The sequence below is a fragment of the Bacillus rossius genome, chromosome 1 (assembly GCF_032445375.1).
Source record: "Bacillus rossius redtenbacheri isolate Brsri chromosome 1, Brsri_v3, whole genome shotgun sequence".
Taxonomy (NCBI): domain Eukaryota; kingdom Metazoa; phylum Arthropoda; class Insecta; order Phasmatodea; family Bacillidae; genus Bacillus; species Bacillus rossius.
The window spans coordinates 81,076,614-81,330,662 of record NC_086330.1 but is presented as its reverse complement, the minus strand read 5'-3'; the positions used below and the strand labels follow the sequence as shown (position 1 = coordinate 81,330,662).

The 254,049-nt window shown below is 38.7% G+C and overlaps 1 protein-coding gene, 2 long non-coding RNA genes and 2 other non-coding genes across 5 annotated transcripts; 2 read left to right on the top strand and 3 right to left on the bottom strand.

Moving 5' to 3' along the window:
• Window positions 1-26,310: 26,310 nt before the first annotated feature.
• Window positions 26,311-158,787, bottom strand: LOC134529254 (uncharacterized). Its single transcript, XR_010074513.1, has 4 exons — window positions 158,543-158,787; window positions 144,575-144,696; window positions 32,471-32,635; window positions 26,311-26,931 (listed from the first exon to the last, which is right to left on the bottom strand). It is a non-coding gene; the product is annotated as an uncharacterized LOC134529254 (long non-coding RNA).
• Window positions 34,345-34,416, top strand: Trnae-cuc (transfer RNA glutamic acid (anticodon CUC)). The gene has a single exon. It is a non-coding gene; the product is annotated as a tRNA-Glu (tRNA).
• On the bottom strand, window positions 69,009-69,080 carry Trnae-cuc (transfer RNA glutamic acid (anticodon CUC)). Its single transcript has one exon. It is a non-coding gene; the product is annotated as a tRNA-Glu (tRNA).
• Window positions 74,371-79,404, bottom strand: LOC134529261 (uncharacterized). The gene is made up of 3 exons (XR_010074517.1): window positions 79,167-79,404; window positions 77,371-77,686; window positions 74,371-74,493 (listed from the first exon to the last, which is right to left on the bottom strand). It is a non-coding gene; the product is annotated as an uncharacterized LOC134529261 (long non-coding RNA).
• A 13,209-nt stretch (window positions 158,788-171,996) lies between the features above and the next one.
• Window positions 171,997-187,122, top strand: LOC134538491 (innexin inx7). Its single transcript, XM_063379864.1, has 4 exons — window positions 171,997-172,192; window positions 177,080-177,314; window positions 182,050-182,372; window positions 183,466-187,122. The coding sequence occupies exons 1-4, from the start codon at window positions 172,056-172,058 to the stop codon at window positions 183,965-183,967; spliced, it is 1,197 nt and encodes a 398-aa protein (XP_063235934.1). The 5' UTR covers window positions 171,997-172,055; the 3' UTR covers window positions 183,968-187,122.
• Window positions 187,123-254,049: the final 66,927 nt, after the last annotated feature.

The window sequence follows — 254,049 nt, the reverse complement described above, 5'->3', positions numbered from 1 at the left end:
AATTACGGAATGTATTGAAGAAATTTTTATTTTTAAGAGTTCATTTTAAAATAAGAATTTTAGATTTACAGTTTCTTGCTATAAATCATCAAGAGCATCATCTGATAATATTCTGTTTTCACTTCTATGAAAACTTATCGTAAAGACGCCAATTTGGTTTCAACAATTCTTGTGTTAATTTTTAAATTATCTTTCAATATTAAAATTTTGAGCTGTGGTCGTCCATAGAAAAAATTAATGGAAAGCCTTGTTATTAACAATGACCGATTGCAACAAATAGTTTTCCCCTTAAAATAATAATTGGTATTTAGAATTGATTTTTTTTTCCGTTTATAATGTATCTATACAATTGAATTAACTATTAAAAGGTGCTATTTTATGGTTTAAAATCTTCAAAACCGTATCAATTATCGACAGTATACGAAATAATTTAATGTTAACAAGCTGGGTAGTATCAATCTGGCAACAGTGGGTGCCATTTGCTCTGTGCTGTAATCAAGAGTGAGGCAGACTATAGTATCCATCTTTCAGCTGTCATTTGCAAAGCATCACATAATACTTGTTTACGAACACTGTCTGCAGGACAACAGCTGCGCAAGGATACGTAGACCATTGGAACTACTTTTGATAGCAGTCAAATTTGAGACAAGTTTTTTGACACAGACTATACGTTCTTCTGATGAAAATTGTATCTTAGGTAGCAAAAAAAAAGTCTTCAGCCAACGGTAATTTACATTTTTGTTTTCGTGTATGTTTTTTTTATATACGGATCCTAACGCTCGTCAAGTATTCGGAACCGGTTTGGTAGCCTTTAAAAAGTATATGCCTCAACACTTCGTTTTAAATTTTCACTCTCGACTTAAAACGAGGCCTTTTTATGTAGTTATTTGGCAGCCGCGATTAACAGAGAGCAGTTAAAAGCATTTCACGTATAAAATAACTGTACTGACCTTGAAGCTTTCCAAGGACAAGAACTAGAAAACATTCGCCGTTTCCTTTGCCTTAATGATATACTCTACACTCACATAGTCAGGTAAATGCCACTTTTTTGATTGGCTGCTCACTCGAGAGATGTGTTCGCTGTGTTCTTTAGTTGAAGGTTTCTCATTGGCTCATAAGTCATCCGCACAAACTGTGGGCCAATCGCTGAAGCGTCCCAAAAGTACAGGTGGTTGAATTTTAGCTTGTCGTTAACTGGAACCTCTAAAATTTCCTTGTCTCTAGAAATGACAGTTTCGCAAGACCAAGAACAGGGCAGTTCTGTAGCAAATTTGCAAGGCACAGTAACAAAACTTTGGTACCAGCAGTAGAATGATCAGTGTAGAAACTAAACCATGTTTCAGGAACAGATGTATAGTACCAAACATCCTTTATTTATTTATTTATTTATTTATTTACCCTCGTACAGTTCAGCCATGAGTCGGTTTTCAACAAATGAGGGACTTTCATAAACTTACATTTAACATTTTCTATCGTTGATATCATAAGTAATATTTAAAAAAATTAAAAATAACTGTAAATAATTGACCATTATAAACCTAGATTTCATTTACATTGCACTTCGGAGAAAAACGCTCAATGTAATTTTTGTTTGAACCTAATTTTTTTAAGTCATTTCATAGTTGGTGTTGTACGTAAAGGGTTTTCTGTATATTGTACTTTATGTGCTGGAACTCATACATCGGGTTTATAAACTAAGCAAAAATCGCAAGACGTAAAATGTTCAGCAATCACATTTTAGAGTACCGGTTTATAAACTACGCAATACGCAATAACGCAACGCAAGTATTGTTCAATTTCCAACTTTCTTGCGATTTTACCTTGAGTTTTCGACGGCTACACGTTTCAATAAAAGTATTCCGAAAACTTTTAAAGATGCAGCTTTTATATGCATACAAGCCCACTGTGTTCTTTTTATTGGGAAACATTTGTCGTTCTTAAAATCAATTTTTTTTTTGTTTTCATGACTTATATGAATTATTAGAAGAAGCCAGGGGTAAAAATATGTATTTTACGGATTTATAATTTTAAGTTATAGGGTTGGTAACGTCTTGCGACTTGTGAACTTTATAAACGAGTGTAATTTTTTGGTGTTGCGTCGTATTCCTTGCGTAGTTTATAAATCCAACTTTAAGTTGTTTTTGTTCCTGGTGAGATGACCGTGATGAGTTATAATTTTTGCAACGTGCCTAGTTTGGTTGGAGCAGTTGCCTGTTTTCCATATTCAGCCTGGCGCAAATCTCTGATTCGCGAAGGAAGCCCCCTAAGATTTGCGTGGGGGGACAACCGACACTAGTCATTTCACTGGGCGGTCCAGCACTATATGCATTAAATAAGATAAAACTGTGTAATAGTCAACACGTTTTCTTTAAAGCGTAGTTTTAGTGTTGTAATTAGTACTTTGTGTCAGCCTCGTTCCACAGTTATGACAGCCTCCCCAGAGAGGCCCACCCTGGGTTTGGGCACGGAATATGGCTCCTTCACAGTACCTTTACAAAAGATTCTTTTGGAAAACAGTTGCCAAGAAATAGTTTGTAATACTTCAAGAAATATACTGTGACGTTTTACAACACATGTCTATGGTTATTTTTCATTACATGAAATACGGTTTATCGAAATAATACTGAGTATTTATTACGATAATATATTTTAATTAAGGTTTCAGTCAAGATTTTATTTTTTAACCATGGGAAATATAAAACGAATATTCAACAATTGGACTTTAAAATTTGTTTCATTGTGCTTATTAATGTGCGCAGTTAATTTTGGTAAGCCGTTCAAGAAACGGTTCACAAATAACTTTAACCATTGGAGCTACTGGGACAACGCAGTATAAATGCCCGGGCAAGAATCCGAACCCAGTATTACCGCTGATTACATTGGAACCGGGTAAAGCCGTTTGTTTATCAGCTCATGGCCTGCAACCATGTTGGTTAGACGCCATAAACAATGGCTAAAGTGTTGGTAAAGCAGTTTTAAATATTACTTTTTTATATATAGAAGTAAGTGACTGTGTTTAACGACTGAGATTCTAGTTAAAACTCTACTAACCATCATCAGACAAGCACCGTTTCCGCAATGCTTTGAAGGGAACAATTTGTAGATGGCGAGGTTAAAAAGTGACTCCAACTACGTCACAGAATGCCGTCTCCTGGCAGTTACTAACTCCATGCTACAACCATACCTTATTCCTCCATGAACGAGCGCTAACTACGTCCTACGCGAAGTCATACCACAAGATGTCAGCGGGCTGGGGCCCGATTTTTCCAGCAGTAGGTACTCGTAATGCCGTAATCGGTCCCAATTGAAAACTATTGTCCTTCACGATTCTTTGGAACGGACCTCAGGCACTACAATTTTGTGTGTTTACTCTTAATTTGGGGCCCTCAAATGCAACCGACATTAACGATGATCTTAACAAACCACCATAAAAAAGGGCAACTTCTGGTCTAGCACATAGCTTGATATTTATGACATATAGGACTGATCAAATTTTTAAACTTTGGGAGCAAAAGTATATATTCGTATTTTATAGTATGACAATGTTTTTACTAACCAGATGCATTGGTTGTAAGATACCTACTGACATGTTTGATGCCGATAAATACTATACCATAATATTTAATTTTTATACTATCCAACTATTACACGCAAATTCACACTCATCGAAAAGTTTAATACTTTCGCCAATGAAATTATTAATTATTTATGTATTATGACATGATTACAAACCAAACAAAATTCGCGTTATTTTGTGGCACTAGGCCAGGCTCCCCACACTTGTACGTAAACAAACTAATGTCTTTCCTTCATTTGCTGTTGCGACGTTCTACCTTCTGTCCAGATTGAATATGGTTGGGTCATATGGATCATCGTCATTTTCTTATTAACTTCTCGAATCTCAGAACGGTCATAAATAGGGACCGGAAAAATTCTCAGGTTCAATGACCTCTAGGATGGACTCGATTGACCTTTACATGCTCGGGCAAATAGCCTACCACCTGTTCATTGGCTGCAGACTTTTCAGAGTTTTCAACTTGCTTGCCTGTGATTCGATACTTAAGTGGATGAGGGTTTCTCATTGGCCCAAAGTCCGCGACACAAACTGTGAACCAATAACAATAGCAACGAAGATGTACAATAGATAGCATTCTAGCCTATCACGAAACGAATCTGCGAATTTTTCCGTTCTCTAGTCATAAAGCATTTCACTAACACAACGCAGTATTATACATAACAGTAGAACTCCATGTTATTCAGTCTAACTAGATACAACCGTATATTGTATTAAGCCTTTACACAAGTTCGCTCTCGGTTATTACTAGAACCGTGATGTTATCTGCCAATTAGGAGCTCTGAACGTCCTTTAAGGTCATAATTTGATAACCTATTTCCATAATAATATGCGTGTGTTGACCAGATTGTGCTTAGTATTTTCATTTATTTATTATGTTCGCACGATGTAATCAAGCAATAAAACATCACGGTCCAATTTCCGAAGGAGAAAAATCTTATTGATGCATATTAATTTTTGCATTTCCTATGCTATTGTGGATTTTTCCTTTCGACACTAACTATTGTCCTTATAATTACACACTACAAACTAGAGCTGCATTAATTTTTCTGAGACTAAAACTAAATAATATACAAAGGAATGGGTTTAAGTTTAGATCCGTTTTAGCCAGGCCGCTGTGCTAGTTCTGTGATGTATAAGTTATCGCTTTAACTATCCGTTAATACTTTGTTGATTGTGTACGGGCCTAAAGGCCCGACAGATGGTAAGCGAAATTAAGCTGGGTGCAAAATTGAAAAAATAACAGTAACAGTAGGTCGTGCGCACAATATTTGACCGCCATGTTTACCAACCTACTGATTCACAATAGCGCATAAGGACGGTCGTGTGCATGGGAGTGAAATGATTATATTTTATTTATTTTACGGACGCATGACGTATCATCCAATGAGAGTAGAGTAGGAAGCCATTTTGGCGTAACTAGAGAACTGTTTATGAACATGTATCAATCATGTTGTGGCAAGAAATTGTCGAGATATTACAATGCCCAAGTGTAATTTCTGCTTTAAAGACTAAATAAAAAATATATTACCCTTATTTATTTATATGTTAAAAAAAACTGTGCTCACAAATTGCTGATCAGATGTCACGGGATAATAATTCGGTAGTTAATATAGTTACTTCCTAACACTGCCAACAGAAGTCGGATACATCGCGTAATTTCATTGGCTGAAATTAACAGTAAGTTTTCAATTGTGAACCGTCTGCGCACAGGTGGTGTGTATGGCCTGCTATGCACTCGCGTATGTTTTCTAATTGTAAACCCAGCCTTACTATAGCACCAGTTTTGCTAAGGCAGTTGTTGATTTTTACCCTTATATTAAATCCAAAATAACCCATTTTATCCACACTTCTAAAAAAAAAAAATAGTCGTGTAGTTTGACGACCGGCAAAATGGAACAAAGGAGCAGTGAAACTATATTTTTCTAAAGTTGTATCTTTATGATCGATTAATGTATACAGAAGGATGGAAAATTAACTCTACACTCTATTAATGATAGGCTGTACTTATTTTGACAGTTATTGAACTGACATTTCTGCTTTGGCAGCTGAATATACTTATCAAATAAACAAAACAAACAATTCAACATTAGCCTAGCCAACTATGAGAATTTTGTTTGGTTTTAATAGAACTTAAAGCTGTCAACGTCAAAATGATAATTCTAATAGCTTGAGGTTAAGTAGTTCAATCATAGATAGTTTTTATATAAATAATTACCACCTGTGCTGAAATGCACTGATATATTTTCAAGCTAAGCATATTGAACAAGGCTAGATCTGGAACACATACTTCCAATAGTTATAGCCTGGGGCATGTATTATTCGCGAAAAAATCTGAAAGCCTATTAAACTGCAAAACAAGGTACACCCACGCGGTCACGCCAGCTGTTTCTTCCTTGTAATTGGCGGCCGTCTGCAAGAGAAGCCAATGTCTTTTTCGAACGGGCCATTCAGGACACGTTTGCTTCTGCACTGAATTACTGTGTGTGGTGTGTTCTGACAATAGGCATGTACCTGAAAGAAACTCGACCAATCAACATGCTACGGTGTTTTAACTCCCAGCTAGTGTCGAAATATTTTCGCGAAAATGCATACATCTAGTTATAGCATCAACTTTGTTTTTTTTTGTTTTTTCTAATGTCAAAAGTGTTATTTTATATTGACCCGAAACTAGAGAATACTTGCTGTTTTCCCCGCGGTAGTTCAAGATACCAAAAATGCGGGTTGGCAAGTTGGCAACACTGCAGCAGCGCAGCGCGCACGCAGGAAGGTAACGGAACGGCCGGCGGCCGGGGAGGGTCGCTGACAGGTGGCGCCGCGGGCGTGCAGCGGCGGTCCAGAGACACTACTGCCGCCGAGCGGGCGAGACAGAAGACGGTCGCGCACGACTGCGCGGCGCGGCGAGCCGGCGGGTTTTCTCCCTGCGCCGAGACTCAGTGTTGCCAGACGCACCCGAATTCGGGGTACGCGTACCCAACTTACTATGCCTGTACCCGGTACCCGAGAAGATCCGCTCGGGTACGCAAATGTACCCGATTTTAGGAAAAATAAAAATTAGATGTAAAAAAAAATTGTGAACAATATACACTTGGAATGGAAAACGAATACGGGTGGCAAACAGTCTTTGCCCTGGCCGTAACGTATAGACTTTAAACATCCCTGCATTCATGAAAACAGCCTCCGCTACGCATATTCCTAAGGATCTACGCAGAACTACACGATCAAGTTGCAGCTAATCCCAAGTAAACAGTAAGGCGACGACTTCAGGGTCATGGATATCTCTCGTGGAAAAGTCTCGGCTGCGCTATTACAGCACAACATAAATTTACGTCGCTACATTTATATTACAAGTAATATTTACAATAATTTTATACCAATCTTTAACCTGAAAATACTTTTTTTTTTCTTCACGTGTGGCTGAAATAATATTCAACGTTTACACTATACCCCCTCCCCCAAAGACGCATTATAAAATCCTACGCATGGTCCTTCGCAATAGAGCCAATATTGCATTTAAAATATAAAATATTCTGTTGTATGTGATTTAACTCAACAGTGTATATCTATATTTGTATTTCAGAAGACAACAATAATGTTTTAATACCTCTTTGTTTGTGTACCTGAATAACACCCGAACTGAGGACTTCTTGTGCCCGAAAGTAACCGAATCAGAGGTGAGTGTACCCAAATGGTGTGTTATATGGCTGGCAACACTGGATAAACGATTTTTCTAAATTGGCTACGTGTCGAGTAGTTTCTCGAAACACTATAGCTTTTGTTTATTTATACATTACGTTGAGCCTTGATCTTGGTTGAGAACATAAGGCCATGGAACATATGTTATCTACATATTTACAGTTTACAAATCAAAAACATAATACAATCTAAAGTGATACACTGATACACTGAAATATACATTCACATGAAAATAATATGTACATAGCTGTGAAAGTTAACAATTTTCAGAATTTTTTACACGTACCTAGTTGGTAAGATATATATATATATATATATATATATATATATATATATATATTATTGTATATACACGTATATTATAATTTTAGCATGTTTAGCATTTACTAGATATATAGCTTACAGTATAGACTAAAATATGATATAATTAGTATTATTTATCTCCTATTTATTGGTGGCCAACTTAAAGCGATACGCATTTTCTTACACTGAACATTTTCTGCTATAAGATCATACATTGAAATTTAAAAAAAAAAAACATTACATAAACATAATAGATATTAAAATAGGTGGATATAAAGCACAATCAATCATTAACTAAATATTAAAAGATAAGAGGTAACCGTTACAAAATTTAACCAAAATTTCTTTCACAAGTAACTAAAAATTATGCATAGGCATACACGTGCTGTAATCAACGCTTTAAAATCCGACGTTGCCAAATACAAGATAATAATAAGTAGCATTACAGAAATATCTGTCACGCATTCCCACACGGATTAAAGCTGTTGGAGGCCTCGGTCGCCGGGAGAAGTTCTCCGGCTCCCTGCTCGAAATTTTTCGGTAACCCGCAAAGTTTTCGTGGAAGGTAGGTGTTCCAAAGGTGTTTTTTTTTTTCAGCCAAAGTTTGAAATTAACTAGGTTTTTTTATTGTCTTGTCTCTTGGTCTAGTTCATTCCAGAGCCTGCTACACATGGCTACAAAATATCCTGACAAACATTTGGATATGTGTACGGGAATTGCCAGCATATAGTTAGTGTCATGGCTATCGTAACTATGAAGGTAATTAATATTGGCTGAGAGATAATAATATGATTCCGGCTGCAGTGATTTGTAAGCAAGGATAAATGTGCGTATATTACGTCATTTAGTTAGCTTGAACTATTTTAGCAGCTTATAGTGTTGGGTTATATGGTTTACCTAGGTCTCCAGATTCCTTTACATTTAGGCGCTACACATTATTTAATAGTCATGCATCCTATTTATTATTTTTAATACATCATACAGGCATGTGTAAACACAACAATCTTTTGACGAGTAAGATTTAAAAATTCGAGGTCTCTAACCTGACGGTGTATTATTTGTTAATACACACTTTTATTTAAAAAAAAATTTAATGGTTTTCTAAACATTAAAATACGGTACGAGTAGAATTACAATTTGTTCACAAGCCACATCATTAAAAATTACTTATAATCTGAATGTGATTTAACATTCTGATGTTGGTACAGACGAATCGTTAGTGTACTACAAGCCCATCGTAGTCCCTTATATAGTGACAGCTATCTGTTGCAGACGGGACTTCGCGAGGAGAGGAATGACGCAATCAGCTCACCGCGCAGGAACGCCATATTCAGACGGCAGCCCGTCACGTGTTGCCGTCGCCTCGCACAGCACAGTCCTGTTCGAAGGAGAAGGGGTGTGAGAGGGGGGAACGAGGTACGGAAGGATGAAGGGGCGGGCCCCAGGTCTGCAGAGGGTTCGCCACGCCGACAAATGCCAGCTGGCCGAACGGGTGTTTGGAGCGGGGAGGGTGCGGCCGAAGCTACCCTAGAAATACCCGTTCTGGCCCTAGGGCTGTCCGTGTCCGCTACACACGCCCCAAGAGCCCTTCTGAGCCTGGTTCACACGATACAGCTCGGTACCCTCACCTATACCCAGGGGACCTGCAAGATCCTACGATATGTAATCAAAAAAATACGGTGAATAGATTTTTACAGCAGCAACTGCTGACGATACATCTGTTTGAAGTAATAATCCCCCCGATATCCTGATCCGTTGAGAAAGTCAGATGTCAAGTTTGAACAAGTTGTGACTTGTCAGTCGGCCTACCGTGTCTATCGTGCGTCATGGATAGAGATCCAGAAATATCGCGGATTTGTCTGGCCTCAGGATATAATTCAAAGTCAAAGGTGTGCTCAATCTATGTTTGCTTTCCCATTTGTTGATTTCTTAGCAAGAACATTTTCTCATTCGCTTATTTGTCTTCTCGCTGATCATCGTTGGCTCACGGTCGTAGAGGGGCGTGTCCAAATTAACTGCGGTCCGATTACAAACCCAGTGCGAGAGTTTGAAGGTTTGCATTCTAGCTTGAGACTAAATGAATGCGCAAAATGTATGTATCTCTAATCGCGGATTTCGAACAACGCGTGTGTTTGCAAAACGGAGACCATAAAAAATGAGTCAATGGGTAACGCGTCGGGCCACGCCTCGCTTCAGATTTGCGAGTTTTGGGCCGAACAAATCCACATCCAGAAATGCTTCCAATCATGGGATTAACATAAGGATGGATGCGCATCGCTAGCCAAGGAGAGTATTTTGATGGAGATTTGTTCAAATTTGATTAAGGCTTATTACTAGGGGCAGGCATTTTTCGCGAAAAAAATATACACATCCATTAAACTGCAACATGGCATGCCCACGCCAATGGATTCTTCCTTGTGAATGGCTTTCGTATGAAAGAGACGCCAATGACTTATTTTAACAGGCCATTGAGGATGCGTTTGCTTCTGCACTAAAGGGCTGTGATTAGTGTAACAAAAGTAAACATGCACCTGAAATACACCCGACCAATCACGAAACACAGAAAGTTTCGATGGCCTTCAGGATAGACTGCACATACCCCTGTACACTCGGGCAAATAACGCAAGTTCATTGGCTGCCGACTTGTAAGTCGTCTCAGCTGGTTTGTCTGTGATTCGATCCTTCTTTGGTTGAGGGTTTATAACTGGTTGAGATTCGTCCAGATGAACAGTAAGCCAATATCAAAATTATCTAAGGTATATGTGTTTGAATTCTAGCCTTTCACCGAATGAATCCGCGAATTTTGCAGGTCTCTACCAATCACAGTAATTACGTGCGGAAGCAAACGCGTGCTGAGTGGCTCGGTCAAATAAGGCAACGACCTCTCTCTCATCTGGACGAATCTCAACCAGTTATAAACCATCAACCAAAGAAGGATCGAATCACAGACAAACCAGCTGAGACGACTCACAAGTCGGCAGACGAAGAACTTGCGTTAATTGCCCGAGTGTACAGGGGTATGTGCAGTCTATCCTGAAGGCCATCGAAACCGCGAATTTTGCAGGTCTCTAATTATAACTTAACTATCACAGCTTAGAAACCCACAACTTAGAATTGTCATGACTCAGAAACACGTAACATAGAAACACACAACTCCGTAAAACACAACTTAAAAATGTCTTAACATAGAACTGTCAATAACTTAGAAAATTCTATCTTTTGTATTTCTAAGTTGTGTGTTTCTAAATTATGACAGCACCCCCTGTAGGTACGTCTTGTGCAAGTGAAGCGTCGTCAACATGACCCGAGCCGATAAATCCTGAGCTGACGGAATTCATATAATCATCTATCGTGCGGATCACATGTGAATCAGTGAAGGACGAAGATAGCGTCCAATTCGAGCGACAGCCACTGTCTAATTGCGTAATTCCCTGGGTCCACACAGCTGGGAAACAGTGGCAGTCTTGTGGCGGCGATGCCCACCCCGCATAACCCACATACTTAAAATTACCTGGAGATATAAAAATGACTTTTCAAGACGTCAGAAATGGTTTAAATAGTTTAAGAAGCTATTACTAGCATTTTTTGTGGAAAAAATCTTGACTCCCATTAAACTGACTGATACATGGTATGCTAGCGCTAATGATTTTTTCCTTGTAACTGGCGGTCGTCTGCAAGAATTTTACCGGGCCATTCAGGACGCGTTTGCTCCCGCACTGGATAATTTTAATTGGTGTGCCGACAGTGTACACGACGCACCTGAAAGAAAGTCACCCAATCACTGCAGTACTTTAACTCTCAGCTAGTCTCAAAATATTTTATCGAAAAATACATGCCCCTAGCAACAGGGCCGGCGCGTTCATATAGGCGAACTAGGCAACCGCCTAGGGCGCCAAGTAACTGGGGGCGGCGCAGCACGACACATAACAGCTGATATAATATGTTTAACGATTATTGAAACTAGATGAAAATGGATTGTTGTAACAGTTTGGAATGTTTATATTGATATAAGTAATTATTTAAAGTCCACGGTGACCTGTTTATGATTTGTAATAAGTAAAAAAGTTTAAAAAAAACACAAGCCTGCTTACATTCGATTGTTGACAAAATCTTAGGCTTACGTGATGTATTTTGAGACAAGGAAAACTTTTTTTGGGGTGTCCGGGGGGGGGGGGGGGCATTAAGGTTTTTCGCCTAGGGCGCCAATTTACCTTGCACCGGCCCTGCCTAGCAATTACTTTTCAAAATTTCTGACTCTCTATTTCACCATCCACCAAATAAAATCCTCCCATCATTCGCTTCCTACCCCCCCCCCCCCTCCCTACCCAAACCAAATTCACCCACACAGTAAGATGCTGGGTCCGCCTTTGCTGGGAAACCCCAAATAATATACTTCCACAGTCCCATTTTCGAAATAGTTTTTCGATACAATCAATAATGGACAATAGCAAACAATCAAACATGACTGGTGGAAACCAGTAATAAATAAAATAACAAAACAAACAAAAACATTAATTAGCCGACTTATGAATACAAAAATTAAGATATTTACGTGAAATCACTGACCAGACGGACATTTCGAAAGTCATTTATTTATTATTTTATAGCTTTTTTATACTATAGAAAACAATATAAATATTTGGAAACAACCAGTTTTGAAAAAAACAAACAAAAAACAGTAAAAAAGTATACAATTCAAGAGTAGGAACAAATAATTAAAATAACTGAAATCACAGGACCTTAGGACAAGAAAAGATGAGTAATATTAGGTATTCTAAGTTTAGGAGGAACGGCACATTCTAACCCAAAATTAGCTTGATTTAGAAAATACGAAAATTAATTGGCGGAATTTATTTCTCGCTTTTATTTTTTTGCAAAACATTATAACTTCTAATTCTAATGGAGGTAAAAACAATTACGTTAGAGTAAGAATAATATAAAGAAGATTTTTTGTTAGTTTCCTTGGTGCAATTTTTTTTCTAAATAACATTAATAAAGCCAAATTAGCGCTTTAATTTTTGGAGGGCGTATGAAATGTATAAATTACCGTTATACATCTGCCTAATATTTTTCACAGACTCGTGGGTCTTTGAAGTGCTGAAAATACAGGAAGCCAATTAGTAGGGGCATGCATGTTTCGCGTCAATAATTCGAGACGAGCTCTGTGGTAAAACATTGTGGCGTTCTCTGCGTGTCGTGATGGGTCGAGTTCCTCCCAGGCACATGTATACTGCAGGCACACTTATCACAGCATAACGCTTCCTGAATGACCCTGACAGACAGGCGCCAATTACAAGAAAGGAACCGTTGATGCGGGCATACTTGTTTGCAATCTACAGTCGTAATTACCGTTCTCATATTTTCGCGAGAAATGCCAAATGTACCTAAGAGAAAATAACCAGTGCACATTTTACGGAACCATGTGCAATGCGGACAGAAGGTATAATGGAGAACGTGGCAGCAGCCAATGATATAAATACATTGGTTTCAATGGCGCATACAATAATTTTTTTTCGGGTAGGGATGGGGGTTGAAAGGAAAAAAAAAATACAATTTTAACACGTTTATTCAACAAAACTTACATTTTATTGACACTAACTCACTGACAGATGGCTCTGCAGTAGTAGCCGTAGGTAACGTGGATTTTCATACAGTAACATAATGCATTCACTATATTTTGCAAATTTTTTCATAACTTTCAGGGGGAAATATCTCCTCCTATCCCTCCCTTTTGCGTCTGCAACTGATTGGTTTATGTACAAGTGAATGGAACCAAGCCTAGGTTCACACAATAACGAGAATATCGAAGAGGTCTTTAAATTATTCGTCCAACGGGAAATTTTGATTTAATGCAGTTTTTCAGACATACGCCATTGGCTGGGCAAGGAGAGAAGCTCTAACATATATAAACCCATGGTTTTCCGGTGTCCAATATCAGTCTGTTTGTGCCTGATGACGGGAACAGATGTCAGTTCCCGAAACGTAGCAACTGTTGTCACTGGAAACCTTCTGTGTTCGTCAGTGCTATTGTCGTTGTGTTGTCCATAGTACTTGTTCATCTTCATCGTTGTGTTCATATGTTTGCTGCGTTGCCTGCAGTTAATCTGTCTCGTCATTCTTAGTCCACGTGTTCGTCTATGTTGTTATATTATTTTTCATGACTAAGTTCCTTCAATGGAATTCTTGTGCTGTCTGATATTTAGAGTCTGAACATTTTTTTTCCGTTCTGTCGTCGTTGTGTTGTCCATAATACTTGTTTAGTTTCATCGTTGGTTCTGTTTGCCCGACATCAGCTCATTCAGTCTTGTTTTCTGTGAATTTTTTATCTTCACTTTTATTTATTAGATTTTCGGAATTTTTCCATGACAAACAGTGCAAAATTGCAATGGCGTATGTCCAAAAAACTGCATTAAATCAAAGAGGTATATTGTAATAAAATAAATTGATTATTAAAACGCCCCAAATTACATTAAATAAACTAATTAATTTTGGAGAGATACTTATAAATAACATATAAAATTTTCTTAAGGAATAAGAGGCGGGGAAATTACAGGCGCGTGCCGCGAATTTCTGCTAAGAGCTGAGCACACATTGAGTCACTGCTAACCGAACTGCAATTATGAAGCTCAACCTAATACAGCTGTCACGCGCTTCCTTGAGTAACTACGTACCCTAAACATTCATTCATTAACCCATAATGCATAGTGTCACAAACGTTCTCACGCAATTTGTTTCCATTGTTACATTCGAAAAAAAAAAGTTCCTAGAAGTTCCAAAACTTAACATATATTAAACCATTGAAAATATTATCGAATATTCAGTAATTTGACTTTTAATTGTTCTATTATGCTTATTAATGTGTGCAGTTAATACTGGAAAGCTATTCAGGGAACTTTAACTAGTGGAGGTACTGGGACAACACAATTCTCTCAATTTTCTCAGTTATAAAGTTTCTAGGTTATGTGGTCCAGCATATGTTCTAATTTGTGACGGTTCTATGTTACGATTTACTGACTTGCGTGTTTCTAAGTTATAACGAATACGATACAGACTTATACCGGACAGCTTCAAGATTTTTATGTGAAAACCTGGCGTTGTTGTCTTGATCGTCCGATAGATATCAGACGGTGTGTCCAGTATGAACAATATGTCTGTTTAATACATATGACTTAGTGTAAGTTTTTGGACATACGCCATTGCTAAGAACTTTTTATGTTGAAGAAAAAATAAAAAATAAATAAATAAATAAAAATAAAAATACCCAAAAAAGACAAAAAAACACAAAATTAAGCAAAACATTGCTGTTGTCAACAAGGATATAAACACCACAAAATATTCCGTAACAGGAATATGGTCAACAAACAAAGGAAAACAAAGAAAAATGTACTAAGAGAACGAAAAAAAAAACACAAATGATGACACAGAAATATTGACCCCATAAACATTCAGCACAACGGTTGGAACGAAACAAAAACACGACAAAACGAAAAGACGAAACAAATACAATAGTTTTCCAAAACAGAATATAACGATAAAAAACCCCCACAAATGATGACAGCACAAAAATATTGAACCCAAAATAATTCAGCACAACAATTGAAATGAGACAAAAACACGACAAAACGAAAATACGAAACGAACACAATAGTTTTACCAAAACAGAAACAAGCGACGTTTCGGGAACTGTTATCTGCTCCCGTCCTAAGGCAGAGACGCACATGGTACGGAAACACAGGTGCGACTGAGTAGGGGCTGGACACTACTCAGTCGCACCTGTGTTTCCGTACCATGTGCGTCTCTGCCTTAGGACGGGAGCAGATAACAGTTCCCGAAACGTCGCTTGTTTCTGTTTTGGTAAAACTATTGTGTTCGTTTCGTATTTTCGTTTTGTCGTGTTTTTGTCTCATTTCAATTGTTGTGCTGAATTATTTTGGGTTCAATATTTTTGTGCTGTCATCATTTGTGGGGGTTTTTTATCGTTATATTCTGTTTTGGAAAACTATTGTATTTGTTTCGTCTTTTCGTTTTGTCGTGTTTTTGTTTCGTTCCAACCGTTGTGCTGAATGTTTATGGGGTCAATATTTCTGTGTCATCATTTGTGTTTTTTTTTCTTTCGTTCTCTTAGTACATTTTTCTTTGTTTTCCTTTGTTTGTTGACCATATTCCTGTTACGGAATATTTTGTGGTGTTTATATCCTTGTTGACAACAGCAATTTTTTGCTTAATTTTGTGTTTTTTGTCTTTTTTGGGTATTTTTATTTATTTATTTTTTTTATTTTTTATGTTTTTATTTTTTATTTTTCTTCAACAGAAAAAGTTCTTAGCAATGGCGTTTGTCCAAAAATTTACATTAAGTCATGCACTCCCATTGCACAAATCTTTCAAAGATAATTTTAATACATATGGTGCCAATATTATCAGAACGCAAACAACTTTATTTTCTCTTAGAAATTGTTTTTAATCATACATATTTATGAGGGAATATAAACTTGTAGTTCTTCAAATTGTTTTAAAAGAAATTAATCCTTTGATTCCAGATAATGTAATAAAATTAACGAATTATCTATAAAATATTGTGTAGTCACACCTCTGGCCGCCAGGTTGTTATTCACTCTCTCGCCCGTGTCGTCAGCATAGAGCTGTCCGGTACTAACCTCTAGTGTGGTTGTAACTTATAAAATGTTCAAAGTGTGTGTTCTAGGTTGCAGGTTATCTGCGGATCTGTCTCTCGGCGCACCTCGAAGTGGCGGGCTGTCGTCCGCTTGGAGCTGGACCCGGGGCAACTGGACAGGCGGACAGTCGCGGCACGTCGCTGCAGCGTGACTGGCCGGTCGCGCGGTCACGTGGTCACCTGCCCGCCGCCAGATGTGCAGATGCTGAGGCTGCAGCACAGCTGGTGAGGCAGGGTGGTCCGCCTTCGTCGAGCTCCCGGCGCAGTGTTGCCAGACGTACCCGAATTGCTGTGTCTGCACCCGGTACCCAAGATGAACCCGAATTAAGAAAAAATTAAAATATTAATATTAAAAAAATATTGAACAATATTAACTTGGAATGGAAAACAAATAAGTGTGCCAAACATTCTTTGCCCTGGCCGTAACGAACTGACATAAAACATCCCTGCCTTTTTGAAAACAGCCTCGGCTACACCGTATTCCTAAGGATCTCTGGAGAACCACAGGATCAAGTTGCGGCTAGTGTCAAGTAAACAGTAAGGTGGTGACAAAAGGATCAGGGATATCTCTCTTTGAAAACAGTCTCGGCTACACTACTAAAGGACAACACAAATTTAAGTCGCCATATTTATGTTACAGGTAATATTTAAAATAATTTTACACCAACATTTAAACTAAAAATACCATTCTTCACACGTTGCTGGAATAGTAGTATTGAACGTTTACACTATCCTCCCTCCCCCAACACCACATTTTAAAATTGTACGCATGGTCCTTTTGCATTCAAACTATAAAAGTGTATGTTGTAAAGCTATTATAATATTTAATAGAACAGTTTATATGATATTTGTATTAAAGAAGACAGCAGTATTTTTTCATACTTTTTTGTGTACGTACCTGAATGACACCCGAAGTGAGAACTTCTCGTACCCAAACGTACCCGAGTACAGAGGTGAGTGTACCCAGATTGTGTGTGCTGAGGCTGGCTACACTGACCCGGTAGAAGTGCTTCGACCGCCACGCTTGGGATACAACTGTAACCTTACTCGCGGGCCGTGTTCCAGAACGTGTCGTTTCAACGCATTCTGGCGGACGTTTCGAAACCATGGATACAAATGTTACGTCAATAATACTAGAGATAGCAGCATCATAGCACAAAAATATAACTGCCTTTCTAATCTTCTCAAGTACTTTTATGTAGATTTCGCAGAATGGCTACCTATTGTAGCCATAACTAGGGTGCGACTTCCGGAAAATTTTCATATAGTTTTTCGTTTCCATAGTCCATAGACCCCAAAATCATCGTCAACTCAAGTGTATATATTTATATATCTATACATACATAAATATCACATATTTATGGACACGATAAATGCCGTAATTTTTCACAAATTTCTTCCTAGCTGGTTTCAAAATATAGTAACGAAAAATCTCGGTCGAATTCTATTATGAGCGAAAGTCCATGAAAGGGATACAAATGGGTAAGATTTTTTGAAAAACAGAATAATTGCTATAACTCCCATAATATGATAATATCGCATACGTTTGAACTCATTATAACTCATTATAAGTCTGTCTAAAAACATTTTTGATACAAACGACAATAACTGCAAGGGATGGAAAAACCAAGAGTTGGACAAAAAAAATTCATATCTCCCTTAGTAGGTAGGTACACCATTGAGTCCGTTCAACTTGTGTGTAAATTTTCTAATTTTTATCTAGAACTTTTGTCTGAAACATTTTTTGATAAAACAAACCAATGCAGCAAGGTTATAAAAAAAACAAGGATGAAATTACAAAAAAATTCATAACTCCTATTGTAGGCACAATATAGAATCTGTTAAAATTGTTTGTAAATTTTATAATTTTTATCTAATACTTTTGTCTGAAATAATTTTCTGGCACAGTTCTTATTTTGAGATCACTGGTAAAAATTCAGGTTTGAAATAGGTGCGTTTTGTGTTACTTTTACTTGTTAGGCCAACCTGTTTCTAAAATTTTCTTAACATTAAGTTCGGTCATGTTGTCAGCCACATTAAAATACTTTACAGGGATTAGTTAACTGACCTGCTGGTATAAAGTTGTGCTAAATTGAAATTTAAATACAGAATGAACTATGAAACCATTACAGTAATTTTTTTAAGGGGCAGCTCTTGGGAAATAAGGTGATTAATGTGAAATGGTGGTCAGGTTATGTCAGCTACTTACATCATTAATATGTAAGAAAAATAACATTCTTAAAAACATTATATTTATTCCCACTTAAATCCTATCACTTTACTTACTATTCGCCTTATTTCCCAAGAGTCACTATTATTAACATTTACTCAATGATTTTAGCTGCAGAATATTTAAACTACAAAATATTTACCATTCTTAATTTATTTGTTCAATAAATTTTTTTTATTGCATTTCAAGTGATATTCCATTTACATGTCTTCTTTTAAATTATTTTTTATATCACAATACAGTGTAAAGTCTTAAACGTTGTCTTCCCCAGTGTCGAGTTTCTTAAGGCTCCAGTCTGAATTGTAAAATACCTATTTACAAGATAGTCAACATAATTAACCTCAGCAGCCTACAACTCGAAATTATGTTGTTTTTTTTTTGTATTTCTTTTTCTTAGTAGAGCCACAAAACTTGCTAACTTTTAACAACAATTACGCTAATGTTCATAGCCATTAGACTTTTATTTTTTTAACTATGTAAAACTTTAAAAAAAATCTAGGTAAAAAACTATATTTTTTTCAGTACTTTACGGTTTTCCTTCATTTACATGCAAAAGCATAAACCATACTAACCCACAAAACATAAAACTAAAAAAAGGAATTTTTACTGTTTAAATCAATTTGCATTGCCTATTTCATACAAAATATAATTAAGTCTCGTGATCATTGACGATTTAATTTATAAATTTTGGGGCTTTAGTATAACAAGCAAGCTGGTAGAAAGTGTATTAAAAAGAAATAAGTCTAGTAAATTTAAACTCGGGAGAAATTATGCGAAGTGAACAGGAAAACTGGACGTGCTGAAGTAACAACTATAAGGTAATAAAAAATAACACATTATGCCAAATAACATAATCTAGGACTAAAAAAATCAGTGGAATATATTATGATTTAATTCAAAAGAAAGATGTAACCATAAACTTTCATGTGAAGTGTAATGCCAGTCTGCTTTTTTGATAGCCTATTTGCACAACCATAAGCACAACACGACATTGTTAGGATTCTCGTCCATCTATTTGTTTAAAAACCATCGGTTAAAGGTTGTAACCGCCGCGCCGGGTGGGCGTGTCCCGAAACCCAACACGACTCCAGCATCCACGCCGGACCACCACTCCCTGACCTCGTGACTCCGCGGGGACCGGATCCGGCGACAAGCCGGACCCCGTCAGGCGACATCGGCGGTCGTCGCCCCGGCGGCCCGCGTCGCGCCGCAACCAATCAGCAGCCGCAAGGCGCGGGGAGGGGCGTCCATCTGTGACCGGGCGTCTCTGCGGCCTGGTTGCGAGCAGCGGCAACCGGCCAGTGTCGCCACACAAAGGAAAATTAAATTTCCTGTACTTTTACCAGAAGATTCCTTTATATTTATTTATATATATTTTTTTTAATTTATTGCACTAGTCTGCCATATTATAATTTAATTAGTATATGTAATTCTCTATAAGTATGTTCGGTTGGAGGTGGATTTTCATTATAAAGATCTAGTTACACCAGAAGCCAAGAAATAGTTTGTAATACAAGAAAGATATTTTAACTTTGTACAACACATGGTTGTAATTATTTTTTATTTTTACATATATTAAATAATTTTTTCGAGATAATGCTGAGTATTTATTAAGACAATTGAAGAATTACTTTATATTTTAATTAATGTTTCGTTCAAACACAATTTTTTTTTGAAGCCATGGAAAAGATAATCGAATATTAATTAAGTTCACTTTACTGTGGATATGCAATATACAAATTTACAAATATCTGTAATTTTACATGTTTATTACTGTTCAATTTACAAAAAAAAATACTATGCAGCAGAGCTGGGCTTGTACAAGCTTGCATTCAAGCTGGTATAGTTGACGTCCAGGCCAGACACCACTGACCTACCTCACACTCAAAGTACGGCAAAACGTGCATCAGTGAGGACCTGTACGATTCTCGTTTATTTAACTTTTTTTTATTTACGCCACTGCTGGTTACATTGTATGTCTAGAGATACGGAAATGTCGCGCATTCGCTTAGTCGCAAGTTAAAATGCAAACCTTCACTCTCTTGTTCGGTGTTCATGATAGGACTGCAGTTATTTGGACACGACTCTCTCCGACCGCGATCCAACGATGCCCAGATAGGAAAGAAGTAAGCGAATCCGGTAGTGCCAACTAATAAGAATAAAAATGTTATCTCTAAGAAATCAAGCAAACATTGGTTAAGCACACCATTGACTTCGAATTCTACCTTGAGGCCATACGAATCCGCGAAATTTCCGGGTCTCTATGTATGTCATATGAAACTTCAATAACGGGCAAAAAACGATGAATATGAAAACCAACGTAGTTAATAACCATGGCAGCTCAGACAATTCCGTGGAAGAATTAGTTAGAAAAATATTATAGCACAGACAGACTCATTGTGCTGACAGCGACGGGACAGTTGAAACAAGAACAGAAAATAAAGACAAAAAAGTGACATTGGACAAACAGATGAACCCGAAGATACTAGACAGATAATGTGGACAACATAACAACACAGAGGCGAACCGGCGCTGTGAATAAACAAATATTCTGGATACTATAACGACGACAGCGCAGTCGAACACAGTGAGCTTCCTAATACAAAACAGTTGCGATGTTTCGAGGACTGAGATATGTTGCCGTCCTCAGGAACAAAGAAACTGATCGGTTAATAAGCTTTCTTATGACATGCAGTTGTAACCAGCAATGGCGTGAATGTCTAAAAAAAAAATCTTAATTCAATCTTCCCCATTGCAAGAATAATTCAAGTAACGTAAGATTCTAGTTACATTCTGGTACTAAGCTAGACCCCAAGCACCTGTACTTAATCAAACCGGAACATGCAGTCACATTCTACCTTCTGTCCGCTTGCACATGGTTGGGTATAAAGGCTTTTTTTTTTTTTTTTCGCGAAAATATCTAAACTCTCACAAGAATGCAACAAGGTAGGACCGCGCTGTTGGTTTCTTCACTTTGATTTTGCTGTTGCCTGCAAGAGAAGAAGCCACTGCCTTATTTTATCAGGGCGTGTTTGCTTCCGCACAGAATGGCAGAGGTCCGTGTGTCGGCAGAAATAAAACAACCGGTTACGAAACACAAGCGATTCTGCGGTGAAACTGATCGATAGAGACCCGTGAATTTCGCGGATTCAATGACCTCCAGGATATACTCCAATATCCTCTACACACTCGAGCAAATGCCAACTGTTCATTGGCTGTTGACTTGTGAGTCGTCTCGACTGGGTGGCCTGTGATTCGACATTTCTATGAGTGAGGGTCTCTAATAGGCCCTCAGTACTCCAGATTAACAGAGAACCAATGACAGAAGCCGCACTAAGGTATGATTATTTGAATTTTAGCATAACACGAAATGAATCCGCGAAATTCACGGGTCTCTACTGATCGATAGTACACAAGTTGCCCTGCGCGGGAAAGGGGGAGAGTGGAAGTCCTGACTGCGCGCGGCCCTGTCTCCTGTGTCCTGTGTCAGGAAACCCTGATGCGACGAGATGCAAGGAGGGGGTCGCTGGCACGTGACCCGTGCGTGCGGCGTCACGGCGCATGCGCGTGCAGCAGGACCGAGTCAGCGGGGCCACCGCGGCAGGAGCCAGCTGGACGTAGCGTCGTCTGCGCCACTTCCCGCGCCCTCAGTGACCTAGCCGTGGGGTCAGGAACCCTCTCTCCAAGGATTAAAAAAAAAATTGAGAAGAGAGAATAATAAATCTATAGAAACTTAACCACGTAAGGTTACAGAGAAATTAATTTGGATGAATTATTGTAATCCTTAGTGGGATGCAATAATGTGTTCCCTCCCCCATTAAGCCCAAAATTCCTCATACACATAAGCGGCAGGATTTTTTTTTTTTAAATGTACTGTTTTGCACATGTGTTATTTGTAAGCATGTATTCCATACAAACTCGAACTGTGTGCTCCGTGCATTAAAAAAATATATATATATTATATGATTTTATGACTTGTTTTAACGAAATCATCAAACAACTGACTTAAAGAAAAATATTGAAACAAATAAGAACCACAATATCAAATACTAACTTTTCCTTTCTCAGGCAAAATATTTCTGTGTGTAGACGTCGGACTTCTAGAAGTCTAATGTTCCCTGAGATTTTAGTGCGAAAATTTTCTTTTAAAACTCAATTATAAAGATAAATTACACGTAAAAATAGCTCGAAAGTAATCGTTTTATGTCCATTATGCCCCTAGATCGCAAGTGGCAGTTTTCTGCCCCTATGACCCTCCCACCCTCTCTCTTCAGGTTATAGTCATAAACATATACTTGCAACGTTTCAAGTCGATAAGACAATTATAAGTAGGTTATAATCGACTTTCAATATTTGATGACATAGTTAGTTACGAGTGAAGCTAATAAATTGTGTCAAAAAGATATCGCTTCGTTCGTTATTCTTTATAGAACCTAAATTTTAAATATCTCTTTGACGCCATGTTTGTTTCAATACAATCTGATCTTTCATTTCTTGCAAGCTGCTCTCGTTTTCTAGAGAGATAAAATATGTATAACATTTTAAGTATAATCATAAAATTAAAAAAAAAAAGTTTCATATAAATCGATCTATTAGTTTTAAAGACTTGACGGACGCACGAAGCAATAAAGCGCTTAAAATTTCAGGCAGCGCCATCTATTAAGGAAATGCAAAACTAAAGTGTTATTAGCGCCGTCAGTTCGCTAGCCGCCGTGAGCTTCACTAAGCGGACGGGTCTCGCCAAAGAGAAGTATAGAAATTATCTATGCAAAAATCTAGTTTTTATGTAATATCTCCGGCTCCCGTCATCTTAGCAAGATGAAATACTTACCAGTTTTTAAGACAAAAATAAACTTTTAAATAAAAAACAAAATTCATGAAAATTGGTCCAGTAGTTTTTGCGTGAAGCTCGAACTAACAAACAGACACACAGTTTTATAATAGTATAGATAGATAACATCTTATGAAAATCCTTAATTTTTGTCATGTATATCAAAACACGTAAATACAAATTAGAATATAGTTTATTATAACGTAAAAATGTATTAACGAGAACCCGAGGAATCCTAGGAATTCTGAAGAAATTATAGTTCCTGATAACGTTCGGGTAAAAAAAAAATTATTTTGGTTTAATGTTGTGTGGTTTGTAATGTTAGAATTGCTAGTGGCAGATTCAAAAGGAAATAAAAATTGGAGCGAATCTTCCAGTACTCGCCAGTGATATATAAACATCTAACCTAGGTTACGAGCAAATTCGCGTGTTCTTATGTTGTTCATAATTCTTATAATTCAATGCTCGGATACGAAATTTCAGTTAAATTATTTAAAATAAATTCGAGTGTGATAAATGTACTGAGCAATAAAATATTCGTTTTTCAATTATATAGCAACATTTCTAGACGTAAATTACATAATTTCTGCGCCCCCACTAGAATTCGCTACCTGAATCGTAAACGTTGCTTGCTACCATCACCAGCAGATGGCAGCAAAAACAAAAGGCAAATTTTAAACTATTAGAAATCGTCACGATAAAACAGAAAAAAGTCTTTTTAAAAATCCTAAATTGGTTTTTAAACTGATATGTATTCAACAAGGAATTTTATTAAAGTACTGTCCTTCTTGTTAATGTTTATCAAACAGTTAATATTATAAAGTTTCCTCTATTCTATGACATTACTAACATATTAACCTGAAATATTTTAAAACACATATTATAACAATAAGTATATGTTTGTATATTTGTTTGCCTAAACGACTGAAATCAGTCTGTAAATAATTACTAAAATCAAACCTTACATTATTTCACTGATTAAACATTTTTAGTACCTATATAATATTATTATATTATTAAAAAATAAAAAAAATCTCTACATAAGAGATTCGAAACATATCCTTTAAACCGTGCTCAATCGCTGTGCTACCGAGCCCGTTGACATACTGTAAGGAGAATGTGTATTATAATAATTATAAGGCCTGTTTTCTTAGGTGTTTTAAAACTGAGTTAACTTTATACTATTATATTTTAGTTGACCAAATACATTCCATAGTAGTTTCACTATCATAAAGTTTAATTTGACACACCAGTAAGTTTGGTTTGTACCCTAATGTTTACAAAAGTGACTATATAAGTGTTTATGTTGCTACACGTTGATTTGCCATCTTTGTGTCACGTTTCCGTTCCATTTTCACGAGAAAAACTCCTACCAAATGCCGTATACCGAGAGGTAAGATGTTTACACATCATCTGCAATTAATCGTGTTTAACCTTGGAGTAAAATATATGTTTACTTCTAAACTCCTTGGGTAGCACATCACTCGGTGTTACTCGCTCAAGGAGCCGCAACGACAGGTCCGGCACGTGACCTCGTAACCCCGTTTTGATCATTTCTTCGTAGGTACGGCTTTTGTTGGCGTAAGCTTCGCCGTTCACCCGTGTCGGCCAGGGAGCAGACTCCGGCTTCGTACGCGATGCGAAACTACAAAGAGAGGTCCATAAGCGACAATAACTTTTGGGACCTAAGAAAATTAATTCACTGTTGATCACACGCTTGCACATAAATCCCCTTGGTGCAAAAACCTTGTTTTAATGGCGTATCTAACTTATGCATTATACAAACAAGCAAGTTTCGTCGTCTTCCGATCATGGCTTTACAGCATACATATTAAAAACCTCACAGAAATTATATTTTGGATATTCATTATTTTACTTGTAACACTAAAATAATGTTTTGTCAAGATTAGTTTCCATATCATCAGCATCATCCTCAACTGCTTCCAGCCTGCTGCCACGTCAGCAAAGTCTATCTACCATAACTTACCCTTAAGAGACCGGAAAAATTCGCGGGGTCAGTGACCACTGGGATAGCCTCCACGATCCTCTGCTTACTCTGGCAAATACCACACCCTGTTAATTGGCTGCTGACTTGCGAGTCGTCTCGACTGGGTAGCCCGTGATGTTTGAAGGTCTCTAACTGGCCCACAGTCCTCCAGATCAATAGTGAACCAATGGCAGAAACAGCACAAAGCTATAATTATTTGAATGTTAGCATACTACGAAATGAATCCACGAATTTTTCTCTCGACTCATCCATCATTCTGATCCATTCTTCTCCTCTCTCCAGCGCTTCTTTGAAAACCTGCCCTTCCCAACCTCATCTTTGGTATTCCAAAACAACTCCTTGTAAAAACATAAACATATATATATTTTTTAAAGAATGCAAAAGGATGAAGTTTGGCGTGTTGGACTCGAGAGGGAATGATGACTATGGGAAGTTCCTGGCGGTGCGTGTGGCAGCCAGGGATGTTAGACAGTGCCTCAAAGAACCTGGTACAGATGTCACTAAAAGCTGGTATCTGAAAAATAAAACTGGTACACTCCAAGATCTTACACTGACAAAGATCCTGTAGATTTTGTTTCATAGATTATATATACATATATATTATATATACATATATGCAATGATATTTATAAATATACACATATATTTATATATATATAATTATATTTATATAAACTGCTTTAATACAATATATACTATGGAAACATAAAAGGTTACACACTTGTCAACAAATGAAGTACAATAAGGTTGGTAACTTATTTTTTATTCAATAGGCACAAAAATTTTTATCTGAACTCAATAGTTTCGATACCAATATTCATAAGAAACTCCTTAAGGTATCAATCGCATAATATATTGTAGTTATATATAAATGTGATTATAATTTTAATCATTCAACAAAATAAACACATATATTAATAAATATTGAGGTCATCTTATTTAAAGTAAAGTTATAAAATTGTTAGTAAAAATATAAATGTATAACAGCATAGCGGCATGGCGCAGTGATCAATTTCTAGAGAACTAGCTTCTGAAATTATAAGATGGCCATAAAAACGTAAGCACCTAGTATGAATACTTTCAATTAATTAGCACTTAAAAATTTCTCTTTAAATGCCGTTTTATTAAAAGTATACAGATGAAATTATTGAAACGCAACTATTCGAATTATTCGTCCACGCCTAATGTTAATTGTTAATGCATGGCGCATCGCACATGGTCGATGTTCAAAGTTGGTATTTCTGTATACCAGCACAATTTCTACTTGGTACATGGTACAAGACCCTGAAAAATGGTATATGTACCAACAAGTTGGTACGTCTAACATCCCTGGTGGCAGCTGAGAGCCGGCTGCGCGGAGCCGCGGGAGACGTGGTCCACGCAGCATCCGCCTCACACGTGCGCCGCAGCTGGAAGATCCACCAGGAGCAGGGAGGGGAGGGGGATCGTAGACAGGGGAATTAGGGTCAATTGTCTGTGAGCGGGCCGAGCGCAGGAGCTCCTCCGGGGACAGACCTTGGTGCAGAGGTAGAGCGAGACCAGGCCGGTAGCACAGCGTAGCCCCACGATGCACCTCACTACCACGTGCGTGTAGGCAAGTCATTGCTTCTGCACATGCCTGCGAATCACAGTTCCATTATTGCCATTTCACTTACTAGTGGCAAAGCTGAGGCCCATTTCTGACTTTTCTTAGACTAAAACGATTAAAATAAGTGATATTTAATTAATTTATAGATACAAATAACTACGAAAACCTTACAATAACAAATTATTCATGAGACAGTTGCGGTAGGTACTTCATAAAACTTGATATTGGTACTAAGTGCATAAGAGAAAAAGTTTCAGATTAATTTTTTTTAATGATTTTTTTTTTCAAAGCAAATTTTTTTTCATGAAATTAAAAACATAAAAATGTGAGAATGTATAAAAAAAAATTTTCAGCTTAGTGACTTGTGCTCTTTAAAGTTCAGTACATAAATATAGACATCATTTCCAGTTATGAATTTAAAATATAATATGAAATAATTGTAGAAATTTAAAAACCGTTTTACTGTAAAAGTTGATTTCCATTAATAGCTTGTTTTCACATATTTAAATTGTGCTGGCTGTTTGTAGTTCAAAATACATGCTTGATATGTCGTGGTAGCTAACATTCCACAACATGATTTATGTCAAACGTGCAACAAAAGAAATGAACTGCAAGCGTCATAAGTTATTACGTGCGATCGATGTCTTACAATATTTCTTCTTCCACATCGAGTCTTGTTTGAAATAGCAAGTGACCTGCCTTTCAAAGGATACCAATCTCTGTTGGTCATCTAAATTCGTTGAACAGAACATGCTCGTTGTTGAACATTAGGTCTTCTATAATGTTAAAAGCAATGCAGTCTCTTTTGTGAAATTTTCTATACGAGTAAAAGAATACCTGTTTTAAAAATGTCAAATAAATATAATGACTGAGAGAAACAGAAATATTGTTGACTGTATAGTGTATTGAAGACTAAGAATAATCTCGCTATAGATTACTAGATAAATTAGCCTACGTATCCGTAAAAAATGCGTGTCATGACGAACACAGCTGATCTAATTTTGAAGTTATAAGATGCCAAATTATTTCATGCTGCAGAAACAAGAGTTTTGTTTTTGTTTTCAGGGGGAAATCGAAAATGTTGAATAAAATTACAATAAACAAAATTGCCATTAAAATTAAAATCTGTGTATTCAAACCACGTACATAAACAACTCAGGGTTTGGGATGTTACTTTATGAATATCAACATGGGGTCACTTTTTGCGTGGCTTGTCGTTCCAGGCGTCTGACGCTCTCTGGACGCCGCAGCTGCGAGGGTTAGGGTATAGGGTGTGCCGAACGATGCGCCCTCCAGGCGTCAGTGTTTGGGGAGAAGGAATGACACTGCAGCGCAGCTGCCGACATGTGGCGTTGAGAGGGTTGTGACCCCTTAGGCTCCCCGATGCGATTTGGTTAGTAGCGAGGGGGGGAGCTTTTTTTTCCGTTATGTGGAGTGTCATTCTCAGTTATCTTCCGCGTGAGAGTAGAAGCCTGCAAAATGTGTTACGCTAATTATGAGGAGATTACGTCAGATAACGATGAGGAGTGGGTGGAGTGGGTTGTTGAGGGAGACGGTGAGGAAGACGCGGAGCTGCTGGAGTCGAACCTGCGACCCTCGTCACATGAGACAATACCGAGTGCTCTTTCTTGAGTTCGGTGGAAGAAGTTAGCTGGCGAAGCTCCGATTAGTAGTATACAAATGTATGTCCGGGGACAGGCGCAGACGCAAGGAGCGAGTGTACGGCGGTCATATTGGATTTGTGACGTCACGGCGGCCATATTGAATGACCTTCACCTTGAACTTAGACCTTGACCTATGACCTTCAAAATTTGTCCAAAATTTGCCCAAAATTCGTCAAAATTTCGATTTTTTTGGAAAAAAAATTCCACCAAAAAATCACAAAAATTCCACAATTCAAAAATTAGGATTTCGAAAACCTCAAAATACTTTTTGCCTTAGAAAGAACACAATGTCCTAAAAACGGCTTAAGAATCCATGTCTAAAGCCTCCGATAAGCCGTTTCTAGGAATTAGGATGCCATGACCGCCATCTTGGATTAAGTCGTCACTGTTGCAATTCACGTTATGGCCGCCATCTTGAAAATCCGTAATTTTATTATAAAATCGGGAAAAAATTTTAAATTCATAAAAAAATTAAATAATCAAATTTATTAATACAAATTTTATAAAAAATTATTTAAAAAAAAATAAACGTACACTTACACCATGGAGAACGGAGTCCTCGGTTCGAACCCGACGAGGTCAAAAATAAAATAAAATTGACGTCAGGTCCTTCCTCTACGGAAGCCGCCGGTAGACTGACCTCCCACCACTTATGTCAAGATATATATCGTCATCTAGTATAACGTCTAGTCCGCCATCTTGAAAATCCATAATTCTTATGTTAGAAAACGAGGAAAATTTATTAAAAATTATAAAAATATATATTAATTAAAATTTAATCAATATTACTTAAAACCACCATTGCACAAATCGTTACGGTCGCCATATTGGATTATATAAATGTTGCATCTTTCGTTACGCCCGCCATCTTGGTTGAGTACGATGTCATCGTTACACTTTTCGTTACGACCGCCATATTGGATTCTATTAATGTTGCATGTTTCCTTACGGCCACCATCTTGAATATCCACAATTTTAATGCTAGAAATTCCGAATAAATTCCAAAAAATATTTTAAATTTGCCTACTTCAAATGTTTAGTTACTTAAACGATTTGCTCCTCGGTTCGATTCCCGGAGAGAGTAAACCAGTAATTTATTAATATATTAAAAATATTCTCAATAAAATGTAATAAAAACGTCTTATGACACACCCGACATAATGAATTATGTCACCACTTGTATATATTATCGTTAAAGGTGCCATATTAAAATCTTTATTTATTATCCGATTTTAATGAAAAAAGTTCAAAATTCACAAAAAAATTACTTATTAATTTACTGATTAATTAGGCTGATTCCCGTCCTTGGTGCGAAACTAGTAAAAGCAAAAAATAAAAAATTTGCTTCCTGTTTGTGACTGTGCTTCCAAATGTGCTTCCTTTTCGATGATTGTGCTTCCAAATGTGCTTCCTTTTTGTGATTGTGCTTCCGAATGTGATTCCTTTTTGTGATTGTGCTTCCAAATGTTCTTCCTTTTTGTAATTGTGCTTCCGAATGTGCTTCCTTTTTGCGATTGTGCTTTCTTTTTGTGATTGTGCTTCCAAATGTGCTTCGTTTTCATTAAACGCTTGAATTGCGTGAATGTTGTGTGGTAATTGCGTAATTACGTGTACAATGCGTGTATTGCGCGTCAATTGCGTGAACATTGCGTGTTCGTTCCGTTTACTGTGTGTACTGTGTGTACTGTGTGTTCATTCCGTTTCCTGTGTGTACTGTGTGTACTGTGCGTTCATTCTGTTTCCTGTGTGTACTGTGTGTACTGCGTGTACATTGCGTGTCAATTGCGTGAACATAACGTGTTGGAGCTCTTGGAGCACTTGAAGCCAATGGGCAAATGGAGCATTGGAGCCAAATGTAGATAGACCTGATGGCGCGAATTTGAGTTTTTGGAGCTGTTGGAGCTTTGAAGCTGTTGGAGCTTTAAAGCCTAGCGTATATTGGTGAGATTGAATTACTGAGTCGAGAACGTATCACACCGCATCGACCCGGCCTGAACAAACAGGGAATTTTTTATGTTCAAGTGTGTGGAACCCGTACTAGTGCCACACGGTAACGAGGACTTTGCAGGTTTTTATTAGAAAGAGTGACTCTTATATTATTGACGCAGCTGTAATATCGGCATTCCTTAAGATAAATAAAGAAAGCCACTGTCAAAATTTAAGTTAAAGGTTGGATTATAAAAGTTGTTTTTGAATATTTTCCGGAGTAGGGCCTCAGAAGGCTCTTTTTTCCCCCCCCCCCCCCCCCCTCTCTCTCTCTCTCTCTCTGGGGCTATTCCAGGCTTTCCCCGATAAGACCTCTCTCCAAACTATTAGGGCCTCGCAAATGTGAATGCGCCAGAGCCCCGCCGTGTCTGGGACCGCCACTGTCTAGTAGTTATGGGGCAGGATAATGGAGCAGGCAGCTCAGTTGTACAAGTGTCGAAGGAACTCAAACACGCGCAGGGAGTGAGTGGTCCAGCGGGCCGCCGGCCGGGAAGCTGCGAGATTCGGGCCGTCGCGTCGGGGCATCGCCTCGATGGTCTGTGTGGCCGGGGTCACGCCGGGGTCAGGCAACATCGAGCGTCCATCTGAGCCGCGGTGACGTCAGCGAGCGGACCCCGGTTACGCAACGGACCCGCCGCGCCGTAGCTGCGACCTCGCGGGACCAGTCCTCGACTTCTGCGTCGGTCCTCGGCGGCCCGGGAGCTGCCCTGTCCCGCCTCGGCGCGTCGCTTTGCAGACGGAGCCCCAGCAAACACTGGGAGATCTTTCAATTATTTGATTTTTTAAGCGGTATCCGAACCGAATATATTCTAATGCAGTAGAAATGAGTAGGTGCGTGTAATTTTTTTTTCCGCGAAATAATTTGATCGTTCATTATACTTATTCTGAATTTTAAGTGTATTATTTTGTAACAACTATGTGTAGTTTACGAAATACTCTATATCCGAACCGTTGTTGAATACAAGGAGAAATGTGTCTTTATTGTCAAACAACAACTCCTGTTTGCGCAGTTTTATAAGCGCCTTCACAACTTCAAGCATACAAGGGCGCCATTGTTGTGTGTGAATAACTAACTGAAATAAACAAATTAAAGCAGACTTTAAATGATGCTATAATTATCTGAAAAATGACACTCATGAACGTTCCTAATATTGTAACAAATTATATTCCGAAGGTCAAAATTATTAACTCTATTCAAAACTTAACATTAAAATATAATTTGACAATAACACAAAATGAATCTCATCATTCTCACAGATCTCAGTTCTTTAAATGAATCTCAGTTAACAAATTAACTAACAGTTACTTAAATTTACGAAATGGCTTGACTGTGTGTGACTCTCATTTTAATCTCGGCTTCACTCAGCGGCGAATTGGACCACTAGGTTTAGTATACAAATTCAATCAAAACAAAAGTAGTATTTCTCGAATTCAAACAATCTGCAACATATATATATATATATATATATATATATATATATATATATATATATAGTGTACATTCAAAATTCAAAGCATTCAAATACATTAAACTATTATATTACAGCTTAGCAAAACTATCAAAACAAATCTGAGTTCATGGTGCTCTCATATAACATTTATTCAGATGAACGAAATAAAATGACTATCTTTAAATAGACATCCCAAGTAGTATGAATTGATCTTCAGCAGTCTAAAAATCAAAATCAGCAATTTTATATTTATTATTTTAAAGAGATTTTTAATTTCTTTAAATGGTTTTTACCTAAACAAAAAAAAACTGTTAGATACGTCTTACTTGCTTAGAAGAAATGAAAACATCTTGTATGCATGCTGTATCTCACTCGATGTACTTGCGATAATCGGTTATGACAAACCGAAGGTGCTTTTCCGGCATCTGCAAACGAATTGAAAAGGTCAACAAATGTGGGTCGACCTACCTGGACGAGCTGGTCTGCAAAATCGGCTGCTGCAATCTCACATCCTTCTTTCGTGGTTTGGGACCTCGGAATGAAACTGGAATACTCTGGTCGATTCTCTTTTCTCAGTTTGCCTCCGGATTACCCTTATTTGATTCCTTGATTCGACTTTACCAAATTCTTCTGCTAAAACAGAAAGTTAGCAGTAAAATCGAAGAAATCAGATTATTGTCATTGAACGGCAATGTTATACTCGGTGAAATTCACTTAATATCAATGTAGGTAAAATCTTATGAAACCAATAGTTTCTTACATTTTCTTGAAAAATTGATTTTCTGTAATAATATTCTTGTCAGCCTTTTAAATCACTTATACCTCTTCTAGTTTATTCGTAGTAGAAATATTATTTTAGCTGGTAAAATAACTTCAATAATTCTTTCTAATTCACAACGGGAATTGACTTCCAGCTATTACCAGTCTTAGAATTCAACTAACTTCTTAGGATAATATGTTCTGTAATGTTATTATTTTGTGTTCCAAACAAATATGAGAAGTTATTTTTTTATAAACCACTACAGTTTATTTATAACACCAAGGATTATTTTAACACAATACCAATTTGTTGTTTGTTTGATATTCCAAAAAATATAAACAATTTCGAAATATCAAAACATGGAGATAGAAATTTAACTGAATAATCTAATGATATTAATATCCAAAAACAAATATTGCCCTTTTAAATTATCTTATATTTTATATATGACTAAAGGCGCAAAAATGCTATCCTCTACATACGGCATCCTAGCAATTGTTTCCTTGTCTGCAAGAGAACGCGCCGCACCCTCTACAGCAGTGGAGAGAGCTCTGGGTGAAGCGTTGAGAAGGGAAGGGGGAGGGGGGTTTGTAATCAAGGCGCCGTTGCTAATCCGATTAGGCGTGTTATGATAATGTACCACGCCCCTCTCCCAGACAAGCGCTTGGGCTGGCTGGCGGGATTCTTCTAGAGTCTCGTAACAGCATAATGGTATAAACTTTAGACTGTCTACAAACAATAACGCGAATTTTGCATGTCTCTAGCTATAACACTAGAGACTTGGAAAATTCTCATAATTATTTAGATACAGGCTATAATTATGTATACTGTTAAGCATTTTAATAGCATTTTCATTTGATCATTGTTGTTTTGGCGTGTCTTGGAGGAAAAAAAAATAAAAATGAAAATATCAAAAAAAACATATTATTCAATTCTATATAATAAAGAAGAAAATGATTAAGCAGACTTCGACCTGATTATGCAAGTTGTTTATTTAATGTGGAGTCTAGACTGCTGTCAGAAATTTAAAATTGTTAAATAAATAGATTTTTAAATTTTTTATCTGGTTATTATTTTAGTTTGTTTAAGCTCTTTAGAGTTCCAGATTTTTTGCTATTTTATGGTGGGATTAATTTAATTATGGTTTCAAGTACTGTGTATGGAATAATTATAACTGGGCCATAAATACAGAAACGTATATATTATATATGTATACATAAATGGTTTTTAACTGGAGCTCGGTGGTCGGTTATTGATGTTTAAGTAAACAACTTCTAAAAAATTAAAGTGAAACTTTAATATGATTTATATTATTAAAATAATAAAATTAAATAAACACCAACTTTACTATACTATTGTGTTGAAAAGTTAAGGTTTAATTTATCACAGAATTTTTTTGTTTAAAAAATCAGAATTGGTCGGAAATTGGTACATTCGCCCAATGTTGTCGCTGAACATCCATGTTTATTTTTATTTCATGGATTAGTTTTAAAATAATGATTTGTAAATACGTCATTAAATTATTAATTTATTAACAATGTGGCATTATGTTACAAATTGTAAGTTACAACTTATTCATTACTCCGGTATGGTCTAGTGGCTAGGATACCTGACTCTCACCCAGGAGGCTCGGGTTCGATTCCCGGTACCGGAAGGAAGAATAATTTTGCTGATAGCAAAATATTTATAATAAATATGGCTAACGTTATTTCAAAGATTGTAGTTATATAGCGAAACAGTTACTAATGTTGAGCAGCAATTATTTCCATTTACCTTTCAACTTTGGAATAGTTTAACTTTTGTAGCGCAGATCACAAAATAATGTCGAACTGGATATTTTAAGGTAGGAAGAGAATAAGTAATTTACCTGAACATTTTGAAATTGTGTTTGACTTAACGCTCTGTACAACTTCATATTATAAATATGGATGAATCAAGCTATCTAATTTTAGTAAGCATCATTTCCGACATTTCCATTAGAAAATATTATAAAAAATAGTTCCAATACATTTTGCGTCTCAGGTATTTCCCACATCCACACAAAAAAAAAACACTCTAAAAATGCGACGCTGATTAATAATTTATTGAGAATGATAGATTTTACTTATCATGGAAAAATTCCGTAAGAAAAGAGAGAATGATAGGGTAGGAAAGCTTAATTTATACCACTACAGTACCCATCTTATTTTTTATTATTATATTTAGTTCGCGCTAGTTGAGGAAAATCAGTTTTGTATACAAAATACAGAAAATTTTACCTAATATTTATTACATAATTACGTTCATCACTGACTCACTGACTCACTGACTCTGTAACGCTGTGCGTCGTACGTGTGTTGGTGCGTGCGTGAGGAAGGGGGGGCAAGAGGTGGAGAAATGGACCAAAGCTACAATTTTGAACACGCTTCTAGCATGTATTAAATGAGAAGTATTGCTTAAGATGACCTTTAAATGCAATGAATTATAACTTATATTATTCATTTGATCACGTTGGCATTCATTTGGTGACCCCAGTATTTTCACACGGCCAACAGTATGTGAATTTGTCACGATAAAGAGCTGCAAGTCAAGTGAATGTGGTATGTATACTGAATCGAATACACAACAAGGAAGATTATTCAATGATAAGAGTATATATATAAAATAATATATATATAATATATATATAATATATAGATAATATATAATATATATAAAATAATTTTTTTTTACAAAATTGTTTTTATTGAAGAACCTGATTTTATTGAAGAACTCTTATCATTGAATAATCTTCCTTGTTGTGTATTCGATTCAGTATACATACCACATTCACTTGACTTGCAGCTCTTTATCGTGACAAATTCACATACTGTTGGCCGTGTGAAAATACTGGGGCCACCAAATGAATGCCAACGTGATCACATGAATAATATAAAGCAATAATTTCCATTTTAACAATAAAAGAATTAGAATTCTTAATCAACATTTTCTCTAAATTAAATTATGGTGTTTTAACATTCATATTTTTTCTACGCGCGCCTTAGGCACTTTACAACTAACTAGTTTTGAAAAAGTTCTGTATGAAAGCAGACATAGAGAAAATACGAAAGATAGAGATTTCCGGTACCGGGAATCGAACCCGAGCTACCTGGGTGAGAACCAGGTATCCTAGCCACTTTTTTTCAACTTATTTTTTATTATATTTAGTTTACATATAATTCCTACAAAAACCAATCTAAAAATAAAGTCAATTACATGTTGGACTACATACAACATTCTTTTCCTGTGTTCAAAAAAAAAATTACAACGATCGTTTAAACAAGTTAAAAATAAACACATCCAAACTTAAATACTTTCAGTCCAAAGATTTATACACAGTCTATAAAATCAAATGACAATTCATCTGAGTTCCTTAATCTATATATATAAAAATTTAGCTTCCGTATGTATTTGGCCGCAAAACTCGGAAAGTATACGATGGTTTGGATTGAAATTTTTACAGAACATTGCATCTTAACAGAAGAGTGTTTATATGAAATAAAAGTTTGGGAAAATCCACCGGAAAAGTCGGAAAAAAAAGTTTGTATAACTAAATATCATGGTCACCCAACTTAGTTGTGACCACGCTCGACGATGCTGTACCATATTGTCGAAGTTCAAGCACATCAGGCTACTTTTTTTTTTTTTTTTTTAAATTTGACAGACAATTAAATTCCTCTGCAGTAAACTTGTAACACCATTTTTAAAGCAAAACCTGAATTTTGTTGTTGTTGGAGTGGATAAAATTGTCAATGAGTCATAATAAACAAAAAGGTAAAGAGTTTTATTTTCTTCCACTGTTGTAGTTTTTCCAAATGGTTGAATACATTTTTGATATTTATTTACAAAAAAAAAAAACCTACTAATCATCATATACAAAAACGTGTACAGTTAGTTATTTTTAGATAGTGTTTTAAATTTTATCTTTATGTTATAAACACTATATATCGAACATACAACATTAACGATGACATCACATTAGTTAGGTCAAAAAGGTATTTGTAGAATTTATACATACATTATCAGTAGTATGTAAATGGGGCTACTGGATCAGGCCTCAGGCGGTGGAGCCGGGAGCCGACCGCCATCTTGGATTGTGACGTCACGGCGGCCATCTTGGATTGTGACGTCACGGCGACCATATTGGATAAGCGTAACGGGGCACAGTGTAACGGGACACATCGTAACGGGACATAATGTAACGGGACAAGTAGATCACGGCGGCCATTTTGGATCCGTCATCTTGGATCCGCCATTTTGGATGACGTCATTGTGTTCTCGAAAATTCCGGTGATGTGTTTTCCGCCATATTGGATGATGACGTCACCGTTGCAATTTTCGTTACGGTCGCCATCTTGAAATTTGGACGCCATCTTGAAAATCTTTATTTATTATCCGATTTTAATGAAAAAAATTCCAAAATTCATCAAAAAATTAACATATTTGAATTCTGTTTGATTATATCGATGTACGTCCTTGGTTCGATTCCCGACGAGAGTAAACAGTCGATCCTTCCTCCATGAAAGCTACCTAGACTGATCTATCACCACCAATACCAAGGTATATATCGTCAACTGATATGACATCATGTCCGCCATCTTGTCTTCATCCACTGGAGACCACCATCTTGTTTTCATCTGCTGGAATGTGCCGATATCATGTAGTATAATTATCTGGGCACCACACCTTTGACCTTGACCTTGAACTTTGACCTTGACCTTGAACTTTGACATTGACCTTGAAATTTGACCCTGACCTTGAAATTTGACCCTGACCTTGAAATTTGACCCTGACCTTGAAATTTGACCTTGACCTTGAAATTTGACCTTGACCTTGAAATTTGACCTTGACCTTGATATTTGGCCTTGACCTTGAAATTTGACCTTGACCTTGACCTTGAAATTTGACCTTGACCTTGAAATTTGACCCTGACCTTGAAATTTGACCCTGGCCTTGAAATTTGACCTTGACCTTGAAATTTGAATTTGACCTTGACCTTGAAATTTGACCTTGACCTTGAACTTTGACCTTGACCTTGAAATTTGACCTTGACCTTGAAATTTGACCTTGACCTTGAAATTTGACTTTGACCTTGAAATTTTATTTTGTCCTTGAAATTTGACTTTGTCCTAGTCGACCATCATGGATCCGACATTTTATGTTCAGTACATGCTACCAGGAGCGACTACCTGCTGGAGTACACCATCTTGTGCGTGTACTCGTATTATAGAGTACATTTCCATCTGGTTAATTTTATTCTAACCCGCTACATTGCAGTAATCATTTATTACCGAGGTGCCCCCGCCATCCTGAAATTTGGGCGACATCTTGAAATAGTGTAATTATTTAGCTAGAAATGCGGGAAAAATTCCAATAGTCTCCGGAAAAAAAAAATCAATTAATTCACAAATTGAATCGATGGATCCCTGTCCACGGTTCGATTCTTGACCAGAGACAGTTGTAACTAATTATTAAATAAATGTTAGGTTCTGTTTTCCATTACCTTTCGCGGAGTTTATTAATCATTCACTCTACGAAAATCAACTCAAGTCAATATACCGGGCCAACGAATTAAATCAGTGCCGATTAGCCTATTATGAAAGTCTAATTTTTCAATAATCTGAATAACATATAAGCCGTTCATGTACAAAGCCACACATATAGATCAATTGCCTTCAGTCCATGAGACCGAGTCATGTCATTATCAGACGTATAGGCTAGTCATTTCAGGACCACATGACCTTCGTAATCCATCGTGACATTTTTATACATTCTAAAGGACCAAGTAACCTTGTAAAATATTTTAGTAACACCAAGAGGTGATAAACTAGTAAATATTAAATCACTACATTTTGTACTACGTGCAATCAACAAAAAAGGAAGCACCAACAACGAAAAGACAGCACCACCAACGAAAAGGCAGCACATTTGGAAGCACCGACAACGAAAAGGCAGCACATTTGGAAGCACCGACTACGAAAAGGCAGCACATTTGGAAGCACCGACTACGAAAAGGCAGCACATTTGGAAGCACCGACTACGAAAAGGCAGCACAGTAGTATAGGAATGACGGAACTAGATCTGGCGCTGGCGCGTGGTGCCGGTGCCGGTGTCCGCCATCTTGGATTTGTGACGTCACGGCGGCAAAAATTCCTCAAAATTCCTCAAAAATGACTCAAAATGACTCAAAAATTCCCGTTTTAAGAAAAAATTTCCCGTTTTCGAGGGAAAAATTCCCATTTCGAGGGAAAATTTCCCGTTTTATTCCTCAAAAATCCCAACGGCTAGAAATGTCCTGATAGAGGCTTAAGCATCCTTAACTCAAGCCTCAGTTAAGCCTCTATCAGGATGTGACCTTGACCTTTGACCTTGACCCCGACGGCCATCTTGGATCCACCATCTTGGATGACATCATTTCGTTTTCTCGAACATTCCGGCATTGTGTTATCCGCCATTTTGAATTATGACGTCACCGTTGCAATTTCCGTTACGGCCACCATCTTTAACTTTTTTATTCATTATCCGATTTTAACGAAAATTTTTTTTAAAATTATAAAAAAATTTAAATAATAAAATTTTAATAAATTTTTTTTAAAAATCATACATTAACGACACGGAGTTTGGAGTCCTCGGTTCGAACCCGGTGAGGGCAAAGAAAAATTAAAAATGGCGACCGATCCTTCCCCTACGGTGGACGCAGGCATACTGACTCCCTCCACTTTTTTTTTCAAAGCATAAATATATCGTCAGGTAGTATGACGTCATGTCCGCCATCTTGTCCTCGTCTGCTGGAAGCCATCATCAGTGTATCGTCGGCGAGAGTGCGCTGACGCCATGTTAGTTTAATTCTTATCCGCTAGAGTGCAGTAATCATTTATTATTGCTGTGACACCCGACATCTTGTCATTTGGCTGCCATCTTGAAAATCCATAATTATTTAGCTAGAAATTCGGGAAAAATTCCAAAATGCATTAAATAAATTTGTAATCTATATACTGATCGATTAGGTCGACTAAGGTCCTTGGTACGATCTAGGACGATGCAAAAAAATTAAATATAACATCAATTTAACATAATAGTAACAGGTTCGAGGAATTAAACACCACAAGTTCTTTTACAAACATAATATTTATTACATAATGTCTATTCTACTACAGGATCATTTGCGAAAGCCAGCAATCTTATAATCATTTAGTTCCGCAGCGGTGTGAAATGACTAATTCTTAGCTCCAATCGGGTTATACTAGACAGAGTCCAGCCAGAACCTTTACAGACATAGTCCACCTCTTCTTGACAGAGTTTCTGGATACCGTTTTTAACAGTTTGCTTCACATCGTTAGAACTGTAAATTACTGCAGCCGATGTCTTGAATGCACACTTCTTCACTTTGTCATCGAACGGATATGGCTTTCCATATATACAGTCCAACCACAAGTTATATTTCAAAGGTCCGTTTGTTGCTACATCATCAGTAAGCTGATTGATTATCTTCTGTCTGATATCGTCAAGAAAATTACAAATGTCTTTCGACTCACCTAACGTATTTAAATAATAGTAGTCCTTCAATGTTCCACGAAATGCAGACTGCGCCAAGTAGAAACCATTATCGTTCACTTGTAATGCGCCGAACACAGTCTTAGGTTTATTTTCCTGTTCAGACGTCATACCAATCGGTTGCTGCACATCGGTTTTCTTGCTTGTACGCTCACGAGCCTTCAACCTAAACCGAGGAGTCGAAATTTCTGCAGGTAGTTCAGCAGTAGGCACACGGACTTCACCTTTACAGTTTTTCGCATGTCGACGCAAATTATCAATTCTAGTAAACCATTCATGACACTCATCACATCGAAACTTCATGCGAGATGGATTCTTCGTGCATCTGCTCCGCTCATGTCTTCGTGCATCATGGGAAAATGCGAACGACGTATCACAGTAGCTGCAAGGATACCGTGGTGATGAAGACGATCCTTTCAGACCCGATCCAGATACAGACGTTGCAACAGTAGTACCATTTCCAGGCATCCTCTTATGCACATCGATGCATCGTTGTTGCGACGAAACCTTTACTTTCTGCCGCACAGCAGGACCTTTGCATGCCTTCATGTGCGTTTTCATATTATCTTTTCTGGCAAACTGCTTATGACATTTCTCACAAACAAACATTTTACGATATTGTTTCTTGGCACATTCGCTCCTCTCGTGTCGTCGAGCATTGCTGCTGTTTGAGAAAATCTTGTCACAGTAACAACACCGATGTTCGTTAGTTGTTGTCGATTCGGCATCCATTGAAGCCTCCATCGAGGGCGAAACGAAGTTCGTCGAGTTTTCCTGCACAGCCAGCACTACCGGCATTAAAGTCTCTTCTGCTGGTGGTATCGCGTCTGATGAAGTCTCCTCCAGTGTTGTCGCCGTGGTTGTCAACGGAATCTGCTCCTTCTCCGTCGTAGATGTCGTCAAGGTTCCCGTAGTCGACGGTACAACCTCCATCGAGTTCGACGTTAAAGACGGTAAAGACGCCATCGAGGTCTCAAGAACAGATAATTGACACGACTTATGAACCAGAAGAAACAAACTAGACGATCCTTACACCGCCGAAGTCAGTAACAAACTGAGCGATCTACTGTCTAGGACTCGCTTATATACATGCACCGTATGGAATAATACGCTAGTCAAATCAAGAACCATGTACAATAATACTAGAGTCAAATCTACAAAATTAAAAAAGAGGATCATTTGATCGAAAAAAAATTGGATCTCTCCAATATACGCCAGGCTCCAAGAGCTACAATTCACGTCTTCAGATCCATCTACATTATGCTCCTATGCTTCAATTGACCATTAGCTGCAAGTTCTCCAACAGCTCCATCAGCTCCAACACGTAATGTACGTAATGTACGCGCAATACATGCAATTTACGTACAATAAATGTAATGATTACACAGTACACACAGGAAACGGAACGTACACACAGTACACACAGGAAACGGAAACGTACACACAGTACACACACAGGAAACTGAACGTACACACAGTACACACAGGAAACAGAACGTACACACAGTACACACAGGAAACGGAATGTACACACAGTACACACAGGAAACGGAACGTACACGCAATTTACGCAAAGTACACGCAATGTACGCAATGTACGCAATGTACACAATATATATGCAATGTACACACAATGACTACGCTTCGTTCGCGCAGGACAAGCATTTAATGAAAACGAAGCACGTTTGGACGGAAATTCTATAAAACGAAAGCTCATTTAACGAAAAGGAGGCACATTCTCTCGTTCATTCAACTTGGTAGGATACGATCGTCAATGATAAGTTAGGATATAATCTCTCCAACAGTCTATGAATCCAACAGTTTATATTTCCATTAGCCATCGACTCCAACAGTCATTGACTCCAACAGTCATTGGCTCCAACAGTCATTGCCTCCAACAGTCATTGGCTCCAACGGCCTTTTGGTTCATCAGCTCCAATGATATTTGGTTAGAATGCTACGACTCTAAGAGACTATGAGACTACAATTCTACGAGTGTACAAGACTCCTCCAACTACCTTCAAGTGTACAAAGCTCCAACTACTTCAGCAGCATTATGTTATAAGATTACATGACTGCTTGTTTACATAGCTACAAGTCAACGAGGTTACTTGGCTACGTAGCTACAAGTATACGAGGCTCCAAGCCATCATGACTACGCGACTACGAGCCATGAGGTAACGAGACTACGTGACTACGGGTATTCAAGCTTACGAGACTGCGAGGCTACAGAGATACGAAGCTTCTAGAACATACGTTTACGAGACTGCGAGAATACAGGACTACAAGTGTACACGAGTACTTGACTACTTCTTAGCTTCATCAGCTCCAAATGGCTCCAACAGGTCCAACAGCCTCCAAATGGCTCCAACAGCTCCAACAGCCTCCAAATGCTTAACACAGCTCCAAATGGCTCCAAATGCTCCAAACGACCTCCAAATGCTTGACAGCTCCAAATGTCTCCAAATGCTTAACACAGCTCCAAATGGCTCCAAATGCTCCAAACGGCCTCCAAATGGCTCCAACAGCTCCAACAGCCTCCAAATGCTTAACACAGCTCCAAATGGCTCCAAATGCTCCAAACGGCCTCCAAATGCTTGACAGCTCCAACAGCCTCCAAATGCTTAACACAGCTCCAAATGGCTCCAAATGCTCCAAACGGCCTCCAAATGCTTGACAGCTCCAAAAGGCTCCAAATGCTTCAAAAGGCTCAAATTATCGCATCTGTCTTCGTCGGCATTTTCTCTTTTGCTCACACTGCTCCAACAGCATTATGTTATATGATTCCATGGATACTTTGTTACGTAGCTACAGATCTACGAGGTTCCAATGCATCATGTTTACGAAGCTTCCAGAACACAGGGTTACGAGACTGCGAGGCTACAGGACTACGAAGCTTCCAGGACACGAGGCTACATGGCTACGAGACTACATGACTCTAACTGATTACAATAGCACCACTCAGTGGTGAGAGTTAGGTTATCTAATGCAAAGCAAATTGATGCAAGTAGTTCTGGCTGTCATCAACAGATGTAGCCACGTGTTGCTTGCAGGTGAATATTAATTAGTTATTTTATGTGGGATGCGGGATGCTCACTAACGATCGCAAAAGAAGGAAGGCTTCGCTAGACACCAAGGAGAAGGAAGTTCGTCCATCCTGTTAGTGCTTCTTAGATTTCTCAGAGATTATTTGACTGAATAATGATATATTTTTTTTAAATTTCCACCTGATAAAAATTTACAAGTGCTGATTTATTGGCAGAATTTCAATAATTAAATGCAACCTTGAATAAAAAATGACATGACTCATTAAGTAAAAAATTCTTCATGCAGAGATCAATTCCTCATCAGTAACCAGAAGCACTCGGAGAAAACCATCAGATGTCTAGTCAGGAATAATCAGGAGGACACGGAGAAAACCATCATAAAATTAGCAAGAATAATCAGCAGCACACGGAGAAAACCAACAAAATATTGACAAGAATAATCAGGAGCACACGGAGAAAACCACCAAAATATTGACAAGAATAATCAGGAGCACACGGAGAAAACCACCAAAATATTGACAAGAATAATCAGGAGCACACGGAGAAAACCGCCGCAAGTTTTCTTTGATATCATAAAATTTCAGGAAAAAATAGTAATAAAAAATTAAAAAAAATAAAATAAAAAAAATACATAAACGGATTCTGCTAGCTTGTGAACTTCTCATTGTTGAACAAAGATAGAGTTCTAGTACAAGCCAGAATTTTATGTATTTTTTTTATTTTATTTTTTTTAATTTTTTATTACTATTTTTTCCTGAAATTTTATGATATCAAAGAAAACTTGCGGCGGTTTTCTCCGTGTGCTCCTGATTATTCTTGTCAATATTTTGGTGGTTTTCTCCGTGTGCTCCTGATTATTCTTGTCAATATTTTGGTGGTTTTCTCCGTGTGCTCCTGATTATTCTTGTCAATATTTTGTTGGTTTTCTCCGTGTGCTGCTGATTATTCTTGTCAATATTTTGGTGGTTTTCTCCGTGTGCTCCTGATTATTCTTGTCAATATTTTGTTGGTTTTCTCCGTGTGCTGCTGATTATTCTTGCTAATTTTATGATGGTTTTCTCCGTGTCCTCCTGATTATTCCTGACTAGACATCTGATGGTTTTCTCCGAGTGCTTCTGGTTACTGATGAGGAATTGATCTCTGCATGAAGAATTTTTTACTTAATGAGTCATGTCATTTTTTATTCAAGGTTGCATTTAATTATTGAAATTCTGCCAATAAATCAGCACTTGTAAATTTTTATCAGGTGGAAATTTAAAAAAAATATATCATTATTCAGTCAAATAATCTCTGAGAAATCTAAGAAGCACTAACAGGATGGACGAACTTCCTTCTCCTTGGTGTCTAGCGAAGCCTTCCTTCTTTTGCGATCGTTAGTGAGCATCCCGCATCCCACATAAAATAACTAATTAATATTCACCTGCAAGCAACACGTGGCTACATCTGTTGATGACAGCCAGAACTACTTGCATCAATTTGCTTTGCATTAGATAACCTAACTCTCACCACTGAGTGGTGCTATTGTAATCAGTTAGAGTCATGTAGTCTCGTAGCCATGTAGCCTCGTGTCCTGGAAGCTTCGTAGTCCTGTAGCCTCGCAGTCTCGTAACCCTGTGTTCTGGAAGCTTCGTAAACATGATGCATTGGAACCTCGTAGACCTGTAGCTACGTAACAAAGTATCCATGGAATCATATAACATAATGCTGTTGGAGCAGTGTGAGCAAAAGAGAAAATGCCGACGAAGACAGATGCGATAATTTGAGCCTTTTGAAGCATTTGGAGCCTTTTGGAGCTGTCAAGCATTTGGAGGCCGTTTGGAGCATTTGGAGCCATTTGGAGCTGTGTTAAGCATTTGGAGGCTGTTGGAGCTGTCAAGCATTTGGAGGCCGTTTGGAGCATTTGGAGCCATTTGGAGCTGTGTTAAGCATTTGGAGGCTGTTGGAGCTGTTGGAGCCATTTGGAGGCCGTTTGGAGCATTTGGAGCCATTTGGAGCTGTGTTAAGCATTTGGAGACATTTGGAGCTGTCAAGCATTTGGAGGTCGTTTGGAGCATTTGGAGCCATTTGGAGCTGTGTTAAGCATTTGGAGGCTGTTGGAGCTGTTGGAGCCATTTGGAGGCTGTTGGACCTGTTGGAGCCATTTGGAGCTGATGAAGCTAAGAAGTAGTCAAGTACTCGTGTACACTTGTAGTCCTGTATTCTCGCAGTCTCGTAAACGTATGTTCTAGAAGCTTCGTATCTCTGTAGCCTCGCAGTCTCGTAAGCTTGAATACCCGTAGTCACGTAGTCTCGTTACCTCATGGCTCGTAGTCGCGTAGTCATGATGGCTTGGAGCCTCGTATACTTGTAGCTACGTAGCCAAGTAACCTCGTTGACTTGTAGCTATGTAAACAAGCAGTCATGTAATCTTATAACATAATGCTGCTGAAGTAGTTGGAGCTTTGTACACTTGAAGGTAGTTGGAGGAGTCTTGTACACTCGTAGAATTGTAGTCTCATAGTCTCTTAGAGTCGTAGCATTCTAACCAAATATCATTGGAGCTGATGAACCAAAAGGCCGTTGGAGCCAATGACTGTTGGAGGCAATGACTGTTGGAGCCAATGGCTGTTGGAGTCAATGACTGTTGGAGTCGATGGCTAATGGAAATATAAACTGTTGGATTCATAGACTGTTGGAGAGATTATATCCTAACTTATCATTGACGATCGTATCCTACCAAGTTGAATGAACGAGAGAATGTGCCTCCTTTTCGTTAAATGAGCTTTCGTTTTATAGAATTTCCGTCCAAACGTGCTTCGTTTTCATTAAATGCTTGTCCTGCGCGAACGAAGCGTAGTCATTGTGTGTACATTGCATATATATTGTGTACATTGCGTACATTGCGTACATTGCGTGTACTTTGCGTAAATTGCGTGTACGTTCCGTTTCCTGTGTGTACTGTGTGTACATTCCGTTTCCTGTGTGTACTGTGTGTACGTTCTGTTTCCTGTGTGTACTGTGTGTACGTTCAGTTTCCTGTGTGTGTACTGTGTGTACGTTTCCGTTTCCTGTGTGTACTGTGTGTACGTTCCGTTTCCTGTGTGTACTGTGTAATCATTACATTTATTGTACGTAAATTGCATGTATTGCGCGTACATTACGTACATTACGTGTTGGAGCTGATGGAGCTGTTGGAGAACTTGCAGCTAATGGTCAATTGAAGCATAGGAGCAAAATGTAGATGGATCTGATGACGTGAATTGTAGCTCTTGGAGCCTGGCGTATATTGGAGAGATCGTATTTTTTTAGATCAAATGATCCTCTTTTTTAATTTTGTAGATTTGACTCTAGTATTATTGTACATGGTTCTTGATTTGACTAGCGTATTATTCCATATGGTGCATGTATATAAGCGAGTCCTAGACAGTAGATCGCTCAGTTTGTTACTGACGTCGGCGGTGTAAGGATCGTCTAGTTTGTTTCTTCTGGTGCATAAGTCGTGTCAATTATCTGTTCTTGAGACCTCGATGGCGTCTTTACCGTCTTTAACGTCGAACTCGATGGAGGTTGTACCGTCGACTACGGGAACCTTGACGACATCTACGACGGAGAAGGAGCAGATTCCGTTGACAACCACGGCGAAAACACTGGAGGAGACTTCATCAGACGCGATACCACCAGCAGAAGAGACTTTAATGCCGGTAGTGCTGGCTGTGCAGGAAAACTCGACGAACTTCGTTTCGCCCTCGATGGAGGCTTCAATGGATGCCGAATCGACAACAACTAACGAACATCGGTGTTGTTACTGTGACAAGATTTTCTCAAACAGCAGCAATGCTCGACGACACGAGAGGAGCGAATGTGCCAAGAACCTATATCGTAAAATGTTTGTTTGTGAGAAATGTCATAAGCAGTTTGCCAGAAAAGATAATATGAAAACGCACATGAAGGCATGCAAAGGTCCTGCTGTGCGGCAGAAAGTAAAGGTTTCGTCGCAACAACGATGCATCGATGTGCATAAGAGGATGCCTGGAAATGGTACTACTGTTGCAACGTCTGTATCTGGATCGGGTCTGAAAGGATCGTCTTCATCACCACGGAATCCTTGCAGCTACTGTGATACGTCGTTCGCATTTTCCCATGATGCACGAAGACATGAGCGGAGCAAATGCACGAAGAATCCATCTCGCATGAAGTTTCGATGTGATGAGTGTCATGAATGGTTTACTAGAATTGATAATTTGCGTCGACATGCGAAAAACTGTAAAGGTGAAGTCCGTGTGCCTACTGCTGAACTACCTGCAGAAATTTCGACTCCTCGGTTTAGGTTGAAGGCTCGTGAGCGTACAAGCAAGAAAACCGATGTGCAGCAACCGATTGGTATGACGTCTGAACAGGAAAATAAACCTAAGACTGTGTTCGGCGCATTACAAGTGAACGATAATGGTTTCTACTTGGCGCAGTCTGCATTTCGTGGAACATTGAAGGACTACTATTATTTAAATACGTTAGGTGAGTCGAAAGACATTTGTAATTTTCTTGACGATATCAGACAGAAGATAATCAATCAGCTTACTGATGATGTAGCAACAAACGGACCTTTGAAATATAACTTGTGGTTGGACTGTATATATGGAAAGCCATATCCGTTCGATGACAAAGTGAAGAAGTGTGCATTCAAGACATCGGCTGCAGTAATTTACAGTTCTAACGATGTGAAGCAAACTGTTAAAAACGGTATCCAGAAACTCTGTCAAGAAGAGGTGGACTATGTCTGTAAAGGTTCTGGCTGGACTCTGTCTAGTATAAACCGATTGGAGCTAAGAATTAGTCATTTCACACCGCTGCGGAACTAAATGATTATAAGATTGCTGGCTTTCGCAAATGATCCTGTAGTAGAATAGACATTATGTAATAAATATTATGTTTGTAAAAGAACTTGTGGTGTTTAATTCCTCGAACCTGTTACTATTATGTTAAATTGATGTTATATTTAATTTTTTTGCATCGTCCTAGATCGTACCAAGGACCTTAGTCGACCTAATCGATCAGTATATAGATTACAAATTTATTTAATGCATTTTGGAATTTTTCCCGAATTTCTAGCTAAATAATTATGGATTTTCAAGATGGCAGCCAAATGACAAGATGTCGGGTGTCACAGCAATAATAAATGATTACTGCACTCTAGCGGATAAGAATTAAACTAACATGGCGTCAGCGCACTCTCGCCGACGATACACTGATGATGGCTTCCAGCAGACGAGGACAAGATGGCGGACATGACGTCATACTACCTGACGATATATTTATGCTTTGAAAAAAAAAGTGGAGGGAGTCAGTATGCCTGCGTCCACCGTAGGGGAAGGATCGGTCGCCATTTTTAATTTTTCTTTGCCCTCACCGGGTTCGAACCGAGGACTCCAAACTCCGTGTCGTTAATGTATGATTTTTAAAAAAAATTTATTAAAATTTTATTATTTAAATTTTTTTATAATTTTAAAAAAAATTTTCGTTAAAATCGGATAATGAATAAAAAAGTTAAAGATGGTGGCCGTAACGGAAATTGCAACGGTGACGTCATAATTCAAAATGGCGGATAACACAATGCCGGAATGTTCGAGAAAACGAAATGATGTCATCCAAGATGGTGGATCCAAGATGGCCGTCGGGGTCAAGGTCAAAGGTCAAGGTCACATCCTGATAGAGGCTTAACTGAGGCTTGAGTTAAGGATGCTTAAGCCTCTATCAGGACATTTCTAGCCGTTGGGATTTTTGAGGAATAAAACGGGAAATTTTCCCTCGAAATGGGAATTTTTCCCTCGAAAACAAGAAATTTTTTCTTAAAACGGGAATTTTTGAGTCATTTTGAGTCATTTTTGAGGAATTTTGAGAAATTTTTGCCGCCGTGACGTCACAAATCCAAGATGGCGGACACCGGCACCGGCACCACGCGCCAGCGCCAGATCTAGTTCCGTCATTCCTATACTACTCAGCACATTTGGAAGCACCGACTACGAAAAGGCAGCACATTTGGAAGCACCGACTACGAAAAGGCAGCACATTTGGAAGCACCGACAACGAAAAGGCAGCACATTTGGAAGCACCGTCATCGAAAAGGCAGCACATTTGGAAGCACCGACAACGAAAAGGCAGCACATTTGGAAGCACCGACAACGAAAAGGCAGCACATTTGGAAGCACCGACAACGAAAAGGCAGCACATTTGGAAGCACCGACAACGAAAAGGCAGCACATTTGGATGCACCGTCATCGAAAAGGCAGCACATTTGGAAGCACCGACAACGTAAAGGCAGCACATTTGGAAGCACCGACAACGAAAAGGCAGCACATTTGGAAGCACCGACAACGAAAAGGCAGCACATTTGGAAGCACCGACAACGAAAAGGCAGCACATTTGGAAGCACCGACAACAAAAAGGCAGCACATTTGGAAGCACCGACAACGAAAAGGCAGCACATTTGGAAGCACCGACAACGAAAAGGCAGCACATTTGGAAGCACCGACAACGAAAAGGCAGCACATTTGGAAGCACCGACAACGAAAAGGCAGCACATTTGGAAGCACCGACTACGAAAAGGCAGCACATTTAGAAGCACCGTCATCGAAAAGCCAGCACATTTGGAAGCACCGACAACGAAAAGGCAGCACATTTGGAAGCACCGACAACGAAAAGGCAGCACATTTGGAAGCACCGACAACGAAAAGGCAGCACATTTGGAAGCACCGACTACGAAAAGGCAGCACATTTGGAAGCACCGACAACGAAAAGGCAGCACATTTGGAAGCACCGTCATCGAAAAGGCAGCACATTTGGAAGCACCGACAACGAAAAGGCAGCACATTTGGAAGCACCGACAACGAAAAGGCAGCACATTTGGAAGCACCGACAACAAAAAGGCAGCACATTTGGAAGCACCGACAACGAAAAGGCAGCACATTTGGAAGCACCGACAACGAAAAGGCAGCACATTTGGAAGCACCGACTACGAAAAGGCAGCACATTTGGAAGCACCGACTACGAAAAGGCAGCACATTTGGAAGCACCGACAACGAAAAGGCAGCACATTTGGAAGCACCGACAACGAAAAGGCAGCACATTTGGAAGCACCGACAACGAAAAGGCAGCACATTTGGAAGCACCGACAACGAAAAGGCAGCACATTTGGAAGCACCGACAACGAAAAGGCAGCACATTGGAAGCACCGACAACGAAAAGGCAGCACATTTGGAAGCACCGCCAACGAAAAGGCAGCACATTTTGGATGCATCATCGAATAAGGAAGCACATTTGGAAGCTGCATCAACTAAAAAAGGCAAAAAGGAAGCACAAGTTACGAGATCTAAGTCTTAGTAAGAAATCATAATACAAGAAATAAAAACATTACATTCTTATAATTTAAATTATTTATTTTATTGCTTTACATTATACAAATGCAAGTAAAACAAGTCAATATTGTATGTAGCCAGCATTCCTCAGTTCCTTGAGTATGAAGGATATTTCTTTGATGCACGAATAGTTTCCTGCACAAAGCGAACCATGTAGTAGTCTTAGCCGGTCAACCAATATGTTTGGATCTTTCCATGATGTGTAATCATTCTCTTCTACCACCATCTTCCTTGCACCTTTATAATAAATATTATGATCTCTGGTGTCTTCCGTTTTACCACCAACCTCAGGGTAACTTTCATGTTTGAGACGGTGATCATCACAAGCTTGATCAGATTTATTTAATATATCACGTCGTTTCCATCGTTTCGGTCTCAGGACACCGCCACATTCTTCGATCTTGGCAGCTTTAGGTGCTTCATCATAGTCTATGTCTTTGTCAACAGCCTCAGAGTCACTGTAACAATCACCGTAGAAGGAATCGTCTTCACCCAATTTACCGTAATAATTCGATGTTGATGATGTTGAAGTGTCTTCATCGTCTTCGTGCTTCCTTTTTAGGAGTCCATCATTTTTACAAAGTAGGAAAGATCTACTTGAATTCGGCTGGAATATATTCTTACTTTTCACGTTAAGGATTCTTCCATTGTCTTCATTCTTCCGTAAATCATCAACCTTCTTCAATTTAAGTTCTTTGTCGAGATCGGAAGAGCCAAGAAAATTATTGTCGTAATGCAGATCACTCTTCCTTAGGCTAGTAGATTCATCGTTGTCCTCTAGCTTGTACGCAGGCTTGGCGCTACAAGTTCTGCCATGTCTTTTTAGGCTCTCTCTCCGTGTAAACGACTTGCTACATCGAACACAACTTATCATATTGCGCAGTGGATTTTTAACACAGTCATTCTTCTCGTGTTGTCTTTTATTCTTTCTCAAGATAAACTCTTTACTGCAAAACTTACACCTATGTTCTTTCGAAACAGCGTCAGATCCCAAATCGGAATTCATATTAGTTACTGAGACTAATGCCAGATACCAATTGAGTGTTTTAAATTAGATTCAATACTTAAATAGAAATTTTTTCATATTTCATCAGCGAGAATTAATATATCTCATGCAAAAGTACTTTATGCATGTAGTTCTGCTTTTCAACAACAGATATCGCCACATGTTGCTTGCAGGTAAATAATATTTAGTTATTTTATGCGGGATGCGGGATGCTCACTAACGATCGCAAAAGAAGTAGATTCATTGTTGTCCTCTAGCTTGTACGCAGGCTTGGCGCTACAAGTTCTGCCATGTCTTTTTAGGCTCTCTCTCCGTGTAAACGACTTGCTACATCGAACACAACTTATCATATTGCGCAGTGGATTTTTAACACAGTCATTCTTCTCGTGTTGTCATGTGGTCCTGAAATGACTAGCCTATACGTCTGATAATGACATGACTCGGTCTCATGGACTGAAGGCAATTGATCTATATGTGTGGCTTTGTACATGAACGGCTTATATGTTATTCAGATTATTGAAAAATTAGACTTTCATAATAGGCTAATCGGCACTGATTTAATTCGTTGGTCCGGTATATTGACTTGAGTTGATTTTCGTAGAGTGAATGATTAATAAACTCCGCGAAAGGTAATGGAAAACAGAACCTAACATTTATTTAATAATTAGTTACAAATGTCTCTGGTCAAGAATCGAACCGTGGACAGGGATCCATCGATTCAATTTGTGAATTAATTGATTTTTTTTTCCGGAGACTATTGGAATTTTTCCCGCATTTCTAGCTAAATAATTACACTATTCCAAGATGTCGCCCAAATTTCAGGATGGCGGGGGCACCTCGGTAATAAATGATTACTGCAATGTAGCGGGTTAGAATAAAATTAACCAGATGGAAATGTACTCTATAATACGAGTACACACACAAGATGGTGTACTCCAGCAGGTAGTCGCTCCTGGTAGCATGTACTGAACATAAAATGTCGGATCCATGATGGTCGACTAGGACAAAGTCAAATTTCAAGGACAAAATAAAATTTCAAGGTCAAAGTCAAATTTCAAGGTCAAGGTCAAATTTCAAGGTCAACGTCAAATTTCAAGGTCAAGGTCAAAGTTCAAGGTCAAGGTCAAATTTCAAGGTTAAGGTCAAATTTCAAGGTCAAGGCCAAATTTCAAGGTCAAGGTCAAATTTCAAGGTCAGGGTCAAATTTCAAGGTCAAGGTCAAATTTCAAGGTCAAGGTCAAATTTCAAGGTCAAGGTCAAATTTCAAGGTCAAGGCCAAATATCAATGTCAAGGTCAAATTTCAAGGTCAAGGTTAAATTTCAAGGTCAAGGTCAAATTTCAAGGTCAGAGTCAAATTTCAAGGTCAGGGTCAAATTTCAAGGTCAGGGTCAAATTTCAAGGTCAAGGTCAAAGTTCAAGGTCAAGGTCAAAGTTCAATGTCAAGGTCAAAGGTGTGGTGACCAGATAATTATACTACATGATATCGGCACAATCTAGCAGATGAAAACAAGATGGTGGTCTCCAGTGGATGAAGACAAGATGGCGGACATGATGTCATATCAGTTGACGATATATACCTTGGTATTGGTGGTGATAGATCAGTCTAGGTAGCTTTCATGGAGGAAGGATCGACTGTTTACTCTCGTCGGGAAGGACGTACATCGATATAATCAAACAGAATTCAAATATGTTAATTTTTTGATGAATTTTGGAATTTTTTTCATTAAAATCGGATAATAAATAAAGATTTTCAAGATGGCGTCCAAATTTCAAGATGGCGACCGTAACGAAAATTGCAACGGTGACGTCATCATCCAATATGGCGGAAAACACATCACCGGAATTTTCGAGAACACAATGACGTCAACCAAAATGGCGGATCCAAGATGACGGATCCAAAATGGCCGCCGTGATCTACTTGTCCCGTTACATTATGTCCCGTTACGATGTGTCCCGTTACACTGTGCCCCGTTACGCTTATCCAATATGGTCGCCGTGACGTCACAATCCAAGATGGCCGCCGTGACGTCACAATCCAAGATGGCGGTCGGCTCCCGGCTCCACCGCCTGAGGCCTGATCCAGTAGCCCCATTTACATACTACTATTATCGGCAAGGGTTATTATGCACTTCTAAGTAACATACATACATACATTATCGGCAAGGAGTATTATTATCTTCTAAGTAACCAAATGTTTCAAATAATCGCTAAAACGTAATCTGAGCAGTAAGCTGAAATGACTTTCTCACAAAACCATTTAGAATATTAAAAATTAAGTCGCAGTCGGTAGGATTCGAAACTACGCTCCCAGAGGGAATCTGATTTCTAGTCAGACGCCTTAACCACTTTATTATTATTATTATTATTATTATTATTATTATTTTACAATTAGCTTCATGCAGGTGGCATGGTACATATACATAGGAAAAGTATAGGGCAGAGGCTCAAGTGCGCATGCCCACCCTTCCACATTTTACATTTTACATTTGACATTCACTCAGACATTACCATTACATTACTTGGTTCGGTACACAGATCAAAAGAAAAACAGGTAAGGACCAAACCGAGGTTGCAACGTTTTGTAATTGATCATACTCCACCGGGCACAGCGAAGTTGGTCGACAAAGTCACGTACAGAATACGGCGTTGGGGTGTGTAAGGAAAAGTCAAGCAGGTTCATTATGAGCCACACTATTGCTCTACGTTTGACGGTCGGAAACACTGTGAAATCAAAAAAGCAAATTTTCTGTACGATTATGTCATGGATCGGGACATTGAGTTGTCTTGCTACACGTCTCCTGCACCAGAGCCACAGAGGTTTAGAGTAGACACAACTAGAGACTCGGTGAAGCGCTGTATCACATTGGCCACATAGGTCACAAATGTCGTCATTGTCGAGGGAGATTTGTCGTCTTCTAATCTTCGTAGGGGTGAGATCATTGACAAAGGCAAAAGCTGACGCTCGGAGAGATGTTGATAATTCGTCGTCCGCTATGTTCTTCCATATACGCGTCCAGTTGAAGTACGGCCATTTTGACTGTATTTTGGGAGTAATTTTGACCGTTTGGCAATATTTGTCGTATAATAGCGGGGTAGTTACACACTCCCCGTCGGGCAATTCATTTATCTGCGATCGCAAGTCATGAAGTGCTACTATATAGGTGCGCGGAAGAAGCCTCTCATTCGTCCACACGGCGTGATGTAATGCCGCGAAGACTACATCGTCGGTCATTAATCGTTGGACAATAGTTTTCCCAAACAGGGCTTTGGCCTTCAGATGGTGGTCAATTAGCCCCAATCCACCAATATGAGGTTTCTGTGTAATTTGCTCACGACCTGTTCGGAATAGAAATCCATGCCATACGAACCAACCGACATATTGTCGTATTTGTGCCTCTGTACCACGAGACATGGGAATCAGCTGTGCGACATACCACAATTTGGATAACATGTACATGTTAACTATGTGCACTCTCTGAATAATGTTTATATTTCGTAGACGTGCAGCTACAAGTGTTCCTCGTACGTTGTTCACCACAGAGTCCCAATTAACCTTGTCCATTTGTCTTGTATTTTGCATGAAGGTGATTCCTAGTGTGCGTAATGTTTCGGTTCTGGTGTATGGCCTCACCTGCTGCAGCAGATGGGGCGCCATCTTGAGGTCTACTATTTTTGTTTTTATGGCATTTACTTGGGCGGTAGAGGCTTGGCTGAAACTGGTCAAGGCGGCTGATGTCCTGAGTACATCATCTTCACTCCGAATTATGCAGGTAACATCGTCAGCATAGGCACTGTATGTGATCCGGTGGCTGGCAATGCTAATTCCTGTTAAAGTCTCATGGAGTGTCCGGAGCAATGGTTCTATATACAGTACAAACAGTGCCATGGACAAGGGGCACCCTTGACGCACGGAAGAGCGGATATTAATTTCTTCGCCCAGTTTCCCATTAATAGAAATCTGCGTCGTAGAGCATTTACGCAGAGTGTGAAGCATGCGGACCGTAATTTGTGGAAATCCGACATGAGTTAGGAGTCTGTCGAGAAAACCCCAGTGTATCCTGTCGAAGGCTTTATCAAGGTCAATGTTGAGTAATGCCACTGGATCGGGCAAGGATTTGGCAAGGAGCTGTACATCACGTAGTACCGCAATCCCCTGTATAATAGATTTATTTGGAACTGCGCAACATTGCTCGGGTCCAACGAGTTCGGGCAGTACACGTTTCAATTTTTGTGCAATTGTACGGGCGATGATTTTATAGTCCGTGCACAGTAGAGTTATAGGCCTGTAATCCACCAGGTTTATCGGTTTATTTTTCTTTGGAATTAAAACCAGGATACCGTTTGTTTGAGACTTGCAAAGGGCACCGCGTTGAAGCACTGTACGTGCCATTTTACAAAAATCAGTTTTTATTATTGTCCAGTATGTTTGATAGAATTCATACGATATTCCATCCTTTCCCGGAGATTTTCTTTTCGGAGCATCATGAACAACTTGCGCAATTTCTTCGTCTGTAATCTCACTCTCCAGAAGATCCCGCGCATTGTCGCTCAGGCGGGCTGTTACTCGTTGTATGAAGGAAGTTCCGGCGTCAAAATCGACCTGGTGTTCCGAGTATAAGTCTGTCGCGGCCTCGTCTCTGGTGAAGCTGTGGAGACGGGGTGGACGTCGCTCGGTCGTTCAGTTGTTGTGTTGTTTGCCCGGCGCCAGCTCTTTGGTAGAGCAGCCTCACACTCTGAGGCGGGAGTGGACCGTTCGGCCCAGTGCAGCTGACCGAGGACATGCTGACAAGGAGTAGCTAGCAGGAAGATTGGGTGTAGAAGAGAGGAATGCCCGCGGTCTCACGAAGAGTCGCTAGCGGAAAGGTTGGAAGTTGGAGAGAGGGATGCCCGCAGTCTCACGAAGAGTCGCTAGCGGAAAGGTTGGAGGTTGGAGAGAGGGATGCCCGCGGTCTCACGAAGAGTCGCTAGCAGATGGGTGGGTAGAGAGAGGTAGAAGGAAGTCCGCGGTCTCACGAGGAGTCGCTAGCTCAAGAGAATGGGAGAGAGGTGGAATGAGAGAGAACGAAGGAAGCCCGCGGTCTCACTAAGAGTCGCTAGCAGAGGATTGCCCACGGTCTCACAAGGAGTCGCTAGCGGATAGGTGCGAGAGAAGGAAAGCCCGCGGTCTCACGAAGAGTCGCTAGCTGAGGAAAGGAAGATGAGGAATTCAAGCCAATGATACCACTTTTGCCTGATGTAATATTTATTCTCCCAGATTGGCTGGGAGAGAGGAAAGCTCACAAAGGTATTTCTACTCCCAGATTGGCTGGGAGATGAAAGCTGTCTAGGCTTGTTAGCCCGCACAATTTATACAAGTTTCTTCTAGAACCATATGTGTTAAAGTTTTACATATTTCTATCTCTTTTGCCTGATGATGATCTTTTGCATTTTACAATATTATTTCCACATCTACAAAACATACTTCCAGCATACACTTAATAATCTACCTAAATATTTACAATAATAACATATATAATATAACTTTGATACATTGTCTCTTTATATTTACACTGTCATCTGGTGACGAGTGGTGGCACTACCAGGGCCATGGCTGGAGTGTTGCGCCGCGGACAGGACTGTGACCCGGGATTTTGTTTAATAAAGAGGAGGTACGACGTCAAGTCGGTATAATGAATACGGAAGGCGGTCGCAATGGCCGTTGTGTCTCGGAGAGTACTGCCATCAGCTGTCGTCAACGCGTCAATCTGTCGTTTAGTCTTACATTTTTGTTCGTTTTCCAAGGAATATAAGCTGAGCCTCTCATTTTGTAAAGCGCTATTTGTGTGAAGGAAGTGCAGCCGTTCTTCCATATATTTCCTATGAATGGTCATAATTTTTTCTTTGAGCCGACACTCTTTTGCCTTGTCGTTCGTCACTGTCATAGCTGCCGCGCCGAGATCTCGCAGAGCCCGCTCATATAGGTACAAGAGTGAGGCTTGCTCCCGTCGGACACGTGCTCCGTGGTATTGAAAGAGGCGACGAATGCCCGGTTTTACACAATGTTCCCACCATTCCGCGACATCAGCGTATCGGTGTTTCTGCCTAGTCCACAAAATCCACCGTTGCTGGAATTCCACATCCACCTCATCTTGTCCCAATAATCGTGTCTGCAGGCGCCAGTAGTTTCGCCCGCGAACAGGGTTGAGTGTGGGGTAAGAGAGAGTGCAAAGTACAAGGGAGTGATCTGTGAAGGCCGCCGGTATGACGTCATAACTGACCACTGAATTGCGGTTGCTTTTGGAAAAGTAAAACCGGTCCAACCGCGTACTAGACGCATGGCCATGGAACGTAAAGTGGGGTCGAGGAACTAGCAGAATATCAACTGCATCCTCAACTTGTATGGCTGAGACTAAATCTTGTAACGCTGTGTTAGTCGTATATGCTCCTCCATGGTGGTCAATAAGGTTCAGCACACAGTTGAAATCACCACCAAATATTATTTTGTTGCGGTCACCTTCCAAGAATGGTAATATTTCTTGTCTGTAAAAGTTCGTCCTGGCTTGGCTGTTTTGTGAGCCCGAAGGGGCGTACACGTTCACACATAGAGCTAGTTCCAACAAGTCATTTCCAGGTGGTAGAGAAGGCATGACAAGAGTTCCCGCAATGATTCGTCCCGAGGGGTGTGCTCGGATATTTATAAGCTGATATCCATTCCGTGTAATGATACCCGTACCTCTTCCGTGGGTGCCAACATTTGTATACACATTGCAGTTATCGAAGTGCGGGATCTGATTTATTGGTAATTCTTGTAAAAAAATTACGTCGATGGCGTGAGCGTAAGCTAGTGTATATAACACACGGTATTTGCATGCCATCTCCATGGCACAGACATTTACAGTTGCAACTGTCAAAACGCTGGCCATGACCCCTCCTTATTGATGAACGTTTATGGAGTTATCACCGAAGGCAAGCCGTGTGAGTCCTCACACTTTCCTATGGCTTGTTTGGCTACGGCAAGAGAGTGAGCTCGTTGTGATTGAGGGCTGTCAGGGACAATTTTATTCCGTCTGGGACTTCGACTGTTTTGACGAAATTTCTTCCCTGTACGTCCTTCCCCGCGCACATCCTCAGTACTCCCTTTTTTACGTGGATGTTGTTTATCGCCACGTTTCCCTGTCATTTCGTCATCTGCCTGTTCTCTGTCCCCAATGTGTGCGTCTGTGGTTCCTGCACTAACATCCCCGCCCTCAGTAGAGAGTAACTCCCCCATGTCAATTTCCAGCAATGGTGAAGTGTTTGCCAATATACCCTTTATTGAAACCATGTCCCGAGCACTCCCAGTCGGGTGTTCCCCCGTTGGGGTTTGAACCGGAGGTCTACGGAAGGTAGCGCTGCTCTCCTGCGCCGCTGTGGTGTCACGTGTGTCACTCTTGTCCGGAGCCGCGCCGCGCACTCCGCCCACGAGCGCCTGCGCCCACGAGCGCCCGGCCGCGGCAGGGGCAGGGGCCGGTGTGTCGCGGCGCGGTGCAATGGGGCAGGCGGCCCGCGCATGTCCCGGCGTGTGGCATATACTGCATGTCTGAGGCTGGCCGTCGTACAGGGCCACGCCTGTATGACCCTAGACCGTAAGTACTGATGGTATGTCCTTATCTAACTCAATCTTGACCACACGTACACCGGTTTTAACTTTGTATTTGCAGTGTCCCCCCCAAAGTTCGTCAATTAAGGACAATACTTTACCGTACGGAGTCAGCGCCTTAACTATATTATCATTAGTGACTTCAACAGGAAGGTTTATCACACGTACAGTTTTTAGGTTGTCTAGGGCAATTTCAATGTCAGCCAAAATAGACTCACCCGATGCTGTTAGAATCTGCGATGAACCGCCAGTCAGTCTCATGATCCGTTCGCAGTGGAGCATGGATGTTAACTTGATAAATATGCAGCGTTGACGCCCGTCCATTTGGACAGCCACCAGCTCGTCTTCTTTTATTCGGAGTATCTCGTCCATCCAGTTGTGAAGATCCATGGCGAATGGCTTCGTTTGACACTTCACACTAAGCGTGTTGACGCGTTTGGTAGGTGTATGCACATCCATATTAATAGGATAATATGGCTGTGGTAGCAATGTAGATTAATGTAAGCAGGCCGAGCCTAGCTGAACACTTCTGAAATCGCGCGGCACGAACTGTACTCACGTAAGTCGAATGCATTCGCATGTAAACACGTCCGCGCGCCTCGGAATCCCAAGGCAGACTGGCTACTCGACCATTGTGCCTTGACGACTATAATTTACACAAATATGTATATATATATATATTTCAAGAAAGAATAAAAAACTTTATTTAATTTGAAAGTATATTCTTTCGACTCTATTGATAAAAATACGTTTAAATTAAAAAATACATTTCGTACAATACATTTGAAAATTAAATTATTCTTATCTTATAGCTTATGGCTGTATCCGAATACATAGGGATGCGTCCTTAGCACACACATCCCTACATCCCTTAAGCTGGTTTTACACTATGCAATTCACTTCTCACACAGCTCCTTGCATGCAAGCTCTCGTGCAATTATTGCATGCAATCTCTCATTTACACAGCGCAAATTCCCCATGCAATAAACATGTGATCTGTTTTGTTCCCGCCACATTTCTGTACAAATATTTCAAGTATTTCTGCAAATGTTTGTTATGGTAATTTGGCGATTTTGTGTTTTACAGAACTGGATATTTTTGATATTCATCCAAGACCAGCAAAACACACTCGGGTGTCCATTCCATGTTTGTAAAGTGCTTGTTTTTGTTTATATTTACAACTACGCGCGTAAATTTACTATAGAGAACGACCAATCACAGTGCTTGTTCTGCGCAACTTGCGTCAAAATATAGAGCATGATCTATTCTCAGATATTGCGCCGTAGCTTGCATCGCGTGTGAAATTCCGAGAATTTTTAGTGTGAGCTGCAATGCAATACTAACAGATTGCATGGAAATTGCGTGCATATTGTGTCGTGTAAATCTAGCTTTAGCAAATGCAGCCACAATGTAGAGGACGCATTTCTAATGGATGGATAGTATCCGAATACTTTTACTGCTAGCACCACCTGTTGACTGTCAGTCGTACTAATGTTCACGCAGCCATTTTGTGTAGGAATATCTACGAATATTCAGCAAAACGTAAATAATTAATACCTACCAATTAAAAAATAATGTAACGTGTATGTTATACATGTTAGCGATCCAAATAAAATACATTTTATAAATTGTAAACATTAAAAATACTTATGAGTTTTGAATTATCCTTTAAGTTTAAATTCGTATTTTGATTATATTTATTAACGTCTTCATTTGTCTCTGTTTAAGTTAACACTTTCGCTTATGTTTTAAACAAATCTTATGCTGAAAATCTGAAGTAATATAGGCTATAATACACAAACAAAATAAAACCCGATTCCGAAGCTAATGGATGTAGGGACGCGTTAGTGGATGCGAGTGTCGCATCCCTAGAAATCTCGAATTAGTGGATGCGTGAAGGGATGCATCGGCATCCCTTGTGATAATTCGGATTCAACACAAAGATGGCCGCGTCCACTACGATGCACTTTTAGTGGATCCCTTAGCTAAGGGATCCATTAGGTCAGTATTCGGATGCAGCCTTTATCTTATATATTGCTATTATAATTTGTTATAATCACGTACGTTGTTATGAAAATTGTTCGTCCAGGAAAATACACCGAGACTCCTTCAAGAACAAAATATAGTATATAATACTATCATACAAGCTGTGGCCAACCAATCCGGTGGATTGTACTTTTTGGATGCTCCAGGTGGAACTGGAAAAACATTCTTAATTTCCTTAATCCTTGCTACGATCCGTTCAAATGGCCATATTGCATTAGCTCTTGCTTCCTCGGGTATTGCTGCAACATTAATGGAAGGAGGTAGAACAGCGCATTCAGCTCTTAAACTATCACTAAACATGCAATGCACAGAAAGTCCAACATGTAACATTTCAAAAACATCAGGAATGGGAAAAGTTCTTCAGACGTGCAAAATCATTGTATGGGATGAGTGTACAATGGCTCACAAAAAGTCATTGGAAGCATTAGACCATACACTGAAATATTTGCGAAATAATCCAGATCCATTTGGGGGAGTGTTGGTGTTACTATCCGGTGATTTCAGGCAAACGCTCCCAGTGATACCTCGCTCAACACCTGCTGATGAATTGCATGCCTGCTTAAAATATTCAAATTTTTGGAGCACAGTAAAAAAAATGCATTTAACCACGAATATGCGAGTTAAACTTCAGAACGATCCAACAGCAGTCATATTTTCAAGACAATTAATTGAAGTTGGTAACGGCACTGTACCTACAAATCCAGAAACAGGAAAAATCAGCTTATCATCTGATTTATGCAACATCGTAGATTCAAAAGAGGAATTAGTAGACAAGGTATTCCAAAACATCGAAACAAAATTCAAAAATCATGCATGGTTGAGCGAAAGAGCCATTCTAGCGGCTAAAAATGTTGACGTACACGATATGAACAATAGTATTATAAACAGAATCGAAGGTGAAACAATGACATACAAATCTATTGATTCAGTAGTGCACCAAAATGAAGCAGTGAACTTTCCAACGGAATTTCTCAATTCACTCGATGTTCCAGGATTACCACCACATATTTTGAATTTGAAAATTGGTGTGCCAATTATATTGCTTCGAAATATCTGTCAGCCTTAATTATGTAATGGTACACGATTAGTAGTTAAAAAATTAATGGATAATCTTATTGAAGCAACAATTTTGATTGGACTTCATAAAGGTGAAGACGTATTACTTCCACGAATGCCACTTATTCCGACAGATATGGCGTTCGAGTTCAAACGACTTCAATTTCCAATACGCCTTGCGTTCGCTATGACCATCAATAAAGCACAAGGACAATCTTTGCAAGTGTGCGGTTTGAATTTAGAAAATGAATGCTTCTCTCATGGACAGTTATATGTCGGGTGCTCCAGAGTCGGTAAACCATCTGATCTATATGTTTATGCAAAAAATGGGAAAACAAGGAATGTAGTCCTTCCATTAGCTTTACAATAAAAATATTTAAGCTAAACACATTTTTATTTCTTCTATTACATTCCACAGCCATGCACAGTAAAATATTAAATTAAACAATGAATTAATATTAAACTGTGCCACAGCAAAGCGTGGCCGAGTTTAGCTAGTAAAAAATAAAATATAAAAAGTGAAATAGATCCACAGAAATATACAAATAAACTTTTATTTTTGTCAGTTCATGATGTAGCCAAGCCAGATATAACTGTGTCCTTTCAAAACGAAAATAAGAATGTTCCAAACCATGTCCGGAGCGTGCCCCGGCGGGCCATGATCCACCGCTCCTGTCGCGGGACTTGCACGAAGTTTCCCAGAGTCACCGGCACCGTGTCGTCCTTCAGGAAGTCTCCAGCTTGCAGGATGAACCACGCCGCCGCTCTCCTCTTCACGGACGGGAACACGAAGAAGTCGCAGTGCCGTACACGCTCGTCGCTGACGTCACCTTGACCATCGTTGATTAGTCGCCGCACTCTTCTGCGACACCAGTGCCATATCGGCACTGCATACGTGCAGTCACTTATACTTTGCAAGGCTGTATCAATACTACCATATAGCGCGCATGTAGGGTCGTCTGTTAGATGTATCCTGTATTTCCGCATAGCAGTGGCTGTGAGATTATTGTAGAAACTGTACGCTGTCGATCGTAAAACCGAAGAAATATATATGTCCGCAATAATTCTCCAAGTTCGCATCCAATGGATTCTTGGTGTGCGACTTACTATGACTGGTATTGTCTCCCGGGATTGTATGGTTCTGTGATACAGATTTTTGACTGATGCAGTTGAGTCTTCGGGCATGGCTTGCACAACAGTAGCGAGCGCCTCTTGGGCTCTTCGATATATGAGCGGTAGTCGCCCTGTTTCCGCCCAGACTGTTTTTTGGAGATACGCCTCATGTCCGTCTGTCGTAATACAGTGGCGATAGCTGTCACGTGATAAATTGCTTTGCATTTTGCGCCATGATCAACAAGTCACAGCCCCCCTTGGTTTGTAGGTAGGTAGAGTTGTGGCCTGGCTAGATATACGATTTCCACAGAAGATGACCGACGTACGATAGAACACGAGCATGATATTCTCTTGGTAGAGGAAAAATATGTGACACATACCACATCTTTCAAAGTAATGAAGTTTTTATAAGCGATACCCTTTGCAATATGTTCGTACGACGATAGCTTGTGCTTATTTTATTAGTGCACAATTTATTTGTGACTACGTCCCAGTAATGTTGCACAGTACATCTACTTGAAAATACACACCTAGTATTTTAATCTTATCCATGGACCGAAAAGAGTGTACATCTTGAAAATTTTCTTCTGTGCCACCCAGCTGCAACACTGCTGTTTTTTTAGCATTTACCTTCAAATTTGATACACAACGGCAAAGTTCTAGATAATTTGCAACTGTTTTGATTTCATCTTCTGATCTAATGATGAATGCGAAATCGTCGGCATATACATTAAGTTTAAACGACATGTGATTTACAGGAAAGCCTTGCAATTTGGTTTCTAACATTCGACATAAAGGTTCGATGGCAACTGTAAATAAAACCATTGACAATGGACAACCTTGTCTTACAGAGCTGTTAATCGGTATAAGGTGCGTAAGAAATCAATTTACAATCATCCGAGAGGATATTCCGGTGCACACCAATTTTTACCCAAGTTAGTGTAGTGTCTGGGAATCCAAAGTGGGTAATTATTTGAAATAAATAATTGTGGTCAACCCGGTCGAAAGCCTTCTCCATGTCGATGATTAACAATGCAGTTGTATTCTGGTCTAAGGATGTAAGTAGTTGCACATCTTGCAATGCAAGTACTCCCTGTGTAATGGATCTTCCTGGAACCGTACACGTCTGGCCAGGACCAATTACATCACTGAGTCCTAACTTTAAACATTGTGCGCATATCCGGGCTATTATTTTATAGTCCGTAAAAAGAAGCGTTATTGGTCTAAGGTCTGTTGGCTTCACTGCATGTTGAAATTAGAAAAATGATGCCTTCTTTGTGGGACTTGCAGAACTCCCCTTGAGCAAGAATGTCATGTACAACTTCACAGAAGTCGGGGCCAATAATCTCCCACAGGACCTTGTAGAACTCATAGAGTATCCCACCAATGCCTACTGACCTTTTTGTTGGCAAGTGCTGTATTATATTATTAATTTCCGCGTCCAAACATGTCGCCTCCATTACTTCCTTAACATCATCACTGACTTTAATTTCACACTCCCACAGCACTGCCAGAATCAAATCTGGTCCTGTCTCTGGTTTCTTGTACAGCTGCAAAAGGTATTGTCTTAGTACACCCACTATCTCGAGTTGGTCGTGCATTGTTATACCATTGTCGTTCAGGATTCTGGCAATGGCTTTACAACAACTTGCTGTTGCTCTTTAATTATGGAAAATAAGCTGATCTTTTCATCGTAAAAAAGGCTCTTATTTTGTAATAGTAAGTGACTTTTTGCATTTTTTGACTGTACAAAACTAACAGTTTTAGTTTGGTGGCTCGTATATTGTTCATTACATTTTCCCCTCTGTTTGCGTGTTGCTGTAATTCGTGCAGTATGGTTTCGTAAAAGTTGTTAAGTCCCCCGTCGTTCCTCTACCAGTCGATATGCATGCCGTTTGAAAAGCCTCGCAACATTCGGTTTTACACACTTCTCCCACCAAATGGCAACCGAAGGAAACTGCTGTTTCCGTCCTTGCCATCGTTGCCATTGTTCTGTGAAGTCAGCTGTCAATTCTGAATTTTGTAACAGTTCCGTGTTGAGACGCCGCGTGCCTCGCCCATACCGTGTAACCTCGGCAAATTTTTCATACGTGAATATCACCGCACAATGGTCACTGATTGCTACTGGTAGTACATCGCATCGATGCACTTTATTTAAATGCCGTGTTTTGATGTAAAATCGGCCTATCCGGGATCGGTTATAAGTCGTAAAAAACGTAAATTGTCTGTTTATCCTGCCGGCAGTTGTATCGCTCATTTCCAGGCGAGTTATCATTGTTGAGAGAGCTGTGTTTCTTGAATACACGCCTCCTTGGTGGTCATCTGCTTGAGTGATTCAATTGAAATCGCCACCAAAACTACATGGTTGCAAGCAGGTTTAAAGAAAGGTACCAAATCTACTTTGAAAAATGCTGTTCTTTCCCGTCTAGCCTGAGTTCCGGAGGGCACATAATTGTTCAGCAGTACATCGTTGATACGCCCTGCCATCACCCGACCTGATGGATGGCAACGGAGGTCTTGAATATCCAGTCCAGCACGAGTTACTATAGCTGTTCTCCATCCCCGATCGCCAACATTGGTATACACATTGAAAGTTTGAAAGCCACAAAAATCGTGTGTCACAACTTCTTGTAAAAATAAAAAATCGACTTACTGGGTTCGAAGAAATGTTCCTAGAGCCGATATTTGTGCAGGGACTGAGACCGCACAAATATTTAACGTCACTATGGTGAGGACTGTAATCATTGATGAAAGAAAAATACACTAAATCCGCCACCACACACAAAAAACAACCTCACAACCGAGTTAAACATTAACTAGTCTGGCAGACTTGAGGAAAGCGTTGTATTGTTTTGTTTATTTCCTCAATGGTTGTTAGACGAGTCTGTCCGCGGGTCAGTTTTCCATACGATCTTGTCTTTGTGAACTACGAATTTTTTCAATAACTGATTTGGCAAGTTCTAAGGATTCTCGTCGGTCAGTTTGCTGTGGTTGTTCTGATTTGGACAGTGCTATTGATTTCCTTGCTGGGCTTTTAGTTCCGGTACGTCTGTCTCGTTCGTGCGGTCTTTTATCTCGTGCGATATTTTTTGTTACTTTGTGTGTCCGTGTTTACATTTTCACCTGCCTCCATGTCATCCGCCCACAAATCAGGTTGCAATACATTTTGAATTGCTGTACCATCCTGTGTGTGTTCTAATGTTTTATTTCGCTTGGAGTGTTGGTAAGTTGTTTCTTCCGCCTTCGCCTGACGCGCATCGGTCAAAAGCGATTTTAGGTTGACGGCTCGCTCCTCAACTGTTTCCGCGTCCGGCGTCTGCAGCGGTGGTTCCCGGTCACGCGAGTGTAATGGAGGAAATTCCTCTTCTCCAGAAGACATGACAGTTACGTTTGCCCGATTACGTGAACTGCCTTCAGCCACGTTCGGTGCGCCCCACCAGCGCGTGGCACGCGCGTCTCTCTTCTAGAGGCTCGGGCAAGCAATGCGCTCGTGCGCAGTGGACTGGCAGTAGCTACACGTTCGCGGCTGTTTCGGGTATATAACTACACCCCGATACCCGTCAATTGTTACACAGGATGGAATAAATTTTTTAATTTCAATTTTCGCAAGACGAACTTCCGTTTTTACTTTATACTTGTATTTAGTGCTCCAAACCTCGTCTTGCAAAGTTACTGCACGGCCATATCCTACTAGTTCTGTAAGAATTTTGTGAGTTTCTATCTATATTGGCAGGATAGGGATTCTTACCATTTTTAAGTTGTCAATGGCGTGTTCAATAGTGACGCTGATCCGTTCTTGATCGGCAGTGATGAATGATGACAGTCCTTTGGTGCGACGCAAATTGGCTTCGCATGGTCCAGACGAAACTAATTTCAAGAATATACAGTTTTGTTGACCGTCAAGCTGTAACGCCTCTATTTGGTCTTCCGTTACATTCAAAACTGTATCTAGCCACTCGTGTAAATTCAAGGGCAGAGGCATTTTAGCAAAGACTATACGCAACGTTTTGACTCGAACGTTTGACATAGTTACATTACACTATTTGTGACACAATCAATAACTGGCGTCTCACTTCAGAAACGTCATCCCGTTTGACTCGCGCCGCGCTCGGAACACGATGCGCACTCGCCGGCGACCCGCACGGAACTACCTGCGTCGTGCGTGGGGAAGCCATCATTTCACAGACGAGAGAGCCACACCCGAAGTTCCCCGAAGTTCATGCTCGCTTTTTTTTCCGTACCACAACAGGTGTATTTATTTGGGATGTAGCTTACTCATACGTCATACTCCGTTCTATCTCATTGAATAAACCGGTGTGGCATTAAATTTTGCGGTCGATTAGGATAGGTTAGCTACATTTTAAATACTTTAAAACATTGTGGATGGTTGCTTATATTAGGTAAGTATAGCTACATTAAAAATACTGTGAAATAATTTTATGGTTGCTTAGCAAATAACCTTTTTAATATGAAACTATCTAGCGCTAGGAAACCGTTTACATTATTTCACAGTATCTTTTATGTAGCTATCCTAACCAAATCAACCGTCCACAATGTTTTAAAGTATTTATAATGTAGCTAAACTAACCTAATTGACCATTAGTTATCATGAGTTGTCCAAAATAAACATTCACGGACACACGGCAAACAAAAAATATGGCGGCGTACAAATAAATACCGTTGCCTTGTTTAAGGTCTTTCCTTTTATCAACACCGCCATATCTATTTACAATGAACAAAAAAAAAAAACAACCGAAGATGACGATCGGGAGTTTGGCTCTCTCGTCTGTGAAAAGAAGGCTTCCCTCGTGCGTGAGTTGGTGTGTGTGTGGGAAAGGGAAAGAGGTGGAGAAATGGACCAAAGCTACCATTTTGAACCCTCTTCCAGCATATATTAAATGAGAAGCATTGCTTAAGATAACCTTTATATGCAATAAAATATAACTTCTATTGTTCAATTGATCACGTTGGCAGCCATTTGGAGACCCCAGTATTTTCACACGGCCAACAGTATGTGACTTTGTCACGATCAAGAGCTGCAAGTCAAGAGAATGTGTATGTATATAGAATCGAATACACAGCAAGGAAGATTATTCAATGATCAGATATAATTAACACGCAATGCAGTTTCTCAAGAGGTTCTTCAATAAAAACATTTTTGTCAAATATTTTGATCACACACACACATATACATACATATACATAAGAAATAATTTTCATTCTAACAATAAAATAATCTGAATCCTTAATCAATGTTTTCTTTAAATTAAATTATAGTGTTTGTAACATTCACAATTTTTCTACGGGCACCTTAGGCACTTCATAAGTAACTAGTTTTGAAAAATGTCTGTATGAAACTGTATGAAAGCTGGCATTAAGAAAATTAATAAGAAAAACACTTCCGGTACCGGGAATCGAACCCGAGCCTCCTGGGTGAGAGCCAGGTATCCTAGCCACTAGACCATACCGGATTTCTGACAAATTTTATTAGGTTTTAATTAAACTAATTTAAAACAAGGCTAGATTAATTTTTTATATATATATCCACGGGGGTGGATATTATAATTTTTACACTATGCCTGCCATAATTTATCTGTTTTAGTCACATCGTTAGGTTGCCTGTGCATCTGTCTGTGTTGTAGTTGTGTTGTCTACATTTACTGCTTAGTATTATCGTTTATTCAGTCTGTTTTTCGCTGTGTTTTTCAGGGTCATTTGTTTTCTTTATTTACTGTTCTTGTTACTACTGACTCGTCGTTGATAGCCCACTGTGTCCGTCTGTGTTGTAATGTTTTTTTTTTTTTTTTTTTTTTTTTTTTACTAATTACTTTCTCGGAATTTTCTGGGCTGTATTGGATTTTATTATTTTTTTTATTTTGGCTTATTTTGGCTTATTTCCTTTTTGGATGCGTATTCATCTTTAGTTTTCTTATGTCATACAGCGTAAGCTTCAATGGCATATGTCCAAAAAAAATCCCATATCAATCTTTCTCTCTGCAGAAACAGTTCAAAGAACGAATCCTTACTAATATTATAAATGCGAAAGTAACTCTGTCTGTCTGTCTGTTTGTTACCTTTTCCCGGCTGAACGGCTGAACGGATCGTAATGAAATTTGGCAAGGAGATAGATTATATCCTGGGGATGGACATAGGCTATCTTTTGTCTAAAAAAAAAAATAAAAAAAAATTTAAACGGGTTAAAAAAATATATCTTAATTTTATGTAACGTGTGTCATAGATATACAAACTGTTAAGTGTCATTCCTCTATGTCTGCCGAGCAATAGCTTTCAAGCCATTATGTTACCTTTTGCTATTGTAAGGAACTAAGTAGAGAGTAAGAAAAAAATAAATATCTTGACAGTTTGTAGTGTCGCCATATTTGTTTCAATTTTCAATACGGTTTTTGTATATTACAAATTAATTATTTTTTTTACAGTACCTACTTATAACTTATTTGCAAGGAGTTTGGTTTAGTGTTTATAATTAATCTGCTGAGCGTCAAGAGTCTCAGGGCTACTGAGACCGAAGACCAGAAATATTTATCAATTATGTAATATATTGTTCAAAAATTTGAATTTTACTATTTCAGGTAGATCGATTTTTTTTATTAATTAGAATAGTTACGTGTAATTGCCATCTTCCTTTATTTCATATTAAACATTATGTTTGGTTGAGTGTGAGATAATTTTATTTATGTATGTTTTAATTTCATTTATTTTCTTATATATATATATATATATATATATATATATATATATTCTTACCTACCTACTTCTATTAAATTTCAGGTGGATGTTAACATTGTCATTCCAGTTGAATAAATTTTTTTGACAAATTATTTGTTATTTATACTTTTTGTTTTTCATTTTGGACTATGTTTTTTTTTTTTTTTTTTTTTTTTTTACTTAATTCAAAGATTTGTGGTGTGTACAGGGAGTGATATCTCTATTAATTTTAATACTCCTTTGGAATAAGGCCACCACAGTTTTACGTATCAACAAATCCTACAAATGTTTTAAACATTATGACAAATAAAAAATAGTTTCAAAAACATCCTTAGTTTTTTTTTGGTGTGTATAGTTTGAAGTTTAATATTATGTGTGTACGTAAATTCTTAAACATAGAGTTATTTATTAATTTATTTAGAAAATTATTCATAGTTAGGTAATAAGTTTTCCTTTATATCTCTTTCGATTTGTAGTGTTTCCGAGCCTTTCGGGGTCTTCAACATCGCCCCCCCCCCCCCCCCCAGGTGGTTAAAGCCCCAAAATTACGAAAGTTTGAAATTTTTAAAAAATCTTTCTCTTTCGATATTAAGCGTTCTAGAGCCATTTTGGTCCTAGAACCCCCCGCCCCCCTCTGGGAAAAAGCCCCAAAATTTCGATAATTTTAGGAATTTCTAATATATATTCTTTCGAGATGGAGTGTTCCGAAACATTCGAGGTCCTGAACCTCCAACCCCCCCCCCCCCCCTCCCTTTTCTCAAAAGTGAAAGCCACAAAATTTCGAAAAATTGGAGAAAATTGTATTAAAGTTAAGTCATTACGAACTAAAGTGTCCGGGGCATGGTGGAACTTTTACCGAAGGTCGTCTTCGCACCCAATTTTGGGGGAGGGGGGGGGGGGGAGCGCAAAACTCCAAATTAACGAAAAATTTCAAAAATTTCTTAAATTTAAGTATACTTTTTTACTATTTGGAGTGTTTCCGAGCCATTATGGTCCTCAAACTACCCTCCCCCCACAAGGAGTCAAAGACCCAATAATAAAAAAAATTCCCAAACTTTCGAAAACCTATTCTCTTTCGGTTTGGAGTGTTTACGAGCCATTCGGGGTCTTCAACATAACCCCCCCCCCCCCCCCTTCTCCGGGGTCAAAGCCCCAAGATTTAGAAAAATTCAAAAATCATTCTCTTTAGATTTTTAGTGTTTCCCTGCCATTCAGGGTCCTCAAAATAACCCCTCCCCCTCTGGGGACAAAGCCCCAAAATCTCTAAAATTTCAGGATTTTCAAATATCATTTCTTTCGAGATGGAGTGTTCCGAACCTTTCGAGGTCCTGAACCTCCACCCCCCCCCCCCCTCCCTTTTCTCAAAAGTGAAAGCCACAAAATTTCGAAAAATTGGAGGAAATTGTATTAAAATTAAGTCATTACTAACTAAAGTGTCCGGGGGATGGCGGAACATTTACCCAAAGACGTGTTCTCCAACAAATTTGGGGTAAGGGGATTGGGGGAATGCAAAACCCCAAAATTTCGAAAAATGTCTTAAATTTAAGAATACTTTTTTTACTATTTGGAGTGTTTCCGAGCCATTCGGGGTCCTCAAACTACCCTCCCCCCACAAGGAGTCAAAGACCCAATAATTAAAAAAATTCCCAAAATTTCCAAAAACCTATTATTTTTCGATTTGGAGTGTTTACGAGCCATTCGGGGTCCTCAAAATCACCCCCCCCCCCCCCCCTCAGGGGTCAAAACCCCAAAATTTAAAAAATTTCAAATATCATTCTTTCGATTTTTATTGTTTCCCAGCCATTTAGGGTCCTCAAAATCACCCCTCCCCCTCTGGGGACAAAGCCCCAAAATTTCGAAAATTTCAGGAATTTCAAATATCATTTCTTTCGAGATGGAGTGTTCCAAACCATTCGAGGTCCTGAACATCCACTTTTCGCAAAAGTGAAAGCCCCAAAATTTCGAAATATAAGAATATATAATTGGATTTTGGTATGTATGACGTCGATAAACTCTTACACCGTTTGACCGATCGCCATGAAAGTTGGCACATCGAAGTGTTTTTATCATGAAGAAGGTTTTTATGCTATCAATTTTTTTTGTAACTCCCCGCTAGATGGCGCTGTAGCGCATCAACTTCTAAACCTTTCAACCGATCGCCCTGGGTAAACATAAAATCATAGGTCACAGATACACAAACAGTAATTATGTGTCATTTCTTAATGTACAACACACTGGACATATCGCTATCCATTTTTCTGTAACTCGCGGACAATATATCACCCGGTGTTCAGCCCGGGCAAAGCCGGGTACTGCAGCTAGTATTTATATATTTGAAGAAATTAGTAAATACTAAAAGCAGGGGCGCACATCTGTAGGATTCGCAAGGGAGGTTTGCGGAAATTCGAAGCGGAAATTTTGGGGGGGGGGGGGGGGGGGGGGAGTGGGAAGTGTTAGTTTTGCGCGTGGGTTTTATTTAACAGACATAAGTCATCTCTGGATGGGTGCTTGCATGTTACATGCTGCCCATGTATTGGCCTATATGCATGCAATAAGCAGAATACTTTAAAATTGTATAGGTACATAAAGTTTTCGATAACACTTAGTTTTGACGTATACGTTTATTAACCCCGTTTCACAGTCACGATATTCAAGCTCAAGGCCCTTCAATGAGGGGCTTCTTAATTACATGGGAGAGCTACCACCACTGCCCCCCCCCCCCCCGGGTAACTATTCCCATGTCTATAAGGGTGTACGGGGAAGGTGACTGTGATGATAATGAAACGCCGTAGGCCACGCTCCTTGCGTGCCAGTTGGCCAATGCATGACGTTGAGTACCTCTCTCAGATGTGATAGAAACTTGGCAAATCTTTGACCGGTCAGCAACCGATGATGGCAATGAGCTACGCTGGCTGACAGCCGGTTGGGAAACAACTAAAGTAACCCCCCCCTCCCCCCCCCCCCCCCAGAAATTCAGCAATTAACGCGGACAGCATGTCCAAGTTCCCGCTCCTTGCACGATAGTCTCTTTTCTCTTCTTCCGTCTTATCCTCATACTTCCCCTGTGTACTCGACCTGCTTGCTTACTGCATGGCTTATTGCACCTTGAATGAAAGTGCCCAGGGTTTTCCCTGTGTCTATGAGTCTAGAGTTAAGATAAGGGAGTTAGTCATGGCATTAATAGCTGCCATGGCTGGGGCACATCACCTATTAGTACGCCATGCAAAACTTCCGTTCCTGCATGATTGGGCATGTATGCTTCGTACTGGAACGCACTTAGTTAGCGTCTTCCCCCCGAGACAACTCACAAATACAGTTTTAGTTAGGATAGGAAAAAAACTGAGAGAGTGTGTGTGCTCAGAGGCCACGGAATTTTCGCTGAAATACTCAAAGATAGATGATTATTATAAAATGTTTAAGCTTGGACTCACACGCCATGTTGATTATTATTTAAGGGTTAATCGATACCTTCCTTGCATTTGTTGTCCTGCCACAAAAATTTTAAAATGAGTGATATAATATTTCACCAATGATATTAAACTATCTATTGAAAATTTTTGTGGCAGAATATATAAAATAGAGGTTTCGAGTTAAAATAAAAAAAAAGCCCTCAAATAAAATTTATGACAAAAAAGAAGAAAAAATTACATTTCGTGTGAGACCGAGCCGAAAATTTGGTGCATACTTATTTCGAAACACTTATTCGTTTCTGCATCGCACACCACAGATTGTATTTAATGGTTCCTGTACAGAAATATATAAATCAAAAAAATGGTAAATAATGAACGTTAATATCTGTGAGTCGGGCCCTCGGATTAGTTTCCACAATGATCCTGGTCCCAACAAAAAGAGAGTTGGCCATTACTGGCACAGAGCGACGCCAGGGGAACGAGAGACCCGAACAGTTTGACTGAAGCTATGAAGCTATTCACTATTCAGCTGGGGAGTGGGCAGGTGGGAGGATTTGGTGAAGGGGAGGGGGGGGGGGCGGCTGCGCACGCGCTGAGTGTAGCAAGCACTCTCTCGCACCTCTCCATTGTTGCCAGTTGGGGCACAAAGGCACGAGGGTCCCAGCGGGTGTGGAGACTGCAAGACCCGTGCTGGCAGCATCTGCAGCCGCGGTCACCTCCGCGCAACATGGACTCATGTGCCTCCACGCTAGGAAAAACACAGACAGACGCTTTGTGCCTGATGACGTGAGCTGTTTCCAGCTCCCGACACGTAGAAATTTTTTTTTTGTCACAGAAAGCATTCAGAGTTCATCATAATACATAGGAATACGTCCGTCCATAGCACTCACACTTCTACATCCCTTAGCGCACGCAGCCACAATGTAGAGGACGCATTTCTAATGGCTGGATAGTATCCGAATACTTTTACTGTTAGCACCACCTTATGTCTTACTAATTTGTACGTAGCCATTTTAAGTCGTGATATCTACGAATATTCAGCAGAACGTAAATAACAATGACCAATTAAAAAAATTAATATAGCGTGACTGTTATGAATGTCAGCTGTTACATGTTACATTTTTAAATTAATTTCAAAATATTAAAAAAAAATTTTTAATAACTAAATACCCCTGTGAGTTTAAGTTCGCTAATCGGTAATTTTTTTTTTAAGTTTGTATGTCTCTGTATTTTAGTTATAACTTATGTTTATAACGTTTTTAAATAATCGTATGATAGAATCTAAAGTATTTTGTGTACAAACCAAATAATATATGATTCCGAAGGCTATAGGACGTAGAGACGCATTAGTGAATGAGAGAAACCTCACAATAATTGGATGTGTTTTGTTTTCATGGAGAACCTCGATTTTAGTGGACGCATGTAGGGATGTAGATACATTCCTTGTGAGAATTCGGAAGCAACGAAAAGATGGCCGCGTCCACTAAAATGCAATTCTAGTGGATCCCTTAGCTGAATGATCCATTAGCTAGTATTCGGATACAGCTGTTGTGTCGTCCAGATTATCTGATTAGTTTCATCGCTGGGTTAGTCTGTGGATCAACGTGTTGGTCAATTGTTTTTTTTTCTCTGTATGACTATTTACTGTCAACTTTATTTTCTGGCGAAAAAAAATATATATCCAGTTTCGGGTAAAGGAGAACTAAGTGGAGTCCCTTGTGTAACCCATATTTACTATTGTGATGTGGTGTATGCCAATTTAACAGAAAATCTGTCTTCGAAGTCACAAAGATTTAAGAATACATGTCTGAGAACAATCTTTAACTTGAAGTCCCGCGATCACGTGTCGCCATGTTTTGACCAGCTTCGTAGGTCACGACTTCACGACAGACTACTTTTAAATTACGTTACATTTGAAAAATTCCATCCCAGACTAATTGCACAACCCACTGGTGTCGTTAAAAGATAGTCAAGGATTGAATACAAACCTAAAATTGGAATTCGAGCTTAGTATTACCACTCACAAAGTTTAAACTTTAAGTTGAGAAATACATATTTTAATGTCACCAATGATTCCACACCGGGTTTGTTTATAGGTATACGTTAAAACAGATATATGTGTCATGTGTAAAACATATCTACGTTCTGCTCCAATATTGTGTTACATAGAAGAAAATTTTCTGTACTTTTACAAAAGATTCCTTTGGCAACCAGTTGTCAAGAAATTGTTTGTAATAATACAAGAAAGATATTACAACTTTGTTCAACACATTGCTATGGTTATTTTTGCATATTGAAGTACGTCATTCGAGATAATACTAAGTATTTATTATGAAAATTTTATATTGTAATTTTTTTTATTCAAGCGTAATTTTTCTAGGCCATGGAAAAGATAATCGAATATTCAATCATTGGGCTTTATTTTGTTTTATTGTGCTTATTAAAGTGCGCAGTAAATACTGGAAAGATATTCAGGGAACAGTTTACAAATAACATTAACTAATAGAGGTGCTGGAACTACACAGCATAAATGTCCGGGTATAAATCCGATCCCAGTCTTACTGCGAACACTATTCTGTAGTGATGCATTTGTTTTCTGTAAATGTACAAATTATAAATATCTCTAATTTCACATTAATATTTCTGTTCTAATTACAAAAAAAAAATTATAGTGAGTATTTATCATTATTTCTTATGTTTCTTACCTATGTTTGCTTATGTTCCTTAGACGTTTAAAACGTCTGGACTAAGTTGTTAAGTTATCAGGTTTAATTAAATTATTTAATATTGTATTATTACGTGATTATATGTAGTTAGGCAAATGGTTAAATTTAAGTAAGGGCTAAAAACCTTAATTTCTCCAAAAAGTCATTACTAAATAAATAAATAAACTGGCTCGGCGTTGTCAGCTCATTATGTTTGTCTGCGCTGTAATTTTATCTGATTAAATTCCTTCCGCGGGAAGCAATAGATCTATCTAATATCTTATATCTGTGCCGTCTGCAGATTTATATATCAGCTGACATATAGACCTGTTATCTGTGCGTTTATATATTCATCTTTGTAATCCATTTTTGAGGTTTCTCTAACAACCGGTGTAAACCAGTAATGCCGTGCTCTCCATGAAAAAATGTTAAAACAGTTTTATATCCGTTACACAGCTCCCTCAAAACACATCCAATTATTGTGAGCACCTCGTTGATACGTATCTTGCCAAGTGGGACGTCTCGGCTTCAGTGTTGCCAGCCTTTGTAATAATAAAATCCTTAGTTGAATTCGTAAATATCCCATTTAGCTGTGAAATAGTCGACAGGGGTGTAAATTGAAAGATTTTTATTACAATAATTCTTTAGAAATATTTTTAAACATTTTTATTTCAGCCATGTAGTGTGTCACCAAAATTATCTCCACGTTAATAATTTTAAAAAAATCTATATCTTTGAAGTGTTGTGTTCGACAGGTTTTTGTGATAAGCAGTACATGCACATATCGTATATGATTTATACCTTACTAACGACAAATGGGGGAATTTTTTTAATGGACACATCAAATATACCATAGTGTAAAATCCCCCCCCCCCCCCCAAATAATTTTGATTATTCAAAACCAAATTATCCTTTCTTACAATTCAAATTGTTCTGTCATGGAAATCCCCCGAAGAGTCACAACCTCGATGATCTGGCAACACTGCTCGGCTTCTCTGTTGCTTGTGTCACTTGGTCTACTGTTGCTCTTGAGTCCACGCAGCTGTGCGCCAACGGTGCGAAGGCTGGCGGCATGTCACAACTTGCAAAACATCCCTTATTTTTTCGTCTTCTTCAAAGAACCCTTTCACTATATTCCATCGAACGTTCTGCAGTCGGCGGGTGAAAAGCATTGCCACAGGATTGCCGGTCACACAGAGCTCCGCCCAGTGTTGCCAACTCAGCGATCTCTGACATCTAAGCACATTGTATCAGGGGTTGAGGGTCATGATTTTAAATATAAATAATTTGCGTAACCATAAATTCTCTTTGAATTTTAAGTTACTTAACTTTAATATATGTTAAACTATTTATTTCATTTATTTTTTATATATTAATTTTATTTATCATCTTTGATGGTGGCAAAGTTAAAACGATACGTATTTCTTACATTTAAACACATTAAAATATGCTTAACATTAATATTGCATATTAAGAAAGGAAACACTAAGTTTAATAAAAAATACTTAGTGATATCCTTCTTAACAATTTAAAATGACAATAAACAATAATATAAAAAACTTGTAACTTTTACAGTAAAGTATAGAACTACTTATTTTTCTTGTCAGCATTACGTAATATGATAGCAATGTAATAATTAGCGTATCCCATAATTAATTACCCGTACTCTTCTCATTGGTGATGAAAACATTAAACATACTGCAAAAAGATCAGTTTATATTGTTTCCAGCCCGTGAAATATAAGTAAACGCACGAGTCTTATCTGGAGTTGGTCTTTAACTTGAAATTAAAGATCTAAGATTTTGCGAGCAAATTTCCCAACACACCACCACAGCCGCATTTTCTGGCATAGTGTGTTTGACTTTATCTATAGACATCTATGTTTCTCCTTTCTGTCTGCATGTACTGATTCTCTCCATTATATTAGAGGTACGGATATTTCGCCCATTCATTAAGTCTCAAGTCAGAATGCAAAAGTTCACACTCTGTTCATGATTGGACCGCAGTTATTTGGACATGCCCCTCTACGACCGCGAACCAACGATGCCCAGCTAGGAGAGAATTGAGCGAATTATGTGGTGCCGGTTAACAAGGATAAAAATGTTCTCGCTAAGAAATGAACCAATGGGAAAGCAAACATGGGTTGACTTTGAATTCTACCCTGAGGCCAGACGAATCCGCGAAATTTTCGGGTTTCTACACATCATCCTTAAAAAAAAAAAAAGAAGCCGCTTGAATTTGTTTATCGCTAATCTTAAAATTATCGTTTACACATCCGGTCAAAAAGTCATACAATGACAAGGAATAGTCGAGTCACCCGGGGGGGGGGGGGGATGCTAGGTCCCCCAGGAAAATAAAAAGCCTCTTACATAACATAGTTATGTATTCAAAATAAGGTAAAAATACAACATACAAGCAACCAATCCAAAGATGAATTGTGTCAATTAACCACACGCAAGATCCTTGTGCAGCAGATTCCTCTTTGGTTTGTATCCCTGTTAATAAGGAGAGGATATTAGCCCCATGTGTTAGCCGTGGTGTTTGAGCAGACACGTGACCCGCCTCACGCCTCAGACATAGCAGCCAATGCACTGAAGGTAATGTCGAGGCTTTCCTCGCTAGCAAATTGACTCCTGAGTGTTTTTGCCCCGCTCGGTAGCATTCCGTTTCGCGCTGTCGTTTTTCGGGGGCGCGAAAGTCGGGCGTGAAATCTCACCTTCGAACAAGTGCAGTCGATTGTGAAGCGTATCGCCTGGTTGACTGGTTTTATTTCTGTGTTGAATGCAAGGAGCCCCGAGCTAGAAACCTCGAAGGGTACTCGTGCTGAAAGCCATCCCTGGGCTAGTTCGGGTGTCCTCGACGAGTCACGCAAGAAACTGTCCTTCTCTTGAACACGAGTCCTGTTCCTCTCCCGCAACAGCAGCGGAACCAGCTCTTGTTCTTGAAGGAACTCACCAGATCTAGAGAGAAAGAGAGAAATCCTGAACAGCCTTCACGTATACGTTTTAACATGGATGAATGAATGAGTGGGCTTAACGATCCGTTGACATCGTGTTCATTAGAAAGGCGAGATGCATCGACGGTTTGAATGGGCGAGGGAAACGGGAATACCGAGAAAACCCACGGTATATGTGAAAAACAGATTCTACCAAAGTATAATTTTTTTTTTCCCCGTTGATAAACGTTCAACAGACATTCAGAACTGAAGTCTGATTTCGCTTAAATAAAGTCTGTTATATAGTTTGTTGTACTTCCCGTCGTTCATTATTTTACTTCAGATCTCAATTGATAGAGCCGTAATCTTCATTCCAGCGCTGATGGAATCTGCCTTTTAACAAGTTTTAATGGGAAAAAGAAACTCGCCCTTCATAAAAATTTTAACAGGAAATAGGTACCTGCATGCTAGAATCTCCTTTTCAGGGGATTTTAAACTGGAAAAAATTCTACACAGAAAAAAATGTTCTGTACTTTTACAAAAGATTCCTTTGGAAACCAGTTGCCAAGAAATAGTTTGTAATACTACATGGAAGATAATGTAAATTTGTACTACACATGGCTATAGTTTTTTTTTGCATGTATGAAATGTGTGTTTCAAAAATTTGCGCATGATTTTATATTTTAATTGATGTTTCATTCAAGCATTTTTTTTTAAACCAAAGAGAACTATTCAACAGTTTGACTTAATTTTGTTGAGTCATGATTATTATGTGCGCATTTAATAATGGGAAGCTTTCAGGGAACAGTTTACAAATAACTTTAATTCATGTAGGTTCTGGGAGAAACAAAGCATGAATTCCCGGGGAAAGAATCGGAACCCAGTATTACTGCGAGATAACGGTTGTTTTCATGTAAAGGTAAAAATTTACCTGCGTATGTATGCAATTTTAAATGAATATTTCTGTTCCATTTACAAAAACAAATTATTACAGTGTAGTGCGCTTGAATTGGCTTATCGTATCTCCTTCCATCGACTGGCGACAACTCCATCGCGTAACCCACTGCCGGAGAAACAGGGCTAGATCCCGCCGGGGAGTCGAACCACGGACTGCCTGAACTCTCACCGCCGCTGTGCTGGTCCAGTCCACGCGGAGAGACTCTGGTTGTGTCTGCTCTTGACGACCATTCATGTTCCCCCTACTCGCAGAAATTCGAAATTCAGGTTGCAAATAACGTTCCATGATTGACGGTCAAGTCGGAGACAAGCATTTTGGGCATGGTTTAGATCACACGGAAGAAGTGGGCGTAAAGATGAATGTGTAAATAGATAGTACCGGCCTTATCACTGCACACACAAATAAACTAAAAAAAGAAAAAGAAAAAAAGAAAAGCAAGCCCCTCAATCAATCAATCACTTCGCGGATGGAGTTAGTAGCTGTGACGTAGTTGAAGTCACTTTTTAACATTGCCATGTTGTTCCGCCCAAAAAATCGAGTAAGTTGCGCTTGATAGCGTCTGATGAGGGTTAGTAATTATGAATTAGAATATCCGTCGTTCGTCGTTAAAAACATTCGTTTTCGTAAAAAAAAAAAAAAAATTAACTGTTTCCACGATGCAGTTTTTTTGGGTGTCTAACCAATATGGCGCAACAATTAGCTGGAGAGAAAAAAGATTCACACAGTTACCGTGTATAATCATGCGGACATGGCCACTCCCTTGCTTCGCGCGCCCTTCAACTGTTCTTCACAAGGCAAATGAGCTGAGGAAGTGCTAGAGATACACTAACGCGAACAAGACTATTAAGTTCAGGCAGCGCCAAATGATTCCAAGAAACTATCCATCGTTAAGTAACTGTGTCCTATCGGTTTGTGCGAGACAGTACATTCCCAGTTGTATCAACCGAATGAAAGTTGAGCTGCTGAAATAACTGAGCTACAATAATTTTCCCGAAAACAGAGCTAAGTTACGAGTGACAATGTATATCAATCGATTATTAAAATTACAGAATTGCGCGAATTTATTTGTTTGCGCAGGATAGATTGTATGAACACATACCTACCTTGATGTTGCATTTATTGCTGGTCATTGAATAGAATATCTCTTATCGTGTCAAAAATATATAGCCTATCGACAGGAGAATCGTAATTAAATATAGTCTTGTGTTTAATTACGTGAAACACACTGATCTGAATGATAAATATGAAGAAATTCTCTCTCATTTGAAATCACCAACTTATTATTTTTGTGGTATTTTTTTTCCTCCTGCAGTACTTTTAACGCCGTTATTATTCAAGTGAATTTTGAAACTCGTTTGCATTTTTATTGTGTCGTTAAAGAGGAACAAAATACATACACGCAGAGAAAGAAAATTTATGAATCCATGACTTGAGAGGAAAACATGTTCCAAGACTTCAAACATGTTTCTATATAACGACCTTCAGCAAGTGACGTCAAACTTAGGAACAGGAGACAAGAATCTATCTCTTTCGAGGCCACCCGCATACATGAAAATTAAGTAGCATTAAAGTCCTTGAGACCTAATGTTACGTAACGAGTTAAGTCAGATTAATAATTCCTTTCTTAATAATACCTTTTAAAAACTAAGCCGTTTACGCAACATAATTGTTAAAGTAGGATGAATCTAGGACATTTAACAAAAAAAAAAAAAAAAGAGCGCGTGTAACTTAGTACATGTGATACAGGTGAAACTTCTTTGGCAATGCAAACCTCGTCTCGTAAGTATATTGTAAGGGGTAAAACGACAGAGGGAGAAAGAAAGACAAATTGATAATAATGATCAATTAACAATAAATATTTCTCACTGTTGAAATACACCATAAAGAAAAACTGTGCGTGTTACTGTTTCTTCAAACAATTCTGCCATTTTGAACACGCTAAATATCTGAACGAAATAGGTAGCGCTATATATGCAGGAAATGCAGGAAGTGTCTAGACATCGCTCTCTACGCTAATGGTTGAAAAGGAGGAACGTGAGCGAGCTGGTGGCAAATATAAAATTCAAGGCATACACAGCTGATTGTATAGGATACATATATCTATTCTCTGAAAAATGCCATGCGCACACTCTCCGTCTTATTCTTTCGTATATCTATCTCTTTAGGTTATTTTTTAGGGGATGGGGGGGGGGGGGGGGTTTACAGGGGACGAATCATAGCACAAAGGGGAAAACGAAAATGAGCCCAACAACGTATATAGAATAGTGCTCTCTAAGTATTTATCATCTGAGCTTTCCACGTCAGAAAAATTTCACAACAATGTTTAACGAAAACGTCGTATTAAAATTTAGCCTTGAAATTTTACTCTCACCAGGCCCAAAGGAGCTTCACTTCAGTAATTTAAACGCAAGAGTACGGTTTTAAATTAATAAGTTTCCCTCCTGCTATTGGTCGTTGTCCACGTAAGAAGTCAGAGTTCCCTCGTAGCCACGATCACTGAGGCATCACGCCATACACTAGGGCATGACCTCGACCTCTGATCTATCTACTTCACCGATGACTCTACGATCCTTGTTCTGGAACACTTAGGCCCTGAGCTTTGGTCCTCTACGTATAATCCCCTCACACTTACATTTCATTTCGACACTCTGGTTAATTATTATTTCATGTTCCAAATTTTATTTAAAAATCTAATGAAAATGAATTTTTCTCATCTTTCTAATCATGAGCGAGTTTTACTGTCTCTATAATACTCGGCTCTATCAATCAGGGGAAACGAAGTATTTGCAGTGAAGAAAAATGTGCGGCAGAATCCGGCCTTTGTAAGCTGGAAGATAGCGGTATTTTTCTAAGTATCATAGGCAGAAGAAACAATGACATGCTTCGGTGTTGAATTATTTAAGCTCAAAATTGTTTTGATCGATAATATAATACTGAAGCTACTCATATGACCGGCAAACGACAAAGAGACACTCGGCAGAAAACATGTTATTGAAAGTGAAAACAGCTGTGGGTTTTGAGAGATGAATTGGCTAAACTTGTTTTATTCTGTAAATGTATCAATATGTGTTTGTGTGTGTGAAGGAATGATATCCGTAATACTGAACATTAAATATTTATTAAATTAATATTGAGCATGTATAGGGATGGTAGCGACGCCAGTTGGATGACTGCGCTTTCAGTCAACGTGTCATTTGTCATATGATGCGCGTCTGATGCCATACTCAGAGGAGGACCTCAGAGTCAGGTCTGTGAACAGCTGCATGTCGTGTGCTGGTGCCCTCAGAGGAGGACCTCAGAGTCAAGTCTGTGAATAGCTGCATGTCGTGTGCTGGTACCCTCAGAGGACCTCAGAGTCAGGTCTGTGAAGAGCTGCATGTCGTGTGCTGGCGCCCTCAGAGGAGGACTCAGAATCAGGTCTGTGAAGAGCTGCATGTCGTGTGCTGGTGCCCTCAGACGAGGACCTCAGAGTCAGGTCTGTGAAGAGCTGCATGTCATGTGCTGGTGCCCTCAGAAGAGGACCTCAGAGTCAAGTCTGTGAATAGCTGCATGTCGTGTGCTGGTGCCCTCAGAGAAGGATCTCAGAGTGTGAATAGCTGCATGTCGTGTGCTGGTGGCCTCAGAGAAGGATCTCAGAGTCAGGTCTGTGAATAGTTGCATGTCGTGTGCTGGTGCCCTCAGAGGAGGACCTCAGAGTCAGGTCTGTGAAGGGCTGCATGTCGTGTGCTGGTGCCCTCAGAGGAGGACCTCAGAGTCAGGCCTGTGAAGAGCTGCATGTCATGTGCTGGCGCCCTCAGAGGAAGACCTCAGAGTCAGGTCTGTGAATAGCTGCATGTCGTGTGCTGGTGCCCTCAGAGGAGGACCTCAGAGTCCCGTCTGTGAAGAGCTGCATGTCGTGTGCTGTTGCCCTCAGACGAGGACCTCAGAGTCAGGTCTGTGAAGAGCTGCATGTCATGTGCTGGCGCCCTCAGAGGAAGACCTCAGAGTCAGGTCTGTGAATAGTTGCATGTCGTGTGCTGGTGCCCTCAGAGGAGGACCTCAGAGTCAGGTCTGTGAAGGGCTGCATGTCGTGTGCTGGTGCCCTCAGACGAGGACCTCAGAGTCAGGTCTGTGAAGAGCTGCATGTCATGTGCTGGCGCCCTCAGAGGAAGACCTCAGAGTCAGGTCTGTGAAGGGCTGCATGTCGTGTGCTGGTGCCCTCAGAGGAGGACCTCAGAGTCAGGTCTGTGAATAGTTGCATGTCGTGTGCTGGTGCCCTCAGAGGAGGACCTCAGAGTCAGGTCTGTGAAGGGCTGCATGTCATGTGCTGATGCCCTCAGAGGAGGACCTCAGAGTCAGGTCTGTGAATAGCTGCATGTCGTGTGCTGGTGCCCTCAGAGGAGGACCTCAGAGTCAGATCTGTGAAGAGCTGCATGTCGTGTGCTGGTGCCCTCAGAGGAGGACCTCAGAGTCAGGTCTGTGAATAGCTGCATGACGTGTGCTAGTGCCCTCAGAGGAGGACCTCAGAGTCAGGTCTTTGAAGGGCTGCACTATGCGGTAGTATGCTCAGTGGGGCCTCTAGCCCCACACGCGTCTAACTGCGGCCTCGATCACAGAGAGCACCACGTGACTCGCGAGTTGCGCAACAGGTGGTCGCGCAGGGATCAGCCTCATGCCCCCTCCTTCCCCTTGCAGCAGTGACCACAGCACGCCGTATTAATTATTAGAGCGTTAAGATGTAACTCCAGAGGCTGTCTCAAGGACACTCGCACTGTTGCCGAATATAGGACCACGACAATTGATATGCAAGCTGGATCCAAGGTGGTGATAGTGTTACTGGCCTACTTTACAGAAGTGCACGATGGTAACAATGGCAAGTTTGAGACACCATTCACGTTTACATTTAAAACATTAAAAATTTGAAACGTCAATATTTTCCATACAGTGGTGTATTTTAACAAATGCTGTTCATAACAATAAATTATTCAGGAATTTTGAGCATTCGTCAACCAGTCTAGTTATGCCACGGAAACGTTTTGAAGTGAAACTCCTTCACAACCGATGGGGAGTGTCAAGGAGGTGACGTCATCAGAGCGTTTCGAAAGTGTAAGAAGTCTCAAGAGGACAACGAAAAGTGCATCGATTAGGAGTGGGGCGATTAATGATGGAGAGTGGGAGGACATTCTGAACTGGTACATTCGATAACATGTTTGCATTATGACATACCTGTATACTTGCATGCTTGCACACTTACACACATTCTTTTACCTTCATCTGTGAAGTTTTACTTCTAGCACGCATCCATGGTATTTTAATTTCTATTTGGCCCTAATTATTTGTCAGTATATTCGTGACTTGAGTATTCTAAATGCAACATAACTGTCTGTTTAGAATATAACTTTAATTTAACTTTCAAACGATTGCCAATTTTCTCCTAAAGATATTTTTTTTTTTCAGGATCGTACTGATATTTTAGTATAGTTTATTTGCGTTATTATTTGCGTTTGTATCTGTACTTTTGGGATACTAAACTGCTAACAACCTTAATTGTCAAGAACTTTCCTGTTACATTACCACAAAATGTTTTATACTCTTGTGAACAGTGAAAAAGTGATGTTTCGCCCGTCAACCGTCATCACAGTTGTTCACTTATTTTGACTAACAGAATGGCTTCGAAAGACGTGAAAAGTTTTGATAAATTTTATACAAAGTAATGGTAAGGTTTTATGTCATCCTTGTCATTATCATATTGTTAATATGTCCAGCAGTTAACTCGAGGGTGAGCACTTGAAGCACTCTACACTGTAAATAATTTTTATTTAACAAGAATATTCCTGTAAAAATATAGATATTTGTTATTTTTTATAATTACATTAAAACAAATGTATGATTTACAAAATAGAATTCGCAGTAATACTGGGTTTAGATTACTCTGGCATTTGTGCTTTGTGTTGTCCCAGTAGCTCCAATAGTTCAAGGTATTTGTAAAATGTTCCCTGAATAGCTATCCAGTCTTAACTGCGAACAAAATAAGCATAATACAAACAAATAAAGTCAAATCGTTTCCATGATTCAAAAGAAATTATGCTGGAATGAAATATCAATTAATAAAATATATAAAATTATGCGACAATTTTCGTAAGAAATACTCAGTAAAATCTCGAGAAACGTAATTGATACCTATATGACAAAATTAAATGGTTAAAATTTATAATATCTTTCTTGTGGCATTGCAAACCTTTTATTGGCAACTGACTTCCAAAAGCATATTTTGTAATAGCACAGGACCTTTTTTTTTTCAGCTGCGTCCCGTGCAGTTCGCGGTCGCCGGGCGCGCGGTAACGAGTTCCTCACGCGAACGACGCAAGAAGCTGTTTGTCGCCGAGCGACCGAGTGTTTGCCGCGGAGGTTATCGAGATGCAGGCTCCAAGGACGCCAGCCGTCATCCGCGCGCCGACCTGCAGCCGCGGCCCACGCTTGCTGCAGTCCTGCAGTGGTGCCAACAGCCCGCCCCGCCAGGGGTGTACCTGAGTCCAGTAGCGTAGCCAGGATTTGTGTATGGGGGGGTGTTATGAAGCATGCCCCCCCCCCCCACACATATTAAAGCGAGGGGTCCGGGGGTCCTCCCCCGGGAAAATTTGGATTTTAAGGTGTAAAATAGTTCTATTTTAGCAGTTTTCGGTTCTTGAATTTAAATATTGTAATGGTAAAAATTGTATTAATTTTAATATGAAATTTGTTTGAGTGATGAATAAGAAATTAATTAAAGATTTGGAGCTAAGGGGGGGGGGGGGTTGAACCCTTAAACCCCCCCCCCCCCCCCCTGGCTACGGCCCTGCCTGAGTCGGCGAGGCGACGCTCGCTGGTGCTTTTTCACGTATCATTTCATTTCTGAGTAAACGCCCTCAAATATATATATATATATATATATATATATATATCACTGAAACATGAAGAGTTTTTGTCTTGAGATTTAATATGTGGTGTCCTAAAACATGAATTCATCATCAAAACAAATCTGGCTAGAATACACTTGTAGGTATTTTTTTTTTATGTGATATAGTTTGTAATACTTCAAAACCGTTTCCAGTAAAGAAGTATCTTTTTTTTTTCGGCCCCTTAAAATGCCAATAAGTATGCAAAATTTATATTTCCTAATGGATAATTGATGCAAAGTGCAATATGCAAAATAGCTTCGTTCAAAAAATACAAATTTTAAACTCGTTTGATTACTGGCAGCAGCGCGCGCAGAAAAAACAAAGACAGTGCTAATGGCAGTCGGCGTGTGTTTGAAAGAGAAAGAAAGCGCCTGTTTTCACACTGCAATCTAAGGACGCGGTTACACGGAACGCCTTACTACTTCAGGTGAAGAGGTTTAAGTATACATGTTTACAAACGCGAAAGAGTGCGGTCACGTGGGTTCAACTCCCAAACCGATTGTCTACTGCCATCGAATGAATGTGTCGTGGATTACATTTATTTGAGCAAATGAACCTGTGTCAGAGAATTACCGCCATCATCAATTTTGAAACAATAAAATATTTGCCTGTTCTTTTTTGGTTTGCAGTCGGTAAATATTACACGAACTTGTGCCGAGAACATTCTCTATCTTTCGTTTTCCGCAAAGGACTGTTTATGCTCTCAATTCTCAATAGCTAATCAGAGGCTTATGTAGAAGAGATGTTCTGAACTACTTTGCCAACCTGTTTGGGTTGAGTGAGAAATGGCCTTTAACGAAACATGTTCAGACTATGTGTAACGACACGCGAAAGTTGAACATGTTTACTTGAAGTAGTCGAGAGCCGTCTATCCGCTCCCTGTGAGTGGGACGCTCCTTAAGGTGGGTTTACGATTGAAAATTAAGAATTAAGAATTAAGACTTAGTCGTGTACTTACCATATGACTATGTAAACTAGTGGAATGGTTTATGATTGTCGTGTATGAATTTTGACGGGTCGTGTGCGAACCATATGATGACTTAAGACTTAACAGAAATGGTTATATTTTATATTTTTCGTTAAGACTTAAGGGAAGTGACCAATCACAACAAACCGGAACCTTTCAGCCGGAAGTTTATGTCTTGTTATTGTACCGAGCGAGGCAGTATTTTTGGTTATAATTCGTATATTTGTAATTTATAATCATCGTCCATTTCGAAAAATAGATATCCCATTTGTCAATAACCTATTTCAAACCTGCTTCTCCATTTCCAACAATGGCCGACCATGTGTTTTGTGCTGTGATTGGTTGGAATTAACGACTTCTATGTCAATCATAAACTGGAAAATGTAGTTTTGACTTAATCGTGTGCTCGATGTTAAGTTATAATTCTTAAGGAAATCAATCGTAAACCCAGCTTAAGTCTTAAGTCATAATATGGTTCGCACACGACCCATCAGAATTCACACACGACAATCATAAACCATTCCACTAGTTTACATATAGTCATATGGTAAGTACACGACTAAGTCTTAAGTCTTAATTCTTAATTTTCAATCGTAAACCCACCTTTAGCGCAAGGCTCTCAGCGTCGCGCATTATCCTCGTCGTGCCTAGGACAACTATGAGCTCTGAGCCATGACCATAACACTATATGGCGGAGAAATGAAGGTAAAGACGTCATGCAATTCCATTGAGTGCTTTTAAGAGTCTTTTCCGGATTTTGCATACCCTAAAACTTCATTTGAAAACATGCGATTCAGTCTATTTTACTCCCCTAAAAATACTGCTCAAATAACGCTTTCCTCTAACAGGACTACAAATCCACCCTTAGCATAGTCTCAGATGCTTTTCGTAAACAGACAGAAATTTTCAAATCGCGTGTTTACTGAAGCACTGCTGTGGTGAGTTGACGAAATAGGCTATAGCCAAACATTTTGCTGAAGGAAAATTTATATATATATATATATATATATATATATATATATATATATATATATATATATAGCATTTAGGAACACGGGTTGGACTCCCAAAAGAAGCAGTCTCAGCTGTGAAACCGACGCTCTGCGTAACAGGCTCGTGGGTAGGGTTACCAGACGTCCGGCAAAAGGAGGACATGTCCTCCTTTTTATGTATTTTTTTGCGTCCGGCCAGATTTTCCTTAATGCTCCAAAATGTCCGGCTTTTTTTTTATAAAGTGAGATAATTCCTGCAGTTATACTCTGAGTAAAGCTGCGCGCTAATGCGCTGTCCGCAGAGTCACCCCACTAGTAAGTAGTTCTATGACAGCTTGACAGGTAGCAGCACATGCAGAAGCACGTGTTTTTAATTATGCTGTTTGATTCTTTATACTGAAACTGTATTAAATGCCTAAACATTGTAAAATATCGTACTCCATTGTAATTAATTCATGGCTTTTTTAAAAAATATTTTGTCCTCCTTTTTAGTGAAATGACCTCCTTTTGCGAGGTGAATGTCCTCCTTTTTTGTTATCAGTGTCTGGTAACCCTACTCGTGGGTTAATTGCTGACTTGAGTTCATTATTTATTCATTTATTATTTAATGACAATGTCGAAGTCAATGCGTTAAGCCTTCTCTTACACTTAACCACAGTATTACAAAATTCACACTCCATAAACTTATAACACTAAACTAACCTAAACTAATAGCTTAAGAACTAAAATTCCGATATTTTACACTACTGAAGAACACAAACGAAGATGATAACATTAGAAATTAAAAGTACTTAAAACAGGTATACTGCAGATAAGCGGCTATGCTTGTGGAATTATTAAAGACACTGAACAATGTATCTCGCAACCTCACATTTGAACCCGGAGAGTGTCTCTGAGCCTCGCAACTCTGCAGGAAGCCTACTCCAGTCGCGTGCCGCAGAAACAGTGAAGGAGCTGGAATAGTGCGGCTTCTTGTGGGCGGAAACACAAAGTTTAATATCCGATTTCGAGTGTGCATTAAAACAGTGTGCATAGTTGCAGCGTAGATTAACCTCACATTATATGTTGAAGTTGTGTTTAAGAAAATGTTTCGCGGGTAGAAGTGGATCATGATTGTAATATTTATTTAACTCGGGGCGAGGGAAAATTAGGACACGCTCCCCGCGCGGCAGTTATAATCTTTGTTAGAAATGTTTACCTTAAATTTACGAAGAACGCTGGTTACAAATTATCCAGGGATGTTCGATAATCTAAAGTTATCTTCGTAAGTTTACGGGTTTTGAGTTTACTAATTTTGAACTTGAATCAACAATAATAATCCTATAGTAGTTACCAAAAAAAACTTTTGAATCCAAGCAAAAATATTTCTTTTTCTCCAGCGTATGTTTACAACGTAACACACAACTCCGACGTAGGAACCAGATGTATGTAGTTCAGCCGAAGGTCCAGTTATTTGAGATTACGAAGAACTCTTATATGAATTCGTTAAAAATTCCGTAAATTTACTTTAATTTCTAACAGTGTAGCGCTTCTCATCTTTAGGTTGCAGTGTGCATTCTGATGGGCATTTACTCTCTTTTTACATATGCTATTAGCACTGTCCTGGTTTCTATGTACTCTGTTGCCATATACACACAAAGATCATAAATATTCGAGAGACAACTTTATAATTTATTGTAAAATTTTTTTAATATCCTTAAAAAATTTTATTTTGAAAAGGAAAATTTTGAATGAGAATTTTGGAAATAAATTTTTCTTGTATTTCATTAAGAACATTATCTGATCATTTTTAATGTTATCCTCTCAGAAATTATAACCGAAAGGTCCCATCTTGGTTTCAACCGGTTTTGTAATCAATTTTTTATAACAATAATATTAAGTATTTTGTCTCTACGAAATGTCTTGTTATTAACAACGAGCGACTGCTACATAAGGTTTCTCGGTAAAATAATAATTGGTGGATAGAATTGAATAGTCCTATTCAACTGTAATAAAACTACCATTACGCGCTATTTTATGGTCTTAGAGAAATGAACAAATATGTAAAATTAAAAAAATATTAAACTTATTATTACTATCTGTAGTACAAAATAAGAATTATAATGTTAGCGCTGGGTGCCATTTACTCGGTACTGCAATCTAAACGTGGGACAGTTTATAGCCAATGGAACGCATCTCTGCAGAGTCGCGCACAGAGCCTCATGCGCAAGGCCGTGTCGCCACCCGAGATTGGCGGAGTTGGTAACAGTCACGAACCCCTTTTGTCAGCCAATCAAGTCTGCTTTATCTCGCCTAGATACAGCTCTCTCTCTCTCTCTCTCTCTCTCTCTCTCTCTCTCTCTCTCTCTCTCTCTCTCTCTCTCTCTCTCTCTCTCTCTCTCTCTAGCTCTCTCAAGCAGCTACTCCTTGCACTGGACGGGGTAGCAGCCAGACTGTCCAAACGGCTCAAGTGGGTTTTTCTTCGTTTTCTCGTCGACACTTATCATTTGAGGGGTTTTCCTGTAATTTGTCACGATGGCTCTCTAGCATTTTAATTTCCTTCTCGAATTTTCTCAACCGATATTTAACAAAATAGCATGTATGTTCTTTGAATGATTCTTACAATGTTCGCATGAACATCGTTGTACTCGTTATGTCGGTGCATTATCCAGATTGTTTGTTTAGCTTGTTGTTTGTCTATATTTATTGTTTTGGTTTTTATTGCAAATGTCTCGTCGTTGCATTTAACATTTAACATAGACTGGGTTTTGCTTGTTTTCTGTGTGTTTTGCATTCATCTTTCTTTGTCCATTCTTCGGGTTTTCTCTATGACAAATAGTGAAAACTAGTAATGGTGTATGTCCAAAACAATGATTGGAAATCATATTTAATAACAGCAGATTTCATAAATAGGAATTGTTACGTCTCCTTTCGCAATTAGAAATAACGTTTACCTTATAAATACTTTAATTTTTTTGTTCTCCTTTTCTATTCTCGTTTTCACTTCTTCATCGCAGCTCAGTCACTACTTTCACACAATTTAAATAACGGGAAACTTTCAACTCGCTCAACTGCTATGTATCAAGATTTCGCTCAAATTTTTTTCTGACACTCCTTCCAATGATCTTTGTTTTCGCCTGATTTACTTTTATCCTTGCAATTAAATTACGCATTATTTTTTACTTCGAAGAAATCTCTTCTCGAAGCTTCCAGTAACGAGATTTTATTTCGTAAATAATTATCAAGCTATAGAAAATTCAGTTCTTTATAAAGGCTGCATTTTAGATTTTTTTAACTATTATATTAGATGAGATAAGTAATATTAAATACTATCGTAAGTTTATGTAACGTAATTTTTGTACATAGGCCAAATGTGTAAGACAGGGCTAAAAGCCTTAACTTCACTATAAAGTCTGTAATAAATAAATGTAGATCGCATGTTTCTTGGCTTGTGGGATTAAGCCGCGTTGAGAGTGAAGGTTTCACCGAAGTTTCAGATGGGATGCTAGTCTGATGATGGCGACTGCAATGTCGACCGAAAAGTCAGTGAAATCTTCTCCCTCGACGCGGATTAATCCCACAATTCAAGATACCTAAATAAATAAATCTTTCTCCACGGTGCTTGCTAAAACAAGCTCTGTTCAACCAGTTTATATATAAGTAAGAAGCATTTGCCTGATATCACTAAGGGCGGAATACCAAGACGTTCAAGTTATATAGCGAATAAGTACAGCCTTATTGTGACTCGCGGTCCGTATTCCAGAACTGTCAAAACATAATTCCAGTAAGGAAACAAATAGGCAACCGTTTGAAAAAAAAGTGCACTGCGCGAGGCTATAAACTGGTGTCAGTGCATTCTAGCGGACGTTTCGCAACCATCAATATAATTGTTCCGCCAAAAACACTTGAGATAGGAGCACCATCGTAAAAAAAAAATAGAACCTCCTTTCAATATTCCTCAAGTAATTTTTTAAGTTGCGATTATTTCTTGTTATGACCATTAAAGTGTACAAAATGTATTCCAGGATAGTTTCGCTATCGTAAAGTTTCATTTGGCACACCAATCATTTGGTACGTCCCCTGACGATCACAAAAATGACCATATACGAATGAATGGTGATAAACGGGGATCCGTCATCGACGAAATGAACGAAAGCATGAGCTCTGCGCTTGCGTGGTATTTGGGCAACAGAACGGCTTCGGATAGGACACCAAAATCCGTTCCCTTAAGGGGCCTCCCTAGTAGCTTCAGAAGTTAGCGGAACACTATGTTTTTTAAATAATGATGGGACTTTATTGATCAACACTACGAATCTGAAAATTTTTCACCCACGAGAAGATAATACACGAATTGTCTGTATACGTTTACATTTTTGTTTTTTTATATCAAAATATGAAATAAAAAATCACCAACTTGTCCAACTTTGGGGCCATTTTATACTGCTTAGGATAATGACAGAAATAAAGTACAAGTTTAGCCAAAAAGATAATTTTTTTCTGAAGAAATTCATGTATTTAAAACATATAGTCATCGCTTTAAATTCCGAGATTTCTTTTCCGCAATTTCTGCAAATCCTGAAAGTTTTCCACCGTCTCGTGCTGCCGCTCGGCGAAGCCAGCTCGCAGCCCACAGCACAGGTAGCTGGATGAGGGAACCAGCGGGCTGATTACGAACACCATCGACGACTAGCGTTATTCTTCACGCGGTAACGAAACACGTATCGCATTTGGTGATTACGACCCACCTAGCGATATGCGTTTCGTTATTTTCCACGGTAACGCTAACCTGCGATACGAATCCATGACGTCAGAGGACAAGCAACAATTGAACAATTAATATGTTCGTCGAACAGACTATTTTGTAAGTGAATCATGAATACTTAGTGTTACTGAGAACAAAATAATCTTTTTTAATGCACTAATTTCTTAAATAAAGTCTTTAAAGCTTTTTTGCTGCCTTTTTCGTAGAAGTTTAAATTAAAAATGCAGTTAAAGATTTCGCATCGTCATTGTGGCTAACTGCGTCTTGCCATGTAAACATAAACATCGAACGAGAAGCATGTTTAAACTTCAATAGAATGAAAATGAGGCCACTCTACAGGTTACAAAATTAAAGGAACAACTAATTACCACGAACCCGTGTCTGTTTTTATTTTACCTATTATTGATATGATATGAAGAATGGAATTTAAAAAATATTTAGTCAAGTTTGGTGTGCTTGTGTAAAATCATAACCTTATACTTCAAAGTTATACATATATGTGGTTAATGATATATTTAAGTGGTTATTAGCATACCTAATAAAAACAACACTTTTTAACATATTTCCAGCGGTGAGCTTTCTAGTTTATGTAATCTAATCAGTTAAAATTCTATAAATATATTTTAATACTCATGTGTTTTCGTGGATTTTATATACAAGTGTTTTGAAACAATGTTTCCAAGATATTAGTACCATTCGTAAATAAAAATAATTTTGCTAATATTTATATCATAGGTCACTCAAACATTTTTTACTCCCTTCGTACACTTGGTAAAGTTTAATTACAGTAAATTATTTAAATTTGTGGTTTTCTTGATTAGAGTGCACATGCCGCTATTAAAGAGGACACTGTGTTGAATATTTGTGTTCTCAGTTAAAATAAGCCTTAGAGTGGCACTGGTAAAGTTACTGCTGCCCAACAGAAATCATGGTGTGGTTTATTAAGAGCCACAGAGAGTTTGCAGCCAATTTTTCTTCAAATAATGAATGTGAAGCTTGCATGTATCTGGATTTAACTGGCAAAGAGGCTTAACAAACGTTTAGGGACATTAAAAACCATTACCATTGGCAAAATATTAGTTTTCTTATTATTTTTTTCTTTAGTGAATATAGCGTTACAATTTTTATGTAAGCAGCAGCCTTCAATTACAATGGAGAAGATATGGGCTACTTTTTGTATTTTCATTTTTTGAAGTCTGTTTTAAACTCTTCAGTGTGTTAGGTTGCATATTCTAAGGATAAAATTAGGCCCATAATGTTTCAATTTAAAAAGATTGACATTTTAAACAGTTATTATGGAACATTTCTTGAAAATGTTCAGTGTAAGAACAGTATTTTTTTTATAATCTGAGGATATGAAAGTTCATTGCTGTTTTTTTAATTGCTGTTTAATTTAATCTCACCAATGACTTAAACAAGTGAAACTAAGTACTGAGTAATTAGAGTAAGTACTGAGTAAACAACTTTGTTTTCAAGATGGCATTCAAGTTGGTTAATGATCCAACATGCATGTAAATTATTAATATGCTGCAATTATTTTAAAAACTGTCTTGAAATATTCAATAATTTTAATTCTCCACCCCCCCCCCCCCCCCTTTTTTTCCCATTAAGATAAATTAATAGTTTACCTTTTCTCAGCAAGTTTAGAAATTGATGGTTTAATATGTAAAATAATATTCAGTTTGAACAATTTCTGATGTACATGCATACCAATTATTTAATCCATTTTTTTTTAAATTCAGTAATGGATCAACATGATATATGCTGTAATAAAAAGAGCAGCTTAAGCAATAGCTTCTAAGATAACAGCTGGCAATATTATCCAAGTTATATTTCTGAGCAGCCTTGACCAGAGAATTATCCAAATCTTCGGTACAGCATCATCATTGGGAATGATGTAGATTCTAGAAGGTGGTTTTGTCCCTCAACCTCTGGTAGACATTATATTGTGGTAGTCATGCATTTTGTTTATCCTATACTTTTCCAAATATTTATTTGAAAATTAAATATATATTTTTTTTAATACTGGTATGCTTCCAATTTGGTTTGAGATTGGTGTAGTGGGTTTAAAATAAGAGTGGTGAAAATTAAGTAGTTAAGATACCTGAAAGTTGACAGAGAGAAATTGGAGGTGTGCTACATTTAAAATGAAACACAAAAAAATGACTTGCATGAACATGGAAGTGTTAATAGTTCATATTAAAAAAAAATTAAAATTGAAGTTGTTCTACTCAGAAGTGTATGCAGAATTTTGTTATGAGGGAGGAAGGGGGATGGGGAGGAGGAAAGTGGTATAGAAGCACTTAGCCTGCTGTTGGCTTTATTTTTTTTTTGGGGGGGTGGGGGGGGGAATATAGATTTTTCTTTTAGGATTTTGGGGGAGGCATATATTCCTCTTGCCCCTACATATACCCCTGGTAGGTTCATTATTAAAACAAGACCTCTTACAATCCTTGTGTTTTCATAAGATAGCCAAGAAACCTAAGAGTTTTTTTTATGCATATTTGTTATAATAGCCATCAGTCACAATCAGTTACATATTAATTTACTGTATTAGTCTTTTATTTAAGTTAAATTTTACTTAATATAGTTAAATAAGCTGTTCAAAGGCTTCATCACATATTTTAAGAAACATTTGATTTGATCTCTAAATACTAGCTCAAAAATTGCTTATTTTAATATTCACACACATATAAGCACAGATTTAATGGTTATTGGTTATTCTGATGATAAATAGAAAGATAAGAACAGTGAGTGATGATAACAATTCATAAGATGCAGAGTGTTGACTGGGGAGGTGCAAGGAATGGAGCTGTACCAAACTTTATCGCAAGATGAATCATACTAAGTCAATATTTGTTCCTGAATTATCTAACTAAATGCAATGTGTGCCATTTAATTTGTTTGTACTTGTCTCGGTCTCAATAAACATACCTACATTTATTCTAAACTTACAATAATAAAAATTAGTTCAAAATATTTTTTTTATATTCATCCACATGAAACAATGTCTATACTGTATACAAATGGGCTCACTGGCAACAACAAGCAGTTGTACCTGCTGGAACTTGCATTGATAGTCAGCTAGCCTAATGAAATTCTTCCATGTTATATCTTGTTTACACAAAAAAAAAGAGTAAAGAATGGTTATATACAAGCATTGTGAAATCTTTGACTGGAAAAACCTTGAGAATACTTTTAGTCAGCATACTTTATAGAATGTGTACTTTGTTATTAGCACCTCCTTTATTATAACTCTGCCTCTATAATACCTAGTGTAACCTATACAATTCATACTGGTAATGATTAATAGTACAATTTAAAAATAATAAAAAAAAAAGATCAGTTGAGCAGCATTCAAGAAAGATAGCTGGCAGCTGATAAACAACATTCAAGAAAGACAGCTGGCAGCTGATGAGAAGCATTGGGAATATGTGCTTCTGAAATGGTAACAAGCAATTTGATTAAAAATGCATCAAAGAACTTAAATAAAAGTTAAAAGGCATGCTGGAAGCATGTGCTAAAATTGCCAATTATGAGAAAATATTGTGTTAAGAAATCATTTTTTTTATACAAGATTCCTTACAGACATGTGAATTGATTTTTTTTATTGGACAGGCTATTAATAGTTAATATTAATAATTGTTTGATTATAACCATCCATGGAAATAATTGAGATATTAAATAATACACTCTTTGTAAATATTTTTCGTTTAAAACCAAAACAAAGTCTGAAATTGCAAAAATTTTTAAATAATAAACTTGTAAACATGAAGCAGCACACAAGCAATTTTCCATGTATGAGATTTACTTTAAATAACAACCTATCATTAAATGATTCATAGTATCTATTTTTTACACACAAAAAAAAACAATGGTTCAAAAAAGCCACTGCCAACTCTCTCAGGACAATGAGATCATCTGCTGAAACCAGAAAATAAAAAGTTAACATGTGTTTAATATAATATCCAAGTTATACTCAAAACTAACATGGAAATGAGTGAACACTATTTTCATTTCACAATTTCTTTAATAAATGCAACAAACTTGATAACAAAGTATTTATTAAATTGCATAGCTTGTTTCTTCATGTTTCTTAATTTTCTAAAGTTTTCCAACTGCTATGAGGGTGCAATCTGGCAATTCGAAGGGATTTTGATGGTTTCTTAACAATCTTCTCTGCCTTCTCCTCCAGTTCGATATTTAGCAGAAAGGCAGCAAAGGCCATTGTGTAGAACCTGAAATATTTTCAAACATTAACTAAATTAGTGTAATATAGTTTGGTAGGCTACTAATTGTTAACAAGAGGGCCTGATTAATAGAAATAATTTTTAATATGGTATTATTGAGCTAATATTCCTCGATGTAATGCATAACTGCATTCATTTTTCTTTAATTTCTAAAAACAATTTTAACTTTTTGACTTCTTTTCCAACAATTCTCCATGAGTGTGTTGTAATTCTTCAAGCAGTTAAACTAGAAATATGCCATTTTAATAGCTTGTTAGGTTAGGTAAATCAAAAAATTTAATACATGAGAATGATTGGTTGGCTTAAGTAAGCTACATTAAAAATACTGTGTGATTTTGTGAACTGTTTCTTAAGTTATGTTACCAACAAAAATAATAGGTATAAACTGTAGTGTGGTTGGTTAGGTTAGAGTTAGCTGTGTTACAATATATAATTCTTAAAAACTGTTAAAATGAGTTCACAGTATATTTAATATAACTACCATAACCTAATAAACTGTCTACACTACTTTCAAGTACTGTATTTGTAGTTAACCTAATCAAACCAGCCATTCCCACCATTAAGTTAGATGAATTAAAAATAACAAAAAAATAGTGTGGATCTGTGTGAATGGTTAGTTAAGATAGGTTAGTTACATTAATTGTACTACAAAATATGTGTGGATGGTTGGTTAGGTGAGGTAAGCTTAATTTTCTATTAGTAAAACAATGTTACAGTATTGATAGCCTATGTTAATTATTGGAATCAATGTCTGAAAACTAATAAATAAATTAAAAAAAAAACATATGGAAAAGTAGCTTTTCACCAGATTTACCTCATAATACAATATTTAAAATGCAGCTAACCTAACCAAATGTAGACATGAATAGATTTGCAGTATTTGAAGTGTAGCTAACCACACATAACCAACAATTCAAACAGTAAACAACTTGAAATATCTCAACAGAAATAAGTATCAAGGTTAATAATAGGAACTCAAAATTACCGTTTTCATAAACTTATTTTTATAATAAAGCCTCGCCTCCCCTACATAAAAGCTCGAAATGTTATTTAATAGAATCATCCTGCTTAAGGAGGGGAATTCCTAAATAAATTATTCATCAAGTTATTTGTTTTATGATCAGCCCCACTTGTTAACAATTACCTATGTTAACACACTTAGGTAATAGAGCCAATGTGTAAATGAATGAGCACAAATTAAAAATTTCTTGCACAATTGAACACACAAGGAGGCCGGAAATAGCTTTCTGAAACTAAATAGAGAAATATACCATTTACTGTCTGAAGTCTACAAGCGCACAGATTAAACAAAAATGCATGTTGAGCCGTTCGTAGGCAACGGTTGAGCAAATACTCAAACACAAAATATGCATAAGCAGCCTATTTGAACTATTTATAGCTATGTTATGTTCATAATGTGCGTGTAAATAATATCGCTCTTTAGGTTAGGATTAATTTGATAAGCTATGACACGGCATTTATTTATTCTTCTTACCTACTTTGATCGTATTTAAACCACTTCATAATTATTCCACACAAACTATGCATTGAAAACAATGATTTCATGGTACAATTAATAAACATAAATAGCATGTTAAAAATAATGTTCGCGTGTTAAATATACACACGCTAACCTAAAACAATTGTTTTCGTTTAACTTCATCGCTTTACATCGTACTCGACTATATTTAAAACAATAATGTGCGATTATAATGCCGTTTTTAGGACGGGAGGACATTATTTTTAAGAGTAATTATATCACTTACCTCACAATCGCTTCGTATCACCACTTGAAATGCCCGTGATATATAACGTAGCTCCGGTGCGATAAATATCACTTGAAAAGTGTGCTCGTAATCAAAGTTTGCGATATATACCGCCACAACGTCATCAATATTCGAAGTTTAACGAAACACGATGTGTTCGTAATCACGTTGCTGGTTCCTGCGATATTCTTCGCAAACCTTCGTTATTTATCGCAACTTATAACGCAAAGTGTGTGCTCGTAATCAGCCCGCAGGGCCCGGAGGGGAGGCAGGCTACCTGTGTGTGCGTGCGTGAGAGGGAGACAACCCACAACCGCAAAGGTAAGATAATCCCGTGACCGAAAGAAATTCTCAGAATTGCTTTTAGTGTGCCTCGCCACAGTACCATGTGCTCGACTTACTCTGTGTGTATATTCGTGTATCTCTAAAACATCGCTTTTTTTTTAAACTACTAATATCCTAAAGCTTACAATACTAGATCATGCATTACGAAATAAAGTATTTAAACTGATCAATCAACACATTGAAAGTTGTCGTACAAACTATTTATTGGTGACTTTACAGTCTCGCTAGCTAATTCGACAAAATTTATATTTAACTTTTAACATGAACACACCTTCAGTGTTTTCCTTCTATTTTTAATAAATATTCAAAAAACAATTATTATACTACCCAATATATTTTTTTTATTATTTTAGTTTTCCAAAATGATTTTACACATCTTACAACGCTGAAGAAAAATTTATACTGGTATTAACTAAATGGTTAACTATTTACAAAAGTTTTCATACTTAAAAATGTAGGTTAATATAAAATGTATCTTAAACTAAAAGAAAAATCATATTTTGAAAACTAAATGTCATTTTTCTATGCTTTTTGGTTAGATAGATATCTGATGGTATTCTCTGTTTTAAAAATGTTCATGGAATGATAAATAAAAAATAAAAACTAGGGAAGATCTATATTAAATAAGCTAGTCAGAAGTATAGTCAGAAGTATATGTTCCTCCTGGCGCAGGAGTCACGAGGAGTATTGAAGATGAGGTCAGTGACCGATCGCTCACATATGTAATTATGGATGGTACGTTATTAATTACAAAATTCAAAAACAATTTTGAAGTTAAAAGTATAAATAGTGGCAATGTTTAATGAAGATTACGTAAATTTTCAGATAAACTTATTTCTACAGCTCGATTAATTAATAAGGGCAGGAAATAAATTTTTTACAGCAATTATACAAAATTATTAAAATTTTACTAACCACAATTAATTTATCCAAAAACCAAATTTAAGTAAATATTGCCCATACATTACAACATCCACGAAAGAACCTTGCAAATTATTTTTGTTTGATGCATTATTTTGCATTCAAGTTCTTTTTGTTTAATACTTCACCTACTTATAATTATTACATATTTGGCACATGGTCCGTCACGCCTAATTAAAGGGCCTGAATAAATAGAACGCGTTTCTGATCAAATTTCACGCCTGTTACTTTACCTGCAACCCGGAGCGGTGTGAAATAAATTATTGTACACTCTTGACGTTGGCAATCAACTTAAATATTTATGAGTTAAAACAAAACATAACTATAACGGATAATCAAAAAATTGTAAAATTTTGAAAGCTTGTTATGTTTTTATATAGTACACAAAGCAGTTAAACCATAAATTATTTGTTGTTGGAAAAAAAAATCCGTAATCTTTCATGCTTTTTTCCTTGATTTTTATTTCCAGATATTTTCGTTCTAGAAAAAAAATTAAGGTAGCCTTATTCCAAATTTGTTATGATAGACGTTAGTTAACTAAGAATATAAATTCGCTTTACAACCACAGCTTCTACACAAGTCGTAAAAAACATGGGTTCTACTTACAGGCCGTATTGAACTTAGTAGGTTTATGACAAATACAACAGCAATAAACATATGGGTGAGTCTGCTTCCATGTACACTTTTTTTTTTAAGTTATCACTTTTAAAGCGGGTAAAGTGTACCTATCAAGTAGCTTAGCATTACCCAAAGTGAATGTTGTGCTCCATAAAATGTTCGAACTATGTAATATTTGTATCACTGTTGCGTTACAGACCTGCAACTTTTTTCAGTGCGCGATGTCACTCTTATGTAAAAATATGTCGTGTTTAACGCAAACGTGTTCGAATGAATCCACATCGAGCTGCCAAAGAATACCTATCGATGTCGGCAACATACATAAGTATACAAACCATCGTTTACAAGTGTATTCATACGTAAGTATATAACTGGCGGCGGGCCATGATGCAGTTGGTTCTTCGCGTACAGTCCACTGACGGGATAAGAAGCGTCAAAGATCTTATATGGCTATTCTGTAAACTTGTATGTCATTTCACTGCCTGCTTTAGACAAACAACATCCATTAGCTACTTTCAGCTTTGGCTTGAAAAGAATTACTCCGGCCGGCTTTCTTATAAGACTTATTTCAGCTCCTCGTGCGACCAGTGTGTATAATTTGTCCGCGGCCTTATCTTTGGATGAAAGTTATTTGGAAGGGAAATTGTGTTGGTAATGTTATTGTTCATCATGTATTACATAACAATTTGACTTAGATACGCACATGTGTTTTTAAAATATAGGTATGTTTAATAACTTGCAATACAAAGTACCTATGTGTTGAATTTCATGTATTGAATTTTTTATTACATTATGTACGAACATAATAATCACAATATTTTATGAGAAATTTTTAACACTTTTTATAAAGCAATCTCTAATTTCTTCCACGCCTCGTGGTTAACCTTACTATTTTATTTCATGTTTCAGTTGATTTAAACTGTTTGGAATCATAATATGACGGACAATGAAGAATATAAGTTTCAGTAAATTTTATGAGAGGATTTACTTATTACATTAAATATACCTCAATTTTTACCTCAAAGTAAAAAGTTGCATATCATTAAATGATAAATATTTGTTTCCCTTTAATATAGTTTATGAACATAACTTATTGTGATAATACCTATTAGTTAAATTGTGTTTTTGCAATGCTCTCCTATTGCAGTAAAATTCTTGGGCAAATTGAATAGCATATAGTCGATCTTTAACATAAGCTTTTAGAATACATAAACGTAATAAATTATGTTCTCGTGATTTTAACAATTAAATATTTCTTTGCATGAAAAAATTAATTAACTAAAAAAATATTTCATTCAATTTATACTCTAGGACTGAAAATGTTTATTTTAGTTTTAAAAATTATTGTATGTATGTATACTTTTCTGAAAAAAGTAGATTCAAGAAAACAAATTTTCTTCTTTTTTATTTTGATCTTGAACTTACTTGACAAGCAATATTGAACTTCAACTTTATACTTTCGGTATAGCACTTTTCGATTTATTCTTCTTCAAACGGCAATTAAAAGTAATGAATAAATAGCATTTTCCTCTATAATTATTGCAGCCGTATACTGAAAAGTTTAACTTTCGTTATATGCATGACGCGGAACTCCTAACTAGACAAAACGTTTGTTATTTATTTTGAACGTTATATTTATGTTTCCTTTCGAACTTAAATGAAACTCTTAACATTTAATTTCATCAAAAGTTATACAATATAAGTATCAAGTTAAAATATTTTAAAGTGAAGTTGTGGCTATTTTGTTGTTGAAAATGACACTCTGAAGTTTGAATGAAAATGAGATATGATAAAATTATATTTGTAGTTAAAAACAGATAATTAATTTCAAATTTATCTTTTGTACATGCATATTGCCAAATAAATTCGACAATATATGCATTTGAATCTATTCGTATATTCTGCAGCATTAATTCCTATAAGCAAATACTTATTACGTACAATGTACTTTTAGTCCTGTCGTATAGTTATACAATTTTTTTTTATCAAAAGTATTGTTTCGTCTATGCGGTTATGGTTGAAAAAGAAAAAAAAAGTAATTTATATTATTTTTAAATTCGGTTGTTTGTAAGAACACGTATTTAGTGTAATATGACATACAGTATTCTGTTTATTAAAACATTACTATCGATAACTCTATTTTAGATTTATCTGTCTATGTTATAGGTATTTCAACTTGATTCTTTTTCTTCGGCTTATGACAGCAGCAAATTTTGTTTTATCGCATATGTAATGTTTTTATGTTTTGCATATTATAATTAATGAGTTAGTATTTGTTAGCGGGTGAGGCTTTTTCACAAATGGACGCGTTCTTGGCGGCTAGCAGGTAGGACGCGTGTATTACGCAGGCTGGATAGGGAAGTACGACTGCGGGCGAGCTCCATGATAGAAGCAACGGGAGTAGTAGCACTCGGCTATTTGTATAGGTTGGTATAGCTGTGCGAATGAAAGAACAGACCCCGGGTCTATGGTGAGGAAAAAGGTCCCAAGCTCGACATCCCGACGATGAGACCGTTTACGAACTGTCGATGGATCATCAGGAAAGTCAACAACTTGTTCAGAAACTTGAGTCCCTCTTTCAAAAGTCAGTTTAATACCTGGAGATGACTGTATTCGATGTTCTACCAAGCGAAGCAAACTCTTAATTCATTACTAGTTGATGTTTAATATTGTGACGCAAAATAAAATTGTGAATTAGCTTACTTTGCTCATGCCAGGTTTTACAAGTTTGGTCAAAGTTAATTTAAATGAATACAAATTGTGTCCCTTTGCTGCTGGCTACCCGCAAGAAATTATCATGGTGAATAATAGATGATTATTTTAAGTCGACATGGAATATTATATGATTTTTATGGGATTGTGTTTTGGTAATGGTGTGTGTATTTTTAAGAAACTGTATTGTGTATTTTATTACATTCACTTCACGTAACGAATTGTCTGAACGTAATGTTATTGTTTGTTTGTTTTAATATTTCGTTTTATTGAACAATAATACATAGTTTGCCGCTTCGTGCGACTACAGAAATGACAATACAATTAGTTTACAGTGTTCCAAACATTTTAGTTTCCTCTACTGTAGATGAGGCGAATATGTTTTATGTTATGTTTACTGAAACCATATCATTATACATGCTACGTGAGATGTTGCGATTGAGTAGAAGCGAAAATATGTCTTAAAACCCTGGAAATGCTATGAATTCCATTCATTCGTTTACTCTGTGATCCGGAGGGTCTGTTGTTATGACTGAATACATGTGCACTTCCTCTATGTAGCGTGGCTTCATTGAGATGAAAGCATAGCTCGCGTTGATGAAATACTTATTAATTAAAAAATAAAAATGTTATTTTATGCTTCAATTTCTGTTAGTGTCGTACACAGATTTAAAATGTAATGCAGAGTTCCTTAGTTTTATGTATATTGAAATTTGCTCATTTGTAGAGTAGTTATTAAAAGCATAAAAAACATATATGACGAATTGTTGTGTATTATTTCCATTAGGCGTAACCATGAAAATAGATAAGATTTTATCATTATATGAAACCTACATTTGAAATGTTGGCGTTTAAATATTAATAAAAGCGTGTGTCCTCTTAAAGCGCTATTTATCTATTTAGGAAGTAGGTAGTTTCTTTGATTTTAGAAGGTTTTTTTAACAAAAAACTAAATTAATTCAAAAATTGGAACTACTGCAAGCAAAAAATACTTTCTTCAATTTTTATTTTAAAATTAGCCTTATATTCTACCTTGCTTACACTTTATTATCGAAAAAGATTTTTTTTGACAGAGATGAATACCGTAAATTAATACACAAAACATACATGTTTTCGTATGATACAATAACAGCTAGTGACAGTGACGAAACCAAAATTATTTTGATAGTTTGTATAGAAAATCCCAACAGTAGTGGTGATATATTTAGAGATTTCGTTGTAGATGGGTACTATTTTACAATAAAATGGAGTTATCGTCAATTATCAAAACAGCCATATTTCGTATCTTCTTTGACAGCCTAAATACAGCACCAAATGACGTACTTGGCTAAAAATTAATTCCAGCTGCATGTGTACATTCCGGGAGGAGGGGAGAATCTCAGGGTGGCACGAACCTCCCTGAAATAAAAAAGCCCATCGGAGGGGGCCCGCTTGCATTTGCAAAATCTTCACGTTATCGCGCGGGCCTCATGGGAATCCTACAGATTTTCGCCCGTGATTCCAGCTATACATTTCACTGACACCTTGAGCACAACAGTCAGTGCACACTAAGTTCTTCCATCCACCCGCACCTGTCTTCGATAAAATCTGAACTCAGGTGGATTCAGCATGACTGACTAAGCCTGCAGTCTGAATCCACCTGTAGGCCGCTGTTGCAACAGCTAAGAAATTTACACTGCTCGTAAACAGTCTCGGAACGGGATTCCAGTTCATTCGTGTATATTTATTCATCATATTATGCAACTTTAAAGTCATTAAAAAATATTTAAAAAAATAAAATGCTAAACATGTAATAAGTGCCAGAAAATAATAATATGCTGTCATATTTAGTGTAACTAAACACGACGTGAACCCTAGAATACAAAGTTGACGATGTGTCGTTGGTGGGAACACTTGTTTGTTCCTGACATTTTTTTCTCTACAGAATTTTAAAATGAGTTTGACATGCACTTTTTCTTCAGGAAGTAAGTTAAAAAATTGTTTGTCGTTATTGCGATTTCAAAAGTTGATTTGTGTCTAATAGTAAAAATATTTAATATTATTTTCATCATTTTATTCCCAGTTTTATTACTCAATCTATTAGTAGGACGTGATTTCTCGTCGCGGTGCGTAAGACTTTTTTGAATGAAAGCATAATGTTCGTGCAAAACCATTCATCACACAAATGTCAGTTCTAAAGTATAATGTTGGAAATTTTTTTTTAATTATAATAATTTTTATACAATTTTTTTTCTGAAAACACAACTAACACATCAATTTTTGGTGACAATTTTTTGTAATGTATGTAAATCTCTTAAATATGTAGATAATAATTAAAAAATAAAAATAAATGTTTTAATTAGAATTGACGATTGTTTGCATTTCATGGATATGGACTGGATCGCAACACTAATTTAATGATTCAAGTTAATATACACTGTCAGAAAGCAAGCAAGGCAATATGAGAACATTATCTTTTGGTTGAATGTAGCGAAAGGGAAAAACAGTCATCTTTCTTGCCACGATCTTGTTCGCAGATAACGCAGGTATAAATGGACTCCACACAATGACAACCCTCCCATTATTCCGCCCCCCTCGCTGAAACGCCCTCTCCCCCCTCCATCACGGCGCAGGCGACAGGCTCAGGTATATCGCCCCGCCCAACCACTGGCCGTAGCACGTGGCCAGTGGCCCACCGCGCTAAACATTTTTACTAGGGAGGCCCCTTAAATTAAGTGACTGGCCGTGTCCTATCGTTCAATAATAATACGGTTCGGGCAATGATGTAGCATATTCAATACCTCAACCCTTATTTTTTTGTCTTGTAATACCGGCCCAAGTGAGTTTATACAGTGCAGTGTTTGGACAGTCTGTAGAGCAGATGATTTCAACCTGTGGTCCACAGACCATCCTTTTCGCAACAAGACACGAGCTGTGACATCACTGCTAGAATGCTACACAAACAATTATGAATCAAACAAGAGAACACAGGATTACTAAATTTACATTTATCAATTCTAGGCTGAGAGTGTATGTTAAGTTTTGATGTGTTTTCCTTTAACCTATACGCTGTTTAAAAAATGTTTACTTTAAATTTACGAAAACAACGGGTTACAAATTATCAAGACATTTTGCTGGAAATAATCGTTATTTTCGTAACTATGGCTACTAAATTAATTTAATTGTACAATGAATTCACAAGAATTATCTTGAATTACAAGCAAATAATTCAAACACTCGTTAGGACTTCTACACAAACACACATTTCTTCCACGTGTGCAACTATCCTGTTCATATCAAAAACAGAACTCAGAAGTCGAAATACGGCGTAGTTTCTTCGAAGTCAGTCATGTGAAATTATGAAGAATTCCTCGTTTATTCGAGGTAAATTTTTCGCTGAAAGTTCCGTAAACTTACTAAGTTTGGGTATTCGAAAGTTTCGTCTTATTCCATAAAAATCCTGTGTTCTAAAACCACACGAGCAAGCTCTACCTGTTATCAGACTGTTGAATTTCAGTATTTTTCTCTAGCAGCCTCTAAATGTTGTAGATGAGAGCTGAGAGCTTACCGTTGTATGATATATTTATTTATTACCTTCTTTATTGATGATGAAGTTAATGCCTTACGCCTTTTCTTACACTTAACCACATTTTCTGTTATAACCATCCCTTGAAACTTTACAACAATAAGCATAACATAAACGTTATACATAGATGATAAAATAGGTTATAAGATAGAAAGTAGAATTAACCTTTAACTGATAGGCAACCACTATAAATTTTTTAACAAAAAGCTAATTGATATGTAACTAAAAATAAAATATAGGCATACAGGTGCTGGAAAGTAATTAACACTTAAAATTCCAGCCAATTAATATAGTAATTATATTAAAGTATAATTTCATGAAAACCAGTTAATCTCACATTCACACACAGATTCAAGTAGTAGGTAGGCCAAAAAGTGATCATGGTTATTAGGTGTTCCAAAGATGGTTTTTTCAACCTATGTTTGAAATGAGCTAGGTTTTTTAATTGCCTATCAGTTGCCTGTCTTAGTTCCATCAGAAACCACACGGTCATAAAATCAGATGTAAAAACTGTGAAGGGTTGACGTGTTCTATAATGAAAGAGTTACACAGTTTGCCCTTATTGGTTTTTGAGTGTTTGAAACTGTCCCTTACTGTTGAAAGGTTGGCCAGCCTTGCTGTGGAGCGCGAGTGAATGCCCAGTATAAACAACACCTAGCCCACGAACACTCAAACCAGTAATAATAAATGCCACGTGTTTACAAAATAAATAAAAATAAGCACACTGAGCAGCTACCTCCCTGCGCAGATAACTAAAGATCAATGTGCGCAAATTAAATAATCTTAACACACAAAATCTATATTCACCCACAACTTCTACACTTCAAATCGATACATGGTGAATTAAAAAATTACCACCCCCAACCCCCCTCTCTTCGCTTTATCCAAATATAGGCTCGTGCCCCAGCAGAGACATCAAAAATAATTTTTAATGTGATACTGGCAACCCTAGTGTCCTTTACAATAAAACAATTAAAACGTAGCTTTAATAAATTCAACATTTAATGTTAGGGACCAGGTACAACGAAAAACATATTCTGTAATTTTACAAAATATTCCATTGGAAACCATTTTCCCAGAAATATTTTGTAATACTAGGAGAAAGATATTGTAACTTCGTGCAACACACGGCTATAGTTATTTTTGCACACATGAAGTAAGTTTTTCGTGATAATATTGAGTATACCTTAAGAAAACTAGCGCATAATTTTATATATCAACTAATGTTTCATTCAAGCATAAAATTTTCATACCATTCAACAATTCGCCTTTATTTTGTTGCATCACGCTCATCATGCGCGCAGTTAATACCGGAAAGATATTCAGGGAACGGTTTGCAGATAACTTCAGCTAGTGGAGGTCAACACAAAAGCACAAGTGCCCGGGTGAGAATCCGAACCCAGTATTAGTGCGAACACTATTTTGTAGTGACACTGTTGTTTTCATGTAAATGCACAATTTTTACGTGAATATATCTGTTTCATTTGCATTAAAAAAATTACAGTGTACTTAATTCACTAATAGTATTCTACCGATCGTATCAGAAGAATAGGAAAGTTTTTCCTGCGCCTGGCTTCCGGCTGTGAATTGTGGACTGTCGATGCCATATTGGATTGAGACGTCACGGCGGCCATCTTGTACATAACAATAAATATGGCGGACTCCACGGCTCGATGCTCGGCCCGAGGTCCGCGTTAGTTGCGACGATAGCCCAGTGGCACGCCCGGGGGCCGCTTCATTGAGCGACTGCCCTGCGCTCTGTGCCGCCGAGCGGCGACACTATCGTCTCCGGAAGGGGGGGGGGGGGGGGGGGGACGTGTTGCCGTCGGAGCGCGTGCGGCTGACAATGGCGCGCGAGCGTTGCGACAGCCTTTGTGAGGATTGGAAAGGGGGGGGGGGGAGGGGGTTGGGGGTCAGGGCGTGTCGAGACCAAGCTGCGCTGACGCAACAACAGCAGAGGTCCTGGAACACCCGGCTGCCGTATTGCGTCGGTCGGGTCGCCACAGTCACAATCCCCACGTGCGCAATGTTCCCCTTACCGGCACCAATCCAGCCGCGCACCACGAGGTCCTAGCTCCTGACCAACACTTCTTTCCGGACCATCCTTCTTGTCCTCTGTCGAACCCGTCTGCTTTAAAACCACCCATGAAGAATGAGCCCAGGGTTTTCCCCTGTGTCTATGCAGGTTTTACCTGGACCCACCTCAACTAGCTATGGTCTAGAGTTTAAGATAGGGGAGTTAGTCATGGGCATCAATTGCTGCAATGGCTGGCCAATCCATGACCGAAGCACTCCAAGCATGCTGCCCTTTCTGCTGATGGCTGAAACCCACCATGATTAGGCGTAAAGGCTTCGGTCTGGGAAGCATCTAGTCTTCACTAACCCAGACCCCTCCCAAACAAATACACTTAGTTTTAATTAGGCAAGGAAAATAAAATGGGGTTGCTTGGTTTGTGGGCTAAAGAACAGTTCACATATTTTCGGCCGAAATTACAGTTGCCATCTCATTTGACTGCCCAAACAGTTTAAATTTATAATTTATCTTCCTAAATCAACTATACTTTTCATAATTAATGTTACGAGGCTGCTAGAGTCGAGGTCCGGCCAGACCGCAGGCCTGGTGGATTACTGGGGAAAACCCCGCCTCCTGTAGCGGGCGCGACACAGGTAGCACTCGTCTCTCCCCTTACAACTACAAGGATCTTACTTTAGTGGGCCGCATTCTGACAGCCACGCCCTTTTCCTACCGATACTGGCCAATGGCTCTCTGAAGGGTTCTGCAGGATCCCAGAGTCCCGCCGTGTGAAGTGGGGGACGCCGATGTTCTCTCAGCTTCGAGAGTTAAGTCAGGTATTCTGATGACGAGACACTTCAGGGGGCTTTCATGGCAGGACAGGAAAAATTTGGCGAGCAATAGCGGGCGACGAGGTTCGTGTGAGCAAGATCAGAGCATCTGGGACAGTGTTGCGGTGTGGTGTTTATTGCGATGCAATGTGTAGGGACCGATGAGCGTGGTAGGAGTCGAGCGGTAAAGAGAGTCGCTGTCAAGCCGAGCTCCAGCGGAGAGAGTGGATTTACTCAGATTGTTGTAATTTAACCAATATAATATTCATTAGGTTATAAATAAACTCTTGTTAATTAAATTGACAATTATTACCGTAACATCACTGAACCCTTCACCCTCGACGCAGCTCAAGGGCGTATATAGGGGGGGGGCACAGGGGGCCCGGGCCCCCCCCCCCCCCCCGAAATCAGAAGAAAAAAAAATAAAAATTAATAGACCTTGCATGTAAGGCTGATAACTAAAGTTTATAGTGCAGGATAACATTAATTAAGCACTACACAAATATTTTTTTAAGAAAATGAAACTATTAGAATTACATATTTTTTTTAGACCCTTATAATGTTTCGTGGTTTCGTGGTTGTGCATAAGTTTTTTCAGGCAAAGTGGAACTTTGTTAGACAGGTGATACTCTTACCATTTAGGATTCTAAATCCAATAATTAAAGTTACATTGAACCCCGAATTTACGTATGCTTAGGTTTTACGAGGGGAGGCAAGGGGAGAATATTATCCAGGGGATGGAGAGGTAAGCCATGTCATGATGCCGCCTGCCGCCGTCGCGCCAGCCAGCCGGACTAGTGTCGCGCGCCCACTTACTTTGTAGAAGCTATGTACCGTCGCCACATTTCTAAACGCAATGTCAGATTTATTTTACTCCTCTTATAGGAACATAATTTAGAGTATTAAAGACCATACAAAATAAATGTTGTGCGTTAGCAAATGTTTGTGAGTAGGTGCAGCAAAAATAAACCAATGAAAACATTAGCATTCACTTGTGCCTTTCTTGCGCGGGCTGTCTAAGCGTTACTTCACTGCGCTTCCGCTTGGAGCGCTGAAACTTGTCCTCAATTGTTTACATTGGACTCTGTTCTGTGCCCTCCCTTTTCCATAGTTCATTCTTATGTTGTTGGCACGTGTGTTATAATGCTTTATCTGCTTGTCTGTCAAGTTGGTTTATCTGTATCTGTAGCTGTGTTTATTGAGTTGGTGAATGTATCTGCGATCATCTGGATGTTCCTGTTCTGGAATCTTTAATTGTTATTTAAGTAAACTGCATTAATAATGAAGAGACAAGCTTCTATTCAAAACTTTTTTACGAAAAAACAGAGTGTAAATAGACCTGTTAGTGACAGTGCTGACGTTGACTGTGCCAGTAACAATGTTTCTTCTGGTGTCGCAAGTACTAGTGCCGTTGATCCAGCACCAGCTGCGGAAGACTTCAAGCAAGTAAAAAAAATATATATGATATTGGAAACTATTGTCAAAGCAATTCCGTTCGTTCGTTAACGAATGAAGAAAAAATTACGCTTGTAGAAAATATTTGGAAACCTCATCCTGTATACAAATTTCCTTCTACTTCTAGTAGTTCTTCTAGTTCAAATCATACTAGATCTTTTCAAATGAAATGGCTAGAAGAATTTGAGTGGTTAGCTTTCTCTGAAGAAAAATCAGGGTCTTTTTGTAAATATTGCGTAATATTTTCACACTCCAAAAGTGTAGGAAAAGGAGATCACCAAGAAACAGGAGCATTAATAACAAGGGCTTTTAGTAATTTGAAAAAAGCCAAGGAAATTTTTCGTAAACATGAAAATTGCACGTACCATAAAACATCAGTTTCGATTGCTGAAAACACAAAATCAATTGTTACAAAAAAAACTGAGTGTGTTATAAATCAAGTCAATGCTCAAAGGAGATTGAAATATTGAAAAAAAAAATAACAGGAAAAGACTGATCCCTATCATACAAACAATAAGATTTTGTGGAATACAGCAAATCGCACTAAGAGGTCATCGTGACAGTGGACGTATAAGCCTAGAAGAGCCAGAAAATAATGACGGAAATTTTCGATCACTGCTGAGATACAGAGCAAACAGTGGCGATAATGACCTAAAAGACCAGTTAATGAACAGTAGAGGGAGGAGCATGTACACTAGTTCTTTTATTCAAAACGAGCTCATTAACACGTTTGGTCATTTAATCCAATCCCAAATTGTGAAAAATATCAGGAATTCTATTTTTTTTTTCCGTTTAAGCAGATTAAACAACTGACATTGGCCAAATAGAACAGTTTTCTCTTTGTGTACGGTATGTTGAAGACCAGTCATACAATATTAGAGAAGATTTCCTAACTTTTGTCCCCGTTTATGACGTTACTGGGGCAGGCTTAGCTAACACAGTGTTAGAGACCTTGTCAAATTTAGGGCTTGACTTAACGAAACTGAGAGGTCAAGGATACGATGGCGCTCCACGCCACGATGAGAAGGCAATTCAGAGGGGTACAAGCTGCTATCAAAGGAAAACTACCACTAGCTTTGTACACACATTGTTCTTCACATAGTCTAAATTTGTGTTTGTCAGATGCAAGTAAAATTCCTTCTATAAGAAATTGTATGGGCGTTATCAAAGAAGTCTGCGGATTCTTCCATATGTCAGCCAAAAGAACTGAAATATTGAAATCAACGATATCTGACTGTTGTCCTGAACAGAAAAAAAAGAAACTTATCTCATTATGTGAAACACGATGGGTGGAAAGGCACGACTCAGTGATTTTATTTAAAGAGATTTTAGAACCAATTCTCCTCTCTCTTTTGAAAATAGAAAAATAATCAAGTGACTCAGCACCTAAGGCACATGCTCTTAGTAGTTCTATCAGTCAATTTCAATTTCTTGTTAATATTTTTTTTGAGCCAGATGCTGTCAACTACACATAACTTATCTGTGAACCTTCAAAGAAAAAACATAGATCTTTCTCAAGCCATTGCAAATGTTACAAGTGTCTTAGATCTGCTATCTAAACAAGGGAAAATGCCAATGACAACTTCAAATCCCTGTATGCTCAAGTAAAGGAATTTGCTACAAAACTCGACATTAAAGAAGAGATTCCTAGAGTTTGTCGCCTTCAAACAGCCCGCAACAACGTCCCTTACAGCACAGAAGAAGAATACTACCGACGAGCTGTTTATGTACCTTACCTTGATGATTTTTGTAATTCACTGAAATAACGCTTTGAATCTCACAAGGATACAGTTGCATCCTTACAACAAATCCTTCCAGAATTTTGTATAAAAACAGATTTATGGTCATTGGAAGCTGCTTTCAATTTCTACGAAGATGATTTGTCACATAGAGAGGTCGTGCAAAGTGAGTTTATTTTGTGGAAAGAAAAGTGGAGTCAGGAAATATCAGAAAATCTTCCCAAAACAGCCATTAGTTCTCTATAAAAGTGTGACAAGACTTTCTTCCCTAACATTTATAATCTCTTGAAACTGCTAGCAGTTCTGCCTGTTTCTGTCGCAACCGTAGAAAGAAGCTTCTCCAGCTTAAGAAGATTGAAGACTTACATAAGAAATACCACATCAGAAACTAGGCTTAATGGATTAGCATTACTTTCGATCCATAGAGACATTAAAATAAGCGATGAAGAAGTACTTGATAAATTTTCTAGTAAACCAAGAAATCTGGACTTCGTTTTGTAAACGTTACATAAAAAGTTAATTTTTAAAATGTATTTACATCATTACACCCTTTTTATAGCTCAAAAATAATAAACCAACATTCTTTTCCATTGTACAAAATTTACTTTTGTTGGGTTGTTGGTACAAGAGGGAAAAAAATCTTTACTAAAAAAAGGTAACACATTAAGTAAAAAAGAAAAAAGTAAAGGGAAAAGGGAAATTAATATAAACGTGAATACAATTAAATGTTAAATACGCACGTTTTTCAAAACAATGTGTTATTATATAATAAAAAATCAATGCAGTTCTGTTATAAAAATAACCGAAAACTAAAACATAAATAAATAGAAATAATACATATATTGTTTAGTCCTAAAACTTTCCTCAAAACCCTTTGTAAACTTACATAATCATTAAATGATGTTGATTAAAAAAAGGAAGCATAAATGATGGTAAGCTCGGTCATATTGGGCCCCCCCCCCAAAAATTATAACCTATATTCGCCACTGACGCAGCTAGAGCCCAGCCAATCAGCCTAAGGCGAGGGTCGTGAGAGTCTGAGACGGTAATGGTGTCGTTTCCATTTGTTTGGCCCCCCCTTGACAAAACGAGAGGTTTTAATCCTCGCCCAAATGTCTAGCGCTATTGTTTAGCAGACAAACCTAACAAAAAAATTAACATTCAGCACAATCTACAGGCGTAAGTATATTTCGAAGTAGCTATTTCTTCTTGAAACTTCCATAAACTACAGGAACATTTTAAGTTACTTCATGTATACTACATTACATCCTATATGTTCGCCAATATTAAAAAAAAGATCGCTTTAAAATTTTCACTTATTCCATGTGGCAAAAATATTTTGAATGTTTTTAACTTATTTCATCCAGCATTCAATGTCTTAACGAATTTCATATTATGTTCACTGTGGTTATGCCATTATTTGTTATCTTAAAACCCTGAATTTCATCCCTTGCACTAATATATGGTCGTATAAATTTTTTTGTGCAAATGTGTAAGGTAACATTAAGATAGTTATTAATAAATTCCGACGAATTTGATTAAAACGAGGCCGGTCCCATCTGGTACCAAACACTCACTGCAAGCACCAACTCTTTTACCAAATCACAACGTACACACTTGCTTGCCCAGTTGGAGCATATTAAATGAAATCAGAGGAAAAAACCTAAATGCTGAAAACTTTAGAAAGAGGCAGAACATTAACAAGGCAAAACAAGTAAGTTCTATTAATTTATTCAATTGTAAATATATATGCAAAATATTTCATAACCAATACCCAAAATATAATCAGATATACATTCCTTTTTCAGGTTATACTTAGCTCTCCAATAACCTCCATAATCTCGGGCTCCCCCTCCCTCCCCTTCATGCTCTCTGATGTCATTTATTCATGGTGGTATCGTCTTGATGATACTTGCTGCTCCATCCCGAACTGCCTAAACCCCGCGTATTTATAACCTAAATTGCCCCCTCTCTTACTCATAATGCCTCTCAAACTCTCTAGGATAAAATATAATTTTTGGGTCGGTTTCAGAAAGTTCTAGAAGGTTCTTCAATATAGTCCAAAAAATTGATACGCAAGCGAGTCTTCCGGTTATCTTCTTTTTCTTCTTCTTCTTGCCAATATCTCGATTATACCCCTGAGTTTGAAGGTATTTTTGAAGGCACCCTCATAGTTTTTGTATTTTAAGGTTAGTCTTTAACAGCACACAGCAGTAGCCTATCTATGACTTGTGATGTCACAAGATGATGATTCCACATGGTAAACAGGTAAGATTATGTGTTTTTCTCATCCCCATAAATGTTTTTAAGGTAGAATATTAAAACGCAACGTCTGGTGACCAAACATAAAGTCACACTAAAAAAAAAGTTTAATTTTTTTTTCAATTCAACGCTGGTTTTTACGGTAAAAGTTCGTTTCATCAAAAAATTGTTTCAGTCAAGGTTTTAAGATGTATTTTTGGTGTTTTAGAATAAATAAAAATGGATTTTATAGTATATATACCTATTTAAAAAATTAATGACATTTTGTCTTTCTTCCCTTATTATTTCCACCCCTATGTAATATAAAGTTTACATAGGCAAAAGTTCACAACAAAATTTAAAAAATTTAAACAAAAATAAACATTAATTCGATAGAGTACATGGTAGGGAAATTTTATTTATTTTCTTATCTCAACCCAAGGTTTTTCAACCCCTTGTAGTAGGTAATGGTTTGTATTATAAAACATTTTTTCCGTCAAAAGTTTTAGGTAAAAATTATAAGTTTTACAAACAATTCGAACGGATTTGATAGTGTACATACTAAGGGAGTTACGATTTTTGTTTAAATTCCACCCCTAATTTTTTCAACCCGTGCAGCAATGGTTCGTCTAACCAAAAATTGTTTCAGACAAACGTTTTAGATAAAAGTTATAATATTTACATACAATGTGAACGAATTTTAAGGTGTGCCTACGAAGGGAGTATTATTTATTTTTTTTTTTACTCAACCCCTGTTTATTCCACTCCTTTCAGTAATGGTTGGTCGTATAAAAAAAATTTCATACGCATGTTGTAGATAAAATATTAAGGTTTTACAATAAACGGGATGGATTCAATGAAACAGGAATTAAGATATATATATTTTTTTTTAATTTTCCCCTTTATTTTTTCATCCCTACAACAATGTTACGTCTTATAAAAATTGTTTCCATAAAAAGTTGTAGATAAAAATTATAAGATTTACAATTAATCTGAACGTATTTGATAATGTACGTATTATGAGAGTTAATAAATTATATTTAATTTTACCCTTTATATTTTCAACCCCCCCGCAACAATGGTTCATCTTATCAAAAATTGTTTGTCAAAAGTTTTAAGATAAAAATTATGTTTACAAACAATTTGAGCGAATTTTATGGTGTGTCTACGAAGGGGTTAATGATTATTTTTTTGTCCTCCAACCCTTGTTATTCCAATCCCTTGCAGTAGCAGTAGCGGTTGGTTTTATTCACACAAAGATTTTTGTATTACTCCTGTGAGTTATAATAGGCTACGTTTAAACTTATGTGACATTTTCCGTACTATGGGAGTTATAGCGATTATTTCTGTTTTTCAAAAATCTTCCCCATTTCTAACCCTTTGGTCGGATATTGCCCATTAAAGTTTTAGACCAAGATTTTCCACTACTAAATTATATATATATATATATATATATACATACATATATATTAGTTTAGAAGTGATTTGTGAAAAATTGCGGCAGTATAATTTTTAAGTTGATGGTTTTGGGGTCTATGGACCATGAAACGAAAAACTATATAAAAATCCTCCAAAAGTAGCACCATATTAATAGCTACAATAGGTGCTATTTCTAATCTACCTAATATATAGTACTAGCTAATGCCCGGCGTGCTTTCGTAGCCTCTTTTTTTTAAATTTTTTTTTAAGTATGTACACTAATACAAATCATCTATCTCTTTCCAATGCTTTGTCGCTTTATCTATATATACATATCTAAGCCTTCTATCTCTCTAAATCTTTCTTCATCTCTCGCTATAACTATTTATATCCACTTAAAACGTATATCTATAAATGGTTATATATATAATATATATATTATCTACCTCATTATCTATGCATCTCTCTATCTCGCTATCGCCCTCTATCTCTCTAGCAGTCTTTATCTCTCTATATATTTTTATCTGTCGTTATATCTCTATCTATATTTATATCTATCTCTGCCGCAGATTGTAATATAGGTCTATTGACACATGTTTCAGATCACCATAAACTCTAATTTTCAAATATATTAAATTTCCACTAAATCAGAGAAATTTCACTGAAAATTGGTCTAATTTAATTAGCTGATGTATACTGATCATTTAGCTGTTATTTGCCAGTGTTTTTCAATTAATTTCCGGTAAACTATCATTCTAAGCACGGATTTATTGTGGAACATAATGATTGACCAGTCAACTTCACTGCCTGTAAGCCTGTACGCATAATTTTTAGTTTCCTCGTTTCACTGATTCATGTTTAGAGCGCACTTTAGTACTAAATTGGCTCATATTTCAACGCCTCGGCTAAAAGAGAACATTTCTGCAAGGGTCTAAAAGTGTGCCGACTAGCTACAAAGTACTTAAGCGTTCAATTTTTTTTTACTGGATTTCTGTCAGGTCTTCGCCGAGACAAAGGCGGGCAGGTATACACCAACCCCCGAGTGAAAGTTCCTCTGGTCAAGCCACTGCAGATGGATGTGCTGCTTGTCAAGGGGGGGAGGGGGGGGCAGAGAAGTGGGAAATCCTCCTTGTAAACATTCCACGCACCTGGGATTTACGACCTTCATTCTAAGAAGAATGGAGGTAGAGGAACAGTTATGTGGCCCTTGGGGCCACTGTCCCTTGGGGTCCCGTCCGAGATCTTCGTCATTGGCCTGTACGCTTTGTGAAGGAGTAGGGAGGGGGAGAGTCATTACCCAGGCGAGCTTCGAGGAGGAAGACATATTGTCCTCTTGACACCTGCAAAAAATATTGGTCCGTACCTGGCAAGAACCACAGAGATTAAAAAGAGGTTAAAGGGGCTATCAGATTTTCATGGCCAACAGTTCTGGCGGTGACTCGGTTCGCCGACAGGAGCGCTGCTCTTTATTAACCGGAGCAAGCGGCTAGCGCGACGACACAAGCCGCAACAACCCCTTCTGCTTTGTGTTTAGCTATCTGTGGAGCGAGCGTACAATATTACATTTAAACTTGTTGGTTACTGCGTCCTTACATTCACTCTTTGATACATTATTTTAAGCCATAATCACCACAACCTTCGCTCTTGGAACTTTTAAAGTGTTTTCTCACTTTTCCCAAGGAAGCTTTGTGTACACACGCGATAGGAGGAGGTCGTAAATAAATATCTGGTAAATTTTTTTATGTTGACTTCCGCAAAATGAAAAATTACACTAACCATTCAATTAGATGACAAGACAGGTTAGCCTCTTTTAGTTATTTAGTGCGTAGGAGGACCTACAACATAAGTTGCTCATAATGCAAGGTATAACGTTAAAGCACAGCTATAAAATATAACATAACATTTTAGGTTTAAGGTCCCCTCCTAAACTGGGCACATACACGGTGTGCAGAGCTTCAAAACAAACAAAGGTATTTGAAAACTGCTCGAGGTATCCTAGTGAGGTCTGTTTACGAAAATTACTTAGAATACTCTGAGGGCGGATTCATAGTTTTGTTTCCGTATTACGTTTATGAACTATATCTTTAGCAGAGTAAAAATTTCTCTAATGTGTGTTTTCAGGAAAATTTTTAAGCATGTAACAAGAAGCTGTAATCCAGTTATAAAAAAGGCCATTTTACAGTATGTAGGCCATACTCCACTTTGAAGGAAATTTTATGCTTAATCATGGCATCTCTGTTCATAACATAATGTATTCTTATGGTTATAATCATAGCAAAAATCGGTGGGTGAAGGTGTGTTCATAGTACTATGATTAATTATATTTTCACTTTTACTTACAAGCTAAAAGGAGGAGAGGACAAGATAATTAAAACGGAATCTTATCATCAAATTGTCAGTATATCGAGCATAAACAATAATAACAATTTGTTATAAAAATTTACTACTAAAATGTAAAACACACGTTTAAAGGTTTGTCTGAAGTTAAAAGCGACTATGGCTGATAACATTATTTAACATCAGTCACGCCAAGAAATGATCTCAGATAACATGTTCTGTACATATTAAAAAATAAACTAAGATATTTAACAAGATGTAATGCAAATACGTATTTTATGCTAGTTATTCTCCATTCCTGATTTCAGGTTTATTAATTAACTACAATTTCTCCTTGGAATGAAAAACGATTATTTAAACATAATAGCTACTTGTGAACTTGCAGCCTTCCGCGAGGTAGGGATCCATCCTTATTCACAGTACCCACCACATTTTCAATTTTGTGCTTTAGTAACCAGAATTATTGTCCCCCGAGAATGGCTTTATAGGTGGCGCTTGTAGGTCTTTGCAGTGGGTGGAACTAACAATACAGTTGTTGAAACTTTATGCGTGTGTCCCGTTATGTAGATACATATTTAGAACTATCAATAGCACGGAGCGAGTTAATGTGCTGTTGGAACGAGCATTAGACGGTGAACGGAGACGTATTTTAAATCGCTTTAACACTTGTTTATAAAATTCTGAAAAATTCTAGCCCAGATTATTTGTGCGACCGACTAGTCTCGTTAAGCGATACTCGCAGTTTTAACACACGCTTGAAATCGAACCTTAAACTTCGTGTCCCCGCCCACAAGAAGCCGCACTATTCCAGCTCCTTCACTGTTTCTGCAGCGCGCGACCGGAACAGGCTCCCTGCAGAATTGAGAGGCTCAGACACACTCTCCAAGTTCAAACTGAGGTTGCGAGATACATTGTTCAGTGTCGCCAGTGAATCCACAAGCACAGCTGCTCATGTGTCTGCGTAATGTTTATAACTGCATGACTGTTGTATTCCTGTTTACGTTCTTTGAATTTTTAATGTTATTAACTATCTTGTTTACATTCATTAGTAGTGAAATTGTATAGATTTTAATTCCAAAGATATTAGTTTACGTTAGTTTAGTATTATTAGTTTATGAAGTATGATTTTTTTACTGTTGTGTAGTCTATGGTTATGTGTAAAATAAGGCTAAAAGCCTTAGCTTAGCCATTAATTCAATAAATAAATAAATAATGGAGCAGCCAGGGATAACTGTTTTACTGTATTTTTTTATTCCTATAAACTAATTATTTTTATTTTTTAATATTAAAAACAAACTCAAGTATTGCGCAACATCACTTCTTTAATTTGAAACCAATCCAAGCTTAGTTTGACTAGGTTTATGTTGCGTTACAGCATTAGAAAAATTTACATCATATAGACTCTAGGCCTTAAAAACTTCAAGAGCCCAAAAATCAAGGACCTGAACACAAGAAAGTTCGAGTATTTTAATATGTTGTAGCCAAGGACAACAGCGACACTGTACCGAAGTTTATATTGACGTCAATTTTCACGGGTTCCGGTAAAATTCCATCTAGTTTGTCAGGGTTGTGAACAAAATCATTTCGTTCATTTCGCGCTAGGCTGGAATCCAAATGCGTTTAACTTTTTGCTGCTTCAGTGATTGGACCACAGTTTGTCTGAAGGACTCTTAGCCAATGAACAACCCTCAACGAATAAATATCTAATCACAAGCATCCCAGTTAACAGGTGTCACGAGTAATTATCCAATGACTAGGTGTAATTTTCCCGATTACATAGAGGATCATGGAGTCTATCATATAGGTATTTGAAACAGCGAATTTTTTCTCAGTCCGTACTCATTGTCATTAAGCATTAGGCTAGAGACCTGCAAAATTCGCGGATTCATTTCATGATATGCTACAATGCAAATAATTATACCTTAGCGCTGCTTCTGCAATTGGTTCACTGTTAATCTGGAGGACTGAGGGCCAATTAGAGACCCTCACTCATAGAAGTGTCGAATCACAGACACTCGGTCAAGACGACTCACAAGTCAGCAGCCAATGAACAGGTGGCATTTGCCCGAATGTGTAGAGTGTAGTAGAGTCTATCCTGGAGGTCATTGAATCCGCGAATTTGGCAGGTCTATAAGCATTACTTTTCGCACATCCTGTAGCTTCAACCGAAAACTTTTTTTTTCACTCCCGATTGTAAGCGTGCTGCAGCGAGGGGAGCACGTGGCTGCGCTAGACGGCCGGGAGCCTGCTTCACACGTGCCTCGTTGCATCGGAGTATCTTGCTCGCAAGAGTCCGCGCCTCACCGAGTTTTCTACATCCGCGGCTTCCATCGTACCCTGCAAACAAGTCGTGCGATAAAATACAATAATCTGTTCACGTTTCAATAACAATCAACGCATTTACATTAATTTCTGAAAGTAGGCCTACTCATTTTCGGATAATTTTTTTTTTTAATTCACGTACTCGTTACATTTTTAGTCTTTTAAAAAACCAGACTATATATTTCTTTATTGATAGTCACTTTTATGTTAGTTCATCATATTTAATTAATAAATTATGTAGACCGTGTTGTCTACATAGCCAATGAACAAAAAACATTCCCTTGTTGAGGTTATGTTCAAGTATGTAGAATGTAGTCTGACACCAAAATACGAGTAGAAAACGAATTTCGAAGGTCTCAAAATTATATTTATCTATCGTCTTTATTGGTGGCAAAGTTAACACGATATTAATAACTATAAACCAGCAAGATTCGAATTATAATATAGAGATAGGCTTTAGTGTATACTATTAAAAATTATAATATTTTAATTGGATCTTGCTTGGGTAGTTAACACGCTATGAATAACAATGAACCAATAAGAAAATTTTAAAAAATCATCTAATCGTATATATTCTATAAATAAAGTAAAATATTGCAGCAGCCAATGAACAGCGGACAGTGACTTGTTTATCTACAAGCGTGTGGAGTCTAGCAAAGTTAATAACGCCAAATTTTGCAGAAAAACTTGGGACTGGAAAAATTCGTGGATTATACTGACTGCACAGTGATATGTGTACTCGGGTAAATGTCGCCTTTTCGCTGGATTTCAGTGCGTTTGATTTTATTGATTTCTACTTTGACTCTTTATGGACCGATCGCAGAAGGAGCACAGAACTGCAATAACCAGTCGCGAAATAATTTGCGGACGCAAAATATCAGTAAAGCCAGTATATCATTTTGGGTGGTGCAAAATGAGCTGTTTCAACACCTGCTATTCCGACTGTGTGAGAAGCCCATGTGTCAGTGTGTTGGTTGCAAAAGCAATGTAAGTTGTTTCAAATACATGAGTTAAACTTTCCTTTATATTATTTTAGTCATCCCCACTTTTTCCCTCACCCCCCGTCACTCCGGTTAATGAATCCACGAATGTTTGCTGTGTTTACTAATAATTGTGGTTGTACTGTTGATTCACGTTTAATGCTGAACATAATTTAACATTTAAACGTTTTTTAATGCTGGGCAACATAATGAATATTATCAATAATTTAAAAAATATATATATTTAGCTTTTGCTAAATTTTCGGCAGTGAAATAGCATCAACAGCCACGGTAGTTGTATCCACAGCTGTGCTCTACATCTCACGTGATTCTGGGTTGAGTTATAACTGGCGTCAAAAACGCTAGCTAGAGATTTTTTTTTGACAAAATCCACGCCATATTCTTTTTGTTTATTTTAATTTTTAAAAACTTCCAGAATTCCCGACATGTTAAGAGCGTTCATCAGAGCAGCAAGTTCTCAGCTCGCGCCTGGCATCTGCATTTGGGTGTGTGTGTGTGTGACCGCGAAGAGAGCAAAAGGAGGAGACAAAAAAAGTGTCGGTTATCGCTCTCGTACTGTCTTCTCCACACCATTCGGGAGGTGTTACCTTTCTTCCCCCCACCTTGCGGGCCCCTTGTCAAGATAAACCCTTCCCAAGGCCACGGACGCACAACAACCGATGCGAGCCACAGCCACAGTGCTACGCATACGTATATATGTACACTCCAACGATTCACTCATCCTATTTAGTCTTGTTTCATATTAATATATTATAATCACAAAAGTAAAAATGGTGTTATAATACATACCGCACTTTAACTTGAATACATTTCGAATAGTTGTAATGGGAAACTAGGAACTATGATAGAAAATTTTCCAAATTAGTTAATAATTTCTATAAGTGCAAATATTAATTTTTGACGTAACAACGTCTAATAAATCTATGAACGCCGGCTGCACGCACGAAAAAGGATGACTCATTATCCCGTTACGCTCATTGTACCTTTGCGCCGCATCTATCTCTCTTCCACTAGATTGGCCTATGAATCTACTATTATATTAAATAGGTTAAGGCGGGCTTTTCAAAAGTAGCTTTTAAATTTAGTACTTTAACTAAACTATTTTTTTATTAATTAATTAATCATTAGCTTTTAAATTTAGTATTTTAACTAAACTATTTTTGACGTGACGTCTAATACATCGAAGAACTCCTGCTGCACGCACAAAAAAAGTGTCCCGTTGCGCTCATTGTTCCGTTACGCTGTGTCCCGTTACGCTCTTTGTTCCGTTACACTGTGTTCCGTTACGCTGTCGGCCAGTGCAGTAATAATAGGCTATGTTACAATTGACTAAAAAATTATAGTGATTCATATAATTGGTAGATATTTGATTACAGTTTATTAATATGAAAACTTGTTCATAATTATATTTAAACTTTATAGCTAAACGCCAGTTTTTAAAATTAATTACAAGTCATCTACAGGTGAACTGTTTCGTCGACTGTTTATAAAGTGAAAAAAGTTAATGTGGTTTTCATTGCTTATTACAACAACAATTTCGGCAATAAAGGTTAATTATTCTTGCATTTTAAAAATCTGATTACTAGTATAATTTCAAGTATTTATTCTTTTAATATTAAAATAAAAATGATTAAATTTTATTCATAAAGTATGCAATCATTTCATCAATGTTTTGTTATGACATCACGTTAAACTATCGTCCGAAAACCGACTTTACAGACAACCAAATTTTTTTATTAATTAATTTTTTGACGTAACAACGTCTAATAAATCGATGAACGCCGGCTGCACGCACGAAAAAGCATGACTCATTGTCCCGTTACGTTCATTCTACGCTTGTGCCGCATCTATCTTCCACTCGTTTGGCCTATGAATCTACTATTATATTAAATAGGTTAAGGCGGGCTTTTCGAAAGTAGCTTTTAAATTTAGTACTTTAACTAAACTATTTTTTATTAATTAATTTTTTTGGTTTTTTTTTTGTCATTTTTCCAAAATAAAGAGCAATAAACAAAAAGAAACATAAAAGAGAATTTTAAAAATATTTAGAAATTTTAATATCAAGTTGAACCGCCTAACCGACGTGCAAGGGAATATACTATTTTATGGAGCCAATTGAACATTCCAATTAAACAATCACTTTCATTCAAAAAGTTATAGTTAAAATAATCTGTTCGTTAAAGTAATAAAAATATTTGAATTAATGAGTGCAAATAAAAGTAAATTTATCAATTAAATTGTAGATTTCATTTTGTATCCATGCAAAATAGTGATAATTCAATAAAAATGATTCAATTTTATTCATAAAGTATGCAATCATTTCATCAATGTTTTGTTATGACGTCACGTTAAACTATCGTACGTAACCCGACTTTACAGACAACCAATTTTTTTTTGATGATCTTTAAATACTACGGACAAAATACGATAATCTAAACCCCCTCGTCAAAAGTCAGACATTCTCCATCTGTATATTTCTCTAATCTCTGGATGTGACACTGAATTTAACATGAAGTACATGTCGCCAAATTACAAGGTTCAGTTTCCTCTATGAGAAACAATGTAAAATCAAAGTCGGAGATATTAACATTCCAAATTAGTTTAAATTCATTTAATTTGCTTTATCTGGGATAATACAAACCAACTCTAGACTAGCATAATCAATTATAGAGAACTCAAAGTTATATAAAACAAAATATAGCTGGTACAGGCTTGTCAGTTAGGGTAAAGCACTTTACGATAAACTTTTCTAAATTGATGATAGTTATGGAAAATTACTTCACAATAATTGGTGCAGCAAATTGAATATTATAATATTGATGTTACATTAATTAATCAGGAATAAATCTACAGATCAACACGTCGTTTGGATTACCTACTAATATTTCAAAGCACTTCACATACATATTTACACTGTCAATTAACAGTAACTCCATACCACTTTAATCCTTCTGTAGTTCCAAACATAAGTCAAAGGATATCGTGGTGTTATTCGTCCAACCATAACATATAGTCATGACACTCCATAAATGTCTTCATTGTCACGGCGTTTGTTGGTAGGTAGCAGTAGAAATAACCAGTAGATCCTTAGACATCAACTCTATATTCGGAGTTTGACTATCATCATGTATACCCAGGTTCTTCAAGGTATTATGAAATTTGAATTATGGGGTTCTTGATTTAGTTATCCCTCGTCCTGAAGTTCGTGGTCCAGCATAATAGTCGAAGCAAGATATTTCGCAGGACAATTATAAGTTCGTAGTTTTCACTCTAAGATACACGCTGAAGTCGCCAACAGTTCTTTTTTCAATCTCCGTAGTAGCTTAGTTCACATTTTATACGATTAAGTATATGTGGATCACAATTTTAATAAATTATAATCACCGTACATAATACAGTCTTAGTGTATAAAATAACATTGATGTATTTACTTCTTTCAAAAAAGAACCAAATTTTTTGCGTTTCAAACAAACAATTTTGTTTCTCATATATAAATTAGTAATACCCAATTTCAGCCACAAGTACAAATAAAAAATACGTAGTGTTGATAGCAACACAGTTCGCATTTCGTAATCAAAATGGCATTTAGTACGGAACTAAATGTCACTTGTAATACGCGTGGCACCCACGCACACAATTTTTATACATTATGTAATTAGTGCGTTAGTAACGAGCGATAGTCATTCCTGTGAGTTACCTCGACCTCGATTTCTCAGTTACTTCCACAACGATCACCAACAGAAGGACAATGAAAAACAAAAATTACATAAACTACAGCAACACAGAGATTGTTCTTGGTTTTCTGTTGTATAGCACAGACATTTTATCCTATGAAAACAATTTTAATTTACATAATTGCATGATTAAGTACCAGTACATAAGTTACAGTGGTTTTATTTTTATCAATGTAGGCTAACAAGAACACACGGCAAAGAACACTGGTCAAGATACAGTAACACAATCACATATACAACATATACACAATATAACAAACGACGTGAACATTAATAAGATACAGTAGTGTACATTTAAAGTTGATACAGTCCTACAAAGTAGAAAAAAAATAATAAGGAATAATGTGTTCCAGAATTTGAATGTAAAAGTTATTGTTCACATATTTGTCCAGTTAAAATTTAAATATTTTCTGGAACTTAAAAGTTACATAATTGCAATTGAACTAATTTCTGAACACAGGTTTTATTGCAAATGACCTTCTCAATTGTTGGTTTCAAATTAACTTCAGACTATAAAATACTTTAATGGTGTGAAGTTTTAAGCAAAATGTATCAATTCAAGCAATCAAAAAAAAATATGTATTGGCGAGATAACTTCACAGGTTGAATAAATCAACTCTATACCTATAATCAAGTAGCAAATTTAGTTATAATCAATTTAATTACATTGACAATAAAATTCATAAAAACGAATGTCGGGTTTAACCTATAATTAATTTAGATAGTTATATAATTATTTTGACACGAACCATTATGAATCAGAGGACCTTTAAAATAAATAACATAAATTTAGTTATAATGGTAAAACAATCGTTTACCATTAAACTGTTGAACTCTAGAAATGGTTTTACAAAAAAATACTTTGTGGAATAAGTTTTTGGATATTCGTTGAAAATGAAGCGTCAACTTGTAGCAAAAATCAGTTCAAAATAATTAATTCGTGCAGAAATATGATGTAATTGACATAAATAATTAAGTACTTAATTTTTTTTTACACTGGTAGCAACCACCAAAATCATCAACACTATCTATGAATTAGAATTTTCGAAGTGCTAACAAATACGATATAGCTGTTTAGTACTTGGTCACCAAGTCTTGGTGCTACATCTAAACACATTTTTATGTATTCATTGGAGGATTGAAACTCTCTGTACACCCTAACAGCCAAAATTTAGACACTTAGTTATACCTTACAGTCTAACAACCAGTCATCGTGCGGCTTATTAATGCATTCAAAATTGCAATTAACTTTGAATAAACTTACTTACAACTTAATTAAGCTTATTTTCTTATATAGTTATCCTTTAAAACACATTAAATGATCAGAGTTAGGAAAATAGTACATTTACAAATTTACAACAAAAAAAAATTTTCTTTTGGTTATTTACGAGGGTGGTAATACTTCCTGGTAATCTGAGCTTACGCAGCAATGCCGCGGCGCGCCGGGTCAGGTAGAAATCTATCTTCGTCTCCTCTTTGACGCTTCTTCGCATTCCAGATAGGAACCGCGAGTATCTCTTGTTCCATTCTCACACAGACAGGGCAGTCCGGCGCGCCCAGCAGTATGCTATAAACGCGTGCAGTGCCTTCGGTTTAGGAAGATTACTCGAAATTTGTCGCGGTGACAATGGGGGACAAAGCGACAAAGTTTCTGGCGAATAAATACAGTTTTTGCCTATTAAAACAGAATGGAGATGTGCCTATATTTCTTGGCTACAACGCCGTTTGAAAATGGCTAAAAATGGCAATTACAGTATGCTTTTAAAGCAACTTTCGATTGATATTTTCAAAATGTTATGCATTTAAAATGTTCACCAACATTTAAATTCTTTTAATGCGTCAACAGAAATGCTAAACGTGTAAAAGTATAGTAGTAATCTTCCGAATCCTGGATGACTGTATTAGAAAGTTTAACTCCATCTGATGCACGCTCTTAATTTTTCCGAATGCTGACTGAGAAATACAAATGGTGTAACCGACCGAAGCAGCGAAACAGTAAGACTCTGGAGACGCATTCCTGAAAATAAATACCGACTTTGAATCCTGGACAACATTTATGGTATTTTTTCTGTTTCGGAAAAGATTGAGACGTGTCCTCCGTGTAGCCCAAGGCAGATGTCCTTCCTTATCATCCCTGGCTTGTGTGGTTCCGCATTTCCGTTTCAAATGACCTCGCTGTTGCGTCTAGACTTGAAGCCCAAGTAATATAAGAAAATTACCAAAACGTACGCAAGCAGCCACGAAATTAAGCAGAATAGTCACGTGGTTGACCTTGACTGGATATAACTACTTCCCGGTGCTCCCCTTCCAGCGCCTCGAGTGAGCGCGACCGGAAATGCCTCATTAGGGGGTAGGAACCTTTCCTTTGCGGGTTTTGCCCGAACGTTTTTACCGGGAACTTCAGTGACCTCGGTGGTAATAAATTAGACATCATCTCTACCACTGTCCAGTACCGGCGCTCTTTGGTCTGATCCATGGACTGATGGTATCCCCACATCACTTAGAAACACACGACTTAGAACATTGATAACTTAGGCTTCTTGAAAAAACACATACCTTAGAACTGCCATAAGTTAGAACGATCATAACTTGGAAAAACACAACTTAGAAATTCATAACTTAGAATATTATGTATCGTGTATTATTAAGTGTTGTGCTTCTAAGTTATGACATTACTCCTGGACTGATGAAGACCTGGCGCGCAACTGCACCGTAACGACATTTGTGGCCTGGCCAACAGGAGTGTGGTGCACCGGACGCATTTGTTTAAACTCTTACAGCAGTTTGCATGTCCGAGTTTCAATCTGTTTTTATTTTATTATTTAGTTAATGACTTTATGGTGAAGTGGAGACTCGTAGCATTCTCCCAAATATACAAATATCAAGTTACATAAAAGTACAGTAGGTAGACTAATTTTTAGCTCTCTAACCGAATAACTTAAAAACTAAAATCCTGACATGATAAACATCTAAATAACAGAACATTTTTAAAAGAAATTAAATTGAATAAATAATATAATTAAATGGTAGATATACCGACTCTACATCTACGTGAACTTTGCCCATAAATTTCCCGGTTTTGGTTCTGAAATTATTGTCGAGACAGAATGATGTATTTTGCACCCACTTGTTTAAACTTTATGTAAGTTTAAATAAGTATTTCTTACTCTCGGAATCAAAATAAATGTTCAAATCTGCTTTTACAAATCATAATGCAGTTATTTAATAGGGGAAATGGAGGGGGGAGTTTGCCTTTCTAATCGAAACTGTGTGTTAATACTGGTAATCCTGTGTACAATAAAAACTGAAAAAACTGTTTTCATAGTTAATACTTGTTCTGCTTAAGTTAATTGCAAATAATTAGAACATTTAACTGTCCGATTGCTCTATTAGTTACGTAGAATGTAAACAATTATCAGTGCTGGATACATATATAAGATATAAACTTCGTTCTAAATAAAAATATTACTTAGTAATTATATTTATATATAATTGGTTTTAAAGTCAAACAATACATTTTCTTACATTTAACTTATAAAAACAAAACAAAAATCAACTAATTTACTTACATAAAAGAGCAATAAAATCTTTAGGATACAAAAGCAAATGACGCAATACAAAAATATAAAAGAATACATACACACAGTAGCAGACCGGAGAATTGGGGATATATTATTTCTCTCTTTCTTTCTCTCTCTATCTCACCCTCCCTCTCCCCCCCCCCCCCCCAAATCAATCCCTTTTTTATTAAAAATAATACTAGATGTTGCAGTGTTGTGATTTTCTTGTTCTCCTGGGTTGGCCACGTCTATTGATTCTATATCTGATGCGTTATCGCTGGGTCGGGCCGATGCAGACGACTGCAGCTCGAGGGTCGTATTGCGTGGTGCGCGCTCGCCACTCCGGGCCGCCTGGCCGAGTCCATGGCATTTCTCTGGGCTTCTTCCTTTCTAGTCGATACAGCCGACGTCTCTCTGCATCGGAGAGTCTGGGTGTCACTCGTTGCTTCTTCGAGTTATTCATTTTTATTTTGGGTATTATTCCTTGCTGCTTGCGTAAAAAAATATTCTGCACAAAATATTGAAGTATTTTTATTTGCAATTCGTAGTTTACGCTCCAACGGAAAGTCAGTTAATGGACCAAATTCATGCAGATGTGTAGTCAGTTTATCTACCATTTTATTATATTGTTACAGTTTATAAAATGGGGAGAACTGGGTTCGTAAGGTACAGCTCAATTAAGTTTTTATAATAAATGTTTTATTGATTACTAATATTTACATTAATAATAAATAATTGTACCTATATTTATGCAATCTAAAATCACTGACACTTAATTTTTTTTTTTTTTTTTTTTTTTTACTAATGGCAGTTCTAAGTTAAGTGAATATTTTCGACAATTCTAATTTATGGCTGTTCTAAGTTGTGTGTGTCTAAGTATAGTGTGGCTCCCGTGTCACAGCGCCTCGAAGCTCGAAGTGGGCAGCTTCTCCCGCCTCGCCGCACCTGGCTGCAGTTTAGGTTAGGGTCGTCCGACCCAGGCATACCAACATCCCAAGGTGCACGCAGTTACCTGGTGTAACAACGTCGAGGTGGACATGTTACAAATATTACGAGGTGTGATCAAAACATACAGTAAACGCATTCTTACAGGAGCAACTGCTGACGCAACAACTATTTGATGTCATGAGCTCGATAGCCTGATCCATTTATCTAGTCAGTGTCGAGTTTGAACAATTTGCGACTTGTCAGTCGGTCTCCAGAGCCGGAAGTGTGAGGTCGTGTTTACCGTGTCTGTCGCGAATCATGGATAGAGGTTCGGAAATTTGCGGATTCGTCTAGTGTCAGGGTAGATTTCAAAGTCAAGTTTGCTTTCCAACTGGCGTAGTTCTTTTTATACTTGTTATTTGGCACTGGCGGATTCGTACTTCTCTCCTAGCTGGGTATAGTTGTCTCGTGGTCGTAGAGGGGCGTGTCCAAATAACTGCGTTCCAATCACGAACACAGTGCGAAGAGTGTGAAGGTTTTTATTCTAACTTGCGACTTAATGAAAGAGCAAAATTTTCTTAGGTATCTCTAATCATGTATTTCAAACAATGGACTAACATTTTTTTTTTTTTGCGAAGAGAAGACCAGAAAAATCCGTCAGGGGCTTCCTCCTTCATCACAACGCGCAGGGCCACACCTCGCTTCTGATCCGCGAATTTTTGGTCGAACAAATCCACATCCAATCATGGAATCAACATCGGCACAAGTATACATCGCTAGTCAAGGAGAGTATTTTGAATGGGATTAGTTAAGATGTGATGTAAGCTTATTACTTTGTTCGTTATGAAATTATTCACAGCTTTCTTTTTACTACACCAAGTATTTACCACCATTTTCTTTTTCAGTAGGAATCCTTGATACTGATTTGTCTACAGCCTGCGTCAAGGGTTTGTCGTCATGGTATATGTTGGCCATGTCCATTAATTACAGTAGGTGTATTCAGCGTCGCTGGAGGGAGGGTGTGAAAGGGGGGGGGGGGGCACTAGGGAGGCTTCAGTGATTTTCAGATTTTTTTAATTGTTTGGTTTACTTTGATAGAACGAAAATTACAGGTCTTTTACTAATAGAATCGGGGCCACCCACATGGGGATGGTTAGGTTGAGGAGAGGGAGAATATGGTACGAGTTGCGCCATTGAAAAAAAATTTGTGGGAGGGGAACAACAAACACCTGGTGAGGGGGATCAGAAAAAATAAATAAACATACAATTACAAAAAATTATCATTTAGTATTAATTGCCCATAAATTGCAATATTTTGCTTAATATTTTAGTGTTATATTTGCATTAAAAGACGATTTTGTATAACAAATTTTCTAAAATTTCCTGTTTTAGGGGCCCGGATCACCTGGTTGGACACTATCACAAAAATTCCCTATGTAATTATATTTTTATTTTAGGAGGGAGGATAAGGGGGGAATTTAAATGCGCCTTCATCATTGTGGGGGATGGGCACCCCTGAATAGAATTAATGGGAAACTTTACAAATTATGTGATAAACACATCTCAAGTATGCAGTTATGACCACGGTAACGTTTACAGTAGTTATATATTATTTTTAACCATGGCATTTGAAAATGTGTACATTAAATAATAGGGAGGGGGTTCGAAGAAATTATTTTCTCCTGGGTCTCTGGTGTCTCCCGATGGCCCTGTGTGTATGCCTATGCTTTGTTTCGAACTAAAAATAAATGGGTTTTCTGTTTAGCTTTTATCTTTGAATATTTAGTTAGCACTCAAGTTTATTTTTTCTATTTTCCTTACTTTGTCATCAAATAATTTAATCTATACTTTATTTTTTAATATGATTTACAATGGTTCAAATTATTTGAATGTGATTAACATCGCCACCAATAAATAAATTGACAAACAAATAAATACTGAGCACCCTCGCCTTCGCTCTACTTCTATATTCACTCTACGGTAGGTACTTGTGAGTTGTGACCACAGGAAAGAATACTTGTGAGAGTTGTCAGACCTTATGGCTGGTCCTGAGTACACCAGACCCACCCAATGATTACGCCTATGAGTCGGGAGAAATCCAGACGAGCACAAACACCATTGAGGACTGCAATGTCCAAGCTCCCCACCCCATGCTTGAAACTTTCTGCCCCTGACCAACTCTTCTTGTCCTGTACCGAACCTGCCTGATCATTTCTTGCACTATTAACTCCGCGTGAATGAGCCCAGGTTTATTTCTGTGTATATGCAGGTTTTACAAACTTACTTAGTTATGGTCTAGATTTAAGTTAGGGGAGTTATTCATGGCATCAATCGCTGCCATGGCCGGCCAATCCCCAAACAAACCACATGATGCAAGATACCCTTTCTGCTTGGCTGAAACCCATTGTGATTAGGCGTATAGGCTTCGGTCTGAGACGCACTTGTTGTCTTCCCTAACCCACACTCCTCCCAAACAAATTCACTTATGTTTAGTTAGCTTAGAAAAAAAAATTGAGTCGATAGAAGAACACAAAGGATTTATAAATACAGAATAGAATCAATTAATTTGGATTTAATAAGCGTTTCTTCTAACCGCGAACAACTGAAGTGCTCTTTCATTCTTCCTATTTTATTACACAACACCAAAATATATTTTGCGAGAACGCTCAAGCCCGGCGTCTTGTTAGAGTGGATTCAAAATTTATGAATGGTTTTGATTTCTTGCTAAGTGTTTTATTTCGGTCAAGAGGGTTTAAAATATGAAACTGCTTGTCCTTAATATGTTGTCAGCTGGAAGAGGTGTATCACAGGCAATGTTTGATTTGAATTTTGTGCAATTGTGGACGATAACGATTTCCAGAATTTGGTTGTTATATTTGCTGGAACAGACTGTAGTTCTCAGAATAGTTTCTTCCCGTTATTACGTACCTTAATTATGTAATTACTAGTGTTTGATATATTTCTATGAAATAATTAGTTAACATTTTTATCTCATATTTATACTAATATTACTTTATTTTACATAGGCTGTGTCCGATCTCATTTATGCAGTTGTGTACTAGCGACATTACGTACTTCACTTGCCCTTGACGAATAAGGACGGGTTAAATGTTTGCTTTTTTCGCGTGGTATTAGCCAGACGAACAGGTTGTTTACATTTTATTTTTCAACTAATGTTATTGAAAAATTGAAAATAATATATAAAGCTGAGATTAGTCATTTTTTTAACACTATATTGCTGCCACACGAAATTACGGCAATTTACTTTATTATTATTCCTTTGTTTTGTAGTTATGATCGGTATGTATGAGCATATGTGTGTTGAAATTTCCTTATAAACATGTTTTTAATTTAATTTTGTTACATATTAAATTTATTAATACCAGTAAAATATAAAGTGAAACCAAATTCATGAGTTATTAAATAATAATAAAATTTTTCATTTCACCTATAACCTTAAAAAGTTTTTAAAAATGGCAACGTGAATTCAACAGGAAGTACGCGAAAAGTATAAAGATTCGTTTACTTGCGTATGGTCAATGTACGTAACAAGAAAATCGTGTAAACTATTATGTGTTTAATTTAACTTAATTAAGCACCCGTCACACTATTTCACCGCTATATAACGGTTTTTAAATATGGTATATTTAAATATTATTAGGTACCGGTACTTTAAAATAAAGTTTTAAGAATTGTCCGGTGATTTTAAATCATAAATGAGAAGGTAAAGGTTTATGGTAGGTATCACTTTCGCCTGCAAATACAAGTACCTACTGCAAATATTTTTTTAGATTTAAAATTGTAAAAACATGTTGAGATTAAAGTTAAAAAAAAATTATCTTTAGGGATTCATATGATAATCCTAAAAGCCGATTTAAAATTTCAATCGACGCGGATGGTAGCAAGCCTGTGCTGCTACCAAGCGTGATTGCGGGATACTACTTCAAGTACAACTACCTCTTCATAGGTAGCAGCACGCACCACGTTTCTTTGTACTAAAATACGTACGTGCAGGTATGTCTTTATTACAATTAATGAGATAAAGCAGCGGCTGTTTGTTACAAACTAAGGTCTGACCTGCCCGAACGTATTTCCTGTTAACATAAGAAACCCAATATTATCTTTGAAAGTAACGTAAGTCTGCAGAGATACAAGTTTGCATATAGACTAAAACAAAATGTCATTCTACAATCCCAAGCGTATTACATACAAAGAAAACAACAATTCTTCAAATAAATTTTTTTAAATAACCAGTTTTTAAACGGGTATAAACTTTAAATAAAATTGTTGAGTATAAAAATAGAGAAATTACTGTATATATGAGATAATAAGTCATTTTTTAAGTCCATTAATAAAAGAAACTCTTTCGGCACAGCCTACACGTGTAACTAGATTTCGAAAAACCTACTTCTGGAAATGTTTAGAAACTTTCATAAACGCTTGGAACATTTTAAGAACTTAATATAAATAACACCCTATTATAAGTTCGTCAATATTCAAGAAAGATCGATTAAACATTTTCTCTTATTAGAAGCAGCGTTAATATTTTGAATGTTTTTCCTCAATGCATCCAGCAATGAATTTCGTAACGGATTTCATATTATGATAGTAATGCCATTTATTTTTTACCTTTAAAAACTATTTTTAATATCTGACACTAATATGTCGTTATATAAAAAAATTATTTGGATAAATGTTTCAGGTAATATTAAAATAGTTAAAAAATAACCTCGAATAAAATTGATACTAAGGAAGCTTAATGTTTTTATTTAAATAAATAAATAGTTTTTAATAAATAGTTTTCTTCACCAAAAAAAATGTTACAGGTTAAGTATTTAAATAAATTATAACGGACTTGATACTGGATCAATTAAATAAAAAATTCCTCTTTTTGTCTTTCTACCCTTGTTTTTTCCACCACTTGCAGTACTGTTTGTTACATAAAATTTACTTTAAACAAATTTTTTCAACAATATTCAAAAAGTTAAACAAAAATAAATATTAAACAATATAGTACATAGAAGGGAAGTTTTATTTATTTTCTTATTTCAACCCCAGGTTTTTTCAACTCCGTGCAATTGGTCTATATTATCAAAAATTGTTTCAGACAAAACCTTTAGATAAAATTTATATGATTTTTACTAAATCTGTACGAATTCGATGTGCCTACGAAGAAAGTTATGGTTTTTTTTGTCCTCGAACCCTTTTTTATTCCACCTCTTGCAGTAATAGTTGGTGGTATAAAAAATATTTCAGACAAAAGTTGTAGATAATAATTTAAGGTTTTACAATAAAATAGCACGGTTTTAGCAGTGTGCATTATACGAAAATAGTGCATTTTTTTAAAAATTCTAGCACTTTATTTTTTCAACGTCCTGCAACAATGGCTCGTCTTACCAAAAATTGTTTCTGGCAAATGTTTTAGATAAAAATTATAAGATTTACAAACAATTTGAACGTATTTGTTAGTGTACCTACTAAGGGAGTTATAATTTTATTTTAATTCCATCCCTAATTTTTTTCAACCCTTGTAGCAATGGTTTATCTAATGAAAAATTGTTTCAAACTAAAGTTTTAGATAAAAATTATAGGTTAATAAAAAAAATTGTTCAAACTCGATGTGTTTACGAAGGGAGTTATGAAATTTTTGTCCTCAAACCCCTGATTTTTTTGAACCCCTTGCAGTTATTATTGGTAGTATCAATAACTTATTTAGACAAAAGATTTTGGTATTACTCCTACGAGTTATTCTTTCAAACGGATGTGATATTTTTAATATTATAAGAGCTTCGGCGATTTTTCTTTTGTTTAAAAACCTTCCCTATTTTTACTTCTTTGGACGGATATTACCCATTAACGAACTCGACCGAGATTTTCTTCTGCTTGATTTTATGTATCAGTTTGGAAGTGATTTGTCTAAAATTGCGACAGTTATCGTGTCCACAAAATTGCGATAAACTTATATATATATATATATATATATATATATATATATATAAACTTTTAGTTGACGATAGTTTTGGGGTCTATGGACCATGATTCGAAAACTATATAAAATTTTTCGAAAGTCGCACCACGGTAACAGCTACAGTAGGTAGTATTTCTTTGATATCTTCCTAATATATCGTGGTTGAAACAAACGAAGTTACATTGGGTGCAGTATATCTGAAAGATTAAACGGTCGCAACGTTTCAGCAATAAATTCACCACTAGGCCCATCTATTCATCTTAAACGCATGGAGTTTAATAACCGTATAATAAGAAGACAATAAACACGGACTATTATTTGTTTTCCCCATTGCGAATAGTATAAGAAACATATGTACACTTTTCTTTATCTACGGAATATTAAGTAGGTAATGTCAGATTTCATCACCTATTCAGGAATTATTTTTTTTTCATAGTTAAAGATAATTTATCACGGAAATGTTTTGCGTCCACAAATCATTATATCTTCTTCATGCTATTTTGGCTGGGAAACAAGTTTTGACGATATGTTGTCAGTGGCGTTCCCTAGGGAGAGGGGTATATGGGAGAGATATCACCCACTGCCCCCAGAAATCATAAGAAACCCCCCAAAAAAATCTTATCATTCCCACCAAAAAAGGAAATAATTTGAAAGCAAGAACTAGGCCAAGAGGTTCTAGCCCACCCCCTTCCTTTTCCATCCCTTTTTCCTCTCCAACAAAATTAAATTCTGTGTGGGCTTCTGGATGGAGTTATCTTTAGATGCAGAACCGACATTCTCTAGTGACATTTGTAATCGGAATGTACGTCACTGTCTGAATAATATAGACTGCTACTGTTAAAAGACTGAACAACCTAAGTAGGAGCGCATTAATATTTACATTATTCCAAATTTCGATGAACAAATTAACAAAGTGAATCGTCTCGGTAAATAGTTTCTGTATCCAAACAATGTGACTTGTGCGTTTATGATGTGAACTCATGTTTGTGTGAGTTAAATGAATGCTGTTCATAATTTTGCCTCCCCTCATTTCTTTGTATTTTTTTCCATACCTATGAATTTTTATATAAATTCCTTAAAGTTTTTGTTTGTCTTGAAGTCATTTAAGCATTTGACATGTAAAAACTAATGTTATGTCTGTAGAGTCAGCAGTTACAGCTTCCGTTTTTCGCACAGCTAATGGGGTTTCCTATGTCCATGGTGTTTAGTCTACCAATCTTGATACGCAAGTGCATGACTAATAAGCGACCTTCTTTACTTCACCTCAATAATCTTCTCATGTCACGAATTAGAATATTAATTCCTTATTTACATGTATGAAATAACACACTAAAACTAAATGTTAATAACTAAAACCTGTTCAGATAATATTTATGCGGTAGGGTCGCAACGTAAGTGAAATTAAATTACACAAGATAACCAGGTGTTAACGCCAGTTAAGGACAACGCTAGTTTTAGTTCACACGCAAATCTACGCACGTTTACCTTCCCCAAGAAAACATTCTAAAACATTCATCATCGCGAGCTAACATTACCTCCTAAACAAATGACTGGCAGGGGCGAACATCGCCCATTTCTTATGCTGCTTATTACTGGTTCAACGCCCTTCGAGGAGGGCGCCCTCTTTCTGGACGTGGACTGGCCAATCACGTGACACGACGGACGAAGATTTAAGGTTGGAGCGAGTTTGACTGATGGACGCGGAGAGTATGAGATGCAAACATTTGACTGTAAGTGATTGAAGTCGAGTCTGTCCTGTCACTGGACGGATAATTTGGCTTGTTTACAGGACTTGGCTGGTCTAAACAATGCCTCAACCGCCCACCTTTTTAGCGAATGGCACTGCGGTGAGCTGGAAACTCTACAGATTATATGACCAAGATTCATTTGTTAGTTATTAATTTATGATAGAATTAATTTTTTGCTTACACTTAAGATATCAAACAAAAAAATTACAAAATGTTTTCACAAATGTTAGTAGCCAATAGAATTTTAATTTGTTTTATGTTATTCAGTGTTTTAAAATTGCTGCATTTCCGTTGTATGGTTATTAGGTTGAGATAAAGTTATTTTAGTATAGTTGTAGGTTTATGTAACATGATCTTTGTGTAGCATGTAAGCGACTAGACTAAATTTAAGAAAAAGGTTGAACGCCTTTCAAGCTAAATTTTATCTAACTACGTATGGTTATTGATAATGATTAAAATCAATATATGGGTAGCTATTATAAAAAGTCATTTTTTTCTATTAGCTTTATATTTGACACTTTTTTGGTCTGTGTCCGAGGCAGACTCCCTCCTCCCCCCTTCATAGCTCTGAACCTGCAAATCACAATAAGAGCTATGAGATTTAATTAATTCGATTACCTTGTAGGTCAAAGGTCACGTGATCCATCCCACTTATGAAAAAATTTATTTCCGGCTTGAGGATTCAGTGTCGTGTTATCCTATCACCCACGCTCTGCGGAAGACAATGGCGATCCACCGCAGGATCACCATAGTAAATACACGAGGTGCCTTAACAAGCGTATGCTCTATAACCACGCCAGTGGTTCTATGGCGCGGATAGCCTGGCCGCGGTCCAAGCCTGCCCGAGCTCCTGCAGGCCTCCATTGTGTCCATTGTCCTTGGCCGAGGATGTCTGGAGTCACCACGCTCGGAATAACTGGTGAATACACGAGCTGTCCATCGAGTGTGTGCTCTATGACCACCGCCTGGCCGCGGTCCAAGCCTGGCCGGAGCACCTGCAGGCCGCCATCGTGTCAATAATCTGCGGCCGAGGATGTCTGGAGTCACCACGCTCGGAATAACTGGTGAATACACGAGCTGTCCATCGAGTGTGTGCTCTATGACCACCGCCTGGCCGCGGTCCAAGCCTGGCCGGAGCACCTGCAGGCCGCCATCGTGTCAATAATCTGCGGCCGAGGATGTCTGGAGTCACCACGCTCGGAATAACTGGTGAATACACGAGCTGTCCAAAGAGTGTGTGCTCTATGACCACCGCCTGGCCGCGGTCCAAGCCTGGCCGGAGCACCTGCAGGCCGCCATTGTGTCCATTGTCCGCGGCCGAGGATGTCTGCAGTCACCACGCTCGGAATAACTGGTGAATACACGAGCTGTCCATCGAGTGTGTGCTCTATGACCACCGCCTGGCCGCGGTCCAAGCCTGGCCGGAGCACCTGCAGGCCGCCATTGTGTCCATTGTCCGCGGCCGAGGATGTCTGCAGTCACCACGCTCGGAATAACTGGTGAATACACGAGCTGTCCATCGAGTGTGTGCTCTATGACCACCGCCTGGCCGCGGTCCAAGCCTGGCCGGAGCACCTGCAGGCCGCCATCGTGTCAATAATCTGCGGCCGAGGATGTCTGGAGTCACCACGCTCGGAATAACTGGTGAATACACGAGCTGTCCATCGAGTGTGTGCTCTATGACCACCGCCTGGCCGCGGTCCAAGCCTGGCCGGAGCACCTGCAGGCCGCCATCGTGTCAATAATCTGCGGCCGAGGATGTCTGGAGTCACCACGCTCGGAATAACTGGTGAATACACGAGCTGTCCATCGAGTGTGTGCTCTATGACCACCGCCTGGCCGCGGTCCAAGCCTGGCCGGAGCACCTGCAGGCCGCCATCGTGTCAATAATCTGCGGCCGAGGATGTCTGGAGTCACCACGCTCGGAATAACTGGTGAATACACGAGCTGTCCATCGAGTGTGTGCTCTATGACCACCGCCTGGCCGCGGTCCAAGCCTGGCCGGAGCACCTGCAGGCCGCCATCGTGTCAATAATCTGCGGCCGAGGATGTCTGGAGTCACCACGCTCGGAATAACTGGTGAATACACGAGCTGTCCATCGAGTGTGTGCTCTATGACCACCGCCTGGCCGCGGTCCAAGCCTGGCCGGAGCACCTGCAGGCCGCCATTGTGTCCATTGTCCGCGGCCGAGGATGAACTAATCGCTCAATCTGGCCTGCGCCGCCCAGCGCGGACTGCATTCCTCGGTAATGACTCGTGCATCTCGTAGCCCGACTACACCTGTCCCCCTCCAGAGTCGCCCAGTCCTCCAGCGCCTGCAGTCCGGCGCCTGCCTCAGCTCATCCACCGGCGGGGCTGATCAGAGATTAGGGAACTATACAGTCCGATACTTGACATTTCTGAGGATGGGGAGGGGTGAAGCCAAATGGGGAGGGAAGTTTCAGTATACTACACGTACCAATATGGTGGTCATTTGTTAGCAAATGTCAGCTCTACCTGTATTTGAGATTAAATTTTAGACTATAACAGCTGATACAAATATAAACAAATGTCCGCCATATTGGTAAAAATCAGAAGAAAATAAATGGGTTAAAAACGGCTTCACGTCTGACGCTAATGCTCCATCTGTATTCTTTCGTTATCGTTGTTTCCGATAACCAAGGATCCAGGGTGGGCGCAACTGAATAGGCGGAATACGCCACTAAAATGTTTTGTGCGGTTATGAAATGCCAACATCAAAAGTTAAGTTTTAAATGTAAAGAAAATAGAAATTTCTTAAACGCAATAACACAAATAAAAATTTATTTTACAACTATTCTTAGTTAATAATTTATGGAACAGGGGTATTATATAAGTAGCGTATTGAATATAATGTCATAATCTTATAATTTGGAATAATTTTTAACAATTTTGAATAATATTGTTAGCAATGAAATAAGCATGGCTGTCGTGCACAATGGCTGACGTATGCCCGTGTGTATTTTTTTTTTTTAATTTGAAACTAAGTTTGGGGTTTTCAACACTCATACTTATCGGCTATGCAGTTTTTAATTTTTTGAAACTTAAGATGAAGCATTTTAACATAGTGTTTTAAGTTTGCCAACATTTACTTTTGAAACGTTAACGACTTTTCGGTTGTTAAGTTGCTTATAAATATCGCACAGTTCGCTGATAACCAATAATTTCCAAGAAAGGTAATATATCTCATAGCGGAAGTCATGCCCACATCTCTTGTCTGGTATACCTCGACACCGTTGAGTACATAGGTAATACGTTCGATTAGGTGAAGAAAAGTATTGAATAAGAGCGTAGTTATAGCATTGAGTTGTAACTCTTCATCTTCCTTGCTCTGTGCACGGATTCCACTGGCTGGTGGCTTCAGCTGCGTCAGCTACCGCACCCTGTGCGAGATTAGCAGGAACACCGAGAACACCAAACCTTGGAGCAGGGTTCTCCAATAGGGCGCTGCAAGCCAGGTGTTCAAGTCGCTATATGCGACATCGATTCTTGTACACCTCAGTACTCTTCTTATATTTTTACATTAAGGTATCTTATTTATTTATTGACTTAATGGAGAAGTTAAGGCGTTAGGCATTTTCTCACACTTAACCACAGTAATACACAAATACACAAAAATCATACTGCGTGAACTTATAATACTAAACTAACCAATTCTAATAGCTTGAGAACTAAAATTCAGACATTTTGCACTTCTAAATTACAAAAAAAAAAAAAAAAAGAGTTGATAACGTTAAATATTATAAGAACACAGAACAGGAAACAATAGTTATGTGGTTTTGAAATAATTGGCGACTCTGAACGATGTATCTCGCAACCTCACATTTGAACCCCTGGAGAGTGTTTCTGTGCCTCGCAACTCTGCAGGGAGCCTGTTCCAGTCGCGCGCTGCAGAAACAGTGAAGGAGCTGGTATAGTGCTGCGTCTTGCGGGCGGAAACACAAAGTTTATTTCGAGCTAGTATTAAAACCGTGGGAATCACTTAACGAGACCAGTCGGTTGCACACAACGTCTGGGCTAGAATTTTTCAAAAAATTATTAACATAAGTTAAACTGTTTAACTTTATTATGTAGGCCTACTCAAATTATCACTTTTAAAGAGGCGAATTTCACTTGGCAATACCAAGAAGATACATGGCGTGATGATGGCGAATATTCAATAGTAGTGAGTGTCAATTCTCTACGAGTTATTTATATGCTCCATGCTATGGAAGTGGTGTACCGTCAGTGAGATTGGATTTCAGGGCGCCATTATTATTTTGTGGTTTTTAAAACATATATATGTTCAGGTTGAATTTAGGACTGCATTAAATACGTAGAGTTCATTTCCTATTTCAGCATTACACAATAAACAAGTACCTCCAAAATAAGGAAGGTTTTTTTTCTTAAAATAATTTATTTGAAAGAACTATAAAAAACACATTTTTTTACGGCCTAAAGATAAAAATTAATTAAGAAAAATAAGAGAAATAAAATTCATTTTAAAAAAGGTTTTAAGCTAGTAAAACGGAAATCTCTGCCGAGTATTCCGAAAGCCGACTGACGACCAGGAGACAGTAGTTTTCTTATTTATTAATTTAGTTATTGGCTTAATGTCAAAGTTAGGGCTTTTAGCATTCTCTTACACTTAACCACAGTACTATACAACTACAGAAAAATCATACTTCATAAACTCATAATACGAAACTAACCTAAATTAATAGCTTAGGGACTAAAATTCAGACATTTGCACTGCTAAAGAACACAAACCAAAAAAGTTAAAAACATTACAAATTGAAATAACTTAAAACATGACTACATAAGATATACCTACAAGTGGTTACTTGAGACATGCAAAATTCGCGGATTCATTTCGCGATAGGCTAGCATCAAAACAACTATACCTTCGTACCGCTTCTGCGATTGGCCCACATTTTATCCGGGGAACTATGAGTCAATGGGAAACACTAAACCAAGAAAGTGCCGAATTACGGACAGCCTAGTTGAGACGTCTCACGCGTCAGTAGCCAATGAACAGGTGTCATTTCCGCGAGTATTTAAAGGGCTGTGGAGTCTATCCTAGAGGTCAATGAATCCGCGAACTTTGCAGGTCTCTAGTGGTTACAAACATAACACATACCTACACGTAAGCGGAAGTTGCAGACGACGGTGACAGTCCGTCAGTGAATCCAGAACTCGTCAGCAATAACGGGACAGCTGTGCTTGAACGTCACAACGTTAGCGTGAAATCCCGTTGATCAGTCACCTGGAAATAACCGCGAATATAACTGGCCGCCCCACGCTGTGGGAGGTATCACGTTGGTTGGTTTTGCCTACGTATTGGATCAACTCAGGGCTCTGATTAGTACCTATAATGCTGGCAAGTTCGGCCATCCTGATGTACCGTGCACCTGGAGTTCGCAATTCAGGCGGCAGTTTCATTCTGCGACCAGTATACGTCATTTCTTTTTCGCTTTAAAATGAGCCACAGTTTTTAATTTACTAATGAACCGATAACGACGTCATCGTGATACTAACGATTATTTGCCAGTTGAATGACTTTTCAGTCTTGAAATTTCATGTAAGTAGATAAGATTGACATAAATATCACTAACGTAATATACTCATACTCTTGCCATGCCACACTATCTCCCTTTCACACTGACACTGGCTGGCCAATCGATCACACACTACCCACGCAACAGTCTCGGAGAATTAAATACTTTTCATAACATTTATCTTAGTACTTAACCTCCAAAATAAACTCATTTTTTTCCTTCACCAACATGTTTTTTAAAAAATAGATTATACAAAATTGAACGTCTCGTTTAATTAAACTTACCTACTCGTGAATTAGTATTATTTACAAAAAACTGATAGCAGCGTCAAGAATTAACTGAAAAAATGTTCTTTCTGTTATAGCAAAGGAAATTCATTGATTACTAAACACTACTAAAGTGTAATAAATATCGTTCTGGTATATTGAAAGTATTACTCAAGTAAGTTGGTAACACAAGAATCAGTTTTTCCTTGCGACCTGATAAATATTTTAACTGTATTATTTCGTATATATTTATTTAAAAAGTTATAGGTAAGTCAAGGTGGTAAAGCACCAGTGCAAGCATTCACCAATATGTCTTAGAGGGCATCACGGGATGTGCACTAATTAGAGAGATGCTTGAACAACGTTTTGTTTGTGTGCACGGCCGTAAGAGCGCTAGTGTGCTCACTGCTCAATGTTCGTTTACAATTCGTTGCCAAAGCTCATTTGTAATGGCGGCAATTTTTCTTTCGTATTTTTGTTCAGGACTTTAGGTTATTTGCGTGCTACTTGCTTATTGCTTCGTAGGTGGAAACTGGAAATATCTGGCGTTTATTTATTCAATTATTTAGTGGTCATATTTTCATTGAGGTAAGATTGTTAAATTGAGTATGAAATTACGTATTAAGTTAAATACAATGCCACCACGTGTACGAAAATGCTGTGTGCCTGGTTGCGATGGTAAATTTGCTGTTAGACACCGCTTCCCAGTTTACGAAGAAACGATATACAATGAATGGATACAGAGAATAAACGTCTTGAAGATGAAAACTCTCCACCCTCTTAATGCTGTAGATGTGATTGCAAACTTCAATAGTAATGCTAGCTTGTGACATAGGTGGTTTTAGCATAAATAGCTACTTAGGTCATTCTTCCACCAATGTTTATACGGTTAGTACTGTGCACGGCCACAACAGCGCTGCAAATAGCGTTCTAGCTGTTATTCAGAGAGTGGCCTTTCTATCCCTCCCTCTCTTTTCTATGGAGGGCATGCAACTGTGAGCTGTCATCAGTGATGTCACAGTGCCAATTGTGCGCACATGAAAAGCAGGAGCTAACCATTTCAAACACAGGCATGGTTGCGCGTGGTTAAAATGTATATATTAAACATTAAAAGTGAATCACTAGATGTCCTACATGCATACCGAATAATTTTTTTTTTAATTTTAACACCAGGAGGCTCGACAATTAACCAAAGTACAACTTTAATTGCTGATACTGATAAATATTTCTCTTTGTAATTAAAATATCTGTACCAAGCTCAATCTATAATGAAACTGTTTTTAATTGTGATAATTGAAGTTATGACATTTAATGGATTACTGTTTAATGCTAGAAGGTATATATGATAATTTTAAATTTTATATGTTTTTCAGAATAGTAAGTAACAGCAGAACATAAATATGGTTTCTTTGTGAGGTACCATGGCAAGTTTTCTATGACTGCCAAGGAGATATTTACTAGCCAAACATATTGATTTTAAATGTGTGATTATTGAAAATATTAGTACAGTTTTTCAATATGGCTGAAAAATGTTAACATGTGAGTTTATCAGCCAAGTTAAATAATCAAAGATAATTAATTATAGTAAAGAAGTGATTTGGTTATTTACTGAATTGTTATATCCAGAAGATGTTCAAGAGAATTGAAATAAGTATAACTGTGTGAATTTTTGCGTTCCGTGATGAACTTGTGAATCTGTAACTAATACGTATCAAGCATAGTACGTTTAATAGTTATCTGCAGTCTTGGTTAGTTATAATTCACTTATTGAATTCTGTTTAATACCATTATTACAAATTCTATGATTGGATTAAAGTACCAGTAACAACACTTTGTTTCGATATAATTTAAATCGTTCGACTATATTTAATAAGACTGTCGTGAACTTCTATTTGGAATATTAACTTCATCGTTTCTAACTCGATAAAATCCTGGTAGTCCCGTGTAACGTCTTGTGTAATACGACTGAATGTTTGCCTGATAAAATTATGAAGTATTAATACCCATTTTAAGACTGATACGTAATAACGAATAAACACTAAATGATATTTCTTGAAACATTTTATTTGCTAAGTAAACTTTCATTATCAATTGGTAATCTAGTTCGCCGTACATACACAGTTATAATCGACATGTTAATGTGTTACTCAGCCATAAAATTATAGGTAAGGTTATTATCTAAGAAAATCTTATAATTGTGTATATTTTTGTGTCGGTGTATTGTTCAGTGAATTATTACGTATAAGGTTATAATATAGTAGTTATTTTGAGTAAAAAAGACCAAGTTCTTTTTAAAAAAGACAAACTGTAGTTCAGGAAATAGCCTAATACTAATAGTATATCGTACCATATTTTCTGCGAATAATTGTGTACAATCTATAGTCATTGCTGGGTAAATACTTATACAAAACTGGCCCCAATTTACATACGTGCTAACTGCACATTTGCCCAGAGCGCCAGATTTTGAGGGGCGGGAGAACTCGAGGTGCTAATAAATAGAAAGACAAAACAAAAAAAGACAGGAAACAAGTTTTTTAACGTTTGATTGTTTCAAAATAAACTTCTCAAATACTTCAATTTAAAGCAGAACAAAAAGGCGTGTAATATATGTGCACTTGCCGTAGGAGACCACATATCCTGTTGTAGGTTGATGACTTGATTTGTGTGACGAGTGACGGTGCATGGGGTAGGTTGAACGGGGTGTCTTTGTAAGGGTGACCGAGGGTAATGTCAGGGCTGGCAGCGTGGTGACAATGATGCAGTGGAGGGGGAAACACAGATGACTCAGTGTCAGTCTCGCTCGTTTCTCAGTTACAGTTGAGACGCGCGTCACGTGTGCGCTTTATTTGCTGTATTTTCGTTACCATTTTTTGGATTTTGAGTCTGTTATAATGTTTTTATGAGGAAAAGGTTAAGTGGTGCTGAATATAAAAAAAACGCACTTTTAAAAAGCAGATTGACGAACTTGAACTGCTTAAGAAAGTGCCGAAAATTGGAGCTTTTTTTTTTTGCTTCGAGTTATACTCGTTCAACCCCATCCTCCGAGTGTCAGGATGTCTCACCGAGACCATCGACTTCACAACCGACCCCGCTTAACTTTACATAAGGAGACCTGCTAGAGACACAGACTGACCAACCTTGCGTTAGTGTTAACCTTGATGACGTCCCTGAAGTTGTCCAGCAGCAGCGGTACGGAACTAGCTCACATGCAATGGCAGAGGTAGGCTTACATATTTAAATTTATATAGACGATCCTGCTGCTTGGAATATTAAGTCAAACTTAGTCGTTGAGAATGCTCTTAAAAATGTCCATAAAAAAACTTAATGGTGGATTTTTCGAAATCTCAGCGAACTACAATGACGCTAAAAAATATTTGTCTTAAGCTATGTCTTAAAGCACGGGGACGTAGTTTTAAGAGATTGGTTGTTATACTCGTAGACAACTGGTAAAGTCTTCTGTTATCCGTGCTGTTTATTTCAATCCATTCAATGCAAAAACTCATTTTTCCACCGGTTTTAATGACTGGAAGCACAGCCACGAACGACCATGAACAGTCACATGACCATAGGCGTAATATATATATATATATAAACTACTGGCGAAGTGTTTACTATCAAGCATAGTTTCTGTTGTCAGAGTATTGGCAGTTAGGGATTTAACATTCCAAGGAGATAATGAAAATATTGTATCAACTTTAAACGGTTTATTTCTTGGATGCCTTGAGATAATTAGTGAATCCATTCCTCTCGCAGCACATTGAGAAGTATGGTAATAGGGTCAAGGACGCACCTTATACCTGTCTTCTCAAACATGCAATGAATTTATTGAAATTATTGGTAACTGTGTGTTTAAAACCGTAGTTAAAGTGAAAGAAGGTAGATACTACACTCGCATTGTAGATTCGACACCTGATTGTTCTCACATTGACCAGTCGGCTATTGTATTATGATATATACCTCAAACTGCTCAAACAGAACCAAAACCTGTAGAACTACTTATTAAGCTACTGCCTGAAGTATTGCTTACATCTTCCAGCATAGAAATACTATAGTTGGCTGTTTTGAAAGTTTTGATATCAGTATCAAGAATTGTAGGGGCCAAAGTTATGACAATGCCTCCAACATGTCAGACCCGAATAAAGCATCACTGTTCCATTGCTGAATACATACAGTATGCTGCACTTTTATTAAATCTTGTTGGCTCTGCTGGTGCAGAATGCTCCACTGCTACAGTAGCATTCTTTGGTTTTGTCCAGGATTTGTATAACTACTTTTTCGTGTTACAACATACAGGTGGAGTATTTTAAAAGAATACATAGTAAAAAACCGTACGCTTGTGGTAAAATCCTTGTCAGAAACAAGATGGTCTACAAGAGCAGATGCTGTTCTAGCTTTAGTAAAATGTTAAGATGAAGTGCAAGAATCATTGAGGCAGCAATCGGAAGACCCCAGTGTGAAACCTGCTTGTCGATTTGAAGCACAAAACTTTGAGAGAAAGTTTTAAAATTTCGAGACCACTTTTCTGCTATTTATGTGGAATGACATTTTGGAAAGAGTAAGTAAATGTCCTAACAACTTTCAGTGTGAAAGTCTTAATCTTGAAGTAGGAATCAAACATTTCAAAACTTTGGAAGGATTTCTAAAAGAAATAAGGGGTGAGTTTTATGTCTATGAACAATCTGCCATGAGAATGGCTGGACGTAGGATCCTAGCTACTCAAGAGTAAGGAAGCAAAAAATCTTTGCAGATGAAGGTGAAACACATGGGATCGAAAGAGACCTTAATGAAATAACCTATTTCAAAAATAATTTGTTCCTTAAAATTATCGACGCACTTCTAGCAAATTTGACAAGAAGGAAAGGAGCTAATGAAGTCGTAGCTTCAAGATACATATTTTGTTGACTCGCTCATCCGAACCATCAGAAGATAAGAACGGTGCTTTGAAACTTTGCTCATTGTACTCTGAAGATATCACTTCAAACTTTGTAAATGAATGTGTCCATTTTCAAATGTATGTTGAACTTGATAGATTCAAAGGCTTACCTAAACTGGATTCTTATATTAAAGAAAACAATTCATCAAGCACTTTTCCCAATCTTGAAATTGCAGTTAGAATGTTTTTGATGTTACCGATAGCAGACTATTGCGGAATGAGATTTTTCAGTTTTAAGCAGATATGAATGATAAGTTAAGTTCTTTAGTTGTAATGAGCACTGGAAAAAAATATAACTTTGAAAACTAACTTTGTATGCATTGTAAATGAGTTTACTAAAAAAAAAAATAATAATAAAGGAAACTTTAATTTTAATGTAAAGAATTTCTGCTACATGGAGATATTTCCAAATAACGTTTTGGGCACTGAACTGTTCCTAAAAATATTTCAATGATAACTTAGATATGTTTGCAAATAACTCTAACTTTTACCATCCCAAGTTATATTAAAATCAAATTTTCTATGTTACCTGCAGTACATGTGTCATAATGCACCTATTGCATAGTATTTTTATCTACAAAACTTTGCATAAAATAAAAATGTTATTTTTTTGGAATTTCTTTAAAATTTTGTTGTTTCTATTTTTTGTAAATAATTAAATTTTTTACCCTAGAACAGCCTATGGCTTTGAAAAAACTTTAGTATATACCTAGTTGAATAATGTGCTGTTTAAAAGCCTGTAGTAAATACGCTTAAATTTGTATAATTATTTGATATTTTGGGGTAAATGGAAAGAAAAAGGGGGGGGGGGGGGGCTAAAGTTTATCTGCACTAAGCGCTGGCTGCAGGAAATCGGTTCCTGTGTATAAAATATACTATTTGCAAAGACATATTTTACAAATCATAATAAATATTCACTAATTTTTGAACCGAATCAGAGAGTCTGAAATGAAACTCTATTTTATTCTGTGAATGTCTATTAAACTAACAAAATAGATGCAGAACAATTTGTTGCTTAATATATACGTCAAAAAGTGTGGGTCGTATTCCCAATATCAATCGTGTAATTCGTAGCATTAGAAAAATCCCGAAAACAATGATAACCGATTCAACGGTGAATACGATGATGCATCATTAGACCGTATTGTTTACAGCTGAGCACCACAATTCCGCGTAACAAGCTACGCGGTCTGCTTGAACACACTTGGCCTCACGATCATGTACCGCACGTGTCGGTCCACGTGGCTGATCGTGGCTGTCTTTCATTACTGCGTGATACGAGCAAATAGTTCCTCAGTGGTTTGTGAGGTTCCCACGCGCAGTAAGCTGTTCATTGTAAGGCATTTATTACGTTTCCAATTACTCTGTAAATAAGTTTAATAGTGCCCACATTGTGTGACGATTTTTTTCCAAAGACGTAAGGAATGAGCCCTGCGAGTGGCGGCAACACCTGGTGAACCATCCTTTATAATAAAATCACGTCTTTTTTGCGCAAATAAGAAATCTTTTTCCATGCGATGAAGGTTCTGTGGGTTCGGGACCTCCGCTTGAGAATTGGCAAACACCCAATGCTGTGTCCGGCTCTGCATGTAAAAAAAAGGGGCGCGTTGACACGCACCGTGCGCGAATATCCTCCGCAGAGTTTCACAGGCCGTCGCGTCGGGGCGAATTCTACGTAAACAGGACGCTGGTAAAGTGCTTGTTACACGGACGTCCTCCCCTGAGTCCACACGACCAGCTCCGCGTCTGGCTTTTAGCCAACCACGGGAATGTGAAGTCCAATTCTTTGCTTGTTCTGCCAAAACACCAAGCGAATATGGCCACGCATTAAACGAAAATTACGTCAGAATCCTTTTCAGTAACGGCAACTCGCCTCTGGAACGCTTCGACCAGAATGCTCAACAGCAACGTTCTACTCAGAAACATTTAAATATCACTTATTGGAAAGTTGGAACTTATAATTCCGTCATCTAACCATCTAATACTGAACGAAATGGTGTCATTTTATATGGTTTATGTTGTTATAAAACATGAATGTTTATAGTGAGGCATTAATGATTTATTAGTAATGTTTGTAATATGCGAGTGTGTAATTTTTATGTTTTTTTGGTTGTTATTATTTTGTGTTTGCATGTCGTATGCTAGGCACTGGTGGAGTCTAAGACCCCCACACACGATCAATCCAGGAGCTCATTTCTGACCGAACAGTCTGAACTGACAATTTGGACTGAACTGAAGCCTTCCCCACACACGATCAGTCTTGTGGTTGTTGGTGCTTTTGGACGTATCGTTTTATCATGGAATAGGGAAGAATCTTAGGATGTTGCAGTTGCAGTTCCACTTTTAGTTAGAAATAGAAAAAATATATCAAGGCAACCAAAGGTATAACAAGGATGTTTGACACGATACACAGTTTATGGACTGATGGACTGATTGTTTGGACTGATAGTTTGGACTGGCTAAACGATGTTTCCACACACGGCAGTCCGGACTGAGGGCTCTCGATCCCATAGGCCGATTCGATGGGAAGTCCATCATTTCCGACTGATCAGTGCACTGTTCTTGCTCACACGTGGCAAACCCGGCTGTTAATTTACTGACAGTTCGGACTGATCGTGTGTGGGAGCCTTAAGTTAGGGCACACACTCCTTTAACTGCGCTTAACGAGGACTGGACCCTTACTCCAGAAGATCAATGGGCTCCCGACATCACTCGCGTGGTTACTGATTACAGGCCATAGTAAACTTCTTCGCCAGTAATAGTGCATTCTGTTAGTTTTCTATTTGTGAAGGATAGTTCATATTTGGATACCAACATGAAATTTGGCACAGGTTGTCTTTAATTTGGCGTTGCTTCCATACTGGATGGCTATTATTGGTGTGGTCATAGTAATCTTGTACCTGAAATAAACCCAGCCAATCAAGAAACGCAAACGATGCTACAAGGTTTTAATACAAAGATTTTTTTTTGCGAAATGTACATGGTTCCACATACATAGTAATTGTTTAACATCTAAATTGCGAGCTTAAAAAATAATAAATAAAAGCCATAATTATAATCTTCCAATAAACATAGAGAAAACAAACACGTGCGAGGTAATAGTGTAGAGTTTATGAAGTGCTGACTGAGGACATGTGTGAGGGATATACCTCGTCACTAGCAGAAGATGAATAGGCAAAGTGTCCAGCTCTTGGCTGCCGGGAGAAACTCAGCAGCGTTCTCTGAAGCCAGGGAGGAACACAGGTACCGGGAAGTGCGCGCCGCGAGATGACTCGACACGACTGCCGCCGAACATGTGTATTACTCAGCAGAGTTTCCGGGAGGCGGGCCTGCGGTCTGGATTCGGCCGGCTGTTTCCCCGCAACTTGGGGGCTGGGCCTTCGGGCGCGCCAGAGTCCTCGAGGGAGGCGGGGACCGCTGGATGAATGGAAGCAGCGTCGCTCGCGAGGAGAGAGAGGCTACTTGACTCGGGAGGTTAAACTGCCCGTGACGTCAGGAGACGACGCGGATGCTGCCAAGGTCACGCGGACGCTCCACGACTGCTGGTCGCTTCACCGCGAGGCAGACCGCTCGATCAACAAGGTGCTCGCTGTGAACGCGGTGATGTCGTAAGATAGGCTACGTGAAGCCTAATTTAAAACCACACCGACTTGATTATGTACGAATTTAAGAGCCCAAACTGGTACCCAAAAAAAATTAGCGTGATTATGGTATATTCTTTGGGACCTTAGACAGGATATATTTTATAACCATTTTTTTACATTTTAATGTTGTTTACCATTCTTGACCACTACAAAATTCACGTTATTTTGTTATACCAGGCAAGGCTCAGAGCACTTGTTCATACACAAACCAATTTCTTTCGTTCATTGGCTGCTGCCACATTCTACCTTCTGTATGGGTTGCATGCGGTCCTGGTCATTTGGATAATCGTTTTTTTTCCCTCCCCCCTCATTGCCTTCCTTTATTTCAGGGTATGCCCAAGACCCATGGGCCAGTGAAAATGTTTATTCAAATGTATAATGTTATGCATTTAAGACTGTCTCTAATTGACGACGCGAATTTTACAGACGTCCTAAGGGGCATGTATTTTTCGATACCAGCTATGTGGAAAAACTCTGTAGCTTCGTGTCTGTGTTTCGTAGAGTTTATTTCAGGGACATTTCTGATGTCGGCACACAAATCACAGCAGTTTTGTTAGGAATTAAACGCGTCCTGGATGGCCTGGCCAGACAACCGCCAAACACGAGGAAGAATCCACTGACGCGGGAATACATTATTTGAGTCTAATGAGCATTCTGTTTTATCCCCGCTAAAAATACCTGGTCATAGTTATTCAACATGGCCCGAAGAGAAGATTCATTTTATTATTTTTTTTTGACGTCATATCTCGTGGGCAGCGAGGCCATCAGAGTCTGTGGCACACAACACAGCTCTGGAGAATTCAGTAACAAATGACCGAGGTACTTGGAAGTTATGTAGTGGAGTGATTTCAGGAAATCCTACACAGAAAAAAATCTTTGTTTTCACTAAACATTCCATTTAAAAACCAGTTGCCAAGAAATAGTTTGAAATACTACAAAGTTTTTAGGAGATAATACTGAGTATTTGTCACGAAAATTGGTGCATAATTTTATACTTTAATCAATGTTTCATTCAAGCCTTATTTTTTAAACCATGGAAAAGATGATCAAATATTCTAAAATTTTACTTAATTTTGTCCTATTATTCTTATTAATGTGCGCGGTTAACGCTGGAAAGCTAAACAGGAAACGGTTTACAAATAAATTTAACTATTGGAGGTACTAGGGGAACACAAACATAATTTCCCGGTTAAGAATACGAACCCAGTATTACTTTGATCACTGTTTTGTGGTGATGCCGTTGTTTTCATTTAAATTTACAAATTTACAATTATCTATAAGTTTAATTGAATATTTCTGTTTTATATTAAAAAAAAAATACAGTGTGGGAAACATAGATCAGGATGGCTGTGCTGTTCCCGGCTCCGGATGCAAGTGGCATTCTACCCAACTGCGGCCCTTTTCGGCCCTGGGTGATAGATACCTGCGATCCACCCTCGACTACCCCGCGCGCGACTGCTACAGACGGAATATCGTGGCAGCAAGTGGCGAGCTCGTGGTGTACATGTTGGTGCAGCACACCCTAGCACCGGAGAATTACGAGAATTTCACGTCTCCGCCTATGTCCCATTATTACAAAGGAGTAAGAATCTTCTTTGGCCGCAGAATACACTGGATTTTTTTTTATTGTAACTGGAACAGAAATATTCATGTAAAATTAATGATATTCATAAATTTGTACATTTAAATGAAAACGACTGTATCACTTCAAAAAAAATGTTCACAGTATTACTGTGTTCGGATTCTTACCCAGGCATTTATGCTTTGTGTTGTCCCAGTTCCTTCAAAAGTTAAATTTGTTTGGAGCCGGTCCGAAGCACGGTGAGCGTGTAAACCAGGCTTGCAGCAAGCAGCAAGCAGCAAGAAGCAAGCACTCCATTTGCACTTCGCGAAAACGCGCAGTCACCGTCCTGATGACTCACGAAACATATGAATAGCGGGCGAGTAATTCCCTTTCACTTCTCTCTTTTTCAAAACCTTTTGGAAACCAATTTAATTACAAGGTGAAATTATGTGGTACATTTTATCATTCGTTTCAACCCTTTGTGAACAGATTGAGTTGCCAGCTATATTTTACCTCTGCGTTAGTGTGCTTGCTGTGAAATTGAATAATTTATTTTTAATTTTGTTATAGTTAAATTAATATACGGAGCAGCCATTATGAAGATAATAAATAATATATAATTTCTGTTGATGACTGCGATATTTTCTCTTATAATGTCATTAAGAATTTATATGAATTTTTATTCGTATTATAATTGCTATATAAATAATTAATATAAACCATTTCGTTCATATTTTTTTTTTTTTTTTTTAGTTTTCTTTTCATTTTGAAATGGTAATCGCCAATCTTAATGTTAACTTTTTATTATGGATAGATCTAAAATTCACATTTTTAATATGTTTAGAAACTATTTAAAGTTACATTTTTAGACAATAAAACATTATAAGTATTCACTATAGTTCAAGTATTTTTTCTATGAGTGTCAACTATCAGAATGTAAATTATGTAATATTATACTAAGAATATCAATTTTGTATTTTACTTTAAAGTGTTAATGATTTTGGAAATAAAATAAATTATGTTTTATAAACTTTTAAATAGTGCTTCAATTCGTACACATTCTTCTCTAACGTACTCATCCGTTGGCTCAGTAGTTTGAGGTCTCGGGTTCGATTCCCTGCTGGGTGGAATATTTGCCTTGTCACTCCACCCGCACAGTTCGGAAGCCAATAGAGCCACCGCATTATTGTCATGCCTGGTATGGTTTGGTCTGAACCAGTCTCATGACTCATCACATCCGATAGGGTGGAAGACTACATATAATTATGAAATTCCAACCCCAAGGAAGTGAAAGAAAGAGTAAATTCAGTTTTAAAATAGAAAAATATAGGAGGTAGGTTTTAGACACGCAAACAGTGAGTCTGTGTCATTTCTTTATGTCCGCCACACGGTCATATAGTAAGGTCTGGCAACTTCCTATCCTTCTCCTTGGCGAAACCCATCCGCTTAGTGAAGCTCGAGGCTACTAGCGAACTAAATGCGGAAATAACAGTTTAGTTTATAACTTCGTCAATAGATGGCGTTGCCTTGAATTTGTACCGCACTATCGTTTGGTGCGTCCGTTACGTTTTGCATAGTGGTTACCTGCCTTCCCACAAAATGAAGCTAAAGCTTGGCGTTCCTGTTTGGCTGATGCGTAGTCATGATGCACCGGGATTGTGCAATCAATGGGACTTTAAAATCAAAATTTCTTTTTTTTTTCAAATGTATGTCCTACAGACTTGAAACTCGGTCGTGATGTTCCTTATATTATGACGTGTTCAGCCGGGGCAACGCCGATACTTCAGCTAGTGATATATAATTTGCAATTCATGTGTATTCTTTGTGACAGAGGTATAAGCGATTCCACTGAACTCCAGTCCAAGTATGGTGTCCGATATACGACCTGTCTACAATAGCAGTGTCCCAAATTGTGTTCGACGGACATGATCGTTGACTGGTCCACTTGACCCTTTGACGTTATGGATGGTGTGGACAGTAGTTTGAAACTCCCTGTTCCGAATACGTTGGCCAACTTGAACTAATGACCCTGTCTGTGTTCTTTGATATCATAGAAGAAGAAGAAGAAGAAGAAGAAGAAGAATATTCGTGATACTTACGGTTTTTGGTTACCGTTTCATAAATGTGCTCTTAAACATAAATGAATCACACACACACATACACATGTATATATATATATATACATACACATGTATGTATATATATATATATATATATATACACACACACACACACACACACACACACGCTCATCACTGACTCTGCAACGTCAAAGAAATATGTATACCTTGGAGACAATCGTATCATGAAGCACAAATATTAGACTACTACATAGAGCTGTGTATAATATATATATAATGGAAGTGTAACAATATAATAACTTTAAAATACATATACATAAGTGGAACACGCCTTAGTTTTTAAATGGAAGGGTTTATCATTACAAATAACTATGCGTATAATTATTAAAAAGCCTTATACCTCAGAAAGTTTAACTCTAAACAAAAAACTGAAAAAATGTTTCCCTTTTGGAAAATTAAGTTTACATAACTAGGAATCTCTTGGTGATATTTTACATTTTGTACTTATGCCCTTTCAAAAAAAATTAATATGTTTTAAATATTTTAAGTTTATAATTTTATTTTAAAAATCTATAGGTATTTTTGTATTTTATGTATATATAAAAATATATATTTACGCCCTTTTGAATTTTTATATTATATACTTGATTTCGTGCTGCTAAAATTATCGGTTAATATCACAGTTGTGTTATTTTATATATATATATATATATATATATATATATATATATATATATATATTTGTCAAATATATTTTATCATTTCATATACACATCAGAAATAATTTACATTTACACAATATTAAAAGAAATTGAATTTTTAATAAACATTTCGTGCATATTAAATTAAAGTGTTTGTTGTATTCATAATTTTTCAACGGGCGTCTTAGGCACCTTGCAACCTCCTAGTACCCATGCATCAAAGCAATAAATAAAAACAATCGAAGAACGCTTATTTTGTCGCTCTATATTTACAGCGCTGTGGTGACTACTTTATAAATCAGTAGATTCGGACATCACAATTGTAGACAGGGCTGTTTTCCGTGCGACAATGCGACGTTGTTTACCAGTAGCATTGAAGACACGGACCGCCCGCAGGTGCGGGACTATTGTGGACGGGCCTTCAGCAGTTTGTGTTTGGCGTCGACTTGGGAGACCGACGTTCGCAGACGGCAGACTGCACCATGCACCGGCCGCAGAGCACGTCGACCCTCAGAGAGAGAGAGAGAGAGAGAGAGAGAGAGAGAGAGCTGCAGCCGCAGAAGACAGCAGGAGGCCTTGTCCTCGACTCGACCAGCCATCGCGGCTGCCAGGATACTGCAAACAGGAGAAGAAGGAAAAAAAAAAACACCAAGTGGTAAAGTCACTCCCCTGTAAAAGGCCTTCGTCCAGCCTCAACTCCGTTCTGGGGATGACTAATCGCTTAAAATAAATTAAAAAAAAAAAAGTACTCGTCTGAAAATACAACTCGTAAAAAGTATACGCCACGCCGTTGGAGAGACCAGCGATCCAGCTGTCGCATTAGCAGAGCTTGTCACTCAGCGAGAGAAATGACACACAAATAAAAAAAGTGTGTGGGTGTGTGTGTGTAATTATGTACGCGCGTTAGAAGTTACGCTACTTGGCGTAGTAAAAAACTAACTTTAGTTTGGCATACAAATAATTATTAGAAATAAAAATAAGCGATCTGGAGGAATATTATAAATTTAAATAATTAATAAATACTCAGCATTCAAAGTTAAAATAAACAAGTGTATAAAATTAATTATTTAATTTAGTAAAATAATCGAGATAAATTGTAATTAGTAATGAAAACAATAAATATGCTGAATATTTATTCGAATTTATTAATTTTAAATTATTACTAAGTAATTATGTAATAATTTATAATGCGAATATAATATACATTCGGGAACATAACCTCACTTTTATAAATACACAATATGTAAAAGTTTATAAACACAATTTTTGTCACTAATATTGACAAAAAATAAATGTTTTTAATGTTATGGACCAGTATTCAATATCAGTCACTAATGTAGAAGATTTACTAGAATATATATAATTTTTTTTATTTTTATGTAACCATTTTTTATCTTGTGATAATTTCGTTGTAGTATGGTGCGCGCATCGTATAATTTAAAAAAATTATTTTATTCTCTAAAACGCTGTATTCTGTATTCTAATTGTCATTGGAAACTGCTTAATTCAACTTATCACAGACAGTAAAACTACTAGAGTTGTTTCTCTAAAATGTGAGTAAAACAAGTAACAACCTATTCAGCAGAGCGCGTATCACATGCCACGAACCATGCATGTAAATTGAACGATAACGGGAATAATTTATAATCATACAATAAACAAGTTTTTTTTATATTTTTTTATTATTTCGCGTTCTAAACTTTAAACGCGCCTTAGATCTAGTAGATGTTTGACAGCGAACAACCATGTAAACATCACACGGACTAGACGACTCTCAGCCAACAACAATTAATAGCCTAATCCTCAAGATTTAATTACGAGTCTTCCACGTGGTGGCTAATTTAGTACCCTAAATACAATTGCTTGTTCCTCAAAAATCTCCATGGAATCGCCCGCTGTAGTTTCTATTCAATTTCCAGCCCGCCTCGATGCGGTTTAAAAGAAAAACCGTTCTGCATAGTTAAGGGGCCCATAGAGCTGCTGATTGGTCGCAAGAAGCATAGGCTGGCATGACGGTGCTCGGATCAGGGGGGAAGAGGACGTCCAGTGCGACGACATCCTTGGACGACATCGCTCGACATTGCTCGACATCCTAGTTGCCCGACTTACCATCTGGGGCCATACGTTATAAGAGATTTCATTCGCAAACAGGTTGGAGTCACACGGTACTATCTCGAACGGAACGTATTTTAAGTATGCTGGAACGATTCGAGTCGGGTCGTGTGCGACTACAGGCCCTTCTAAAATAGCAATGTCCTATATTGTGTCTGTCGGGCACCGATCGCTGATTGGCCCACGTGACCCTCTGACGTCATGGGTGGTGATGGCGATGGTTTTAACCTCCCTGGTCCGAATACATTGGTCAAATTGAACTTTTTGTCCCAATCTGTGTCCTTAAACAGTAACTAACGGCAGATGTGGTAGGATGCCAAGAAGACGAAATGAAATATTTGTTAGTGTTGTTTTGCGACCGGCGCTTTACAGAGGCTGAACACACGGATTTATTTTCGGCAGTGTGATTACAATTTATTTATTAGCATTTACTTTTTCCTCGCCAAATAACTAAATATTATTGTAATCTTAAAACTTTAGAAAGTTAAATTAATAATCAAAACTAAGCTGCAAAATTATTTACAGTGCATGAAAAAAAAAAAAAAAAAAAAACAATCGGAAAAACACTTATTTTGCCGTTCTACATTCACTGCGCTCTAGTGACTACTTTCTAAATCAGAAGATTCGGACATCGGACATCGCGATTGTAGAACTGGGCAGTTTGCGTGCGACCATGGACGTCACTCACCGGGACCAGGACACGGACCGCCCAGAGGTCCGGACTGTTGGACGTGACTGGCGCGCCCATCTTGCGTGCGGGATTGTGGGAAATGCTGATAGATAAAGAGAGCTGCTTTCAATCAATATATAGAAACGGCATTAGTTTATGTCAGAATCATTTATTGATAGAGACCGGAAAAATTCGCGGATTCGTTTCGCACTATGCTGGGATCCAAACACCTGTACCTTCATATTACTTATGTGATTGGCTCACAGTTTATGTTAAGGACTTTGAGCCAGTGAAAAACCTTCAACCAAATAAGTATCGAATCGGAAGCATTCTCGTCGACAGGTCTCAGAAGTAATTACTAATTAGTCGATGAGCATGTGGCATTTGCCCGAATATGTAGGGAATCGTGGAGTCTATCCTAGAGGTCATTGAACTCGCGAATATTTCCAATCCCTATTTATTGATAATTCGTGAAATTTTTCATATTGAATAATAATTTTTCTAGGAACGTTATCTACTATCTGAGATCTACCATATGCGATTTGCACGAGTAACCATTCTTGTTCATGCCATTTATATTATTATAGTCTAAACTAATTCTGGTGTGTGAAGAAAAAAGTTGTTTAATATGATACTTTTAATATTTCCCCTTATACTATCCCTATACATTCATATTCTTTCAGTATATATATATGAATGTTTGTATGTATGCATGTCATCTATGTGCTCCTAAACCATTCGTCCGATTGCAACGAAATTTTGCAGATCGAAGTGTTTTTTTTTTTCATGGAGAAGGTTTATACGCTATCCATTTTTTTTTGTAACCCACCACTAAATGGTGTTACAGCGCATCAACTTCAATACCTTTCAACCGATTGCCATTGGTAAATTCATTTTTATAACAGAAGCAATCATAGGTCATAGACATACAAAAAATGGTGTGTCATTTCTCTAGCTTATAGTCATATAGTAAGGTTTGACAACTTCTTATCCTCCTTGGTGAGACTTTAAATTAAGCGAACTGAATGTTTTGTGCGTTTTACATACAAACCATCAAGGTTACATACAAACCATGCCGGGTACAGCAACTCTTAAAATATAGTTTAATTATTCTTGACGATATTTCGCCATGTCGTTGTAAACAGGGCACACTTTAACATTGAAAAACGAGGAAGGTTACCACTGTCTTTGTGAGATAACGTACACTAGGTTGTGAGCGAGTCATATCTAATATTTACAAGTAAGTATTTTATAACAATTTCTCTTTTCTATGGTCCTATTAACAATTGAAAATATGTATTTATGGTGTCTGCCTTCAAATGTGTGTCATATTAAGTGAAGTTGATTGTGAATTTGTAATTGTGAGAAAACAGAATATACTTTCCAGTCGAATTAGCCCTAATTACGCCACCTAAACGAAAAGCTAATGGACGATCTACCGCTCAAGTAAAAAGAAAAAAGACATTACGAGCTTCAGAAACAGACGAGCAACGAGAATAAAGACTGAAACCACTCGAGTACGAAATTCCCAAGCCCGTTCATCTGAAACAGACGTTCAGCGCGAAGCAAGACTAAAACTACTCGAGTACGCACTGCTCGATCTAGACAAATAATGCACGTTGATTTTAATCTTAATGTGTTCAATTACCATCCTAGTTACGATTCTAGTATTCATCTAAGTCTGGTTATTGGAAAAATGAATAAATAATAGTATATTGCAGTCAGGAATGTGCTGCTAGAGTGGAAAGGTGAAGTACCAGAACTGAATTCATCACTCGAACAATTATTAGTAATGTTGGTATCAAGTGATTCAAGTCACTCTAAACCTTTCTTGGATAACATACGTAAGTATAATTAATGTTTCCAAATGATATCGTTCGGTGCAACAAACACTGTACGCGAGAATTACATGCCAACATTGAAAATACAATACCTGTGCCAAACGAAGATTACACATTTCTTCAAAATTTATTTCATGGAAAACTCTGATGAACAAGTAGATCAACGTTGTAGATTCAATACGGGGACTAAACGAAAAATTGTGGCTGGTTTACAAAGAGTATTTGATAAAGATAAAATAATTCGATCGTTCAAAACTGCCAGTGAACAAATGCCAACTGATGACTACAAAGTTTTAATTAGAGTAGACAAAACATCTGTCGGCCAACATTAAATACAATATAACGCACCAACAATGAATGAAGCAGCGATCGTTATAAATGGAGAAGAATTTAACTCACGTTATATTATTTTTCATCATATAAATGTTAATGTACGAGTCTCAACAACTCATCGCTCATACGACGGATTGCAATATGTATTCAATTTTATGTTGGCACGGAGACGATGGATACATTTTAACATCAAATTGAGAAATCCATAAACAGATGACGAAACATATAAGAAAGTCAGTGCTATGAATTACTACTCATATCGATTGATGATTCGTGTAAATAGTGAAAATCAAATCTTGAAATGTTGACAACTATTCCATCAGTACATTGTCGATATGTGTGGAATAATCGAAACCGAACGACTCCTGTACATTAATTAAACAAAATTAAAAAAAAATTGTCCCTTTTAAAAATAATGATTGATTGAATCGATTCCTGTTCTCATTTCGATAGTTAATCAATATAACAATGTTTGTTCTACGTAAAAAAATCCTTAAGGCGGTTTAAATTTCTCATCTGCCAGCATACAGTAAGGCGATGATGACATAGTAACCGCCATCTTGCAAATTCTTAACATTTTACTATGGCATTTGTTTCTTCCACAGCGCACGGAAACGTAACAAATGGTAACCAATGAGATTGCATTTCAAGGTTACTAAACATAAGTTTAGTTAAAAATATATATATCATGCTTCGAGAGTATATCACGGGCAGAATTGATATATATAATGAAAATAATCTACGAAGTAATAATATATCTCTAGATATTAATGAAATTGAAATAAATGTTAACGCATATAGATCATAAACTTACATGGCTACAACCGCAGCCAAGTACTCGGCTTCTATTGGTCGCACAGAGCAATGTAAACGGAAGAGCTCAGCACTGCTGAGTTAGTACGTACGGGTCCATCTCCGTCTGCGTGCTATTGTAGAAATTATGTTCCGTGATATCCGTCTCCATTGAAGCGATTCTTCTCCGTTTTCGTGCCATTATAGAATGGACCTTATTTGTTACACTGATCTAACCTTTTACTTTACTAAACCTCAGAACTGTTCGGGTTGTTTTGTGGCGTTCTTCCCCGTGAACTGTAGGCTATTCGCATAGCAAGTGTGTTGAGAATGGTGGGTTGCTGTCTTAATTTAAACACACACAACTTAGAAACACACTACGTTGAATTTTCGAAATATTGTGTTTCTAAGTCGTGACGATTCTATGTTATGTAGTTCGACGTTATGTGTTTATAAGTTACTTGTTTCTCAGCTATAACAGTTCTAAGTTATGTGTTTCTAAAATGTGATATTTATAAGTCGTGTGTTTATAAGTTTTGGCGTTTAAAATTTATGCGGTTCAGCATTGTATATTTCTAAGATACATGTTTCTATTTGACGACAGTGTTTCTAAGTGGAAATTGTTATAAGTTAAAGTGTTTCCAAGTTATGTGGTTTGGCGCTGTGTGAACCGGTGTCGTATGTTTCCAAGTTAATAGTTTCTTAGTTATGACCGCTCTAAGTTGTGTGTTTCTAAGTAATTACATTTCTAAGTTACGACGTTTCTTAGTTGTGTGTTTATAAATTTTGATAGTTCTAAATTATTTGTTTCTAAGTTGTGATATTCTGTTTATTGTTTTTAAGTTTTTTAAGGTTTAACGTTGTGTTTTTCTAAGTTATGATCGTTATAACTTATGACAGTTCTAAGTTATGTGGATTTTTTTCGAAGATTATATGTTATAACTGTTCTAAGTTGTGTGTTTATAAGTTATGTGTGGATCCCGAGAATAGTCCCGGGTGTGAGTTGACCGTTCTGGTCGAGCTCGCGTACGACCGGAAGCCAAGTGTTTCAAACACAGGGACCGTGGTTTCCTGCGGTCCTCCTAGTTCAGTCGTTCCCCGAAGATGTCGCCCCAGCCTTCGCGCCGATCCGCGGAACACCGCCGGGCAGACGCACTGACGCAACACTCCTCGGGAGGTTACGTCAGCAGGCAGGGAGCGCCCGCCTGCTCGGACAGCGTAGCAGAGTGGTCGAACATGACGTGTGTTTCTGCGGGGGCTTGCCTGTGTTTTCGTTTGAAACCTTTCTATGGCATACTTTACTGCTGGTTTTCATTGCATGTCATAGAGAAACCACAAGAATGGACAAACAAGACGAATATACAAACACACAGCAAAACAGCCGATGTCAAGTGTTAAATGAATAGACAGCACAGAGAATTCCGTGGAGGGAATCACTCAGGAAAAAAATTATCACGGCACAGAATGGCAATCTGGGCTGACAACGACGAGACACTTGTAACAACAGGGAAAAAAACACCAACCTTGGAGACCACAGTGAAACATATACGAACTCAACGATAATACAATACTGACAATCTGGAAAACACAACGACAACGCACAGACGAACAGAAGGCTTCCTAAGAGAAAACAGTTGCGACGTTTCGGGAACTGAGATCTGTTCCCGTCCTCAGGCCTAGACTGATAGTGGATTACAGGCGTGCATGTATTTGACCCCCTCTCCCTGTGCGGCCAATGACACAACATAGTCTTCCACAGTACTCTAGCAAATACCACAGAAACATGGTAGAAGCATGCAGGCCTAAAATGCTCAGGTGAAGAAATATAGACAATCGCTAAAAAACTGACATGTCCCGACAGTTACACATTAGGTACGTATATTACTGTTTCACTAGCAGTTGCTCTCCAACAACAGTTCCTTTATTGTGCGCGCCAAACGTCTTGGCGAGTGGAAATGAATGGAAACAGGAAACTTCCGAGGCAGCAGTTAAGTAACACTTCCCGTAATTGTCTTTATGCAACAAAACAGCCAGCTAAATCTGTGACATTTAGATGTCCAACGAGCTGGTGACTGGTAAGTGGGGCCGCACAGACTTTTGGCGCGGACAGTTGTCTATCTGCCTGTAAGGGGTTTGAGGAAAATGTTATATCGAACGTGTAAGGTAGGCGAGAAAAATTAAAAAATAGTGAGCAATTTGTGTAGTCTGAACTTTCGCTACCAGAGGTGACCACAACTGATCTAACTGATCCATCACAGAAAAATATTTTCTGTGCCTTTACAAAGATACTACAAAAAAGATATTGAAACTTTGTACAACACACGGCAATGGTTATTTTTGCATATATTAAATACGTTTTTCGAGATAATGCGGAGTTTTTCTTACGAAAACTGGAGCACAATTTTTTATTTTATATTAATATTTCATTCAAATAAAATTTTTTCCTAAACCGTTTAAAGGTAATTGAATATGCAACAACTTTATTTTATTTTGTTGTATCATGCTTAATATGAGTGAAATTATTACTGGACAGCTATTCAGGGAAGGATTTACAAATAACTTTAATTATTGGAGGTACTGGGACAACACAAAACATAAGTGACAGGGTCAGAATCCGAACCCATGATTACTGCGAACACTATTTTGTAGTGATACATTTTTCATGTAAGTGTACATAATTCAAAAATATTTATAATTTTACACGAATTTATCCGTTCCTTTAAAAAAAATACAGTGTAATAAAACATAAGACAGGAAATGGGTCAATCACACAAACATCTGCATCGAATCACGAACATCTTCCGAGTGTGTCAGTTTATGCAGACATAGGCGATGCTCTCCACGTGGACCTCGGAATGATGTTTACGAAAGCTCATACCAGAGGCAGATGTTACCTGTAGGTACTCGCCGACTCGAGTACTCTCGCGTCTAACTTGGTCGCACCAGCCTTACGACTGCTATTCACCGCGTTTCGCAGATCCTCAGCGATGCCCAAGTCCTTATATATGTGTTCCAGTTAGTTGCGAGAAGTGTCCTTACCACTCCTCCTAAATAAAGCATTTCGCTTTTTCTCAAGAAGCTTGAAGTTGAACACGTTGTTCGTCGAGAAAAATCTGATCGAGAAGGAGATGACGGTCGCGCCCTTCACCTGAAGGGCGCACTCGGGGGCGCATAGTAATTTAGAGCATCGGCAGGCCAACGTCACGGCTTCGATTCCGTTTTCAAGGTCCCTTAGCAGGTGACTTGGAGCACCGCTGTGGTCAGACTCACGGCACGGAATATAGCATCATTGATCTGTTGGCTGCACGGGTCTGCGGCAACAGCTGATTGGCTTCCCCACGCTGTGAAAGGTTTTGCGTTCGTTGACTTTGCATACTGTTAGGTTCAACTCTGATTAGAACCTGTATTTGTGACATGTTCGTCCATCTTGATGGACCTGCATCTGGAGTTCACAATTCAGGCGGCAGTTTCATTCTGCTACCAGTATCGGTAATTTATTTTTCGCTTTAAAATGAGCCACAGTTTTTAATTTAGTAATGAACTTTTAAAGACATCATGATACTAACGATTATTTCCGAGTAAAATGTTTTTTTTTTTTTTCAGTCAGCACAGTTAATGTAAGTAGATGATACGATTGCCATAAATATACCCACCAGTTAGCTTTCGCGAGCTTATTCTCAATGACGTAACATACTCATACTCTTGCCGCACTCTCTCCCTTTCACACTTTCACACACTCACATTTTGCGGTTAACAATACCACCAACTCAGGACATCAAAACTACAAGTGTGTGTTTTTTTTTCAGCGATAGCTTGTTCCAGAACAAGTCTACTGGTAATTGAAGTGGAGATTTTTGGTTTATGAGTTTATTTGTTCACATAAACCACCTATAATTTACGCGTTTCGCTCGAGGTCTTGATTATTTATATTCTTTATTACCCGAGTAGTGTTTAGACCTGAATAAAACACAAAGAATACTCGCTTATAGTACCTTTAATTACTGACGAGAATTTCACGAATTAGCGTTTGAAAAATTGTAAACTCACATAAAAAATATCGTTTAACGTTTTAATGCTATCGCTTAGAACTCCAAGGAAAAAAATTCAATGGTGGATGCGTGCAATGGGGAGGCGGAGAGGAGGCTGTAGAAGATTCTTCATAAATTATGTAATTTTTAATCCGTCATACATTATGTAATTGTTGATCCTTCATAAATTGTTATTTTTGTTTAATTATGTTTATACATTAATTTTTTTTGTGTTGGTAAATGGTTCGTCTTGGACAGAATAACATAATACCAATGAAATATCACTGTGACATGCATGTTTATACACATATATACTGCACACACATGTATGGCCAAGTGAAGTAGGGATTGGGGTCCAGTTACAACGTTGAGGGCAGGAAAGTTCACACGTCAGCCTTTCTTTGCAAACACGGAGAACTTATGGTGGGCACAAGTACACCTGAAGCACGTCATCCTCATACGCATACTGGAAGTGACATCATAAGGGCTTTCAGAATTGTAAGTTATGCACGTAAATTTCTGGTGCCCTATCAGAATAACAAAGTTTGCGTTGTAAGTAATTATTACATACAGAGTATTCAAAAGATTTAAAAAGGCTCGTAATATCATCATGTAGATCTGTATATACTACACTTATTAAATGAAAGCGTTAAAAATTTTAAAATGTTGGAAGAAAATATCTAACAAAGAGACAGGCATTCATGTGAATCAGTAATGACCTTCGACACAAACGTGAAAACATATTAACTAATTCTGTTAAAATTTCGTATGTTAGATACATTTAGCTGGGATTTAGTTTATAAGTTTAGAGACTGTATAGCTGATTTGTATAAGAAAACTGGTATATGGATGCCTGAATTTGTCAAATACAAAACAATGGTTAGTTAAGTAGGTAGGGGTTTCAGTACGTGGTTATATAGGTACCCGTATTTAAGTATCGTCTGAAACACCATCCTTTACATTTCGAGCATCACGGGTTCTGTCCCTCGCGTGGGCATAACGCCTTAGCACTCGCAGTCCCCGAAATTGTTTTCCTCCTTAGCGCTATCATGCGAGTGTTCCTTGAACGTGACGGCTTGTTATCAAATCACACTTCCTCCTCACTTCGTCACATCCACAGTGACACCAGAAAGTGTTGCGTTATCTTTCCACGTGCTGATTTCGTGGGCGTTCCTTCATTCACCAACACGCCATCATTCGACGAATAGAAGTAGGCCACGCCCATTTCGTGCTGAATCAAAGTTTAAAATAACTGATCGTACACACTGGTGCACTGCGCTCGTTAACTTCCCAGCCCTTGACGTCACAAGTCCGGCCTGTCCGCTGAGTGGTTGGAGCTGCTGGTTGGTAGGCCCGGGTCCCGTGTCCAGGTCGGGGTTGTGTTGTCTCTTTACCACCACCCTGCGGGAGGCAAGGTGAACTACTGCAGTTTCACCTCACTTCCACCCTCCAGTCATACCGAGGTCATCTTCTGCGACGATGACTGGGGTACAATTCATCTTCCGGGCATCATCCTCCTTCTCATCCTCACCATTATCCTCATCAATATCATTATCATCTCATCGTCATCATCATCGCCATCCTCCTCCTCATCATCATTGACAGCACATAAGCAGATAAACTGTATGTAATTTTAATTTAACTTAAGCTAATTTAATTAAATTGAAGTTGACAAACTGTTACGAAGTAAATCTGTGTTGAAAGTCATATTTAAATTATAATTGTAAAACTTACGTTTTATTTTAATTTCATCACAGTTCACTAAGATATCTAATTTATGCTTTTTATGATATGGTAATTTAAATCATTATTATGTGCTTTAATAAAATCGTGGGTTGTACAACCAAATACGGAGAGAGACTTTTGCAACAGTTAACTAAATTAAAGGCACAAATAAATTACTAAATTAGTATAATACATCTTTATGTAGCCACGCCAATCTCTTCTCCGATTTCGAAGTTCAAGCATTGTTTCAGTCTTTTATTATACATAATTGATATGATATGATAGATGCGCTTTGTGAAAATTTGATGTTTAAAATAAAAAAAATGTATACTTACACATTCATATTTGAGGTTTTCCGTATCACCGAATTGTTGATAAAGTCATTCTTTTTTTTTGCCTTGTTATTTTACTATTGTATGGTGCATACGAGTTAGAGGAACGGTAACTTCTTGACTGTGGCCTCTGCTATATTCGTCCTCGGCTCCGGAAACCACAGGAATTGCAGGAATTGTACGTGAGCAGTTTACAGGACACATTCCCGTGGACAAATTGTACTCACTACGACCTCGTGGATACATTCAGGAGTGGTTTGCACACATTTCCCCGGCGAAGTCATCCGGCAGACCCGTCCACTTGTTCCTTGAAGGGCAGCAGCCACGTCTTCGGTCGGTGCCCCAGTCCGTCTGCCGCCGGCTCGAGTAACGTAGTAGCTGCTGTTTGTGCTTCGCATGCCAGGACCTTCTAGTAGAGCTGCCAGGTGATGAGTCCCCCAGACAGCTGGGGATGCGGCTTGTAGATCCCCCTGCATCTTGCTCCTGGTCAGCTCTAGCAGCCTCCGCATTGTGCTGCATCTCTCATCCTCAACTTTTCAGCGCTGCCAGGGGTGGCGATGGCCACGGGCCATGAACGCACAGGCTAGAGCTCAGGTGCTGGCGCAGGTACCTAGAACGTACCAGGTGTCCCGGTTCCTCAGCACATAAGACATGTGCTACCGTGTGAGGCGGCAGGAGCTACTCATTGTTGAGCTTCAGAGTTATTTTTTTCTTGAAAGGAGCCGTGCACCTTGTCGGCATCCTCGAAAATGTCGAAAAATTTTGGCACGTGAACATGCAGGCTCGGGAAGCTAAAATGCACATCCATGAAGAAGCTGGAGTTATGTATAGAAGCCTGGGATGTCTTCGATGGCTTAGGCATGGTGGAACTGGAGAGTTCGCACGCAAGGAACGCAACACGAAACCAACGCAAGAAAACTACAGTCGTTTATAAAGCACATAAGTAGCAAGACGTCACAAACCTTATAACTTAGAATTGTGAAACAGTAGAAAACAAATTTTTACTTCAAGATTCTTTTGATAATTCGTATCATCGTGGCCTTCAGTGCACATTAACGTCTACGTCTTTAAAAGTGATCGGAACACTTAACTTTTAATATGGTATTCCGAAACGCAAGAAGTTGGAATTTGGCCGATGCTTGCGTTGCATTTTTGCGTTTTACGTATCTTACGTAGCCTTAGGGGGAGATTACGCGGAACTCTGAACTACTTCAGGTAAACATGTTCAACTTTTGCCTGCTGTTACACAACGAACATGTTTCGTTAGAGGCCATTTCTCATTCAACTTAAACATATTGGAAAAGTAGTTCAGAACGACATATATTTTACATAAACCTCATTGACTGTTGAGTTTTGAGAGTATAAACAGTCTTTTGCGAAAACTGCAAGATAGAGAATGTCTCTGGCACAAGTTCGTGTAATTGTTTTCCACTGCTACAAAAATATGAACATGTAAATAATTAATTGTTTTTAAATTGATGCTGAATTCCTGGAGGTACACTTGCTCAAATAAATAGGATCCACAATACATTCATTCGATGACAGTAGACAATCGGTTCTGGAGCTGAACACACTTTATACCAACTGCCGTGCGACCTCACACTTTCGCGTTTGTAAACATGTTTACTAAAACCTGTTCACCTGAAGTAGTTCGGCGTTCCGTGTAACCGCGTCCTTAGACCGACAATGGCCTAAAGAAGAGGCGGACCGGGCATGTTACCAACAATCCCACGTGGCTAGTGCGTCCCTGGTCGCTGATTGGCGGACTGTGAGGCGGCAGGTGAGGCTTCTGCGCTTCTGCGGGCGGGCGGGGTTCTGCGCCCGGCCGCCCGCCGCCACAGAGCTGCAGGTAGACCGGGGCGTGTTGTCGGCGATAACAGCCGCGCACCTCTCTGCAGATAAGTCGAGCACCAACCCGGGAAAGGCAGGGGGAGGAGGGGTGGCGCCTGGGAGGGGGGGGGGGGGAGGGACCCGTGTCGCGTCGCTTCGGCGGAGCGCGGCAGACGCTCGCGACGCACAGAGGCGGCACTAGGAGGTCGTCGACGATGCTGCAGACGTTCGGCGTGCTCGCGCGCCACGTGCCGCTGACTCCCAAGAAGGTCGCCATCGACAACCCCGTGTTCAGGCTGCACTACCGCGCCACGGTGCTGCTCCTGCTGGCGTGCACCGTGCTGGTGTCCAGGCAAGTGCGCCGTCTCCCTCCATCGCGACTCCCGGCGAGATCCAGCCAGGATCCTCGGTGTACGGGGTCGTAACTGGACTAACTTACACCCGGGGCAACAATTCATCTTGGCGCCTCCCCCCCCCCCCCCCCCCTTTTCTTTCTTAAACCAACCAAACTAAAACTTTTCCCGATAACGCCTCTTATCGCAAACAAATAATAATTGCACTATTCTAAGTTTTTTATTCAACTTATATGGCAAATAAATTTATTTGCAGTATTTTCGTTTCAATACAACGAAAATACCAGTTTTGAATTTGTTGACGATTACATTTTGTATTCTTCAATACAAAAAATTCACTTAATCTGGCATTCCACTTTTTTTTTGTGTTCTAACACTTCAATATCCAAGTCAATATCTGTAATAAAAGTTACTCTGCCCAATTTAGCGCCGCTCCCCCCCCCCCCCTCGTCCTTAATGCGACACCCTGGGCTCAAGCCCCGTCTGACCCTTGTGGTTACACTCCTGTCGGCATATTCCCGTCTCTTTCACCTATGCGTTCCGTCGATGTTCCATTCTCATCATCACCCTCATCGCCAATCGGTTCCAGCTGCTATGTCCAGACACCCGGAAATTTCGCGGATTCATTTGGCGTCAGGCTGAACATTTAGATTCCTGTGTATTCTCCACCCACTTTAGTTTTCCTATTGGCTGATACGTAAAAATAGGGAAATTTCGCCCATTCATTAAGTCACAAGTTAGAATGCAAAAATTCACGCTCTCGCACTGTGTTCATGATTGAACCACAATTGTTTGGGCACACCCCTATACGACAGTGGGCCAACGATGCCCAGCTAAGAAATAAGTAAGCGAATCAGGTAATGCCAATTAACAAGAATAAAAATGTTCTCGCTTAGAAATCAACCAATAGGAAAGCATACATTGGTTGAACACACCTATGACTTTGAATTCTACCTTGAGGCCAGACGAATCTGCGAAATTTCTGAGTCTCTACGTGATACGTTGCAGCGGAATCGACTGATCTGGTCGCTATACTGCTTGCTGGTGTGGAGTGGTGAGACAGTTGGAGATTAATCAATAAAGCTTCAAAGAGGGGTAAACAAAAGTATAAAATAATAAAATTACGGTTTGACGTTGTGTTGCCGCTATTCACAGAGGCGCATTACGGTGTGAACCTGAAAAATTTAGTGTATTATGAAAATCTTGGTTCTGACTCTGCGCTCGAAACTGAATCATGCCTGGCGTTGGGATCCGTGGCTATGGTATTAGGATGAATATATCCACAGTTTAACGGCTCTCTATTATTTTTTTCTTTTCCCCTCAATTTCCATCTTTTATCCTGCCGTATGCATGTATTTACTATCAGAAACTTGTATTTCAGTAAATTTTAATCTGACCTTGTATTTATTATTATTTTATTATCACTACTTCAGTCATTATGAAAGCGGAATGGTAAATGTGACGCGGAATATTGCTTCTAGCGCGGTAATGCCTCTAAGCGCAAGGTTATGGACTGGTGCGCTGTCTTCTTGTCGTGCATATTGTAACAATTAGATTCTAGCACACATATGGCGCAGAAATTATAATAAAGATGTAAGGAAAGTTACTAGAGTGCTTTCAAGAATCTGTACCTGTTTTTTCATGCCTAAATATTATTCTGAAAACTTGCGTTCTGGCCATTTTCAATCTCTTAAATCGTAGTATAACTTGGTATGTCCTGGCACAGTTTACAGGTTGAGATGCGAGGAGGTCAAAGTCCGACCACCCTGACGTAACGGCGGCCATCTTGAATGACCTTGACCTTTGATCTTACCATGAACCTTTGACCTTGAACTTAAAACTTGGCCTTGAATTTGTACCTTGACCTTTGACCTTCATTTCGCCATCCTGACATCGAGCACCTCAATCCAATAATGTTGCAATTTTCGTTACGGTAGCCATATTTGATTCTAATAACATGTCCACCATCTTGTTTTTGCCTGCTGGAGGCCACCATCTGGATGATGTCACGGCCACCATTTCTTGTTTGTTCTGCTGGTAGCCTCCATCTTGGATCCCTTCATCTTTGTTTCTCCGGTTTGTTCCTAGAGAGCGCATCTCTGTCTCATGCACATAAGATCGATGTTCCATTACCTTAAAATTTTGTTGTGGTTCTTATCGGCACAATATTATTTATTTTTTTACAAAATATATTGAAAGCTCTGTGATTGGAATCATGACAGCTCGATCATCTGGGTTGGAAAACATACATCTATATCATCCCAGTGATTATTGTAAGCTTGATCAGAATAATTGATTTTATCAAATCGTTTCCATCGTTTTGGTATCAGAGTTTCATCACAATCTTCGATCTTGACAGCTTTAGGTGTTTTATCACTGTGTTTGTTCTTGTCACCAGCCTCAAATTCACTATCACCATCATCGTAGAATTCAGCGCTTTCACCAGGATCAAATTAAGAACTCGAAATCTATGACGTCGAAGCTTCTTTATCGGCTAAAAGCTTCCTTGAGGTTCTATTTGAGATGTGCTTGAATGTATTCTCACTTTTCATACTAAAGATACTTCCTTTGTCTTCAGTCTTCCTTAAACCGTCAACATCCTTCAATTTAAGTTCTTTGTCGAGATCAGAAGTGCTATGAACATAAAAAAGTTCAAAATAAGAAATTTATTGTCATGCAGTATACTCCTTAGTGTAGTCGTTTTATCGATATCCTCTATCTCGTAAGTAGGATTGGCTTTACAATTCTGCCATGTCTATTTATGCTATAAATTCGTGTAAACAACCTGCTACACCGATCACAGATTAGAATTTTACGTTGTGGATTTTTAACACAGTCATTGTTCTCGTGACGTCTATCATTCCTTCTTAGGAAAAATTCCTTGCTACAATGTCTACAGTGGAGTCCTTCAGTTGCAGCTACAAGCAACGAACCAGGATCAATGTTAGCTTCTGTTTCTAATCATAGATGCAAACTGAGATTTTTCATCAGAAACAGATACTTAAACACGAATTTGAGTAATCCATCAGCAAGAGTCAATTTTAAATTTTGAAAGACTTATGGCCAAGTAGTTCTGTTTTTCAACAGATGTAACATTTTGCATGGAGGTAAATATTATTTATTTTTCATGCAGGATGCAGGATGCTCACTCACGATCGTAAGGGAAGGATGGCTTCGCTAGACATCAATGGGAAGGAAATTCGTCTCGCATGCTAATGTTTAACAGCTCTCTCAAGTCATGATAATCATCTAAGAATTGAATATCTTCGTTTGACATATTGTACAGACAGTCACACTTTCATGTAGGATGCGGGATGCTCACTCAAATGGGTCGGTTTTATCTGAAGCTCTGTGCACTGATATGTTTGAGGGTAGGCGGGGGCTTTTAGGAAGAAGTGATCACCGAAGCAGTGTTGCCAACCATAGCAGTGTTGCCAGCCATGGTTTTGTTGCAAGCCATAGCACACACAATCTGGGCACATTAACCTCTAAATTAGAGTACTTTCGGGTACCTACGAGAAGTTGTCAGTTCGGATGTCCTTTAGAAATATACACAAAAAAAAGTATGGAAACAAAATATTGCTGAATTTTTAAATACAAATATAATATACCTGGTCTGATAAATCTCATAACAGCGTGACAACATACAATTGTTTGGTTTAAATGCAATATTGGCTCTACTGCTAATGCCCGCACGAAGAATTTTAAATTGCATCGTTGAATGGTTGGGTGGTAATGTAAACGTTGAATACTACTATACCAGCCACATGTGAAAAAATGTATTTTCTGGTTAAAGGTTGGTGTAAAATTATTGGAAATATTACCTGTAATATTTAAATTTGTGTTGTGCTTTAATAGTGAAGCCGAGAGTGTCTTCAATTAGAGATACCGCTGATCATGTTGTCGCCGCCATACAGTTTACTTGATACTAGCTGCAAACTTATCCTGTGTTTCTCCTGAGGTCCTTAGGAATATAGCGTAGCCGAGGCTGTATGTCAGTGCTTTTTAGCCAGGGAAACGACTGCTTACCACCCTAATTGGTTTTACAGTCCAAGTAAACATTGTTTGATATTTTTGACTGATTTTTTTTTTCTTTTCGTTTTCCTAAATTCCTTTTACATTTGCTTACACGAGCATATCTTCTCGGGTACCGGGTCCTGACATAGTAATTTGGGTACGTGCACCCGAATTCGGCCACATATAGCAAAACTGCACCAAGGTGACATTCGTTCTCCAGGGTAGGAAGGATGCCCGACATGCATCGCGTGAGCACCGGGTTGAACCCGAGTTCTTCGGTAGCCTGATGTACGCATCAGTGAAGGCTGACGCACAGCGAATGCATGCATCAGTGAAGGCTGACACACAGAAATAAAAACATGTACTATTTCAAAATATTCCTTTGTAAACCAGTTTGCCAATAAATTGTTTGTAATACTACAAGAAAGATATTGTAACTTTGTACAACTCATAGCTATGGGTATTTTTCGAGGTAATAAATTCATTTACATGAAAACAATAATTACTACAAAATAGTGTTCGCAGTATTCGGATTCTTACTCATGCATTTATGGTTTGTGTTCTAACAGTACCTTCAATAGTTAAAGTTATTTGTAAAACGTTAAATGAAAATATTTCCAGTTTTAACTGTGCACGTAATAAGCACGATACAATAAAGTAAAGTCAATTGGTTGAATATTCGAATATCTTTTCCATGGTTTGTATAATCATGCGTTAATTTGCGTGATTACTACTCGGTGTTATTTCGAGAAACGTATTCGATACAAGCAAAAAAAGTAACCCAAGTTGCGGTATCTTTCGCGTGGTGTTACAAGCTGTGTCTCGGCCAGCGAAAGGTCGGTGTCGACGGAGGGTGGTGTCGGCCGCAGCCAGCAGTACGTGGGCGAGCACATCCGCTGCATGGCCGACGGCGGGCTGCCCGAGCACGTGGTCAACACCTACTGCTTCTTCGCCGCCACCTTCACCGTGATGAACGCCTCCGCCGAGACGGGCGCGGCGCTGCCCGGGCAGCCGGGGGTCGGCCCGTGGTCGGGCGACGGCGAGACCCAACCCGTCGTGAGGCACGCCTACTACCAGTGGGTGCCCTTCCTGCTCTTCCTGCAGGTCGGTGCCGGCTAGATCACCCCATGGCCTTTGAACATATATACTGTATAGAAGTCGCGAGTGGATAGGATTTACTCTACGTTTTTCAGGAGCGTATGATGAGCAGCTTGGGAACTTCACCGCTGCAGTGCGTTGCCGTAACGCCCTGTATCGTCTTAGTTGTTATTTACACGTTAGAGCGCAGCACTGTCGCCCGCTGTCGTTCCCCCGCACCCGCAATCCATCATTCACTGCAGCTCAAGATCGTTCAGCGGGAGGGGGGGGGGGGAAGGGGTGTTTGAAGAGTTCGACACTTGTCCGCTAGGGACCACCACAAGTCGATGCCCTAGAGATGGTGGCGATTGCGGCGGTGAATTAACCAACTACCTCAAAACCGTATTAGAAATTTTAACCTGGGCTGGCGACTTCTATACAGTATATATATATATTCAAAGCTATGGCGTACCCCCACTGGCGCGTATTGACCATCCTTGCTCGCAGGGGCGTTGTCAGGATCTCTTTTCGGGGGGTGTTTACTTACACCCTGCCCCCGTACTAGGGAGGGAGGGTGTACCGAGGGGCCCTCCCCCGGAAAATTTTTTGTTTTTAATGTGCAATTTGGTGCTATTTAAGCACTTTCGTAGTTAAAACATTGGATTTAAATAACATAAATTTGTGTCCCGACTTTATGATATTTTTTAACGAGACACTGTTGAAAACTCATTGCTGAATATTAAGGGTTATCGGCTGAAGGGTTCTTTCTTAGTTTCATCTAAGTGCATTTGCAACATCTAGACAATTGTAAATTTTGTCATAAGTACATATATATATAATATTTCGGGGGGTGTTTTGACACCCAAAACACCCCCCCCCCCCCCCTGGCTACGCCCCTGTTGCTTGCCTAGAGTTGTCAGGTGACAACATAACCACACATGTTCCTGAAGTTATACGAGGGTGTCTGAAAAGTTTTCGACCTCAACCTGAAGATGGCAGCACTCGACAACAAAACTTGGGTAATGTGTTTGCGCGTGCTTTGGAATACACTCTCTGAAATTTGAACCATTTTGGATGCGCAGTTTTTTTTTTTTTTGGTTATTTTTTAACAATCGTTTGCGTGAGTCGATTAGCATGTTTTTTTTTTAATAATGTAAAATTGAGCATCGAGTTCTCGTTAAATATTTGTTTTTGAAAGTCAATGCGCCTACGCAAATTAAAGATGAGTTGGACGCTGTGTATCACAGTGATATTTTGGGCAGCTGAATTCAAACATGGACGTACCAGCTTGGGCGACGATGAACGTTTGCGACACCAAAAACTGCGATGGGGCTATCAGCTCAAAAAAAAAAAAGGCAAAGATTTTTTCTTTGGGCGAGAAAGTGATGGTGACTTTTTTTGAGAATATCCATGGCATTGTCTTAATCAATTATCTTGAAAAAAACAAAACAAACAAACATGATAGGACCATGTTACGAATCATTACTTGACAAGCTGAAGGCAGAATTTGCAGAAATAGTTCACAGAAACAAAAGAAAAATTCACTGGCAACGCACCAGCTCACACCTCAGTGGTTGCCATGGCGAGAAACTACGAATTGCGGAATGAACTGCTTGACCACCCTCCTAACTCAAAAGCTCTAAATCCTTGTGACCTATTTTTTTGTTCTCTAGGCTATAAGTTGCGCTCGGAGGACAGAGATTTTTGTTGAATGAGGACGCCATCAACTTCGTAAACAACTATTGTGTCGAGACTCACGCAAACGATTGTTTAAAAAAATAACTGCGCATCCAAACTTTCAGAGAGTGCATTATAAAGCATGCGCAAACACATTACTTAATTTTTGTTGACTAGTGCTACCATCTCCATATTGAGGTCGGGAACTTTTCGGACTACCCTCGTTCTTCTGTAGGCGCGTAATGTAAAAAATGATGACAGTGAATTTTTACGATGTGTGCGCAACGAAATTTTCAAAGGATGAAAACAAGGCTACAAACAAATAAAAATTACATATTTTCTTTTAAATCTTATACTTTAATAATTAATATTGAATACTGGTCCACATCATTAAATTTTATATTTATTGCGAATAATATTGATACAATTGTGTTTATAAACTTTTTAAATTGTATTAATTTATTGTTTTTCATTATAATTCAAAATTTATCTCGATTATTTTACTGATAAATATTTAATTTTATACACATGTTTATATTAATATTGAGTTTTTTAAAAATTTAATTGTATTCATATTTTACCAACCTTATGTATAATATCACTTCAGCCCTTTTGTTATATTATTTATAATAATTATTTGCATGCAAAATTAAGGTTAGTTTTTTGCTACACCAAGTAAGTATAAAGTTAAACACAAGTACCCAAGTACACGTATCCATGTTTTATTTATGTATTCTAAAAAAAAAAAATTATTTTATATTATTTATTTTAATTATTATTACGTTTTTTGTAAATACTACTTTCACAAGAATAATTTTTCGTTACTTACTTTATCTCAGACCACAATTTGATTTATCAGATACTGTACGGAACATATAGTCTGAGACATAGATATAATTATTCTAAAAATAAATTATTAAGGTGGTTTGTGTCCCCGCCATCTTGGATTCTTTAATATTTTTTCTTTAATTCTAATTTTTAAGTATTATTCCAAAATTTTTGCATGTATAGGAATTAATCGTATTTCCTAGATCTTCTATGCCTTTTTGTAACCATATATTCACTAATAGGCTCTAGTTTGTAAGCGCCACGGGGAAAAAAACTTAATTTTTAAACACGAGTGACAAAAATTAACATGATAATCACACTACTTCACAAGTGTTGACTTCAACAAGCAGCCAGATCGAAGTCCTATGCCATATCAAACGAAAACATTTAGCTCGGAAGCTTTATTACAAAGAGTATCAAAATATTTGAAACTGCAATATGTTGAGGGCTAATAATCGTTAATTCATAGTGTCTGGCCGGCAAGAAGACCTAAGCTGGACATCACCGCTCTGAGCTGTCACCCAGTCCCGGTCTGTCGGCTCCGAAGTGGGAGCTCCTGGTTTCGTGTGTAGTGTTCCTCGCCTTGGGGGGCACTTTCCCTCCCGGGAATTGCGTTTGCCTTCACCCCTATCCGGCGGAAGGCAACGCCAAACCTGCGCAGCATCGTCTCGCCTGCCCCGTCCCAGTCACGGCGTTGCTGTTTCCTCACGGCAGTGGCCCCGGGCTCTTCACCCCATCAACCTCTTCGTCGTAATTTTCAAGAAAATAAATACTTTTGTACAAAAAAATTTAATGTATTTTACAAAATATGCTGTGAAGTCACATTAACACACATACACACACACATATATATATATATATATATATATATATATATCACATTCTATCCATAGGCGAAACAGAATTAAAAATTTCTGCTGATAATACCATGACAAAATAAATAATACAAATTTTCTTAGACAAGTTCATATTTATGTTTTTTGCAATATTTTAGTTTTTTTTTCGGAATTCACCTAAATAATGACGAAATGTATATATTGGGATTGTTATCTACTCTTATCATTCCATTCCAGCAACCACAATCTTGAACTTTGTAGCGAGTGTTTCAATACTCGCGAGAGATGTGTAACACCTAACCACGGTAACGAGCAAATTTTTGTGTTCTCATGTTGCAAAGACACTTATAATACAAAACTCGGACATGAAATTTCATTATTTTTAAAAAATGCTGAGCGTGACACGAATCGCACGTAGTTTCTGTACCCGCCCATAGAATACGTTGGCGAAACCGCTACGTCGACTATCGGATCATTTGATTAGCAGGCCGAAATTTTAAACTATATAATGAAACAGAAAACACTCTAAAAAAATACTCAAGCCCAGCTTTGGAACTGATTTCCAACAAGGAATTTTAATAAAAACACAGCCCAGCTTGTTAAAATTCATTAAACAGTTAATGCTATAGTTTCCCTTTGGCTTTGTGAACTTTGGTTCACGCCATCCGCCACAGATGGCCGCACCGTGGTTGCGTTCCATGCGACGTCTGTTCCATTCACGAAATTACCCCTACCAAATGCTGTATGCCGAGAGCTAAGTTGTTACACATCAAACATTTTGTATGTAGTCTACGCTTGACAGATATGAAACTTCTTGCTTATTAAATTATTAGTTATAGGTAGAGACCTGAAAAATTCGCGGATTCATTTCGTGAAATGCTGCACTTCAAATAATTATACATTAATGCTGCTTCTGCCATTGGTTCACTGTTAATCTGGAGTAATGAGGGCCAATTATAGACCCTCACTCGTAGAAGCGTCGAATCACGGGCGGCCCAGTCGAGACGACTCACAAGTCAACAGCCAATGAACAGTTGGCATTTGCCCGAGTGTGTAGAGGATAGTGGAGTCTATCCTGGAGGTCATTGAACCCGCGAATTTTTCCAGTCTCTAGGTATAGGAAATGAATTTTTTTTTCTGCGAGGTCACAGATCAAAAAAAATAAATATGCGAGTATGCGGTCGTAAATTATGACATTGCGCTAGTATGCGAGTGTGAAAGTATGCAAGTGATCTACAATGCAAGTGTGCAAGTACGCTGCGTCATTTCTTCCTCTCCCGTGCCATCTACTCTACCGGTTCCCCCACCACGTACCTAACTATTCCCCTCATTTGATCGGAGTTTCCCCTCAGTACGTGTGCGTGCAAGCTTGAAGCTTGTAGAGGGTGGCTTGTGGAGCAGCAGGAGGGCTCGGCCGACAGGCGCTGCTGTTCTACGCGCCGCACGCGGCCTGGAAGCGCGCCGAGGGCGGGCGGCTGGCGGCGCTGGTGGCGGGCCTGGAGCTCGCGCCGCTGGCCTCGCAGCAGCACCAGGTGCGCGCCGGGGCGACGCACGTGCCCTCGCTGGGCGAGCGCGACGCCCAGGTGGCGGCGGTGCGCGCCGCCTTCCTGCTGAGGCTGCACGTGAACCGGCCCTGGGCGTCATGGCTGGTGGCGTGCGAGCTGCTCAACGCCGTCAACCTGGCGGCGCAGGCCTGGGCGCTGGACGCCTTCCTCGGCGGCCGCTTCGCTGACCTGGGCCCCAGGTCGACACCAACACCCCCTCTCAGACGAGGCGCACTGGTTGATTCCACTGGCGTCAAGTGGCGTATAACCGCCCGCTCTGGCCGTTCACGTTCTCGTCCCCACTAGCAGACTCGACACAACAGGCACTACCCGCCAGTCGCCTAATTGAGTCTACCAAGGGCGTTCCACCTGTCGGTTTCAATGTGGAGCAGTTAGTAGTAGTCCCGCGGCATGGGATGTGGGATGTGAGGAATACAGCGATACAATCTTGGAGGGAAGTTTTGTAACAACGTATGAACCCACACTTTTTTTTTCGACTGGGTTTTCTCCATTATTTGCGTCTCTTCTTGCAGGAGAGAGAGCACAAGTGGTGCTCCTGCTTCCTCGGGTTCTAACATCGTACTGAGCTCCCGTCGGGAAGAGAAGTTTATTCCACAATTTGCCTCGTGTGAAGCCGGCCCAAAAAGAGTCTTCACACGGCATTCAACTAGTTGAGATTCAACCAGGCAACTCAGTTGAATCAACCAAACCGCCTCGTCTGAAAGCTACACTGTTAAAACATATCTGTCAACAAAGCAATCTGTTTCTGTTACCGATGTTAATATACCACCATCACAGAACTGTTCTCTCGGTCTTCATCAGATATTCTTTTCAGTAAGTGCGCATGAACATTTGAATTATGTTCTTGAAGCTGCTACAAATTTAGTTTTTTTTCCCCATCAAGTTTGTAGTTTTATAAAAATTTAATATTTATAAAATATTGATGTCTTTTTATGAGTTGATTTTTTTTTATTCAATTTGAGTGTTTTTATCGTCTATTTGGCTTTGCAATTTGTCATTTTTGATATAAATAAAATATATTTTTGCACAAAACTCTCCTCTTTTAAGCACCTAGGTTAATATCAATCAATGGTTTGAATACCTATAACAAAAAAAAAAACGCACTCATCATATAATACACGCGTCTATGGCAGCTATCTTGGGCTCATCTTGTATCTTAATTAATCATTTTGTCTTACGTTCCGAGTCGTCTTGTATTCGGGGCTGCCCTACTGTTGCGGACGTGCGCAGGCGATGGCGACGAGGTCGACCTTTGGCTCGACGTGTGTCCAGGTGGATACGGTCCGGCGGCTCGGAGATCGACCTGGTGTTCCCCAAGATGACCAAGTGCCTGTTCCACAAGTTCGGGCCGTCGGGCTCCGTGCAGAACTACGACGTCCTCTGCGTCATGGCGCTCAACATCGTCAACGAGAAGATCTACGCCTTCCTCTGGTTCTGGATGTGGCTGCTGGCGGCGGCGACGGCGGCCGGCCTCCTCTGGAGGCTCCTCACCTTCTTCCTGCACTCCCGGAGCGTGGGCTTCAACCGAGCCGCCTTCCGCCTGGCCGCCAGCTCGGGCGCGACGCGCGACGCCTGGTCGCTCGTCACCGTCACCCGCGAGTGCCACTTCGCCGACTGGCTGTTCCTCTACTACCTGGCCAAGAACATGGACGGCTTCGTGTTCCGCGACCTGTTCCTGGGGCTGGCTCGGGAGATGGACGACGCCGGCAAGAAGTCGTCGCCTCTCGCCGAGCCCAACCACAACGACGGCGGCGACCAGGTCCTCCTCACCTGAGCACTCGCGAGCGCTGCGTGCTCGAAGACTCCATCGGCGACTAGGTGACATTCGAGGGAGAAAACATCTTACAGCAATTTTTCCAATGGTTTGAATACCTATTGTGAACGAACGCACTCCTCATATAATACCTGCATCTATGGCAGCTATTTTGGGCCCATCTTATATCTTTATTAACCAGTTCGTCTTGTCTTCCGAGTCATCTTAAACTTGAGGTGATATTGTATTCGTGGCTGCCCTACTGTTGCGGACCTGTGCAGGCGATGACAAGAGCAAAGACTGCAGCAAAGACTGGAGAGAGGTTAATCTCCAAAACTCTGTTAAGGTAATTTTCCTAAACATGTAATAGAAATTACTAACCTATAAAATTTATCATTCAAAAACTTATGATAGCTTTCCCTTAATTTTTTTTAGGAAATTTCCAATGCGTAGTAAATGTACCATATTCTTATGGTAATATTTAGAGGTATTCATTTTTTGCGAAAATGCTTTTATATTAGCTGAGAGTTAAAACACTGTGTTTCATGATTGGTCCAGTTTATTTGAGGTAATTGTCTACTGTCATCACACCAATCACAATAATTCCGTGCTGAAGCAAACGCGTCCTGAGTGGCCCGGTAAAATAAGACAGTGGCTTCTCTTGCAGACGGCCGCTAATTACAAGGGAGAAACCGTTGGTGCGGACACACCATATTTCAGTCTAATAGACGTTCAGATTTTTCTTGCGATAAATACATGCCGCTAGTTAATAATAACATGAATTAAAATTGAGGAATGTTACCAAACCTACTTTGCTGCTTAGAAGCGATTAAAAACATGTCGCAGATTTAGCAAACTTACAAAGACTAAAACTATTTACGAATGTGGATCTAACCTGAAGTTCACCCAACATAGAAATTTCCTTTGGAGCTATGTATTTTTAGGGCATAATTCAGACTCGCACATATGGGTTGCTAGTATGAAGTGAAGAGTACCTTATGCAAACAAAAGTCTTTCAAGTTAACGCTTGCAAAATAGCATTGGTTCAAGTCCAGCTACTGAACATGAAACGACCAACAAGTCGTGAGAGACCCAGTCTGCAGCAGGTCCTCGGTGCCTTGCCCGATGTCAGCTGTTCCTGCTCGGTGGCCCGGTTCCACTCCCCAAAGTAGCAGGCAGTTGCCGTGGCCTTACTCCCGGCTGGTCGGGGTGGGTTCCTTGAGTATTTGGAGGCGGTAACCGGTTCAAGCATCGTCCTTTGGTAATCGTGTAGTGCTGGCGTGTTCCTGACTTTATACGAGGGCGTATCAATAAGCAACGCACATGTCAATGTTTAAATAGGATAATAATTAGTAAAAATTGAAATTATTTACTAAAAGGGAACTAGATGGGCGCTACTGACGGCACAATGCAAGATCTCCTGATGCCATGTACCGATAGCGTTTCGTCAGTCACCGGTATAACGGCGTTGGTGATTTCATCGTCAATTGTGGAAGAACCAAAGAACTGTGATAATATTTCTTTTTGCAAATGGAAAGAACGTTGGAGAGATCCATTCGGAGATGCTGGAAGTTTCCGGAAAAGGCTGTATTGACCGAACTAACTTTGGAAGATGGTGTTGATGAGAAATTGCTGGGATACAGTTGGGATGTTTTGGAGAGCCCATCCTACAGCCCGGAGCTGGCTCCCTCCGATTCCTATCTGTTTGGACACGCGAAGGAGTTCCTCGGTGGTAAGAAGTGTGACTCTGGCGACGGACTCAAACGGGCCGGGCGAATGTGGCTCTTCTCGCAGTCGATGGAGTGCTATGAGACCAGGATTCCAAAATTTTCGTTGGGACAATTGCCTCAACACTCATGGAAGTTATATACATGGGTAATGCTTTCATTTCTGCTTCATATTCTCATTAATTTCTTTGTCTTTTGTTTATATCATGTGTGTTACCTTTTGATACGCCCGCGTACAAAGGCAGGAACCGCCAACACTACACGACATCACACGATTACCAAAAGATAATTTTTGGTCATTTTATCAAATGACTTGATGAATCGGAAAGTTTTTGCCAAACTAATAAGAAGTTTCAGAGAGGGATGTCTACTTCCCACCCTCTCAATATATCGAAAGCCCAGCAATTTGTCCTCGTGTGTCACTTTAGCATTTACGTTAGGATCGGGCGCAATAATCATTTTAACATAAAATAAATATTTATGAAAAACCAAAATGAAAAATAATGTTGCTCAAAGTAGAGTTTGAACAATCTGATGAACATACAAGTGATATGAAGTGTGATTTCTTGCATGTTTATTCAAGTTTATTCAAAACGTTTTCTAAGGATCTAATTGTATTGATTCCTTAAGATCATTATTTGTTTTACATTATTTTTGATGACCTCTCCTATGTGAACATGAACTGCAGTTATTACGGGGTTTGGCTATAGGTTGTATTAGACAAAGTGTATTTATAGTCAAATAAATTGGAGAATCGTAATTTACGAGTGAGAGAAACAATAGACTGAAAGTAAACAATATTTATTTTTATGCATATATACATGTTATTTTCTATATGGAATATGTGTTGTTGTTTTGATGTTATTGCAAGGATGCATTCAAAAACAAATTTCTATCCAAAAGCTGATAAATAAAACTTTAAGTACTTTGTAAACTATAAATAACATAACAATGAATAATCACTGAGACTATCTTAGAATTTAAGTCCACCCTCAACCGTCAGATTAGTACCTTTCTATATATATATAAAAAAAACATTTAAACCACCGTGTGAATTTTAGCCTTTATTAATTGGTAAGTACTTAGATTAAGATGTTTTAAAATAATAAGCATTATTCATATGGATGATCTTCTGTTGTAAATGGTCATTTGAAATCGGTTCCAGTCTAAAGAACGTAAAGAGAATTACTTAACGTTATAACAACAATGGATTTGTTCCACAAAAACTTATCCATTGTTCTGTCATAATGATCAATCTATAAAACATGTTACATTGTCTGACAATTGTCGATATTGCCTAACAATAGCTTAAAATATTTATGTTTATCAGAAGTATTCGATGCAAAAAAAAGTAATATTTTTGGTTAAGAGTACTAAAGTTTAGCTTTGGAAATTCTGTACAATGTTGGATTGCCGTATAATAAAAAAAACTTGTTATGTAAAAACACACTAAGCTTTTTTTGTCCACATATATTCTCATAGCAAACAAAATATTAAATCACACGTTATGATCGTATATTTGTGTACTATAGGTAATAAACTATGAAATTTTCTATATGAGTATTTTTTAATTATGTATTAAAGGATAATTATAAAAATTCATTAATTTATTGTTTATTATGATGTGTTATATGAGGTCCCGCAAAGCAGTCGGACTGCTAGGAGCAAGTGTTAGTGCTGGCCAACAACTGCCACCGGTTCTAAACAACTATAAACCTACCCCAAACCATGACTGTAAAGGTGTGGCTACCAATTTAAAATCCAAAATAAAATAAACATATTCCCTAAAAATTTACGGCGTTAAGTCATAAGGTCTAGTCTAAGCATGCTACGCTATACAAGACAAGCCTTATCAATATAGACATGCTAAATTCGCTTAATCTTGTGGAGCAGAATAAACTCCACACACTATAGACGTGTAAACGTAGTTCCGACACCATGTATCTCCAGTAAAGCATTGAATATATGTAATGATATTCAATGATTTAAAATTGGAGTTAGTGTTTACATCTATAGTCCGTGCAAACATAGCTGCTGCCACATTCGACCTTTTGTTCATAAAGCATATGATTGGGTAATATTAATTTTTTCTTTCTGTTTCCTGTATTTCACGGAATTCAAAGACCCATGATCAAATGAAAATGTTATTCAAATTTACGATGGTTTCAATTTTAGACTGTCTCCAAATAATATCAATCACAAATGTTGCTAGTCTCTAATCGTTACACCCGGTTCCGCGCCCATGTTAGCTCGCTTACGACGTGTTACCTCGTATGCCACATGTGAGCTAGTGTGCCACGTGTTGGTTCGTAAGGCACATGTAAGCTCGAATGCCACGTGTTAGCTCGTCTGCCACGTGTTAGCTCGCATGCCACGTGTTAGCTCGTATACCACGATGGAAGGGTTTGTGAAGTCTCCGATAAAAGCCTGAAAAGAAACTGCCACCCGAGATCGTTATCAATCAGCTGTAGACGTTTCTGTGGGATATCCTGTAACACGATACTTATCTCACAGATTCTGCAGTATTCGTCTTAACTGATAAAAAAAAATGCAGTATTAGAAACCAAAATGTGTGCACTCGCAATGACACAACCAAAATGTTAATATACTTCTGTTGGTGGTTCTCAATTTTGTTAGGCACAAAGACAGCCTTACCATGTACTAAAGATTGTAGAAATTCGCGGATTCATTTACTGATATGCTAAAATCCAAACCATATATCTATGTACTGCTGCCACGTTTGGTCCAAACTTTATTGTGAGCCAGTGAGAAACACCCATCCAAGGAAGTACGGAATCATGGACAACCCAGTTGAGACATATCACAAGTCAGCACCCATAGACTAGTTTACCCAAGTCTACACGGGACTGTGGAGTCCATCCTAGAGGTAAATTAAAAAAGCGAATTTCTCAGTCTCTACCGTGGCCATCCTTATCGTAGTTTAAAAATCTATATAAATAAAAATTTAAATGTTGATCGTTCAAAATCTTTAATTTCCGAATGTTCTTCACCGAGTACTTTAAAAATTTGACACAACGTTGCATTCGAATACGCGAGTGTTTTTATATACCTATATCACACTTGTGACAGGTAAAAAGATAAAAATATGGATATGGTTCGTAAAGGATAGCCCAATTTATAGATTTTACCACACACTACACAGTTTTATTGATGCCACTACTCATGTCACTTACAAATAATCTAAAATGGCAAATAATCAATTGCACCTAAAAATTTTGCTTCCCCAGTCACTCGTTTTCACACACGGCACACCTCGCTGGGCCTCACTTCTGGCGCAACTCTCGCCGCAGCACCCCTCGTGGGTCTCCGCTGCGGGACTCCGTCGCCGCACTCCGCCGCCGCCGACGCACTTGCCTTCGCCGAGGATCCGCTCGACGCCTCGCTCGGAACTTCGCTCGGGACTCCGCCGCGCCGGCGACACTATCACCCGGAAACTCCGCCCTGGAATCTTCGTCCAAGGACTTCGCCACTCTGCCGCACCTGCGGCACTATTGCCCCGGAAACTCCGCCGCGGGAAAGCTCCCACCTGAACTCTCTTCTCAACTCAGACTAACTCTCAGCCGGCGTCCTTGGCACATATATATAGGCCCAGTCACCTTCCAGAACTTTCGAGCGCGGCTGGGGCCAGTCGCGTAATTCCGCGCCGCCACGATGGCAGAAATCTCTCGAAACACGTGTCGGCGGCTCGCGTAACTCCGCAGCTGTCCGGTGTCAGTTACGTGTCAAAGGCAGGGCGCCGCGCGGGGAGTGGAGGGAAGTAAGGGGAAAGCGACAATCCTTGTTATCTTCCAGGCGCGCGCGATGCATCTCAATGTTTCGTAGCTGCCAGCCAGCTCTGCACCTGCACGTGTCTCTGCCTTGCTCACGTTCGTAACAATATATATATATATATATTGTTACGAACACAGGAGACCAGACGGCGATGCCAGGCGTGGAGGCGCTAGCTGGCGGCCCCGCACGGCCACTGAAGTCACGCGCCATCCATTGACGTAAGGTATACCACACGCATGCCTGGCCGGATTACCCTCCTCCAATCGTTTTCCTCCCCCCCCCCCCAGTATCACCGCGCGGCACCCTGCCTCGGCGATGTAATCTATCGCTGAGCAGCCTTGGGAATTCCGCGGGCCGTGGCGTGAAGAACGACGCTGTTCTCGACGATTCGGGCGTCGGGTCGGCGCGGGATGACGCGACTCGCCCCCGCTACACTCGTCAGTTCTAGCAGGGCGCCAGAGACTACTTTAACTGGGACGCCGGCCTCCGCGGGAGTTTTTGGGGCGACGGTGAGCGGCGAGAGGGCCGCGGGTGCGGCGAGAGTTTGGCGACAGAGTACCGCGATTAGTCCGGCGACAGGTTTTTTTTTTTTGCTACAGAGTTCCGCGGGATGTGCCGCGTGAGTTTCGAGCAGATTCCGAGCGAAGGGAAGTGCGGCATCGGCGAAGAGGACAACAGACGGGATCGAGAGTGCGAGCTTGTGAACTTCTCATTGTTGAGCAAAGATAGAGTTCTAGTCCAAGCCAGAATTTTTTGTATGTTTTGTAATTTTTGTTTAATTTTTTTAACTTTTTTTTGTAATTTATCAAAGAAAATGTGTCGAGGTTTTCTCAGTGTGCTCCCGATTATCCATGTCAATATTATGATGGTTTTTTCCGTGTGCTACTGATTATTATTGTCAATATTTTGATGGTTTTTTCCGTGTGCTTGCGATCATTCCTGTGGTTTCTCCAAGTGCTTCTGGTTATTTCTGAGAGACAAATCTCTCCATGAAGGAGTTTTACTCTTAATGAGACATGTCATTTTATTCAAGGTTACATTTAATTAGTGAATTTCTGCTACTAAATAACCACTTGCAATATTTTTATCAGGTGGAATTTAAAAAAGAAATCATTATTTAGTCAAATAATAATATGCCCTGAGAAATCTGAGAAACACTAACTGAAAGAACAAACTTCCTTCTCCTTGGAGTCTAGTGAAGCCATCCTTTTCCGATCGTAAGTGAGCATCCCGCATCCCGCATAAAAGAAATACATATTATTTACCTGCAAGCAACACGCGGCGTCATCTGTTGATGAAAAGCAGAACTACTTACAACCAGTACTTTTGCATGAGATAACTTAACTCTCGCTGACGAAATATTTAAAAAATTATATTTATGTAATGGTTTTAATTTAAAACTCTTATTTTGCATCTGTCATTAGTCGCAAAAGCTAACATGTACCCTGGTTCGTTGCCTGTAGCTGTATCAAACCGACATCACTGTAGATACTGCAGCAAGGTGTTTACCTTGAGAAAGAATGCTAAACGACATGAGAGATTGCGAGTGTAGTTTGGGTCCTTGTCAAAAACCATTTAATTGCAGTCAGTGTCATAAATCCTTTGGTAGAAGATATTACTTGGATAGACATTGCAAGAACTGTACAACTAAGATGAATAAAGATAACGAAGACTGTGCTCCAACATCGTGGAAGAGGAACGAAGGCAGAATATGAGACGACAATAATGATTATGAAGAATGTAAAAAAGCTAATGCTAAAAATACTGATATAGATCAAGACAATAATTTAAAATTAAAAACGAACGAAGAAAGTAGCAACCTCATTCGAAATGAAAAGATATTTACACCAATATCTAGTCGTCTCCATGAAAATGTGAAAGCTGGAGAACCACCTGAATCTGACAAGACCAAAGACTGTGATGAAGCATCTGAAGCTGACATGATTGAAGATTGTAGTGACACATCTGAGGCTGACATGAAAGATGACTGTGATGACACATCTAAGGCTTACATGATTGAGTACTGTGCTGAAGCACTTAAGCGGTCATGATCGAAGACTGTGATGGCGGCCTGAGGTCAAAACGGTGGAAAAGTCGTAATAAAATAAATTATTCTGTACAAGCTTGTGATGCTGACATGAATGAGTACTGTGCTGAAGCACCTAAATCATGCAAGAGCGAAGACTGTGATGGTGGCTTGAGACCAAAACGATGTAAACGACGTAATAAAATGAATTATTCTGATCAAGCTTGTGATGCTGACATGATTGAGTACTGTGCTGAAGCACCTAAAGCGGTCAAGAGCGAAGACAGTGATGGTGGCTTGAGATCAAAACGATGGAAACGACGTAATAAAATAAATTATCCTAATCAAGCTTGTGATAATCACTGGCTCGATAACGAAAGTGACCTTGTAGTTGGTGTTGAAACAGAAGACACCAGGGATAATAATATTTATTATAAACATACAAGGAAGATGAACGTAGCAGAAGAGATTGATTGTACCTCATGGGAAGATCCTAACATATTGGTTGACAGGCAAAGACTTCTACATGGTTCGCTTTGTGCAGGAAAATATTCGAACATCAAAGAAATATCCTTCATACTTAAAGAACTGAGGGAAGCTGGCTACATAAAATAATAGTTTCAATTAAATGCATGTGTATAAACATGAAGAAAAATTAATTTTTTTTTTCAAAATGGATCTTATAATTTCTCTAAAGCTCATTTCTAAATAAAACTTATAACTTAAAGCTGTAAAAAAAGTCACCACTGACATCCAAAATGTATACTAATAAAGTCATGCATGTAAACATGACACTGACACTGTTGACACTGTTCTGGTATCTCCAGCGGACGAAAACAAGATGGCGGACATGACGTTATACCAACTGACGATATATACCTTGGTATTGGTGGTGGTAGGTCAGTCTGTAGGTGGCTTCTGTGGAGGAAGGATCTGATGTTTTTTTTTTTTGCTCTTAGCAGTTTCGAACCAAGGACGGAAATCGATATAATCAATCAGAATTCTAAGAAGTTAATTTTTTGATGAATTTTTGGAATTTTTTCATTAAAATCGGATAATGAATAAAAAAGTTAAAGATGGTGGGCGCAACGGAAATTGCAACATTAATAGGATCCGATATGGCATTCGTAACGTAAAGTGTAAGGATGGCATCGTACACAACCAAGATGGTGGGGCGTATCGAAACATGCAACATTGATATAATCCAAGATGGCGACCGTAACGATACGTGCAACAGTGGTTTTTAAGTAATATTTTATTAAATTTTAATAATCAATTCAATAAATAATTTTTTAATGATTTTTAATTTTTTTTCATTAAAATCGGATAATAAATAAAGATTTTTAAGATGGCGGATGTAACGATAATTGCAACGGTGACGTCATAATTGAAAATGGCTGCCATTGCATCCTAATTTCCAAGGTCATGACCTGATAGCGGCTTAACGGCAGCTTGAGTAAAGGACATTTAAACCAGTTTTAGGACTTTCTAGTCGCTGGGATTTTTAAGGACTAAAAAACGTGAAATTTTACCTAGAAACGGGAATTTTTGAGACATTATGAGTCATTTTTGAGGAATTTTGAGTCCAAGATGGCCGCCGTGACGTCACAATCCAAGATGGCGGTCGGCACCAGGCACCACAGCCTGAAGCCTGTGCCAGCTGCCCCCAAAACATACTACTTGCGAGTATACCTTATTGAGGTCTTATAGGCGTTCGGATTTTTTCGCGAATAAATGCTTGCCCCTAAAAATAAAGCACGAAAATTTTGGATCAACCCATTGTTTATTTCTAGAGCTACAATAATTTTTGCGGGTTCATTTCACTTCAGGCTGGACTCAACTTGCCTGTATGTAGTCTGGTTATTTTTTAGAGTGCTCATTGCTAGGGACTGGAAGAATTCGTGGTTTTAATTACCTCCAGGATAGATTCTACAATCATTTTAGTATTCGGGCAAATGCTACCTGTTCATTGACTAAAGACTTGTGAGACTTGTCAACTAGGATTCTTGCGATTCGATACGTATTTGACTTAAGTTTTTCATTTGCTCAGAGTCATTCAGATAACCTGTGAGCCAATAACAGAAGATATATGAAGGTACGTGTGTTTGAATTCTAATACAACGTGAAATTAATCCACGAATTTTTCCGGTCTCTACTGATTGGTCGATAACGAGATCACGTCCTTTGGCGGGTTAGACGTGATTAATAGAGACCGTAAATTTTCGTTTTTTTTTTTTTTTTCTTCATCCAAATGCGTTTTGCTGCTTCAGAGATTGGACCACAGTTTGTTCTGAAGGACTTTGAGCCAATGAATACCCCTCGAGGAAAGAAGTATCTAGTCACAGGCATCACATTTTAAAGTTGTAAGGAGTAATTAATTAGCCAATGAGCAGGTGTAATTTTCCCGAATACATGGAGGCTCATGGAGTCTATACTAGAAGTCATTAAAACAGCAAATTTTCCCAGTTCCTGCTGTAGTGTCATCTTCAACGTGAAGCAGATGTGCTTGTGTGTTGCTGCTGCCCAATGAGTCCGCGAAATAATCTCGACTCTGAGCCAGTGACAGAGCAAGAACTTGGTGCGACGCAATCAGGAACAACTCGCCCGCGGGCATCGAGTTGACGAGTTGCTGAAGCAGCGCCGTCAGAGGTCGACCTGGAGGCAGCGACCAGTCGGCAGTTGATGCCAGGCCAGACCACAGCGGCGGTCTTATGGGAGGGTGACATACGCGAACCCCCTCCCCCGTATCTTAAAAAATAATATAACTAAAAAAAACTGGAGTGATATCAAAAATAATTTATTCCAGACCACACCTGACCTTTGAACAAAGTTAGAGTTTTTGTAATAAAGTATGTCTACATTTTTTTAGTACTACTCTAATGTGAAACTAAAAACAAACCTTTTTAATGCACCAAAAAAACTTTTAAACTTTTATTGGTAACTTAAAACTCTTGCCACAACGTTCTGTCGCAACTGCCGAGTGTACAGCCGTGAGTCGACGTTTTTAACATTATGGTGACTTGAAACTTTATCTGGACAGGATGTCCCAGAACTCAACGTTGAATCGAGAGCCGTTGATAAGCTAGTGACGGTTCTGAATCAAGAAAAAGTATCCTAGTTTTAGAGTTGTAAATGTTTTTTTTTTCAAGAGCTTGAAAATCTCCACCTTGTACCAAATTACTAGTTACTGTGACTACAAATTTTCAAATCATATCACACTAATTTTTGCTACGTATTCCTGAATAACTAAAATTAGTTTTGATAATAATATTGAAAATGATATACTTTAACAAAAATGCTCTTTGGTAACTTGGCAAGTAATTTATACAAAAAAAACTGCTCATTTAAGCAAGATTCAGAAACATCATTATTTGGCATTATTTGTTCTCGGCTTGTCGTTTAGTTATAGAACACCCTGCATATAACAAATCGGCCACTGTTTTAATAAACGGTGCCCTGTGGGACAGCCCCAGTCTTGCTGAGACAATGACGCGAAACTACGAAACTAATACAATAAATAATTTCAGAATTTGTCAAAAAAAATTGGTTGTCTGTAAAGTCGGTTTACGGACGATAGTTTAACGTGACAACGTCATAACTAAACATTGATGAAATGATTGCATACTTTTATGAATAAAATTTGATCATTTTTATTGAATTATCACTATTTTGTAGATGGGGCAAGGAGATATGCGTAATGAACTCGTGGCAGCTCAAGAAGATATCAAGAGGGGTCAGGAAGAAATGCGAGGCGAATAGGTAATTTAATTAGACTTAAGATTTTCGAGATTCAAATTAGTGTTATTAAATGTAACTAGTTTCGAGTGTAGTTTCATTAATGATGGCTTTAGTTCTGATTAGAATATAAGGTTATCTCGTAGGTGAAATTATAGTGTAGTAATAGGACAGTAGTTATAGTAACATATTAATAGTGTATGTAAACAAGAAAGTTGGTTTTCAAAAATCTTTTAAACATAATAGCTTACTTGGCCGAACGGAAGAGTGACCAAGAAGAAATGAAGAATGAAATCAATAATGTCCAATAATAAACGAAGAATTAAGTTAAGAGTGGCAATTAGAAATGAAGAATGAAATGAAGAACTGCCAAGAGGAGATGAATACCAAGAGCAGATGAATGAAATGAAGAGTGGCCAAGAATAAATGAATATTGAAATGATGAACTACCAAGAAGAAATACGATTGAAAAGAAGAACTGCCAAGAAGAGATTAATAATACGATGAAGAGTGAAATCGATGAAATGAAGAGGGGTCAAGAAGATATGCGGGATGAATTCGTGGCAGATCATGTAAAATTAAAGAGTGGTCAGGAATAAATGCGAAACGAATTGGTAGATGCTCAGAAGGAATTAGAGAAGATGGATGAAACCAGTATTCTCTTGGAAGGGAAAGTGTAGTGTTTGGAACATAAACTGGCCCAACAGGAGCAACATCTAGCAGACATGAAGAAATGATGGCGCAACAGCCAGCCCAACTCGAGCACGCCACCGAACAGTGAGTAGCAGCTGTAACTGAAGAATGCCGATGACCTACAGCTGCTACGAAACGGAGGAGTTCTTTGGAGGAGGTGAAGGTGGAAGGTGCTGCAAACGATCACCCAAAATTCAAGCCACCCACTTTTGATAGTCAATCATCATGGGATGTTTACAGGCGACAGTTCGAGGCAGCTGCTGAAGTGAATGGCTGGAGCGAGGTAGAGAAGGCTACAACAATTGTTCTAGCCCTGCGATGATCTCTGATCGAGCTGCTTCCGACCATACCAATTCCGGAGTAGAAGGAAAACGAGGTATTAGTAGATGCCCTCGAGCTGAGGTATGGTGACCGACACTTGGGCGAGGTATATAGAAAGACCCCGAAGACACGTCAACAGCGATCCTCGGAAACACTCAAAGAATATGAAGCTGGTATTGAGCGGTTCGTGCACCTCGCTTACCCAGAAGCTCCTGCAGAGTTCCGACAGCAGCTAGCCAACAATGGGTTTATATATGGACTCAGTTATGCAGGAGTTCAACAAATTCTTCGTTTAACCACAAAAATATCAGCAATGCTTTTGTTCATGCCCTGGAAATTGAAGGTGCCGACATTACCTCGAGAAACATGTGCATCCTAATGAGGCAGGCTGTGATAGAAACTTATCATAAAGTGACTGGCATCTAGAGTACTAACGAATAGATTATCCTCGTTGAATTGTTCACAGTTAAGGAGAACAAGAGGACGCCCGCGGTGCTGCGTCTACAAAGAACTATGACACATCCAGCGCGAATGCCCAAATCATGGTAGGAGTTCCAAGAGTGAAAAACAATGATGTGACAACAAGATTAGACAGGAGAAAAGTCAACTAGTTCGAAGAACAATAGGTCGCCCACGGTGCTTCGCATGTCGAGAAAGTGGGAAATGTATAGCTTATCTGCCCGAATTGGAGAGGAAACAGAAGAAAGGACAGCAATGCGACTATGGGATTAGGAGGGTGAATATTCGCGTGTTCAATGTGCATGATATTGCCCACAGAGTTCTGGGTGCTAAGGACAAGGGCATGTTCAATGAAGATGCCCAGAACGGGAACGTGCTCAGCGGGGCTACCTAATGGAAAGGAAGGCGCCACAGAAGAAAGTGCAGAAGAGCGAGGTTCATAGTAATCGCGAAGCGGACCTATGGCCCCAATGACGGCCTCGATGTTACAACTGCATAGAGGTGGGCCATGTCTAGTACAATTGCCAGATGCGTAGGATGACTTCATAGCATGGACAACATGGACAGTGTTACCTGTTCGGGACAATCAGATTTAAGGAGGAGCAGTGTAAGGCAAGGCAACTGATGTCTCACGCGCATACCTTCGGGGTTAGAACAGCCCAGCCTCGCCATCCTTCTTGCCTCCGTGCCCTCCTTCAGAGTTATCTATCTGTTAGTGGTATGAGAATTCCGCGTGCTTACTTAGGCTATCGCATGTAGTGGCTTGAATAATTGCCGCTATTCTGGATGTTTCGAGTGTCGGGTCGGCCCGGGATAACACGACATGTCACAACAACTGCAATCAGTTCCAGAAAGACGGCCAACGGGTATAAAAGCGGTAACGCTGGTCTCTGCGGGTGTTCCAACAGGCGAGAGCGTGAAGTGCTAGTTCGACGAGCGGCGCCGTGCGTGTGTGACCGAGTAGCGAGATAAGGGGTGAACCACTGTTGAGCCTAGCTCGAGTTACTGAAACTTAGTCATTTGCGAACAGACATTAAGTGGGGTGATTTAATTAGTAATGTAAATATTAGTAACAAATAAAATTGTATAAAATTAACTGTGCTATCTTTAAGAACCTGTTTTCCCCACTCGTAACAGTATTATCTCGAAAAACGTAATTAGGTATGGCAATGATATAGCCTATCGATATTACGGAAATATTTATAATTCAGGTTCAAAAAAATACATAATTTGGTATCGTTATTTAAGTGCCTTTATTTTTTTATAATATCAATTTTTGTTCCTATGATATCGAAATTGAATAAAATAATATTTTTTCAAGAATAAAGTTAATTTTTATTAATATTATCTCTGAATAAATTTACTAGAAAAAAACAGTTAAAGAATAAAAGCTTAGATAACTAAAAAAATTCTTATAATTTTGAAAGAAAAATAGGATTATACTTATTCTAGATTATGTTGATTACAATTAAATACTTATAACAGGTTATGCTCTTTATCAGCAAATTCAAATACAACTGAGTAATTTTTTAATATTTTATTATTATATATTTTTCTCTTTTATTAATGTTTGTAGGCTTCTATTTCACTTAATATCTTCATAAATCTATTTATAACAATAAAAATCCATAAAATCACTTAAATACAAAAAAATTGGAGATAATATATATATATATTTAAGGCATTATTGAGTAATAAAAAATAAATATTAGTTGTATTTACATTTTGATAGAAAGAGCTAAATTTGTATTTGGTAATTCATATATTTTAGCATAGATATAATGAATAATAATTTTAGAATAACTAAAGCGATATATAAGACCAATATATCCATGTGTTAAAAAATTTGCCATCTTTGAGCATATTTCATGTATGCCTAAATAACCATAGTCATGTGTTGTAGAATTTTACAATATATTTATTGTAGTATTACAAACGTTTTCTTAGCAACCGGTTTCCACGGAATCGTTTGTAAAAGTACAGAAAAATATTTTTCTCTGTAAGCATCTTTATTTTATCAAACATCACCACTAATTGCTATTTTGACTCATATTTATAGTAGTAATACTTTCGAACGCAATCTTATCTTCTTACAGAGAGTTCGGTATTCGTCTGTAACACTAAGTATCCTGGGATAGCAACGGTTAGTAGTCACGTCCGTAAAATAAAAAAAACTCTGCTCTCCACGAAAACATTTTCAGGAAAGATTCTCTAATTCTTTTATTTATGTGAGATGACGAAAAATATGTTTGGACCGTGACACTGCCTTTGCGCCATCTTTCTTTACGGTGTGCTTGAAAGTAGGGCAACGCAGATGGAAGTTACTGATAGCAGCTACATTTACAGCGCCATGTGTTGACGTATGTGCGCTAGGGTAATTTATGCGGTGCTGGGAAGTTGTAAGCTCCCCTACTAGAGAAATGTAGTTTCTACGTGTTATCTCCGACCGTGACACGGTCGGACCACTGAGTAATGGCTGAGCTGTCCCGAACAGGTAGTCTTACCAAGCCTGGCAGTTCCCCGCGTCACGCCAGCGTGTATCGAGGAGACCATTTGATCAGTGAGGGGCGAGGGTATAGGAACCAAAACACGCCATTTTAGTTTCAACAGTTTTTGCGCCATAACTTTTTATTATCGTTCAATATCCAAAATTGGTCTCCTTCAATGCATTTATAACACACGGTTTAAAAAATTATTCTTAAATTAAACATAAATAAAAATATAAATTATGCGCAATGTTTGTAAGAAATACTCAGTGTTATCTCGGAAAACGTATAGGAATTGCAACGATATATCGGCATATTGGAAATATGTTTTGACTAAACCCAATTTGGAAAATTAATAACTAGAAAAATTGTAAGGCCTAAAAACAGTTCAAACCTTTCGAATATAATTTTTACTCCTTTTCAACTTATTTACCAGTCAGCAACCGTAGTTTACAGAATTTTCAGTTTCTGCTATTTCAATGGATCGCATATTTACATAATGTGATTTATCACGGTGAAAGTTTACAATAAGCCCATTATGCGATAACTTAAATTATTTTCTTTTGAAAATATAGGTATAGTATAGGTAAATAAATTCGATATCATTTGATGCCAGGGGCGAAAATGTCTAGGATTTCCACAAGTTTATCATTCCTGTTTCGCAGTTACTATTTTGCAATCGCAAGCGGACCCCCTCAGGGATTTACGCTCATTTATTTGTGCCAAGACAAATTTTTACTTATGTATATACTATAACTCAATTTGCTCTTGTCCACTGCCGGTTTTCTTTTTAAAAAGTAAACTACAACATAACTGATTACGCCAGACCAGAGCCGTCGAGAGAAACTTAGGGCCCGGTGTGGAGAAATATTCTCACAACTATAATTTTTTAAATTTTCTTTCTTTCATGATAAAGTTCATAGAGTAATTCCAGGTTAAACTACTGATGTGTAATAGTCTCTGAAGCATTTATATTTTTCTCTATAAAAAACGGTATTTAACATTTCTTGTTATATTGAAATTTATTGGACCTAAACAATTTTGTTTTTTAAATTTCACCTTTATTTCTTTTACTTAAAAACAACTGACGGTGAGCGGGGAGCCACCAAAAGGAACATTATTTTTAGGAATATTTTAGTGGTAATTCTAACTTCTGGTTGAACAAGAAGTGTGGCTCATTTTCTTATTAAATAGTTAAAATAGTTACTACAAATGAATCGATCCATGCAAAAAGGTCTTTAGTCCTAAATAAGTGTTTTTGAGAAAAACACAAAAAACTGTCTGCGCCAGAAGATTTTAATAATATAATAACACCTTTTTTTAATATGGTACCTAACAATTTCACCACTCATATGAATTATCTATATTACTGTTCTTGTATATAGTTAGTCAAAAAAAATTATAAAATATGTTGGACTGAAGCCATTTTTGCATGGAAAAGTATTTTATTAAACACTCTTTTATATTTTATTGTTATTTTAGTATATATATTATTTTAATTGTTTCTTATCCAACAAAATGGTAGAAAAGAAGATACAATATGTTATATTTTACTACATATTAGTTTATTTACTCATGTACAGTGTGTCAAAAATTAAATTATATACAGTTAGTTAATCATCTTGTACCTACAAATCAATGTTCTCCAGTTAATCATCTTGTACCTACAAATCAATGTTCTCCAGTTAATCATCTTGTACTTCCAAATCAATGTTTTCAGCTGTTGGCCAGTTAGAAATATCAATGTAAAATTGTTTATGCTCCTCGGGAATATAGGGCAGAAGTTTTCGTATGTCATCTAGTTTCTTTTTTTTAATGGGGACCTTCCCTTCTGGATAAGCAATGCATGGTGGAAATTCGGGGTTCGTCATTGCTTGCCGCAAACAAAAAGTATGTAGTACCATACCATTGATAAATTTTCGTGCAACAATTGTTCTAGGCATTTCTTGACTAAAAGAAAAATGCATGAAGGAACTTATGCCAAACTGTTGCTTATCATCTTTCGGAACTGATCTCGGGCGCGTTTCTTCTAAAACGACAGACTTTTTGTAATATTGAGGCCACCAATTTTTGTAATCAAATATGTGTTCCGATTTCACATGTGTCACCATAAACTTATTATTATTACTGCTCTTGATTACTAATTCAGTGATTTCTCTTAAGGAATATAAACGGTCATGTTTCCTCAGCTGTCTTTTAATCATTGAAAAATCTCGGTCACAGGGGAGAAACGAATGACCCCTGATGGGGAAGAACTGTTCTATTTTGTTAAATCGACCAGTTTGTGTTAAAGCCAATAACAAACGTGCCAGTGAGTGGTTTTTTTTTTTGGCCAGAACAGTTGTCAGAGAAAATCCTTATCTCCTTAATTTCTGGAGGAACCGTGTTCAAATAATCCGTTAAAAGTGAGCACACTTCATTTGGGCCTTTGTTGGCAGTACCCTCATGATAAAGGTATAACATAGCACTATGTTCCTTTATGTTACGTATGCAGCAAACATTGACTGTTAACTGCCTCATATAGAAAGTCTCTTGAACTGGGATTCGTGGCAATTGAATATTTTGCATATAATCCATACAGATGGACAGAACGTGTGGTTCAGTTTTGCAGTCTCGTTCTTTTTTAAGTTCATTATAAAACTTCTTTGCCCTCCTTCTGTGAATCATTAGTTCCGCTGCCGCACACCTCTTGGCTGCTTCATTTATGTGAGGGCTTTTAATTTTAAGTTTTAACTCCTCACAAGTACAGCAGCAATCAACCTGGGGTCTGCCAAATGATAGAGAAAAGTTTTCATTGAAAAACTTAATGAAAAACTGATAACTGTAGTTAATGTCAGGATTTTTATCTTTGAATAGATTAAACATGGACTTTACAGACAGTCTGGCATCGAGATATGATTTTGTTTTACCAGTGTATTTTGTGCATTTAACTGGAAAGCTAAGAATGTGGTTTCTGATTTTTTCCCGAACTTCAGGTGGAAGTGTGTTAGCACTTGATGTTTTCCCTCTTTCATCAACGGGACTTTTGCCCAATATAGCAAGTTTTCTAATCCTCTTCACTCGTTTATCAGTAATAGCAAACAATGATAAGAAAGCTTTGTAACATACCTTTCTCTTTACATGGCCTATAATAACATAGTATTTGTAAACTTTGTCAACAATTCTTGCCCCCGCTTTCTTCCGAGGTCGACGGCGATCAACATCATGTATATCAATCAGAGATTGAATAAATGTGTCTTGTTGATTTTTTGTAGGCAAATCATGCAAACGTCTTAGCACATCAATAGCTTCATCATCTGAGATCTTCTCAAAACACTTCATTCTCTGACATCTGAAAACAAAACGATAAATATTTTTGTGATTGTTGGAAAATAAAGGAAATATATATAGTGCATTGAGAGATTTAGGCCTACTAAAACTAATTCTCTTGATATCAGAAATACATAAGTAAGTGCCTAATATTGTAATGTATATAAAAAATACAAGCTTTAGATAACATTGGTAGTTATAGACCTACCTGCATGGAGGTCCTGTTGTTCTGGCTGGAATCAAATTGCCTTTGGAGGTTAGGTATTCCTCCCCTTTACATCTTGCAGTTTTTCTTGTATTTCTTTTCCAAGAAGATGGTGTACTTTTCCTCTTTATACCTCTTTCTTCTACATTGTCTGTGCCTTCACTTTCTGATGACATTATTTAACAATATCTTTGTATAAAACTTACTAATTTACCATCATTTAACAAACAAACTGCATATTCAACATTCTTTTGTTATAAACATTTTGAATAACAGGTTAGGAAACATAATGTCACAGAATATTTCAATAGTGCGCCGCTACAACAAAAATTCCCAAACTTTATTCCATGCAAAAGGGGCTTCAGTCCAGGACTGAAGCCCTTGCTGCATGGAACAGTGAAATTAACAGTCTGTTACTACGGTAACAGTGCATTGGACTGAAGTCTTTTTGGCGTAGAAATGTGTATCTACCTTCTTAGGTAATGTTGCATATTCAAACTGGAATTGCGGAAAAAATGGACTGAAGCCCTTTTTGCATGGACCAATTCAAATAGTTTGTGAGTGAATTTTCAAATCAATATAATGAAGATTTATTTTAAGAAGAAATGTTGTTATTGTCGGAGCCAGTTTTCAGTGAATTTCGTCGATCCTGAGTTATGGAGTAAGTCAAGATATATACTCAACCAATGTGATTATAAGAGTCACGTGTATAGTCAAATCAAGAGCCACATTGTCAATCTTCGCCTGAACTACGAAATTTTGGGAAAAGGTACGGGACCACAACGATCCATCCGAGTGGTGTGGATTCTTCGACGGATCCTTGGAGAGGACTCAGGATGTCTACGGCAAGCCACCACTCCCAATCATCTTCAACTTTGTGAGTAGGTACCAACACCTCGGACATTCATCGCTACCGCGATTCACCAGATCGTAACTAGTTCCGACAGGTGAACTCTCGCCGAATTCCCATTGTATGCTCCATGGTATTTATAACTTGTCAATTTGTTTGAGTAAATGTTGTGTTTGAATATATTATGTAACTAGCATTCTCTTTCGAATACTAGTCAGTTTAACTTTGATTTGATTTTGCTTTGATTTAACTCTTTACGTAAATTGTTAATATATATCTGAAACCTTAATTTAACGTTAACTCCTTTACTGTACCTCATTTTGTCCCAGGGGCGATCCCTGAAATATTTACTTTTTTTTTCATTTGCTATACTGACTGACTAGTTGTGCAAAGGTAACTGGTAATTTTGAGCACTATCACATTTAACTGGTTAAAGTTATATACATTTTTGTTTGTTAATTTGTAAGCATGAAACCCACTAAGTTAATTCTTTAATACGAAATCTAATGCTAATTTCGTCTGTGACACTGGTGTCAAGCGTATGTAATCACCAAATGGTTTAATTTGTGGTTTAGTTATTAGTAACTAAATTCTTTTGATGAACTGGGTATACTCCTATGCTGATATCAAGTTGTCATATTTTTTCGGATAATATATAGGTAAAACTACGCTTTTCTATTTCTAGTTTCTAGTAAAAAAAAATCAGCCAAAAAATTTTAAAATAAAAATATATTTTTTCGAGAGAAAAGCCTTATTAGATTCTAGAACTTTCCGTCAATTTTATTTTTTAGAATTTTCCACCATTCAGAATTCTAGAAAAAATCGGATGTAACGTAATCCAAATGCTCTAGGTCATGACTAGGGATTGTAAATATTCGCGAGTTCAATGAACTCTAGGATAGACTCCACGATTCCCTACATATTCGGGCAAATGCCACATGCTCATTGACTAATTAGTAATTTCTTCTGAGACCTGTCGACGAGAATGCTTCCGATTCGATACTTATTTGGTTGAAGGTTTTTCACTGGCTCAAAGTCCTTAAAATAAACTGTGAGCCAATCACAGAAGTAATATGAAGGTACAGGTGTTTTAATCCCAGCATAGTGCGAAACGAATCCGCGAATTTTTCCGGTCTTTAGTCATGACCTCAGAGACTCGAAATTAAATTTTAAGTTTATTTTCTTTTATTTTGGGGGGGGGGGGGGGGGGGGAATTTTAAGCCTCAGTGGGGACTTTTTGAGCCTTCAACAATTTTGGAGAATAAACCGGGAAATTTGCCCTCAATACAGAAATTTTTCTTTCGAAAAGAGAATTTTTAATTTTGAGATTTTTTAAAAAATTCTGGTGGATATTTTCCTTAAAAACTGGAACTTTTGAGTCATTTTGGTGAATTATAGGTCAATTTCATCCAATTTTGACCAATTTTGGTCAAGGTCAAAAATTAAGGTCATCCAAGATGGCCGCCGTGATTTCACAATCCAAGATGGTGGACTGAAAATTCCAACCCATACCCAAAACCCAGTCGCAGGACATACATTTACTAGTTCCGTGTTCCAGTGCCAACATTGTGAACCAGCACCGGGCACGGAGAAGAGTGTGTAGGCTAGAGATTTTATGTTCCATGAAGGTTTTGTTAATGCTCTAAAATGATTCCAGTGTGTTTTTCTTCAAAGCAAGTAAATTTAGGGCGCGGTCACATGGAACGCTGAACTACTTCAGGTTAACAGGTTTTTGTAAATATGTTTACAAACGCGAAAGTGTACGGTTACCTGGTGGTTGGTATAAAGTTTGTTCAATTCCAAAACTGAATTTGTTTTGGATCCTATTTATTTGAGCAAGTGTAAACCTGCCTCTGTTAGAGAATTACCGTCAGCATCAATTTTAAAACAATATATGTACCTGTTGATCTTTTATGTTGGAGTCGGTAAAGTATTACACGAACTTGTACCAGAAACATTCACAATCTTGATTTTCTTTTCGCAAAGTACTTTTTTTTTAATCTCAACACTCGACAGCCAATCAGAGGCTTATGTAGAAGAGATGTCTTTCTGAACTTCTTTGCCAACCTGTTTGGGTTGAACGAGAAATTGCCTCGAAAGAAACGTGTTCCGACTGTGTGTAACTGCACGTGAAAGTTGAACATGTTTACCTGAAGTAGTTGATATTCCAGTGCAGCAGCTCCCTTAGTTGACGTCAACTCGCGAAGCTCGCCGGACAATGTCCACCCGTGCTCCGTCATATATTATATACATGTAGAAACATATACATGGTCCAGTCATGAAAGTAAAGCAGATGTAGATGGTGAGTGAATTCTACTTTGTAAACGGACGAATTTCTCGTGCCTCTTTAAATGAGCTGTCAATAGAGACTGGAAAAATTGGCAGTTTCAGTGACCTCTAGGATAGACTCCATGATAGTCTCTGTATTCGGGAAAATTTCACCTACTGAATGGCTAATGACTCGTGACAGCTGTTAACTGGGATGCTGTGAAACGATATTTCTTTCGTTGAGGGTTATTCATTGGCTCATAGAGTGCTTCAAACAATCTGTGGTCCAATCACTGAAGCAGCAAAAATCTTAAACACATTTGTATTCTAGCCTTTCGCGAAATGAAGCCGCGAATTTTTTCGGTCTCTAGCTGTGAATAAGAAGCGAGTCGACGGTCTGCAAAAGGCGCTTCAGTAGGCTGTATGCGAAGGAATGTCTGGCCTAGCTGGCTCATCAGGCTACCAGCACCACCATCATGCCTCGCTGCGAGACAGGGTCTCTCAGGCGGCCTCCGGAGCCGCAGGTGAGGAACACCCGGCGCTGGGGGCTCTGTGCGAAAATGACAGGTTGGGACCAGCTCGTTACCTCGCCTCCGCGACCCCCAGAGAGAACAATGGCGACAGCCCGCTTCGGACCCGGGAGTCACGGCGGGTTCATTACGGTAATGACTGGTGACGGCTGTCTCTCGGCTCGGGCGCCGACGAGTCCGTCAATCACTCGGTACCCAGCACGTCTCTGTCCCAGAGGCCGCTGCCGAGTGTCTCTCGTGACCTTTGAATATATATATATACTGTATAGAAGTCGCCAGCCCAGGTTAAAATTTCTAATACGGTTTTGAGGTAGTTGGTTAATTCACCGCCGCAAACGCCACCATCTCTAGGGCATCCACTTGTGGTGGTCCCTAGCGAACAAGTGTCGAACTCTTCAAACACCCCTTCCCCCTCCCGTTGAACGACCTTGAGCTGCAGTGAATGATAGGTGGGGGGTGCGGGGAATGACAGGGGGCGACAGTGCTCCGCTCTAACGTGTAAATAACAACTAAGACGATACAGGGCGTTACGGCAGCGCACTGCAGCGGTGAAGTTCCCAAGCTGCTCATCATATGCTTCTGAAAAACGTAGAGTAAATCCTATCCACTCGCGACTTCTATACAGTATATAAATACTTACGTGTATATATGTGTGTATATAAATACAGTTTCTTACATACATTTGACGAAACAGACTATAATAAATAATTTATATTGACTGATAAAATGATTTTATAGTCTCAACAAAACCATTTATTAGTGACAACAATTTTTTGGTGTCACTTATAAGTTGGGACGTGAGAAATTTGCTTTATTATTTGGAGACCGTTCAAAATGGATACCATTATACATTTGAACAACAGGAATGTGGCAGCACCCAAAGAATGAAAGACGTTGGTTTGATTGTCTACAGGTGTGTGGAATTCAGCCTGGAGACACAAAGTATCGCGAGTTTTTGTCAAGTCTCTACTATTAAGCTACTTCGTGGTCACTGAAATATTGTTCTGTTGTTGACATTGATAAACATACTTTTTTTACGGCCAAAAAAACTGTGTTTTCTTTGCATGCATAACCTGTACGACCTTAAGTCAATAGGGAGCAAGCAGAAGAAGTTTTACCCAATCAGGTACAACCCAGTCCACATAGAGCAGCTAACTTTACCTACACTTTCAAAAAAATTTCGCCTTTACTTTACGAAGAAGACTGGTTACAAATTATCAATGGATCTTCGTAAATTTACCATTATCTTCGTAAATTTACCAGTAATATGTTCACTTACATAGATCATTAATCCAAAAGAATATGCTTGGTATATTAGCTTGTTAAGACTCCAGCAAAAACATCAACGGAGAAATCTTCGATTTTTTTAGGTGTATTGTTCGTGGAAAAGTCCGTAAATTTGCTATAATTTCTAACAGTATACATGCCAATAAGCACGCATAAGTTTCTCGCATGTGTATATGACCGTTAAGTGATTGTGGAGCTAGAAGCATCCACGAACGTGGGTATACCTATTGTTAGGGGCCATGCATTTTTCGCGAAAAGATTCCGAGAGAGGCTGAAAGTTGAAACTCTGTTTCATTGTCTGTGTTTCGTGACTGGTTGAGTTTCTTTCGGGTAGGCCTACATGTCTACTGTTTCAACACCAATTACAGTAATCCAGTGCGGAAGCAAATGCGTCCCTAGTGGTTGCGTCAAAGGATTAAAAAGAGTCTCTCATAGAAGAAACAGCTAGTGCGGAAATAGCTTGTTGCAGCCTAATAGGCGTTCAGATTTTTTTCGCGAAAAATACCTGCTCCTACCTGTTTGTCTTTCGGCAGAATTATACAATGACACGATAATCTTGTACTACTAAATATTGTCAATCATTGGCCCAGATCCGTGAACGGTGTGCCTGTACCGCGTGCCTGCACAGAGCTCTGTACAGAAATACACTCTACACACTTTCCATCGGTGAAACCACGCGGTGTCGCTTGCAACACGACGAGAAGGCCACGCCAGTTCAGTCCACCGCTCGTAGAGGCGCAGGAACTTGATGCGAGAGCTTAAGTCACTCTTAGCACCCCTAAGCCTCAAGTCTAACAACAAGGTATTTATATTGGAGTCGACCAATTCCAATCACCACTTTGTCCTTCATAAGTGATTTCCCAGAAAATAGGAAAAACCTGTATTTGTTCTCTGGAGATGTTACGACTAATGGAATGTTTACTTAGCTGTTTAGATTTAATAGGTGGCATGTACCCATAAAGGAAATAAAAATTAAACAGCTAGTTTTTGAGAAATTCCGATTTAAATGTTGGACAAAGTGGAGTTTGGAAATATCAAAGAGACAAAGTGGTATTTGGAACAGTACATGTTGTAGAAAGTGGATAATGGAAACACGTATTTTCTTCTCGATATAGTAATGATATTTTATTGCACAGTTTTAAACACACAAACAATGAAAAACAAAGTAACAGTTGTAAATTAAAAAGAAATTTTGAAAAATCTTGCCACAATATATTTGAAGCTATTATGACAAGGTCGTAAAACAACAACATTAAAACAATACATTCATAATTTAATTAAAAGAAAACGTTTAAACCTTAGCCGCTATTCAAGAAACTAGAATAACAATGAATATTAATGACAGTGTATGCAAATAATCAATTTCACCAAATCAACAATGTTTAATTGAATGCTACACATGCAGTTCTTCAGATTCTTCCATTGGTTTGTCTTCTGCATCACTTTCATGTTCAATGTTTGTATGAACACTGTCAACACTTACTGACTGATATAATTGCAAGTAGAAGTTCAGGTGGTTTTCAGATTCTTTCCACTTGCTCCCAAAGTGTTTACACAAAAGATTGTTAATGTCCTGCAGCTTACTGCCTTTAATCTGAACACCAGATTCCAGAACCTCGGGTGTTAAATCTGAGAGTGTAACACCACGCTTCAAAACACTTCGCCCTTGTCCTAGGTCTGTTCTATAAAAACACTCCCCTCGAACGAGAATCAATGCTGAGTTCTTGCACGATCTCGTTAAGATAAATCTCTTACACTGGGAAAATCTAAAATGCCATGACTGTGTTGGTTTTATTACACGAGTTACAGCTTCCTTCCAGTCAAAAAATTGAAAATGTTCTTTTGGACGAAGCAAAGTACCATGATTACTCAAAATTGTGTAATATTCATCTGGAAGCACAATTGTGTCAAGTTTGTTCAATTCTCTCTCTATTCTGCCAAATATTCTATCAGGTGGAATTTAGGAGTGACCTGTGAAGGGAAAAACAACAGAACTTGCTGAACGTGTTGTGGAGCTTGACTGAGCCATTTACTTGCCATTCCAATAAGGGTTCAGTTTTTATTTTGACCACTACAGCCATCAGCGAAAAGACGAACTGTAGTAATACCCGTAATATCTGTATTTGTTAATCTATTAAACACAGCAGAGGCGATCTGGTTGGTAGCTTTTGGGAATTCATTTTCAGACCATGAATAAATGAATGTGTTTCTTTGATTTTGTGGGGATTTTGATGTTCCTTGGCATACTGTGAAATTATAAATATTTAATTGACGACTATAGTAGCTAGCTTGATCAGGAAGTTTTGGCAGGATCAGATTTTTCTGACAATCTAACGAAAATGTCAGTTCACCCGGTTTTTCTTCTGCTAAAAGCAAAAGATTCCCTCATCACTTGATAATAGAATACAAAACATAAAACACAACAGCTGTCGCTATAAGTCATCATAGATAACACAAAACACAGTGAAAACGAGACCAAACAAAATAATAAACAAGACTTTTATAGTCTTAACATGAAATACAGACATTCATTTGGAGGAACTAGATAAAGCTGGTTTTGGAATATTATTCGGTACACCAAAATGGCAGCCATTACACAATGTCTGGACAAAGTGTGTTCTGGAATGAAAAACAGACATGGACAAAGTGTGATGTGGAAATAAAACAGAACTGGACATAGTGGGTTCTGGAAATGTTTACAGTTTTACACATCAATTTTCTAAGGGACAATGTCGAGTTTGGCAATTCTTTTTTGCGGATTCCCATAGATATGACTACAGAGAATATTCTTGTGGCATTATCTCAATTTTTTCACTTTTTGGACAAAGTGGTTTTTGGAAATGGTCGACTCTGTTTCGAACGTACTGGAAGCACGGCTGAGAGGCGATCCAGTGAACCTTCTAGAGGTCGTGTGGCCTGCAGGCCCCCGGGTAGAACACGTCCCGTTGTCACAGCGCATACCTTGGAGGATTAGCAGCCTGGCCTCACTACCCCCTCCCCGACTATGACCTTCCCCTTAGTCATCGACCCTGAGCCGTCCATCTGGAGGGGTTCTGCGGGCTCCCGAGGCCGCCGCCTGGAGTGGCGGAACTATGACGCCACTGTTCTGGGAGCTTCGAGCGTCGAGTCGACCATGATGAGGATACACGTCAAAGGGCTGCCAGACCATTCCAGAAGGGAGGGACATAAGGGTAAATAAGCGGTGACGCCAGCCTCCGAGTCAGTGGAGTGGAGAGAGAAGTTAAGAGGGCAAGTGATTTCTTGGTGAGCGATAGCGGGCGACGAGAATCATGTGCGAAGATCGGAGAATCGGGAGTCTGTTTCGCGGTACGGACGAATGAGTAGTGTGAATCAGTGTGTGGGATATATCTCCGAGGTAAGATACGAGCAGTAGAGCGTGTCACTGTCGTGCCAAGCTCCGGTGGGGAGTGTGAAATGTGAAATGGAAGAAGGTGTAAATTATTTGTAAACGGAAAGTTTATGTGTTATAATTTATTTAATACTAGCAGACCCGGCCACGCGTTGCTGTGGCTGAGTGATTTAGAAAGGATGAAAAGACAAAATTTAACACAGATTAACATAACGTTTTCAATTCTATTTTATTATTAAATACTCTGATAACCTTTACTTATAATAAATCACAGTTCATTTTATTAATAAATACTCTGATTAGTTCTAACTATGATAAATCACAGTTAATATTATTTGCAGGAAAAGTAGAATTAATTAATACTTACAAATTTGATTAACTCTGATTCTCTAGCTAATATTATTTGTTTTATTATTATATCTGTAGATTGACAGCTGAAGATAGATATCAATAATTGTAAACACATAAGAATAAAATCAAAAATAATACAAAAAAAGCGAGGTTACGTAGTACATTGATCAACGAAAATGTGCACAACATGGAGAAAAATAAAATTTGAATTGAAACGTAGCGCCATCTATGAGATATTTATGTCAGACAGTACAACAGTTGTCTGTAAAAAAAAACTGATTTAAGGTGCCATCTGTTTGAGACTTATGAAACTTACTATTAATAACACCAATCAACATTGATAATGAGTTTATTATTAATTATAATTTATTAAGACCATTAATCGAAATAAAAACTATCCTATCTCTCAAGTTGGAAAAAATTACACATACATGCCAATTGTCATCGAAATCGGTTGACTTGGTGAAGAGTTCACTGGAAACAAACATCAGGACACTGGATTTATATATATTAAGATGTAAACTCAAATAATAAATAAAACTGTATTTAATTAATTGGGATATCTTTTCCGAACGTGTTTTCCCACTCATAACAATATATACAAACTGCACTTATTATCGCTTAAATTGTTACAGTGATTTAATTAACAGTTCGTACTTTTAAATTTAATGAATTTAATTAAATTTTTGTTGATAAGAATGATGTGTCAATACAATTATAAATTATGTGCATATGAACATAATTTAGAAATAACCAAAGTCTTAAATTTTGGAATAAGAATCCTGTGAGTTAAACAGCTAGTAGAGAATCTTGTATTTTATGATGGAGACATAAAAAATGAACAAAAGATGTCACCTTGGTTTCTAGGCAATAAAAATTGTTAATCCTTTAATTATTTAAAAGTTACCTTTGTTTAGGAAAATCTCACATGTTAAAGAGATTTTCTAAAGCCATAAATTAGTGTTCGAGGCGAGTATTATTTCCATTGAAGTCATACTGAAAAATAATTGCAATACTAAATGCCAATGGCTTCACAGGAGAAACTATTTTTAGCAGCCAGTCACTATTTACTTTAGACATCTTAAAATTTTCCAGACATTTTAAGAAATTTAAATAAGTTTCTAGAACGTCCCGGAAGAAATGGGTACTTCGATTGTTACATGATCCTGTAGGTTGTGCCGAAAGGTTTTTTTTTAAAATTATATATTATGCATTAACTACGACAGATATTCAATATTGAAATTTAAAAAAAAAAAATTATGACTTAAAAACAGTTGAAACCAAGATGGCTTCTTTCGGTTACTTTACCCACCAGATCTCCAGTACGCCTTGCGGGGGAAATTTTGGTTTTTGCCACAATGCTCGGTGAAGCGCTCTAGTAGCGAGGCCAGGAGACCAAGAGTCCCGCTCAGCTCGTAACGGCTCTCTTAATTTGTTAGTGTAGATAATGTCGCCCGGTAGACAGCATGGGGGCTGTTGGAAGGACGTGTGCTACCCACAAACACATTTGTCACTCTAACAACGTGATAACGCAAAAAAAAAAAAAAAAAAAAAAAAAAAAAAAAAAAAAAGTGTATTAAATTCTAAATGCCAAAAACTCAATTTTTGAATATTTTTTATTTTAAATAAGAAATTGAAATTTATTTCAATAAAACCTGTTCACCAGTTGATTTTTATTCATTATTGTGGTAATTTTTAAACTACAATTTACACTAGGGAAAAAAACACTGGAAAATACTTATAACTAAATGAGGATAAGACTTTCCATATACATTATTTAAATCCAATTTAAAAGTTCTCCTGAATCATCCTAAATCTAAAATTGATAAACTTATGTAAATCAGGGCCATTCCACTGATTCACAATAGTTTTGTTTTATCTGTAAAAATTTTGTATTATCACTTTTACATTGTTTGTAAATACTTTCATTGATAACAGCACACACAGTCAGTCAGCAAGTACATTTAATCATTAGAAACACTCGCATGACGATCAGCGATCTGCCTTGTGGCAAAGGAATAAAGCTAAAGCTTACAGGTGAGCAAGTTCAGAGTTCGGATTGACTTAAAAATTGGGGGAATGTATTTTTCGCTCAATAATCTGATCTCTCATTAGACTGGAATAAGGTATGCCTGCGCTAGCGATTGTTCCCTTGTAATTGGCGGGTGTCTTCAAGAGAAGCCATTACCCAATTTGGCAGGCCATTCAGAACGTGTTCGTTTCCGCACTGGATGGCTGTGATTGGTGTGCAGGCAGAAAACTGAAATCAACCCAGCCACCCACCCACGAAACACTGACAATGCTTAAAAGTGTTAACACACAGCTAGTCTGTAAAACTTTTCGTGAAAAGTACATGGCCCTACTGATAATTATAGACCTGTAAAATTAGAGTTAATATTTTGAGACAGTCTATAATGGATAATATTACATACGAGAATAACATTTCCATTGGCTCATGATTCTTTGAAGCATCCTGAAATACAGAAAGCCAATACAACCCAAGTATATGCAATCCAGACAGAAGGTATAATGTAGCAGCAGCCCATCTACGAAAGACATTGGTTTGCTTGTACACAATATGACGCGAATATTAAGTATATACTGATAAGTTTAACGGTATAGACACTATGTCCGCAATTAACAAGGACTGGAAAAATTCACGGTTTCAGTGATCTCTAGAATAGACCCCATGATCCTCCATGTATTAGGGAAAATTACACCTGCTAATTGGATAATGAGTCGCGACACCTATTAACCGGGATGCTTGTGATTCGATACTTCTTCCGTCGAGGGTTGTTCAGTGGCTCAAGAGTTCTTCAGACTAAGTGTGGTCCAATCACTGAGGCAGCAAAAATATAAATGCAATTGGGTTCTATCATATCGCGATATGAAAACACGAATTTTTCCGGGGTCTGGCGATTAAATGCAGCTGAAATTCTAATGTTAGGTTTCAATACGTTTAGTTCTCGCGTTGCTTCATTTATTCCCTCACTGGCTGTGTGAGGAGAGATGATGTACTAATTGCGCAGCCAACTCAGCCAATGCTGACGCAACTGCTGTATTGTTTACAGGAAGTAAGAGACTTTTCTGTGCAAAAAAAATACATAACACATACACACACATAACACTAAAAATATTTATTCCAAACATGAAACTTACAATCAGTTACATTGCTGGGACCGCTATTTTGGAGTAAAATGTTTTCACAATGTTTATTTTATTTTATTTGTGCTAAAGGTGACACAACGCAAGGAATCCGCCGTAGTATAAGTAGGGACCGGAAAAATTCGCTGATGCATTTCACGATAGGCTTGGATTGATATACTGATACCATCTTGCCACGTCTGCTATTGGCTCACAGTTTGTGTGGAACAGCGTGGACCAAAGAGATATCCTCACCCACAGAAGTATCGAAACAGAGACTAAACAGTGAAGACTTCTCACGAGTTAGAAGCCAATGAATAGTGAAATTTGCTCGAATGTGGAGAAGACTGTGGAGTCTATCCTGGAGGTCATTGAACCCCCGAATTTTTCCAGTTCCTAGGCGGAGATACGGAAATGTTGCGCACTCATTTAATCGCCAGCCAGAATGGAAATTTTCACACTCTCGCACTATGTTCATGATTGGACCGCAGTTATTTGGACACGCCCCTCTACGACCGTGAGCCAACGATGTCCAGCTAGGAGAGAAGTATGTAAGCGAATCAGGTAGTGCCAATTAACAAGGACAAAAATGTTCTCGCTAAGAAATCAACCAATGGGAAAGTAAACATGGATTTAGCACACTTATGACTTTTAATTCTACCCTGAGGCCAGACGAATCGGCGAGATTTCCAGGTCACTGTCTCTAGGTATAAGAAAACCATCCAAGGATGGTTGGATCAGGACTCAGCCCAAGTCCCCTGGAAGACGAGGCCAGTGTGTTACCATGCGCCATCTCGCCTCACTCGCAATGAACAGCCGTCTCCAGTTCTTCGGAGTCTACCCGAGGCTGATGTGTTGTCTTGAAGGGTGGAAGCAGAGATGGAGGGGCAAAATCCCTGAGGCCCGAGCACCAATGAGTGCCCTGCAGGGTTCTGAAATATGCTTTATTCTTCTATTTTATCCTGATAGGACAAAAATTATAATTCTATTGTTAATAAAATTCACTAGAAACCATTACGGGCGCGAACTGGAACCATTTGCGGGCTAAGTGACATCTAGGAGTGACTCCACTGTCCACTGCAAATTCGGGCAAATGCCACTAGCTCATTGGTTGTGGACTTATGAGACCTCTCAAATTGAACGTGATTCGATACGTGTTTGTATGAGGTCTTTCATTGGCCCAGAGTCCTTCACACAAACTGAGAAACCAATAGCAAAAGCATCACGAAATGATTGCCGAAATTTTCCGTGCGTTTACTTACAAGTTATGCAATTTTTTTCCAGATCACGTTTATAGCTACGGCCACGGTAACCTTTAGTATTCAGATTATTTTTGATGTGTAACATCTAGTTTCTCGGTACACGACATCTGGTAAAAGTTATTACGTTAATGGAACGGAAGTCGCATGGAACGGAAATGTGTTACCACAGTCCACGGTGCTGCCATCTGTGGCGGATGGCGCGAACCGAAGTTCACAAAGTCAGAGGAAAACTTTATAGTATTAACTGTTAAATGAATTTAACAAGATTGGCAGTATTTTACTAAAATTCCTTATCAAATATTAGGTCTGAAGCCATTGTTTGGTAATTTTTCAAGTCTTCTTCACTTTTATCTAAAAATTTTCCATTATATACTAGTTTAAATTTCGCTCTACAAATGGAATGATTCGATATCGACGTAGCTGCTCCGGCAGCGAATTTTAGCGGAGGGTGGGAATGCTACGTGTGATTCTCTTTCAGAAATGTAGTAGTTAAAAACACAATTTTCCTATATCTATCACGCTCGGCATAATTTGGTGAATTCTACGTAAAATATTTATGTCCCGGTTTCGTATTATCAGTGTGTTTTCAACGTGAGAATACATACATTAATTTGCTCGTTACTCTGGCAAGTGCTGAAAGACTCGAACAAAAATTTTTATCTGTGGTGTTTGAGAAGTTAAACGAGGAGGGGGGGGGGGGGGGGGAGGGCCAGCTGGTTCCGGGCGAGCTGCAGTCTCGCGAGACGTGCTCAGGCGCGCTGCGGCGGAGAGACGAGACAGATTTGTGGGCTCAGGGCCCGGCCCAGCGCGCACCGCGTCATTAAATATTTGTGGTTGTAAACTCGGTCCGCGGCTGCATCTCACGGTCGCGGCGAGCGGTTTCCACGCATAACTTTAGAAACATACAACTTGTAAACGGTCATAACTTAGAATCCACGTAACAGAACGGCCATTAATTATAACGATCATAATTAAGAAATACGTAACTTATAAACACATAACACCAAAACATACGATTGAGAAACGTCGTAACATAAATAATCATAATTTGGAACTATTACAACTTATAAACACTCACCTTAGACTTATCATAAATTATAAACACGTAACTTATAAAAACACACCGCCGAAACACACAACGTAAAAAACATCGCAATTAGAAACTCACAACCTAGAACTATCATAACTTAGAAATACACAATTTATAATGGTCATAATTTAGAAACACGTAACTCGGAAACAAAACATCGAACCACATAACTTAGGACAATCGTAACTTAGTTACACACAACTTAGAACCGGTATTGTGAAGAATATTCTTCTTCAAGTCACATGACTGTAGGAGTTAAATCAAGTATTTAAAGTTTTAGTATTCATTAAAATTGTTGTCCATATATTTTCATGTTTTTATGTCTATAAATTTGTTAAAGTTACTTTTATGTTCTTTTTAACTTCAGATTTATACTTTGGGTCTTTTATTTTCAAGATTTTGCATAGCAACCTATCGTAATTAAGCTTTGGAATTTGTAAAATCTATATTTTGATATTTTGAATTATAGGAATGAGTTAGTGGACTAGTGCTTCTCACGGACGTTTCTTTTGATGCAGCATACTGTACAATATATCTTATTTCATGAAAAAGTGTCCATTTATTACGATTTAATAGAGTTTTGAAATTAGTGTGAATATGACGGAACATTTCTGATTGGTCAAGTACGGATTCCATGTTAGGAATAAACGGCTGAATCCTAGCCACGGCAGGCGACGGTCGACTTATAGGCATTGGCTCCAGATTATGAAAATCAATACTAATGAAAATATCAGATAGCTATTAAATAAGGAATTTAAGAGAATCGGCGCATCGTTTGAAAGTATTAAGTTCATAATGTTACATTCAAACGATATTTTATAACTGCGCTAGGAAGATTGACATGTATGAACGTCGGACGCAGGAAGTAACTAAGTATTCCACAGCCAGACATAAAAGTTCTCCGCTAGGTTGAAGCAGATTTCTACGAATTGTATTTGGGACTGGAAATATTAGTTGGAGCTTTAAATGTTTTATACGTCAGAAACTCAAATTCTGTGATGTGAACTAGAAGTGCCTTCAGAACAGACGGTGACTTGGTGTGTTTCGTCCCCGAGGACTGTGTTGATCGGATCATCGTGCAGGAACTTCCAAGAGAGGAGTCTTCTGTGTTCTTCCGACATCGAAAGGCGTTTGGAATCCACCCAAGCCCTGAAGGATGTTTCACGACCAGAAGTGCATGTTCGCCTGCTGGTGCGGAATCGAACCTTTGAATATATATACTGTATAGAAGTCGCAAGTGGATAGGATTTACTCTACGTTTTTCAGAAGCGTATGATGAGCAGCTTGGGAACTTCACCGCTGCAGTGCGCTGCCGTAACGCCCTGTATCGTCTTAGTTGTTATTTACACGTTAGAGCGCAGCACTGTCGCCCCCTGTCATTCCCCGCACCCCCCACCTATCATTCACTGCAGCTCAAGGTTGTTCAATGGGAGGGGGAAGGGGTGTTTGAAGAGTTCGACACTTGTCCGCTAGGGACCACCACAAGTCGATGCCCTAGAGATGGTGGCGATTGCGGCGGTGAATTAACCAACTACCTCAAAACCGTATTAGAAATGTTAACCTGGGCTGGCGACTTCTATACAGTATATATATTCAAAGATCGAACTGAGTGTCGCGGTGGTTTCAGTTTCCGCCGCGAGAGTCGCTCCTTGCGCGGTCGCGTGCCGCCGGACCGAGGTAGCTGTGGAGGCCCGGCCGGCGGCTCGCGACCCCGCCGACCTCCTCCTGAGGTAGCCCCGGGGAGTGTCCCCCCGCCGCCCGGCCGGACAACCGGTTTGGTCGCAGCCCGAGCCGCCGCTGCCACGCCGCGCTGCAGCTCGCTCTTCGCTGCGACCACCACACGCGCCTGCTAAACTCCTCGCCTTCTCATTATCAGAGCCACGGAATTTTCGCGCATTCATTTAGTCGCAAGCTAGAATGCAAACCTCCACACTGTCGCACTGTGTTCATGATTGGACCGCAGTTATCTGGATACGCCCCTCTACGACCGTGAGCCAACGATGTCCAGCTAGGAGAGAAGTAAGCGAATCAGGTAGTGCCAAATAACAAGGATAAAAATGTTCTCGCTAAGAAATCAACCAATGGGAAAGTAAACATTGGTCGAGCACACCTATAACTTTGAATTCTATCCTGAGGCCAGAGGAATCCGCGAAATTTCCGTGACTCTACTCATTATTTATAGTTAGAGACCTGCAAATTTTGCGGTTTCGATGGCCTTCAGGATAGACTGCACATACCCCTGTACACTCGGGCAAATAACGCGAGTTCATTGGCTGCCAACTTGTAAGTCGTCACAGCTGGTTTTGTCTGTGATTCGATCCTTCTTTGGTTGAGAGTTTATAACTGGTTGAGATTCGTCCAGATGAACAGTAAGCCAATAGCAAAATTATCTAAGAGGTATATGTGTTTGAATTCTAGCCTATCACCGAATGATTCCGCGAATTTTGCAGGTCTCTATTTATAGTCACACTAAAAATGATAAAACTATACATTTCAATAACACTTTTATCAACTCATTAGTAGGGACCTTTGAAATTTGGTGTTTCGATGACCTTCAGGATAGTCTACGCAGTCCTCTGTATACCCGGGCAAATATCTCCCGTACATCGACTGCAGAATCGACTCAACTAGTATGCCTGAGATTTTTGACACTTCTTTGGTTGAGGGTTGCGCATTGGCACAGAGTCGTCCAGATGAACAGTGAACCAATAGGAAAAGCAGCTTAAAGGTATGTACATTTGAGTTTTAGGTTATCTCGAAATAAATCAGCGAATTTTCCCGGACTCTACACATAGTACAGATCCGAAAAATTCGTGGATTCATTTCACGATCGGCTAAAATACTAATAGTTGTACCTTTGCGCTGATTATGCTATTGACTCAAAGTTTAAATGGAGGACTCTGGAGCATGGGCGTAGATCCCGCTTAAAAAACCGTGACTGTGAAACGGTGTTGATATACGTAAATGCCAAAACTATGTTTTATGGAAAACATTCTGTGTATTTTAAAGTTTTCTGCTTATTGCATGCATATAGGCCAAAATATGGGCAGTGTACAACAAACAAGCACTCTATCCAGAGATGACTTGTATCGGTTAAAAACAACGTACAAACATCTTGCTTCCCCTTCCCCAACCTCCTGCGAATTTCCGGGACCACCCTTGTAAATCCTACAGATTTGTGCCCCTGCTCTGGGCCAGCGAGGGACACTCAGACAAAAAAGCAACGAATCACAAGCTACGCAGTCTAGACGTCTCACAAATCAGCAGCAAATGATTTACCAGAGTAAACAGAGAATTGTGAAGGCTATCCTAGATGTCATTGAACCCAAGAAATTGTTTAGTCCTTGATCGCGCCCAGAAATACATGAAGCCAATACGAAAACAACGAACTACCACATGACCCAACCATATGCAATCCAGGCAGAAAGTAGAATGTCACAGCAGCCAATGAAGGATATACAATAGTATGTTTATGTACAAATGTGTGGAGCCTAGCCTAGTGGGACGAAATAAATACAATTCTGTAGGTCTCTTGTAATAATGCATCTCTGTTAGCGTAACATCTGAAAAGTAAGGGCATTTCTACGTTCTGTTTAAACAAAACTGCAAGTCTGAAACCAGTTTGCCCCTGATCGATTTTTATGAAATACTTCATTCTGGTATTCTTCATTCTCGCCTATGACGAAGGCGAGATGTGCGTCGACGTAGATCTCAACGTCCGCACAAGGCCAGGCTGGACTTCAACCTACTGTAGAACTCTGGACGTCGTCTGCGGGCTTGGGAAACTGATTCTGATCATTGATATACTGGAACAGCTCACACTTTAATCCGTGAAATGTTACAGTTTATTTTAATGTTTTAATGTCAGTGACATCCCATGATTTCTAAGAGAATTTAACTACATTAATCAATGATTCACAATGATGTCCACCGATCTACCAGTCAACAGAAGCTCGCTAGCTCAGTTGCTATCATCTCACATAGTTCCGGGGTGCAGGCAGCTGACGGCACTGCGGTGAAGGGCGGATGTTTTCGTCCCAGGTACTAGCAGCGGAAGAGCAGGGATTCCATGGTGATGTAACGCCAGGAAGCTACCAGCCTTCCGCGGCCGTTACCCCGCTCAGGGCTACCAACTGTGAGCGCCAGAAACACGCTGCTGGCCATTCGTCGACAGCGCTGCATCTTCCTTCCCTGTAGGGCTGGGTTCACAATTAAAAAAACAAAACCATAAGCGACTGCGTAGCAGGCCATACACTCGACCTCTAAAGTATTCGTTTCACAATTGAAATCTTACTTTAATTTCAACCAATGAACTATCTCAAAATATCCTATACCTACCTGACGGCAGTGTTAGTAACTAATTTAATTGCCGTAACATCTGACCAGCAATTTGTTAGCACAGTGTTTCAAAATATTGTTACGATTGAGGAAAACGGGTTTGTAAGGATGGCCCAATTATTTTATACAGTTTTATTTGCTACTAATATTTACATTACTAATTAAATCACCACACTTAATGTCTGTTCACAAATCACTAAGTATCTGTCCAGTTCACACTCCTCACTGGAACTAGGCTCAACAGTGGTTCGCCCCTTACCTCGCCCCTGTCCACACACACAGTCTCGCGCCACTCGGTCACACTCGCTCGGTCCCGTCGCTCTGCGTCGCGCCGAACTCGCACTTAGCTCAACTCGCCTGTTGGAACTTCCGCGGAGGTTGGCGTCGCTGCCTTTATTCCCGTTGGCCGTCTTTCTGTAACTGACTGGGGGGGTTGTGACATGTCGCGTCATCCGACCCTCGAAGCATCCAGAACGCGGCGGCCTCTGTAGGCCCACGGGATTACCAGGCCACTCAGGGATAGCTGACATCTCCGAGGAAGGAGGGCGTGGGAGCAAGGGGGTGGCGAGGCCGGTCCTCCCTAATCCCCAAAGGTATGCGCGCATGACGTCAATGGCCGTGCGGGGCCGCCAGGCCACTCAGGTACCTGGCGCGCGTTGCGGCTTTGTCTCCCACGTTCGTAACCATATATATAAACTAGCTGCCCGACCCGGCTTCGCACGGCTATACTAATGGAAAAAGAATTATGCCACATCTCCCATTTACAGTAATGGTAAATAATAAAAAATTCCGTGAAAATTTATTACAATGCTGTATAATGTACCGATGGTTTCCCGACTCGTGCACGCAACATAAAACTGATGTACCCGTACTTCGCTACGGCAGTCTACAGGCAGATCACTCTTGCGCCGCTCATAATACATGCCCCTCCTTGTGGGTACGCCACTGCCGCGCGATGCCTGTTGCCATGGAGACGCAGAAGGCATGAACAATGCAAAATACTGTTCTCATGCAGACAAAGTACCCACTGTTGCCTGGTTTTAACCACCTATGCTATGGGATCTAATTTTCGGAAAATGTCATCCTGCGTAACATAAGGAACATTACTGTGAAGTTTCAAGTCTGTAAAATATATATACTTGAAAAAAAAGGGCAATTTTTGATATTTAAAGTACTTGCAAAATTTCAACGGTGATGAGGACTGCACTAACAATGAAATAGCCGTTGCCATAGAGACGAATGAAGCATCAACAAAGCAACAGCCGTTGCCATGGTGATTTCCTACCAAAAACTGGAAATTAAAAAAAAATTAGGGGTGGACTACCCCTAACATTTAGGGGGATGAAAAATAGATGTTGGCCGATTCTCATAGATACCGGATAAGCACAAAAAATTTCATCAAAATCGGTCAAGCCGTTTCGGAGGAGTATGGCAACGAAAACTGTGACACGAGAATTTTATATATAAGATATAATGGTTAGTTAACTATTTTAGCGGTACTTTTTTTTTTACAATTTTTGCTAGTGACTTATAGGGGAAAGTCCCATAACGCCGGACGACACCTAGCATCGGACACACATACTACCACGGCAAGTCACAAAGTATTCGATTCAAAAACGGTTGAATAGGGCGCGGGGGAGCATATCGATACAGGGTCACGGAACGCGGTTTTACCAGTGACCCGAAAAGGCTACGGCAGGAGCCGGTCTATTGCTGTTTTTGGCAGGAAAACACTGTATAATTTAGAGCCAGGTGGATGTTACTGCTGAGATTTTTTGTTTAAGTGTTTTTGGTAATTGTTAATAAAGGTACTAGTGTTCCATTATTATTCGTATGGACTGTGAAAGTTTTTGTTGATTTCCTTAAACAGTTTTGGTATGGAACACGTAATATTGGAAATTACATGTCCCGTAGTACACACGATACGTTGTCCCTTAACACCGGACATTGAACAATTTGTTTATCCTCTTAAGTATTTATACTTATATAATAATTTTTATAAGTTGTTTTAGAGAATATATGAACACAGAGAGATCAGAATGGAATAGATGGAAAAGAAAGGAAGAAGCGGGTAAGTTTCCGTGTCTTCCACTGATTTAGCTTTTGCTGGTAACTCATCTGCGATGAAGCACTGTCCCACCATTTGGTCTCAGAAGAATCCCTGATCCCTCCTAAAGAATCTACCAACGAATCAACAGTCAGCAGTCCCAAGCCATCGACGAGCTTTGATCCAGATGTTATCCATATTGTCCATAGATTGTTGCCCATTCCATTCGCTACCAAAAAACCCTCAGCGGCTCGCAAGAAAAATTTTTAAAGAAGTGGAATTCTAACGTCATAACCAAACAAAAATGCTGTTGAAGAAAACGAGAGTGAAAATAACGTTAAGGAGGAAAACAAATCAATGATAACAGTAATAGAAGAGATGGGGAAACAAACCAAAGGAATGTAGGCCAAAGTAAAGAGTGGAGATAAACCTAAGGAAAAGGAATATTCGACTCAAATATCTGACATAGAAAGTACTTGCGTAGTATGCTCAGAGGACCACGACGAGACTAGATACTGTAACGACTTTTATAATGTGGGGAGAACTGAGTTCGTAAGGGATAGTCGAATTAGGTTTTATTACAGTTTTATAACTTATATTAACATTAATATTAAATAAACTTACTTAAAAATTCCTAATCACCAATTACTTGAACTTAAAAATGTTTGTCCTCAAGTCACTCAGAATCTGTCAAGATCCACAGTCCGCACTCCTCACTGGGCCGCACTCCTCGCGGAACTCACGCGGCACACCCCGCGGAATTCTATAGCCAAAAACCTGTCGCAGAACTCACCGCGGAACTCCATAGCGGTACTCTGTCGCTAAACTCAGTCGCCGAAATCTCGCAGCACTCACTGGTCCTCACGGTCGCGAGACCCTCTCGCACCATAAAACTGTCACGGAGGCCAGCGTCGCTGCTTAAGTAGTCTGTGGCGCCCTTCTAGAACTGACGAGAGCAGCTGGGGCAAGTCGCCTCATCCCGCGCCGACCCGGCGTCCGAAAAGTCAAGAATAGCGTCGCCACGGCCCGCGAAATTCCCAAGGCTGCTCAGCGAAAGATAACGGCGCAGAGGCAGGACGTTTCGCGGGGAGCGGAGGGGTAGTGGTGTAGAGACGACCCTTGTAATCCGGCCAGGCGCGCGTGGCATGCGTACGTCAGCGGGCCGCACATGACCGTGCAGGGCTGCCAGCCAGCTGCGGTCTGGTCTCTCGCGTTCGTAATAATACAGTGATCCAGCTGCCATGGGTGGGCTCATGAAGCATGTGCAAATGAATGTGCAAATGCTACATAAGCGATCAATGCAGGATGTTTTTAAAATGTCCGGTGCTTGGGGTTTGAAGTTCGGTCCGTCCGGTCCTAGGTGGCTCTTGCGGTGATTGAATTTTTTTTTATCGAAGTTTAAGTTTCTAAATATGTTTATTCAGAAGTTGCATTTTTGTCAATTTATTTTTATTCAAAAATTTTTTTGACTTATCTAATTCATAAATAAAGTTACATTTCTTGAAGTAGTTTTTATTTTTTGAAAACCTTGGGATGTCCGCCACTAGGGGACTCATTTCGCACGACCTGTCTCCCGTGAAGTCGACCGTCCTATGCGCTATTGTGAATCAGTAGGTTGAAAAACATGGCGGTCAAATCTTGTGCACACTACTGATACTGTAATTTTTTTAGTTGTGCAACCAGGGGTTAGGGATCAACAGAGGAACGTATGTTGTGGGCATTTATATGGCAATCTGAATACATAAACTGAAGGTAGCACTCAACAAAATCTGCTTCGGACACATTTGGCATTTTTTTTTTAATTTCTTGTAAAATGAGGACAGGTGCTGTTTTTTTTTAGAAAATCTGCTCAGACTGTAGAAGAAGCTACAGGAAGAAGACATGTATAGATACTGGAAAAATATGCGATTTCTGTGTCCTCTATGATTTACTACTCGATCCTCTATGTATTCCGGAAAATTATACCTGCTCAATGTATTGAGACCGGAAAAATCCGCGGATTAATTTCGCGATATGCTAGAATCCATACACACGCACCTTCTATTTCTTCTGTGTTTGGCTCACAGTTGGTCTGAATGACTCTGAGCTAATGAAATACCTTCAACCTATAAGAAGTGTTGAATGGCCGGCATCCCAGTTGACAGGTCTCAGAAGCCAGTAGTCATTGAACAAGTGGCATTTGCCAGAGAGTGTAAGAGATTGTAGAGCCAATTTTAGAGGTAATTAAACCGCGAAATTTTCTAGTCGCTATCAATGGATTATGGGTATTCGCTCGAGAAACCTGTTAACTGGAAAGCTTGTGATTCGATACTTCTTTCTAAGGGTTAGTCATTAGCTCAGAGTCCTTCAGAAAAACTGTGGTCCAGTCACTGTAGCAGCAAAAAAGGTTAAACGCATTTGGATTCTAGCCTATCTCGAAATTAAACCGCGAGTTATTCCTAGAGACCGGAAAAATTCGCATTTTAATTTCGCGATAGGGTAGAACCCAAATCTTTTAACTTTTTGCTGCTTCAGTGATTAGACCACAATTGGTCTGAAGGTATCTGATACAATGAATAGCCCTCAACGAACGAAGTATCCAATCACAAGCATCCCAGTTAGCAAATGTAACGTGTCATTAGCCAATGAGCAGGTGTAATTTTCCGAATATGTAGAGGATCTTGGAGTGTATCCTAGAGGCCATTGACACCACGAATTTTTCCAGTCCCTAGTTATTCCGGTCTATAGACATGTCTGTTCCGAAATTCCCAACGCACACGCAAACATACGCCGACCCAACCAGCATGTTTAGGATGGTAAGAAGGGGGGGGGGGGGGCAGTGGTGACATCGCAGTTTGCAGCACACCCTGCGCTGGCCGGCGACCAGCCAGGCACCTGGTTGGTCGGAGAGAGTCGTGAGGGGCAGCGGGGAGGGGGAGGTAATGACGGGGGCTACTGCCCGCGGCATGGGGCCTGGATCCCATTACACCTCATCAAGGCGGCATTGTTAGCGCCCGGCGCGCCGCCTGATGGATCACCGCGCTCACTCCGCGCACCGGCGCGCACCATGCCGCACGGCAGTCGTTCCGTTCCCTCCGCCAGGGGCGTCAGCGGCGAGTTTGGCGGACTGCTTTGGCTTGATAAAATATAGCTATATTCAAACATATTTTAATATTATTTTGCAAGCTTTTCAATTCCTTTACAACAGGAAAAATCGCGTTGTCACATCCCGATAGGCTAGAATCCAAATGCATTTAACACATTTAGCTGCGTAAGGACTCTCAACAAATGAATAACCCCCAAAGAAGGAAGTATCGATTAACAAGCATTCCAGTTAATATGTTATATGAGTCATAAGCCAATGAGCAGGTGTAATTTTCCCGATTGCATACAGGATCATGTAGTTTATTCACTGAAACCACGTATTTTGCTAATACTCGGGTAGTGAAGAGGCTCGCCGCTAAAACTCGAGATCACTTCTCCGCTGCTAAATAAATTTCCACAGAACAATATAAAACTTTCTTGCAAAACCTCAACTTGTATATTATAATTGATATGACGCTCCGTTGTTTGTACTAATGTTGTATCGGAAACCTAAATATATTGATATCAGAGTAAATAAGGGGAGAGTTTGTTGTTGATGCTAGAAATAAAATAAAATATATATAAATTACGTTTTTAATTTTTTTTTGTTTCAAAGGAGGACTGCATTGTAACGCTTTTTTTGCTTTTAAAATGTATCTATTCTTATAGTTGTAATTATTTGAGATGCAAGTTCCTACAATTTGGCTAGTTTTAGGTATAAAAAAGCATTTTTTTTAAAATTAATCTGATCAGTATCGACATAAATTATGTTAAACCGATAGAAACATTATAATGATCATTCATTTACTAAATGAAACATATAATTCATAAACTTGAGTTCGTACCCGAAACGAGATTATTTTAGTTATATCAGAATATGGAAAAATATGTACATCGTGATTATTTTTATTGGCTGAGGACATGATATTTGGAAAACATACTATTTTGAAACGTGTATATAAATACTATATATGTATGTAAGTTATATGGATATATACACATACACTGCCATTTCTGCTAGATAGATTTCTTGAGTTGAATACGATCAGAAAATTTCCATGGGCTCACAACAGGAAAATGAATCTCTGTTTCTAAAATTAAATGTTTTTTGGGGGAAACATGTGTCGGTGTGAACTGGCCTTGACAATTAACACCGACGTCGAAGGAAAAAAAAAAGTTAAAATATACATACGACATTGAAGTGTAATCTAGCGCCAAATAATCCACGAAATCTCCTGTTTTCCCCGAAAAGGAAAAGGAAATCACAGGTATATCGAGTAACAAGATGATCAGTGTTGGATTCATAACCTCTTCTTAGCATGCGAGCGTTAGCTTTCTTAGGTGCGATCATGCAAACACGTGACCACGAGAGCTAAAACAAGTTTAAGTATTAGTAAAACATCTTTGGAACACCTTCTTACCATGAATACTTCAAGGCTTACATACTGCTTGAATCTATATGTGAATATGTGACTAGTTTAAATGTAATTCTACTTATTATTATCTTGTTTTAGCAACGCCGGATTTTTAAAGTGTTAATTACCTTTCAGCACGCGTATGTCCATGCTTAATTTTTAGTTACCTGTAATTCAGCTTTTTGGTTGAATTGGTAATAGTGGTCTCTTATCTTTGAACAATAATTTAAAGCTTCATTCTGTTTTCTATCTTATCACCTATTTTATAATATAGCTTATTATGTTTATGTTAGACTTAGTTTTGTAAAATTTCATGTTTGATGTAATAGCAGAAAATGTGGTTAAGTGTAAGAAAAGGCGAATCGCCTTAACTTCGCCACCAATAAATACGATAATAAATGAATAAATATTTCGGCAAATGAGCTAGTTTTTAAAAGGCGTTTAATAAACCGATTGAATTACTGTTTCATTTATTTCGAATTCTAGGAAGCTACGCGCTTGAAATTTGCGCATCAAATTTTCGAGCTGTGTGTTAAAACATTGTAACATCGTCTGTGTTTTGTTATTGGTTGAGTTTCTTACAGACAAGTGTAAACTATCGGCACACGAATCTCAGCCCTTCTAGGAGGAGCAAAAGCGACATAAGTGGCCTGGCCAAATAAGACGGTGGCTTCTCTTGAAGACGGCTGCCAATTACAAGAAGGAAACCCTTGGAGAGGGCATACCTAGGGGCATGTTTTTTTTCGCGAAATAACCTGATCTCTCATTAGACTGCAACAAGGTATGTCTGCGCTAGCAATTGTTTATCTTGTACCCTATTTGGCCAGGACATTCAGGACGCGTTTGCTTCCGAACTAGAAGGCTGTGATTGGTGTGCTGACAGTAGACATGTAACTAAAATAAAACTAACCAACGCCGAAACACAGACAATGCTACAAAATTTTAATACACAGATGGTCAAGGACTTCTTGTCCCGAAACGTACATGCCTTAGGCATACCGTATTGCAGTCAAATGAGCGTTAAAACATTTTCGTGATAAATTCCTGACCCTTTAGGAAACATTATTTACGACACTAAATATTAATGTTTTGAGGCATCGCAAAAAACATATATCTTAAAACAATGTTTTTAAATAAAATATTAAAATATGTAATTATCCTTAAATCTACAAAATTTAAATTTAAAAACGATAATACAAGTTTTATCTTAGCAAACTCGATACAAGTTGAGATTAATTTCAGTAAATTATTTTATTTTATCTGTATGGAAAGGGAAAAGTTCTGTAATATTGGTGTAAAGAAGGCCTCAACATTCACTCACTCACTCACAGGTCAGGGCGTCTCCAGGAATACTTCTCAGGAAGGGCCACCATACGAAGAAAAAATGCAGTAGCAGAACGTGACATTTGGAAGAGGAATCACACACATAGCTACTTACTGAGCCCGCAGCTAGAATGCGCCGTCTGAATCGTAAACGTTGTTTGCCACCATCACCCGGATGGCAGCACGAAACAAACCTAAATACTGAAGCAGCAAAAAGTTGAACGCGTTTGGATTCTAGCCTATCTCGAAATGAAATCGCAAAATTTTCTTGTCTCCATGCATGACTTTTTGCACCCCGCATGAATGAGCCCAGGGTTTTCCCTGTGTCCATGCAGGTTTTACCTGGGCCCAACTCGACTAGTTAAAGTCTAGAGTTTAAGATAGGGGAGTTATGTCTTCAATCGCTGTCATGGCTCGCTCATCCCTGATCAAAGCAAACGATGCATGGTTGAAACGCCGCATGATAAGAAGATAACGGGAAAAATTCATGCATTCATTTCGAGATGCGCTTGAATCAAAACATGTTTACCTGCATTCTGCTTCATTCATTTGGCCACAGTTTAGCTAGGGGATTCTGATCCAATGAAGAACCCTAAAAATGATTCGAAAGCGAGCAAGTAAAATTTGTCGTAGTGTGAAGATGATTGTGGTGTCTATCACAGGGGTCTTCAAAATCACGAATTTTTTCCAGCTTGTAAGATTTTAAAACAATGTTTCCTAACCCGTACCCCGCAACCCAGTAGAATGAGTTAAGTTCAGGAAAATAAACACTTAGTGTTTGAGGGGGAGGGGGTGGAGTGAAGAAGGGTCACTCAGGCAGGAGCGAGTGGCGCTAAGTGATTTGTGCCCGAGCCTCGCGGCACGGCGATATTCCGAGACTGTGTACAGACCGAGAGGGGAGAGGGTTGTTTTCTTTCCCCCTCCCACCTCACGACATAGCGGGGGAGGGGGTTTATTTGCATAATTCATGTTCGTGATTGCAGCCCCCACGCTACAGCAGAGAGAGAGAGAGCGAGAGAGAGAGAGAGAGTGTTTGGGAAGGGGGAAGAGGGGCAGGTCGCCCGGAGCGGCGCATTCCAACGTCGCGTCTTTCTTCTTCCCGCGCTATCATCGCCGGTGTTGCCAACTTGACGGCTGGCAGTCGTGCCTGCGTCCCCTGGGTGCAGACTGCCGCCTGTTCTCATGTTCTCATGTTCCCATGCTCACAGAACACACCGAGCACACCGACACCTCAAGGTTTTATCTGGACCCACCTTAGCAACTAAAGAGTTGAGGCTACACCATGATTTTTTTCAATCGTCATTTCTATTATTTAAGGGTTCTTTTCTAAAATTCTAACTCCATACCTCCCTTTCATTTGGTTCTGTCACAAATATTTTCAACAGAATTACACTTAAGGCCCTTTCACACTTTCAAAATATCGCCTCCAATACCTTCCAATATGTTGCCAGATAAAGTTGTTTGATTATGACGTCAAAGGAAACGTCAATATCGCAGCCACGTTTGTTTGACATTATTAAATATTTTGCATATAGGACGGGTTCTAAAATAAGTAAATGTTGGATGCAATCGGCCAGTCAAAATCATGACTAGCGAAAAATTAAATGACATCCGTTTCCGTCACAACGAGACTTTAAAATGCCGAAGATTGCATTGTGGATTAAAGAGATTATAAAAATTAAATAACAAACATAATGTTAATATGAATTTCGTAGGTATGCGCAAAAATGTTATGTGTAAAAATGAAATTATGTTTCTATAACTTAAAAAAATCCCTGAAAATTTATTAAACAACAAACATTAAAATTTATTCTGGTTCAAGAATTTAAAAAATTTACAAACATAATAACAAGTTAAAATATTCCGTCCAGCACTATGATGCAGTATTTACTTTCAAAAATGGAAAATTGAGAAAAAAAACTTAAAGTTTGAGATAGCTCAAATCAAAAATAACTTTGATAGTGTAACAAGGTTTAAAACATATTTCAGGTTATCTTTCCAAGTACATTTCATAGAGAAAATTGGAAGCCATTTTCCGTTCAATACTTCTTCTCCAACTCTATTTTCAAATATATTGGAGACAAATATTTGACAGTGTGAGAGGGTCTTTAGTGAATATCTGTTGAAATCAGTATGACAGAACACAAATGCAAGTGAGGTTTCGTATTTACAATTCAGTAATAGCCCTGAAATAAAAGAAGTGACGAGAAAAAAAAATTAAAAATAAAAATCGTATGTGAGTCCGAGCCTTAATATATAGAAGTTAATCATGGCGCTAATCTGTGGCCAATCCCCGATTAAAACACACTATGAATGGCTGAAACCCCGCATGATAAGGCATATAGGCGTCGGACTGAGACGCACTTAGGGTGGATATTCCAAGACGTTCGGTTAAGGCAGCGAATAAGCACTGCCTTGTTGGGACACAACCGTAACCAACTCGCGGGCCGTATTACAGATCGTGTCCAAGTAAGGAAACAGATCGGCAACCGTTTTAATAAACGTTTCCCTGCGCGAGGCTAGAAAATAGTTTCAACGCATTCTAGCAGACGTTTCGCAACCATCGATACATTTGAAAATTCAAAAATACTAGAGATAGCAGCACCTTCGCATAAAAAGGAACCGCCTTTCTAATTTTTTATGGTACTTTTTGAGTTGCGGTTATTTCTCGTTATGACCATTAAAGTGTATAAAATACATTCCAGGATAGTTTCGCTACCATAAAGTTTCATTTGGCACACCGAAGCGCTTGGTACGTCCCCCGATGTCCGCGAAAGATATTGTCGTGAGACGCGGGTCCGCCATCTGGACGAAATTAACAAAAAAAAAAAAAAAAGAGCTTTGAGCATGCGCGAAAGTTTGAGCAACAGATTGATCACGGATATGACACTAAAATCCGTTCCCTAAAAATAAGGGACTGCCCATGTCCTGATCTAAGGGTTTGGGAGCGGTTTCATGAATTTGAAATACGGTTAGGGTACAGGTGTAGAATTTGTGTTAAAATTGAATTTTAAAAAAAATTACTCTCTTGAAAATATATATTTTAAAAAAACCTGCAAGCATTGATGGCTGTCGTATGTTTGGTGCGTATGTAACAGCAAGAAACATTTTTAACACAAGTGTTTATTTTTTGTTGTGGCGTGGGTGAAAACGTATGTTCACAAAAACGCGTTATTTTGCCGTCGCATCGCACCGTCGCGTTGTTGTGATTCCAGCATAAAGACCGCGAAATGCTGATTTTGGCCAAACTTCGATAGTCTCACGTGTTTAGTAATAAATAAAAACAAGTAGTAGGCAATCCATGTGAATTTATAACAAGCAACGAAAATAATTTAATGAATGTGATTATTTTAAAACAAATTAATATAAACCTGCAAAATAACACTTGTTGATATTTGGATGCAGATTAAATGTATTACCATTATACGTTAAAATAACATTTTCATTTGTTTAAGGCCAATGGGTCTTTGACGCGCCCTGAAATACAGGAAGCCAAAAAGACTCATCCATATGCAATCCGGACGGAAAGGTGAAATGAGGCAGCAGCCAATAAACGAAATACATTTGTTTATGTATAAGTGTGTGCAGCGTAACCTGGTGACACGGAATTACGCATATTTTGCAGGTCTCTACAAATGCATTTTTTAATGTGAAATGCTTGAACGTAATACACTTATTTAAATCAATATTTTGGAATTACGCCGTTACTATTTGGCACTATATGTCATAAAGAAAACCCAAAGAAGATACAAAGGAAGATAAATACACAAATACATAGAAAAATGCCAAAATCAGCTGATGTCAAGTAACGTTAGGACATCACAGAGCATTCCGTACAAGAAATCAGAGCATCTGAGTTCAGAAGAACACAGTGGGGTGACAACCAGACAGTTGCAATAGAAATAGTAATAAACAGACAAACAACAACAGTAGTATAGGATAGTATGTTCTGCGGCAGGCGGCAGGCTGTGGATTGTGATTGTCGGTCCGCCATCTTGGATTGTGACGTCACGGCGGCCATCTTGGACTCAAAATTCCTCAAAATTGAAAGAGGCTTAAGCATCCTTAACTCAAGCCTCAGTTAAGCCTCTATCAGGATGTGACCTCGACCTTTGACCTTGACCTTGACCCCGACGGCCATTTTGGATCCACCATATTGAAAATCCGTAATTTTAATGCTAGAGATTCGAGGAAAAAAATTAAAAATCATTAAAAAATTAACTAATCGAATTAAATAATAAAAAATCCTTAAAACCACCGTTGCACTTTTTCGTGACGGCCGCCATCTTGTCTTCGTTGCTGGAGACCACCATCTTGTTTTCACCCGCTAGAGTGCGCTGACGACATGTTAGTTTAGTTCTTATCTGCTAGAGTGCAGTAATAATTTATTACTGTGACACCCGCCATCTTGAAATTTGGACGCCATCTTGAAAATCCGTAATTATTTAGCTAGAAATTCGGGAAAAGTTCCAAAATTAATTAAATAAATCACTCATTAATTTACATATTGATTTGATTCGCTCCTGTCCTCGGTTCGAAACTGGTGAGGGCAAAAAATAAAAAATCATCAGATCCTTCCTTCACAGAAGCCACCTTCAGACTGACCTACCTCCACCAATAACCAGGTATATCATCAGCCGGTATGACGTCATGTCCGCCATCTTGTCTTCATCCGCTGGAGACCACCAACCTGTTTTCGTCCGCTAGAGTGTGCTGATACCATGTTGATATAATAATCTGGTCACCATACCTTTGTCCTCAACTGTTGACCTTAAACTTTGACCTTGACCTTGAACTTTGATCTTGACCTTAAAATTTGACCTTGACCTTAAAATTTGACCTTGACCTTGAAATTTGACCTTGACCTTGAAATTTGACCTTGACCTTGAAATTTGACTTTGTCCTTGAAATTTGACTTTGTCCTTGTCCATCACGGACCCGACATTTTATGTTCAATTGATGCTACCAGGAGCTACCGCCTGCTAGTGGTCATTGACACCGTCTTGTTTTCGTCTGATGGAGGACGCCATCTTGTGTGTACTCATCTTACCATCATGCTAGTTTTATTCTAACCCGATACAGTGCAGTAATCATTTATTACTGAGGTGCCCACCATCTTGGAAAATTCGTAATAACTAACACATAAATTCGGAAAAAATTCCAAAAGTCTCCGAAAAAATCAATTATTAATTTACAAATTGAATCGATGGATTCGTGTTTACGGTTCGATTCTTGACCAGTGACAGTTGTAACTAATTATTAAATAAATTTTAGATTCTGTTTTCCATTACCTTTCGCGGAGTTTATTGTCCATTCACTCCTAAATTCACCTAAAAAAATCACCCATTCAAGTAATGATTGATTCGATACTTAGTTCGATCTATGGTCGAAGATAAAAATAAATTTAAATACCAGATAAGTGTAAGGTTCGAGAAATAAAACACTGCAAGTTCTTTTACAAACATAATATTTATTACATCATTTCTATTCTACTACAGGATCACTTGCGAAAGCCAGCAATCTTATAAACATTTAATCCTGCATAGGCGTGAAATGACTAATTCTTAACTCCAATCGGTTTATACTAGACAGAGACCAACCAGAACCTTTACTAACATAGTTCTCCTCTTCGTGACAGAGTTTCTGGATACCGTTTTTAACAGTTTGCTTCACATCGTCAGAACTGTAAATTACTGCAGCCGATGTCTTGAATGCACATTTCTTCAATTTGTCATCTAACGGATATGGCTTTCCATATATACAGTCCAGCCACAAGTTATATTTTAATGGACCGTTTGTTGCTACATCATCAGTAAGCTGATTGATTATGTCCTGTCTGATATCATCGAGAAAAGTACAAATGTCCTTCGACTCACCGAACGTATTTAAATAATAGTAGTCTTTCAACGTTCCACGAAATGCTGACTGCGCCAAGTAGAAGCCATTATCATTCACCTGTAGAGCACCGACCACAGTCTTAGGTTTAGTTCCATGTCCAGATACCATAGCAATCGGTTGCTGCGCATCTGTTTTTTTGCCTGTACGCTCACGAGCCTTCAACCTAAACCGAGGAGTTGAAATTTCTGCAGGTAGTTCTGCAGTAGGCGCACGGACTTTACCTTTACATTTTGTCACATGTCGTCGCAAATTATCAATTCGAGTAAACCATTCATGACACTCATCACAGCGAAACTTCATGCGAGAAGGATTCTTCATGCATTTGCTCCGCTCATGTCTTCGTGCATCATGGGAAAATGCGAACGACGTATCACAGTAGCTGCAAGGATACCGTGGTGATGAAGACGAACCTTTCAGACCTGATCCAGATGTCGATGTTACTACGATTTTACTATCTCCAGGCATACTCTTATGAACATCAATGCATCGTTGTTGCACCGAAACCTTTACTTTCTGCCGCACAGCAGGACCTTTGCATGACTTCATGTGCGTTTTCATATTATCTTTTCTAGCAAACTGCTTATGACATTTCTCACAACCAATCATTTTACGATATAGGTTCTTAGCACATTCGCTCTTCTCGTGTCGTCGAGCATTGCTGTTGTTTGAGAAAATCTTGTCGCAGTAACAGCACCGATGTTCGTTAGTTGTCAAATCAGCATCCATTGAAGTCACCATCGAGGTCGAATCGCCGTTCGTCGTGGTTTCCTGCACAGCCAGCTCTGTAGTCATTAAGCTCTCTTCTGCTGGTGGTACCACGACTGATGAGGTCTCCTCCAATGTTGTCGTTCTCGTTGCCAACGGGATCTGCACCTTCTTCGTCGTCGTTGACGTCAAGGTTCCCGTAGACGATGGTACAACGTCCATCATGTTCGTCGTTAAAGTCGGTAAAGATGCCATCAAGTTCGCAAGATCAAGTAATTACGTGACTTATGCACCAGATGAATCAAATTAGGTGATCCTTGCAACGTCGTCGTCAGTAACAAACTGAGCGGCCAGATGTCTAAGACTCGCTTATATACATGCACCGGATGGAATAATACACTAATCAAATCAAGATCAATTTACTATAATACTAGAGTCAAATCATCATTAAAAATAGAAGCACCATCAAAAAGGCGGCACATTTTGGACGCGCCGTCAATAAAAAGGAAGCACATTCTACAAAACGAAAGCTCATTTAACGAAAAGGAGGTACATTCACACTTACATTAAACTCGATTGGATGCGATCGTCAGTGTTAAGCTAGGATATAATGTCTCCATCAGTCTATGAATCCACCAGTTAGTAGTTCCATAAGTAATTGGCATCAACAGTCTTTTGGCTCCAATATTCATTGTCTCCAATATTCGTAGGCTCCAATATTCGTTGGCTCCAATATTCGATGACTACAATTTTCGTAGGCTCCAATATTCATTGTCTCCAATATTCGTTGGCTACAATTTTCGTAGGCTCCAATATTCATTGGCTCCAATATTCGTTGTCTCCAATATTCGTTGTCTCCAATATTCATTGGCTCCAATTTTCGTTTGCTCCAATATTCGTTGACTCCAATATTCGTTGGCTCCAATAATCATTGGCTCCAATATTCACGGGCTTCAATATCAATTGGCTCCAATTGCTCCAAATGCTCCAACAGGCTCCAAAAGGCTCCATCAGTCTTTTGGCTCCAATTTTCATTGGCTACAATATTCATTAACTCCAATATTCATTGACTCCAATATTTATTGGCTCCAATATTCATTGGCTCCAATTTTCATTGGCTCCAATATTCATTAACTCCAATATTCATTGACTCCAATATTTATTGGCTCCAATATTCATTGGCTCCAATTTTCATTGGCTCCAATTTTCATTGGCTCCAATATTCATTGACTCCAATATTTATTGGCTCCAATATTCATTGGCTCCAATAGTCATTGGCTCCAATATTCATTAACTCCAATAGTCATTGGCTCCAATATTCATTAACTCCAATATTCATTGACTACAATATTTATTGGCTCCAATATTCATTGGCTCCAATAGTCATTGGCTCCAATAGACATTGGCTACAATAGACATTGACTCCAATAGTCATTGGCTTCAATATTCATTGGCTCCGACAGTATTTTGACTCCAAAAGTCATTGGCTTCTAAAGTCATATGCTCCAACTGCTTTTTGTCTCATCAGCGCCAAATATATTTGGCTAGAATGCTACGAGTCTAAGAGACTATGAGCCGCAAGACTACAAGTCTAAAAGGATCTAGCTGGTTACGAGTTATACATGCCTGCGAGGCTACAGAGCTACGAAGCTTCTAGAACTCAAGTTTAAGTGACCGCGAGGATACAGGACTACAAGTCTGCATGAGTACTTGACTACGAAGCTACTCATCTACAAGGCTCCAATTGTCGCATCTGTCTTCGTCGGAATTTTCTCTTTTGATCCATCTGCTCCAACAGCATTATGTTATAAGAATTACAAGGCTACTTGATTACGTAGCATCAAGTCTACAAGGCTCCATTGCATCATTACTACGAGACTACAAGCCACGAGGTTACGAGACTATGCGATTGCAAGTCTTAAAGGTTACGTGATCGCGATGCTATAGGACTACGAAGCTTCCAGAACGCATGGTCACGAGACTGCATGACTAATTGGCCGCGTGGCTACGAAACGTCACGTCTCTAACTGACTACAATAGCAATATTCAGTGGTGAGAGTTAATTTATCTCATGCAAAGGTACTTGGTGCAAGTAGTTCCGCTTTTCAACATCAGATGACGTCACGTGTTGCTTGCAGGTAAATAATATTTCCTTTATGCGGGATGCGGGATGCTCACTATCGATCGCATAAGAAGGATGGCTTCGATAGTCTCCAAGGAGAAGGAAGTTCATCCTTCCTGCTAGTGCTTCTCAGATTTCTCACGGTCCGCCATATTGGAATGCAACGTCACGGCGGACATATTGGATGGGTGTGACCTTGACCTTTGACCGAAACCGCAAGATTGATCGCAAGCACACGGATTAACCATCAAAATATTGATAAGAATAATCAGGAGCACACGGAGAAAACCATCATAAAATTGGCAAGAAAAATCAGGAGCACACGGAGAAAACCACCAAAATATTGTCAAGAATAATCAGAAGCACACGGAGAAAAACGACACACGTTTTCTTTAATATCATAAAATTACAGGAAAAAAATATTTAATAAATAACAAATAAATTAATAAAAAATTTAAAATGACAAAAAAATACCAAAAATACATAAAATTCTGGCTTGTATTAGAACTATATCTTTGCTCAACAATGAAAAGTTCACAAGCTAGCAGAATCTGTTTATGTATTTTTGGAATTTTTGGTCATTTTAAATTTTTTTATTAATTTATTTGTTATTTATTAAATATTTTTTTCCTGTAATTTTATGATATTAAAGAAAACGTGTGTCGTTTTTCTCCGTGTGCTTCTGATTATTCTTGACAATATTTTGGTGGTTTTCTCCGTGTGCTCCTGATTTTTCTTGCCAATTTTATGATGGTTTTCTCCGTGTGCTCCTGATTATTCTTATCAATATTTTGATGGTTAATCCGTGTGCTTGCGATCAATCTTGCGGTTTCGGTCAAAGGTCAAGGTCACACCCATCCAATATGTCCGCCGTGACGTTGCATTCCAATATGGCGGACCGTGAGAAATCTGAGAAGCACTAGCAGGAAGGATGAACTTCCTTCTCCTTGGAGACTATCGAAGCCATCCTTCTTATGCGATCGATAGTGAGCATCCCGCATCCCGCATAAAGGAAATATTATTTACCTGCAAGCAACACGTGACGTCATCTGATGTTGAAAAGCGGAACTACTTGCACCAAGTACCTTTGCATGAGATAAATTAACTCTCACCACTGAATATTGCTATTGTAGTCAGTTAGAGACGTGACGTTTCGTAGCCACGCGGCCAATTAGTCATGCAGTCTCGTGACCATGCGTTCTGGAAGCTTCGTAGTCCTATAGCCTCGCGATCACGTAACCTTTAAGACTTGCAATCGCATAGTCTCGTAACCTCGTGGCTTGTAGTCTCGTAGTAATGATGCAATGGAGCCTTGTAGACTTGATGCTACGTAATCAAGTAGCCTTGTAATTCTTATAACATAATGCTGTTGGAGCAGATGGATCAAAAGAGAAAATTCCGACGAAGACAGATGCGACAATTGGAGCCTTGTAGATGAGTAGCTTCGTAGTCAAGTACTCATGCAGACTTGTAGTCCTGTATCCTCGCGGTCACTTAAACTTGAGTTCTAGAAGCTTCGTAGCTCTGTAGCCTCGCAGGCATGTATAACTCGTAACCAGCTAGATCCTTTTAGACTTGTAGTCTTGCGGCTCATAGTCTCTTAGACTCGTAGCATTCTAGCCAAATATATTTGGCGCTGATGAGACAAAAAGCAGTTGGAGCATATGACTTTAGAAGCCAATGACTTTTGGAGTCAAAATACTGTCGGAGCCAATGAATATTGAAGCCAATGACTATTGGAGTCAATGTCTATTGTAGCCAATGTCTATTGGAGCCAATGACTATTGGAGCCAATGAATATTGGAGCCAATAAATATTGTAGTCAATGAATATTGGAGTTAATGAATATTGGAGCCAATGACTATTGGAGTTAATGAATATTGGAGCCAATGACTATTGGAGCCAATGAATATTGGAGCCAATAAATATTGGAGTCAATGAATATTGGAGCCAATGAAAATTGGAGCCAATGAAAATTGGAGCCAATGAAAATTGGAGCCAATGAATATTGGAGCCAATAAATATTGGAGTCAATGAATATTGGAGTTAATGAATATTGGAGCCAATGAAAATTGGAGCCAATGAATATTGGAGCCAATAAATATTGGAGTCAATGAATATTGGAGTTAATGAATATTGTAGCCAATGAAAATTGGAGCCAAAAGACTGATAGAGCCTTTTGGAGCCTGTTGGAGCATTTGGAGCAATTGGAGCCAATTGATATTGAAGCCCGTGAATATTGGAGCCAATGATTATTGGAGCCAACGAATATTGGAGTCAACGAATATTGGAGCAAACGAAAATTGGAGCCAATGAATATTGGAGACAACGAATATTGGAGACAACGAATATTGGAGCCAATGAATATTGGAGCCTACGAAAATTGTAGCCAACGAATATTGGAGACAATGAATATTGGAGCCTACGAAAATTGTAGTCATCGAATATTGGAGCCAACGAATATTGGAGCCTACGAATATTGGAGACAATGAATATTGGAGCCAAAAGACTGTTGATGCCAATTACTTATGGAACTACTAACTGGTGGATTCATAGACTGATGGAGACATTATATCCTAGCTTAACACTGACGATCGCATCCTATCGAGTTTAATGTAAGTGTGAATGTACCTCCTTTTCGTTAAATGAGCTTTCGTTTTGTAGAATGTGCTTCCTTTTTATTGACGGCGCGTCCAAAACGTGCCGCCTTTTTGATGGTGCTTCTATTTTTAATGATGATTTGACTCTAGTATTATAGTAAATTGATCTTGATTTGATTAGTGTATTATTCCATCCGGTGCATGTATATAAGCGAGTCCTAAACATCTGGCCGCTCAGTTTGTTACTGACGACGACGTTGCAAGGATCACCTAATTTGATTCATCTGGTGCATAAGTCACGTAATTACTTGATCTTGCGAACTTGATGGCATCTTTACCGACTTTAACGACGAACATGATGGACGTTGTACCATCGTCTACGGGAACCTTGACGTCAACGACGACGAAGAAGGTGCAGATCCCGTTGGCAACGAGAACGACAACATTGGAGGAGACCTCATCAGTCGTGGTACCACCAGCAGAAGAGAGCTTAATGACTACAGAGCTGGCTGTGCAGGAAACCACGACGAACGGCGATTCGACCTCGATGGTGACTTCAATGGATGCTGATTTGACAACTAACGAACATCGGTGCTGTTACTGCGACAAGATTTTCTCAAACAACAGCAATGCTCGACGACACGAGAAGAGCGAATGTGCTAAGAACCTATATCGTAAAATGATTGGTTGTGAGAAATGTCATAAGCAGTTTGCTAGAAAAGATAATATGAAAACGCACATGAAGTCATGCAAAGGTCCTGCTGTGCGGCAGAAAGTAAAGGTTTCGGTGCAACAACGATGCATTGATGTTCATAAGAGTATGCCTGGAGATAGTAAAATCGTAGTAACATCGACATCTGGATCAGGTCTGAAAGGTTCGTCTTCATCACCACGGTATCCTTGCAGCTACTGTGATACGTCGTTCGCATTTTCCCATGATGCACGAAGACATGAGCGGAGCAAATGCATGAAGAATCCTTCTCGCATGAAGTTTCGCTGTGATGAGTGTCATGAATGGTTTACTCGAATTGATAATTTGCGACGACATGTGACAAAATGTAAAGGTAAAGTCCGTGCGCCTACTGCAGAACTACCTGCAGAAATTTCAACTCCTCGGTTTAGGTTGAAGGCTCGTGAGCGTACAGGCAAAAAAACAGATGCGCAGCAACCGATTGCTATGGTATCTGGACATGGAACTAAACCTAAGACTGTGGTCGGTGCTCTACAGGTGAATGATAATGGCTTCTACTTGGCGCAGTCAGCATTTCGTGGAACGTTGAAAGACTACTATTATTTAAATACGTTCGGTGAGTCGAAGGACATTTGTACTTTTCTCGATGATATCAGACAGGACATAATCAATCAGCTTACTGATGATGTAGCAACAAACGGTCCATTAAAATATAACTTGTGGCTGGACTGTATATATGGAAAGCCATATCCGTTAGATGACAAATTGAAGAAATGTGCATTCAAGACATCGGCTGCAGTAATTTACAGTTCTGACGATGTGAAGCAAACTGTTAAAAACGGTATCCAGAAACTCTGTCACGAAGAGGAGAACTATGTTAGTAAAGGTTCTGGTTGGTCTCTGTCTAGTATAAACCGATTGGAGTTAAGAATTAGTCATTTCACGCCTATGCAGGATTAAATGTTTATAAGATTGCTGGCTTTCGCTAGTGATCATGTAGTAGAATAGAAATGATGTAATAAATATTATGTTTGTAAAAGAACTTGCAGTGTTTTATTTCTCGAACCTTACACTTATCTGGTATTTAAATTTATTTTTATCTTCGACCATAGATCGAACTAAGTATCGAATCAATCATTACTTGAATGGGTGATTTTTTTAGGTGAATTTAGGAGTGAATGGACAATAAACTCCGCGAAAGGTAATGGAAAACAGAATCTAAAATTTATTTAATAATTAGTTACAACTGTCACTGGTCAAGAATCGAACCGTAAACACGAATCCATCGATTCAATTTGTAAATTAATAATTGATTTTTTCGGAGACTTTTGGAATTTTTTCCGAATTTATGTGTTAGTTATTACGAATTTTCCAAGATGGTGGGCACCTCAGTAATAAATGATTACTGCACTGTATCGGGTTAGAATAAAACTAGCATGATGGTAAGATGAGTACACACAAGATGGCGTCCTCCATCAGACGAAAACAAGACGGTGTCAATGACCACTAGCAGGCGGTAGCTCCTGGTAGCATCTACTGAACATAAAATGTCGGGTCCGTGATGGACAAGGACAAAGTCAAATTTCAAGGTCATGGTCAAATGTCAAGGTCAAGGTCAAATTTCAAGGTCAAGGTCAAATTTCAAGATCAAGGTCAAGGTAAAATTTCAAGGTCAAGGTCAAATTTCAAGGTCAAGATCAAATTTCAAGGTCAAGGTCAAAGTTCAAGGTCAACAGTTGAGGACAAAGGTATGGTGACCAGATTATTATATCAACATGGTATCAGCACACTCTTGCGGACGAAAACAGGTTGGTGGTCTCCAGCTGATGAAGACAAGATGGCGGACATGACGTCATACTGGCTGATGATATACCTGGTTATTGGTGGAGGTAGGTCAGTCTGAAGGTGGCTTCTGTGAAGGAAGGATCTGATGATTTTTTTATTTTTTGCCCTCACCAGTTTCGAACCGAGGACAGGAGTGGATCAAATCAATATGTAAATTAATGAGTGATTTATTTAATTAATTTTGGAACTTTTCCCGAATTTCTAGCTAAATAATTACGGATTTTCAAGATGGCGTCCAAATTTCAAGATGGCGGGTGTCACAGTAATAAATTATTACTGCACTCTAGCAGATAAGAACTAAACTAACATGTCGTCAGCGCACTCTAGCGGGTGAAAACAAGATGGTGGTCTCCAGCAACGAAGACAAGATGGCGGCCGTCACAAAAAAGTGCAACGGTGGTTTTAAGGATTTTTTATTATTTAATTCGATTAGTTAATTTTTTTATGATTTTTAATTTTTTTCCCGAATCTCTAGCATTAAAATTACGGATTTTCAATATGGTGGATCCAAAATGGCCGTCGGGGTCAAGGTCAAGGTCAAAGGTCGAGGTCACATCCTGATAGAGGCTTAACTGAGGCTTGAGTTAAGGATGCTTAAGCCTCTTTCAATTTTGAGGAATTTTGAGTCCAAGATGGCCGCCGTGACGTCACAATCCAAGATGGCGGACCGACAATCACAATCCACAGCCTGCCGCCTGCCGCAGAACATACTATCCTATACTACTAACAACTTTGAAAAACTCAGAGGCAGACAGAGGAACTCTACGATGATTCTAAATAGATAATCTGGACAACAAACCGACAATACAGCGACGTACATGCGAAATCAACGATGAATATTAAACAGTTATTCAGACAACACAACGATGACAGCACAGACTAACACAATAAGCTTCCAAAGACAAAACAGTTGCGACGTTTCGGAAACTGTGGTCTGTTCCCGTCATATGGCACAAAAACAGGAGTAATATACATAGTTTTCAAATGTTCCGATTACCTGTGCTAACGATTAAATTTATTGTTTTTTTTTTTCACTTTGTAATAAAAGAAATGTTTTGTACGTATGTATTACATTTATTATAATTATTTTATTCACCAATGTTTTTTATGGTTACAACGTAATACGTAAAAATAAATCTAACCTGAAGAAACTAATATTTACAAACGATTTCAATAGTGACAGCTGGAACTGTGTGGTACGTGAAGAGCAGATAATCTGCAAACATGTGAGAATTAGTTTGATCTGTCTGCTGAATTTTGTACGCGAAATTAAGGCTTTATAGACAGTAACAATAACATTTGGCTATGCTATAAGTCTATAATGTGAAAAATGTTCCTCCAGCTAGGGTTCTGGGTGTTGGTTTGTATAATAGCCAGACGCCATCTTGGAACTATTACACAAAGGTCGCTATCTCTCTTGACCTTGACCCTTGTCATTTGACGTTGATCCGGAGTGAGCTGACCACTCACGGTCTGGAGGTCACCCACTGTTTCAGTCCCAGACTCAAATGCGATTCGATCAGGTCGCAATTTTTAATTCCTCCATCTTGGACCCATAATTATGAATTTCTCTATTTTTAATTCAAGAATTTTCTACAGACCGTTATTGTGAATTAAATGATACTGCATAGTGTTACTTAGTAAAATATTAAAAATAACTCGCTGAATTTCTCATTTTTCTCGCAAATAGCGAGACACTGATTTTTTTGCAAAGCACAATTTTGAGGTTATTTGAAGGTGAAGATTTCATTAGATTTTTGTGTCATTTGTTTGTTTCGACTCCACTCCTGAAGCACAGCTTGAAGCTGGCATCACGCCGGACAGTCGCTTCCAGCAAGTACGCAGTATATCCGTCAACAGCTCGGCAAGCTGTGACTGTCAACTGATGGACATGCCACCGCCTTCGGCACGTTTCTTTGATAACAACCTCAACTGTTTTCTTTCCACGCTTGTTTCCGAGTACCATGGAAGACTGTGTCACTGGTTTGTACTTACTTGTTGACAGCTAATTTTCAGACAGCGATATTGGTACATTGTGTTAGGAATCAGAAACGAGGGCCTATTACTTGCTTCTCACCAACGCGGTGAGGGTAATAAAATAAAACATGGTAGACACTACCGTGATCCAGTGGCATTGCATTGCTGCTTCATCGACAACAGCTGGAAGGAAATGAGATCACGTACGCACTAAGTAATTTACAAACCCCTTCAACATAGAATCTTTTCCCAAACTGATGGAAATAAAAGCAGTTACGTCCACTTAACTAACTACAAAAGCACACTTTGCTGGACGCGCTGTAGATGTAATCTCAACATTTGAGTTTTTTCTACATGGACATGGATCGTAATTAGAGACCGGAAAAATTCGCGGTTTCATTTCACGACAGGCTAGAATACAAATTCCTTTAACATTTTGCTGCTTCAGTGATTGGACCACAGTTTGTCTGAAGGACTCTGAGCCAATGAATAACCCTCAACGAAAAAAAAGTATCTAATCACAAGCTTTCCAGTTAACATGTGTCACGAGTCATTAGCCAATGAGCAGGTGTAATTTTGCGGAGTACATTGAGGATCATGGAGTCTATCCTAGAGGTCATTGAAATCGCGAATTTAACCAGTGCCTAATCATAGTTCTTAACATAATCATCATCTAATTAAAACATCTATTAATGTTACTACAAGAATAACATGTGTTTGGTTGAATTAAAGCACATAAATTGGAGTATAAAAACGCACACGCCATGCCACGCGTATTCCCCGGAAGGAAGGACTTGCGCAGGCGCCGACGACTAAACGAATTCCCGGGTCGTAGTCCCGTCCTTGTTTCCCCCTCGTGAAGGCGTGGCAAGACAGCATATTCCACGTAACACGGCAGTCGGGAGCAGTCCCTGAAGAACTCGTCACACGGGGTTCTCGTGTATTCCTCTCCCTCTCGTCTTCTTGGACCTCCCGTTCTCCTGCGACCTCCCCGGCGGCAGCCAATGAGGGCCCGGCGTTGCCGCGCTGAGAGGCTAGTATTCTGGTCCCGCGCAATTCCGGTTCATTTACGAAACAAGCAACAAGCCAAACATATCTAGGCTTCATAAACGTCTGTGATTTGTCTTTGCGGTCGCAAACACCTAGTTGCTCTCTCCATCAGTTTTCTTCTTACTTTTCTTGTGCGATTTCAATTTTGGAATTTCATTATTTCCAGTTACTTTTTAGTCGAGTTTACGTACAAGGGCGTCTCCAGGCCGGGCAAGTCGAGCAACCGTCTAGCGCCCCGCTACGGCCAGTTTCATTTTCACTAACTTTTAACTACACGTGTTTGTTTGTCTGTTTAGTTCAAATCTTGCAAGTTAAATTAAAACCACTTCCGCTTGAACTAGAGAGCTGAAATTTTTACAAACGTACCTATTCAATTATGATGAAAATTTGATACACATAGATACCGACACTTTGAATTTTGTTCGTCATCTTGAAAATCCGTTATCATTATTTTAAAAAATCTGTAATAATTTTTAAATTTATAAAAGAGAATTAACTTAATTTTAACACAATTTTTGTGAAAAAAATATTCCATCAATTTGAATCATGACCGCCATATTTTAATTCGGTAAATATTATTTTTCTTCTTTGTCTACTGTTCTGTTAAAAAAAAAATTATATTAAGGGAATTAATTTGTTATTAACATGTAATTTAAAGTACTACCAATATCTATTTCACATATCGCAATAATTTATAAAGCTAACTAGAAGATAATTTATCATGAAAGACTATAAAAATTTATTAAAATAAACTAGCCAAACCATCGTCGAGAATGAAGTTGATTGAAGGAGTTCACGTCCGTATTTTCCGGGAGAACGCCTGAGAGCCATTCCATACCCTCCTGGCCCCCTGGAAAAACCCATTTACCAAATATTAAACTCCCGTCAAAATAACGGCCCACCAGTGTTTACGCACATGTGTTAACAGAAAAAAAATGGGCGCGTGTGCTTATGTATGTCCTTAGAAGTTTATTTTAATTTAACATGTAAATAATTAATAGAAATAAAATAAAAAAAGAACTGAAGTGACATTATAAATACGGTTGGTAAAGAATGAATTCAATCTAATCAAATTTTTTTAAAATAAATGCTAAGTATTCGATAGTAATATATACACGGGTATAAAATTAATAATTTCACTTAGTAAAATAATCGAGATACATTTTAATTAATAATATAAATAATAAATATGATTAATGTTTATTCTAATTTAATTAATTTAATTATTTATAAAATAAAACTGTAAAAATTGTATAGTTAAAAATGTAAATTATTTATGCATCCGGGAACACTACCATACTTATATAAGTACACTTGAAAACGTTTATGAACATAATTTGTATAACAAATATTCACATTAAATCAGTGTGTTAAGTTATGTGGAATTGTATTCAATATCAATCACTAAAATTTATGATTTAAAAGCACTTATATGATTGACATTTGTATGTAGCCCTTTTTCATCCTGTGAAAATTTCGTTTCATGCTGCGCGCGCATCGTAAAAATTCACTCTCGTCATTTTTTTTTTTCATAACGCGCATAATGAAGTATAACTTAAAATAAAATCATGCTTTCTGGCGTATTGTGTATTTCACTGATACACTGAAAATGAAAATGAGCCCGTATAAGCAAGAGCGAGTAGAGAAACACTCCCGGCCACAGACACGACGGACGTGTGCCGCGACGTCCGCTCGCGTGGCAACACTGGGCTGCCCGCAGGGTACGACGCCCTGTCCAATTAGAGAACTCCCCTGGGTTGTTTATAACCTGGACACCCGGGCAGCAGGGACTGCAACATGTCTTGCGAAGGAAAAGGGGGGGGGGGGGGATGAAGAAATACGAATGGTGACCGAAGATAAGCGTGGGTTGAAATGAGCCGCTAAGTGGATCCCGACGAAAGGGGGAGAAGGGCAGCCGAGAATGATCACCCCCCCCCCCCTTCTTCCTCCAAGAGAACTGTTTTTATCGGCGCCAAGACTGCAGCTGGAATGCATTGGCGCGAAGCCACGACCAATTACACACACACTCGGCTGCTCCGTCATTGATTTGTTAATTACTGCTTGTGCCTCCTTTGCCGAGGGAGGGAGGGGGCAGATATTACCTTGTTTGCTTTTCACTTATTTAAATACTCACGTACCAAAGCAATGCTCACGTAATATACTTGGGTTCCGCTTATGAGTTTTTTTTTTCTCAAGAACCACCCATTATTCTCTCACGAATATTTGAAGTTAATTTTTACTTGGCCCTGCGTGATATGTCCAAAACAGTTAAGCATAGCTCTTATGATTTGAAAACAGTTCTCTATACACGACGTCTTCGACTTAGATACGATTTCAAACAACTGGAAGTAAAATATAGTCTATGTTTATAGGGTCCCCAAGCTTCACCAGAAAGCTAATCCATAATGGCGCCCTCTAACAGACGGCACTGACACTAAAGATGGCCGACAGTGGCACTATCTGTCAGCAACACCATGAATTAAATATGGCCAACTGTGGCGCCCTCTGATATCAAATTCATGAATTAAAGATGGCTGACTGTGGTGCAATATATTAAATAATTTTTTTTAAAATTTAAATTTGGTTTGCTCTTGTAGCAACATTATGAATTGAAGATGGTCAACTGTGGTACTATCTGGTATTATGTTCTGGAATTATATATGGCTTATAGTGGAGCTATATGTCAACCTATATTTGAAATTTTAATTTGGCGAGCTATGGTAGCCTGTGCTGGAATTATAGCTGGTGCCCTCTGGCAGCAACACCTCGAATTCAAGACAGCACCCTCTGGGAAAATATTTTAAACATAGTGTTTCCTACCACACATCACTACTACTATTGGCTTAAAGACAACTTTGAAATCATATAATTATTTCTGCTATCTGAGTAGTTAAAGGCGTATGTTTTCCTACCACTACATGCTGTGGCGTCACACAGTTTTCTGTACAAAATAAAACTCATCGCCAACTGTGAAGTCAAGCTTTGGAACTGAAACCGACGAAAACAAGATAATGGCTACCAGCAGACCAAAACAAGATGGTGGCTGATGATGAAATCGAATTTGGAAAAGTCAAATTTAATATCCAAGTGGGCGACCATAACGAACAGTGCAATGGTGATGTCACAATTTGGCTGCCAGGGTCGAATGTCAAGGTCAAATCAAATATTGCGAGCGAATTAATGGATTAATACAAGATGTAGTACGGATTAATGGATTAACGATGATGTCATCCAAGATGGCGGATGGATTAATGGCTCACCGATGTGCGTCAAATCCAAGATGGCCACCGCCTCACTCCGCCGCCTGTGCCAGAACAAACACATCCTATCTACTGGCCCACAATACTCTTGAGACCCTGAGTCAGTTATAAACAAGGAGAAGAAGTGGTGCACGTGTAACACACCAAAATACACGAGCTTGTTATCTACCAATGAGCAGGCTAAAAAAAATAACGCATTCATTTCGCGTTATGGTAGAATCCAAACACAAGTAAGTGCCTTCATATTGCTTCTAAGATTGGCTCACAGTTTATCTGAAGTTCTTTGAGCCATTGAAAAAATCTACAACCAAAGAAGTGTCGAATAGGAAGCATCCCAGTTGACGGGTCCCACAGTCAGTAGCCAATGAGCATGTGGCATTGATCCGACTATTTAGGGAACCGTGGAGTCTACCCTAGAGGTCATTGAAACCGTCAACATCTATTATATATAGGCAAGTGGAGTGTAGCCTGGAGTGCAGTGCTGACGGTAAGCCACAAGCTCGTGGCGCGCTCCGGGAGGCTGCGGCGAACTGCCCCTGCGAGCGCCTTATCGTGGGTCGAAGCGGCGCGTGCTGGCCGCTGGTCGCCGGGGAGCGCGGCTGTTTGCTCCGAGATCTCCCGGCGCCGATAGCCGCCGGCGACAAGGCCGGTCGTCGGCGCCGATAGCCCCCAGAGCTCTGGAGACATCATCACATGTCTGGAAAACATTTTCATTGGATCATTTAGAGGTGCCGGAAGAATTCATGGGTTCATTTCGCGAAGGACCAGTATCGAAATACTGATGCCATCGTACCTCTAGTGCTATTGGCTCAAAGTCAATGCGAGGTACTGTGGACCAATGGGAAATCCTCACCCAGAGAAGTGTCGAATCATAGACTAATAACCAGTGAAGACGTCTCACAAGTCACCAGCCAATGAACGGGTGAACGAATGTGGGGGGGGGGGGGGGGGGGGGGGAAATGTGGGGTAATACTAGAGATAATTTAATCCGCGATTTATTTTTCCAGTCCCTTAGAGTAGGTAAAGAAAATTTTTTATATATATTGCAGTCAAGAACATAGCGTGTTCAAGTCAAACAACATCAAACTTTCCCGCGTTAAGTATACTTCTCTAGCCGCGAGTAAAAATTAGATTACGCACTGAAATTTTGCGGGTCCAACGTCTTGTAGGCTAGAATTAACAGTGCTGTGTTCGCGCATCGACATTATGACGTGTCGGTTTAGTCCTGATATAGTTGCGGGTCACGTATCTGAGACACGGCGTTCATTAGACACACGTGAAGGACTGGGTGGTGAGCGGGACCAGTGGTCGTGGCAACGGAAATGCGCTGTAAACGCCCTATCACACTGTCAAATGTTTGTCAAATGTTTATTCTGTCTGAACGAGTATTCTGGTAGGCTAGTAGGCTGGGGACGGGTGGCTTCACCTTGGACCGGCGGAACGTCAATCGGGGGGATTTGGACCCCCAAACCCTAGGTGGTGTCTCAAGGCATCGTGCTCAATGTGAAGAACCCACGATGCGTATGGAATAGCGAAGGGCGGTTGCTCGGTGGTGGATTCTCCTGGCCTGGTCAACCCGGGCCCTGGCAAGGCTGGGGTTGGGGATAACTCGAGGACTGAAATTCAGGACGTCCACGGTCAGGTTTCTGACCTGACCAACCCGGGCTTTGGCACAGCTGTAACCTTCGGGCGGGGGACAATCCAAAATAATATGTCCAAGGACTTCCTTGGTCTCGTCGGGGTGGTCCTCCGCCGTTAAGGATGTCCGGCTCTATCTGAATAAGGGTGCCACGGGCCTGATCCTTTACTGAGATAGTTCTCTGCTGAGGTTTCCTTTAATGGCTCTGGATCAGGGTTGGATATGGACTCGTGGTGGCAGTGGTCCTCCAATGCTTGGAGTACACTCTGAGGAGTCCCCGCTTCGTCGACGAGTGGAAGTGTTGAGCTACTTAATGCTCGGGTTCTAGTCTGCTGAGCTAGTAGAGGTTTAATTAGCCTCGACTGGATCACGAGTAACTGGGTGACCGAGGGGTCCCAGGGATGTGATAGCTATGGGCCAGTGTCGGTGCTGCCTTGGTCCCTTGGAGGGGGCATGCTACATTGGAGGCCTGGGGGTACACGGCGGGATGGCAGATTTTCGGTGGGGCCGAAGTTGGGATGGGTTTCCTCAACCTCTCGATGCAGCCACTCAGATGTCATTACCATGCCGCGATTGGAAACAGCTTATCTGTTTCCCGGTTCTCGGAACCCATGTCCTGGACTGGCTTTCTGGCGTTGGGCATGTAAAAGAACCATCCAAACTACTAATCGGTTGTCCGAGAGAGTTAGATGTAAGTGCAGGTGTGAACCTTAAAGTATGTCAAATGTTTGTCTCCAATATATTTGACAATAGAGATTGAGGGGCAGTATTGGACAGAAAATGGATCCAATTTTCTCCATCAAATATATTTTGACAGATAACCTCAAATATGTTTTAAATCGTGTCACACTATCAAAGTTTATTTTTTTATTTGAGCTATCTCAAACTTTTCAATTTTTGAAATTAAATAATGCATCACAGTACTAAACAGAATTTTTAAACTTGTTATTATGTTTATCCTTTTTTTTTTTAATTTTTGAACATGGATCACTTTATGTCACAATAATATTAGTTACATACTGAAATATTTCAAAGTTTTTTTTTTTTCATTTTTACGCATGAAATGTTTTGGCTTTCTACATTTATATTAACATTATTGTAGTTATTTCACTTTATTAACCTCTTTGATTGGCTATGTGCGCTTTCTCAAATTTAAAGAATCGTTGATACGTAAACCGTTGTCATTTCCGTTTCCGCTAGGCACGATTTTGATTGGCCGATCGCATCCAACATCCAGCTTATTTTAGAAGCCGTTCTATATGCAAAATATTTTATGGAAGTCATCCAACTAGTCAAACAAACATGGCTGCGCTAGTGATGTTTTCGGTGTCGTCATAAGCCTCCAACTTTATTTGACGCCACATATTCGAGGGTGTTGGAAGAGAAAATTTACGACAGGGCCTTAAGAGGAACACTCGTGACGTCCGCCACGTCTTACACCCAGGCATAGTTGGAGCTCGAATACGGGTCACCTTAATGGGAGGCGAGTGTTCTTAGCCACTCTACTCTTCCACGTTTTGGCCCTTACTCACTTAAAATGGACTATTTAGTTTATTTGCCATTGATTTACTATTGTTTTAGAGTTTCTTAAGGCATGTGAATAATGTTATCAATATTCAGCGCCGTAACTAAAGAGGGCAGACGGGGCATGTGCCCCGGTCGCCGCATTTTTGGAGGCGCTAAATTGGCTGAGTCATTTTTACTATTGATTTTTTACTTGAATATAGAATTATTAGAACACACAAAAATGTTGGATGGCAGAGGAACTGAATTATTTGTATAGAAAGATACATACATGTATACCGTCAAATATTTAAAAACTTGTAATATTTAAAAATGAAATATCCAATTTGCGATGTAGGTATTAAAAATAAAAAAAAACTGCATGTAAGTATATTTATTGACCAACTAACTTGAATAAAAAAATATTTGTAATATTTGAATTAGTATGTGGTGGCGATATGACGTTTTGTCTGGAAAGGTTTTGGTTTCTATTGGTAAAAAAAAATGGGGGCGCCGAGATGAGTTTTTGCCCCAGGTGGAAGCTATTCTAGTTAGGTCCCTGATCGTTTTTGCTCAATGAAAACGCGAAGCTTGCCGGTGTCCACGTATAAGATTACGTAACAAATATTCGCGGGTTTTGACGTTAGTGCGTTCGTGAAGGGACACGGAACACGGCCTTCGGCCACGCGCCGTTCATTCCTGCCGATTCAGTGGGCTGCTTCCGGTACTGCCCTGACGCCGACATTCCTCACGTGCGGTTAACACCATATTTTTTTTTTTTTTACCAATTATGTACAAAAGCCTGACATTCTCCGCTTGAAGAAGCCACGTTCACTTGATATCCAAAGAAACGATGATTGAGACAATGTTGGTTTGACATTCGCTCTCGGCGCTGAGCAAGAGAATGATGAAATTCGCGGGTTCAAACAATTTTAGCTTTAAAATGTTCGCAGACTTTCACGGCCATTGTCTGAAGTAGCTTCTTGGCTTCTGGGTTGTAGCCGCGTCCTTGGCGAATAATTCACCGACGTTTCGGTCGACATTGCAGTCGCCATCGTCTGCTCCCTGATGATGGCGAATGAAATGTCGACCGAAATATCGGTAAATCATTCGCCAAGGACGCGGCTACAACCCAGAAGCCAAGCTACTTCAATTTTAGCTTAAACGTTGTCAATAGTCGAGCCAGCAACTATTGTACTCGTCTGGAGACTTTGTGAGAAGAATCGAATGGGTCCAGCAAGATTCGGTCTTTTCTTTCGTAGTCGGTTCGTCATTGTCGTGCAACCTCTGGTCCAATATCAGACATCGTAAACACAAGTATAGGATATTGTAAAAGAATGTCCCAATTTCAATGGTATATTATAATAGTTAAATTTCGACTATTTACAACACATAATAGTAAACTAACCTAGTTTTTCTTACAAATGTTCAATCTGTGCACCTTCAGTTGTACGGCCCACATCCAACCTAAAGTCCAATTCTTCCCACACGTTGGTTAACACGTCCGGGTTAATGGAAGCAATAGCCTCTTCAATTCTGTGTCTCAACTCTGGCAAGCCATTAGGTAGCGGCGGAACGTGGACAAGATATTTTATAAAGCCCCAAAGGAAAAACTCGCATGGCGTTATGTCAGATGAACGCGGAGGCCAGCGAAAAAGAGCTCTGTCGTCTCTACCATTACGACCAATCAAACGGTCAGGGTCTTCGACTCTCGTACAAAGA

Bases quoted from the DNA above. Each gene is read 5' to 3' on its own strand.
- LOC134538491 (XM_063379864.1), top strand. From the start codon at position 172,056: ATGCTGCAGACGTTCGGCGTGCTCGCGCGCCACGTGCCGCTGACTCCC. The intron at 177,315-182,049 runs GTCGGTGCCGGC...CTCGGCCGACAG, and splicing joins CCTTCCTGCTCTTCCTGCAG to GCGCTGCTGTTCTACGCGCC. The intron at 182,373-183,465 runs GTCGACACCAAC...ACGTGTGTCCAG, and splicing joins TTCGCTGACCTGGGCCCCAG to GTGGATACGGTCCGGCGGCT.